This window comes from Ambystoma mexicanum, chromosome 11 (genome assembly GCF_040938575.1).
Source record: "Ambystoma mexicanum isolate Mex_15411 chromosome 11, UKY_AmexF1_1, whole genome shotgun sequence".
In the NCBI taxonomy this organism is placed as follows: Eukaryota; Metazoa; Chordata; class Amphibia; order Caudata; family Ambystomatidae; genus Ambystoma; species Ambystoma mexicanum.
In genome coordinates, this window is record NC_090934.1 from 213,562,856 (window position 1) to 213,851,213 (window position 288,358).

The 288,358-nt window shown below is 46.9% G+C and overlaps 1 protein-coding gene across 2 annotated transcripts; it reads right to left on the reverse strand.

Moving 5' to 3' along the window:
* Positions 1 to 1,682: 1,682 nt before the first annotated feature.
* Positions 1,683 to 196,227, reverse strand: LOC138503275 (uromodulin-like). Of its 2 annotated transcripts, XM_069622878.1 has the most exons (9): positions 196,104 to 196,227; positions 119,438 to 119,512; positions 113,475 to 113,680; positions 110,054 to 110,163; positions 49,600 to 49,827; positions 42,449 to 42,614; positions 35,886 to 35,958; positions 9,383 to 9,415; positions 1,683 to 2,339 (listed from the first exon to the last, which is right to left on the reverse strand). In XM_069622878.1, the coding sequence occupies exons 2-8, from the start codon at positions 119,484 to 119,486 to the stop codon at positions 9,402 to 9,404; spliced, it is 846 nt and encodes a 281-aa protein (XP_069478979.1). In that variant the 5' UTR covers positions 119,487 to 119,512; positions 196,104 to 196,227; the 3' UTR covers positions 1,683 to 2,339; positions 9,383 to 9,401. The 2 variants fall into 2 exon arrangements, with proteins under 2 accessions (XP_069478979.1, XP_069478978.1); XM_069622877.1 differs by lacking the exon at positions 9,383 to 9,415.
* Between the last annotated feature and the right edge of the window lie 92,131 nt (positions 196,228 to 288,358).

A 288,358-nucleotide genomic window follows, 5' to 3' on the forward strand; every position in this document is an offset into this window, starting at 1 on the left:
CCATTCGGGAATTCCTCAGTCCCCATGGGGCCCAATGAGGAAAATTTGCGCTATTACCGCCTGCAGATTTCCTGCCGGCGGTAATACCGCCGAAAATTGGCAAATTTGCTGTGGATTTCCCCCCAGCTCAGAGCTGGAGTGAAATCCGCCAAGGCCATGATCTGCCGGACCCTTAAATGCGGCGGTAATAGCGCTACCGCCACATTTAGGGGTTACCACCAGACTCGTGATGAGACAGACAGTCTCCTCAGTTCCTGTGTCTCTGCTAACCTACTGTAGGTTCCTCCTAATCTTTATCACCTTCTCTATCATGTGTCCCCCGCTTATGTTGCTTTGTTTCCTACTATCCTTTACTGCCTCGCCACCCCTATCACCTGATTGGGTACAATTCAACAAGGTGTATTTTCCTACTGACAAACTCCATATTTGGATCTTTCCACTGGAGCTACTTATGCAAAATGCTGATACTTAGTGCCTGGGTTACTAAGAAATACTCAAAGGGAAATGCACTTTTGATTGGTTGGCTGGTTTCTCTGCGGTTTTCCTATTACCCATCTTGCCCTGAACCTGATCATCAAAGCGACGCCATCCAAAGTGCAAATTATCCGTATAACTCTGGCGTGGCCTTATCAATAGCAGGAGACACACAGGAAGCTGCTTCACAAACCAAGACTGGACTGCCTGAGTGGGTGGGACCAGACTGATACGCAAATGGATATTTCTCCTCTGTGATAAGTACAGTGAGCTAAAACAGGGTTGTAGACCCTGCCGAGTGGGCACCTTCCCACAGAACGGGTTATTTGGCTGTGTTTGTTCTCGGTAGAGGAGCTCCCAGACTCTGTTATCTGTTGCTTCACAAACCATGAACAGTGGCATATGCCTACATGCCATCCATGGGCTAACCTATCTGAGCTTAGCTGGAAGGCTCCAGAATGCTTCCCATGTGGGTTCTTGAAGGACTGTATGAACATTTTGAGAAACAAAAACGCCAGCAACAGGAGCATTCTGTGCTTGTAAATGGAAGAGAATTCAATGGCAACTACCCCTGTCAGGAACAGTTATTATTTGCTTACCTCCATTATTGGGTTAAATTCGGATTGTTCATTTTTCTCCATGAAAGCGAAACGAGCAGCAATTACTGCTTATGGAAAGACACCATCTACCCGGTGCTTTTCCACGTCCGCAGTGATTGAAGGCTTTAGAGAAGGGCTTAAATGGGTCTACTCACCATGGAGAGAATCATCTCCACCCAGGAAATTGGATATTGTTTTAGGCCGTGATAGTCCCTCTACTCGAGGGCGTGGATCTCCTCACTCCTCAAGGGAAGATATCTCCTCTCATCTGTACGTAAGCGTAGATATCTTCGATCACTCCTAGTAACACCCCTTCCACCCATGTACTACAGGATAGGGCTCTCCCAACTACTGAAAGGTCGGGTGGCGATCTTCTCTCTACTCAAAGGAGCGGGGATCTCCCCTCTATTGAAGGGCGCACGGAGTGTCCTTAAACTGAAGGTTAAGGCTATCACCTCTGAAGTGCTGGGATCTCCACTCTAATGAAGGAGGCAAATACCCATGAATGCGCAGCGAGGGCAGAGGATATTACTGTGCAGTAAGACCATGGGTTCAATAGGATGGAAAGGTCCTGAGATACGTTATTACATGACATAAATTATTCAGTAATCAGAGGATCAATTGATTTAATTTCACATATACGTAAATACACTTATTTCATTGCAGTTCATTTTGATTTTAAATCAGACTAATATTAGGTTAGGGCTTTTCTGCACAGAGCAAAATCAATGTGCTCTAGTGGATCCTGGTAAAACATGGCACTGGCCGCTGGATAGAAGAAAAAACACAACCGCTTGCAATTCATGACTGAGTGTGAGTGGAGTGGGTCATTTGTAAAGCGCACTCTCCGAGCTAAGTCTCCTCCTGGCAGGTGTGTGTGTCTTTTTTATGGATTCCCTGTAGGAGGCAGCTGTATTCGGCTGTTCGATGTCCTGCGCGCGTGTGTGTACGCCGCACGAAGGGTGGTGAGAAGTGGTGCAGCACTAGACAGAACTTTTTGACATACAGGCCTCACTCACTGCCAGTGTGTACGCGCCACACTAATGTGGGGGTTGGGATTGAAGAGTTTGAATTGTCAAAAGACGGAGGAAGGTCCCAAAGTAGAGATGGTAACAGCGCTCCAAGTTGGCCAAAGTGGGTGCGTAGACAGAAGGCATGTGTTCGCTAGACGGCAGCACCACCACAGTCCCAAGGATTCATGGCATCGATCACCGCCCTGAAGACCAATGGCAGCCAATCAAATGCTGCTTCAGCAGGGCTGGAAGCCTACAAGAGACAAGACAACCAAGACACCACAGAGAGAACAGCATTAGAGAGATGATGTTACAACACCTACACTCTCCGTCAACCCAGTCGCTTCCTGACTTTACATCACTTAGGATGCAGGCAGCTGCCAGCACTTCAAGCATGACACACACCTGACAGAACATGTGGCTCTATGGGCAAGGCTCGCCTCTCCTCACTGCGGCAGCCTGAACTCCAACATCTCTGAGGTGCTCCACATAGAGGCCAAATGCACCACCGCACGGCTGTCCATTACTGCAGCGTGCCCCCACTATGTGAAATGCACAGCAGGAGGGCAGCAGTAACTGAAAGAAGGGTTCTGGGCTGCTTCCCCCGCCCCACAATGTTCAAAGCGGAATGTTTGGTCACGGCACTTTCATTGTTGACATTCAATCGTTGTCTTCGTTCTTCAAATGGGGGCTTCCCACGCCATACCCCAATTCCTCATGCCATTACCGCCCCCTTCCTCTCTGTGTCTCACCCCTGAATACCTCATCCCCCATTTATATATGATGATATAGTGATCAAATTGTGGTGACCAAACAGTGCACTAGAAACATTGTGTACGTGCAACCACTCCTGTGTGGAGACAGTCGTCATCAACAGTACAGTATTTTCGGTGATGTTTGCGGATGTACAACCCTCCACCCCCCATAGCGTTTGTGCTACTTACAGCATTTTCAGAGAATGTTTTTAATTTATCTGCTGGCAGAGAAAGGCGTGTGGCATGTGATATATTGGACCAGTGTGCAGGGAGGGAATCGTGGAAGTGTCTGCTACTTAAAAACTGGGCCTAAGAAGAAGAAATGCCGCCTCTAAGGCTTTAGAGGACTCGCTCTGGATCTGATTTCCCTACACACCAAAAGGCAATGGAAACGTACATGACAATACTGCACTTGCCCAATAGATGTCAGTATCAGTCCATGTTTAGAGACAAATCATCTGTGTTATACATTTGCAGTTAGGTTATTTGTTTTGTAGTACTCTGAAAGTAAAACAGAATACACAATTGTGTGATATTGCATCATATTTTTATACTGAAATGTTGCCATTAGAACAAGTGAATGACATTAATTGATACATAGAAATCATGGATGTTCTCCAAAGAACTGATGTACTGGAACCTTTGTTGGCCTATTTAGGTTTACTTTCATTCTAGATTTAAAAACAGTTTTTTAGTCAATGTTTTGACTGCTGGTTAATTCTATTAAAACATGTTTCAAAATAGATTTTGCCCCATTTCATGCCTACAAAAATGTGACCGTGTCTATGAGGCCACTTCTTTAATTACATTGATCACAAGTCGTTTAAAGGTTCCTCGCCTAATTGGGATTCTTAGGCCGTGCCATTGATTCCTTAGGCTCTGTCTCAAAATACTGTTTTGTGAATCATTAGACCACCTACACCCTGCCACCTCGAGTCTTCACCCCAGTTAAAGCCCTGGCAGTCTTCTGAATACATATGGTTTGGTTTGTGCAGTTCCTGTAGTGAATGGGGCAAAGGGAGGGCAGTCATAATGTACACCATTGTCATCGAACGGACATTGTAAGATAGAGGAACTTTTACTTATTGCCATTTTTAAAGCACTCACACAGCCCGCGAGCATCGAAGCGCTGTTACAGGAATTGTTTGTTAGTTGCGTACATTTTTTTTTTGTTGGTCTAAGTTGCGTATTTATAACACGCTTAAATACCCAGAGGTGTCTAAGCGCGGACCAGGGGATCAAACCAGTGTTGCTTCATGTCGTTTTGCTTCCAAGGCGATCACGTTTCCGCTGAGCTAGCCTCCCAGGACTTTATTTCAACCTGGTCATTGTTTCTGTTTAGGGCAGACCTATAACTGTGTATCTTTCTAAGTAATCGTCACCATAGAAAATAAAGAAATACACTGTGTGTAGGTTAATGTAATTGATTTTTTATTTTAAGCATTGCATAGGGAAATCCCATTTTATATCATTTGCACAGGTTTTTTATGCAGTATGTTCCCTTTTTCCTTTAGAGGTTTGGTTAAACTGTTCAGAGATTTTGGGATCTTTTTCCGCAGATAGTGAACTGCTTCTAAGGCATAACTCAGTTAGTATTCTAGTCCCTAAGCTAATGTAATTTGAGTGTCATTTGAAATGGTTCAAGTTGCAGTTTTCAGATTATGCTTTAAAATAAAGCAAGTAGTTACAGCAATTCAAAGAGGCAAAACACCAGGCCTCAGGCTCTCACACCTGGTTTAAGCCTTGCAAAGTTATTTTGAAGGTTCTGCACAAAAAACTCGTTCTCCCCTTTGCCTCACTAAGTTTAGCAAGAATATCGCCAAACTCGTTTGCTGTTACAGCATAGTCTTTTCTCATTTTGAGGTCCTATAGTCCATGTGGAAATGCTGTATGCGGTAATATCATATCCATTCGTGTTTTTGTGTGGGGTTAATTACTTCCACCCAAAGGATTGGAGGTGAAGTGTAAAATAAACTCATAGTTTAGAGGAGTGGTAAAACCTGCAGTAATTCCAAATATGCTTTTTTTTTATTGTTACCACCAAACTTCTAATGAGGCCTGCAATAGTTAAAGCAGCAGACAATTCTCCACCCTCAAGAGACACAAAGGTTGCATACAGCTCACCTTAGCCACGCTTGCATTCAAGGCTTATGTGTGGCCAGTTTTGCACCTTTAATCACTGTTGTGCACTTGCCTGTGCCGGAATCTGGTGCTCATTCATTTCACAAAATGGATGCCGCCTAGTGCTTGAAATCTTTTACTTTGAGCCTCATTTGCTCAGAATTTAACATATAACTTTCTTTAAACATATTTTTTAATATGGCCCATCTTTTGAGACAATAGAATTTTTGAGTGAACTTCCCCTTTAATTAATCTTTTATAACGTGCATAAGACCGGAGAGCAGTCTCTAAGTGGGGGACTGGGATTCAAACCTGCATTGCTCTGTGCTGTTTTAAATAAACACATTGCCCCTCAGCTATCCTCCCGGGTGACTGGGATTAAAACCTGCATTGTTCTGTGCTATTTTGCTTCCCCGATAAACACATTGCCACTGAGCTATCCTCCCGTCCCCTACTTAGTGCTCTCTTCCCTGTCTTCTATGATTTGCAGTTTCCCATCTAGTTTGGATTCTGGCTAGTAACCTCTTGTAGTGTGGACTTACACATTTTGTGTTTCTAGTTTTTTAGTAGTTTTCTAGGCGCAGATGTACATTTCCTTTAAGATATCAGTCCAGGGTGTGGATGTGGGTGGATGAGGAGTCTTGCAATATTGAATTGACGCACCATTGCCGGTGCCATTCCATGATACAGACCCTATAAGAGCTGTTCGCTCTTATCCAGATTGTTTGCTTCTATACCATGTTCTCGATCATGCTTTCTGTTGTCCTGGCTGGGTCTGTGGCTCATTGGACTAATGTATCTACTACAGGGTTCTGTGTTTAATCTCAAGATCACAGGTTCGAATCCCAGCAGGTCCAATCCGCACTTCATCTTTCCGAGATTGATAAAATCAGTGCCATTAAGTTGGGTATCAACAAACATGTGTTATCTGTCAATAGCGCCAAGATGCCCCTTTAGGGGGAATGTGTGCTCCACGGATACACATGTTATGTTTGCTGTGATTACTTTTGCCTTTCTCCACAGAGGTTGCATATCATTTTCATCCTTACACCAAAGGCCACTATCTGCCGTCTTTACCTTCCCTGACATTTATTTCTATTTATTTATTTGTATCGCGACGAACAGCCTGCAGGCATCGGGGTGCACACATTTAGAGGCAGACATACACAATAGACAGGACGTCAGTTGCTACCTATTTCCTACTAATGGTCCTAATGGTCAGTTCCTTTCCTAAAACATGTTTGTTTTCAATGCTTTCCTAACTGTTGTGTAGTTCTTCTCTTTCCTCAATTGCATCGGTAAACTGTTCCACACCTGAGTCGCTTTACCTGGGAAAGCACGGGTGCACGTGTAGAGCATGCTGCCACTGCACATGCACTAACTGTTCTGTGATGGAAAACTGCCCTGCTTCTCTGTGTAGTGTGCTTGTTCTGTGTGAGAATGAGGGAAGTCTACGCTGCTGCGTTCCCTTTGATAGCAACTGTGTTTGTGTGACGGACAATTGCACTGTGGCTGCCTACGGTACACCTGATGCATGCATCTCAAAAAAAGGTTGCACTGCTGCTGCCCATGGCACACATGCTGCATGTGTCCTAAGTAAAGTTTGCAGTGCTGCTGCCCATGGCACACCAGCTGTGTGTGTGCTGAGTAAAGGTTGTACTGCTGCTGCCTATGGCACACCTGCTGCATGTGTGCTGAGTAAGGTTTGCAGTGCTGCTGCCTATGGCAAACCTGCTGCATGTGTGCAGACTAAAGTTTGCAGTGCTGCTGCCCATGGCACACCTGCTGGATGTGTGCAGAGTAAAGTTTGCAGTGCTGCTGCCCATGGCACACCAGATGCGTGTGTGCTGAGTAAAGGTTGCATTTCTGCTGCCCATGGCACAGCTGCTGCATGCATACTAAGTAAAGGTTGCACTGCTGCTGCCCATGGCAAACCTGCTGCATGTGTGCATAGTAAAGTTTGCACTGCTGCTGCCCATGGTATGCCTGCTACATGTGTGCTGAGTAACGTTTGCACTGCTGCTGCACATGGCACACCTGCTGCATGTGTGCAGGGCAAAGTTTGCAGTGCTGCTGCCCATGGAACACCTGCTGCATGTGTACTGAGTAAAGGTTGCACTGCTGCTGCCAATGGCACACCTGCTGCATGTGTGCTGACTAAAGGTTGCACTGCTGCTGCCCATGGCACACATGCTGCATGTGTCCTAAGTAAAGTTTGCAGTGCTGCTGCCCATGGCACACCAGCTGTGTGTGTGCTGAGTAAAGGTTGTACTGCTGCTGCCTATGGCACACCTGCTGCATGTGTGCTGAGTAAGGTTTGCAGTGCTGCTGCCTATGGCAAACCTGCTGCATGTGTGCAGACTAAAGTTTGCAGTGCTGCTGCCCATGGCACACCTGCTGGATGTGTGCAGAGTAAAGTTTGCAGTGCTGCTGCCCATGGCACACCAGATGCGTGTGTGCTGAGTAAAGGTTGCATTTCTGCTGCCCATGGCACAGCTGCTGCATGCATACTAAGTAAAGGTTGCACTGCTGCTGCCCATGGCAAACCTGCTGCATGTGTGCATAGTAAAGTTTGCACTGCTGCTGCCCATGGTATGCCTGCTACATGTGTGCTGAGTAACGTTTGCACTGCTGCTGCACATGGCACACCTGCTGCATGTGTGCAGGGCAAAGTTTGCAGTGCTGCTGCCCATGGAACACCTGCTGCATGTGTACTGAGTAAAGGTTGCACTGCTGCTGCCAATGGCACACCTGCTGCATGTGTGCTGACTAAAGGTTGCACTGCTGCTGCCCATGGCACACATGCTGCATGTGTCCTAAGTAAAGTTTGCAGTGCTGCTGCCCATGGCACACCAGCTGTGTGTGTGCTGAGTAAAGGTTGTACTGCTGCTGCCTATGGCACACCTGCTGCATGTGTGCTGAGTAAGGTTTGCAGTGCTGCTGCCTATGGCAAACCTGCTGCATGTGTGCAGACTAAAGTTTGCAGTGCTGCTGCCCATGGCACACCTGCTGGATGTGTGCAGAGTAAAGTTTGCAGTGCTGCTGCCCATGGCACACCAGATGCGTGTGTGCTGAGTAAAGGTTGCATTTCTGCTGCCCATGGCACAGCTGCTGCATGCATACTAAGTAAAGGTTGCACTGCTGCTGCCCATGGCAAACCTGCTGCATGTGTGCATAGTAAAGTTTGCACTGCTGCTGCCCATGGTATGCCTGCTACATGTGTGCTGAGTAACGTTTGCACTGCTGCTGCACATGGCACACCTGCTGCATGTGTGCAGGGCAAAGTTTGCAGTGCTGCTGCCCATGGAACACCTGCTGCATGTGTACTGAGTAAAGGTTGCACTGCTGCTGCCAATGGCACACCTGCTGCGTGTGTGCGGAGTAAAGTTTACACTGCTGCTGCCCATGGCACGCCTGCTGCATGTGTGCTGAGTAATGTTTGCACTGCTGCTGCCCATGGCACCGATGCCATGTGTACTGATTAAAGGTTGCACTGCTCTGCTGTTGCCCATGGCACCACTGCCATGTGTACTGAGTAATGGTTGCACTGCTGCTGCCCATGGCACTCCTGCTTCATGTGTACTGAGTAACGTTTGCACTGCTGCTGCCCATGGCACACCTGCTGCATGTGTGCTGATTAAAGGTTGCACTGCTGCTGCCCATGGCACACCTGCTGCATGTGTGCAGAGCAAAGTTTGCAGTGCTGCTGCCCATGGAACACCTGCTGCATGTGTACTGAGTAAAGGTTGCACTGCTGCTGCCCATGGCACACCTGCTGCGTGTGTGCGGAGTAAAGTTTGCACTGCTACTGCCCATGGCACGCCTGCTGCATGTGTGCTGAGTAATGTTTGCACTGCTGCTGCCCATGGCACACCTGCTGCATGTGTACTGAGTAAAGGTTGCACTGCTGCTGCCCATGGCACCTCTGCCATGTGTACTGAGTAACGTTTGCACTGCTGCAGCCCACGGAACACCTGCTGCATGTTTGCTGATTAAAGGTTGCACTGCTGCTGCCCATGGCACACCTGCTGCATGTGTGCTGAGTAAAGGTTGCTGCATGTGTGATAAGTAACGTTTGCACTGCTGCTGCTCATGGCACACCTGCTGCATGGGTGCCGAGTAAAGTTTGCAGAGCTGCTGACAATACTGTACATATTTTCTTCTTGGCAGGCTGATTGCACTTTGTCTGCGTGGGGCCAGAAGGCATCTTTCACTAATGCTAAAATGTGCAAACCATGTCCTTGAGTGGATATAAGAGGAAGTGACTAAAAACATAAATTGCGCAGGAGCGACCGTCCTTGGGAATGGAGGGGGTGTGTTGATGGGTTGATGACAGCATGCCTCGTGCATTGATATTATGCGCTCACAGCCCACAAGCAGGGTGCTAACAGTGAAGCGGGATGAAGCTGCGATACTTTACCCAAAGGTGCACTGGGCGCCTATTCTTCATAATCTGGAAGAGAGAAAGGAGACCTTGTCAGTCGCTGGCCCCACATATTGCCCGCTCACAAGATATGCCAGACAAATGTACAGCTTAGTCAGCAATAAGGAACCATCGCTGAAAATGTAAAGTCTTTGGCTACTATAATATTATAAACCTAGCTCGGGGACAATGGAGGGCTGAAGAGGTCACAGAGCAAAACATTGGCAGTGAGAATTTAAAAAGTTATCAAGTAAAAATAAAGTATAACAAACGGGTGGGACTGTGAACAAGATATCCCGAATCCAGACTACACCTAGGTGGGTGCTGGAAGAGCCAGGTCTTCAGTTCTTTCCTAAACTGAAGGAGACTTGGCGCAGTCCGGATTGCCGCCGGGATGGCGTTCCAGGGGGCTGCAGCACGAGAAGGACTGCTTCCCAGTGTTCTCCTTGCGAGCCAATCTAGTTTCTAGTCTGGTAATGGTTTTACAGTGAGATAGCCATGTGCCTCCCTGATGTTTTTTCTTTTGTTGGTCAGGAATGCAGGCGTATCAGGCTTGGTTGCCTTGTAGGTAAGGTATGTGATCCAGTGTAAGTCGTCTAAAGTGAAGGTGATGTGGTCAAATTTCCTAGAGCCAGTCATGAAGCGAGTTGTGGTGCCACGACCACTTTGATGGGGGCCAGGTGAGCAATTGGGAACCCTGCAAGGATGAAGTTACCCCCATTGATCTGCAAGAACAATAGGGCCTGCGCCAGCATTTGGAAGTCCTACGGCAGCAGGAAGGGCTGTATCTTGTTGAGTGGAGACATCGGAAATCAATCCCTTTTCATGATGAGCTGTCGGAAGGATAGACTGTTTTCCACAATGAAGCCTAAAGATATTGCTGAGTGGATAAGGGTCGAGCCCGTTAAAGTGCATTTCATCCAGCAATCTTTGCGCGGGGTCCTACTTAGAGGGGTGGCCCGTGGTATGAATTCAGTCTTGCTGGGATACGCTTAAAGTAGGCACACTTGAATGGTTGCAAGGCATGAGTAAAGGCTAACAGTATCTTGTGGTCAAGTTTTAGGTACAACTGTGTATCATCTGTACACTGATGTATCATGCTGTTGGGATCATCTAGGAGTAAGGAGATTAAAGACGACCAGATGGAGAAAGAACCCTGGGGGACTCCACAGGTCTCGTGGCTGCATTCAGACTAGAGAGAGCTCACCTGGACAGCCTGGAGTCTGCCGAGAGGTAGGATGTCAAGGACAGAGCCAGAGAAGCCCATCCTATGTGCAAGGAAGCTGAGTAGGGTGTGATGTGCGACTATGTTGAAAGCAACAGAGGTCCAGGAGAACTAGTAAGCACAAGTGCTTTTTATCAATAATCTGAAGGGTTTTTTTGACCACCTGTATCGTTTCTGTTTCACTGCTGCATTTGGGGTGAAACCCAGATTGGTAATCCCGGAGCGGCAAAATTGCTCGATTTTTGTAAATCGTTGGTTAAGTACTTTCTCGATGACTTTGCCGATAAACAGGAGGCCGATCCTCCAGGTTGAAGGTGTTTTTATTTCAGGAGTGGGCCTACAAGCCTTTTTTCGGGATGATTGGGAATGTACTTTTGTAGATCTCACATACCATAATCCTACAGCCCTCACTGCACCCAGGTAGCAGCCACGAGTGGCGTGCGATGCTCCGGAGAACTCTCCATAACACAGCATATCTTATTCTCCTCGGACAGTGCTCCCCCCTCTCCCTGGGCGAAAATGACTCATTCCGCTCTGCAGGAAAATTGGCGGATTCCTGTCAAATTTCGCCCAATCTGCCAATTTCACCCACGCGACGGAATTAGTCATTTGGGGTCTTTTCCCACCTTAAGTTTCATTTTACAAATTTCGTTATTTATTTTTTTCAAAATGAAATGTTGGATGGGAATGGGGTGTTTTGCCACTTTAAATGTAATTTTTCCCTGAGATTTCGTTTTTTTTGTATGCTTCGGGTCACGCAAAAAAAATTCTCTGTTCACACAAACCCAACAAAAAAAACGTGTGCATGGTCCGTGTGGACATTGCAGTTCCATGGTTTTCAGCGACACCCACAGCTAATCCCGAAGCTTTGGAGGCCATTACCAACTACAGCCTCACGGCTCTGTCCCAATTTAGGACTTCCTACTTTTCCTGAAATGTAGCTCTTCTCAGTTTGCCATTTTTGGCCACTATGTTTCATTGATTTGTGCAAAAGCCAGACCCGATCTGGAACCCTTGCGCCTTCAAAATGTAATCTTTCGGAGTAATCTGCCTTCCCTCAAGAAATGAACAGTGCATGAAAGCTCTGGTCATTACATGAAATGCAAGGAGCACAAACCCTGCACTGGCTTCAACATGGAACGCAAGGAGCATGACAGATATCCTGGAGCCAAAGGGGGCGTACTGCCAAAGCAGAGAAAGGGGGCTGATGCAGCAGAGGAAAGGGGGCTGATGCAGCAGAGGAAAGGGTGCTGATGAGGCAAAGGAAAGGGGGCTGATGCAGCAGAGGAAAGGGTGCTGATGCAGCAGAGGAAAGGGTGCTGATGCAGCAGGGGAAAGGGGGCTGATGCAGCAGAGGAAAGGGGGCTGATGCAGCAGAGGAAAGGGTGCTGATGAGGCAGATGAAAGGGTGCTGATGCAGCAGGGGAAAGGGTGCTGATGATGCAGAGGACAGGGGGCTAATGAGGCAAAGGACAGGGGGCTAATGAGGCAAAGGACAGGGGGCTAATGCGGCAGAGGAAAGGGGCTGATGCGGCAGAGGAAAGGGAGCTGATGCGGCAGAGGAAAGGGAGCTGATACGGCAAAGGAAAGGGGGCTGATGCGGCAGAGGAAAGGGGGCTGATGCAGCAGAGGAAAGGGGGCTGATGCAGCAGATGAAAGGGGGCTGATGCAGCAGAGGAAAGGGGGCTGATGCAGCAGAGGAAAGGGGGCTGATGCAGCAAAGGAAAGGGGGGCTGATGCGGCAGAGAAAAGGGGGCTGATGCGGCAGAGGAAAGGGGGCAGGATGCGGCAGAGGAAAGGGGGCTGATCCAGCAAAGGAAAGGGGGGCTGATACAGCAGAGGAAAGGGGGCTCATGCAACAGAGGAAAGGGGGCTGATGCAGCAGAGGAAAGGGGGCTAATGCAGCAGAGGAAAGGGGGCTGATGAGGTAAAGGAAATGAGGGCTGATGCGGCAGAGGAAAGGGGGGCTGATGTGGCAGAGGAAAGGGGGCTGATGAGGTAAAGGAAATGGGGATGATGCAGCAAACGAAAGAGGGGATGAAGTGGCAAAGGAAAGGGGGGAATGATGCGGCAGATGAAAGGGGGGCTGATGCGGCAGAGGAAAGGGGGCTGGTGCCGCGAAGGAAAGGAGGCTGATGCAGCAGAGGAAAGGGGGCTGATGCAGCAGAGGAAAGGGGGCTGATGCAGCAGAGGAAAGGGGACTGATGAGGCAAAGGAAAGGGGGCTGATACAGCAGATTAAAGGGGGGCTGATGCAGCAAAGGAAAGGGGGGCTGATGCGGCAGAGGAAAGGGGGGCTGATGCAGCAGAGGAAAGGGGGCTGATGCAACAAAGGAAAGGGGACTGATGGGGCAAAGGAAAGGGGGCTGATACAGCAGATTAAAGGGGGGCTGATGCAGCAAAGGAAAGGGGGGCTGATGCGGCAGACGAAAGGGGGCTGGTGCCGCAAAGGAAAGGAGGCTGATGCAGCAGAGGAAAGGGGACTGATGAGGCAAAGGAAAGGGGGCTGATACAGCAGATTAAAGGGGGGCTGATGCAGCAAAGGAAAGGGGGGCTGATGCGGCAGAGGAAAGGGGGCTGATCCAGCAAGGGAAAGGGGGGGGCTGATACAGCAGAGGAAAGGGGAGCTGATGCAGCAGAGGAAAGGGGAGCTGATGCAGCAGAGGAAAGGGGGCTGATACAGCAGAGGAAAGGGGGCTGATGCAGCAAAGGAAAGGGGGGCTGATGCAGCAGAGGAAAGGGGGCTGATGCGGCAGAGGAAAGGGGGGCGATGCAGCAGAGGAAAGGGGGCTGATGCAGCAAAGGAAAGGGGACTGATGCGGCAGAGGAAAGGGGGCTGATCCAGCAAGGGAAAGGGGAGCTGATGCAGCAGAGGAAAGGGGGCTGAAGGGGCAACGGAAAGGGGGCTGATACGGCAAAGGAAAGGGGGCTGATACGGCAAAGGAAAGGGGGCTGATACGGCAAATGAAAGGGGGGCTGATGCGGCAAAGGAAAGGGGGGCTGATGCAGCAGAGGAAAGGGGGCTGGTGCCGCAAAGGAAAGGAGGCTGATGTACTAAAGGAAAGGGGACTGATGAGGCAAAGGAAAGGGGGCTGATGCAGCAGAGGAAAGGGGAGCTGATGCAGCAGAGGAAAGGGGGCTGATACAGCAGAGGAAAGGGGGCTGATGCAGCAAAGGAAAGGGGGGCTGATGCAGCAGAGGAAAGGGGGCTGATGCGGCAGAGGAAAGGGGGGCGATGCAGCAGAGGAAAGGGGGCTGATGCAGCAAAGGAAAGGGGACTGATGCGGCAGAGGAAAGGGGGCTGATCCAGCAAGGGAAAGGGGAGCTGATGCAGCAGAGGAAAGGGGGCTGAAGGGGCAACGGAAAGGGGGCTGATACGGCAAAGGAAAGGGGGCTGATACGGCAAAGGAAAGGGGGCTGATACGGCAAATGAAAGGGGGGCTGATGCAGCGAAGGAAAGGGGGGCTGATGCGGCAGAGGAAAGGGGGGCTGATGCAGCAGAGGAAAGGGGGCTGATGCAACAAAGGAAAGGGGACTGATGAGGCAAAGGAAAGGGGGCTGATACAGCAGATTAAAGGGGGGCTGATGCAGCAAAGGAAAGGGGAGCTGATGCGGCAGAGGAAAGGGGGCTGATCCAGCAAGGGAAAGGGGGGGCTGATACAGCAGAGGAAAGGGGAGCTGATGCAGCAGAGGAAAGGGGAGCTGGTGCAGCAGAGGAACGGGGGCTGATACAGCAGAGGAAAGGGGCGCTGATGCGGCAGAGGAAAGGGGGCCTGATGCAGCAGAGGAAAGGAGGCTGATGAGGCAAAGGAAAGGGGGCTGATGCAGCAGATTAAAGGGGGGCTGATGCAGCAACAAAAGGGGGGCTGATACGGCAGAGGAAAGGGGGCTGATGCAGCAGAGGAAAGGGGGCTGGTGCAGCAAAGGAAAGGGGGGCTGATGCGGCAGAGGAAAGGGGGCTGATGCGGCAGAGGAAAGGGGGCTGATGCGGCAGAGGAAAGGGGGCTGATGCAGCAGAGGAAAGGGGGCTGATACAGCAGATTAAAGGGGGGCTGATGCAGTAAAGGAAAGGGGGGCTGATGCGGCAGAGGAAAGGGGGGCTGATGCGGCAGAGGAAAGGGGGCTGATCCAGCAAGGGAAGGGGGGGGGGTGATACAGCAGAGGAAAGGGTGCTGATGCAGCAGAGGAAAGGGTGCTGATGCAGCAGGGGAAAGGGGGCTGATGCAGCAGAGGAAAGGGGGCTGATGCAGCAGAGGAAAGGGTGCTGATGAGGCAGATGAAAGGGTGCTGATGCAGCAGGGGAAAGGGGGCTGATGCAGCAGAGGACAGGGGGCTAATGAGGCAAAGGACAGGGGGCTAATGAGGCAAAGGACAGGGGGCTAATGAGGCAAAGGACAGAGGGCAGATGCGGCAGAGGAAAGGGGCTGATGCGGCAGAGGAAAGGGAGCTGATGCGGCAGAGGAAAGGGAGCTGATGCGGCAAAGGAAAGGGGGCTGATGCGGCAGAGGAAAGGGGGCTGATGCAGCAGAGGAAAGGGGGCTGATGCAGCAGATGAAAGGGGGCTGATGCAGCAGAGGAAAGGGGGCTGATGCAGCAAAGGAAAGGGGGCTGATGCAGCAAAGGAAAGGGTGCTGATGAGGTAAAGGAAATGGGAAGCAGCAAAGGAAAGGGGGGCTGATGCAGTAAAGGAAAGGGGGGCTGATGCGGCAGAGGAAAGGGGGCTGACGCGGCAAAGGAAATGGGGGCTGATGCAGCAAAGGAAAGGGCACTGATGCAGCAATGGAAAGGGGACTGATGCACTAAAGGAAAGGGGGGCTGATCCACTAAAGGAAAGGGGGGCTGATGCGGCAGAGAAAAGGGGGCTGATGCGGCAGAGGAAAGGGGGCTGGATGCCGCAAAGGAAAGGGGGCTGATCCAGCAAGGGAAAGGGGGGCTGATACAGCAGAGGAAAGGGGGCTGATGCAGCGGAGGAAAGGGGGCTGGTGCATCAAAGGAAAGGGGACTGATGAGGCAAAGGAAAGGGGGGTTGATGCAGCAGATGAAAGGGGGGCTGATGCAGCAAAGGAAAGGGGGGCTGATGCAGCAAAGGAAAGGGGGCTGGTGCAGCAGAGGAAAGGGGGCTGGTGCATCAAAGGAAAGGGGGCTGATGCAGCAAGGGAAAGGGGGGCTGAAGCAGCAAAGGAAAGGGGGGCTGAAGCAGCAAAGGAAAGGGGGCTGATGTGGCAGAGGAAAGGGGGCTGATGAGGTAAAGGAAAGGGGGGTGATGCAGCAGAGGAAAGGGGGCTGATGCGGTAGAGGAAAGGGGGCTAATGCAGCAGAGGAAAGGGGGGCTGATGCGGCAGAGGAAAGGGGGCTGATGAGGTAAAGGAAATGGGGATGATGCAGCAAATGAAAGAGGGGATGAAGTGGCAAAGGAAAGGGGGGGATGATGTGGCAAACAAAAGGGGGCTGATGCAGCAGAGGAAAGGGGGCTGGTGCATCAAAGGAAAGGGGGCTGATGCAGTAAAGGAAAGGGGGGCTGATGCAGTAAAGGAAAGGGGGGCTGGTGCATCAAAGGAAAGGGGGCTGATGCAGCAGAGGAAAGGGGGGCTGAAGCAGCAAAGGAAAGGGGGGCTGATGCAGTAAAGGAAAGGGGGGCTGATGCGGCAGAGGAAAGGGGGCTGACGCAGCAAAGGAAATGGGGGCTGATGCAGCAAAGGAAAGGGGACTGATGCAGCAAAGGAAAGGGGACTGATGCACTAAAGGAAAGGGGGGCTGATCCACTAAAGGAAAGGGGGGCTGATGCGGCAGAGAAAAGGGGGCTGATGCGGCAGAGGAAAGGGGGCTGGATGCCGCAAAGGAAAGGGGGCTGATCCAGCAAGGGAAAGGGGGGCTGATACAGCAGAGGAAAGGGGGCTGATGCAGCAGAGGAAAGGGGGCTGGTGCATCAAAGGAAAGGGGACTGATGAGGCAAAGGAAAGGGGGGTTGATGCAGCAGATGAAAGGGGGGCTGATGCAGCAAAGGAAAGGGGGGCTGATGCAGCAAAGGAAAGGGGGCTGATCCAGCAAGGGAAAGGGGGGCTGATACAGCAGAGGAAAGGGGGCTGATGCAGCGGAGGAAAGGGGGCTGGTGCATCAAAGGAAAGGGGACTGATGGGGCAAAGGAAAGGGGGTTGATGCAGCAGATGAAAGGGGGGCTGATGCAGCAAAGGAAAGGGGGCTGATGCAGCAAAGGAAAGGGGGGCTGATGCAGCGAAGGAAAGGGGGGCTGATGCACTAAAGGAAAGGGGGGCTGATGCGGCAGAGGAAAGGGGGCTGGATGCAGCAAAGGAAAGGGGGCTGATGAGGTAAAGGAAATGGGGATGATGCAGCAAATGAAAGAGGGGATGAAGTGGCAAAGGAAAGAGGGGGATGATGCGGCAAAGGAAAGGGGGGCTGATGCGGCAAAGGAAAGGAGGTTTATGAGGCAAAGGAAAGGCGGCTGATGCGGCAGAGGAAAGGGGGGCTGATGCGACAGAGGAAAGGGGGCTGATGCGGCAGAGGAAAGGGGGGCTAATGCGACAGAGGAAAGGGGGCTGATGCGACAGAGGAAAGGGGGCGATGCGACAGAGGAAAGGAGGGCCGATGCAGCAGAGGAAAGGGGGCTGATGCAGCAGAGGAAAGGGGGGCTGGTGCAACAAAGGAAAGAGGGGCTGGTGCCGCAAAGGAAAGGAGGCTGATGTACTAAAGGAAAGGGGACTGATGAGGCAAAGGAAAGGGGGCTGATGCAGCAGATGAAAGGGGAGCTGATGCAGCAAAGGAAAGGGGGGCTGATGCAGCAGATGAAAGGGGGGCTGATGCAGCAAAGGAAAGGGGGGCTGATGCAGCAAAGGAAAGGGGGGCTGATGCAGCAGAGGAAAGGGGGCTGATGCAGCAGAGGAAAGGGGGGCTGGTGCAACAAAGGAAAGAGGGGCTGGTGCCGCAAAGGAAAGGAGGCTGATGTACTAAAGGAAAGGGGACTGATGAGGCAAAGGAAAGGGGGCTGATGCAGCAGATGAAAGGGGGGCTGATGCAACAAAGGAAAGGGGGGCTGATGCAGCAGATGAAAGGGGGGCTGATGCAGCAAAGGAAAGGGGGGCTGATGCAGCAGAGGAAAGGGGGGCTGATGCAGCAGAGGAAAGGGGGGCTGATGCAGCAGAGGAAAGGGGGCTGGTGCAGCGAAGGAAAGGGGGCTGGTGCAGCAAAGGAAAGGGGGCTGGTGCATCAAAGGAAAGGGGGGCTGATGCGGCAGAGGAAAGGGGGCTGACGCGGCAAAGGAAAGGGGGCTGATGCAGCAGAGGAAAGGGGGACTGATGCAGCAGAGGAAAGGGGGGGCTGGTGCAGCAAAGGAAAGGGGACTGATGCAGCAAAGGAAAGGGGGTCTGATGCAGCAAAGGAAAGGGGGGCTGATGCACTAAAGGAAAGGGTGGCTGATCCACTAAAGGAAAGGGGGCTGAAGCAGCAAAGGAAAGGGGGGCTGATGCAGTAAAGGAAAGGGGGGCTGATGCGGCAGAGAAAAGGGGGCTGATGCGGCAGAGGAAAGGGGGCTGGATGCGGCAAAGGAAAGGGGGCTGATCCAGCAAAGGAAAGGGGGGCTGATACAGCAGAGGAAAGGGGGCTCATGCAACAGAGGAAAGGGGGCTGATGCGGCAGAGGAAAGGGGGCTAATGCAGCAGAGGAAAGGGGGCTGATGAGGTAAAGGAAATGAGGGCTGATGCGGCAGAGGAAAGGGGGGCTGATGTGGCAGAGGAAAGGGGGCTGATGAGGTAAAGGAAATGGGGATGATGCAGCAAACGAAAGAGGGGATGAAGTGGCAAAGGAAAGGGGGGAATGATGCGGCAGATGAAAGGGGGGCTGATGCGGCAGAGGAAAGGGGGCTGGTGCCGCGAAGGAAAGGAGGCTGATGCAGCAGAGGAAAGGGGGCTGATGCAGCAGAGGAAAGGGGGCTGATGCAGCAGAGGAAAGGGGACTGATGCAGCAGAGGAAAGGGGACTGATGAGGCAAAGGAAAGGGGACTGATACAGCAGATTAAAGGGGGGCTGATGCAGCAAAGGAAAGGGGGGCTGATGCGGCAGAGGAGAGGGGGCTGATGCAACAAAGGAAAGGGGACTGATGGGGCAAAGGAAAGGGGGCTGATACAGCAGATTAAAGGGGGGCTGATGCAGCAAAGGAAAGGGGGGCTGATGCGGCAGACGAAAGGGGGCTGGTGCCGCAAAGGAAAGGAGGCTGATGCAGCAGAGGAAAGGGGACTGATGAGGCAAAGGAAAGGGGGCTGATACAGCAGATTAAAGGGGGGCTGATGCAGCAAAGGAAAGGGGGGCTGATGCGGCAGAGGAAAGGGGGCTGATCCAGCAAGGGAAAGGGGGGGGGGGCTGATACAGCAGAGGAAAGGGGAGCTGATGCAGCAGAGGAAAGGGGGGCTGATACAGCAGAGGAAAGGGGGCTGATACAGCAGAGGAAAGGGGGCTGATGCAGCAAAGGAAAGGGGGGCTGATGCAGCAGAGGAAAGGGGGCTGATGCGGCAGAGGAAAGGGGGGCGATGCAGCAGAGGAAAGGGGGCTGATGCAGCAAAGGAAAGGGGACTGATGCGGCAGAGGAAAGGGGGCTGATCCAGCAAGGGAAAGGGGAGCTGATGCAGCAGAGGAAAGGGGGCTGAAGGGGCAAAGGAAAGGGGGCTGATACGGCAAAGGAAAGGGGGCTGATACGGCAAAGGAAAGGGGGCTGATACGGCAAAGGAAAGGGGGCTGATACGGCAAAGGAAAGGGGGGCTGATGCGGCAAAGGAAAGGGGGGCTGATGCAGCAGAGGAAAGGGGGCTGGTGCCGCAAAGGAAAGGAGGCTGATGTACTAAAGGAAAGGGGACTGATGAGGCAAAGGAAAGGGGGCTGATGATGAAAGGGGGGCTGATGCAGCGAAGGAAAGGGGGGCTGATGCGGCAGAGGAAAGGGGGGCTGATGCAGCAGAGGAAAGGGGGCTGATGCAACAAAGGAAAGGGGACTGATGAGGCAAAGGAAAGGGGGCTGATACAGCAGATTAAAGGGGGGCTGATGCAGCAAAGGAAAGGGGAGCTGATGCGGCAGAGGAAAGGGGGCTGATCCAGCAAGGGAAAGGGGGGGGCTGATACAGCAGAGGAAAGGGGAGCTGATGCAGCAGAGGAACGGGGGCTGATACAGCAGAGGAAAGGGGCGCTGATGCGGCAGAGGAAAGGGGGCCTGATGCAGCAGAGGAAAGGAGGCTGATGAGGCAAAGGAAAGGGGGCTGATGCAGCAGATTAAAGGGGGGCTGATGCAGCAACAAAAGGGGGGCTGATACGGCAGAGGAAAGGGGGCTGATGCAGCAGAGGAAAGGGGGCTGGTGCAGCAAAGGAAAGGGGGGCTGATGCGGCAGAGGAAAGGGGGGCTGATGCGGCAGAGGAAAGGGGGGCTGATGCAACAAAGGAAAGGGGACTGATGAGGCAAAGGAAAGGGGGCTGATCCAGCAAGGGAAGGGGGGGGGGGTGATACAGCAGAGGAAAGGGGGCTGATGCAGCAGAGGAAAGGGGAGCTGATGCAGCAGAGGAATGGGGGCTGAAGCGGCAAAGGAAAGGGGGCTGATGCAGCAGAGGAAAGGGGGGCTGATGCAGCAGATGAAAGGGGGGCTGATGCGGCAGATGAAAGGGGGGCTGATGCGGCAGATGAAAGGGGGGCTGATGCAGCAGAGGAAAGGGGGCTGATGCAGCAGAGGAAAGGGGGCTGATGCAGCAGAGGAAAGGGGGCTGAAGCAGCAGAGGAAAGGGGGCTGAAGCAGCAGAGGAAAGGGAGCTGATGCAGCAGAGGAAAGGGGGGCTGATGCAGCAGATGAAAGGGGGGCTGATGCGGCAGATGAAAGGGGGGCTGATGCGGCAGATGAAAGGGGGGCTGATGCGGCAGATGAAAGGGGGCTGATGCGGCAGATGAAAGGGGGCTGATGCAGCAGAGGAAAGGGGGCTGATGCGGCACATAAAGTTCTGATGAATAAGCGGATGCAGAGTATGAGGTGGCATGGGGGGAACATTGCGGGCACAGCAGCAGTTTGGGGGTAACTTATTCAGACTTCACCAGCTAACCCTACAGGCATGCCGCCTTCTACAACAATAATCTTCAGCACCACTTTAACCAGTTCTGTGGATGAAAGGCTCATCTGGGGCCAGATTAACAAAACGTTGTCTTTGTTAAACACAAGGAGCAAATGAATGTCGCACCACTCTGGCTGTTTAGATAACATGGAGTGGAGCAAACCGGATTAGCCTCAGTTGGTATTATCTGATTTTTTTTCATAAGGACAAAACATAAGCAGACTGTTTGACTTCCTATATTTGCTCCATAACATGAAAAGAAATCTGGTAAGCACATTTCATTTTAAGTTATGCAGCAAACATCGTACAGAACCCAGTCTGATTTCTTTTAAGATAACATGTAATGCGACAAAATTGGTTTGCCCCATCCTGTAGTATCTAAGCAATTGCAAAATGTTTAGCACTGGTGCAAGTCTTAGATCATCTGGCCATGGGTCTCTATTTCTTGGTAGTGTGTTTTTTTGAGTGCAATATCGTACAGCTGTGATTATTCTTTAAGTGTACAAAGAATTGTCAACAGGTGGTGCTGTTGTATTTTCTGAAAGGACTGGGCCTATACAATGAGGAGCTGAGAAGCGACAGAAGGAAGACCTTTGCCCAGAAAAGGATAGTAGAAAAGGTCTCATTTGCACTTGGTATCAAAATGCTCTTTTTTATTGATTCATAAAGCTGCACCTGGGGCGAATAACTCACGGATACCCCCTGTGAACTGCGTCCTGACTAATTGGTCAGGAAGTTGGAAGCACCCCACTTGTAAATACATGCATTACTTCCTGGAATACAATAATCAAGTCCCAGTGCTTAATTTGTAAATAAATAAGTGCCAGTGCCCAAAACATATTGGCCCCATAATGCCGGGCGCCACCCTCAGTGCGGGCGTGCCGGCCACGTCAGTTCAGTGCTAGACCTACCTAGATCGGCCCACCACCAGCCCATCACACTGCTGCTGCTTCATGTCACATGTTTGGCGGTGCAGCAGCTGCTGGCACAGGCTAGTAGTAAATACGCAACTAAGAAATGATCCTCCTGTAAATGCGCCTCGATGCCCCCGGGCTGTGTGAGCGCTTTAAAAATGCAAATGAATAAAAAAGCATTCTGTTTCAGTCACTGTTGCATTGTATTTGTCTCTCCCCCTTCTGCCCCATCTGACAGTCTGTTAAAGTACACCAAGTATTGTTAATCGGTTACCTCCAGGAAGAGCACCCTCCCCTCAGCCCGTTCTTCAGTCACCTCATCCAGGTGTTTTGTGTAATCAATTTCCTCTCAAGCCCTTATCAGCCATCACATCTCATACATGCATCCCCCTTCACCCTTCCTTCAAGCATGAGCATGGTGTTGTATAACTTGGAAAAAGTCATTTCTGCAAGACATTGTTGTGAAATCAACTACCTGTGCTACTTCTGCTTTAGGGCCTCTTTCCACCTTAACATATATTAAACAACTAAGTATGTTTTGTCACCCAATATTCAGGAGCCAGAGGAGAATGAATATTTGGATATCTCCTTCCCACTGACATGTTCTTGACATACTTCACTAAACTGCAGGGTGTAACAGGCACCCACCTCCCCATCTGAGGATTCCTATCTGAGTATTGCATGTGCTCTCATTCGGAGCACATGCTCGGAGCGTATTGTACCCAGGTTAAGGGGCCACATCTGGTGTATAAACCACACATCATGCTAGAAAGCATGCGCTGGAATTATGTAAAAAAAATGACAGCAAAAGACGGTTGAGAATTATACACCAATACTCAACTAATGCTTTTATTTATGACGACAGATTAGTGGGCACGTGCATCATGTTTATCCCTGTCTAGTTTCCATGTGTGTATCTCTAAGCCTGAAATGGCATTTCAGAAGTTTGTCTTTGCATGGGCTTTTCTCGCGAAGTACAGCCGGTTCGGGTTCGGCCCAATACGTGTACCGTTCTGGGTCCCCTCGCTGAAGCTCGTTTGTGAACTAATGAGGCCGATAACATTAAAAGGAAGAACGGAAACACCCAGGCAAAAATTCACAGTTCATGTTTCGCTTAGATGAATGCTATCCAGGGTCGGACTGGGGCATACAATTGTCTCGAGTCGGGCTCGGCACCAATGAAACAAGTGGCCAAAGTTGCAAACGACAATTAATTCCTTTTGTGACAGACACTAGTAGGACCACGTTGCTGCCTGTGCCCCGCCCGGTCCTGGGCTTTGCCCTGCCTTGCCTCAATCACTTAGGCTACCTTCCGTGGGGCCACCACCGCCACAGCCATACTGAGCCTGATGATGACAAAAATAGGTGTGCGGTGCAGCGGCCCCACGGAAGGTAAGAATTTAAAAGAAAAAATGTATATTTGGGCGGCTGGGGCCCATCACTTAAAAGCAGGCAGAGGGGGCCCCAGGAAGCAATTAGGCCGCACCACGCAGTGCAGCAGGGCAGGCTCTCTCTCTCACAAGTCAGGACCGACGACGCCACGCCTCGACACCTTCACTTCACAGTAACTCGTGAAGGTGGTGCCGCGATGCCTCCTGTGGCAACAACAACACGTCACCATGTAATTTCAGTGGCTCAGAAGAACAGCCAATGAAAACTGCACATTCTGTGTTACTATACAGAATGTATCAAATACTGCATAGTACCAACAGAATGGTAGTTTTCATTGGCTGTTGTTTGTAACAGTTTGTTGTTCATTGCTATTGCTGGTCCCTCCCAGGCCCAGCCAGCCTTGGCCTGCAACCTGCAAGCACAAGAGATATCGAGATCAGAATGACAAATCCCAATGATTTATAATCGAAGCAAAGCTAAGTGGAAGACCAAACAAAGCAATTGCACATGCGCTGGCTCTGCATGAGTTCCGGTGCCCAAAAAAGAGTGCCGGTGTTGGGCACTGGCAACCACCCCCACAAATTAAGCACTGTCAAGTCCTCAGAAGATGGTTAGTGTCCTTTGTCTGCACGGCAGCTACAGTTCGACAGACGGAGGCTTTCTTTCCAAGGTCGCCAATCTTCTCCATGCTGGCTAGAGCTAATGGGGGTTATGGCGCAAAACATTTGGAGAGCCAAAGGTTCCAGATCCCTGATCTAGGATGTCATGTTGATGTATATGTTGTGGGAGGCGGGTAAGCGAAGGACGGCGGGGAGTTGGGCAGTTACAATTGGAGCTGAAATAAAGAAGATGTGTTCTTGTGGAGCTCTGTGTCTGCGTAGCGAATGCATGACCGTCCGAAGCCATAACACTGGCGACGAGGCGGTGAGTTTACACTGCCGGGATACATGCGTTGAAGACGGTGGTGCCTCGGGCGTTCGCTGAGAGACAGCACGCACTGCACTGCGCATGTAGGATTGGGACACCACCAAGGCCGCATGACTCGGCGAGGGGACGCTGGAGTCAGAATTCAGCCGTCAGGTCGAACGGGGGCAGAGAAACGCTTGGGTCGCAGCAGTGTTTAAGAATGTTGGTCAAATGTTCCTTGGACAGAATATCGAGGCTTGTGTGGGCTGAGTAACGCCCCGGGCCGCAGCGTAACGTCCGTACGGCTGAAACTAACATTCCATGGTGATTTCACAGGCCGGGTAGCAGCGGTGATCACGTGCTGCGGTCAGCACGTGCTAGGCCAAGGCCTGAGTTTTCCAGATATCACATCCTAAGGTGAGGAGAGGGTGTTCCAACCAGTGGTGGTGCTCGTGCCTAGGAAGGCAGCCACCACGGCAATGCAGAAAGGGTGGGGGGGTCCACCTCCACCCGACATTGGTGCTCGTGCCATCCAGGTGGCCGTGAGACTTTGGAGACACAGACAGCTCATAGGGTGGCCACATGAAAAGTCAAAATTTCCATCTCAGTTGAGGATCAGCGTGCACAGTTGCCAATTCAGGGGCCCCCAGCAAAGGGGCCACTAGCACAAAAGCCGACCCCATATAGATTGCTGGACACTCTGGTGGCCCAGATTCCGGGCACTTTTGACGTGGCTGACACCAACAACATCGGTCCTAGATGGGCCCGATGGATAAGGGACTTTGAATTGTATATGGGGGCCACAGAGTCCATTGCGGATGACAGGCAGAAATGCCTCCTCAAACTGGAGGTGGGTCCAGCCACTCGCGACCTCATTGATGAGATGCTTCCTGACTCCATTGACTCTATTCAAGATCTAAAGGTTGCCTTGGCGGCTTATTGCACACCCCACACAAACGTGGGCTATGAGCGTCACTTGTTCCATAGCACAAAGCAGGCCAAGGAAGAGACTATGGACGCTTACGTTATGAGGCTTTGCACCAAGACGAAACACTGTGATTTTGCAAACTACTCCAACACAGAGGCCCTGAGATCGCAAATCTTTGTGGGGTGTGAATCACAGACATTCCGACGTAAATTGCTGCAAAAATCTTGCACATGGGATGAAATACTCGCCTTGGCGCGAGCTGAGAGAGTGGTGGATTCCCAAGTTGAAAGTTTCAACAACCCCACACTAATAGAGGCAGTCCATCAAATTGTGCAAGAGAGAAGAGCAGAAGAGCCATTCTGCTACAGATGTGGGTTTGAGTATCCGCATGAGGGCACCTGCCCAGGCATTGTCCCACGGTGTGTGGCATGCAGTGAGGAGGGCCACTTCAAGTCGGTATACAGGCTTGCCAGTGACAAGGGGAGGGAAAGACTCAGAAAAACGCCCATAAGACCCAAGCTGAGGGCCATGCTGGCGGCCCTGCCGCAGTCCTGTGCCTCATCCCAGTGATCACAAGGGCCCGCAAACCGAGAAGAGAAGGAGAGGGAGTCAGGGGAGGACAGACCGAGATGTGACAGAAAGGAGCGGAGAAGGTATGTCACGCATTGTGACCTGAATGACGATCCATGCATCATATATGCTACCTGGTGGAACAGTTCCCATCAGAGTCTGACGTCATCTCGTCAGGCAGTGAGCATAGGAAGAAGACCTATGTGTATGCGCTGGGCAACCCCACAGCCACAGAGCACAGTCCTACCATAATCATTAAATTAAATGAACAACCAATAGAGTTCCTCATTGACACCGGGGCCACAGTGAATGTGGTTAGTGAAAAAGTATTAAATGAACTGCCGCAAAGACCCATGCTTACACCAGCGGCCGTCGACATCTATGCTTATGTTGCCAAAACATCCCTCAAATGTAAAGAACAATTTGAAGGGCTGTGCCGCTGCAAAGGTCACAAAAAGAAAATACCCATACATGTCCTGGCTACCGAAACAGAAAGTGGCTGTGTCCTCAGTTTCCAGACCGCTGCGGACATGGGGCTTATACACATATTACACACCATCATGGTTCACAAGTACATTGACCCGGTCGAGATGATCAATAATATCTACCCCAGCCTATTCAAGGGAATCGGAAGACCTAGGAACCGGCAGGTGAAGCTCCACATAGTAGAGGAATCAGTGTGCCCCATAGCTCAGCATTACCAAGGCATCCCCGTAAACATTCAAAAGAAAGTGGAGGATGAGCTTCATAAACTGCTGGAGCAGGACATAATAGAGTCAGCCACCGGTCCCACCACATGGGTGTCACCCATTGTACCAGTCCCCAAGAAAGGGTCCGAGGCCATCCGGCTTTGTGTCAACATGAGGCGACCAAATCAAGCCTTTCAAAGGGAAAGATACATGGCCCCAGGAATCACCAACATGATTCACCTGCTGAATGAGCCAAGATCTTCTCCAAACTAGATCTGAAGAAAGGATACCACCGGCTGGTGCTGAGCCCTGAGAGCCGTAATATAACCCCGTTTGTCACCCATCTGGGTCTCTTTCGCCATACAAGACTAAGCTTCGGGGTATCTTCAGCCTCCAAAATCTTTCAGGCTGAAGTGCACAACGTGATAAAGCACATCCCGAACTGCTTGAATTATAGAGACGACATCTTGGTCTTTGGAACAGATGTCAATAAGCATGATGAAGCCCTAACAAAAGTATTTAAGGCCCTGTAAGCGGCCAACCTCACGCTCAATCACGATAAGTGCGAATTTAGGAAAAGCACGCTGAGTTTCTTTGGGCACATCTTCTCGGAAAACGGCATGGCACCTGATCCCGAAAAAGTGGCATTGTTAAATGAAGTCATGGCCCCCGTAAATGTATCTGAACTGCATTAAGGACTTTGCCACAGTGAGCAAACCTTTGAGAGCAATAACCAAACAAGACACCCATTCGACTGGTCGGTCAAGTGCCAGAGAGCTTTTGAAATCATCCCTGAGCGAGTCGCCAAGGCGGAAAACATGTCATACTATGATCCCAGTCAAACCACGGTACTGACTGTGGATGCGAGCCCGGCAGGCCTTGGAGCCATCCTGGTTCAGGTGGACCCCACAGAACCTTCCCAGGCCCGCATAGTTGCCTATTCAAGCAGGAGTCTTTCCGCCCCAGAACAAGCATATTCCCAAGCCGAAAAGGAAGGTCTGGCAGTGGCGTGGGCATGCAAACACTTCCATCTCTTTTTGAATGGCAACCCATTTTGAGTCGTGACTGACCATCAGGCGCTACTGTTTCTCTACGGAAAACCACAAGCAAAAATGCCACGCTCATTGCAAGATGGGGGTTGAGACTGCAAGACTACTCCTTTGAGATTATTCACTGGCCTGGTAAAGGCTAGAACCCTGCCGAATTCCTCTCTAGGCGCCCCAGGACGGAATGCAGCCCCGAACCGTGCGTGGCCGATCGGTATCTCAGATACCTCATACAATAAGCAGCGCCTGAGGGAATAGAAACGGCACAAATAGCCTGAGAGGTTGAAGCGGACAGAGCATGTCAGATCATCTGTGAAGGTCTCAGCTCGGGTCTCTGGAGAAGAGCCAAGGAGAGGGGGCATGCATCGGGTGAAGTGGTACAGGTGGAAGTAGATCAACTACTACAGGTGAAGGAGGAGCTAGCGCTCTCAGACGACCATCTGTTGCTGAAGGACTGTATGATGGTTTTCCACCAGCATTGGGAAGGAAGGTGGTTGAATTGGCACATGAGGGCCACTGAGGCGTGGTGTCCACCAAACGTATGCTGCGCCAGAAAGTCTGGTTCCTGCCACTCGACTCCATGGTGGAGGAGGTACTGAAATCATGCCCCACATGCTGCCTGATAACTCCAAATCGACACCCCGACCCACTAAGGATGTCGGAACTCCCTGAAGGGGTATGGGGTGCAGTGGCAGCTGACTACTTTGGGCCTATCGAAGGGGGGGAAGTATATTTTAGCTGTTATGGACGAATATTCCAGATAGCCAGAAGCCCAGCTTGTGTCGTCGACGGTGGCTCAGCACATCATACCAGTATTAGACCGCGTGTTCACAACCTACGGAGTCCCGAGAGTGTTAAAGACAGACAATGGACCCCCCCATTCAGTGGTCACGGCTTCCAGCAGTTCGCTGGGTACATGGGGTTCCACCACCAGATAATTACTCTGTTGTGGCCTCAGGCAAATGGCATGATCGAGAGGTTCATGGCCAACTTAAAGAAAGCATTACAGGTTGCCAAACTCACAGGACAACCGTATGAGCAAGTGCTGCATCAGTTACTCCGGGACTATCGGAGTACTCCGCATAGCACCACGGGAAGGACTCCAGCTGAACTAATGTTTGGAAGGGACATCCGGACAAGACTACCCCAAGTCAAGGTTGCAGGTGGCCCACCCAAGGTCGACCGAGAGGTAAGCGAGCGCAACATGGCTGTGAAGACCTGCATGAAAGAGTATGCGGATGAGCGCAGAAGAGCGAGAGACCAACGGCTGGAGGTGGGAGATGTAGTCGCCGTGCTGCTTCCCCAGACACACAAACATACTTCTTTCTTTTGTGAAGAACCCTTACTTGTCACGGCCAAGAAAGGGTCCATGGTCGCGGCCCAAGGGGTCGAGGGTCCCACCACTCGCAACTCCTCTCACTTCAAGAAAATCCCTCCCTCAGGGTCTCGAGGGCTAAGTGGAAGGGTGATTGTTCCTATTGACTATGCATCCAATTATCCATATCAAGGGGATCAAGAGGACACTGCAGGCTCAGACCAGGAGGACCAGTTCGAGAGTGGAGTCTCCGGCAGCTCGCCTGTGTCAAGTGGCTTGTGCCCGCAGGAAGCTCGAAACAAACCTTGCCGCCTCATTGAGGAGATGGCCTAGTTCTTCACACATTTGACTCCAGCCTGTTGCGGAGCCAGTGACTGTTTAAAATGGGGGGGGTGGCAAGTTGACGCATTTTTCCGGAGGCGGGAGGCAGGTAAGTGAAGTGACGCGGAAGGCGGGGAGTTGGGCAGTTACGATTGGGTTGAAATTAAGCAGATGTAATCTTGTGGAGCTCCGCAACTGCGTATTATTGCCTGCGCAGCAGGTGAGGGCATGATCGTCCGAAGTCATAACATAGACTTGCACTAATGAGGATTATACGCAATTAAACGCAATCTCAATGTCACTTGGCATAGGAAGATCGTTATATCTGTTCCCCCTTACACTTGTGTATAGACGCGTTACAAATCCCATATCATATCATGTAATTGTGCACCTCAGAACACCAAGACTGAGGAAACACGCTCACTGAGAACAGGCAGGCAGAATATGGTCCCTGAGGATGGACTCGATGTCCGAAATGCTTTGGGCCCGATTGCATGCTATCTGCCTGTGACACAAACATGGGATTTGTGTAAAAAATGCGAAATCAATTATTGATCATATCTACATGAAATGTGAAGTTAAAATCTAAGAGGACGGGTCCTGCTGTTATTGTGAAAACCGATACAAATATAAGGAACTAAGGGCTTGCTTTTTTGTTCAGATGTGATAGTGCAATGACCGTGTATATAATAATTTTAAAAAAGTGAACTGTAATAGTGTTTTGAAACTGTGACCCTAGAACAAGCATTTTCCCATTGAAATGACATATTATAGTGATATCACTAAACAGTTAAGGATAAGGAAATGCTGGTTATTTTAAAGTTAAAATCCGAAAAGTGTGTAAAACAAGCATGGACTACTAAATCGGTGCAAAATAGATGGAAAATGTTCTGCTTTATGATAAGGCAGTTCGAATTCCGAGTTTATTTCAATGTAATTGAGAGGTAATGATATGTTGCACCATGGTTAAGTAGCATTAGTGTAGTGTAACTTAAGTCTGGGCTATGTGTGAGTATCTCCAGCAGTAAAGAGATTCTACCACAAAGGAGTGCTGTGTATTATTGAATCGGTTTGTGTACGTGCTACACAGCTTTATATTGATATAGCTATAGAAATCATTGAAAGCAAAGAAAGACTTTGGCCAACCAAAACTGAAAACGGACATCAAATCATCACTGAGATATGAAAAGAATGAAATTAGATAACATGTCTGCATCACTCACAAAATGAATGCTCATCTGCAGAGTATAAGGAACATGATCTGTAGTGACCCAGCATCTTACTCACTAGTGAGAGAGAGCGAATGGTGTCACTGCTACGAGTTATAAGGGTTATACTGCAGGATAGTGGATCCAATTATTATAATCGGAGCCAGCCCGAGGCATGGGCAGTCTAAGCAGTGGCACAGAGCCCTGCTGTCAGAAGCTGTCAGAGGGGCACCAGAGGCACCAGGCTCGGGAGGATAGCTCAGGGGCAATGTGCACGCCTTGGAAACAAGATGACTGAGCAACACAGGTTCCATTACCGGGTCCGCGCTTAGAAACCTCTGGGTAGTAGTGCATTATAAAGAACAAATCATATCATATTATATCATAACTGCAGTGCGGCTTCGATGTACGCAGTTTGCATGAGGCCACAATGTCGCCTCCCAACCTCCTGTGGCTCTCTAGAGAGACGCACATTCCCAGCAGCCCATCAAACGCTGCAAGCCCGTTAATGACTGCTTACCACTTTCTTCAACCAGCGCATTAAAGTGGGGGAGATTTACAAATGATGGCCATTGAGGACCATTGTTTAGGAGGAGAGGTTTGTAACGTTTCTGTGTTATGAAATGCAATAGGAGCTTTCATTCTGAAAGCACACACAAAGCACCAGTTAGCTACCTAAATCTAAGCTCTCATCCAGGTCAATTACAATATATGGAACATAGTTTTGAATTGGCTACATTATTTTCAGATGTTCATATTTAATGCACAAAAAAAAGACTTTCTTTTTGGTAGAAGGTGATATTTTCATCACATCATATATGAACACTGCATTGGTCAAACACTGAAACACACTGAGGTAACCTTTTCACACATTACAGGTTGTTATAAGTCTTGAAAATACATTTTCAAAACCCAAAGGGCATTTTTTTGCATTTTGCCCAATTGCATTCCGATATTTATAGTCATCCAGTTAAGATGGGGAAATAATGGCACAATTGCTCACTTTTTGCAAAACATATTTCTATAATGATTTATATATTTGAGTGGGTACCTTATTATTGTAGGTGTACTTTTCAAGTCATCTTTATAAAGCAGAATATTGTTGAAAGCCAGACGTGCAAATTGGCCAGCTCTAGCTGCCGCACCTTAACAATCTACCTGTTTTACAGACCACCAGGTTACAGGATACAGGTACTTTCGAGGAGTACTTATACAGTCTCCTGGCCAACAACACTAAAGACTCCTCATAAACATTAATATTCGGTGACTTCAACCTGGGATTTAATGACCCAGAGGAAAAACAAGCCTAGGCAATAGCAGCCACACTCTCAGAACATGGATTAACCCAAAATGTCCTTACCCCAACACATGTCAAAGGAAGGACCCTAGACTGGGTTGCTGACCTGAATTGTAATACTACTATCACTAAAATAACCCTGCAACTATGGACTGACCATCACTTAATTGACTTTACTATAGCAATTGACAAACAAGTATCTACAATCAAAGCCTTGGCACCTCCTCTCCCCACCAGATGCAAAAACATATTACGCCCGACAAACGTCTACCTCACCTCCTCCCTTCCCTCTATTCCATCCCTAGAAACTCTGACCCCAACCATCTCATCAAGGTATATAACAACACCATGACTATGACTCGTCTGTTTCCTCCACCCTCCCATTACTGTAATTTTCCTCCCCACCACCCCTCCAGCACTATCTGAAATGTCGTCAGGCTTAGTACAATAGTCGCTTGTTTTGTTCCTCGCCTCACTTTCTGCACCCCTCTCCCTCACCTTTTGTTTTTCTCCGGCTCTACCAGAAATGTCGTCAGGCCTAGTACGGTAGTCGCGTGTCTGTTTCCATTTCCTTCCCACTCTCCACCTCCCTTCCTTATCTATGTCTTAGCTCTGAAATGTCGTCAGGCCGAGTCCGATAGTTAATTTCACATCCTTACTGTTCATGGCCTGTAAGAATGTGATTGTATTTCCCCTTGTTCCCTCCCTTGCCTTGAAGCGCTTTGAAACACATTGTGTATAGGCGCTATATAAATAAGCGATCATATCATATCATATGGCCCTTGACATCATTGCGCCCTCAAATTACACAAAGTAAACAGCAGGCACACCTTAACGCCTGGTTTACCCCCCACCTCAAAGAACTATGACTCCAAAAAAGAAAATTAGAAACTCGGTGGCGACACTCCCCCTCAGACGAAAACAAACTTCAACTTACCCACTTTGCATACAGATACAAAAAAGAAATAATCCGCACCAAAAAAGATCTCTTCAACAAAAGAATCTCCAGTGCCAGTTTCAACACCAAGGAACTATTTGTGATCCTTCGGGAACTAAATCCCCGATACCCCCACCTGACAATGTCCCTAAAGACAATCAATGGTGTACCAGCAATCAGAATGCCCCATCTAATAAAATAACATCACTTCAAAATAAAATTGCCAAAAAAAGCCTCCATGCCCCCTACTGAGATGTAACCCACTGGTCCCATTAAAGCCACTACCTCTCCAGCCACCTTCAGATTGACCAAAATCTCCACACAGGAAACAGAAAATTATCACATCTTTGAAGCCATCTAACTGCCAGGGTGATAACTGCCCTGCCCAACTCATCAAAGATGTTGCGAGAGACTTAGCACTGTTCATTACCAAACTAATTAATGTCTCTTTCACATCCAACACTGTCCCAAGCAACTTAAAAGAGTCATGGGTTCTACCCCTACTCAAGAAGCAGACCCTATACCCATTCATCCCCACCAACTATAGGCCCATAACCACAGTACCCTTTCTCCTTAAAATAATAGACAGAGTAGCCTACCTACAAATTCAGAACTATCTTGAAGCAAATCACCTCTTAGGCTCTCGCCAATCCGGATTTAGGCCACAACATGGCACGGAGACGGCACTAATCGACCTTAAGACTCAAATTGACGAGCTCAAGGACAAAGGAAAAACAGCCATGCTGCTCCTATCGACCTGTCGGCAGCCTTCACCTGGTGGACCACGCAGTTCTGTGCAAACACCTAGCGTCGGCAGCCACTTCTCGAGTGATGCTATAGCTTGGGTCCAGTCCTTCTTAGATAATAGAACGGAGAGTCTTCTCCACCCCGGCTTCGGCAGACCCGATACAAACCTCATGCAGCGTTCCACAAGTCTCATGCATCTTGCCAACCATGTATAACATTTTTACCAAGCCCCTATTTGACAAATTGGACAAACTGGGTGTCATCTACACGAATTATGCGGATGACACCCAGATCCTCATTCCCCTTTCGGGCAATTTTGACACTGATACAGCCTTGGTAAATGAGATATAGCTCCTCATTCAGGCATGAATGGCAACCCATGCCCTCTGCCCGAATGACGACAAAACAGAGATCCTGATCCTTGGATCCAAGGCCAAGCTACAAAAAACTTAACTCCAACTACTCTGCATTTAACATAGATGGTAACATAAAGTAGTTAAAGAGGTGAAATGCTAGGTTTCTACCTTGACTCTATATTAACCTTAAGGAAACAGGTAAACTCTATGGCATCCTCAACCGCCTATACTTGCAAACTCATTAGGGCCTGCAGGCCATTTCTAACAAAAGCAAGCTGTATGATCCTCGCCAATGCCTTTATACTGTAAAAGCTGGATTACTGCAAAGCCCTATACCTAGGTGTCAACAAATATTTCACTGACAAAATGCAGACGCTACAGAACAACGCCCTCAGAACCGCCCTGAACATAACTGAGAACACGTATCCAGTATGAGAAGAGAACATAACTGGCTCAAGATAAGCGACAGGATTTTACTCAAAACTGTCTTACTGTCATTCAAGTGCCTAAGCAACACAGCCCCCCCATCTCACAGAGAGAATGGTCAGGAGAACATCTACTCGCCCTTCTAGAGCAGCCAACTCCCACTGCCTAGAGATACCTAGATTTAAGCTTAAAAACTGCACTCCTACTAGACCTTAGAACTGACCAATCATACCTTAGCTTTAGGTGCAACACTCTCAACTAGCTGCGCTTTAACGATGTACAACTCCACTGGACTAACCCGGCTATATGGACCATTGTATCTGCCTATGCAACCTTTTGTACTCGCTTGTATTTTTTTACTTGTACTTGATCCTTTGTCTCATCCTCTGTCGCTGCCTATGCAACCTTTGTACTATGCACGTGTTTAACCTGCGGTTGAGGAGTGGGAGTGGGGAGAGGGCAAGCGAGTCCTGAATATATGCCCGGATGTGGCAAGAGGTTGCAATCCTGGACACTGGTGCAGTTATTTTTCCCTAATTGTGGCCATGTGCTGCTTTTCAGGGTACAAGTAAAGGATACATGTAGGTGGACAGCTAACTTTTTTCAGAGGGCGGACGCAGCCCCCTCGGGTATGTTTGAAGTCGGCAAGCTTGCTCAAGCATTTGGCTACCAGGGTTTCAGTCAGGCTGTCATGTTTTCAGTGCATACACTTGCCTCAAGACACATAAAATGATCATCAAAGCACATGCTCGCATTGGAATTTTGATTGCTAGGGAATATTTCATTACGTATTGCTGTGTTAAAAAGGTGAGCACCTTTTATACTTGGCCAGCGTATTTAATGAAAAATATCCTCTCTCAGGTTATTTTTCTGTTGTCGATTACTATTTTTGAAAGGCCAATACTCTTTTGTCAAGTGAACTAAATACTTATCTTTCACTTTAAGATATGTTTGCTTACTGCGCGTATATTCTTGGCTGCCAGCTTTTGATTTTCGCTATGGGGACAAAAGTTCTCACACCGAGTGGTACTTTTATTTATTTATACACTTGTAGAAAGTGCACAAAGCCCTTGGGCATCTAGGCACTGTTGACGCGGGAAAAGGAAAGAAGACATATGATTTCCAGGAAGGTCTAAACGTATAACATCTCAGCAACAGTTTCCCAACCTGCTCATTTGCCATTGCAACTTTCCGCTCTAGGATGCCCTGCTATCCTACACCCGGTGAACAGTTTTGGCCTGCTCACCCCCTCCAATCAAGGCTAAGGGGGTACATTAATTAGGCTGCCTTCTCATTTTGTAGTGAGCAGCACTTGATAAACGTAGTTATTGCTATTATTTTTTTGACAGTCAAAATAATCCTTATCTGTAGCTTCTGAAATAAAAGCATATTGCTAAATTTAACAATATACCCAAATACACACACAATAAAAATAAAAACAACCGTGAAACTTCTGCAAAAACAGCAGTTGGTTTCAGTTTGCAAAATACAATCACCATATTTTTGCAATGCCTTCCACGGGTAGTGTTTTTAAACCAAAGTTTCAAAAGACCTTTTGCAAACAGTATTTCTGACAAATACATCCGGGAAGAGATGTGTTCAAGTTCCTGAATTGCAGACTGCTCTCAAATCCGGCCTTTGCCACTTAACCAAAGTGAGTGCTCCCGCAACTTTCACCTCACTCCTGATATTGCCACATAGGTTGATGTTAATATTGTCAATTCATATACTGGACGTCACAGTGTATTTGTCTACTACCTTACACATGGCAACACAATGTAACTTCCCATGATACCTTTGCGTACTAAAGACTCATTCTGTGATACCACTAATGCCACTAGTTATGCAAATTATGGGGTCGACACATCTTTTGCCGCCCAGGGCCCCGCAAATCCTAGGGCCGGCCCTGATTATAATGATCTCCGAGAAGTGTGTGCACATTTTCTCCCCTCCACATTCGCGGCGATCACCAAAGTTGAACACCCCCTTTGCAAAACCTAGAACATCATTTCCCGAAACAGGCACTGTCTCAGAAGACCACCTACCCATCCCCTGTATTCGGGACAGCAAAAGCTAGGATGCTTCCTTACTAAGAATCTATTGCCCCCGTTCTGGCACCCAACTTGTCTGCTTACAGGTGAAAGGTCCTTGCGACACAGTCATACTTCTGTCACGAAAACCGTCAGGCGCTGACCTTCTGCGACGTCTCTGCATGAAGGAAAGGACAAGAGAACATCAGACTTTGGTCAGAACACTTCACAGCCAGTCCCCACACATTCTGCAGCCTCCCTGTATAGAACCCCATGAACACAGCACTCCCAACTCTAACCGTGTGCAGACACGCTGGGTCTAGGCCCCCAAAAAACAAACACGTTTCCGAACCCGCTTCATCCGGGCACCCTCAAATTCTCTCAACTCTGTAAGGAATACAACTCATCAACACTCCCCCTGTACCTACTTTGCCACCTTCAGACCCCCACTTGTGCCAGCAGCCACTTTCCCGCCCAGTGCTGCCATGCCATTTAAACTCTGTGTGGCAGTGCCAGCTGCTCTGAATGGACCCCCTCACTTCTTAGTGCAAGTGACTGATGTTGTCCTCAGTGGGCAAGCTCTATACACACTACCATCCCAACAATAGCGGCCTGTGCTCTTAAGCACTCACATCCCAGGTGCACTGCCAAATAGTCTTCACACTCACTCCCTGATAAGATGCCTGCCTCCTTGAATGCACACACACTCACCATTTCAGTCAGTGACTGCTGATTTTCACGCACACACACTTCCAATGTTCAGCACCTAGGCTTACTTTAAAAAAAATGTTTTATATGATTTAGTTGAAAATACCAACTTTTCAAATTTGTCAATTATACAGAAAAGGAACATTTAATTTTCATAACAATTAAAAACATTTTTACAAGGTAGCTTCACACATAAAACAGAAAACAAGCAATTCATTACTTCTTATACAAAACACAGTTTAAAAGTAAAAATCGCACTCAAATTAAATCACAAAGATTGTACATCGCCTAATGGTCTCTAACCTTATTGGGCAACCTTAGCATTGGTCACGTAATATGCTTTTAAGTCTAGTACATCATACCACAGCGTTGCATCCAGAAAATGGACTATTGCCACTCTTACTGCCAGTTTGGTGTTAGCAAATAATTTTTGATAAATTTGTGATCTTTCCACTGGACAGTGAGAGGCAAGAAGACCCTTAAAGAATAGATTACGTCTCTCCACCAAAGACGGACTATCAGGTGCTGTAAAGATTCCTTTACATCAATGTTTCTACAGAACTGACAGTAGTTTTGTGTAGATGGAATTTGTTTATGTCTCGCTAACACCTCCTTGCTCAGCCACAGATTAAATCTAAACCTCATGTATTGGGATCGAATATACAGCGAAGGACAGGCCACTAAATAATCTGCAGGCTCTCGATGGCGTTTAGAGCCAAACAATGCTTGATCAAAGTCCTTGTAAGAGCAACATTTTGCCTGATTTATACACCAATCATGTTGGAAGATTTTAATCTTTGCTCGACCAGGATTATACATACCATGTCAAAAGTGACTGAAGCCTCAGAGAGAGCTTTTAGGACATAGTGACGCCATTGTGAGGGGAATGGATCATTAGACACCAGCAAATAATGCGCTATTATGCTCAATATGTTTTCTGCTGATATTCCCACCAGGCATTTCCTCAACAGTGAGCACATATACCAGATGACCTGTGAACGTAGGGATAATAGGCCCAATTCAAACCGAATCATCGGTAGGGACACTGACCTTGGCAAACTCAAAACCTTTTTCCAGAAACGTGAGTCCAAGATATCCCAATTTGCATGATCCTTTGGAGCCCATGTCCCTGCACCATTTAGTAAAATAGGTGTATTTTCTGCTGATAAAAGGATATGACATGTTTATAAGAGAATTTACCATACTTATGGGCTAGAATTTGCGCCTGTGATGTAAGTATACACAGTTTATTATCTAGATCTGTGATGTAACTGTCTTGAGATGCCTTTGCAGCAAACCATGTTCCCAAGTATTTATACTTTGAAACAACTAATAGTTTTACATTCTGTAAGGTCCAATTAAATTGTACAGCTTTAGCGTTACCTTGTGAATTACAGATAACAATCTGTGTCTTTTCAGTATTAATAGTCAGGTGATTTCTGGAGGCATAACTTTCTAGTTGTGATAGAAGATTTTGGAGACCACTCAGTGACTGAGACAACAGAACTAAATCATCTGCGTAAAGTAACCATGTGGTTTTTTGGTCTCCCAAGTTTGGCGCATCTCCTATAGTATCTATTAGCGTTTCTCCCATGTCCAAAATGAATAGATTGAACAGGGTAGATGCTAAAATACATCCCTGTTTGCGGCCTCTCATAGAGGGAAAGATTACCGATAGTCGTGCTTGGTTCGATAATCTAATTTGCATTGTGGTATCAGTGTGTAAATGCATAATTAGTGCAAGCAAAAGAAGGACAGTTATATGGTTGCAATTTGTGATACAGAGGAAGAAGATGTATGGAGTCAAAAGCAACCTTGAAATCTATAAATGTTAGATACAAGGTTTGGCTTTCAACATATTGAGAGTAATGATGTTCAGAGCCATTCCTAATGCAGCCACAAAGCCTGCCAAAAAAGGGATCACGTAGCTTGCACTTTAGGGTCCATGCATTCAATTCTTTAAGACTAATTCTACTAGGCAACATTTTTCCTGATTTATACACCAATCATATTGGAAGATTTTAATCTTTGCTCGACCAGGATTTTACATACCATGTCTAAAGTGACTGAAGCCTCAGAGAGAGCTTTTAGGACATAGTGACGCCATTGTGAGGGGAATGGATCATTAGACACCAGCAAATAATGCGCTTTTATGCTCAATATGTTTTCTGCCGATATTCCCACCAGGCATTTCCTCCACAGTGAGCACATATACCAGATGACCTGTGAACGTAGGGATAATAGGCCCAATTCAAACCGAATCATCGGTAGGGGCACTGACCTTGGCAAACTCAAAAGCAACCTTGAAATCTATAAATGTTAGATACAAGGGGCGCTTAAGCTGAACATATTTGGCTTTCAACATATTGAGAGTAATGATGTTCAGAGCCATTCCTAATGCAGCCACAACGCCTGCCAAAAATGGGATCACATAGCTTGCACTTTAGGGTCCATGCATTCAATTCTTTAAGACTAATTCTACTATAGATTTTGCCGGGGGCATCTAATAAAACTATGGGCCTATAATTCTCATGTTTACATTACGAGATAGTTTAGCAGTTTCTGTAAAAACCTCAAAACCCAACCTAAATAGCTAATTTTTTGCAGCCCATATAGTATTCTGTATCACTCGTGAGTGAAGCCATAATTTGACTACATTAAATGAAGGTTTCTTAATAAACTTCACCAGCTTGATATCAGAAGAGGCTACATCCTCTAGCATCGGGACATAAGAGAAAACTGACAGGATTGCTCACCAATTTAAGTCATACTGTGTGTTTGGCAAAGCTTTACAAGCCAAAATCAGGGAGTATGATGCTGGTCGACTTTGTCTTCGGTTAAGATGAAACGCCTGTCTTTGATTACTGTCGGTTTCCATGTGGACCGACACGGCCATCTGTCCAGGGGTTTTATCACTGCTAATAGCATTATCGATATGTTTAAGAAGTTGCGGGGTAAGTGCAGTTAAGACTGTGCTGCTGATGTTTTTTGAGGTGTTTGTGGAGACATAGGGGGTCATTACGAGTTTGGAGGCAGCCATTGTGCTAATAGCACCATGGCTGCCTCCAAACCCGTGTCCGGGTCCGTGGTGTCGGAATGGGGACTTACCGGGACATTCCAACCTTGGCGGATCCGGTAAATCCTCATTCTGAATACCATTCCCCATTCCCATTGAGCCCTCGTAGGGCTCAATGGGAATGGGGAAGGAGCTAATAACGGGCCCGCAAATAGCGGCCCGTTATTAGCTCCTTGGTCCTTTAGCGGCTCCTGCTAAGGACAGCTGGTAGGGAGCTCGGAATGCGGCGGTAGGGGGTTAATGGCACCGGCATCCTTACAGCTGCCGTGAACCCCTTACCGCTGCACTCAGAATGAGGACCTTACTCTTCTGCCAGCCCGGGTATTTCAAAATGCACTTTTTTTGAGAGACTGGCATCTCCAGATTACTTCCTCGGGGGTCGCTCACATCTATCCTTGGCATCCCCAGGTTAGTTCCGTGGGGTTTACTCCATGGGATGGTCAAAAAGGGACCAGATCTCCAAAGCACCCCTTCAGGTACTACTGGCACCTGTTTGTCACCCCTTTGATCAGGACACTGTTGGTAACTGAGTTGTGAACGATTTGTATGGCAGGGACCCAAGGGGACTGGCTGCGACATTCCAGCCATGTACGCGTCAACAGCCTTCCTTATCTCCTAACAATGGTCAGCTAAAGCCTGGATCAGATCAGGACTTTCAGTGTGTTGTACTGATACGCTTTTTGTTTTCAGAGTTTTTAGTCTGGCGGGTAGAGTAGTCTTAGTTGTGATTTTGGTTTTAGCTTTACTTTTCTCACCTCCGTCAGCCAATTCAATTAGATCATCCAAAGGAGCATAGGACAGATCCTTTGTGCTCAAGGAACGTTCAGAAGCTGCTGCTTTCAACTGGTTTAGAAGTTGATACTTTTTAGTTACAGCAGTTGAAGCCAAAAGTAGATTTCTTGATTTTGGCGGTAACTTAATGGACCTAAAAAATTGTTTGGCGGTCGAGGAGGAATTCAGAATCTTCGCAGATTTTTGGTTTTTGGCTAATTTATTCTGGACCCCTCTCTTTGACTTGTCTTTAGGACCATTCTGAGCTAACTGTCCCTCAGTAAAAATGGTATAAACTCCTTTTTTCTTTTCCCCCGCTTCTTCTGGTTGATCTGTTTGAACAGCTAGCTTATCCTCCGCAACTTCCCTTATAACTTTACTGAAGCATGGAAGAGTGTGGGGTCCCTGATTTGTCTTTTCCAGAATACTTTTTTCATCATTATCATACATGTTTATAGAGTCCACTGCTTTTAGACAATCACTGGACACTGTTTGAGAAGAAACTGTAGCAGACAATTTCTGTGTATGTAATTGTGTATAAGAGTCAGAGCCATTACTTGTTTTGACATGTATCAGGGTGTCTGTTATGGTCTTTTGCCACACCAACATATTTTCTGATTGCTTTGACTGTAATGCTATTTTCGCATCAAGGGTAGCAAAAAGATTAGCTAGGGACTGCAAGGCCATATTCAATGCATGTAGGGTGATCTCTAAAAGATTATGAGAGATAGCCTCTTGTGTATTTTGCTTGGACACATTGTCACCAGTCATTGGTCTTCTCAGGGTGGGAGCAATAAAAGACGCTGATAGATTTGAGTATGGGTGACTGATCTCTGCAAATAGGATCGGCGAACCAGATAGATTTTCTACCATCTTATTTGCCCAGAAGCAGGAGCTATTGAAATCTAAGTCAATCACTGCCAGATCATTGGATGGCACAACCACAGGGCATCCTAAGGGCACCACTTTTCCAGCTGTAGGAACAGCACTTAAAATCATGCTATCCGAAACAGAAATGTTCACAGTGGTATCCATTTTGTTGACACGCTCTGGCACTTTCGCATCATTTTCACAAACATGTTTTGGCGATATAACGCCTTTCACACAAGGCTTTGCCATAGAGCATCCCACCTCCCCAACACCCACCTTTTCACCACATGACTGAAGTTCCATTACCACCTGTTCAATTTCCACAGATGAGGAATCCCCTCCTGGCACGGAGACAGCAGGTGCCGTGTTCATAACTTCATTTGTTTCATTCTGACCTTGTCTGTCCTTGTAAAATGTTCGGATGTCGGTATTTCTTTCCATCCTGTCTGCTTTTTTTAGCAACTTGGAGATCTTTGATAACGGGCGCCCACTGGGTGTGGAACACAAATGAGGCGCAGTGCGTTTCCCACAAGCACCGTAGTGATTATGGGTTTATTGGTCGGCTCGTTGCTTTCAAATGGCAACAACATGAAATTTCTTAGAGAAAAGGCCATGTCACGGGGAGTTTCACAACCCTCCTTACACAGAAAGGAAAAGAAGCCTGCCCGTGCAAATAAAAATGTACAATTCACCACCGTACCAGCACAGTTTGAAGTAACCGCGTTGCCCCAACGCTGCAACGAACGCGACAAAGCGGCACTACACGGTGCTTCGCTAGGAGCATGCGCGAGCTCGTATATGTACACGTGACAGCCACAAGGGGCGGGGCCTCAGAGAATACAAAGTGCCCCTCGTTGATTATCCAAAGGAGCCAAACAAATCCGCGGGCAAAAGTCAATGGATAAGGCACCAGCAGCAGTCCCGGCAAAAACGGTACTTCACGGCCTAGGCTTACACTCAAACACTCCCCTACTGGTGGCAGTAGTACAGGAGACCCACACTACACAAAAACCAGCAAGTGGCAGCGATGCAGAAATGCCTCTTTGATTAGTGCATGCACGTCAATGTCCTGCGAGCACACACACATACATAGTCATGCGGTTACAGCGGGCTTTCCTCTATACACACCGCACCCACTGTTTCACACTCACAATCATCTCCTACTGGCCGAGCCCACTGCCATGCACGCACACATTCATCTATCAATGTCAGCGGCAGCTGTACTGCACAAATAAGCACTCACCGCCTGGTGGCAGGTCTCGCTGCTCTGCACACACACGTGCAGGTCACAGTGCAGGTAGACGTCACTGGGCTGCTGATGGAATTTGAACATCTTGAAAGTAAACTTTCCTTGGTTGGAATTTCCATTCTGAAGGACAGCAGTGTGGAGGGCCCCAGGCATGGGTGTGCTGCAGGAGAGAGGTTAAAATTGTAACCTATAAACCCTGCTATTTTTGTAGCATGAGACAAGGTAACACCATGCCTCAGTTCAGGTACATATGCACATAAACTCCCTCACACGAGTGACCTCCCCATGAGACTAATTCCTTTGCCCCGTCCTTCTCCCATCAATGACCTCTTGGACAATGGTACACTCCACCGACCCGCTACCACACGGGGCCCGGCTGCATGACAAATAGGACCCAATCTTGCATTGTTTAGAACAGTTGCATAAAAATATGCATATTAAGGCACATTAGATCTGGACCAAGGGTAAAAACGTACAGCTGCACAGTTCTCAAAGTTATCACACTGCACTGGTCCACATACGTCGCCCAACTTGGCATGCACAGCCATCCCTTTGTACATGGCCTTATGGGGTAGTCTGAAGTCTGAACCGAATTACCACTTAACATTCTCTTTTTACCAGCCCTTCTCCAGACACAATCCCTGTGCCATTTATCCCACTTTCCCTAAGCTCTGTCAATACTGCTCTTTGGCTGTGAGCCCACCTTCCAGAACCGTTGCCCGGTGCCACTGAGCACACTTTCCCTAACATTGCCATGTGCCGGTGAGACACTTTCCCTAACATTGCCCTGTGCAGGTGAGCCCACTTTACCGAACCGTTGCCTTGTGCCGGTGAGCCTACTTTCCCTAACATTGCCCTGTGCCGGTGAGCCCACTTTCCCTAACATTGCCCTGTGCTGGTGAGCCCACTTTCCCCAACCGTTGCCCTGTGCCAGTGAGCCCACTGCCCTAACATTGCCCTGTGCTGGTGAGCCCACGTTCCCTAACCATTGCCCTGTGCCGGTGAGCACACTTTCCCAAACTGTTGCAATTTGCTGGTGAGCACAAGTTCCTTAAACGTTGCCCTGTGCCGGTGAGCCCACTTTCCCTAACCGTTGCCCTGTCCCGGTGAGCCCACTTTCCCAAACCATTGCCCTGTGTCGGTGAGCACACTTTCCCTATCCGTTGCCCTGTGCCGGTGAGCACACTTTCCCTAACTGTTGCCCTGTGCCAGTGAGCACACTTTCCCTAACATTGCCCTGTGCTGGTGAGCCCACTTTCCCGAACCGTTGCCCTGTGCTGGTGAGCACACTTTTCCTAAGCCCGGCCCATATTGCCCTTTTACTTTGAACACACTTTCCCTAATGCACTGTGCATATTGCCTTTAAGTAAGGATAGAAGTAAGGGCATGTCCAGACTTGATCTCCACCAGTGCATGAAGGAAAGAGCTAGAAAACGGGCCTTCGCTATCGACCCCCCAGACTCTGGAACCTCCTCCCCATCAACACCAGACTCATCCCCTCATTTCTACATTTCAGGAAGGAGCTCAAGACCCTCTATATCGAGGAATGGCTCCTCCCTAACATATAGGCCCATACACACTCCCCACCTAACCCAAGCTGCGAAATGTGCTCCCTCAAGTTTCGTTTCTAGTTGGCCTCCACTCTTACCCTCCCCCATTGTTAGCACCCACACTCCCTTGTATCGCTACTTTCCACATTGTGTATTTCCCCCCTAAAACTTGTAATGCCTCCATTACTACCTAAATCTAGTTCCACGCTCAACACCAGAATAATAACTTTCCCTAAGCACTGCCCATTTCATTTGAGCATGCTTTGCCTAAGCACTGCTCATGTTACCCATTTCTTCTGAGCACACCTTCCCTAAGCACTGCCCATATTACCCATTTTCTTTGAGCATACCTTTCCTAAGCACTGCCCATATTGGCCATTTTCTTTGAGCACACTTCCTCTAAGCATTGCCCACATTACCCATTTCCTTTGACCACACTTTCCCTAAGCACTGCCCATATTACCCATTTCCTTTGACCAAACTTTCCCTAAGCACTGCCCATGTTGTCCATTTCCTCTGAGCACTGCCCATATTGGTCATTTCCATTGAGTACACTTTCCCTAAGCACTGCCATATTGGCCATTTCCTTTGAGCACTCTTTTCCTAAGCATTGCCTACATTGCCCTTTGAATGTTAGCACGATTTCTCTAAGTACTGCTTATATTTCCCTTTTCCTTTGATCACGTTTTTCCCAACCACTGCCCATATTGGCTATTTCCTTTGAGCATGCCTTCCCTAAGCACTGCCCATAATGCCCTTTTCCACTGAGCACGCTTTTCCTAAGCATTGCCTATATTGCCCTTTTCTCTGAGAATGCCTTCCCTAAGCACTGCCCATATTGCCCTTTCATTGTGAGCACGCTTTCTCTAAAAACTGCCCATAAGGCCCTTTTCGATTGAGCATGCTTTTCCTAAGCATTGTCTTTATTGCCCTTTTCCTTTGATCATGCCTTCCCTAAGCACTGCCTATATTTGCCCATTTCCTTTGAGGACTCTTTTCCCAAGCACTGCCTATATTGCCCTTTGACTGTGAGCACGATTTCTCTAAGCACTGCCTACATTTCCCTTTTCCTTTAATCATGCTATCCCTAAGCACTGCCCATATTGGCCATTTCCTTTGAGCATGTATTCCCTAAGCACTGCCCATAATGCCCTTTTCCATTGAGCACACTTTTCCTAAGCATTGCCTATATTGCCCTTTTCCTTTGATCATGCTATCCCTAAGCACTGCCCATATTGGCCATTTCCTTTGAGCATGTATTCCCTAAGCACTGCCCATAATGCCCTTTTACATTGAGCACGCTTTTCCTAAGCATTGCCTATATTGCCCTTTTCATTTGAGAATGTCGCCCCTAAGCACTGCCTATATTGCCATTTGTCTGTGAGCATGCTTTCTCTAACCACCGCCCATATTGCCCTTTTCCATTGAGCACACTTTTCCTAAGCATTGCGTATACTGCCATTTTCCTTTGATCACGCCTTCCCTAAGCACTGCCTATATTGCCCTTTCCCTTTGATCTCACCTTCCCTAAGCACTACTGTATTGCCCATTTGCTGCAAGCACGCTTTCCCTAAGCATTGCCGATATTTCTTTTTTCCTTTGAGAACGCTTTCTCCAAGCACTGCCTTGGCCATTTCCTTTGAACACTCTTTTGAGCATACTTTCCCTAAGCATTGCACATTTGCCATTTTCCTTTGAGTAAGCCTTCCTTCAGCACTGCCCATATTGCCCCTTTTCTTTGAGAAAGCTTTCTCTAAGCACTGCCCATATTACCCATTTCTTTTGAGAACTCTTTTCCAAAGCACTGCCCGTATTGGCCATTTCCTTTGACACCACTTTTGTTAAGCACTGCCTATATTGCCCTTTTCCTTTGAGCACTCTTTTCCAAAGCACTGCCCTGTATTGCCCATTGCCTTTGACACCGCTTTTGCTAAGGACTGCCTTCATTGCCATTTTCCTTTGATCACGACTTCCCTAAGCACTGCCCGTATTGCCCATTTCCTTTGACACTGCTTTTACTAAGGACTGCCTTCATTGCCTTTTTCCTTTGATCATGACTTCCCTAAGGACTGTCTTCATTGCCCTTTTCCTTTGATCACGACTTCCCTAAGCACTGTCTATATTGCCCTTTTCCTTTGATCACAACTTTCCTAAGCACTGCCGTATTGCCCTTTTTCTTTGATCACGACTTCCCTAAGCACTGCCTATATTGCCCTTTTCTTTTGATCACGACTTCCCTAAGCACTGCCCGTATTGCCCATTTCCTTTGACACCGCTTTTGCTAAGGACTGCCTTCATTGCCCCTTTCCTTTGATCACAGCTTCCCTAAGCACTGCCTGTATTGCCTTCTTCCTTTGATCACACCCTCCCTAAGCACTGGCCACATTGCCCTTTTCCTTTGCACACGCATTCCCAAAGCCCTGACCAGATTTGCCATTTCCCTTTAGCACGACTTCCGCAAGCACTACCCACATTACTCAATCTCTCTGCGGCTTTTGATACTATGAACCCTCAATCGGGCACTCTTCTGCAGATTGCAAACATAGAGGGGGGTCAAAGTTGTATCAGTTAACTTGCTTAAATGCATTCTTTCAAAACCAGTTGAACGAGTGAACGTGGCCGACTTCTTCTCATCCCAGTACGCCCTGAGAGGGAGTGCCCCACCCGCTTCCTCATTATGCACCCGTGTTGTTCACTATGTATAGGTGCAGAGCTGTCAACTGACCCACTACTCACCGGGTTGGCCTGTAAAAAAAAAAAAACGCCCGAGGACGCAAACGTGTCAGCAAACAAACGAGCTGGGCAGGCTGAAAAAATGTCTTCTCACGTGCAAGCCAAGCCTTTTATCTCCATACAATGGCTTTACTGGGGTCTGCTTCTGCCATTGACAGAGCTTTCACCTCCTGCGACCTTCTAGCGTTTGCAGAATTCACAGCCCAGAGGTATATAGCCCTGCTGCCACATCGCCCCAAAATAAATCACAATTTAAGTGCTTCGTGGTCAGACACATACGTTATTGGTGGAGCTGGGTTCAAAAGAAATGCTCATTTCTGATTTCTGAAAATAAATTTCTGTAAAATATGGATTACAGAAACTTTGCACCGGTGCAGGTGCAAAATGTGCACGGTATTAGCACTAAGGCAAAGTTTTCCCTATTTTTTAAAACACGGGGACACATTAAAAAACCATTGCATCTCGACAAGTGCAGTTTGCCATGGTAAAAGCACTAGGGCTGAAATTGCCCTAGCTCTAAAAAGATGCATTTTTGCATCAGGGCAAACTTTGCTCTAGTGCTAATATCATTCCGTATTAGCGCTAGGGCAAACCTTGACCTGGTGCAGCAATGTAGTGAAAATGCATCTTTTTTTTCACGAGGACAATTTCAGCCCTGGTGCTTTTAATATGCCCACCTGCACTTGTCGAGGTGCAATGGTTTTTTAATGTGTCCCATTGTTTTTAAAAATAAGGCAAACTTTGCCCTAGTGCTAATACCGTGCAAACTTTGCACTTGCAACGATGCAAAGTTTCAGTAATCTGGCCCCAAGACGTTTTCCAGCAGGCCACCATGAAGGCAATCCTTGCTTTCCGTTTTATGAACCATTTCACTCTTGGAGTTGTGGTCCACTTGGCTCCATTGAGAACCCAACCAACCCAAACCTAGAATGCGTGGAGGCGTTGAATTAAAGGTCAGAACTGGAAATGTCCATTTCTATTTCTTTATTAAGCGCCAAAGCCCTTAGGCATCAGGGCGCTACGCAGAACAAATACAACACAAAACCAGGAGACACAGGAACGACCCATATCGTAACCTCGCCCTGGCAAATAATCTAGTATTCAAACTTTTCCTAAAGGAAGATGATTCTTAATTTGGTGCTGCGGAAGCACAGACTTCTATAGTCACTGATGTTCGGGGGAGGAGGTTGTGAGGAGGTCGAAAGGGTTGAGGGTGAGGTCAAAGAGAGTGGAGATTAGGGTCACGGAGGGTGGCTCGGATTACACAATATAGCGGGTGCGAAAAGGTTAAAACTGTGAGTCAACAGGGAGAGAGCAAGGCAGGAAGACCATAAAGCAACTCATTATCACCCTCAAAACATGCATGTACAGATAAGTCCTCCTGAGTGGCTGCCTTCACCCCTCCCTCTACTGCTTTTGCTCTTCCATTAGGTCCCCGTCCCCTGTTGAGCCAACCACCAACACATACTGGGTCTAGGGGCACTAGGGTCCCCCCAGAAACGGCTTGCCACAGGGTTTTATCCAATGCCCCCAGATCCTTATCCTCTCAATCACCCACTCTGGAGTAGAGGGACTCTGTTGGGGGTCTTCTGCGGAGTAGGTGGCATAGCAATTCACCAGCAGTAGCACAATGCCTTCATCCTATCGCCCCTGCTCCTGCCAAACTCACCCTCTCACTCACCCACTCTGGAGTAGAGTCACTCTGTTGGGGTCCTCTGGGGAAGCTGAGGGGGTGCCATAGCAGTTCTCCAGCAGAAGAACAATTTATTCACCAAATTCCCCCTGTTCCTGCCCAACTCACCCTCTCACTCACCCACTCTGTAGTAGAGTCACTCTGTTGGGGTCCTCTGGGGAAGCTGAGGAGGTGCCATAGCAGTTCTCCAGCAGAAGAACAATTTATTCACCAAATTCCCCCTGTTCCTGCCAAACTCACCCTCTCACTCACCCACTCTGGAGTAGAGTCACTCTGTTGGGGTCCTCTGGGGAAGCTGAGGAGGTGCCATAGCAGTTCTCCAGCAGAAGAACAATTTATTCACCAAATTCCCCCTGTTCCTGCCCAACTCACCCTCTCACTCACCCACTCTGTAGTAGAGGCACTCTGTTGGGGCCTTCCGGGGAAGCCAAGGAGCTGCCATAGCAGTTCCCCAGCAGTAAAACCATTTCTTCACCAAATTCCCCCTGCTCCTGCCCAACTCACCCTCTCACTCACCCACTCTGGAGCAAAGTCACTCTGTTGGGGTCCTCTGGGGAAGCTGAGAAGGTGCCATAGCAGTTCTCCAGCAGTAGAACAATTGCTTCACCAAATTCCCCCTGCTCCTGCCCAACTCACCCTCTCACTCACCCACTATGGAGTAGAGGAACTCTGTTGGGGGTCTCCTGCAGAAGCGTAGGAGGTGCCATAGCAGTTTACTAGTGCTAGCACAATGGGCCTCATTACGACCGAGGTGGTAGAGGGTTAACGGCGCTGGTAGAGCTGCCGGCGCTGTTAACCCTCTACCGCCTTATTACGAGGTCTGCTCGCGGGTCCCGCTAAGGACGTCTGGTAAAACCAGACGTCCTTAGCGGGACCCGCTAGCAGTCCAGGATGCTAACAACGGCCTGTCATTAACGGGCCCGTTGTTAGCACCCTCCCCATTCCCATTGAGCCCTATGGGGGCTAGAATGGGAATGGGGATGTACCGGGTCCGGGTCCGGGTCCCGGGAAAGGGAATTACCGGGATTTCCAAGGTCGGAATGGCCCAGTAATTCCTCATTCCAGGAACCCGGACCCGGTACCCAGTATGGCTACCGCCATACTCGTAATGAGGCCCAATGCCTTCAACCTATCTCCCCTGCTCCTGCCCACCTCACCCTCTCACTCACCCACTCTGGAGTAGCAGCACCTTGTTGGGGTCTTCTGCAGAAGCGGAGGCAGTGGCATAACAGTCCCCCATCACCAGCACCATGTCTGCATCGTTGGCACCCTCCAGCTGCACCTTCACGTACATGTGCTTGCCCAATGGCAGTGCCGCGGTCACAGGAAGCGTGTAATTCGGATCGGTGAACACAGACATGCTTGCCTTGGGCCTGGTGCCTTCCGCTACCACATTGCTGCAATTAGAGTGGAAAGGGATTGAAAGAATCAATTAAATAAAAACAGATACCACAGATACAAAAAATCAACAAACTGCATCATGTTATCATTTCTGAGGCTGGGGGCCTGCAGACTACCTACCTCGGGCACAGTGTCGCGGCGCCACAATAAGAATGCTTCAAAGGTGACCATTTTGGATGTTCTATTTTGTGCACAGCTGCTTGATGTGACACAGCTATAACTAACATTGACAAAGCCAAGCGGTTTGGCTTTTGTGTAGGCATGGGATTTGCACTTTCTAGGCACTGCTGTAATGGTGCTACCTGGCCATAGCAACAGTTGGTAAATGTATTCTCCAGGCACTGTAATAATGTGACTGTCTAATGCCTATACAAGAGTAAAACCTGTTGGCTTTACCAATGCTTGTTTTAACGGAATTCAGTGCAAGAAACAGATGCAAAGACACACATGCTGCTTATATATCAAATGGCTGAAGAGGAGTTGGTTTATAGATGCAATTAAGCCATTACCTTTCAGAAGGCTGCTTAGAAAGCACAGAGCCATGGCAAACAGATCCGGGGGGGGGGGATGTGTTTTGGGTGGGTCGGGGCAGGTAGTGGGAAGAAATGGCCAAGGGTAATAACGTGTCCATGGGTGCTCAATGTGTATGTACAAACCCTAAACAACCCCCGCCCCCCATCGCCACAAGTAGTGTGATCTCCATCACATTCCAGCGCTCAGCTCGCTTCTCTTCCCATGGTAATAGTTGTGGCTTATAGGCAGCGCTTGCAGTGCCTCTTAACAGCTCAAATTAAAACTGGATTCTACACAGACTGCAAAATGACCATGTGGGAGGCGCGAGGATGCGCTGTACTGGCTGCCTTAGAATCATTGCTGCCAATCGCAGCTCCCTTTTCAGGCAAGCATGTGACTGGCCCTGCCTGTGTCCAGGCCACCCAACTATTTAAGAGGTACAGAAGTGGTAGGAAATAATGGGTTTCCTCCAGCAGCAAGCGAGCTCTGCTTGGGAGGTGATGCGAGATAGTGACTTAAGTTGGTGGCTGCGGTCTCAGGTGGCCTCGACTCTAATCCTGGTTTATGAGCAGACCATATTTGGGCAGCCTGGGGAAGTCTACTTTTCCAGCACACCTGCGTTCCCCTACCTTCTAAATGGTAAATGCTTAGAAATGGGTTAAATGCCAGTATAGAAATATTACCAACAAACAGAAAATACAATGGAGCGGTGACGCCGGTATACCAGCAGTGGCCATTAGGGGAAGCTAGAGGGCCACGGCTACTATTAAGGACACCCTCCCCTTGCCCACGACCATGCCCTTCTTGGCCTTTCTTTTTCTAGAACCTTCGGTGAATGTAGGTGGAGTGGTGTGCAAGGACAGACGGACGTAAAGTGCCGACCCTGTGAAACTAGCTCTACTGTGACAAGATAACACATAACTGCTGAACCCATATGCATGCAACATACCTTAGTGCTTTTCACAATGGTGATTGTGGGCTTGCCCGGACCCTCTCCCTCCCCAGAGAAAGGTTGGACCACACATTTGTGAAGTGTTGGCAATAAAAGGCCGTAGGATTTTATTGTTACAGATATGGTTATGGAAACAATAACAATAATCGCATATCATAATAATATCATACTTTTGGGCACCAGGTCCTGAGGTTACCCCCTCTGGCCTGTGCCGCCTTCTTGTCCCACGACTTGTTGTGGTCACCGTCCAGTGACCTGTATTTCTCTTCCTTGATTTTCTCCCTTCTTTTCTAGGGTGGGAGGGCTTTGTGGAAAAGAAGAAATAGAGTGGAGGACGCTGAGTGAACAGCGAACCTCCTGACTGTTTGGGTCCCCGTTCAGGGTCCACAAACAGTTTGTATTTTCCTGCGAGCTGTGCAGCTCTTATATAAGACCCTGGGTCTTTCATGTGTAGTTGTGGGGGCTGGTTGTAGCCGACTGTCTGGCCCCCCCGGGGGGGGTGAGCAGGCCTTTGTACTTATTCCTGCCTGCTGTTGGTTCCCTCTGGTGATTGGCACCCGGGTGCTTTGTGGAAGGGTGAGGTGTTGTTCACACCTCACCCTTCCTGTGCTTCGAAGTGTGGAGAGACTGCGTGTCTCTGTGTTGTGGGGGAGAGAGGGAGCAGGCTTGGGGGGAAGCAGCTGCCCCTCTCCCATGCTTGCTGGATGGTACCAGCAGTTACCCTGCCTCGCTTTGGGCGGCCCTGCAGCATTGCCCATAACTGCTGGACCCATATGCACGCAATTTACCTTAGTGCTATTCGTAATGGTGATTGTGGGCTTGCCCGGACCCTGTCCCTTCCCAGAGAAATGTTAGACCACACATTTGTCAAGTGTTGGCAATAAAAGCCCGAAAGGATTTTATTGTTACAGATATGGTAATGGAAACAATAACAATAATCGCATATCATAATAATATCATAATTTTGGGCACCGGGTCCTGAGGTTACCCCCTCTGGCCCGTGCCGCCACAACCTGGGTTGGTTACCGGCTGTCCAGGTTTCCCCTAAAAGTTGTTGCTTGCTTTGTCCTAGCTGCCTTGCCTGTTCTCCTTGGTTTGACTGTTCAATTGATTGTGTTAAATGTGGCCCAGCTTGGGGGAGCCTTGTGGCCCATATGCTGTCTCTGTTTTATACTTCGCTTCCCAGCTTGTGTTCGCATTTTGCCCATGTTTCCGGGGAGCCCTGATTGGTTCCCCTGGGGTTCCCGTGTTTTGCTCATACGTTCAAACAGTTTAAATACTCTGCTAGCTTGACTGTATACTGGTCCTGGCCTTTGTGGGAGCGTTGGCCTGAGTGTCTATAAAAACGATAGTTGTGTACACCTGGAAGTGTGGCCCTGGCCCTTTGTGACGTTGGCCAGGTTATTTGCTTAAAAACCCTTATTGAGTTTTGGAACGTTTTTAGCAGCATGGACCCAGCCCTTTGTGGCGTTGGCCTGTTTGTCTATTCAACACTTTAAGTTTTGGGTTTCTAGCAGCGAGGCCCCGGCCCTTTGTGGCGTTGGCCTGATTATTTATCTTTAACAACCTTTGTTGAGTTTTGGAACATTTTTAGAAGCGTGGCCCCGGCCCTCGGGCATCAGCCTGTTGTGTTGTGTGGTGTTTTATTCCTCACTGCTTATTACTTTTGTAGACCCCGTTTTTGGGTTCAGTGCTACTTGCTGTTTTCAGGTCTGAGCCCTTGGTTGTTTGGATTTTTGCTTTCTTCTGTTTCTCGCTTGTATTTTTCTCTGTGTATTTTTGGTGCCTGATAGGCTGTGTTGCCTTATTCTCTGGCATCTTTTTCTCTTGTATGTTCCACTGCCACCTTTATTTTTCCTCTTTATTCTGTTCTAGACACGCATGCATCGCATGTTTTGTTTTTTGTTACTTATATGGTGCTACAGACCCTCAGGCATCTAAGCACTGCTGATTAACCACGGTATTTGGTGCTCATATTCTTGACTTTGGAGATAATGAGGGGCTGAGTTCGGCCCTGCCGGGGTTTGACCCGGCATCAGCAGGCTCTACCCTGGTGTCAAGGTGCAACACTATTGTTGTGCTATCTGCCTCGTTGTACCGTTTTGGAGGGTGTGGCTGTAATTTTGGAAATATATCCTCTATCTGTTGCCTTGGCCGCCCTTAAAGACAAGCCTGGGTTTTTATTCTGGCGCCTGGTTTTGTGCTGGTCTGGCCTGTTACCTGTGTTGGTGCTGTTCTGTTCCAATCTCGGCCACCTCCAGCATCCGAGAAGACTGGTCATCCGCTTGTGTGCTACTTGTATGTTGCGGGGGATCCTGGTGGTCTGGAGCACTTCTCGCTTGTTGGTGCCTTAATTTCTGGGTTTTGTTGTAATCGTTCCGCTCTCACTTTGGTTCCGCATTTATACTGCGTATGGTGTGGGCTGTCTGGGCTCTGGAACCCCCTCTAGTGCGGGTTGGGGCTTGACAAAAAGGCTCTGCTTGCTATGTTAACTGACTGTTGTTGGTCTGTCCTGTCCTAGCTGTTTGTTTCAGCTCATTGGCTGGCTCGCCATTTGTCTGCCTGCCTGTGTGTGTGTGTCGTTGGGGACCCTGGCTGGTTGTGACCATTGGAGGGTGTGCGGAATCTGTGTCTTCTTGTGCCCTGTGTGGGTGCTATTTACTTGCCTTGCCGTGTGGCTTTGGTGTCATCGCCCCTTCTTCACCTGGCATCTTACCGCTAGCCCCCGACATCCTGGATGCTTCTGTTTTCTTTTGCCGTATTGTCGTTGCCCCTTTCTGTGCCCGTGGTCTGGATCTGTTGCACTACTTCAGTAGTGTTGTTGCAACGGGGTCCCCTGAGTACAGGTTTCCCTTAGTGGTGTGTGTTGTTTTGGACCCCGTTTCAGGGTTCTGTTTTTATTCTGCATACACAGAAATATTTGGCCAGCTCCATTTGTGGAAAGCTGTAATTAGTTGGAGATCCCTTCAATGGGTTCTTCTTTTTGTGGCCTTGTTTCAGGCTGATGCTGATACTCCTTGGCTTGTGTGTTGTCTCTGCCAGGCTTCAACACTGCGCCAGTATGATCAGTCCGGGTGTACAAAATTATGTAGTGCTTATGTTGGCTTTTGTACAGGTGGTTTCACAATTCTTTTCTGAGATCCGAGATATCGTCTTGTCCTCTGCTCCATTCTCACACTTCCTGTGTTATGCGGGAGGCTTGTGTCTTGGCACTGCCTGTGCTGCAACATTTTTGGCAATTCAAGAAACCGCATTGTTTGTAGGTCATTTGGCTTGTTGCGTTCTGTCTATGGCCTGCCCCAGTTGTTGGGCGACCTGCTCCACGCCTTGTTGTGCCCCGTGTCAGGGTACTGTGCTTGTATAACTTGTCTCCTGGCTGTTTTACCTTGATTTGTAGTGTTTGCACACGTTTTTGTGGTAAATTGACCTGCTGCGTGCTGGCCGTGGCCTACCCCTGATTTGGGAGGCATGTTCCACGCCTTGTTGTGCCCCGTATCAGGGTACTGAGTTGTCGATATAAACTTGTCTCTTGACTGTTTACACTGATTTGTATTGCATGTACCAGAAAATATGTTCCGTGCGTGATTATTCTTAGTTGATTATCAGGTTTGTACTTCCTCTGATATGGTTGCCCCTCACCATCCTGTTCGGGGCGGTGGGGGCCACAGCAAAAAATTAGACTGTAATGTACTTTTGTAATCTGCCAGGATTTGAAAAACAGTAACCAAGGGTTCTGTGCTGCTGTCTATGGTTTTCGTTTGGGAGCCATTATTCTTTGCCCGTTTGAGGCGAGCAATTACTTTGTGTAATAATATTGTGCCTTTAGATAGCACTACGAGGCCCCGGGTATCGGAGCACTGCTTGTTATTAACCACGGTGTGTGGTGTTCAGTTATTAACCTCGGAAGGATGAAATGCTGAGTTTGGCCTTGCCTGGATTAGAAACTGTATCAGCTGGTTCTGCACAGATGTCAAAGTAAAAGCTCTATTCACTGGGCTGTCTGGCCGGCCTTAAACTAAAACAGCTGTTTTTGCCAGCAAATTGAAACGTTCATGTACGGTTTGTTTGCTTGTTGCCCCCTACGATTTGAAATAAATGACAGTACATTTCGCATTTATATCGCGCTACGAAACCATAGGTATCCGAGCGCTGCTTATTATTACCCAGACTGTGTAGTGCTCATTGCCCTTGGAAGGATGAAAGGCTGAGTTTAGCCCTGCCGGGCCTCGAGTCTGCGTCAGCAGGCTCTGCACGGATGTCAAAGTACACGTTCTATTCATTGTGCCGTCTGGCTCGCTATAAACGAAACAATGTTTTTGCCAGAAAATTGCACGTCCATAAGATTGAAATAAAATGACAATAATAATTTAGCATTTATATTGCGCTACAAAACTTCAGGTATCCGCGCGCTGCTTATTATTAACCATGGTGTGTGGTGCTCATTGCCCTTGGAAGGATGAAAGGCTGAGTTTGGCCCTGCCGGGGTTCTAAACTGTGTCAGCAAGAACTGTACATCTGCTGAAGACGAGCACTCTTACTCGATGTGCTAATCGGACCGATCAAAGCAGGTATATCGCGCTGCAATGTTATGTTGTTGCCCGTTTTGGGCAACTGGTTGATGTTGTGCCTGGGGGGCTTCAGGGTCTCTGTTCTTTGTGCACGATGTCAGAAAATTGTATTTATTTGAGCTTCATTTTTGTTACCTCGTAGCCGGCAAGATATAACTACTTTGTCAATTTTATTTGCCCCTTGTTTTGCGCTGCCTAAAACGGGAAAAAGGAAATTGGCCATACAGTTTGCACGCATTGGCTGTCCCGCGGCAACCGGGCTTTATACTTTTAATGTTTGTACTGCACAGTTGAGTGATTTGTAGGGCTATCGTTCCTGCCTTTGCCTTGTTCCGGGGGACGGAGGGGGGTTGAGTTTGGCCATGCCGGGATTCGCACCTCCTTCTGCAGGCCCAGCACTGATGTCAAACGCCAGCGCTCTACTCACTGTGCTATCGGACTGGCTGATGAGCTGTCCGCACAGCTCATTGTCATCTCCCGTTTCTGTAAACTAAAATTATTGGTGCCTGGGCTCAGTGATACATGGCATTGTAACAATTATGTTGCCCGCTGTTTTTTGCTTTTTTCCCCCCGCATGCATTGTGGTGTGTTTTTCTTAAACCCCTGCCAGTAAAAATTGTAATCATTTCTGACATTTTTAAAACATTGTTTGGCGTTGGAGGTTTGTCTCGGACCCCAAACCTTTTGGGTACGAAGCTCAACACTTAGTGACTGTGCCACCGAAACTGGCTTAAGGCAATGTGCTCTTTACTTTCATTTTGATCCGCAGAACAGTATGCTCGTTGCTTTCGCGGGACCAGTCATTTCCATAATACATTTCAGCTTGATCCTCCTAGCATTGTGCATTTAGGTTAAACAGAATGCAATATATTTCAGCTTGCTGAGCCTGGCATGGAGCACTTGGGTAACAACAGGTCTTTTATACTGTATGCGCTTATTTGAAGAATTTGCTTTCCCCCATGCCGGTTGTGGTGTCACGTGACCCTACGCGTGAGGTCACGTGACACAGGATGAATAAAGGAATCACCGGAGCTGAGGTATCCACGTTAGTCCGGGTTTATGCACTCGAGCAACGAGTCGTGTGTCTTATTGCGCAGCAGCTGTTCCCGCGCCACGCCCCTGAACCAGCCCGCCCCCGGGTATCAGCGGAGGCCTGAACATCACGCTAGAGTCCCGGCTTATGCTAACATCACACTGGCGATGAAGCAATCCACGGACCCGACGCGGACCCGCGCCTCCTCATCGCGCGGAGCCGCGCACCGACGCCCGCACCAATGCAACACCCCAGACGCAGACACGAGCTACAGAAACCAGCAGCTGCGCATAACGCTGCACACAAGTTGGTTGAAGCCCCACCATTTGATCAAGACAGGGGCTCCCACACGCAGTTGCAACAAGACCATCCAACGCTCCTGGAGAAGTCTAGCAGTCTCAAGCAGGTACTGCGCAGCGGCATACAGGCAGGCCACGACAACCCCTATGACGTTGTGGTGCCACACTCTACACCGCCACCCTAGGCCCACGCTCCAACGCTATGGAGTACACGCAGGGAACTAGCATGTCGAGCCGAAGCACCAGCCCTGGGAGGGCCAGCATGAGTCCATCATCCAGGAGGAGCCTCTCCTATGAACATCCCGACCCGACACAGACATCATTTATGCCGCCGTTTGACCCATTCACCACAGACGCCGCCATCAGATGGGAAATCTGGCTCCAACAATTCGAGATGCATCTCGAGGCCAGAGACATCACCATGCCAAAGAAAATGCACACTTTTCTTCTACTCAACATCGGAGCAGCGGCCCTGCGCCTCTTCAATGCAACACCCAACCGCGGCAACGCAGACAATTATGACGCAGCGAGATCTGCACTCACAAATATGTTCAAGCCCGACCTCAACCCAGACTACGAACGCTTCCACTTTTGCATGGCGAGGCAGCGGGAGAAAGAGACGGTAGACAAATTTCACGCTCGCCTTCGCGAAATGGCTGTGGGCTGTGAGTTCCCGGATGAAGAATTTGCCATCCGTCTCCAAATCATCAACGGGATATCCTCTGAAAAACTGAGAAGGGCCATACTATCAGAACGTAACATATGCCTCTCGCGCATCCTTGAAATGGCGCGTCTCTGGGAGCAAACGGAAGACCAGGTAGCAGTCGTGGAGGCAGCGATCCAGAAACTACCACTGGACAGCCCTGGACCTGCGGAGGACGTAGCAGCCATTTCCAGACGCCAGAACACTCGCACGAGGCAAGATTGGAAGCCCCACCCACCACAAGGGCGGGACAAAAGCTGCAAATGGTGCGGAGGCCCGTGGCACAAAGGCGATTCCTGCCCCACATGGGGGTCCACGTGCAGAAAATGCAATCGCCTCAACCATTTCGCCGCTGTCTGTCTGAACCCGCCAGACAAAGATCCTGCCCCGTGCCAGACACAAGAACGCCGGAAAAAGTTTGCGCCCAAAGAATCCTCACACCACCAAGCACGCAAAGGCAAAGCCAGAGCCGTCGACGAATCCCAAAGGTCCCCAGACTCGAGCGACAGCGATGACAGCGACAGCAGCACGTCCCCCGAAAGGGGAGACAAAGGGAGACGGAAAAAGGGAAGCCGACGAATACACTGCATACATCTCATATCTGCAGTTGAAACACATCGGTCACGGAAGAGGAAAAGACCGTCGTGCACCGTTCTCTCCAATGGAGAGCCACTGAGGGTGGTCATGGACACTGGTGCAACAGTGAACGTCATGCCAGTGGCAGCATTCAACAGACTTCACCCGAAGCCCAACCTCCAACAGAAAAAAGTCAGGCTATATGCCTACGGTTGCAAGAAACCTCTTCCCGTACGAGGTTCGTTCAAATCAAACTTCGCCCACGAAGACACCAACTGCCGTGCGCGCATATATGTAGTGGACGCCGGCTGCGAGACGCTACTGAGCTGCAGGACAGCAGAGAAGCTGAAGCTAATACACTTCGCATTCAGCCTCCAACAAGACGAACTCGGCAACCTACTAAAACGACACAAAAAACTATTCCAGGGCATCTGGTGCCTCAAGGGGAGAACCATCAAACTCCACATAGACCCCACCATCGAACCGAAAGCAGTTCGACACAGACGGATCCCATTCCACCTGAGAGGCGCAGTAGAAAAAGAACTGGCCAAGCTTGAGGAAGAAGGGATCATTGAGAAAACATCCGGACCAACCCCTTGGGTCTCACCCATGGTTGTAGCACAAAAGCCCAAACAGCCGAACGCAGTAAGAATATGCATAGATATGAGGCCTCCCAACATTGCGATCGGGAGAGAACGCCACGTAACCCCCACGATCGACGAACTCATCGTAGACCTCACCGGAGCAACCGTCTTCAGTAAACTCGACCTCAGATCAGGCTATCACCAGCTACGCCTATCCAAAGAATCGAGGTCCATTACCACTTTCTCATCTCACCTCGGCCTGATGAGGTACAAACGGCTCAACTTTGGAATATCCTCTGCCGCAGAAGTGTTCCAACATGAAATCCGCAAAGTCATCACAGGTTTGGAAGGGACCACTAACATCAGCGATGACATCCTTGTATACGCTCCAAACAAAGATGAGCACCATCAACGCCTAGCGGCGGTCCTGAAAAGGCTCGAAGATGCAGGTTTGACACTCAACACAGAGAAGTGCAAATTCAACAGGAGTGAACTGTGCTTCTTTGGCTACATATTCAGCGCGGAAGGGGTATCCCCCGACCCGTCGAAAGTGCGAGACATCAAAGACTCCAAAGCACCACAATCAGCCTCCGAGGTGAGGAGCTTCATGGGGATGGCCACCTACTGCGCACGGTTTATCCCCGACCTCGCAAGCGTTGCAAGTCCGCTTAGAGAGCTAACAAAGAAAGACCAGAAGTGGGAGTGGACCGCAGCTCACCAACAAGCGTTTCAACAAATCAAGGACACTCTATCTACCTCCACCACCATGGCATTCTTCGACATAGAAAAACAGACCGAACTTCTCGTGGATGCCAGCCCAAGTGGCCTAGGAGCAGTATTGACCCAAACAGACAATGAAGGCAAAGTGTTCCCCATCGCATTTGCCAGCAGAGCCCTCACAAAACCCGAACAAAACTATGCGCACATAGAAAAAGAAGCTCTAGCCATCTTGTGGGGATGCCGACACTTCAAAGTGTACCTGCTAGGCAAGCAAGCAAAAGTATTCACGGATCACAAACCATTGATCCCGATCTTCCGAGGCTCTGCCCCCCACCTACCTGCACGCATAGAAAAATGGATGCTGCAGCTACAACCATACAACATTGAGGTGGAGTATCGCCCAGGATCGGACAACCCACCGGATTACCTGTCCCGTCACCCGAGGCCAGCTACCGACAGTGAACAACACCACGCGAAGGAGACCGATGAACATGTCTGTCAAGTAGTTGCCTGTGCAAGACCTAGAGCCCTGACTCTGCAAGAAGTAGTGCGTGAAACAGAAGAAGATACCGTCCTACAGCACACAGCAGCAGCCATCCAGTCCGGCAACTGGAAAAACTATTTCATGTCAATTGCTCAACGCACAACATCGGCACAGACCAAACTCAGAGCGCTGTTTGGGGTCAGACATGAACTCTCAATAGCCCCTGAAGGAGTGCTGTTAAAAGGACACTGTATCATATTGCCAGAGTCCCTGGAGGAAAGGGCTCTCAGATTAGCCCACAGCGGACGCCAAGGGATCATAAAGTCAACAGCCTACCTCAAGTCTAGGATGTGGATGCCAAACATGCAGCAAAGGGTAGTGGAACTAGTTGAATCCTGCGCGGCCTGCCAAGCATCCAGGAGGCCTGAACACCCTGAACCAATCAGCAGTATCCCAAGGAGCTGCACACGTTGGGACGCAGTCAGCATGGACCACTGCACCATTGCTGGAGAAGGATACCTGTTCGTGGTAATCGACGAGTTTAGCAGATACCCGGAAGTCAAGCACGTAACTTCGACTAACGCCGAAACCACCATCCTTGCGCTGGAGAAGATATTCGCCACCCATGGGATTCCGAGGAAAGTAAAAAGCGACAACGGACCCTCCTTCACCAGTCAGGAACTACGCGACTACTTTAAAGAAGTGAACGTCAAACACCAGCAGATCACCCCGAGATGGCCCCAAGCAAATGGAGACGCTGAAAGATTCATGGGGTCACTTAACAAAGTCATCAGAATTGCCAAAGAACAAAGGCACCCGTGGCTGAAGGCCGTATACCGGTTTCTGAGGACACACAGACAGACCCCGCACTCGGCCACCGGAATCAGCCCTGCCGCCCTCATGTTCGGGGTACCCATACAGGCGGAACTCCCTGTACACCCCCACTGGACAGCCCCAGAACCAGACATCCCAGCGATAGACGCCAGACGGCTAAGGAGAAACTAACAAGAGAGCATCGCCAGGCGAGCCTGCCACCGAGAACTGACCCCAGGAGACACTGTCATCGTCAAGAACCGCGCACCGCCCAAGAAAATGTCCCTAAACTTTGAAGTACGACCATGGACAGTCAGTGCGACTAACCACAGCATGGTCACCGCCACCCGAGGGGGAGAAACCGTGACACGCAATGTGTCACACTTCAGGAAGGTGCCTCCGGAAATGTGGGAGGAACCATCAACACCCCCGAGAGAAGACGAGAGAGAAACGCCGCAGACTCCTCGAGGACCAGCACTAATGGATAGTCTAGCCACACCAGGAGATGCAGACAGACCGCACTCGCCCAATGAGAGAACCGAAGCGGAAATCACCAAAAAAGACATGCCCAAGGAAAGAAGCACCCGCTACCGTCTGAGAGAAAAGCCCAAACCGTCATGCCGTCTCCAGGGGTATATAGTAGACGGAATCTATAGGCGAACACCCACGCCAAGATGAACTTCAAGAAGGACACGACCGAAAGCAGGAGCATTACGATGTGCGTTACTTCGTAAGTCGTAATAGTTTACAAGATCCTGTGTTAATTGCCGTGTTGTTAATTGTGATGCATAAATATCTCCAAGTTGGGGAGGAATGTGGTGTCACGTGACCCTACGCGTGAGGTCACGTGACACAGGATGAATAAAGGAATCACCGGAGCTGAGGTATCCACGTCAGTCCGGGTTTATGCACTCGAGCAACGAGTCGTGTGTTTTATTGCGCGGCGGCTGTTCCCGCGCCGCACCCCTGAACCAGCCCGCCCCCGCGTATCAGCGGAGGCCTGAACATCACGCTAGAGTCCCGGCTTATGCTAACATCACACCGGTAAGTATAATGCTGACGGAGGCTTTTTGTTTTACGGTGCAGAAAAGTTATCAAGTAATTAGATCCCCCAGTCTATATGCATAAAATATTTAGATCCCCCAATGCATATTCAGCGAGTGCTTGGGGATGTCCCTGGGATGTTGATTTCCGCAGCCCCACGTTTCTTGTTTGGCCAGCTGCCACGGGGATGTTTGTTTTAGGAACGTGCAGACTGGAAGCTTTTTCGCCTCGCAGCCCGGCACAGCGGCTCACTTACTTAATCAGATGAAACTGACACGCCACCTGCCCGGGCTGCCTTGTTCGCTTTTTCTTCTGCTCGTCTAGCGCCTCTCATAGCTTGTCAATTTCCCCGCTCTCGTGCCCAGGAAGGAGGGGGGGCTCAGCATTCTTCGAATAGTACAATGTTCAAGTAGAAGGAAAAAAGACGCTGCGAATGCAGTGAACCTTTGTGGAAAAGAAAGAAAAGAAGAAATAGAGTGGAGGATGCTGAGTGAACAGCGAACCTCCTGACTGTTTGGGCCCCCGTTCAGGGTCCACAAACAGTTTGTATTTTCTTGCGAGCTGTGCAGCTCTTATATAAGACCGTGGGTCTTTCATGTGTAGTTGTGGGGGCTGGCTCAGCCCCCGGCTGGCTGTAGCCGACTGTCTGGCCCCCGAGGGGGGGAGCAGGCCTTTGTACTCATTCCTGCCTGCTGCTGTTGGTTCCCTCTGGTGATTGACACCCTGGTGCTTTGTGGAAGGGTGATGTGTTGTTCACACCTCACCCTTCCTGTGCTTCGTAGTGTGGAGAGACTGCATGTCTCTGTGTTGTGGGGGAGAGGAGGAGCAGGCTTGGGGGGAAGCAGCTGCCCCTCTCCCATGCTTGGTGGATGGTACCAGTAGTTACCCTGCCTCGCTTTGGGCGGCCCTGCAGCATTGCCCAGAACAAGAAGCAATCCAAACCGCGACTACACTGTCAACCAGAGAAATGGGTGTAATGAGGTTCTGCCTCGGTTTCAAACAACCCCACTGACAGATCAAAACTGAGAGAGAAAGAGAGCGAGAGAGAGAGAGAGAGAGAGAGAGAAAGAGAGAGGGAGAGAGAGAGAGAGAGAAAGAGAAAGAGAAAGAGAAAGAGAAAGAGAAAGAGAGAGATATGTTCCTGCCTTCTTTAATGTATTCCTGAGCAGAGCCGGCCTTAAGGGCGGGTCACACGGGTGACCGCCCAGGGAACACTGCCATTAGCCCCTCCACCACGCCAGCACAGGAGAGTCTTCCAAGCCCCCCCCCCAAAAAATGGCGGGTGAGTGAAGTCGTGGCAAGGCGCATTTAATAACAATAGGGAGCTGATCAGCACCTACTGACACATTTTATTTGATGCTCAGGGCGCTGCAGCCGCTTAGGCCGGCCTTCTGCTAAGTTTTCAAAGGGAAGCAGGCTGCAGAGTTTTCCAAGGGAAGGAGGCTGCTGTGTTTTCCACAGGAAGCAGTCTGCAGAGTTTTCCACAAGAAGGAGGTTTCAGAGTTTTCCCCGGGAAGCAGGCTGCTGAGTTGTTTCCACAGGAAGCAGGCTGCAGATTGTTCCACGGGAAGCAGACTGCTGAGTTGTTTCCACAGGAAGCAGGCTGCTGTGTTTTCCACGGGAAGCAGGCTGCAGAGTGTTCCACGGGAAGCAGACTGCTGAGTTGTTTCCACCAGAAGCAGGCTGCTGTGTTTTCCACAGGAAGCAGGCTGCAGAGTTTGCCACAGGAAGCAGGCTGCAGAGTTCTCCCCCACAAGCAGGCTGCATAGTGTTCTACGGGAAGCAGGCTGCTGAGTTGTTTCCATAGGAAGCAGGATGCTGAGTTCTCCACGGGAAGCATGCTGCTAAATTGTCCACAGGAAGCAGGCTGCTGAGTGGTTTCCACAGGAAGCAGGCTGCTGAGTTTTCTACAGGAAGCAGGCTGCTGAGCTGTCCACAGGAAGCAGGCTGCTGAGTTGTTTCAAGCAGGCTACTGAGTTTCCCATGGGAAGCAGGCTGCAGAGTGTTCCACGGGAAGCAGGCTGCTGAGTTGTTTCCACAGGAAGCAGGCTGCTGAGTTGTTTCCACAGGAAGCAGGCTGCTGAGTTTTCTAAGGGACAGGCTGCTGAGTCGTCCACAGGAAGCAGGCTCTTGAGTTGTTTCCACATTCTCGTGGCTACTATGCCCAGGTAAGGGGCGAAACCTGGTGCGTGTGGAACACCAGTTATTTTATTTATATTTGTGAGCTATTCAAGTAGTTACAGCTTCGGATTGTTTTAGGTGTCTTTTCATCAGAAGTGTATCGAGAATTGTTTTTTTGTGATTACCTGTAGAATACAATTTGAATCATTTTGCTTTCAGTGTGTTGCCTCGCAAAATATTTTTTTAATTCTCATAAGCAGAAGCAGGCTGCAGAGTGTTCTACGGGAAGCAGGCTGCTGAGTTGTTTCCACAGGAAAGCAAAACACATACAGGTGTAAAGGAATAGAATTGAATCTATAACAAATCCTCTAGGGATATCAACAGGCTTTCTGTCATATTCTAACATCATATCAGACTCTACTGACTATGACAAAATGCTTAACGCTCTCCTTATGGATATGAATGCATATAGACCTTTACCAGCGGATCCAACCGCTTCAATTTGAGCACTGATCGCACCTGAGGGCTTCATCTCTGCACATGAAGCCAGCTTCTTGATGCCTGATCATCCAGGGTTGCCGGCGTTTTACGCTTTACCTAAAGTTCACAAGGGATGCACTCCCATTCCGGGAGACCAATAGTATCGGGTATACAATCAATCCTAGAACCTTTGTCTGAATTTGTGGATTTTTATCTTAGGGATGATATCCCCAAAATGGCATCCTATGTCAAGGATTCAACTGCCATGTTGCTCTTGGTTGATAGTCTCACCTTTAATGACACGACACAGTGGCTGGTTACCCTTGATGTGGAGGCACTCTACACGAGCATCCCCCAGCAGGAAACTATAGAAATGGTGCATAGACATCGAGCAGGAAAGGACCTACCACGTGGAAAAGCAAATTTCATCACTGAACTAGCAGGAATTGCCCTAACAAAAAACTTCTTTGTATGTAACAACATGTTTTACCAACAGATCTCGGGAACCGCAATGGGTGCTACCTTCGCACCGAGGCTTGCAAATCTCTATGTAGAATATTTTGAGAAAGAACATATATATTTTAACACCAATCCATTCCTAGAGAAGATAACAATTTGGAAGCGCTACATAGATTATATTTTCTTGATTTTCGAAGGTACTCAAAATGATTTAGACAGATTTCATTGTTGGATAAATACATGCAACCAACATCTGAAGTTCACGATAGAATCAGACAAGAAAGAAACACATTTTCTAGATCTCCATCTTATCTTCCAAGATGAACAAATGACATCAAGGGTGTACAAAAAGGCAACTGACAGTAATGCCCTACTGGCATACACCAGCTATCATCCACGGGCATTGCGGGACAATCTACCATTTGGACAGTTTTTAAGATATCGCTGCACCTGTACCAACATAGGAGATTTCCAAATACAATCAGCAGCCCTGAAAAAACAACTAAAGGCAAGAGGTTACCGGAGAAAAGTGTTCAATGACACACAAAAGAGAGCAAGAAACATCAGGTGAGAAACCACGCTTGAACAGCATGAGAAGAAGGAAAATACTAACAAAATCACGCCGGTTCTAAGTTATTCCCCAGTGTTCAACATATTGAAAAAAGAAATTACAAAATTGTGGCCAATTCTCAATACAGGAAATCAAACCATCCCCCTTCCTCTGTTTGCCATCAAAAGGAGAAGAAACATTAGGGATATGTTGGTCCATACTTTAAAGGAACTGAACAAAGACGATGCCAACACCCTATGGGACCTTCCAGCAGCAATCGGACATTCACCATGTGGAACATGCAGTGTATGTACCCAAACTATAAGAAGTAAGAGTGTAGACATTGGGTGGTAGACTCCCTGGCAACAACGACAGTTGAGCAATTGCAACAGCAAGGGATTAATATATATGATCACATGTCTGTGCGAACTAAGATATATTGGAATGACTATAAGACCAGTCAAGAAACATCTCATTGAACATAAATCCTGTATTCAAACTAAGAAGCTCATCGCTCCCATGGTCGCACACTTTGTAGAAAGAAACCACACAGCCGAACAATTTAGGTGGACTATTCTCGAAAAAAAAGTGAAATTACCAACTAGAGGCAGATATTTTAACAACCTACTTCTTAAAAGAGAGCAACATTGGATTTTTCGTTTGGACACAGTCATAAATGATCTAAACGAAGAAATCCAATGGAATGAACTGGCTTTTATTAAATGAAATATGAATATTCAGGGAAGCTCGTTCAAATCTCCTTTTAAAAACCCTTTTTAAAAACTTTTTTAAAAAAACAGGGCCCCATTGTTAACGGCATAGATATCCAACTATATATAGGGATTACTGATCCACTACAAAGCCACCTCATTTGGTGTTGTGATATACATTGCATTTCATATACTTTGCTACAGCTGGGGGTGCCCATATGGGGAGTGAACGTCGTCCTTCCATCGATCTGTTTTTATACATTCAGATGTGGACTCGAACCATCTAGATCCGATGGACTATAAGCAGCATGACTCTTCACCAACGAAACATAATGAGGCACATATAGATTCTGACCATGAGGTCTAACATTATCATTTTTAACCACATTGCGTGGGCAATTCACCCATACATCAGTGTCCAGCAATGTTTACCGATATTCTTTACAGATATATGCTGGCCCGGGGGGGAGTTTTTGCACTCTCTATAATGGCCGCCAAGTAAGGGTGCAGAAATCGGTCTGTACCAGCCCAAAATGGCAGACAGGAATTTAGTCCCCTTTTCCATGTCTATTTGCGGTACATAAACAAGGAAGTCACCGTACACGGTTCTTCCGGGTGCACTCATGCGCGAGATTCCTTGCGGAACCTCGCTGCCTTGAGCGCCTGATAGATGCCATATCAAGGTAAGAAATGTGCCTCGCCCTATGATATAACAGCACGTTTCGATACCAATTAGATGCGATTGTGCACATATATAGATTTTTAGCCGCCACACGGATGTAACGGGATGTTTCGTTGCGATCAAATTTGTATTCCCTGATTGACATCACCATCTCACTGATGTGCCCCGCAAAAGCGGAACATATGCACACGAATCATGCACTCGTGCCAAGTTTTGAAATGCACACCTTAAATGTTTATGAAGTGGGTCCGTGAGGGGGTTCTTTTGGTTCTTCGTTTAGAGGAATCACAAGGTACATATGCTAACAGATTTTCGCGTGCAGTTATGTTTTAACTGCCCACCCTACATATAAGAAAATTAGAATATAAAAAACATAGTCGGCTAGCACACAGCACTGATATGACCCGAGCAGCTGTATATAGATACCTGTGTGGTACTGCTGCAATTAAGTTCTGCACGGTGCACGTAATGCAGCTAAGAAGTAAATATGCACATAGAATCCAACATGGTCTTCCTAATTGTCGTTGTTACAGCTTATTGTGGTCAAGATTTAGTCAAAGAAACAAAACCAAAGAATTCTACCCATTTCCACCGCGCATTTTTAAGAAGTAAATAGAACATAACAGCTGGAATGCATATATCCAGAGGTAATTTCAGCCTGATTATTGCACGGTGGTTAAGAACTCACAAAAATTACATGTATGCCTATTACACCGATGCCTTTTCACTCACCTTTTTAGTATTTATGATCACGATGTGGGTTCATATAATATCAAAGGAGGAAGGCGCACAGGGGATCTGCATGCACTGACTATTAAACAGGAAATAAGAATACAAGATAAGGTTTTTTTTCTGCGCCATTGCCTAGGGTGCGATACACACACCACGCTGCAGTGGTGCCGGGATTTGGGTCTTTTTAAATGCTGATAGAGCTAGAAACGTCTGTAGTGGCAAAAAGAGCATATATGCTCCAACAATTAGACATAGTTTGTCTTCCCAACATGGCTGCTAAACAGGTTCTTTCTCCCCCTAGTCGGTTGGTGGGTCCCGCTACTAAATGCGGATAGAAGATGCAATCTGAATAGATAAGAAATTGGTCCTGAAGAAGATGGTAATATCAAGATATCATCGAAACCGGTCAACCTGATACTCGACAGATGTCTCCAACAGAAAAGACACCGTCCAAACAATAACTGACTTTTTATAATGCCTTGGATCTAGATGAGATCAAAAAAGGCACTTGGATTAAATCTTAAAGAATGCTTGCACCTATTTCGTAAATTGGTGCCAGACACACTGTTTTAAGGTTCTCATAGGAGTAATCAATACTTGAGGTATAACCATAGATGGAGGGGTGGAGCACACACCACGGAGGGTGAATAAAGCTGGTAAGTCCCCCGTCGGGTGTGACCTCACCTCATTTGTTCTATCTTTTTAAATTTCAAGCTTCTAGTTTTAACAATATAGATTTTTTGTTGTGTTTTGTGCATGAAGACAGCCCAGTCATTTCCTGGGCTGCTTCCGATCATTCAATCATTATAGATTTAGGGTTAGTTCCCTCCTCTACTTATCCTCTTTTAGATAGGCGGACCACCACGCGCGTCCTAGGGAGAGTTTCATCCTGCAGGGTCAGTGTGTTCTTCCAGCTAGGGTCACAATAGGTAACACAATTATATTGGTTCTTGCTCTTCAAGTTGTTTGGAGCAAATTGCTTTTAGGGATGTCGGCTTATACTCTGTTTTGTGTGATATGTTGTTTCTACAGGAAGCAGGCTGCTGAGTTTTCCACAGGAACCAGGCTGCGGAGTTGTTTCCACAGGAACTAGGCGGCTGAGTTTTCCATGGAAAGGAGGCATCAGAGTTTTCCCAGAGAAGCATACTGCAGAGTGTTCGACGGGAGGCAGGCGGCGAAGTTGTTTCCATTGGAAGCAGGCTGCTGAGCTTTACACGGGAAGCAGGCTGCAGAGTTGTCCACAGGAAGCAGGGTGCTGAGTTGTTTCCACAGGAAACAGGAGGCTGAGTTTTCCACGGGAAGCAGGCTGCCGAGTTTTCCATGGGAAGCAGGCTGCAGAGTGTTCCACGGGAAGCAGGCTGCTGAGTTGTTTCCACAGGAAGCAGGCTGCTGAGTTTTCCACAGGAAGCAGTCCATGGGAACCAGGGCGCTGAGTTTTCTACGGGAAGCAGGCTGCTGAGTTCTCCACGGGAAGCAGGCTGCTGAGTTGTTTCCACAGGAATCAGACTGCTGAGATTTCCACGGGAAGCAGGCTTCTGAGTTGTTTCCACGGGAAGCAGGCTGCTGAGTTGTTTCCACGGGAACCAGGCCGCTGAGTTGTTTTCCACAGGAAGCAGGCTGCTGAGTTGTTTCCACAGAAAGCAGGCTGATGAGTTTTCCACAGGAAGCAGGCTGCTGAGTTGTTTCCCTTGCAAAATATTTTTTTTAATTCTCATAAGCAGAAGCAGGCTGCAGAGTGTTCTACAGGAAGCAGCCTGCTGAGTTGTTTTCACAGGAAGCAGGCTGCTGTGTTGTCCAAGGGAAGCAGGGTGCTGAGTTGTTTCCACAGGAAGGAGGCTGCTGAGTTTTCCACGGGAAGTAGGCTGCTGAGTTTTCCACAGGAAGCAGGCTGCTTAGTTGTTTCCACAGGAAGCAGGCTGCTGAGTTTTCCAAGAGAAGCAGGCTGCTGAGTTGTCCACGGGATGTAGGCTCCTGAGTTGTGTCCACATTCTCGTGGCTGCTAAATCCAGGTAAGGGGTGAAACTTAGTGCGTGTGGAACACCAGTTTTTTTAAATTCATATTTGTAAGCTATTCGGGTAATCATAGCTTCGGGTTGTTTTAGGTGTCTTTTCATCAGAAGTGTATCGAGAATTGTTTTTTTCTGTAGAATAAAATTTGAATCATTTTGCTTTCAGTGTGTTGACTTGCAAAATATTTTTTTAATTCTCATAAGCAGAAGCAGGCTGCAGAGTGTTCTACAGGAAGCAGGCTGCTGAGTTGTTTTCACAGGAACCGGGCTGCTGAGTTGTTTTCACAGAAAGCAGGCTGCTTAGTTGTTTCCACAGGAAGCGGCTGCTGAGTTTTCCATGGGAAGCAGGCTGCTGAGTTGTTTCCACGGGAAAGAGGGTGCAGAGTTTTCCACAGGAAGCAGGCTACTGAGTTATCCGCGGGAAGCAGGCTGCTGAGTTGTCCACGGGAAGCAGGCTGCTTAGTTGTTTCCACAGGAAGCGGCTGCTGAGTTTTCCATGGGAAGCAGGCTGCTGAGTTGTTTCCACAGGAAGCAGGCTGCTGAGTTTTCCACAGGAAGCAGGCTGCTGAGATGTTTCCATGGGAAAGAGGGTGCAGAGTTTTCCACGGGAAGCAGGCTGCTGAGTTGTCCACGGGAAGCAGGCTGCTGAGTTTTCCACAGGTAGCAGGCTGCTGAGTTGTTTCCACGGGAAAGAGGGTGCCGGATTTTCCATGGGAAGCAGGCTGCTGAGTTATCCGCGGGAAGCAGGCTGATGAGTTGTCCACGGGAAGCAGGCTGCTTAGTTGTTTCCACAGGAAGCGGCTGCTGAGTTTTCCACAGGAACATGCTGCTGAGTTGTTTCCACGGGAAAGAGGGTGCCAAGTTTTCCACAGGAAGCAGGCTGCTGAGTTTTCCACAGGAAGCAAGCTGCTGAATTGTTTCCATGGGAACCAGGGGGCCGAGTTTTCCACGGGAACCAGGGTCCCGAGTTTTCCACAGGAAGCAGGCTGCTGAGTTGCTTCCACAGGAAGCAGGCTGCTGAGTTTTCCACGGGAAGCAGGCTGCTGAGTTGTTTCCACAGGAAGCAGGCTGCTGAGTTTTCCACGGGAAGCAGGCTGCTGAGTTTTACACGGGAAGCAGGCTGCTTAGTTGTTTCCACAGGAAGCAGGCTGCTGAGTTTTCCAAGAGAAGCAGGCTGCTGAGTTGTCCACGGGATGTAGGCTCCTGAGTTGTGTCCACATTCTCGTGGCTGCTAAGTCCAGGTAAGGGGTGAAATTTAGTGCACGTGGAACACCAGTTTTCTTTAATTTATATTTGTGAGCTATTCGGGTAATTATAGCTTCGGGTTGTTTTAGGTGTCTTTTCATCAGAAGTGTATCGAGAATTGTTTTTTTCTGTAGAATAAAATTTGAATCATTTTGCTTTCAGTGTGTTGACTTGCAAAATATTTTTTTAATTCTCATAAGCAGAAGCAGGCTGCAGAGTGTTCTACAGGAAGCAGGCTGCTGAGTTGTTTTCACAGGAACCGGGCTGCTGAGTTGTTTTCACAGAAAGCAGGCTGCTTAGTTGTTTCCACAGGAAGCGGCTGCTGAGTTTTCCATGGGAAGCAGGCTGCTGAGTTGTTTCCACGGGAAAGAGGGTGCAGAGTTTTCCACAGGAAGCAGGCTACTGAGTTATCCGTGGGAAGCAGGCTGCTGAGTTGTCCACGGGAAGCAGGCTGCTTAGTTGTTTCCACAGGAAGCGGCTGCTGAGTTTTCCATGGCAAGCAGGCTGCTGAGTTGTTTCCACAGGAAGCAGGCTGCTGAGTTTTCCACAGGAAGCAGGCTGCTGAGATGTTTCCATGGGAAAGAGGGTGCAGAGTTTTCCACGGGAAGCAGGCTGCTGAGTTGTCCACGGGAAGCAGGCTGCTGAGTTTTCCACAGGTAGCAGGCTGCTGAGTTGTTTCCACGGGAAAGAGGGTGCCGGATTTTCCATGGGAAGCAGGCTGCTGAGTTATCCGCGGGAAGCAGGCTGATGAGTTGTCCACGGGAAGCAGGCTGCTTAGTTGTTTCCACAGGAAGCGGCTGCTGAGTTTTCCACAGGAACATGCTGCTGAGTTGTTTCCACGGGAAAGAGGGTGCCAAGTTTTCCACAGGAAGCAGGCTGCTGAGTTTTCCACAGGAAGCAAGCTGCTGAATTGTTTCCATGGGAACCAGGGGGCCGAGTTTTCCACGGGAACCAGGGTCCCGAGTTTTCCACAGGAAGCAGGCTGCTGAGTTGCTTCCACAGGAAGCAGGCTGCTGAGTTTTCCACGGGAAGCAGGCTGCTGAGTTGTTTCCACAGGAAGCAGGCTGCTGAGTTTTCCACGGGAAGCAGGCTGCTGAGTTTTACACGGGAAGCAGGCTGCTTAGTTGTTTCCACAGGAAGCAGGCTGCTGAGTTTTCCAAGAGAAGCAGGCTGCTGAGTTGTCCACGGGATGTAGGCTCCTGAGTTGTGTCCACATTCTCGTGGCTGCTAAGTCCAGGTAAGGGGTGAAATTTAGTGCACGTGGAACACCAGTTTTCTTTAATTTATATTTGTGAGCTATTCGGGTAATTATAGCTTCGGGTTGTTTTAGGTGTCTTTTCATCAGAAGTGTATCGAGAATTGTTTTTTTCTGTAGAATAAAATTTGAATAATTTTGCTTTCAGTGTGTTGCCTCGCAAAATATTTTTTTAATTCTCATAAGCAGAAGCAGGTTGCAGAGTGTTCTACAGGAAGCAGGCTGCTGAGTTGTTTTCACAGGAACCAGGCTGCTGAGTTGTTTCCACAGAAAGCAGGCTGCTGAGTTGTCCACCGGAAGGAGGCTGCTGAGTTGTTTCCACAGGAAGCAGGCTGCTGAGTTTTCCACATGATGCAGGCTGCTGAGTTGTCCATGGGATGCAGGCTGCTGAGTTGTTTCCACGGGATGCAGGCTGCTGAGTTTTCCACGGGAAGCAGGCTGCTGAGTTTTCCAAGGGACAGGCTGCTGAGTTGTCCACAGGAAGCAGGCTGCTGAGTTGTTTCCACAGGAAGCAGGCTGCTCAGTTTTCCACGGGAAGCAGGCTGCAGAGTGTTCCACGGGAAGCAAGCTGCTTAGTTGTTTCCACAGGTAGCGGTTGCTGAGTTTTCCACGGGAAGCAGGCTGCTCAGTTGTTTCCACAGGAAGTGGCTGCTGAGTTTTCCACGGGAAGCAGGCTGCTCAGTTGTTTCCACAGGAAGTGGCTGCTGAGTTTTCCATGGGAAGCAGGCTGCTGAGTTGTTTCCACAGGAAACAGGCTGCTGAGTTTTCCAAAGGAAGCAGGCTGCTGAGTTGTTTCCACGGGAAAGAGGGTGCAGAGTTTTCCACCGGAAGCAGGCTGCTGAGTTATCCGTGGGAAGCAGGCTGATGAGTTGTCCACGGGAAGCAGGCTGCTTAGTTGTTTCCACAGGAAGCGGCTGCTGAGTTTTCCACGGGAAGCAGGCTACTGAGTTGTTTCCACAGGAAGCAGGCTGCTGAGTTTTCCACAGGAAGCATGCTGCTGAGTTGTTTCCACGGGAAAGAGGGTGGCGAGTTTTCCACGGGAAGCAGGCTGATGAGTTGTCCACGGGAAGCAGACTGCTGAGTTGTTTCCACAGGAAGCAGGCTGCTGAGTTTTCCACAGGAAGCAGGCTGCTGAATTGTTTCCATGGGAACCAGGGGGCCGAGTTTTCCACGGGAACCAGGGTCCCGAGTTTTCCACGGGAAGCAAGCTGCTGAGTTATCCGCGGGAAGCAGGCTGAGGAGTTGTCCACGGGAAGCAGGCTGCTGAGTTGTTTCCACAGGAGGCAAGCTGCTGCGTTTTCAATGGGAAGAAGGCTGCTGCGTTGTTTCCACAGGAACCAGGCAGCTGAGTTGTTTCCACGTTATCGTGGCTACTAAGTCCAGGTAAGGGGCGAAACTTAGTGCTTGTGGAACACCGCTTTTTTTACACATTTTATATATGTGAGATCCAGCTTCGGGTTCTTTTAGGGGTCTTTTCATCTGAAGAACACAGAAGTGTATCGAGAATTGTTTGTTTTGTTATTACCTTTAGAATACAATTTGAATCATTTTGCTTTCAGTGTGTTGCCTCGCAAATGTTTAAACGTGCTTTTTAATTGTCATAAGCAGTAGCTGTGAACGCCTGTTATGGGGAAGGTTTCGGATCTGACGTGTGGATTTTGTTTGAATGATGGCCTGCCAGCAAATATCACCAGTTTCTGTGGTGTTAGGCCGGGGGGCCAGGGGGGACAAGTCGTGTTACTTTGGGTGCAGGGGCCTCGCATTACAGTATGGATTGTGGAATCTGCTGGGCTAGAAACAACAAGAGTGCAGAGGTTAAACGCTCGGCCTTGCTACATCGCATCCAGCTGCTGAGGTTGTGTGATCACATGTATGCCATCAATGTTATATTCCTAATCTCGGTATGTTCATTTGACACCGTCTACCGAAAATCATGCTTTCATTTTCTTGATTCGTTTTCTGCCTGTATTTAAACCCGTTGGGGTTTAGCAGAAAGCTTGCAGTTTCCTGGCCCTTCTGGAAACTGCAATGTTTAGTGCCTGTTTGTAATGTGTTGGCAATGCTTTCATTAGTTCTCATATTACATTTGTTGAATGCAGAGAACTAGGGAAGCAGGTGAAAGGCAGCAATACGCAGTGACCTTTGAACTCTTCCTTCTTGCCTGCTGAAACTCACCTTACCGCTAACCTGCAGTGTCCAGCGACCAGAAGGGCCAATCCAATCCAGCCTGAGGTGCAGTCCAATTGAGCAGAACCGCTCAGCTGATCCAATTCCGCCAGAAGTGCCCTGCTGCCTGTAGACTGATCCATGATGACCAAAACCTGACAGTCCAAACTTAAATTACAGTGGACTGTAAGTTTAAACAGGAATCATAGTAACCCATAGTATATTTGCCTTGTCCTATGCCAATCTCAACCTATCCTCTCTTTAATTTAAGAATTTCTAATATTCTCAGAACCATTCTTGCGACCCTGTTTGTAATCCATAGTGTAAGCTCTGATTTTCTGTCATTTGTTTTACAAGACCATAAGCCATTCGTGATTTGGGTTAAATAAAGTAATTCCCATAAAGAAAACATAGTATCCGCCACGTGAAGAGTTACAATTGGCTGTGCGTAACTGTAGAGATTCACGGGTGGCATTCTCTTTTTCTTAGTCATTAATATAGTTTAAACAAAACCAATCTGTCATTTTTAAAACCCGAATTTCTGCTTTTCTGCGTTATATTTTTTCAAAACGCCTCCCATTCAAACTTGCATAACGTCTTCAATTATATAGTAAGAGACTTAATTTCAACTCTCACTTAAACCTAAGACATGTAGCTACACCCACAACCAAAAACCGCATTGCGAAACAGTGTATTTGACCCGTTTTTATTAAAAATCGCATAGTGGAATTTAGGCACAAATTCGCATTGTTCTTTTCCCATTCAAAGTGTTTCTTAACTTCCATTCTGATTTAAAGTGTGTTCTGTTGCTCATCTTGTAGCCCATGTTGGTTAGAATCTATTTAGTGTTGCTCCCATAGGAACTTACATCAATTTAAGGATTTTTGCACACCTTTCATTGTTTTTCTAAGCCATTTTCAACTGTCATTTTAAAAAGTGTAAATTTCCCAAAAATGTTTTTCTCTCTTGTTTGGGCAGGGAGGATTATATTCAAACACTGTACTCTGTTTTTATTCCTGAATACCTGCTACTTACTGACATCTGTGTAGAATTGCTCATGTGTGAATTAAGAACTTTGCATGGGGAAATCTTAACTTAAGCGCTATCTTTTCACAAACTAAAGGTGTTCTTTTCCTTATGTTTTATCTTCTGCATTGCTATAAGTGAATCCAATTGCCTTACTACTTTCTGAATTGTTTTGTCACCACACTGGTGATTGCGAGACCCAGGTGTATTGCCTGATTGAAATCCTTAACAAGAGACGCAGTCTGTCTTCTGTATCAGTGAGTATTCCCGCACAGACGTTGGCAGGGAGCATATGCACTAATAGGCAGGGGAATAATAATTCACCTAAAGCTTGAATGACAGGTGCTAGGGCAACCCATTCTCCGCTAACTGGTAATAACCAAAGCCCCAACCCAGGTGATGATTACTATGCTAGCTATCCATCCTCAGCACTGCAGCAAGCCCAAATAAACAATGCAACCCTACCTATGAGTCAATCTGGTGGGTTCTCTGGTTCATCAAGTAACTCACAAACAATGCAGTGGGTAAGCTGCACACAGTTATCACCTACGCTGTGCACAGGCATGCAGTAGTCACATCCAACTGCAGAGGGAACTTCGGGCCAGGCAATCACATCCCCCACTTACCAACAATCGCTCCCTGTGTGTGCCTTGGGAGCAGCAGCACTAGAAAAGGATGTCACACAAGTGTGGGCAGGCCCAGTAACCTCTTCCCTAATGCCCGGTCAGATGGCTAGCAGTACCTTGACACATGGTGGTATAGACCATGTTTTAGGTGGTTTAACAGCAACCCAAGTAGGAAAATCCAAATGTTGGGGGGACCAGTGGCACTCCGCAGAGTCAGTTATGGGGGCATGGGGCAATCTGTTTTGGCAGCAACGTGCCCATCTTATCAATTTCTTGCAGTTTATCTTGGCACCTTAGTTCAGATGTGAGGGAGAACATTTTGAAAGCAGAATTTGTTGATGAATTTGCCTTAATTAATGTGAGTGTACAAGAAGATAAGCCAAAAGAAGGCAACATAGGGATAATTAAAGTTAAAAAGATTTGGGTTGATAAAAGGCTGAATAATTAGATTACGGTGTTCTCCTTATGCCGGTGTGCTAGTGGAAAGGCATTCTGTTTTGGCCCCAAACTCTTTGCTTACCCCACTCTCCTTAATTTTGTCCAGAAGGATTTCCAGGTGAATGCTTGGCTGCAGTATGTATTCTAGTGTTGTGTGGTTGTTGTGAGGGGTTTCTTGCGCGCCAGATTGCCTTAGGTTGTTGAGATTATTTATTGTTACACACTGTCGCACTCTTTACATACAGTTTACTCATCATAGCGATTGAACACAATAGCAAGAACAGAACTCTAAGGATGGGGTTCGGGGAATGTACCCATTGATTGGTTCATTTAAGAAGTATGGAAAGAGACGAACAGTAATCACCAATTCGTGATATATGTCCGGCTGTGAAAAAGGCCAACGGCCAAAACACGTGTCGCCAATGGACACTACTTACACTAACAATAAACCCAGGCTTACACTGGTGCAAATTGTGTTGTGTGATTAGTAAACCTGGCTGCAGTATGACACAAAGTTCGGGCAGATGAAGGCGTGTAGACCGGAGATGGCTTGGGATCAAAAAGAAGTACATATATGGCTTAGTGAGATGACAAACCGGGCCTTCTGCAGGATCTCTAGTCATCCCAAACTTAAGTGCCTTAAGAAGCAAAAAGGGAAAGAACAAGCCAAATAAAGAGGGCACAGGATTCAAACAGTGCCCACTGCCAATTGTGTATTCAGTAAAGCTACATCTCTAATAAAGGTGCATGTCTTATCCCTTTGCCTGAATATTTGTCCCAGGGTGCAAGATGCTTTATTTCTATATCAGGGCTTAAAGTTCGGTTTTAGAATTCCTATAGACTATGAAGCTCGAAACAACCCCCAAGAATCAAAGGTCTCTGCTCATGGCCATAGAGGTAGCAAGAGCTAAGATTACTAAGGAATCCGAGTTGGTTGGAATTCAGGGCCCTTTTGCAGAAGCCCCACTTGCATGATCTGGTGTGTTCCCCACTTGGTTTGGCCCCCATGAGGGGGATTATAACATGTTCTTTAATCCACAATCTGTCTTACCCCAAGAGGCAGTCTGTGAGTGACGGCATTGATCCTTAGCTGTGCTTAGTTCGATAAACATCATTGCTAATGCTCCATCCAATACTGCATACACCAGTATTTGCCTAGTATGTACAAAAACCAACGCTGACAGCCACATCAGTATATAGAGGCAACTCTGTGTTAGATACAGGAGGTAAAGGACAAAATCTGACAGGAAAGTTAACCATACTTCTATATATGCACTTACTTCTTTAGACAATCTCAGATGGTGGTGTTTTTCTTTTAGGCCTGCCATGGTTCTGGAAATATTCTTTGAAAATGCACGTCCCATTGGTATCACCCACAAGACAAAATTCAGCTGACCAACCAGAACCTACAGCTGATGCAATGTGACCTTTTTGGCACACCAACAGACTCCTCCTTCCTCCTTCCAGGACTTCCTCCTTACAGGACGCTTGTGGCAACACCGTTGGATGCAGTGATACCTTGCCAGCGTTGGAATTCCAATGCAAAACTGGCTGCCACAAAGCACCAACATTCCATCAATAGTATCCCATCAGGTACCCATACCAAGATCGCCATCACATGCATAGCATCACAACATTAGGACGGGCTATGGCAATAGTAAACCTACAGTTTATATGGAAGTGTGTCGGCAGGAATGAGTGCCTTGCAATCTACATATCTAGGACCTGGAGACTCGTTGAGCCTCATCTACAGATGCTCTCATGATCACAAACCTTTTGATCTAAGGTAATTAGATCCTTGCTTGTTCTATTTTTGTTTTGTGGACTTTTACAAACCAAGTACCTATCACGTTTTTAGTTGGAATGGCTGAGTAAGTTATATTGGACATATAAATATGATTTAAAGAGATTTCTTTCCCATTCCCAGGTAATCTACTTACAGGGAGGGTATGGGAGATCTTGCCTATGCCAAGTCATATTACTCATTGTATTCTGTTTTTTTCCTTCTAGTCCCAATCATTATGATCCATCTGGACCCAAATCATCACGCCACTTGTTCCAGCGCCTTTCTCACACTTGGAAACGCCAGAACATCACCCCACCCGTTCCAACGTTCCCTACACTTGGCTCTGTGGCTACATTAGCGCGTTCAGTTCCAATTCCTCTCATAGATGTATTAAAATCTGACAGAATGCAAAACCGTGACACTCTCCCTGACCAGGTAAACCGGCGTTGTCCAACTCCAGGACTTGAGGGCCAGATCCATATTGGATTTTCAAGATACCCCTCATTAATATTGATGAGATAAAGTAGCATCCAATGATCCTAAATGTATTCACATTTTGCCTCATGAATACTAATGAGGGATGTCATGAAAACATGTCAGGTTTCTGGCCCTCAAGGCATGTAAACCATGCTTAAAGAATTGAGTCGCATAAGTTACAAGCTGAGTTAGCTACTTCCCATCAAGGGAACACCATCCTGTATCAGGCTGTTAGAGTGTTACAGGTAAAGGTTGAAAGCATGGTTGATAAAGGTCCCGTAGTCAGTACTCCTTGGGTGTCGGTTATAGGAAGGGGTCCTCCTGGCAGCTGTGGTATGAGGCAACAGCCGCCCCGTTCCCACTGCGCTACTCTTCACCCACCAGGATTGGGACCTAACATCCCCTCTCCTCCAATGCTGTTGAAATACAGAGGGTATCCCAAGGAGTGAAAGCCATTCTTGACCCAGTGCCGGATATACTTTATGAATCAACCACAGCTGTACAACTCAAATCAGGCTAAAATCTCTTTAATCCTACTCCACCTGGAGAAAAATGCTTTGTCATGGGTGACACCCCTAATACATAATAATGACCCCGTATTGTTAAATTGTGATCAGTTTTATGAAGCTGTTAGGTCCATGTTCGACTGCCATTACGCTGCCCAGTAAGTCAGAAATGAATTGATTGATCTCCGGCAAGGCAACAAGGACTAATTGACTTACATCAACCAATTCCAGAATCTAGCTCACAAACTGCATGGCCTGACAAGGTTCAATTAACTCTGTTCCAGAAACGGTTAAAAGAAGAAAACAAAGATACCATGAGTCAAGTCTTTAACCCCCCTCCACGGATCTCAAAGACTACATCACTTTGGTGATACAGTTTGACCAAAGATGGGGTAAGAGAAAAGGAGAGAGGGGACATGCTGAATGGAGACGTGACCCATCCTGGACTGGTGGCACTCTACCTCCCTCTGAAGTTGGGCAGTACTAGAGGACCTGTCTCACCTGCCGAACATGAATGGAAAGGAAGGGGAATCTATGTTATTGTTGTGGGGACATTCCACATTCAGTGTGGAAATGCCCCAAAAACCCATCACAGGTGCGAGGAACGAACATACTTGCCTATCCGAAGGGAGCAGATGATGAGTCTAACACACTTCTCCCTGAGATTATCTAAAGACCTCTCAATGACCTAACACTTTATCATTAAGATATTGCTCAATGACTGTACGCAAGTATGGGGTGCATTTCTGGCCATGATAGACAGTGGAGCCACTGGCAATTTGATTGACCTCAATTTTGCTAAAATACATAACATTCCATTGATCCTTAAATCTCATAGTGAACCTAATATTTCACTGGACGGGTAAAATTTGGATTCCAGACCCAACACTCACCAAACCAAGCCCTTACGTATGATATATTCTAGAATACACAGAGAGGTCCTTAAATTAGATGTTATTGCTGCCCCCAATTTTCAAATCATCTTGGGAATCCGGTGGCTCGTTTTTTATAATCCTATCATGGATTGAAGATGATGAGTACTCACTTTAGCTGTGGATCGATGTCCTCTTAGTTGCCAGCAACCCATCCTGGAGAACGTGGTGCCTTCTTCTGCAACAAGTGTTATGATTCCAGGCCTTCCATCTGAATACGAAGACTTTCTGATATATTTGATCCCCTTGATGCCAACAGTTTACTCCCACATCGACCATATGATTGTCAGATCAAATTACAGCCAGGAGCATCTATCCCTTATGGGCGGACTTAGACCCTCACAGAAAAAGAAAACCAGGTCCTCAAAGGTTACATCAATGACAATCTAATGAAAGGATTCATACGCAACTCCACTTCTCCTTCAGGGGCCAATATATTCTTTATTCTAAAGAAGGATGAAACCAAATTGTGGCCCTGTGTAGATTCTGCCAGCTCAACAATATCACCATTAAAAACTGATATCCTCTGCCTTTGATCCAGGTATTGATTGATCAAGAACGTCACAGCAAAATGTATAAGAAACTGGATCAGAGAGACACAAAAAATTTGGTGAGAATCGCTGAAGCGGATGGATGGAAGACAGCATTTCGCACCCGATTTGGCCATTGTAAATGCCTGGTAATGCCCTTTCGGCTATATAATGGCCCAGCAGCATTCCAGCTCTTCTTAAATAACATATTTCAAAGCATTATGAATATCTTTGTTGTCATCTATCTCGATGATATCTCCCTCTCCTTGGTAGACCATATAAGACGTGTACGAATTGTTCTTGCTTTACTAAGAAAAAACCATTTGTATGCCAAAGCTTCCAAATCTCTGTTCCATCAAAAACAGGTCGCCTGTTTGGGTTACATTTTGTCCCCCAATCCAGTGGAAATGGATCCGCGGATAATCGAAGCTGTATTGGATTGGCCAGTTCCCGCCACCACCAAGGAACTCCAAAGATTCTTAGGGTTCTTTAACTTTTATAGAACCTTCAATGTGGCATATTCCAAATTTCTACTCCCTTTAACAGCCCTCTTAAAAGAGAATCGTTTCCAATGGAACAATCTCCCTCAGAAAGCCTTCGATAGGTTAAAAGCAGCGTTTACCACAGCATCGGTTTTGCAGTTACCTGACCCATCAAAGCCATACACAGTTGAGGCAGATGCATCCGAATATGCACTGGGGCAGTATTATCCCAGAGGAACCTTTCAACCGGACAAAGCCGTCCAATTGCATATTCACAAAATCTTAACACCGAGTTTAAACTACAGCATTTTTGATAAAGAACTACTTGCAATTAAGGGAGTCTTCATTACTTGGAAACATGACTTAGAAGGATCCGATCATCGAGTGTTGGTCATTACAGATCATAAAAACATGGAATTCCTCAAAGCCGTCAGAGCCATTAACCAACGACAGAATCGCTGGATTCACTTTTTTCTCGTTTCAACTTTCAAGTCACCTACAAACTCTTTCACGTAAAGATTCCCTCATCACTGAACCCGTTCAAGGCATACCTTTTTTCTGACACCAGCCCAAATCGTGGCTGTACATGTTATGAACCTGTCAATATTCGAAACTGCCCTTAGGAACAGCTACACAGAGAGCATGAAAAAGGCACTTCTATAAGAGAATCCTCAGCATCATGAACATTGCGGATTACTATTCAAGGATAGGAAACTGTGGCTACCCACACGACCCACTCAAACTCTGTTGTTGTAATGCTGTCATAACCTAGGGGGAGGCTAACACTATGGTGTAAAAAAGACCATGGAGAAAATCGAAAGGTATGCTTGGTGGAAAGGATGGCAAGCCGATGTTATGGATTACATCCATGGATGCAGAACTCAAATAGGCTCATGATGGAGGGTGGGGCTTGGGGAGCAGTGGCAAAATGGAAATACAAATGGTGTCTAATAGAATTGTTGTAAATTACACTGCATGTTGGATTTGTTTGTATTGTTGTTTGGTTTGAATAAAATTAATAAAATATTTTTTTGAAAAAATCCATGGATGCAAAACTTGTGCCATATCTAAGGTCCCATGCCATAAAATGATGTGCCTTCTTTCGGGACCTTGGCAGACATACTCTATGGACTTTATTAATGAGCTACCCTGTGTCCAAGATATGACCTCTATTTTGACAGTTGTAGACTGCTTCACTTAACTAGCCCATTGTATTGCTCTACCTAAAGTCCCTTCTGCTTCTGCACTTGCCCATCTATTTATGACTCATATTCCGTGTTCATGGACTTCCCAATTCCATCATTACTGATCGTGGTTCTCAATTTGTATCACAGCCAAGGTTTTCATCATACCACACTCAAAACGATGGACAAACGGAGAGGGTGAATCAAGTCATTGGACAATATCTATGTTGTTATGCTAAAGAACAGACCGAAGATTGGGTCAGCTATTGCCTTTAGCTGAATTCTCATATAACAACTTACATTATGCATCCATCGTGCATACCCCTTTTTGTTTGTCCTATGAGCTCCATCCTGTTTCTCTTTCGGTGAGCACCCTCACAACTTCCCTCATTTCGGCAGCGACAGAAAGGCTACGTTTACTACAGCAAGGATTTACAAAAGAAGCAGAACACCATAAACAACCACAAGAAATTACTAAGAAGTATTGAGATGCCAGAAGACTCACAGATCCTCAATACCAAATACAGGATCAAGTCTAGCTGTCTACTAAACATATCCATATACCTTCTTGTGCAAACAAATGTAAACCCAAGTATAACGACCCCTTTCCTATAGAAAGGATCATCAATTTTACTGCTGTGGAGTTAATACTCCCATGTAACTACAATATCCATCCGCCTTCCATGTGTCCTTATTGAAACCTATTACACATTCAAGAAAGTATGGTAACAGACAGCCATCCCATCCCCCTGTAATGGAACCGCAGGAAGAATTTGAAGTTCAGAAAATCCAGGATTCCAGACGTAGAGGAAGATCCGTTCAGTATCTGATTGACTGCGTTTGTTATGGCCCTAAGTACCATACTTGTGTATCTGCTAAGAAGGTCTTCACTCTTGCTTTATTTGCTAGATTTCACATCTAATTACCAGAGAAACCGGGGAGTGTGAATTCTAGCTAGTTGATTGGTGGGAAGGGAGTTAGGAGGGGACGTACTGTCACGGACAGCTTACCTGGTCGAGGCAACCACAGATTCCTCCTTCTAGGACGTCTGTGGCAACCCTATTGGACGCAGCAAAACCTTGCTAGCGTTGGAATTCTCATGCCAAGATGGCCCCAATGCAGCACCAACACTCCGTCAATGGTATCCAATCACGTACCCATACCAAGATGGTCACAGTGAACATAGCAGCACGTAATTAGGACAGTCAACGGCAATAGTAAACCTACAGCATACAAGGAAGTGTGTCGGCAGGGACGAGCGTCTTGCAGTCTACATTTCCAGGACCTGGAGATTCACTGAGCCTAATCTACAGACTCTCTCATGACCACAAACCTTTTGATCTTAGGTAATTAGATCCTTGTTTGTTCTATTTTTGTTTTGGGGGCTTCTACAGACCAAGTACCCATCACGTTTTTCGTTGGAATGGCTGAAAAGTTATATTGGACATATGAATATGATTAAAGAGATCGCTTTCCCTCTCCCAGGTAATCCACTTCCGGAGAGGGTATGGGGGATTTTGCCTATGCCGAGCCATATTACTCATTGTTTTAGGTTTGTTTCCTCATAGTCCCCATCATTGCGATCCATCTGGTCCCGAATCATCACGCCACTTGTTCCAGCGCCTTCCTCGCACTTGGGAAGGACAGAACATCACCCCACCCGTTCCAACGCTCCCCACAGTTGGGGAGGAAAGGGAACCCAAAGCTCTGTGGCTACATTAGAGCGTTCCGTTCCAATTTCTCTCGTAGATGTATTAACTGCATGGTTCTCGAGAGTACAGGTTGGTGATCTTGGTTCGAAATCTGACAGGCCCCTCTTATTGCTTTGCCTGGTTTATGTATTTCACTGTATGAGGTTCTAGTGTTTGGCTGGCTTAGATCCTGGCCTTCTTTGGCGCTTTCGCATAAGCGAGTTGGTGGCACTTTGAAAGTCAGATGTAGAGCATGCAATTAAGTATCAGGATGTCCAGGTTGAAGGCCAAAGTCTGCGTTCGAAAGATAAACAAGTCTAAGACAGACCAGACTGGTCGGGGCCAGTGGGTGCAACTGTTTGCAGCACCGGAGCAGCCCCAGTGCCCTCTCGAGGCGCCCCAAGGCCAGAATTCCCCAATCTAATCTTCTAGTTAATTTTGAGGGTTCCCTAATGACCAAATATCCGTTTTTGAGGGGTTTTGGTATGGTGCTTCAACAGGCTGGTATTGTTTGTTCGTGGGCTAGTCGTCTCACTCATTTCGTATTGGGGCTGCAACTACAACATTTAGTTTGGTATGGGGGCGGCTGACGTAAAAGGGGTTGGCAGATGAAAGTCTGGATGTTTTGAGAGGTATGTTCGCCCTGCATTACTTGAGCTTGCAATCGCCCCTCAAGTATGCTGCATGGTCCTGTTTCGGAAGGCGGGGTCAAACATTTTGTGCATGCCTTTACTCTTGTTTCTCTTTTTCAGATCAGTTCTTGTCCCCAGAAAAAGTTTGGTATTCTAGTTATGTGGGCATTCTTTTATTTTCCAAGCAGCCCAACGTTTCTAACAGATGAGCTGACAGCAGTGGTCGTTCACCCAGGAGATAATGATAATAATGATGATGATAATGATGTGTTATTTATATAGCGCCTTTATCCAAAGCACTTTACAGAGCACATATTTACATACAATATCACCCTACTTCTTGGGAAGGAGATCGCCTGTTTCTGGCTTTGAGGCACGGGCATGAAGTTGTGCCATCTGCGCCAAGTTGTTCTGAAGGCTTTGTGGGATAAAGAGTTCCCTAAACCGGATTGCTGTATACTTCATTTGGTGGGAAATTACATGGTGCACTTGGGGAGTCGGGGAGGGGGCGATGGGGGGGAGTGTATGGGGGTTTTAGCTGAGTGAATCTGCATTGCTGTGCTCTTGTTTACCCGTCACTCCTTTATTTGGGTCGGAGATGATTCCATGTACTGCTTGGGGTATAGGCATCTCTGCACAGGCTCTGAATGCAGCAGTTAAAAAATGGAACATTGAGTTATCAAGATTGACTCGAGGCCCTTGTTTGCTGAACATCAGGCATGGGTTGTTGTCATTGTCTGAAAAAACGTTTCTTCACTCTGATGGGGTTCATTTGGCACAGGTAGTATAGCTCAGTGGCAACACGCTTGTTCCAAGACGAAACCGAGCAACACAGGTTCGAATCCCTGCTGCGCTTAGAAACCTCTTCGGTATTCAGCGCGTTATAAATAACCAATTATAATTATAATTTTACCTTAGGAGGGCAGTGCTGTCTTTCTGGAAACAATCCTTGGACAGGTATCCCTGTTTAAAGATGTAAGCTGCGGTGGGGGAGTGGGTGCCCGCTGGTAGGTGCCACACATTGTACCGGAGATTCAAGCGACCCCTACAAAAATGTTAGGTGAGAGAAGGAGGCTAAAGTGTGGACTCTACCTAAATTCATCTCGCAAGGTTATGGGTTTGGGGAAGTCAGGATGCATGGCAGACATACAGGTCCTGAAGCCCAGGCTCCTACCCATTGGTTGCCCACTGGGTGTCAGGGGAAGGTGTCCATGGATGGCCATGGTTGCTCCCCATATGAAAATTGGAGGTGTGGGGACACATGCGGTAGTTGCCGTGCTCGGTGCCGGGTCTTGTCACAGCCATTGCGCTAATTAAAGTATTATGCTCTGTCTTGAGGAAGGGGTCCTGTTGTCTTGTATATACTGTTTATAATCCGATGCCAATTTTGAATAAAAGCGGCGAAGGCCTTTCCTCCCAAGCATTGAGTGTTTGTTTTTCTGTGGGGCCAGTGATGCCCTCTTGCTTCACCTATAGAACCAGGCCTACAGGTTTTAGCAATGACTATGATATGATATGGCATTAATAACGCACCTATACACAAGTGTTTCAAGGCGCAACGAGGCAAGGGAGGGGAAACAAAGAGACGACAGAGACAACGATCTTACTAGGCCTGGTGACATTGAGATCGCGCAAGTACAGGGGATGTGCGAGGGGAGGGGGCATTGCAGTACACGGGATCATGGCTGCTTCATGTTGGAGGGGCCAATTCTTATGATAAAATGCCACATACTTTGCATTGGGCATCCATGGGTAACAGCCTAGCGCTTTCTGCTGGCGCTAAACCCAAGTGACATATCTGACTACCCAAGTGACACATGTGCTTCAATATTTATGTTACAGCATGTGCTGTGAAGTGTGCCACTGGTAATAACTCACCGGCTTTACTTTTTTTAGCCAGTGACTGGGCCATAATGTTGGGGTACCTTGGGGCACATAAAAGACAGGTTTTTTTAAAATTACAATTGGTTATTTATGATGCTCTTAATACCCAGCGGTTTCTAAGTGCCGACCCGGGGTTCGAACCTGTGTTGCGCCACGTCGTCTTGCTAGCAAGACGAGCGCGTTGCACCTGAGCTATCCTCCCGAGATTTCACCTATGACCCGCTGAGCAATTTACTATTCTCTCTAGAAGGACCAACCATCTACTTCTTGGGAACAGATGTGATCTGGTGACTGTTGTCTCAGGCACAGAGGTATCAGGTAAGGTGGAGAGGGGACAGGCGGATGGGCCGCGGAGAGGGGAGGCGACGGGGGAGGGGAGGGAGTTGTATAATGAGTGCACTGGGATTGGGGGACCAGGGCAAGGACATTTGAAAAAGCAAATGGAGGCGACGCTGCAAGTCAGGAGAAAGGGAGATGCGTGTTTAGTGGTGGAAATTAAGCAAGAAGGAGATGGAGGCTAGTTGCGAGGGGAGTGCCGAGGACAGGTGCCGAACTGTAGGGCACTTAACATTGGGACAGACAGTTGCGTCCGGTGACCTGAATTCTAATCCGCACCCGCTACCCACCAGCGCTGTGTTATCCTCGGCACATCACTTTCCCTCCTTGCATCCAAGGCGCCCTAGGTGCCAAATTGAAGAGATTCGATGCTAGTATATGAACATAAGAAATAATCTACAATCATTAGAGTTAGTTAATATCATGTTCATCATGGTGCTTTCATATTAAACACCGTGGATCCGCGTGCTAGCATCATATTAAATATGTCACAAATGTGCTCAGATTCTAGTCCCGGATGTCCCACTTGACCACAATGTGTGATTCTGGTCAAATCACTTGCCCTCGTTGTACGCTACTAAAATGTGGATATTTACTTTGTGCTTGTGCTCACGTGTTACTCTGAAAAAAGAGGAGCTTCTTGCTAGCAATACTGGAATATACACACCAGCACTGGGGAGATCTGGGGAGATTCTGCAGTGCAAAACTACTGACAGCAGAACTTCTTTAAAACGAGCCTTTAACATGACTGTTCACTGTTAGGGAAGGAATGGCTGCGATTTCCCACAGGGTGCATGAATAATAAGCTAGGCCCTCCCCAATAAAAAGAGTCGGGGTCTCTGCACGAAGGCAGCTTTCTGTTCTGTGACTGCTGCATGGATTCGCTGCGGCGGCATTTCACTAGAGCAGTGATGGGTTGGCTCCGGTTTTTGAATGCATACGGCACATGCTGCGCTTGGTCTGGGGTTCTTTCCTGCCATACAGTAAGCTAACGCTGTCTGCTCCATTTGCAGCGAGGCTGAGTGAAAAGTGAACCCTTAGGCCTCAGTCAAATGCATTCAGTTTCGGGGATGAAGGGCTTGGCTGCCGAGACCCTGACGCGTGCTTGGAATGCTCAATCAGGCCACTTTAGCAATGTTGATTTGGTTTCTTAGGGACTGAAAGTAGTGTGAGTGAGGCCCAGTGAGAGGCTGTTCCTGAGCTTTTTGAGGTCAGATGTGATATTTAGGGTCTACGCCCTGGGTAAGGTAAGGGCTGAGCCTCACAGTGTCCAGTCACCAATATCACTCTGCTTCGGTCCGAAGAAAATGCACTATGTAAACTAGCCACTAGGTGGCCCTGTTTAATCAGGTCTGATTCACGCCAACAGAACCCGACCGGGTCCCATTTTTACAAGCACAGTCACCATCACAAGCCATTTGAAAAAACACCAGTATTCATCACAGTGAACAACATACATGTTTGCTGTGAAAATATGTCTTCGCCATCATGGGATCCTTGTTCATCCTTTTAGTTCTCACTCCCATGGGGCACACAGAATGCTACATGGCAAAACACCAATTTTTCCCAGGGCTGCACTCGACTTAATTAGATGCACTTAGATGACACAGAACCTAAAGCCCCGCCTTTCAAATTAGGATTTACATATACCCGCTATTGGAAACATTAGCCACTTTGTCAGGCCTATCTACAGTCACAAGCGCACACAAACAGTTAAAATAAATAAATAAACAAATAAATAAACAAACAAAATACATAAACGCACAACACCTTCGCGCATGTGTGAGATCTTGGAACACTTTTTTACTAGAGAGAAAACTCTTCAAAATAGAAACAAATGCCTAGCTGGCTTTTCTGTAACTTTTTGTTTTAATTATATAATCAAAAAATAACAAATATAAACTCAAAAAAGTATATCAGTGCTCTTGTAAGCTTAGCTTCCAACCGTTTGTCAAAAGAGGCAAAAGAAAATAAAGAAACCGAATGATTACAAAATAGAAATCTTCCCGGGAGCCGGGCCCTGATGGCCTTGCGAGCATAAATTACAAGAAGAACGCTGGCATGGGGCTCCACATACTCTATCTGGTATCCAGTGAAAATGTTGCCATTAAAACAGTCAGTGATAAGGTTGTGGTGGAAAAACCTCTGCAGTGACAAGGTTGGCAGTCAAAACATGCCGTGGAAAAGTAGCCAAAAATGTGGCACTGCTGGAGTATTTGTAAGGGTTAAGGATGGTTTTGTGGGCTTGTGATTGCCTGATTTTGGGTTAAAATTGTGGTTGGGGTAAGGATAGGGGTAAGGGTTAGAGTAAAGATTTTGGTTAGAATTAGGGTAAGAGTTGGGTTCAGGGTTGTATGGCTGGTGATGTTGGGGTTCGGTAAATTGTTAGAGTAGATTTAGGGCCTGATTATTAGAAGTGTTTTATAATGGTTTCATCCCATAAGAAAATGTTCTGTGAATCAGGCCCTAAGTGTCAGGGTAAGTGCTAGGGTAGAGGGTACGGTAAGGCTAGGGCTAATAAAGTAATTGTTTGGGTAAGTGTTAAAGAAAGGGATAGGGAAGGTCGGGAGGGCTGGCGATGTTGGTTGGCGTAGGATAGGAGTTAAGATAACCCTAGCGGTTAGAGCAAAGCAAGGATTAGGGTAAGTGTTAGAATTGCAGTTAGGGTGAGGCTAAGGTTTCGGAATAGAGCAGGGGTTTGCATTAAGGCGAGGGCTATGTCATTTGTGACGAGCTGGTGATGAGGTTGGAATTAGGTTCATTTTCCACTGATTTTCTATTGAGCAACATGCAAATAAAATGATTTAGCATGCTGACGGGCCAGTGTTCTTTAAGAGTTCAGGGTAGTAATTAGAATTAGGAGAAGCTTTATAAATGGAATTAGGGTGATTGTGGAGGTTTTATTAAAGGTTTTGGTCATTGTTAGGGTTACAACCTTGTACTTTTGCGTATTTAAACATTTCTTTTTTGGCGACCTTATTACTGGCAACATGTTCACACTTTGGATTGATTGTATTGAATGACTACATTTTATTAACGACTTTTTGCTGACTACATTTTCACATGACTACGTTTTGCTCAGGACTTTTTCACATAGAGCCCTCTATCTTTGGTGGATTTCAGGACAAGCTACTCTACCACCCATAATATCTTGTTGCAAAACACTTTGATGCACAATCTTAGCGCCAAGAAGTCTGCTAGTTTGTATGTGCTGTTTGCTGATTTCACCTCACCTTTTGACACTCTGAACTGGAACATTTTATGGAGTAAACTACGAAGTATGGGCATGCCTTAGGGTTTACCTAATTCAACTGCCTGCGTCTGCCACTGTGCAGGTCAGGCTGGTCAGCATGGGGGGGTGACCAAACAAATGTACACGAACAGAGTCATGAACCAAGGCTGTGTGCTTACCCCCATGCTGTTTAATCTGTATCTGGCTGACCTGCCAAACATTTTGTCGGAGGTCAGAAACATTCCTCCAAAACTGGGGGATAGGCATATAGGATGGATGGCGTATGCTGACGATATTGTGTTACTTGACAAGACATACATAGGGATGAAGCATAGCGCTCTGAGGCTCTGTCAATATGCCAAGGCTAACGATTTAATAATTAATATTAATAAAACCAAATTCATGTTCATTAAGTCAAGAACTGATATTCCTGCAACTATCCCTACCCTGACAGGCTTTAATGATCAAGTAGCCGTCTATACCTATTTGAGGCAGGGGATTAGCTGTAACAGAGGTTATAGAGACCTGATAGCAGCTAAGTGCAGGAAAGATCAGAAGGATACAGCCTGGCGGTATTCCAGCAATACCACTGCTGTTAGCACTGCGGCAACAGTAAACGTGTAATTGGGAGGATTTTCAGGAATACTACAGAGGTAGTGGTCATTACCTCGTGCAGGATAACTGCCAAAAAACATCCACCTAGCTTGTAATGAGCCCCTCATTTCCTTTATGCAGCCATGCTGTTCCAGTGACATAGAGTGCAGTGCACGGAGAGCTACGGCCACTTTGTGTTTATGTAAGATACAGAGTAAGGAATCTCCTTTCCTTATTAAAATCCTTTTCCCGATTTCCTGTCTTGGGGAGGCGGAGGGTTATTATTATATTAAAGATACCAAGGATAAAGGACCAGGATTAAAGGCAAGTAACCTTTCCTTCTTCTTTGTGGGATCTTTTCTTCTCACTCATAGGATCTGATGTGCTTATTGGGGGATAACTTAATTATAAATAGGTTTAATAAGTAGAAAAGCCAGACAGGTATTTATGTGTCACTTTTCAAAAGAGGGCGTTCTCTCCATTAAAGTGTTACTGGATCCAACACATGGGTTGAAATATCAGTTTTTCTGAGTTCAAAGATTATTGTTATTATTTTTAGGGTATTGATTAAGCGCAGACTTATATTCGGGAAGCAACAGAGTGCTTAACAAGACATGACGATACTCAGGATGGAGAATTAGGATTACAGGTAAGTAACATTTCCCTTTTTTAACACAAGGCTAGTGGAATTTATCAAGCACTGCATTCAAACTAAAAAGGAACTGAATTGACTTTGTTTCTAGAGTTTTGCAGGATAAGAATACTGAATAGTCACATTTCTTAGACAGAATATAAATACAGGTTACACAGAATGAATCAAAGAACACTGGCAAAGCTCTGTGCCGTCCCTCCCAGACCATCGATGCTCAGCCTACCACGCCATTACAGAAGAGGAAAACCAATATGCAAATCAGGCGTAGTCCCATTCCAAAAGGAGCACTACAGCCAAGCAGTTGTCATGTTTTCATGTTGTCATTTATATTGAAATTGTTATTTATTTATTTGCATTTGTAAAGCGCCAACTGCCCACGGGCATCGTGGCACTGTTAAGAAGGCTTACTTAGTTACATAAGTGTGTTTGAAGGCATACAAACACGTTGCTTCATAAAGTTACAATAAGTGCTTCACATTGGATACTTAAATTGGTTTAGCAGGTATATGGCGCCAGCCACATCTTGAATGGCGGCAGCTACATAAGATTGCATGGTAAACATCGGTAAGCAAGAGCATGATGCCAACCACATCTTACATGGCGGCAGCTACAAAACAGTTGTGTGGTCAGAATTAATGTACATATACAAGGTGCTAGCCACAAGTTGAATGGCGGCAACGACTCATATGTGCGAGGTCAGAGTCAATGGCTAAGTGCGTGGAGCCAGGCACAGGGTACAGAGGAGGCAAGCTACACATGGATGCATGGTTAAAGTAAGCATAGAATAGTATGGGGCCAGCCCCATATTGCAGGGTGGCAAGTGCATACTGGTATCTAGGTTCAAATCAACAGGCAGTCATGTGAGGCAAGTCTCTAGGTATGGCAGGCAACTACACACACTAGGATGGGATGTTGGGGTGGTGGCACCCTAAAGCTACACAGGCGATCAACGGAGGGGTGGTGGGAGGTAAGCAGGAACACTGGGTGAGATGGAGGGGTGGGTGGAGGTAAGCAGGCACACTGGGTGAATCAGGGGGTGAGGGGAGATAACAGACACACTGGGAAAGGCAGAGGGATGGGCGGAGGTAAGCAGGCACACTTGGTGAAACGGGTTTGGGGGAGGTAAACGGGCACACTGGGAGAAATGGAGGGATGGAGGAGGTGAACAGGCACAACTGGTAGAAGCAGAGGGGTGGGGGGAGGTAAGCAGGTGCACTGGGAGAAACAGAGGTATTAAGAATAAGTTACTTACCTGTAACTCTGGTTCTACGGCATTGGTATCTTTCATCAGGCTGGGAATCCTCAGTAACATAGAAAAACTGTCAGTCACATTTGTGCTCTATCATAGTCATTTTGGGTCATACTACCCACAGCCAATAGGAACACTCCTATAACTCCTCCCCTGTCGGCCATCTTCAAGTTTGGCAATCACACAGGAGTGGCAGTAAGAGCCAAAGGACGAGCCTTGCGGGGTAGGAGGGAGGGTCGCATGTGAATCTATGAAAGATACCAATGCTGGAGAACCAGAGTTACAGGTAAGTAACTTATTCCTTCTCCAGCAAGGGATGTTTCATAGATTCACAAGCTGTAAATAGATTAGAAAGCAGTATTACAACAATACTTACGGGTGGAGGCAAGCTCCCAGCATAGTTTATGATTAGTTATACATATCCACTTGCGACGGCCACAAATAGTCTTCAATGTGCATTTGTGAGCGCCAGAGTGATAATTTCCACACTTTTCAAAGTTTTGCTTAAATGTGTTCTTTTATTTTTAGTTTTGCAAATTGGTTTGTGATCTCTCTAGATGTGTTTCACCCTTTGTATTCCATTCAACAGGGATAATCAGGAGAGTATTTCTAGAAAATAAAATATCATACATTATGGGAAAACAGCATAGCCTTCCAAATGAATAGTCAATTAGAGGTTAGTACTAGACGCAATAGGGACACACAAACGAGTTATATGAACTAGGCATTTACCAGAAGCAAAGGACAAGCGCTATGCTGGAGTTTAGAGCCCGAGGGTGATTGGCTTAGTGCTAACAAGCAAGCTCTTTCTGGCAACTCATCTAAAGTGTACACACCGACAGACAAGGTGCTGAGAAAGTTTGAACACAAGATAAACCTTGATTCACTGCTCGTGTCTTCTACGGCAGTTTCTCTACCCTTTCTATCGTCACTGAACTACTGAAAAACCACTGTGTACCGCGGAACGGTGAGCGGAGCTTGAGGCGAGGTTGAGGCAGTCTACGGCAGTCTCTCTACCCTTTCTATCGTCACTGAACTACTGAAAAACCACTGTGTACCGGAAAATGATGAGCGGAGCTTGAGGCGAGGTTGAGGCAGTCTACGGCAGTCTCTCTACCCTTTCTATCGTCACTGAACTACTGAAAAACCACTGTGTACCACGGAGCGGTGAGCGGAGCTTGAGGCGAGGTTGAGGCAGTCTATGGTAGTCTGCGGTTCCCGCGGCTCCCGTGGTCTGCGACCCCTTACGATGAAACCTTGTGGACTTTGTCAAACCCCCATGCCTGAAAGCGGAGCGACTTCTCCTGGCCCGCAAGAACTTCAAGCAGAATGCACTGAACGCGCCGCAGAGCAACGTTTCCTAAGAAGCAACTTTAAACCTGTAGATGTGGCACAAATTAAAACATCAACATGTAAAATGAAGGCTCCAAGGTTGGTCTCCCTGACCCCTGTGGTCTGTGATAGTGCCTTGACAACAGCAAGCCGCTTTGACTTTGAGAATCCTTTTGACAGAAACCAGCGCTCGCCCTCTGTCTTGTTCGACCCCTATGGAGCCTCCATTTGGTGACACAGACACGGAGGACATTCCACTCGACTCTCCATGCGTTGCAAAAACCACAAATATCATAAATTATCTTACCTTGGAATCTCTCGCCCCCAGCATCGGAGAGGGCCGGAGTGCAAAGGATCATCCGGACTTATCGAACTCCAAAGCTGTGGCGGAGGCCCCGTCAACACTTCAGCCTGCCGCAATGGAATATGCACTGAAATCTTCGACCAACTCCTCTCCCTGCACTTATGCCCAGTCTGCTCAGCCTTCCCGCCAGGCCCCTATGGTGGCGAGAGGTGCGGACGGTCCGCCCGTCGGAGGACGGTCAGCGTCTGCCCCTGCGCTGGCAGTCTGGGCGGAAACCTGGGTTGAGGAGGAAGCACCGGAGGACATCCCGGACACCCCGGTCAGCGAGGGAGGAGTCCGTGCAAGCGTAGAGACGCAGCAGCGTCCATTGGTGCTGGAGCTCGGCTCTCTTGGCAGGGGGGACACCGCTCCTAACAAGGCTCCAAGTCCTGTGAAAGGATCGATTTCCGCACCAGAAGAGTGCTTGGCTGATGTACCGCCGCCCGTTCAGGAGCCTAGCATCCACTTTGAAAATTCACTAACAGCACCATCTACAACTCTGGCCCAAATTCACGCAGACAAAGAACAACCCGATTCAACATGTCTGCAAAAGAAAAAAAACGCCAGTATTCACATCAAAACTCTGCCTAACACACAAGTGCCGGTAAAATCGGCGAGTAGACTAACCAGCGAGGAATCTCAAACAGGCGAACAAGCTCGGCAAAACTCCTTGGAATTAAATGATGGAAACCTTCTAAGTACGAAAGACTCTTCCATCCCAAGAACAAGCAAACTCCGCAACGCCAATACATGCTGCAAACTCATTGAAGAACTACCGGAAGATCCGGCCCCGGAATCTGCTGCTCCCCAAAAATTGGCAAAGAATGTACAACAAAATACTCAACCAAAAAAATTGCAAAATACAAAAAGAAAATATAAGAAAAAAGACACAGGAAAAAAAACCTCCCGTGCCCTTTGCTTTCATCAGCACTAAAAGATTTCTTTAAAAAACAATGCAAAAGAAAGTTGGACGAGGTTAATGAACTTTCGAATGCAGAAATTCTGGAAGCAATCCAGGATCTCCCACCCGCCACCAAAGCAAGGAAAACGTCCTTGTTTGTTAAAAAAACTACCGGAACCATCAACCACAGACAAAAACGAACCTGAACCAAACGCTGTTCTAAAAAGAGGAAGACCTTCTATGAAAACTTTACCCGAAACAACTTCACCAACCGTGAAAGAAAGTGTTACAGACTCTAACCCCACCGCCTTGAATCCCGTGCTTTCCCCTGCATCTAAAGCTAGTAGTCTGGGAACAACAGAGCCTGCAACCAACATCGGACTTTCAAAACTTCCACAAGTGGAAGATCAAATTGACATACTGCTGCCTCAAAACGCTGAACTATGCCACATAGAGAAACCTGTTGACAAAAACGTAACAATATCTTCCCCAGTCCCGAATAATCAACAATCATTTGGGACTCAACCTTCGATCCAACTTCCCCAGGATCAACAAATGGGGAAAGTTATAAATCAAGACCGACCAACTCAAACAGATGATAGTCTGCCTCTCCCAGAACATTTGATGAATTCAACACCACGCTCACGTTCACCACCAAGGAACAGGAGGCTAAGTGAAATAGCTCCTCCAGATCCAAGGGACTCTCCATAAAAAAAAAACGACTTGACCACCATCATGTCGGCAATTACAATATCTCTAGCACCGTTTGGAAAGCTTTACGAAAGCATCAATGACTCGATAAAGGACAGCATCACAGTAACGGCAATGATAAATACCAAGTTGATATTTGTTGAAGGGTTCATCACTGCTCTAGAACAAACAAACAAGAAACACAGAGAAGCCTGGGATCTGAAACTATCGGTACTGGAAGAAAAATTACGGCTGATACAAAGCGTAAGTCTGGAAAAAAAATCTACAGGCGACAAAGAAGCTCAGACCATACCTCAAACACAACCTACAAAAACGGCGCCGCTCTTTGCCACCCAAAAAAACAAATTACTCTCTCAAACGATAGAATCTGCGAAAACGACACCTACAAAAATCACTTTGAAAAAACCATCAATTCCAACACCAAAACCACCCATACTAAAGCTAACAAGAAGCCCTCAACACGGATCGAGCACAAGGTGCAAAGAACCTATAGCAGACTTATTGCCCTCTGCAAAGGGAAACCTTAAAGAAAACAGATTACCCCTCGCGGGTGAAGCGACAGAACAAGAAAATGGTATTATCGTCACCAATCAGACAACTCAATCACCACGATCGGCCGACGAATTTATCTGTCAAAGCTCGCTGATCGATATATCACAATACGAGGACTCAGCAGAAATCATCGAACTTGATAGCAAAACGGGAGACAGCCTTGCAAACCAAACTGAAGCTCAATTACAGACTCTTAAAGAAGCTGCTAGCAAATTTCTACCAACTAACCAGAGCAAGGATCTCTCTAACTCAGACCGGTCAGATGACCTGAGTATTGAACAACTATACGAAAAACTAAAAACCTCCAGATCAACTGCTCAAAGTAAATCTTCACCTAATAAAGAAAAAGGGGCTAAAACTAAACACATGCACGAATCTACGACAAGAACCTTTGACAAAACGACCGATGCAGTGCGCTTATTCAAGATCGAACAAAAATCGCCAGAAGACCATTACATGATCCTGAATAGAAGAACAGTTCTCAAAATAGTCAAACAGGTCGATATACTCAACACACTAAAATCTGACGACTTCACGCTCATAGAGCCATACTACAGAAATAACCAAGCTAAGGCATATCTCCATATCAAAAATTCGGCGCTTCGGGAGATCCCTCAAGATGCTTACGCAAAAGTCACCCGTGAGGGCTTCATCCTGACGGAGATCCAGATGCAGAAAAACACCACTACCAGATGGAAAACAACAAAATTCCGGCAGTGAAGAATTACAGATTTAAATCACAGATGGAAGACTTGTATAGATCGAGAAGACGGGGAAGATCACCGTACCGATGGGAAAAACCCATCTATCACGACTCCAGAACCTCAGGGAAAGTCTCAACAAGAATTGCCCACTCGAAATATTATCGGGACGCTCATAATAAATATGAAGATAGAAACGATTCGAGAAACTCCAACAACCTCAGAAGAACTCCTCCAACAGCGCGCTGTTTTGAACATAGACCTTTGTCCCCACTACACCACGTAAGACCAAAACAAAATGCAGACCAGCCGACGACCAGCGTTCATCTTAAAACAACAAAGGACACATGGTCCTGGCTGAGAGATGACTTCACTCCAGGATTTAAGAGATACTAGGGGAGCCAACTCTCCATCACGGCGACCCGAACAAACAAAAGTAGTCCAACGAGACGCCACGATATCCATAGCGTCATGGAACACTAGAGGCCATATACATTTAACCAAAACTGGCAGCTACAATCTTGGAACACATGACATTCTATGTCTTCAGGAAACGTGGCTAGTGAAGAAACCTGCACTTGACGGTTACACCGTCGAGATCTCTCCAGCAATTAAGGGTCCTTTCGGCAGACCGTCTTCTGCCCTACTGATTGCCATTCGAACAGGGACGAATTTACATACCATCAAAACAATTGTAGCCACCTATGCTTTCCTGGCAGTGCTTATAAGAACAAGCGATGAAAAAGACTCCAAAGTTTGGGCTATTATTAACACTTACTGGAACCCTCAAAGAATCCCATCCGACAAATTCTGTGATGAAGCAGCCAACATCATCGACGAAATAATGATCAAACACAAAACTTTAAATATTCTCATCTGTGGAGATTTGAATTGTAACTGCCTCCAGCCGACAGATAATGCTCCAGCGACAGAAAGAGGAAAACAGTGGGTTTCACTAATGAACTCTAAGAAACTTCATAACGCCGCTAAATCCAACAATAATCCGACTATCCCTACTTGGGAGCGAGACCAATCAACAGCAAACCTCGATTATATCTTTGTCGCGGAAACAATCTACTTGAGCATAGCCTCTTTTGAGGTAATCAGAACGGAATTCAGCGATCACAACTTGTTAAACCTCACATGCAGAACCAATAGACGTGATCAACAATTCTACAACGTTGCAGTCGAGGTGAACATCAGCTTTCCCGCTTGCGTTTGAGTGCTAAAGACATCAAGTCTCTAACAGAAGAATACAATAACCTCATTGCGGATACAGAAGTGAATGATGAAATATCTAGGACCAGTTACATTCCACTGCTCCTCAAATTTAAAAAACCTCGAAAGGGGCCTGACATGAAGACAGATAACCCTAATCATTCCTATAACCGGAACCTAGTGATCAGACGCCGCCATCTAAGAAAACTAAAAAAAGAGGCAACTATTATGAGCTCTGCAAATATATGGGAATCCTACCGTCTGGAACTCACTTCATACAAACAGTGGCTTAGAAACAATAGATCGGCGCTTTACCAAGCAGATGCAGAAAACATGATTAAAACTATAGCCAACAAAAAAAACACACAATTCTGGAAACTGATCAACGACATGAAGTCTCATCCAAAATCAGTGATGATAAATGCAGTTTCTGAAGAATGCTGGTTCAATCACTTTTCTTAACTATTTGATCACCCTACCACAGACAACGAGAGGGTAAACCTACCAACTAAATCCTCCTGGATTTATCTATCTGACACAGAGGACATAAAGTCCATTATCATGAAATTGAAGCTCTCACGTGCACCTGGACCTGACGGCCTAGCAAATACTGTTTTGAAGGAACATCCAGAGGCCTGGTCAGCAACCTTGAATCTGATTTTCAAACATTGCAAGGAACGAATGATAATCCGGAGCTCCTGGAACCAAGCCATTATCGTCCCAATTTTTAAAAAAGGCACGAGACGAGAGAAGACCCCTCCAACTATCGTCCCATTGCCCTACTGGACGTTATTGGCAAAGTTTTTGCTACTTTACTCCTGACCCATTTCCAGAACTGGTCTACTGCTTCTCCAGCCAGGGATCCTCTCCAATCAGGTTTCCAAAAAAACGCTGGCACTACTGCCAACATAATTATCCTAAACATCTACGTGCAGTAGATAGAAAATACGGCAAATTCAGCATTCTTCCTGCAATTCAGTTCTACAAGTCTAAAATAATCCCAGCACTGACATACGGCATGGATGCCAATCTTTCAATTCCAACGACCATATGGCCTAAACTAGAAGGCTTCATCTGGAGGTCAACATTAGGCTTGCCTAAATCGACAGGTGTGGCACCTATAAGACGTGAACTTGGGCTTCTATCAATGGAGGCAGTGGTCGCGCAGAGCTCGACCCAATTATACTGGAAAATATGCAATCAAGACAGGTTGGAAATATACAAGATGATCTCCGAAGAAATATCTAAGGGGAATAACAAGTCCCTAAACAACTGGGTGGGGAAACAAAAGCTTACATTGCAAGAAATAGCCTGCTCAGAAGAGGAACTAATCCAGAACCCCACACGAATAAAAACAAAAATGGAATGGCTTGACTGGATAAAAACAAACGATAACTCTGTCTCGAACAAGCTATTAACCCACCTTCCACCTGTGTTCAACAAACTAAAGCAACCGATGGAATATTGCACGAAATATCCAAACAAGTGCCTCATGAGAACTCTCCTGAAAGCCCGCCTAAACCTCCTACCCACCCTGGAAGTCTTGGCAATCCGGGACGCTTCGAAAGAAAAATCTTGCAGACTCTGTAGAGACCCGCAAGCCACAGAAACCGTTAGACATCTTCTGATGATATGCCCGCCACTCGATCATGAAAGAAAGGCTTTTCTCGGCCCTGTATATGAGTCTTCCTACGTAGTCGACAAAAACATCTGGTGGAATCGCCTGATTACGGGTGCCAAAACAAGATGGCTAATAGCGGCTACCAAACTAATAACCATCGCTATGGAAAAAACTCTCCAAACCCAGCAAAATGATATTCCGCCAAGCACCTGTTTGTGAAAGTAGCGTGTACTTAGGAAATGACCCTTCTCTGTTTCTCAAGTTAGTAAAGAAAGATTCCTTCATTTGTAAAAATCTAAATTGATTAAATACAAATAAAAAAATAATTAAAAAAAGTCAATTTTACATAAACTCAAACAAACTCAAATGTTAAAAATGGTTCATTATTGATAAAAAATAGAAAGAAAAGTGGAAAGGCGAGACAATTAGATTTTCTCAAGGTTGATAACATGAATCTAGGTGGAACTCATCAATTTTATTTTTCACAAGTTTTCTGACTTTGATATTCGCTTTTTGTTATCCCTATTATTTCAAGATTTCAAAAAGGGTTCCAGTTTTTAGATATTGTTTCAGCCTAATATTAAAGACAAAAACAAACATTTGGGCATGTATTAAAAATCTAGAAAAACTTCTAGAGTTTACCAATGAGAAAGCTCTAGAGTTTAGCAATAAGGGAGCTATTTTTGTGGGGGATCCAAAGGCTAAATTTGCTTACCATAGCTCTTTAAATTCCTTTGAAATAGGTGCTGAATGGGAAGGATACGCTTGTCCCTCCGATGGCGCCTTCAATTGGTGCACAATCTTCCGTGCTTTCAAAGCGTTTATATATGCGTTCTAATGGGACGTTATGATGTCATCACGCTCACGTTTTAGTGAACGCGATGACGTCATTACATTTTGCGTGCTTTCGGCCATTTTCATTTCTGAATACGCACTTTTTTACCAGATGAATTGCTTTCTTTTTGCAGGCAATGCCTTTTATTTGCTTTCTAAGCGCGCATGGTCGGTTTTTCTGCCAATTCTGCACCTATTTTGTAATTTTATGTTTTCTTTTTGTGCCACCAATTATTTTATCTTTTTAACTGTAAATTATTTGTTGGAAGGTAATGTTTTAAATCTTTTTAATCGGAGGTTGTTCACTCAAAGATAAGCTTGAACAATGCCAATTATTCACTATGCTTGTTACGCGAGTGGCGTCACCACGTTTCTGTTTTAACATGCGTGATGACGTCATCTCGTAACGTGCGTGGTTCATCTTTTTGCCGATTTCGTGCTTGTTTACTTATATTTTGTTACCTTTTGTATCATTTTATATTGTGTCTATTGTTTGACCTTAAATTATTTGTCAAGAGGTATTACTTCATTTTCTCTTGGACAGAAACAGTCATATTCTCTGGGATAAGAATTCTTTATGCCATATTTCCTAGAACTGAGGACTTCTCTATTGTTTATCCCCTTAGAGATCTTAAAGTTAGAAGAAGTTTAAAGAAGGGAAAGAAAAGGAAAGGCTTTTCATAATAAGGAAAAGTAGATTTCAGTACACGAGCAATAATATGATACATTATACTCATACATACATTCTCATACACTCTTTACGGATTTCTTCATATTACAGCCAATTGAAAAATTAATTGTCTGAGTTCAATCCGGTATCACAGTATCCATAAGGCAGATCAATTTTGATTCTCTTTGTCGTAGGATCTATTCTTTGTTACCACCTCTTGGCAGATCTTCAATTTTTTCCAGTCCAAATATTTTCAATTCGTCTTCATTTAGTCCTTGGTGTTGCAATATACAATGTAGTGCTATGGGATATTTCAGATCCTGATTCCTTGTTGCTCTCAGGTGTTCAAATATTCTAGTTTTAAGTCTTCTGATAGTGCTTCCTATATATGTCTTTTTGCATATGCATTGTATTGCATAGATGACATATTTGCTGTTGCAATTAATTAGATGATTCACCATTCTCTCTTTTCCATTTGGTAGTTTAATCTTCTTTAAGCCATTAACCATTTGTGGACAAAGTTTACAGCTACCACATTTATATGTTCCATAAATTGGTGTTTGCTTGAACATACTCCCAATATCTTGTTTGGTTATTGATTTTAGGTGACTAGGACTTATTTTGTTTCGCAGGGTTGGTGTCTTTCTATAACAGATCCCTGGCTTATCATCAATTTATTTTCGAAGTGTTGTGTCTAATTTCAACATATCCCAGTGTTTTTTAAATATTCTCCATAGGATTGGAGCATCTGATCCATAAGTGGTGATGAATTTGGCTTTGGTTGTCAATGTTCCTTTTCTGGGTTTGTCTTGTAATAGATATTCCCTTGCTATTTTTTTGGCTTTCTTGATTGATTATTTTACACTTTTTTCTTTGTAACCTCTTTATTTGAATTTGTTGAAGCTCCCAGCATAACTTACCACCGGACACTTACTAACCTCACGCAAATAGGTTCTGCAGAACCGACTGGCTGACTCTAGACTCTTCTGCAGAAACTGTCGACACAGTTGGTGAATGTATGCAACGATCTATATGTGGCCACACGGCAGGTGTGAGGCAGTGGGATTCCAGAGTGGAAAAGCAGTAGTGGCAGCCACTGCTCTAGTGGAGAGCGCCTGGGGCCTACCAGGATGCGGCCTGCCAGCCTGTTGATGGCAGAATGACATGCATGCTGCTATCCATCTTGAAATGGAGGACTTTGAGAGAGCCTTCCTGGCCCCAGAAGGTCCAAATGAAACAGTTGATCAGTTATACGGAATTACTTTGTGCGTGCCACACAGTACTTGAGGGCGCACATGACATCTAGTATGTGCAGGGTTCGCTCTGTCGGTGTTAATAAAAATACAGGCAAAACCCCTTGATGATTGAGATGAAAAGAGGATGGCACCTTTGGCATAAAGGTCGGGTTCGTACGTAGAATATAGCCTTGTCCTTGTGAAACATCAAATAGGACGGTTTTGAGGAAAACACCTGGATTTCACCCAATCGCTTGGCCGATGTTATGATCACCAAGAACTTTCAGGAAAGATGTTTAATGGATGCTTGGTGCATGGGCTCGAAAGGCAGCCTCATGAGCCTTGCAAGTAGCACATTTAGCTCCCACACTGGCGGTGGGTGACCGACATGTGCAAAAGACCGAAACAGCCCACACAAGAACTCCTTCACCAGCCGGTGGGACAACAGGGATGGCACCGCTGTGGAGCGGTTGTACCTGCAGATCGCCGCCAGGTGCACTTTAATGGAAGAATATGCCAAGCCAAACTGAGCCAGGGCCAACAGATATGGCAACAGATCCTCCGGCCGGATGGCCTGGGGTCGCTGTCGACAGTTCCTGCACTATAACATTTCCACTTGCTCTTGTAGCACTTCAATGCGGACAGAGCTCTTGGCCTGGCCCGGACCTCCTGGCAAACATGTGGAAGGCACAGAGCCCTGAACTCTAAAAATACAGGAGCCAGCCCGTCAGATTGAGAGAGGTTGGGTTGTGGTGGAGCACCACCCTCTGGTTCCTGGATAGGGACGCTTGGTGCGGGCGCAGCTTGATCAGCACTGCTGACTAGAGGGTAAGAAGATTTGAGTACCAAAACTGTCTTGGCCATGCAGGGACTACTAATATCAGTTTGCACCGATATCGTCTGAAGGTGTGAAGGACTTGAGGCACCAGAGGAATTGGGGGAAATACAAATACATAAACCTCCCTTCCCATGGAAATGCAAAGGCGCCCCCCAAGCTCTCCGGGTGGGGAAAGCAGATGCCAAAGGTCTTGCAACAACTGTTGTTGTAGGGGGCAAAAAGGTCGATATCCGAAGTGCCCCATGTCTGAAACAAAGGTGAAGCTGGTATCATCCAGTTCCCACTTGTGACAAGAGCGCAACTCCCTACTGAGGGAGTCCACCCGAGTGTTCTGAATCCCCAGTAGATGGAGGAGAATGAGAAACATTGAGTGATGTAGAGCCCAATGCCACAGGGCTTGAGCCTCCCTGGAAAGCTGTGGGGACCTTGTTCCTCCTTGCATGCGGACATAAAACATTGATGTTGTGTTGTCGGTGTAAATTCGAACCACTTTTCCCGTCAGAAGGAGGAGGAAAGACTTCAGGGCCCAAAATATCGCCTGTAGCTCTAGCTGGTTGATGTGCTGGCTCTTTTCCTCCTCTGACCAAAGGCCTCTGGCGTGCTAGTCCTGACAGTGGGCGCCCCAGCCTTCCAGTGAAGCATCCGTCATGACAGTGGCCTGATGGTCTGGCAACCTGAAGGGGGTGCCTTGCACCAGATGGTCCCTCACTGACCACCAGCAAAGGCTCTACCTGAAAATCAGTGCAAGATAGCGCATCTTTTCCAGAAGAGCCGCCACCCTTTCATCCGAGAGGTCTGGCGGTGCAGGTTTGGATGTCGAGTTTTGCTCCGATATAGAGCGCCTGCTGAGATGGAACAAGGCACGACTTTGGGAAGTTCATGGAGAAACCCAATCGTTGGGTGGTGGTTGTAGTGCTGGCTTGTGCCATAGGATAGGAAGGGGCACTCACCAACCAGTCGTCTAAATATAGGTAGACATGAACGCCCCTCCACTGCAGATGAGCCACCACTGGCACAAGGCATTTGGTAAACACTCTGTGGAGCAGACCACAACCTGAATGGAAGGGCCTTAAACTGATAACGTACTCGTGCCATCACGAAACGTAGGTAGTGCCGGTGTGAGCGGCAAATAGGGATGTGAAAAAAGGCATCCTCGAGGTTGAGGGACACCAAAAAATCTCCTTGTTGTAGCTGGGAAAACACTTGCTGCAGTGGGATCATCCGGAATGTTTGTGCCTTTAGGAACATGTTGAGCACCATTAGATCTAATATGGGCCTCCAACCCCCTGACTTGCTGCACAGTGGCTTTTTCCTTACCAGAAAGTAGCAGGAGTAGACCCATGTGCCTAGTTCGTCCTTCGGAACTTTCTCCATTGGGCCCTTTAACTGTAGAGCTTGTACTTCCTGTAGCAAGAGGTGTTGAGACCTTTCTGGTTTATGTGCAGGAGGAATGTCTGGTGGATAGCCCCCAAACTCCAGCGAGTGGCCCTGCTGGAGGAGGGATAGCACCCATTCATCGGTTGTGATGTTTGCCCATTCTTTGATGAAACCTGACAGCCGTCCTCCCCCCGGGGTGCTGAAGCAGGAGAAACTGGCCCTGGGCTGGTCATGTCTATTTGCTGGACTGACCCCTAGTAGGACTGGCACCTCTTTTTGTACTGGTCCCCTGATGAGTACAGGGTCTTGTAAGAGGAGGAAGTCTGGTATGTGGAGCGGTTATCCCACAAAGTCCTGCCATTATGCTCTGTTTCCAAACAAAAGGACTGGCGCCTTCCAACAGCGGTATGGACATGACAGTTTGTATGCGCTTCTCTCTATGCTGGTACAACACTCTCCTTTCGCTGCTCTTCCGGCACAAGGCAGAACATCTTGGCTACTGGACATGAGCGTGTGGATGGTCCCTACCTCATCAGGGACTGAGTGCCTGAGCGGAATCTCATCTGGTACCCCATCACCTGAGATCAAATCATCACATTCGTCAGTGTGGGACGAGTGTGTAGGTACCATGTCCTCAAACTGGTAGGGACCTGTGTCTGTCCCAGTATCTGACAGCCTCTGCGCTACTGACAGGTGTTCACCCATTCTGGGGTGGGGGGGTCGACGGATGTCATCCACCTCCCTGGAGGGCCGAGGGACATCTGCCCGCGAACACCTATGAGGCACCAGATCTGGGAATTGTGTAGGCAGCCGCTGTTGCAAGGTTGCTACCAGAGCGGTTAAGGTGGATAAAATGTCAAGTGACATATTTCTTTGGGGGAGCAGTCATGGAGCCGTCTGCATTAGAGGCAAACTCTCCTGTTTCTGCAATGGATGTGAGATGAATACAGACGAGGTAAAGGTGGTAGTTTGATCAGGCCTGCCTCACCCAGAGGGGAACAAGATTGCCTTCTGGGACACAATGTTGTGCATGGTGGCGATGTAGATGGTGACCTGATGGCCTCTCCTCTGAGACAATAGCACCTTCCCAGCAACACGGCCAACCCAAGGTTAGGGTATGAAACCCATGGACGATCCGTTAATGCAGACACTCTGCTGGAATGAGGGTCGACAACGTTAGTCACAATGGCAGTGGTAACCACCCGATGGGAAGATGCACTTTTACCCGTCAACAAGGTCGTTGATGGGACTGTCGATGAGGGTGCCACAGCCATTGATGTAGATGCTGTCGATGAGATCCTCGATGACGTGATAGTCGTGGCCGTTGACGGGTTCATCGATGAGGTTGTAGTTCTAGTCAGGGCCATCTTATGCACTTTTGGGACCCTGGGCACGGACACCTTTTAGGGCCCCCCTCCACCAAACCAAACGAATTAAGGGATCAAGATTAATGGTTGCACACCCCACCCCCACCCATTACGCTCACAACCTATAGGTTGATATGCTGTCTCGCGGCATAATAAGCACGTTTACTCCCTTTAAATCCCCTTGCCACTTCATTCTTGCTCGAATCAGAATGATAAACAAGTAGCATTTGAAGACCAACATTAGCAGTCTACGAATAGGTTACTGCTCTAGTGCATACAGGATAATTGTTATCAATAACATCCAGGAAGGTGTGCAGCCTGTAGTATTAATGCAGGACCATATGTAAAAGGTACATGTCACCCATAATAGACAAGAGAACTCACATTAGCTGCCTCACAGAATGCAAAAGTGCTCATGCATGGACGGAGGAGACCAATTGGAAGGAAGGAGAACGCTACACATACCGTAGCATGGATAGTAGATGCAGATTAGAACCTACCAGAAAGGTGTCTTTATCCAGACATATTGAGATTAGAAGTGGGATATGGTTTTCTAATAATGTTGCCATTAGATATCAAAGGAACAAATGCCTATGGTGTGCGATATAAATATGCTCACTTTTAAAGTGGAAGCAACCCTATAGCCAGTGAAACCATGAATAAGTCTTTTATGAAGATCATACCATGAGAAGGATATCACTCTGAAGGGCTGACACTTTTGAAAGGTTTAGGGACTCGCAACATAAGATTAAATGAGATGCCCAGGATCACACATTGGTTAAGGGCTGAAGGGGTGAAGCTGGGATTTGTGCCAACACTGCAATTTCTGAATTTGAACACTTTCTTTTCCAGTTCTTACCATTAACTAAAACAATCTCATTTTATAAAAATGGACTTGGAATGTACACAAATCACATTACCAAACATGACCATTTTTAACAAATTATTATAGAAGGGTTCTATGCAAAATGGCAATGGTTCTAGCTTCATTCTATCCATCATCAAGGGAAGTATATAAGTACCAGAATACCAATCGATGTGATTTAAAAAATGTAATCTGGGTTTGTCTTTTGTATTTTAAAGCTTTAAATACTTCCAAAACAATAGCTTGTGACATTTTCATTTATAAACGTGCATAAAAACCTTTGACTTTTACCAAAAAGCTAACCGTTTTTTGTGTTAAAAAAGCAGACCTTGAAATATGCTTGCCTAAGGCCTGCAACATCTGGTCCGCTCTCTTCTGTCTACCACCCCTTCCACTCAAATGGTCTACATAAGAAGAAAGATCAAGTAATGGGCTAAACGATGCCAGAAGCATGCAAGTAGGCAAACCTCACAGAAGACTGCAAAGTAATGTAAGATTTGTTAGATGATTTGACCAGGATCACTGTATCGTCTGCTGGCAAAGCCAGGATACAAGCATGAACGCTTTCGTTCCATAGTCTTGAATTTGGATACTTATTCACCTCTTGGACTAACAGTTGATGCCATCGTTGCAGGCGATTGCTAGGTTTTACAACACCTCATCTGAACAAACCAATTTCTAGACCTTCACCATACGGATGACATGTTAGTTTTTATAGCATTCCCTATCTGGTACGGGTACATTGCTGATACCAGCAGATGTTGTTCTGCAAAACCAAGTACATATGCATCCAGTTTTATACACTTCAGACATAGGAAAGGCTCAGCCAGCCTTGCTGGAATATGATATTCTAATTTTGCATATGAACATATATCTCTGCAATGGGTGCTTCACACACTGAACTAACTTCTGAATCATTGTCGCACTCAATTTATCAATATTCATTTCACTGTTGCCTATTGCACATGATCAACATAATTCCCACAGGAAGGAAAGAATGCTACAGGGTTGTGCGGTAAGGAACACACAAACTATGTATACCACAGTGAACACAGAAAGCAATACATGATGAATTGATCAAGGCAGAATGTACTTGTCAAAACAGAAAGGTAATGGGTTTAAGGACTCAGCAGCACCCCATACAATATCCTGGTGTGTGTTATTTAAGATTGGTTAACAATGTAATCTTACTTCTTCAGATCAGGCAGCCTTTTTGGGGCTCCCTCCAAGGTGGGGGCCCTGGGCAAGTGCCCAGTTTGCCCTCCCTTAAAGACGTCTCTGGTTCTAGTAGTTGGTGTTGAGGGCTTTGTCGATGGGGTGCCGGTGTTCGGTGTCAATGGCCTTGGGGTAGACGACTGGAGGAAGGCTTGTTGTCGACAATGATGTGCTCGCCGACGAACCAGCTTCCAACGCCAAAGGCGACGAGTAGCCACCAGATTTTGACGTGGACTTGGAAGACGTTCTTTCCTTGGAGCGATAGAAAAGGCCTTGGCTCTTCTTTCCTGTTGACACCTCCTGGGCACTGACCTTTGGTGACAAAGGGTTCCTGTGCGAGGATCTGGGCTCATTGCCAGAGTTTCCTTGTGCCTCTTTTTGCTGGTGGCCTGAACCTCTTGCAACCTAGACCTCTTACCAGAGGGGATTCGCTGTGCCGTCCTGCCCTGCCACAACGAGGCATGACTCCGTACCGCAAGGTGTCCTCGAGCCATGTGATGTGACGACGATGACGGTCCCTCATCATCTTGTTGCAGAACGACTGGCAGATGGTGAGGATGGAGGCAGTATATGCAATCGTCATGGTGATCCTCCACTTAAACATTTTTCAGTCTGTAGCGGGAACAGGCCATGAACAGGCTCTTCCCAATGGATTCAGCAACCATGAGGTAGGTCCGACTGCAAAGACGAGCGTCGTCAAAGATTACCGGCAGCGGGAACAGTCTACTGGGCTAGCACTGTCGCTACTAATGTCGGCCATTTAGTAGATGTTGATAAATAGTATCTTTTCATAGAAATTATGTTAAATTCCAATTTTATTAATAGAAACCTTGAAGTGATGATTTTTGAGGACTCCTTATACTAACGTGTGGTAAAAAATCTAAAGATGGCCAACAGGGGAGAAGCTAAGGGAGGTGTTCCTATTGGCTGTGGGCAGTATAACCAAAAATGACTATGATAGAGCACAAAAGTGACTGAAGGTTTTTCAGTTTCAGTTTAAACTGCTCTCTGTTACCGAGGAGTCCCAGCCTGACGACCGATGAAAGATACAATGCTGGAGAAATTAAATTAAATAACTGCTTACTGTATTTACGCCATGTCTCACCCCCAGAACGGGCCAACAGCCCTGGCAGGGAGCTTGATCCAGGGCTAGCAAGAGTTGCAACCATTTTGGAATTTGTCAAGCTCCACCCACAGATATTCTATTTTTTTGTACAGGATTTATCTTATTTCACATGAGAGAAACTGATAAAAAATAGAAATTTGCAAAATTGAGATTGCATGGAAAACGAGATCATCTTGAGAACCTTGTGTAACAGCGTTTCATGGCATGTGTATTTTTAATTTGCTGGCAAAAGGTTTTCCTTTCACAATAGAATTAAGCTGGAGTGAACTTTGGCCTCTCCCTGTGACCAAAAACAGCTGACTACAGTAATGCCTTGGTGAATTGACTCGATCAGTGTCACGGTGTGAACACCAGTACTTACCCCAGGGCCTTGAGAGGGAAGGTGCACTCGATGGGGATATCCACATTGGGTGCAGGACTGCTGGGCACTAGGTGTACTGTGCTGCTTACAGTAATGCTGCCATTTAGTGACTGTGATAAAGCAAGGAGAAATGAGGACAGAATATGCAAGAGAGAGGTGACAAGGCAAGAGAAAAGGGGGAGGAAGAGGGTAATGATGACAACAGCCATGATGGAACAGGGAAGTGAGAGTGGGCAATAGATGTATGAGACGATGAAGGATGAGAGAGTGCACAAGCAAGAAGGGGATGGAAGAAGAAAGAGGAGTATAACAAAGAAGAAAGTTGAGGGAAGGTAGATCCGAAAAATAAGAAGGTGTATTGAGAAAGGAGGATGAGGAAGATAAATTAGAGAAGAGGGGTAAGAAAAGGACAAGGAAGAGAAAGAGAAGGGGAGGGAGCACAAATAAGATGATGATAGAAGAAAAAGAAGGGGAGAAAGAAGAGGAAGCGATAAGGCAAATGGCAATGTAGAAGGGAGAAGAAACAGAAAAGAGTATGAATTAGGATAAACAGACACAAGAGGTAAGAGCAATGCACAGAGAAGAAACATGTGAAGCAATAGAGATGGAGCATCAAATAAGAAATAAAGATAGAGAGAAAGGAATTAGGAGCGAAACAGATAGCACATGGCAGGAAAGAGAAAGGGGAAAACAAAACGAAGAAGATGAAGGATGAAAGATTGAAGAAATTGAGAAGAGAAATTGAGAGAAATAATGGGAAAAAAGTAAGTTGGAAAGAAAGAGGGGAAACAATGAAAAGGGAGACAAAAGTAAGAGGCAGAGGAGAAAACACACAAGAAACAATGATGTTATTGTTCTATATATGAATTCTATACATTTAATGCCCTAGAAGGACAAGAAAATACAATGGCTGTCATTTAAATAATTCACCTTCAGATTAAGCGCTTCTATCCATACAGGAGAAACTAAAGATCTACACAGACGCCCACATTACCCCTTCAGTTAGCCCTACAGATAAGGTGTGTACCGGGCACTTTTACTCCCAAACAATAAAAACAGGGAGTAAAAATGGTCCCAACAAAAGATAGGAGAAAGACATGTAGAATCTTGCGCCCCTGCTTTCACCCTCAAAGCTCCATGGATCTGTTTGGACTAGTAGTGCACATAGCAACACAGGAAGAAACTACTATTTTAACTGCCTGATTGAGAGAAGTGAACATGTATCTTTTAATGTACACGATTAACTAGGTGCAAAGAAATAAATCTTCCAAAAACATTTATGTTTTTCAGGTAAAACATTTTTACTCGCTTATAAAATACTCTGATTGGGAATTGGACTTACATTTTCACTCCCCAAAAATTCATTTTACTCCCAACTTCAAAAATTAGGGAGTAAAATACTGCCACTTCCAAATCTTATCTGGGGCACTGGCTGCACTAACATATTGAGTGGACAATGTCCCCTTGTATGCTGTTGTGTATACATTGTACCATGTTATCACCTTGCTCCCCTTCTAGGAGTGTAGCCTCGAATTGCCCTGCCACGTTTGCCCCCGGGAGAGTCAGGCCTCTAAGGAGAAGACCTATCACTGAATCCTGCGACAGGGTTTAAAAATCCTTTCAGCACAAAGTGCAATAATCTAATGCATAGAAAGCTGCTATGCAGACAATGCACCGTTACGTTGTTATATAAAAGCAGCCCACAGTCCATTGTAAAGCTAGTTCGGTGCATCAATGCACCACCAGAAAGCCAGAACTCTCCAAGACCAAGTCCAGGTATGTCATTTCACCAAAATGCCAGGGGTAGCAGAAGTGACATCACACGACCCTTGACCCCTGGTGACATCACAGGAAGTGATGTCATTTGACCCCACCCCAAAGTCATATCACAGGAAGCGATGGAACACGACCTTTCGCCCGTTGACAAAACATGAAGTGGCATCACATAGCATTGTACACTACGAAAAATATGGTTACGATATCACTATAATGTGATGTACATTTCATACCTAAATGGATCTCTATATGTATCGTTAAGATCAGTGTGTATAGGCCCATATTACCAAATTACTGTGAATGCAAGCATACATCCATGACCAAATGATAATGATGTGTTATTATATAGCAGTCACGCTTAAGCGCTTTACATAGAAGAAATATACACCCAATATCACCCAACCTGCGTTGGTCCCCATTTATCGACCTCAGAAGGATGAAAGGCTGAGTTGAGGCGTTTGAGAACAGACTCAATCAGTGACTCACCCCCTGAAGTGTGCCTGAAATAAACCTTTAATGAGTCTAGCAATTATTGTATAGAATTCTAGAACGACACATTTTTTGGCAATCCTATTCTTTCTTATTTAGGTTCAGTGCTGAAAGTGTTAGACTTGTTGCCCTCATGTTGTTATTTTTCACAGCCCAGGAGCTTGCATTAGAGGTCGCAAGGGAGACCTCAGAGGTCGCACTTGCGACCTCTGGTGACCCTCAAATGACGTCACTGACCAAGTCAATGATAGTTCAGTGTATATGCAGGCCAACTAACAGTAATGGAAAAAGCAGAAATGGTAGAAAATGCTCCAGCACCCTTGCCTGTGAAACAAGTATTGGCAAAGAGCATTATTAGTATTAGGTGTAGTCATACACACAAGGAAATGTAAACATTGCACTTGTTGCATCAAATGCTTAATGTAAGCAGTCATAAATGAAACAAAAGGGAGTTATATGCCTCACTGTTGTGGCTTTATGTACCCGTTCCACAGGCAACACCGGGGGTAACGGCCCGCGGCCCCAGTTAACGCCCGAGTGAAGGGAGGGCCATTAACGTTGGCCCATGGCGTGTCCCGTTGTAAGAAGGGAAATACTTTACCAGCATGGCCGCCATGGAAAGAGAAAGAGAAGCAGGGCTCGGTACGGAACCCCTCTTCCCTTTCCATGGCGGCCGTGGGAAACTGAGAGGAAGCTGCAGCGGCACGGACCGCCGCAGCCGAAATAAGGTAAGTGTGGAGGCGGGCGGTTGATACAGAAAAAAAAACAGGGACAGGGGTGGGGGAAGATAGTAGCAGGGAGAGCCGGCTGTCGGGGGCTTGGAACACAGCTTGTACCAGCGGTTCAAGCCCACGCTCCTAGCCACCTGATTGGCTGGCTCACCCACCCGGGGTGCTAATGGAAGTTAGTGGAATGTTGCCTTTGGGACTTCCAGTCATATGGCAGTGTGGCCTTCCTGTGATTGCAGTTCTGATCATTTTACTCGGAAACTGTATCAAGAAGCTAACCCTCTTTCTAGCCAGACCCAACACAACGATCCCAAAGTGAACAATGAGCACCTTTTAAAAACATGTTCCTTTGAGTGCTGACAATGTGTATGCGTTGCCAATCGTGCTGACAATAAGCCAGGTTGAAGGAAATGGAGGCAGGTACTTACGGTAAACTGAAGGCCGCAGTCTCCGCGCCGAAACGCGGCCCCAGAGAGTGAAACCTTGCCTTGTGCAGACCCAACACACTGCGGAGCCTGCTCGTTGTGCAGGAAGAACGACTGGTAGTTCTGACTGGACATCTCTGAAACATCGAATGACACCACAATGGCATCCATGTCACACGTCACTGCAGGCACGGGGGTCGACAGGCAACCTGTAGGGGAAGGACACAGTGTTTACAGTGGCTGAGCCATCCATGGTATGGACTGCCAATCAGAGAGACGTGTGCAGATCAACCCAAAGAGAGCACAGAGGCAGTATACGTACAGGGTGAAAGGTACAACGTGTAGGACCCCCACCCCCATGTAGGACTTGCAGAGAAATATAGACCACCTTGCAGACAGCACAAGGAGCAGCTCAGACCAACCCACCGATCGTATGTAAATACATGCAAAGTGCTCAGAGAGATACCAGGACAGAGAGTGATAAACTACCTGCCATAGACATGCCCCCCTGCAAACGCACAGAGCCATGTTCAACACCCTACACAATATATTGTATCCAATTCAATTCAATTCTTGTTGTTTTGGCACCTCATGCTTTGTTTTTGCTGAACGGTTTTCTTGTGAAAGTTGCTTTTGCGTGAATACACTGTATATTTACTACTTGACGAATCGGATTTACTTGCACAGACTTCCCGTGTAAGCCTGTGATATCAGCGTACATGCCATTATTATTGTAGGAACAAAGGACCTGGTGAAACACAGACTACACACAGAAAATATACAGACCCCCCCCCACACACAGAGATACATAATACCCTTTGGCTCACACCAATCAACACATACTCCAGGCAAAGAGTTGCAGACCCTCCTGCAGAATGCCCAGAGAAGCAGACCCCACCCCAGACCTATGCAGACCAGTGCTGAGCACAATAGAGTCCACACCACCACCACACTATGGGCACACAGAAACCCACCAGCCCAAGGACTGCCTGAGATGACTGCGACTGACATGAGAAAGAGTGAGAGATAAGGGGAGCACCATGCTGGTCAGGATTGATTTAACAAAGGCAGGGTTTACCCCTTCTAACACCAGTGGCCGGGGTGATGCAACTGTACAACAACAAAAGGGTCCCACCATTGGTCATTCTTAAATGATTCCATAAAGTCGGGTATCTGAACCTGATATCCCACTCAGCCGAACCGGTATGAGAATCCCCAAAAAAAGAAACAAAACAAGAACATTTACTAGCTCGAACAATCCATGAAAGGTTCAAATAGAAACTATATTTATTTACAAGATCTGGTGAAGACACATGTACATAAATAAACACATGAAATGACGCCGTACCCGGGGACAGTACCCTGGATAGTAAGATAAAAGTACATAGATAGAAAACCCACAGGGTGTGATTAACCTTGGTCTTGGCAAGTACAGATTGGTGGCGAGAATGGTAGAGAAATAAATAAGACGAGACAAGGAATGAAGGAACAGCGAGGGAACGGAGACACCACTTGATCTGTGGTGCAAACATGGATGCCGAGTTTCAAGTCTACGCTGGCTCTCTGCGACCAATGAGGAAATCATGGAATGAATAGTGAATTGATCACTGCTTTCTAATGTTTCATACATCAAAGTTGGGTCGCTTGAAATACATCTTATATGAGTGACGTTTCAGCTCCATTCTAATGGTTTTAGACTTGACAACAAACATATTTTTCTGATTCTCCCCTCCCCCCACTCCAAGTAATCAATGGGAATTCACCTTGTGTATAAGTGTTCATTTGGATACTGGTCACTGTGAATCTCTGTGTAACCACCCTACTGCTCACATTGACCCCTCTTGAGATAAGCCTGGCTGCTCAACACGCTACCAACCCGTGTAGTACAAGCTTATAACAAAGGTTGGGTTCCTATTACCTGTAGGTCAGGGTTGTTGTAGTGCACCCAAAGGGTACTGCATACACTCTTTGACTAACAGGCTTGTCTTTATCTTCCACTGTATTCATTTTTTCTCAATCCCTTGTTCCCTCCCGGCTGCCCTGTGGGTGCTTTGAAACAGAATTGACTCAGCGCCTAATAAATGCACAATACATAAATAAATAAATAAATAAATAAATAAAGAGCCTTGCCAGTCATTCAAAAGCAGCTAACAAATGGCCTAAACTGCTTTACAATAGCCCAGAATAAAGGGAGGCATGCATTGAGTTACACAGGCTGCCCTTTGATTCCTTTCTGTGTTCAAAATTCCCCAAAACCTTTGTCAATCCATTGCACTCAAAGGTCTCAGCTCATTGTTCGAAATTATGGTCACACATGTCTAAAAGGCACATAACATCGTGCAAGGCTGGTAGTTGCCATCCCACTTACCCATATGACTTGTGTGATATGCTACACACTAACCTTATTCTCCTATCCACCCAGGCTCTGTCTTAATTAGGATACTCTTGCTCAGATCCTGTTCTCATCAGTGATGGTCACCCCCCACTTCCTGCCTTCTCTACCCCTTGCTCCTAATGTCCTGTCTCCATCTATCCTGTGGTCTCAGTTCTCCAATCCTACTGGCAATATCTCCCTACTTCATGTTGGCAAGGATTGGATCCACCCTGTCCAGTTACACCATAATCAGTTAATTTCAGTGGTATCCTTGATTACATCCAACTTAAAGGGTTGGAGCCCAGTTTGGATGAGTCAATGGATATAGCCCCCTTCAGACTAAGACACTCTCCTAGCACTGAAGAATGCCTGTCCTATGAAAAAGTAATTAACACATTGGAATCTTGGCAGTTCCATTGCAGACTATAGTGGCACATGGTGATATTGGCTGGTATGTGCCTTCTCTACCAACATTCCAATGCTTATCCTTTGTCGGTCCCTGTTTTAAACAGAACATACTAGGCTAATTTTGTCGAATGTTCTATTAGTAATGACACCCCACTCTTCGGGCCATTACCAGGTTGCAACATTCAATTGGCCCTTGTAAATAACTAGGGCCGTTATCAGCTCGTAATGCCCTCGGAATGTGACATTATTGCTTAATTGAAGCCTAGCAAAGAAGGATTAGACAGCTAACATTGCACAGTACAGCGACCAACAACACTGACAAGGCATCATGAAAAGGTCAAGTAATGGGTGGAAAAGCTCAAAGCAAAAAAAGCAGCAGCCTGCACTTCTCAAGAGATTACTCGTGCCTCCTCCCCCTTCTCCTCTGGGCAATGTAAGAACTCTGTAGACCTTCGAAGCAGCAGCCGGATTTGTTTTACAGCAAATAAAATAACGTATTTATAGGTAAGCAAAGCAGGGATATATATGTTTGCAATATATGGAAGATCATGGTACTACATATGATGCATACAACGCATACTATTTGTGTACATTGTAGAAATTGATGGTTACCACTAGCAGCAACACTGCTTACGATTGAGGACAGTACTCGTGAGTCTACCCACTCACGGACAATACATGAGTTCCCTTTCACATTTTGTTATCTAAAATCACATACTCTCTAGGATAAAGGATATGAGAATGGATTGCAAATATTAATTTAACAATTTAACTAGAATCCAGTGAAGAAACGACTCTCACTAATATAACTTCACAATAGGACAATAAGGTCAGACTTTGACACCCACTGTTTTATGTTCCTCAATGCTCTGAATATTTCAATTGTTACAAGGAGAATGAACTAAAGCCTTATCTAATTTTCTCTTTTCTATACTTTTTGTCTTCTCCCCCCTTTCCTTTATTCGTTTTAATCTCTGGTCATGGGGAACAGGAACTTCAAGTAATACTGATGCAAATGACTAGTTTGCTTACATATTTTAGCCTTGAAAAAGCCCGGTTAGGCGAAACTCGTGGCCATGAAGTCAGCTAACATGTTATTAACATATATTTGTGATGTTGGCAAATGACAGATGCAATGATTTGGTTTACTATAATATATGGAAGAAATGTAATAGTGATACACATGTGGGATTTTTGTTGTATCAATTAAATAATATCAGACGACATATGGTAAAGTACCTATGTGACTTCAACATAGGACCCTAACTGGAGTGGGCGCACTTGCATTGGAGTCAATGTTCAATCATTATAATTTGATTCTAGCATTAGGCTGTGTGTTAGGACATCCAAAGCCTAGCTGTTTGCCATCCTCTGGTTTACACACAATCTTTAGTGTTAAGTTGGGCCCCGGTCACACAATTCTCACAACCTGTTCTGTTTCTACAAAGGAAAGAACTCATTAGTTATTAAATAATGTCCCCATTGCCATGTCATCTATGATCCAACCAGAACACCCAGGACACGCAGGACCCCACTATATATCTGGCGAAATGAGAACTGCAATTTACCACAAAATGTAGGGTTTCTGTTATTCCACACTATGGTGGTCAATTAGGACTCGGTTGGGGGCAGACGGAATTGGCGCCCGCTGTGTTTTTGCCTTGTCCATTACCCCTGTTTTTTCTGGAGGTATAACCTTTACGTTAAAGCAGGCAGTTTTTTCATGTTATGGGTTATTAAAACTATAACCCTGCAGAGTGGCAAAACAGGTGGCATCCAGAAATACCACCCGTATTTCTGCTACGGCGCAACTTATAAGGAGGCCCTCAGAGAGACAGCCATGGAGTCTAGAAGCAATTCCAAGGACACTGGATTCTGCTCATGCTATGCTATTTTCTTAAAATGGCGCGCTGAGGTATCCTGTATACCAGATGCTGCACTACAAAAGACCAACAATAAATTAAACTACACGAAACCTATTTCCTTCCTAGCTACGTTTTCCTTTATGTTTGAAACTTTACTAGCTGGTCTAATGTTCGTAAAAACTAACCGGCCAAAGTGTGATATTAAATTCCTGACTCTTTGTAAAGATGACCTATTCTCTCTCCCACTGGAGAAAAAAATATATTACGCAAACAAAGCCGTTTTACACTGAAATCCCATCGGCGCTTCAGAGCACCTATAGCTTGTAAAGAACTTGCACATTTTCGGTCATCTTAGTTTCTCCAGTGTAGAAGAGGCATTTCTAGGGCATAGGTATGGTGCCACATTCTGACCCCTCTTCTCCAGTTATCTTAAGATGGACTAAATGATTTCAATTACATCTTCGATTACATCCCAGAACCACACTGTCCTAACTTGGGAGACACACATACGATACCTCCACCAGCCAAACTTTCAATACCAACAGCATGGCCTGAGCACGTCCACCTGGGCATATCAAATACCATAACCTGAGCAGGTGCACGCCTCCGACTGGAGTAGGTTCAACCTCCTGACGTGGGCAATGCCAATGCTGTAACCTGAGCAGGTGCACGCCTCCGACTGGAGTAGGTTCAACCTCCTGACGTGGGCAATGCCAGTGCCGTAACCTGAGCAGGTGCACGCCTCTGACCGGAGTAGTTCCAACCTCCTGACCTTGGCATGACCAGTGCCGTAACCTGAGCAGGTGCACGCAACTGACCGGGGTAGGTCCAACCTCCTGACCTTGGCATGACCAGTGCCGTAACCTGAGCAGGTGCACGCCTCTGACCGGAGTAGGTTCAACCTCCTGACATGGGCATGACCAGTGCAGTAACCTGAGCAGGTGCACGCTTCTGACCGGAGTAGGTTCAACCTCCTGACTTGGGCATGACCAGTGCCGTAACCTGAGCAGGTGCACGCCTCTGACCGGGGTAGGTTCCACCCCCTTAGCATGGGCATGTACAGTGCCATACCCTGACCATATACATGCCTCTAACTTGGGTATTTTAGGCTGCTAAACTGGACATGTCCAGTGCCATAAACTCAGTAGGTATACGACTCTGACCTGGGTAGTTTCGACACCTTGACTTGGCATGTCCAGCGCCACAACCTTAGCAGGTACATCTCTCTGACCAGGGTAGGTTTGACTGTGTGATCTGGGTTCAAAAACAGTGAAACAAAGGAGCCAACACACACATTTCATAAGAATGAATTACAGTACCTTGTGAAAAACAAGCAGCAGTTAGGAGAACCCAGTGGAGCAGTGCCATCTCCGCGACGTCAATGCTTCATGCACCTGCAGAGAGAAAGGAGGCAGAGGTGAGTGGGACGATCAAAACTCTCCACCAATCCCCACTTGTCAAACCGGATATTAAATTATGCCTCCTATTATAATGATATGTATGTATATTGGCCTACGCCAAGTTGCTTAAAATTGTACGCAAATAACTCTCTACGGAAAGGTCTTGACCTTAGAAATTGATGTAAGCCGCCATCTTGAATTAAGCCTCCATTTTAGGTTAGAACCGCCATTTTGGGGTTTTTGTACAAAGTTACCCTGTAATCTAAAATGGCCATCTCGTGTGCCCTTGTTCTTGCCTTAACCTCTCCAACCTTTGTAGGAGAGTTAATGTCCAACCTGCCTTCAGGCTACATGTTAGGGTCATGTAGACCTTGTCCTTTGTTGACCTCGGGATCAGGGGATTACTTGAATTAGCAATGTTAAACTACAAGTATACAAGAACAGTAATGCTATCCGAATATAATATGTGAAACATTTGTTTGGTCTGTATTAAAACAGTATGTAAAGAATGTAAATGTTAAATTAAAGAATAATGGAGTGTGTTAGTAAATGTATTCAAAAGTAAACCGCATGCACGAGATATGTAAATTAGGAAAGCGAACCTGGCGCGACCCTAGCCCAGTGTATGATTAACCTGCAAAAGGGCTGGACATCATTTTACAAATTGTATAAATGCGTCGATGCCCAGCTAGGAAATTCTGTTCACTGCTCACATTGAACCTGCTGGTGGTCTCTGTGATGTATTGACAGCCAAATAGATATTTGTGTACTTTGTTGAATACTGTTCAGTTTTGTAATAAAGATTCTGGGAATCTTTACAAGCCTGTGTCGGTGTATTTACCTTTGCTTGGTGTAACAGCCATAATATTGTATTTTTTCTGATTCCACACACTCTCTAATCCCCATAGTTCCCCAAAACTGGATCAGTGGACACCCCTTTCAAGCTTCTCGTCCAGGTAATTGACTGCCCTCATTCTCTCATTCCTTCATGGATCCCCTCAGTCTCTGATCTATTCTTGGAGATTGTCATAGTTTCTGATCTCTTCTCAGTGAGACTTCAGTCTCACATCTCACTTTAGTGATCCACCCTGTCTCTTACCTTTTCTCAAGTGACACAAAGTCTCCAATCTGTTCTGGTCGATCCCCAACATGTTTTATTTGTAGTGATCCCGCTTTCAGCATCTATAGACTCATTGACCCCTGAATTCTTTGATCTCTTTGTCTCTTATCTCTTCTTAGTGATCCCCAAGTACACGTGTTATTAGGTTCCAGTCAGTGTCTGATCTATTAAAGGATCCCTCCAGTCTTGAGTGATCCCCTCAGTCTGTGATCAGTTCCCAGTGCATCTTCCAATCCCTTATTTTTTTCCCCGGGTTCCCCTAAATCCAAGATCCCTTTGTAGTGATCTGTTCAGTCAGTAATATATTATAAAGTTAAGTTAAAGTATTTGTAAAGGGCGGCATACACCAGCTAGGGCATCAAGGCCCTAAAGCAAAAACCGTGAAAACAGGAGAGTATCCAGTATGTCCCCATACATAATGTCCCCATACATAATGTCACCTGGAAAAGCCATTGGCGACATTATATGGTGACGGGTTGCGGGGAGGTCCCCTGCTCCCCTTGTAAGAAAAAAAAAACTATTCAGGGGTTGCAGGGTTGTTCCCCGCACGTTCAACGTACTAATGTCTCTGCAAAAAATGGCGACATTTTTGTCAGGAGACATTTTATGCGGCGACATTATTACATGGAACCAACAGGAGGCAGCAGAAAAAAGGTGAGTTTACACGAGCAGTCCTAACAAAACAAATAAGTCTTCAGCAACCGCCTAAAAGCAAGATGATCCTGAGTTCCACGGAGGGGAAGAGTGAGCGCATTCCACAGTTGAGCCACGCAGATCGAGAAAGAGCGGCCCCCACACAGGAGCGTCTAACCTGGGGGACAAAGATGCACAGCCGAGTAGGCAAACGCAGTGAGCATGAAGGGACATAACGACATAATTTTTCCTGCAGATATTCCTGGCTGGTCTTATAAAAGGCCTGATGGACAATTGTTGGGGGAGAGGAGGTATATCTCACCCCCCTGCACCATTCCCGCACCAGGTAAATGTTGTGTGAGCTAAGTGGGGAGATATCTCCACCCCTCTTGGACTTATTGGCATCTTCCATTTTGGATAGATGTGCATAAACACCATGTTAAGGCTCTGTAGTCTGTACTCCATTTTGTGTGTTTCCAAACGACATCCTTTTCTAGGCCCTCTGCCCCTCTGCCGAAATGTCCACTCTCCCTCTCCCAGTGCCACGGACAACCAGCCCCCGCCACCTCCACCCTCTGTCAGCTCAGGGCAACTTCTGTTCTCACGGAAACACAGCCATTCATTGTTGCCATTAGCAAGTATCAAGCACTGACAAAATGCACTCATCCTAGAACGTGAGGCCAAGGCCTGCTCCAGCCCCAGCGCCCCATCCACCTCTGCTGACTGACTCATGCCCTCTCCACTCCCTGCCTACCAAGCCATGGTCCACTGAACCCATGCCCCCTATTCCCTTTGAACGCGTCTGGTCTCCAGACCCTTCCCCTGGACCACCTTTAAATCGCCCACCATATATCTAATCCAGAGTAGTCATATATTCTGGTAACACAAACCTCTATCCCCAATGCATTTGAAAACGTGAGGCCCAGAGACCCCATATCAGAGATCGCCCCTTTTGATAAGGAACCTGAAGGAATGACCCCTAACCTATGCTCCTGTTAAGATGGATTTCTGAACTCTGACCTGGAGGGGCATAAGTTCAGAAGGCCAGCCTAGTTTCTTGGAACAGGGTAACCTCTGGACAAGCCAGACCAATCAGGGTAGCGATGGCGGCTGTCAAGACTAAGTCTCAAGAGGGGTGAGGGTGTTACGGACTTGGTCTTGATGGTCGTGTAGATTAGTAAGCCTCCGTCCCCAAGTACCACACAGACAACAAGATATTCAGTGTCTGTGCAGTCTTTGAGGCCACAGGATTTGTTGTGAGCCGTCAGGTCTGGAACCGGGAACAGCCAGAAGGACCCCTGGAGCACTGCAAGGCAATAAGTGACTATCAAAACAATGTGCGTGTAGTACAATAATACCCAGCAAGGAAAAGAGCACCGCTTACCTAGTGTATAGGAAATGACACCCAGATGTATAGTGGGGCCCTGGACGGGGCTTAGTGTGCGAGACACTGTGGATGGGCGCACACCGAGGTTTGAGGCAATCCAGGTTATGCAGCCAGGCGAACGCCTTGCAGAGGCCGGTGGCCAAGAATACCAAAACACAACGAAATCCGTGAGGCAATCCAAATCCAAGTCCGAGGTCGTAGAAAAATGCAAGGCCAAAGTTCAAAGGTGCCAGAGGAGTAGACAAATCAATCCAGTAGACAAATCCGAGGTCGTGACAGAGTTCAAGCCAAAGTTCACAATGCCAAGGGTTAGACAAAGGCAATCCAGTAGACAAAATCCGAGGTCGTGACAGAATCGTAGGAGCAAGGTTCAAAGGAAGGAACAAGGAACAAGAGCCGTACAGTACTGAAAGAGTTCAGCTGTGAAGCAACGCTTCCGTGTTCCTGGCCGTATTTGAATCCTTGAGAGGAATCACGTGATGCGTGTCACGTGATGCGGAAGCGTTGTCGCCACGTGATTCCTGGTAGTGCTTGCCCCCTCACGTGATGCGTGATCGTGTTGGCCCTCTCACGTGACGCGAGGATCGTTGCAAACGATGTGGATTGTTACGGGCTGCCAGTGGGAGTCTCCATTGTGCTTTCCAGCGCTGGGATGGCCGGTAAACCCCTGTTCCAAACAGTGTCCTGGTATTGCGGGTAAGATGATGCAGTCTCCGACTGCCAGAGTGCATAAACGGGATCCCCTGATGGATTCTGGCAGAGACCTGGCGTGCTGAGGGAGCAGGGAGAGGGTGTGCGGGAGAAAGCGTGACAGAGCCCCCCCTCAAAGGCCCACGACCCCGTGGGCTAGATGGGAAGTCCCTATGAAAACGGGCAACCAGGGCCGGGGCGTGCACGTCTCGGGAAGGGACCCAGGAGCGGTCCTCAGGGCCATAACCCACCCAATCCACAAGATACTGAAGACGACCCCTGAGGAAACGAGAACCCAAAATGGCACTGACCTCATACTCGTCAGGAGAGGACACAGAAACAGGAGCAGGAGGGGCACTAAGACGGGTAGGAGCAAGACAGGGTTTGAGGAGGGAGGTGTGGAAAACAGGGTGAATCCGCCAGGTAGGGGGAACTGAAAGGCGCAAGGCCACAGGATTCAGGACTTTAGCAATCTTGTAGGGACCAACAAAGCGAGGCAGCAGCTTACGACAGCCAGGTATATGCAAATGGCGGGTCGAGAGCCATACCCGGTCACCCACACAATATTTAGGAGCCGCCAGCCGCCTCCTATCTGCCTTGGTTTTCATCACCGCCTGGGCCTCGCGCAGGTGGGTGAGTGTCTGGGCATGGATCGCGACCAGGTCACGAGCGCAGGCGTCAGCAGCAGGAGTGGCGGAGGGGAAATCAGGAAGAGGAAGGGCACGAGGATGCTGACCGTACAAGGAATAGAAAGGGGAGAAACCAGTAGACGAGTGCCAGGAATTGTTATAGGCAAACTCAGCTAGATGGAGCAGGTTAAACCAGGAATCCTGGTACTGGAGGGTAAGACAGCGCAGATACTGTTCCAGGGCCTGGTTCACTCTCTCGGTCTGCCCATCACTTTCTGGATGATAGGCAGAGGAGAAGCGTGAATCGATACCCAAAATGCCAGTGAGAGCACGCCAGAAACGAGACGTGAACTGGGACCCTCGGTCCGAAACAATGACCTGCGGGAGACCAAACAGACAGAAAACGGACTGAAAGAACAAACGGGCCAATGTGGGTGCTGAGGGTATTCCCGTACAAGGTATGAAGCGGGCCATCTTTGTGTAGGAGTCAACGATAACCCAGATCGTGTCGTAGCCTCGTCTGCGGGGTAGGTCAGTGATAAGGTCCATAGAGACCGTGTGCCAGGGCCTGGGCGGGACTGGTAGTGGTTGGAGCAGTCCCAGAGGCCGCCCCCTAGATGACTTGCACTGAGCACATATCGAACATGTGTTGACGTAGTTCTCTATGTCTCTCCTCATTGAAGGCCACCAGCACCACCGCTGAAGGAGTTCTAGAGTGCGTTTTTGCCCCGGGTGCCCGTTGACTGCAGCATCATGAGACCAAGCGAGTGCTTGATTGCGTGCATCGCTGGTCGGGAGAAATAGTTTCCCTTGGATAAAAGGCAACCCCTCCTGTAGTTGAACATCCCACTCATTTAAGGCGTGTGGGTGTTGGGAAACCCAGTGTCTGATGGTGGTAAGCATAGGAGGGGATGGGGTACAAACGCAGATGACGTGGCCCTTTTTTAACAATGTGTCGGGAAAGAGAGGTAACGGATCCCCGCCAGGAGACCGGGAGAGTGCATCCGCCTTGCCGTGGGAGAGACCCGGCCTATGTTTCACCACGAAATCAAATGCTGCAAGAAAGAGATGCCAGCGGACATGCCTGCTGTTTGTACACTTCAGCGTAGCTAGGTCTTGCAGATTCTTATGATCAGAATAAACCACCGTCTGGTGTTTTGCCCCGATGAGGTGGTGTCGCCATGTCTGGAGGGCATCCTTGATGGCTAACAGTTCCTTCTCGGTAACTGTATAGTGGGATTCGGCAGGAGTGAATTTCCGGGAATGATAGGCTACCGGATGGAGACGGCCTGTAGTTGGACAATACTGGGAAAGAACTGCCCCTAATGCGAAAGAGGAGGCGTCTGCTTCTAGGATGAACGGGAGTTCTGGGTCTGGGTGTTGTAAGACCGGAGCCGAGGCAAACCTAGATTTCAGTGCCTCAAATGCCTTTTGGTGTTCGGGAGTCCAATTAAACGGAACAAGAGGGCTGGTCAGGGCTGTGAGGGGAGAAACAATAGCCGAGAAACCGGCGATAAAGCGTCGGTAAAAATTGGCGAAGCCAAGGAAAGACTGGAGCTGTTTAACATTGATCGGGGCAGGCCATTCCATGACGGCCCTAACTTTCGACGAATTCATGGAGAGACCCCCGGGGGTGATGTGAAAACCCTTGAAATCCACTTCCTTCGAGTGAAACAAGCACTTCTCAGGTTTAGCGAATAAAGCATTGTTCTTGAGACGGGATAGGACTTCTCTGACATGCATGATATGTTCTTCCAAGGAGGAAGAATATATTAGTATGTCATCCAGATAGACAACAACATAGACATCAAGAATGTCAGAGAAGACTTCATTGACGAAACGCTGGAAGGTGGCAGGGGCGTTACACAGCCCGAAAGGCATCACTGTATACTCATATAAACCTTGTCGGGAGCAGAACGCCGTCTTCCATTCGTCTCCATGGCGCATTCGGATCAAGTTGTATGCCCCCCTTAGATCCAACTTAGTGAAGATGGACGCACGTGTCAGTCTATCAAGCAAGGTGGAGATAAGCGGGATGGGATACCTGTTCTTTATAGTGATGGCATTCAACCGTCTATAGTCTATGCATGGTCGTAGGTCACCCTCCTTTTTAGGCACAAAAAAGATAGGGCTGGCGGCTGGGGAACAAGAGGGACGAATGTGGCCTAACCGTAGGGCTTGTTGTATATAGTCCTTCAAAACGGTTTCTTCGGAAGGGGATAATGAGTAAATCCTACCCTTTGGTATTGGCGCTTCGGGAATCAAGTCTATGGGGCAGTCATAAGGCCTATGCGGAGGGAGACCTTCTGCCGTGGCTTTATCAAAAACCGGCAGATAATCGTGGTAATCAGCAGGAATACCAGCTGTAACAGCCCCCACGGTATGTGTGGGTGTGGTTGGATCAACATCCTCAATTCGAGAAGAGGCCATGGCGCCAAGAATAGCGGCGGGAGAGGTGAGTACCTCGGGTTCTGTTAAGCAGAAATGCTGACATACATCTGATTCAAACGTTACCTGCCCAGTGCCCCAATTGATCAAGGGGTTGTGTTGTCTTAACCAGGGTATGCCCAGTATGATACCAAACTGGGGTGTGGTGATAAGGTCGAAAGACATGGTTTCTTTATGGGTGTCCTGAATCACCACTTCTAGAGGGGCGGTCTGCTGTTTGATTGGTCCAGACGAAAGGGGGGTGCCGTCAACCGCTTGTACAGGCTCAGGATGTTGTTTCTGAACTAGGGGCAGATTGAGATGCTGGGCTAAAGTGATGTCAAGAAAACAGCCAGTGGCCCCTGAGTCAATCACGATGCATACGGCATGCATGACCTCCCTAGAGGGTTTCAGCAGTGCCTGTACGACTATGGGTCTAATAGGGCCAAATACGGTTCCAGTGGGGGTCAATGAAGGGCTCGCCGGTACCCCCGATCTCAAGGGCGAGCCTTCGGAAAACCCAGAGTTTTGTTTTTTGGCCGACGGGGACATTCTCTTACATAATGCCCACTAGTCCCACAGTAAAAACAGGCATTACTGGTTCTCCTGCGTTCCCGCTCAACTGAGGTTATAGGACTACGGATGCCACCAATTTGCATAGGTTCACCACCAGTGGCAGTTTGAGCGGGAGAAAGCTGACCAGAAGTAAACGTCTCTGCTTTACGTTCGGTTCTGCGGGCGTCCACCTGGAGAGTGAGATCAACAAGATCAGAGAAAACAGAAGGAAGGGACGGAACCATCGCGAGGGCGTCTTTCATGGGGTTGCATAACCCTCGATAGTAGACAATCGCCTTTTTCTGCTCTGGCCAGGATGTTTCAGCTGCAAGCTGGTTGAAACGAGTGATGTACTCAATCAAAGATAGCTTGCCCTGTGATAGATCAAGGAGTTCCAGGTCTCATGATTGGGCCTTATATCGGGTATCGAACACCTTTGCCATCTCGGACACTAGTAGCTCGAAATCATACAAGGCTGGATGGTCGTTCTCTAGTAACGGATTCGCCCAAGTAGCGGCTACACCGGATAAGTGGGACAGAAGAAAGGCGGCCTTGGTAACGGAGTCGGGGAAGGCCTGGGGTCTGCACAAAAAATGCAGTTTGCATTGGTTGATGAACGTGCGGTATTTGCGGGGATCGCCTTGGTAGCGTTCTGGAGCTGCCAGGGGAAGAGGGGTTGGGAGTAGAACAGGCATGGGAGTAGGAGGCAGAGTAGGGGCAGGCTGGAGCGGAGGGTCGGGATCCCCGAACTCGGCGTCAATAGGCAGGGGTTGGCGTGCGCTTTGTAAGGCGTCGAGACGATGGTGAATGGCAGTGGTTGCGGCGGCCATGTCGGTCCTAAGGGCCGCGACAGCCTGCATTAGAGCGGTCACAGGGTCCCTGGCGGAGGTATCCATAATCAGCACGACCAAGCAGGCTTCACAGTCTGTTACGGACTTGGTCTTGATGGTCGTGTAGATTAGTAAGCCTCCGTCCCCAAGTACCACACAGACAACAAGATATTCAGTGTCTGTGCAGTCTTTGAGGCCACAGGATTTGTTGTGAGCCGTCAGGTCTGGAACCGGGAACAGCCAGAAGGACCCCTGGAGCACTGCAAGGCAATAAGTGACTATCAAAACAATGTGCGTGTAGTACAATAATACCCAGCAAGGAAAAGAGCACCGCTTACCTAGTGTATAGGAAATGACACCCAGATGTATAGTGGGGCCCTGGACGGGGCTTAGTGTGCGAGACACTGTGGATGGGCGCTCACCGAGGTTTGAGGCAATCCAGGTTATGCAGCCAGGCGAACGCCTTGCAGAGGCCGGTGGCCAAGAATACCAAAACACAACGAAATCCGTGAGGCAATCCAAATCCAAGTCCGAGGTCGTAGAAAAATGCAAGGCCAAAGTTCAAAGGTGCCAGAGGAGTAGACAAATCAATCCAGTAGACAAATCCGAGGTCGTGACAGAGTTCAAGCCAAAGTTCACAATGCCAAGGGTTAGACAAAGGCAATCCAGTAGACAAAATCCGAGGTCGTGACAGAATCGTAGGAGCAAGGTTCAAAGTAAGGAACAAGGAACAAGAGCCGTACAGTACTGAAAGAGTTCAGCTGTGAAGCAACGCTTCCGTGTTCCTGGCCGTATTTGAATCCTTGAGAGGAATCACGTGATGCGTGTCACGTGATGCGGAAGCGTTGTCTCCACGTGACTCCTGGTAGTGCTTGCCCCCTCACGTGATGCGTGATCGTGTTGGCCCTCTCACGTGACGCGAGGATCGTTGCAAACGATGTGGATTGTTACGGGCTGCCAGTGGGAGTCTCCATTGTGCTTTCCAGCGCTGGGATGGCCGGTAAACCCCTGTTCCAAACAGTGTCCTGGTATTGCGGGTAAGATGATGCAGTCTCCGACTGCCAGAGTGCATAAACGGGATCCCCTGATGGATTCTGGCAGAGACCTGGCGTGCTGAGGGAGCAGGGAGAGGGTGTGCGGGAGAAAGCGTGACAGAGGGTGACTGAAAGACCTCAATGAGCACACAAAGCAAGGACACTTACAAATTACTCCAGACAGGTGTTATATTAAAAATATAAACACATTTATTACAAGGCCTTTGTAACATCGACTATAGCAAAGAATCACAATAATACTAAAGTAAACCAACACATCACAATCAATACAATATATATACAAGACCGCGGGGTCTAAGAAGTTAAGAGCACGAAATATGTAGACCACCTAGATGGGGAGGAAAACAGGCAGTGCATGTAATCGTTAGACCCAGTTCGACATCAGAAATACACCTAACTAGGAGGCAGTCCAAGTCCTACGAAGAGAGGAGCATTATGCTCAATAGTAAATGCACGCGCTTGTGCCAATGGACAAAATAGGGTCTCTTCAAGGGTCTCAGTCAGTTCAGGAAGGTGAATGAAGCGATGAAGAACAAGTTCCCACTACTCAAGCAAGTCCTCCACTTGTGGGCAGAGGCAGGATGAGAGTGCGGGATAGTGTCGCTATTTCGCAACAGCGGTAGAAAAGAAGTGGGCTCCTGCACGAGGGGCCACCGGTTGGGGTATGGACTACTCATCGGTCCCCGACGCAGGCAGACCCAGAGTTCACCAGTTCAGTTCACGTTGCTGGCAGGTTCGGATGCGATAAACAGGACGTCTCGACACCGTGTAGATTCTGCAGTAGCAGGATGCAGGGTGGAGGGGGTCACAAATGCAGCGAACGTACACAGGTCGTTACCACAGCAGGGCAACACAACCACCGCAGTTATTCTGGTCCGGGCACACTCCACTCAATTCAGACCTGGGAATGCCAAGCGTACGGAATTCGGTGTGAGGGTGCCGTGGACACAGAGTTAGCAGTAGGCCAAGTTTCGAGGGCTTCCCGAAACGGCGGCAGTGACAGAGCAAAACGTCCTCCGTAAACTGGTCAGCCCACTGGTTGGCCCAGGGACACTTCCGAGGAGGCTTACTTGCAGGGTTTGATGAAGGTGCCGAGAATAGTTGGTCCCACTATTCCAATGGTTCGAAGTGCCTTCGCAGACCTTCTAGGACGATCAGAGGCAGAGGGGTTTCGCAAGACGACAGCGGGCTCAGGGTGCCAAACCTTCCAGCGGGTCACCAGCGGTTCCTCAACTCGGCTTCTTGTTGCAGGATACTTGGCTCCTTATCCCTTGTTCGGTGTGAACTCAGGAGATCGACATGGTAGTGGTGTTTTCAGCCTTCTCTTATCCAAAGTTCCCTCTGCGCCAAAACGGAGAGGACCCAATGGGAGATCTGCTCACAAACACTCACTCCATACGTGGACCAATCACGGACCACGATGGTCCCAGTCATTCAATAAACTCCAGACTCTCTGGCACCCAGGATGTGTATTGGGAACAGACATCCCAGCCCACATCCTGGAGGCACACACACAGGGCATGCAGAAGCCCGCGAAAGCTTTGGGTTTCGCGGGAAAGTGCATGACCAAATAAGGACTGACCCGGGTCTACTCGACCTGGGGAAGGTGAAGGGGCAAGATGGCCAAAGGACAGGACAAAGAACCGCGTGGCATGGCCATTTTTGAGCCAGGCCACCTATTCGTGCCAAACGCGGTAAGCGCGGATAACATGGCAAAAAAGGGTTCGAAACATGAGATAAACGATAGCTGCCACCAGTCCCGTCCATGACACACCTGCACAGTCCATAATCGGTCCAGCAAGAGTTTCTAGGGCCTCTGGAATGACTAGAGACCCAAGAGTGCGGTAAAGTAAGTTACATTGCACTCTTGTTACATGTTGCACAAAAGCTGCAACATGAGGAAAGGACTAAGGGAAACAAAGTCTCCCAGTACTGACTGTCTTAAGGGCATGTCAGTTTCCCCATAAGAATTGAGCGAAAGCCCAGAGGAGTGCGGCGGAGGGCTGCGCCTCTCTGGCAAAGTTTAGATCAGGGTGTAAAACAGCAGCAAAAGGTTTGGGGGTTGACACATGGAGGGAAAATTACAATAAAATATGAAATTTTTCCTAACAGCTCCCATAAAAACACGTGTTAGAATGTACTTATTTCAAATGAACAGCTCCTATTCATGTTGAATACTTTATACCAGTCGTTATTTCGTGCATGCCAAGCTCTGTTATTTAGCTTAGTCAGACAGCTCTACACCATCTCTGAAGAACTTTGCCCAACCTTCACCCTGCAAGGATGAGCCCAGCTGACCTGACGTGTACTGTGACTGATGGAGAGACAGCAACCAATGGAACCCAGGCATCCCCTATGGAGCTGGGAGTAGCATATGTGCCTAGCCAATCATGTCTGTTAGACTGTCTCTTCGATATGATGTCATCTATGATGATTGGTGCCCTTTTTAATGTGCTGCCTGTGTATCCGTCGGCAGAGGGCTCTCGGGCAGCAGAGTTCTTTGCTTGCATTTATTTTACTTATATACATTTTGGTTCCCTTGCAACTACTCCCCTGGTCTCATTCCCTAGTGGGGTGTGTACTTTATTCTGTCTATTGGGACACATGTATGATAAGGTGGCAGCCTTCATTTGGTGACCCCTTATGCGTGATAGTCCATGAGATACTTCCGTACCTGCGGCGAGATCCAGGGCTACCCGCGGAGGGCCATTACTACCTACGGTTGGCAGACGTTTTACAAAAGCGTACGCTCCTGAGTTGGGTCTGTGGGTCCCTCATTTGCGAAAACCCAACTGCTTGCCAGAGCTGGCCAGGGCCCGCCACAGGGAAGCCCCCTCGGGATATACCGCGAACTGAGGCTCTTGGAAGAACAGTGGCACGTGGGTACTAATTGCAAGGGGAGAACAAATAAGGGCATATAGTTGGGAGGTTGAATTATAAAGGAAAAGGAGCATGCATGGCTTGGAGTGTGAGTGAGATGAGAATTTTAATTCTTTTTTTTTGTATGGCCATTTCTTTTTATATATGGAGAAATAAGTTGGAGAAGAGAAGAGATAAGGGAACCTAGCTCTGAAAGGAGACAGAAGCCGGCGCGAGGTAGCACTGTCCCGACCAGTGTAGAGATTAAAAGAGAAAAAAGACCAAAGTAGGAGCTTCATATAAGGAGTAGGCTCGATAGTAAATAATAGTTGTTGTTTTAGAGTTTATCTTTCTTCTTAGTGTTTGGTCTTCATAGTGTTTGGTGGCATGGAGGAAGGCCTAGGAGGGGCAGAGGTAGTGTGCATGGAGAAGTGTGAAAGGGGGGTCAAGGGAGTGTGGAGCAGGGTAAAAAAAAGGGAGAATTTTGTGTTTAAATGTTTTGTACTGTTTAAATATTTGTTGGTCATGTTCCGTCAAAACGTTCCGTGGGTCATTGTGTTTATGTGTACCCTAGATAGAGAATACTAAAAGGGATTGGGGGGTGAAGTACAGATACACATATTCCTGTGTTACCCCCCAGGTTCGAACAGGTTAACAGGTGGAAGAGAAAGGAAAGGAAGCATGTTTGACTAAAAATGGAGATGGATACACCATTGTCCCACATTTGTAAAAACCTCCCCTTATATCAAGAGAAGATTAAAAAGTATCATAACGGGTGGTTGGCAGAACTGAAGGGGGAGGGAGCGACTTGTGTTTGGCCAGAAGAGAGGTCTTTTGATAAAAGAATACTAGACCATGTTGCCACTCATTTAATGACTAAATACAAGGGGAAGAAACTCCAAAATAGAAGAAAGGTTTTAGACCTGTGGAAGATGTTTGAGGAAGCACCCGTCGTACAAAGTAGAGACAAAGACAGGAGTGCTACCGAGAAGGGGGATGGTAAGGGAAAAGGAGAAAAAGAGAATAAAGAGCCAAAGAAATTATATCCACTATTAACGCGACCTGCAGAGGGGTACGCGGACCTAGTATATGTGTCCCAGGGGGTATTGTGCCCACGACTCCAGCGGTGGCCCAGCCCCCTCCTTATGCCCAACTAACAATACCCTTTCCCCCACGGGCCCAACAAACAGAGATCTAGAGAGGGTACTAACATCTACTCAAGGTGAATTGGCCCGCTTGCGAGCATTATGTGAAACGCCTCTGTCAGTGCCAGTGGAAGCGCAACCGCCAGAACTACCACTGGGAGGAAGCCCACCCCTACTAACAGAAGACAAGTGGAAATCTGGGGATTTTATCTTTAGGATACACAGTACGCCAATTAAAACGGTGCGATTAGAATGAGAAGGGGAGACAGACAGTGTGAGTTATGATACTGTGGCTTCAGAGAGGGATGAGGAATGTTGGAGCGATTTGAATGAGGATGAAGGAGGGGCTGCGGGTGGGATGCCACTACCGTAAATACGTTGGGCTACCCCACGGGTAACAGAAGAAGCAGCATGGGAGTGGAGGTTAAAGAACAGGCTTGGGAGGATGGCATTGTCTAAAATGAAAACAGTGAAAGTAAGTAAGGAAAAAGTAAGGTAGAAATTACAAATGCCACTCATTCATAAGGGGGCAGGAAGGCCCCATTATGTACCCTGGGCACAAATGGACAAACACAATCTCCTCAAGGCTCTCCCACCACTTTCTTGGGGTGCGGGGAAATGGATTTATGCATTTGAAAAGAATACAGCAGGGGTTCCACTAGCAATTGGGGATATTAAAAGCCTTTTAGTAACAGCAGTAGGTGATCAGGCGGTGAAGGCGGGGTCCCCGGGAGTATCCTTGGGGAATGACATGCATGATGGCGCGTCCTTCAATAATGTACGAGCGCAAGTGTGGGATGCATTGTTACAAACCTGTTATAATCAATAATGAAATGCACTATGAGGGACGACGAAAGTTCTGCACAGTACATTCTTCGTGTGCAGGAGATGTAGCGTGCAGAGACGGGCACGGCTTGGGACCATTCAATCTCCCTATTTTACTTCATTATCAAAAGAGGCCTCCCTAAGGAAGTACAGAAGGCACTGGAGAAAATAGCTGGGATAGAAGCCAAGGGCTGGCCAGAAATATAAAGCATCATAGTACACCATTGCAGGAGGCTCAAAGAAAGGGAAAAAGAAACGGCACAACTAAGATTGGCCGAGGAGGCAAAGTTGGTACAAAGCAAGCTAGTGAAGGTCACAGCAGTCACAGCAACGCTGCCCCCAGAGCAGCCAGGAGAAGAAAGGGAGGTGTCTGTAGCAATACAAGATAGGAGAAGAAGATAGGAGCAGAAGTGCTCTACTTGGGACAGCTCATCTCAAAAGACGGTAGAAGGATAGTACCAGATAGAGCAGCGGCAGTACACACTGCGGGTACACTGCATACTGTAAAAGACATGCAAAAATGTCTTGGCATCTGTAACTATCATCGTGCCTGGATTTTGGATTATGCAGCGTACACAAGGCCACTGCTCAACAGCCTGAAAGAGGCACAAAAGGAAAATATTCCAATAAAATGGACCACTGAAATGCACACAGCCTTCACAACCTTGAAAGAACTGATAAGTACAGCCCCTGTCCTAGCAACACCTGATTACGAGCAGGAATTTTACTTATTTTCGCAATCCAATGGGACAATCATGACCGCAGTGTTGACACAAAAAACATCATTAGGACACAAACCCCTAGCATCAGCACACAAGATTATCATCTCCAGCCCAAATGTCCAAGTGGTATGATGTAAGACAGTAAACGCTGCAGCATTTATCACAGAGCCCTGCACAGTACAAGATATGCAGGAACATGACTGCACCACATATGAATGGGAGGGGGACGACCACCCTAAAGCAAGAGAAAATGCACTAACGGAGGTAGAACTATACTTTGTAGATTGGTCAGCTTCAACATGCCCAGAGACAGGGGAAAAACATGTTGGGGCTGCAGTAGTATGGCTGAAAGACAGAGAATATGAAATACTTGTCCAAAAATGTTTACCAATGCACTACTCTGCCCAAGCAGCAGAGCTAATAGCCCTGAGAGAAGCACTAACTGCCTCAAATAGATGCCATGTGACAATATATGTAACCACCACAGTACACGCTGGTCTATCGCGTTGGAGGAGGAGGAGGTTCAGGAGAGCAGATGGGTCCCCGGTAGAACATGCAGCATTACTTAATGAATTAATTACAGTCCTAGCAGGACCCTCAGTAGTAGCTTTGGTGAAGTGCCAAGCACACACAAATAACAATTAAGAAATATCATTTGGGAACGCAGTGGTGGACACTGCAGCCAAACAAGCCGCATATTTCCAAAACCAAAACAGAATGTGTCTTAAAAGAGAAAGCACAAGAACCAACAGAGGAAGAATACAATGCCTTGCCGATAGCACAAATAATTGAAATACAAAAAAGAGCACTGCCACAAGAACAAGAATTATGGACAGAAAGAGGGTGCACCCAATTGCCTACTGATCGCCTATGGAGACAAGATAGCACAGGAAATGTAGTAATGCCTGTAGAATTATTGATAATAGCATATCAACAATTGCATTTCCTTGTCCACACCTCCAAACAGCATATTGCTGCGGATATCCAGGAAGATTGGTTTGTACCAAACCTCCAGGAATATCTCACTAAAATGGCTGTTGAATGTACTACCTGCCAAATGTTTAATTCAGGGATGACACTGAAGATGATACGTGGCACTTTGCACGTCCACTGGGACCATTTTGTAAGCTGCACATTGATTATGCAGACATGGGAGAAAGATGTAATGAAGCAAGATACTTGATAGTGTGGTCTGTCATTTTTCACGCTGGGTGGAAGCAGGACCATGTGCCTACCCAGACGCGAAATGCGCAGCAATGTTCCTGGTGAGGGAAGTGTTCCCACATTGGGGAATATGAGACGTCATATGTTCCAACAACGGAACACATTTTGTAAACGATCTCTTTAAAGAAGTGATGGCATTATTAGGAATAAAACACAAAATGTGCTCGATTTATCACCTGCAAGCTAACGGAGTGGTAGAAAAAATAAAGGGCTGCTTGTCGAACCTATGTCAAACATTGAGAAAGAATTGGGTCTGTTGCTTGTCTTTGGCCCTCTTTCAGCTGTGCACACAGCCCAGTAAAGACCACCACCTGTCCCCCATGAAATTGTGACTGATAGGAGAATGCAAACTCCACTGTCACGGGTGAGAAGAATGTCAGATAACCATTGAACAGCAACTGTTCTAGGAGAGGAATTCAAAGGATACATCACTCAATTAACCCGGACAGTGCGAAGCATTGCCAAACAAATAGCACCACCTTTTACGAAAGAAAACGAAACAGATACAATGACTGCTGCTCCTGATAGCCCCACCAAACCACTCTTTCCCAGTGAACTAGTGTATGTTTGCAGTTTTGTACGGCGACGGAACTCACCAAGGTTCCATGGGCCATACGAAGTGATTTACTGTACTCCCTTAGCAGTAAAAGTAAAGGGACTTAAATATTGGGTGCACCTGTCAGATGTAAGGAAGGCTGATGATAGCGTAGAAGCAGAAACATTAGAGGAAAATGAAAGGGATGGGCCAGTGCAGTAAATAGCAAATTTTGACCATACCAAACAGCATTATGAGAAGTGATATTTAAAGTATGTATATAAAAAATAGTAGCGGATGCAAATAGAAAATACAATATGATGTGAAAATATTTACTTTTTGGTGTGACTCTTTCCATGTTTTTTTTTATTTTTTGTCGGTTCATTAATTCCCAGCCCTGTTTTTGTTTTCGCTTCTGCAGGTGATACAATGGTGGAAACGAAGCCTTTAACTAATGGAATACCTTAGATAGATAGTAATAGGAGTAGAATAAGTGCAACAAGGGCCTATAGTTATGAATATGGGCTCTATTTTGTAGCAATAACGTTAAGTATTGTGATGTGATTAATGCTCTTTGGGGAGTGTATTTTATTATGAAAGATAAAAGCCAAGGGGGGAGGGGGAAAACTAATTTAAGAGGGGGACACCTGTTATGGGACGGAATTAAGCTAATGTGGAATAATACAATTCTCCCCCATACGGCTAAAAATACAACCGAAAGAACCTCAGAAACAGAAAGTAATGTGTTTAATGACAGTATGAATGTATTTTATGAAGACAATGCCCTAGAACAACCAGTCACGTTATCAAAACCTAGCTCACAACTGAGCAGTGCAACTACCTCATGGCTGGCCCAAAAGTATAATATGATCCCTACAGCTACGTCTCATGACCTTTTAAATACTCTTTCCTGGCAACAAACAACTGACCCTGGTGGGCTGGTAGGATCAAAATTATTCCCCTTGTACCATCCGTGTCATTCAATGCATGAAAAACACTGTGTACCTCAAATAAATTGTGCAGAAGGTCTTTAGGTTGGAAAAACACCCAGAAACAAATTAGCAGAAACAAAAGGCAAAAAAGGCAATATAAATATGATGCATGGGTTGGGTCTGGATAAAATGGAAGACATGAGGCCACCAGGGGGCGCACAGGCTATGGCAGCCTGAGTGCTGAGCTCCCGTCAAAGCTGGGCTAGTGCGAGGGATTGAGCCCCCCTGGATCCCCCCACCAGGAAAAGTGTAGACGGCTGAGGTGGTGAACCCCCAGTGCCCCCCCCCAGGTCGAAAGAGCGGGGTCTGCAGACCCCCGGGAGATGGAATACACGACCCGTCGCCTCGAGAGGGGAGCCGCGTGTGAGCAGAGCGGCCTCGGGAGACGTGGAGTGGCGCGGAACACCGGGGCTGCGTGTGCCCACTGGAGAAATTACTTTTTCTCCCCAGCCCCTCCCGAACGGACGCCGGAGGAGCAGTGGGAAATCTGGCTACGGAGGCCCGCAACGTGAGAGGACACTATCAGAGCGCGGTGGGAGCCCCTCCCCCCACGGAAGAAATTCACTCCGGAGGCCCGGGCCCATCGGTGGCGAGGTCCCCCAGCCTCGGGGCCTGGACACGGAATTGAGCGGGGTGGGTGCCGGAGCCCCAACCCGCTGCCTCTTTTGGTGGGCCCCCTGGGTGGAGACACAGAGGGGCTGGGCTCGCTGGCCTTCTCGGGCGGCCCGCGATCTGAGGGCGGAGGGCGTTTGATCACCATTCCCCAGAACATCGGAGGGCGCTTGGGGCCCGCAGAGCTTTAGCCCAGCCCAGGAGAATCTACAGCGTGGCTCCCCGGCCACCGGGGCTGCGGCCCACCCCCTCCCCAGGGCACTTGGCAAGGAGAGAGTGCCGCAATCGACGCGGGACACAAAGTGAAAGGGCAGGGCCCGGCGTCCAGACCCCGCATAGGTGGTGGCCCCTGGGCCCGTGCCCGTGCCCGGGGCGGGAGCCCGCCTACCAGGTGAACGGGGGGGCATTGGCAACTGGACAAATCCCGGGAGGCACGACTGCAGGACCCCCCTGAGTGACCAACCCGTGGCTCTGCTCACGCGGAACCCAGCGACCGTGTCCCCTCTCCCTGGGAGCACAGGGAGGGCCCGGAAGGACTTGAGGAGAACGGTCAGGGTGTGTGGCCCCCGCCCGGGATTGGTGGGGCGAGTGCCCGCCAGGGTCGTTCCTTCCGAGGCAGACAAGTTTAAAAGGGAAGGGGTGAAAAACCCAGGTCGAAGCCTACGGTGGGCCCAGAGGGCGGCCAGATGAGCTGGCATAAAACCCTACAGGTATACCGATAGCAGGAGGCAAAGTGCGAAAACAGCGGCGTGGAACGAGAGAGTGGGATGGCCCAGTCGGAAACCCCGTCCCTGTCCACCACAGCAATGGAAAAGGGTTTCGCCTCAGTCCTGCAGGAAATCAGGGACATGCGTTCGGACATCGCCCAAAAATTGGAGGAAATGGACCAAAGGGTGGACAAGGTTGAGGACAGACTGTTACAGCTAGAACCAACCAATTGTCATCCGCAACCCAAGAGATGCAAATGGACCTGAGACTAGCGGCCTTGGAGAAGAGGGATGAGGAAAGGGCCAGGCAAATGGATGATTTTGAAAATAGGGAGCGGAGGAACAACCTCAGATTCTTTGGGGTTCCGGAGATGGATGGAGAAACGGAGAGAGACATGGTGGTGAGAGAAATCATTGCCCTCCTTTTGCGGATGAGATGATGACAGAACCAACGTTCGATAGGGTGCACAGAGCAGGGGGCAGAGCGGGGGGCCCCCGGTCCATCTTGGTCCGGTTACATTATTTCACGGAAAAGGCAAAGGTGTTAGAAGAGGCTAGAAAGGCGCGGGAGATCACATACAATAATGCTCAGGTGTCCATCTTCCAAGATCTCTCTTCATACACACTGGCCAAACGCAGAATGTGCCACCCCCTAACGCAGCTGCTAAAAGAGAAGGGAGTGCTCTACAGATGGGGCTACCCCTTCTCCCTCACTTTTGAGTATGTGGGCCAGCGGATGACCCTGGTCACGGAGGACAACATAAGGGAAGCCATCCGAGAATACTTGACGGACCCGACCCCCCCGGAGGGAACCCACTGGGATGGCCGCGGAGGGTGCTGGCGGACACAGGCCACAGGGAGACAGGAGAAAGAAGACAAGCTCAAGGAAATACAAAAAATGAAACTCACCGTCTCCGGTGAAGGACAGAGAGCGCAAAGACCCTGATTGAGGTTGAGTGGGCCAGCCCGGACCGAAAGCGAGTAGGAACTAAAGATCGCGGCGTCCAACAACGCACAGGGTCCCCTTGAACAGCAAGTATATGGGGACTTCTGGGGGTGTGATTCGGGGGGGCTCAAAGAGGAACAAACTCCGATAACAGCCTAGCAGAAGGCGGCAGGATGGTGGTCCGGCCAATTACCAGCAATGGTGGAACTACTTGGCTGGACGCAGAGGTGGGGGAGGGGGGTGCGGGGAAAGTTGGGGTTGTTTTATTTGAAATGGGGCTCAGGGGCAGGTGGGGAAAAGTTTAAGGCCCACCTGGGAGGGACGGAGGGGTGGTAATGGGGAGCAGAGTATTAATCAAATGGAGCTGGGAGGGAGCGGAGCTGTGTGGAGGCTGACTGAGAGACAAGGAGACCTAGATAATGGCTGAAAACCTGTCTGCCCTGGGAGTGGGCTCCCTTAATGTGCGGGGTTTGAATACCCCAACCAAGAGGTCCTTGGTTTGTAGGGAATTTAGAAGGGCCAAACTTGACCTGCTCTTTCTTCAAGAGACACACTGGGTGCGGGGGAAGGAGCCAAAAATGCGGGGGGGGGATCGGAGAGGTGGTCAGTGCATAACACAAGACCAAAAAAAGGGGGGTGTCCATATTGTTGGCAAAGGATGTTGGTTTTGAAAAGGAGGACATGTTGAAGGACCCGGAGGGCTGATATCTGTTGGTGAAGGGCTCACTGCGGGGCTCCCCTCTGACCCTCGTGGTGGTGTATAGCCCGAACGAGGGCCAGGCGCAATTCTGGGAAGAAGTGAGGGACAGGTTGAAACTCTTTGTTCATTGTATTTCTGGTGGTGGGGAGGGATTTCAATATGGTCTTGGACCCGGCCACTGATAGGAAACGCATGGGGCCCCAGTCCACTAGGGTCGCGGATGAAGCCATGGCGCAAACTTTCCAGAAGGTCAACGCGGAACTGGGCCTGGTAGACACAATTCCGAGTCCCAGGACCGGAATCTCCTCATTCACATAGTACTCCGCAATCCATGCATCATACTCCCGAATACACTACATCCTAGTCGATGAGCCCCTACGTCCATATGTCTCTGGCCACAGGGTCGATCCAGTTCTCTGGTCCGACCATGACTTGGTCCGTGTCACTATAGCGGGGGGTTGGCGGGGTGACCGCAGAGGGCGCTGGAAATGTAACGACTCCTTGTTGAAAGATGAAGTCCTGGCGCAGGAGGTGTTAGACATCATAACAGAATATTTTGAACTAAATAATACTAGCGAGGTGGGCACACACACACTGTGAGACGCCTTCAAGGTGACCATGCGAGGAGTCCTCATTAAGATGGGAGCCCAGAAAAAAAGGGAGAGGGAAGCCCAGGAGAGGTCTTTGAGAGAAAAAATAGCCCAACTCCAGCCGGGAGGTCCCCCAGAGGAGCCCCTAGAGAGAGAACAGATGGCCTCCTTGGAGGACTACAAACTCCATTTGAATGACCTCCTGTTGCACAAGACTGAGAGGAGTCTGCAACTGGTGAAACAAAAATATTACGAGAAGGGGGATAGAGCGGATAGGATTCTAGCCTGGAAGCTGAGGCAAGTTCAGAGAAGTAGGATGGTGAAAGCGGTGAGGAATGAACATGGGTCGATGGGTTATGACACTCCAAACATAGGAGCGGCCTTCCGCCGATACTATGAACAATTATACTCGTCACAATATGACAGGGACAACGTCCAGATTGAGAGGTTCCTGAACTCCATCCAGGTTCCGGCCCTGACAAGGGAAATGGCAGAAGGTCTGGAGGGACCAGTGACAGAAGAGGAGGTGGAGCAGGCGATTAGTGGGATGAAGGTGGGGACGTCTCCTGGAGAGGATGGATTCTCAGTGTACTATTACAAGAGGTTTCGGTCCACCCTTGCTCCACACCTGGTGAGGGTGTTCAATACGGTGTTAGAGGGGGGAATCCTACCAGAAACCATGATGAGGGCCATGATAGTGGTACTGCCCAAAGAGGGTAAAGATCCGACAGAATGCTCCTCCTACCACCCGATATCACTCCTCAATATAGACGTCAAGATTCGGGCCAAGGTGGTGGGGAGGCGAATGGAAGGGATAATGTCAAGACTGGTACATGGGGATCAAGTGGGATTTATTGGGGGTAGGCAAGGTTCGGACAATATCAGAAAGACGATAGACCTGATCCATTATGCCCAAGAGTCAGACCTCGAGGCGAGCCTGCTTTCTCTAGACTCTGAGAAAGCTTTTGACAGGGTCGAGTGGAGATATATGGAACTCCTCCTCCAAAAAATGGGCTTTGGGGTACACAAGGAACTGGGTGTCAGCATTATACAGAGCTCCAATGGCAAGGGTACAGGTGAACGGAGAGTTGTCAAAACCATTCCCCCTCTCGCGGGGGACAAGATAGGGATGCCCACTCTCCCCTTTGATATATGTCCTAACGATGGAACCCCTAGCCATAGCAGTGAGAGCCCACCCTGATAGCAAGGGGATTAAAAGAGGTGAAGTGGAGTTTAAGCTCTCCCTGTTCGCTGATGGCATCCTGGCATACTTGGTGGAGCCCGGCTCCTCGCTCCCCCCCCTCCTGTCTTTGATGACAGCCTTTGGGCAGTTCTCGGGGGTTAAAAATAAATACGTCAAAGTCAGTGCTACTCCCTAGGAGGGTCCGGGACCCGAGGCTGGATCCCTTGGACTGGTATAAGGGGATTGTAGTGGGGAAGGACTCCACTCGAGGGTGTTCTCCTCACCAGAGACCTTTCAAAGCTGGCCCCAACTAACTACGGCCCCGCAATGGCAGGGATTGCATCAGACCTTAGGAGATGGCGTGGGATGATCCTGTCCTGGTATGGTCGTATGACGGCAGTATAAAAGAACATCCTGCCGAGACTGCTGTACCTCTTCACGGCTCTCCCGGCTGGGGTTCCCGACCAAACCTTTTTGGGATCTACAGAAGGCAGTGCGAGAGTTCATATGGCAGGGGAAGACCCAGAGGATAGGGAGAGCTACTCTAACTCTACCCAGGGAAGAGGAGGGTTTCGGGCTACCAGACTTTCTTCCCTATTACAGGGCCGCCCAGTTGCACGTGCTACTGGAACATATGAAAGAGGGGATGGGTACCTACTGGTCTTACCTAGAAGATATGGATGCCCACCCTCTAAAAGTATCAGATCTTCTGTGGATGCCGCGCAGGTCCATCACGAGCAGACTGAAAGCCCATCCAACCTTGGGAGTACTCTGGTCGATCTGGACATAGGGGCCCCAGAAAGCACACCTCACTTCATGGCCCTCCCCGATGTCCTCACTCTGGGGTCGCCCACTCGATCTCGGTAGCAGGGGGTTCAGGAATGCTCAGTCCTGGTCGGCCATGGGGATGGAATGGGCGGGGCAAATGTTCAAAGAGGGTGAATTCCTCGAATACGAGGAAATGAGTGGGGCTCTTGGGCGGGGGTCACTCTCAGTTTTCGAATATCTGCACCTAAAGGGCATTCTCTGTGACCAGTCATGGGGCCAGAACTTGCGGAGACAGCTAACCCCCTTTGAGAAACTATTGGACACGGCGACAAGGAAGGGGGCAGTGTCCAAGATGTACAAAATATTTAATGCTGAGAACTTAGAGGGGAGGAGGGGATTTCGCAGGTTTTGGAAAGCCCTTTCAGAGGACGCATGGTCCAGGATATTCAAAATAGCATTTCACGGGAACCTATTCACGTCAGACAAGGAGCACAATTTCAAGATCCTGCAGGGGTGGCATAGGGACCCAGTGAAACTGTCAAAGATGTTCCCAGGGGTGTCACCCAGATGCCCAAGGGAATGCGGCCAGGTGGGAACAAGGGGCCACATGTGGTGGTACTGCCCAAGGGTGCAGAGGTTTTGGGAGAGCGTAAGGGGGTGGATTGCGGAGGTCACCGAAGAACTACTCCCACAAAATCCGTTGACAATGCTGTTGGGCCTGCCCCTGGAGGAGGCGGAAATATACAGGTACCCAAGAATGTGGTGTGGGAAACAATGTTGCGGGTGGGTAGGGTGGCCCTGGCGCAGAGATGGAAGAGCCCGGAGACCCCCTCTAAGGCGGATTGGCTGAAAAAACTGAAGAACATGTTCCTCATAGACAAACTGACGGCGATGGTCAATAATGAGTCTGGCACTTTTCAAGCAAACTGGTACGGTGTCCATCAGGCATGGGGTTGGGACGCCCACTGACGCCACGTGGACACTCAGGTGTGGGAAGGGCGGGAACTGGAATGAGTGGTATCCAAGGTGAACTGTGCGACCCACGGCCCGGGGGACAGCAGACGAAATACAGCCACACAGATGCGAACGTATAGTTCAGCTCCCAGGCTCCGAGAAGAAGAGGTCATATGAAATCTCCCGCGGTTAAAGGTTTGATTGAACAATTCATTGGGGGGGCGGGATGGGGTTGGGCCGGGGGGATAGGGGGCTGGGGGGAGGAAGGGGTTGGGTTCAAGGGTTTGCTGAAGGTGTTAAATTTGTACTCACAATGAACCCGTTTATTATATTAAGAAAATGTGAATAAAACCAAAGTTTAAAAAAAAAATGGAAGATATACGCCATCCAGGACAATCGAATAAATGGTACTCTGACATGAGTGCCACATGGCGACAGGCAACAAACGGTAGTTGTTATGTATGCTCCCTGATACCTCATGCATCAGGGATGCCTAAGGTTTTAGTACCTCAAGAAGCTCCCATTGTGGAAGCACAATGTCTGATTCATCTTGACTATGTAGGATGAAGGGCACTTTCCAGGCACACACTTGAAGCTCCTCTGAGCCGATTTCAGAATTTCTAAAAAAAGGAATGCCACCTGCAAAATGTTTCAGAGAACCTTTCCTGGCAATAGAAGGGACAAGATTTGCAGAAAACAAATGGCAGCAGTCAACATTAATGTGCAAGGCAGAAGGGCTGTGTGGCTTGTCCAACAACAGGCTGAAATGGATGAATGACACGTGTGCACAAATATGGACTGAGCTTGTTTCTAAACTAACGTGGGTTACCACCCTGGAGAAGCCAATGCAGATAAACCATGAACAAAAATATTAACTTTGCTTCCATGCAGAAGGAGATGTACCCATGGGATCCAATACACATTGCAACAGGACTCTTGTTATTGCTGATCTGAAAAAAGGAACTGCAGCTCTAATGGATCTATACTGGGTGTGGGGCAAACAGGCATACCTACACCTCCCGTCTGCATGGAATGGCGAGTGTGCTCTGACAACCATACACTCTGCACTGCTGGTGGTCCCTGAGAAACATATAGTAGGGCACACGATGCAACACAAACTATCACAAGTACTCTACCAAGAAGATGAAATATGACCCCTTGTGAATGTACTGACAGAAAATAAGCTACAAGAACAAGTGTCAGGAAAAAGAGAGCATCTAACTACATCTCTAAAGACTCTTATGATCTTCTGGCGCAGATTCCTGCAGAGTACAAACTGTTCAATTCAGCTGAGACATTCTTTGCATGACTAATCCCCAGTATCCAGGCCCGCACAAATGCCAAATGGCTTAAAATTGTGTGCTGGAGCTCATACAACTGGCAAATGACATGAGGAGGGGGTGTAAATTGTACATCACCTGCATCTACAACTCTGTATTCTATATATATATTGTAATATCCCGGTGGCACCTGGATCTCAGATGGCGTAAACAGTGTTACAGGGTTGGCGGCAACCCACCGTTGGGTTACCACCAACTCCTTAATGAGGCCTATAGTTCACTAAGTCCTACTTCCACGTTTCCCACTTTATGGAACGCTCACCCGGGTTGAGTAGAAGCTGAGGAGGGAAACTGCTCAAGGTGCCCCTCCTTGTCTCATGTCAAATTCTGCCCTTGTTGTTATGTTCCTTATTTTGTACCTATTTCTATTTTATTTTTTTGAAAGATGAACAAATTAAACCTTTCCTCCCTTTTCCCCCTTTGCTTAGCTTTTCCTTGCCCCTATGCCTCTGTGTGCAAGAGACTCCACTGCTTTGCAGTTATTCTTAATTTCTTTTTCAACTGGAAGTCACCGGAAAACTTGAATGCATGGCCATAAAATGGCTGTGAGACACCTCCATTCAAAGAAACTGGAATGCCTACTGTTCTGTTGATCATTGAGCTCATGGTAGCTCGGGCTTGTGTGTGTGTGAGCCCGGAACGATGGTGGACTGTCAGAGCGCTGAAATAAGACACAGCCAGCCAGGATAGTTGCTAGCGCGGAACTGCCATCCTCCCGTGGGGGAGTCTGACGTCACACTGTTTAATCCACACTCCGCTATGTGTGCGCAGTGACGTGGTGTGAATACAACATCCCTTTTCCTTCCCCATGACAACTGTATACAAATTAGCCTTAGTTAACGTCCTTCACATGACAGTCCCAGATTAACAAACAGTCATTTAACTTCCATGGGGGCCTCAGCGCTGCCCTCAGGTGGTACCTGTTGTGCTGCCGAGCCGCCGTCTCTCTGGGCTGGCCAGCTGGGCTTCCCTCTGGGGCTAGGGCAGGTCACTCTGCTCCTTCTTCCCAGCTGTCTGGTGTGCACCATTCCTTACTCTTGACCTTGGTCAACTTTGATGGTTTCTTCTCCTTCTGTTCCCCTCGACCCAGGTTTTCTCTCCACACTGTCGCTGGTATGCTCTTGAACCACAACGCATTCCTTGTTATTGACTCGCTGCCTCGCCCAGCCGCTATCATGGTCCCTTTCCATCAGGTTACTGTCCAGGAGGTGGTGTTGAAAGGTCTGGATAGATTTGCTCTTCGGACGTACTTGAGGACCACCACCCGATCCCCTATCTTGTGGTGGGACTCCCTGGCCCATCTTCTGTCACTTATTTGTGCTGATTCTCTTTGCGTGTGTATGCTCTTTTTACAGTATGGCCACCTATTTGCAGCAGTGGTGCAGTATGGATGAGTGTAGCACAAACATGAGGTCAGCCAAAGGGATGGGGGGGGTCAGTTGATGCATGGGGTGTTAGCCTGTAGTTTCTGAGGAAACAGTATATTTCAAATTTCCATGGGGCATTTTGAGCCTTCACAATCCTGAGAACCTTGTTAATCGTCCTCTTGAAAAGTTCGGGGTCCCTGTTTGCCTGGGGCCATCGAGGTTTGATGAGGTGGTGGCGAATGTGGAGGTCATCCAAATACCTCACAAACTCTCTGCCTTGGAACATGGGCCCATTGTCACTTTTCATGGATTTGGGTGGCCCGTGTGTCATTAATATCTTCCCAAGTGCCGGCAGAACTGCTTCTGCCACTTTTGAGGGGATTACCTCCACTTCTGCATAGCCGGATAGCGGGATTAATCGGCGATTGCCACAAGGCAATAGCTCCCTTCCTGTACAGACCAGAAGTCAATACTAACTGCTTCCCCCTCTGGCTGATTTGATTGGTTCAGGTATCGGTGGTCCACCTGTGGCTTATCACGGAAGGCATGATGACCCAATTGCTTCCCCTCTGGCATCCAACTGTGGCAACCACACTCGGTTCCGTATTCGCACTTTTGTTCTAATGATACCTTAATGACCTTTGTGCATGCGGGTGACAATCCTTGCAAACTGAGTGGTACTAGAATGAACGTGCCCCTCAGTATGAGTCCTTTGCTCGTGGTGGACAATTCATGGTGAATCCTGAACGCCCCGGTCACAAAGTCCTTTGCTGCTGTAGTGAGGCTGTGGTTGTTCTGAAGAAAGGAGTTACACCCACCTGCCAGGATCCTGTTCTTTACCAAGTTACAGCATGGGTCGCTGTTTGTTGCTTCCACTATGTTGGACAGACTTACTGCCTTTGGCTTCATTGTTTGTATGATTAGGCAGATGTGCTCCTCTGTCTCTGCGGACACCATTATTTCTGTCACAGTGGGGGGTGCCTGGACCGGAAAACTGCGGGATTGTCCATCCCTGTCTGGTACATGGGGCCAAATCATTTTGTTGTAACTGCAACAGTCACTTCCCAATCCTTGCCGGGGGTGAGGTGGTGAGCCAGTGAAAATGGTAATTAGCGGCTTGTGGTCCGTGTATGTCCTGAACTTCCGTCTGTACAGGTACAGGTTAATGTTCCTGCACCCCCGCAGAACGGCGATGGCCTCTTTCTTGATGTTAGAGTAGCGCTGTTCTGTGGGGATCAGGGACCTGGATGCATATGCCACCGGTTGAACATCAACTGGCCTTGCGTCGACGTATAGTTCAGTTTTTAAGCAGGTGTCGTAGTACGCCATGGTGGTACTGGCAGACAGGGACTCTTTGATGCCACTTCTTGACAGGGTTTGTTCCACTCCCATTTAGCGGCCGACTTGGTCAGGCATCGCAGTGGTTCTGAGATCGTGGCAAGCTTGTAAAAAACCTTATGCAATATGTTGCCATCCCCAAGAAATTGCATACTTCTGTGGGCATGGTGGGTGGCATTGCTCTCTTGATGTTGGCAACCTTGAGTGGGTCTGCAGACACGCCCTTGCTGTTGAGCACATAGCCAAAAAAGGTCAGCTCTTCCTTGAGGAATTCACACTTTTCCTTGTGGATGGTTAGGCCAGCTTTGTCCAGCCAGTGTAAGTCAGTGCCTTAGCTCCACCCTGTCTTTCGTGTGGATGAGGATGTCATCACTGACATTTATGACTACCGGGGACACGTAAGATTGTTTGTATTGTCTGCTGGAAAACTTCAGCCACAGAGGAGATGCCGAAATGTAGCCTTTTGTATTGCCTCTGCTCTAGGTGCGTCAAGAACATTGTGATGTATCTCGAGTCCTTATGTAGCTTGAGTTGGTGGTAGCCTGCATTTAGATCTATCTTCGAGAAGACTTTGGACCCTGTGAGCTCTGCAACAATCTCGTCCAGTGTTGGGGTGATGTGGCTCTCAGGTGATGGCAGCATTCGGGAGACGCATTCCAATGCCTATTCAGATCTTCCCTGATAGTTTGGGCTTCTTAGTCACGACCATGGGTGGGGGACCCACGGTGTGAGTCCCGTTACTTCCTCGATTATTCCAGCCTTTTCCAACTCATGCAGTTCGTTTGCAACCAAATCCCTCAGATGGAACAGTGTTCTATGGTGTCACACCACCTGGGCTGTGTGGAGGTGTCCATGTGTAGCTTGACCACCTTGTCTTTAAGACAGCTCCACAGCATGGACTTTTGGAGCATGCGTTGACTGCATGATTGCCCTACCTTGAACTGTGAATCAGGTGTGATACAATAGGTCCGCAGGATACATTCCTCCGCTGACACAACGCTCCATTACTGTACCTTGGAGATTGATGCCAGATGACATCTCCCACCTTTTGACACCTTGGGCTGGTTTTGTAAATTTAACCACCCACTTCCTGAAGAAGGTCACACAAACCCGGTGGCTGAATTGGTAGCCCATTCTGATGACCAAAACATATGTCGACTATATTGAATACGCAGTTCTGCTATTTGATTTTTGAGTAAACACTCATTGAGAATTCAAATAGGTGTTATTGATTTATGTAATGTTGTGAGTATTTTGGGGATCATGTATAATCCTGGTCATGTAAGGAAATGTACATTAGTGAGAGTATGAATGAATAATGTGATGAATGGTGGTGTATGGGTGTAGATGTTGTAAATAATTGTTTGCACCAAGATAGAGATGGTGTATGAACAAATACTGCAAAGTTGTATAGAAATAAATATATTTTTGTGATACTGACAAGATTTATGTTGTCTATTGTAAAGGAAGTCCCAGACATGGCCTGCACCCCTTCCCCTCATTTCGAGGTATCAGGAGCACGCTCGCCAAGGTACGTGATGTATGAAGAGCAAATGAACCTACAAAGAGCTGCACTGGGACTCTGCCCAGTATACATCAGAAGATCCATACCAGTTGAAGCACCCATAACCAGACAACCCTGGGCAGCACGGTACCCTATCAGACAGCCATACCAGCCGCTGATACGAAATGAGGAGTACCTACACATGGTCCACGAAGAGACCCCAAAAGCCTTAATGGAAGGCCAGTGGAAATGACACAAGGGCCTGAACAGATTCGAGAATGAACAAGAGCAGCTATCGAAGATAACACGCCAGTGCGAGTAACTACGAAATTGAATGGAATAGACACAGAAAGGAGACAATGTTACAACGTGAGGAAACAGTGTTATGAGACAAGATGGAAGCAACCGTCCTGTTAAACGTGTGTAAATAGGCTTGAAACGCAAGATTCTAAGAAATCGATATTGCTTGCAATGCTTAGTTGAAGATAGAGCGGCAAGCACTAACCGTATATCTACCTCAATAAGGCACATTATACAAGTGCAACTTCATTTTGTAAAAGCAGAAAGGTACCCAGGCGGCCAGAGGGCTGCCAGGCCAAGTTTTGAAACCCAGCCAAAGGCAAGAGAAGGAGCCAAATTGAAACTCAACAAAGAGTCGGCTCATGCCTAGGAAATCGAGGTCAACCGGAGAAGGGGAGGAGAGCGTCAGCTCACAAGACTCCAACTTCAGAGCATACCAGCCTGCCTCATGAAGGTCAAGATAAGGGGGGCCCATGCAGGTGGCTAGGCCGACACAGAATTAAATGCACTGGGGTAAAGTTTGGATTGGAGATATATGTTATTTTGAATTGAACGCATTGCATCTAAAATTGTGTCATGTTGTATGTAACAGAAAATGCTACACCCATGTTGAAAATCAATAAAAGCAATTTAAAAAAAAAAAAAAAAGCTGGAAACTGAAGCAGATTCATGGTGAACTAAAATGTGACCAGCCAGGAGCGAAGAAGTACCATAGCCTGATGTCATCCAGGACCCGAGGATGCCATAACTTTTCCCGATAAGAGACTACAGTTTCGAGGCCATCCTTAGCCAACTAATTGACACGTCGCCATAAAACACTGATTGATGGAAGGGAGGCAGGGTGAAACTTGGGACACCAGGCACAGGGGTGTCCACTCTGCATGCTGCTAATTAAAAGTGGAAATGTATGTCTAGGGGTGTAACCTGCCCAATCACAATGGACCATGTTATCTTAAGTCCTATAGATATTGTAACCAATAGGACGTCGTAGTTGTAGTGACGTCTATCACGCGTGATGTAGAGGGATGGCCGTAGACGCCCACCCAATAAGAGTTATCCAATCCGTATGCCCTATTATCATATACAGGTATAACACCTATACTTAGGTTACCTTTCCAATTGTAAAGTTAGACGTCAATGATGACGAACATTGCCTATAAGAATCTCTGTTCAATTGAAGTTCAAGGAAGGCGGAGCGAGACCGGTGATCGCACTACAGCTGATTCCCATTTGTTTCCCTGTTTGATGTATGTATTATTAAACGGACGTCCCTTTGCCAAACTACTGAGTCCCCGTTGTTGAGTCGTGTCGGAGTAAGTGAATCCTGCACCCCCTGTCCTCACATGGTGCAGCTATCTTGTCTTACAAGTTCTAGAGGGTGAGTGCTGACCAATGGGCCCGTCAGCGAATTCCTCTCCTCGTGAGCACTTGGTAGCATGAGGATGGTTCTGGGCATCGATTATAGATTATCGATTGATATAGTGTAAGACACCCTTAGACCGAAGGCACGAAGTAACTCTGGGCCTTCGGTAAGATGACGACTCCTTTCGCCATTCCGGCTGAGTAGACTGAGAAGCTTCCCGTGGACAATGATAGAATAAAATATTTCAAAAAATCTGCAGTGGGTCTGAAGGAACCTGCCTTTCCAAGCATAACCCTTCTCATTCCCATGAGCAGCGGATCGGACGAAAACCTTAAAAGCAGGAAGAGGAAGGGGCGGTGATCCCGAAGTTCCAGAGAGGAAACTATGCGATCGGTGAGTTAAGCAATAAATACTTTGGCAAATGTCGTGTAGGCATTAGAGCCAGTAAGGGAAAGGTAACGGAGGGTGGTGGAGAAACAATAAAATAGTTAGAAGTAGAGAAGACTGTATATATATATAGGGGGTAATGACTCGAGCATAAGAAATAAAACAAAGAATATCAGGGGGGCACCTGAAGTAAAAACGTAAAGAATATCAGGGGGGCACCTGAAATAAAAACGCGAAAGAATATCAGGGGGGCACCTGAAGTAAAAACGTTAGGAATACCGGGGGGGGGCACCTGAGAAGAATAAAACGTAAGGAATACCAGGGGGGCACCTGAGCAAAAAAGTAAAGATTCGCCTTGTTCCTGCGCTTTAAAGAGCGGTCACAAGGAACGTGAACCCAGAGCCCTCAGTTGGGGGACAATTTAGGCTATGATGACGTTTAAAGACGTCATCAAGGGGGTTCGTTCAAATCCCATGACGGGGTATTAATTAGAAGGCAGGTATACGTATGACCCGCTGGTGTCTGTCTAGTCTGTCAAACGTCTGTCATATATGTTCTGTTGTATGTCGAATGTAAAATAATTGTATTGGTGATTGTTTAAAATGCATTTTGGATTTACGCGATTCTGTAACTGAGAGGGAATAGCCACTGAATTGATGAGTTTTGAGTAAATTGTTGGTATAAAATTTGGTGGGAAAAGATTGGATTGGAGTTTGCATATTTGGTGCTCGCTCATACTATTAAAAGAGTAAAAGAACTGTATAATTATTGATTGGTGACGGAATTAAGAATGGATGAAGTTACCCCGCTTGCGCATTTATGCAAGCAACTGCCCAAGCATGCAACAAAGCTGAAGAAATATAGCCAGGAGTGGGATAAGGGCACCGCAAATAAGATGTTTATGCTGTGGCCCCAGAATGGGTCACTCTCTAAGGCTGTTTTAAAGCACATGACCACCTTCCTACATGCCACATATACCGGCAAAAAGCTAGAGAAACTTCTTGCTGTGCTGGAACTGTGGAAAATGTTTGAAGAAACGAAGGTGGAAGAACCACCCGCAGATTGGATATTAAATGTATGTATAGAGGGGGGTGAGATGCCTACCGCGCCACCTACCCCACCTGAACCAGTAATCAAAGGGAGTAAGTTAGAGGGTCTTTACCCGCTAAGAGAACTTAAGGCAGCCACGGGGTACAGCAACCCGGCATATGAGTGGCATGCATGCAGTGGTGACGACATCAAAGAAAAAGGGCAGGAAAGTAATCTTGCCTCCGTAGTCCCGAGGGACAAGGAGAGACGCAGAGATGAAGGAAAGGATCAGGCACAGAGTAGTACATCTCTCTCTCTCGAGAGAGAGAGAGAGAGAGAGAGAGAGAGAGAGAGAGAGAGAGAGAGAGAGAGAGAGAGAGAGAGAGAGAGAGAGAGAGAGAGAGAGAGAGAGAGAGAGAGAGAGAGAGAGAGAGAGAGAGAGAGAGAGAGAGAGAAGCAGAAAGGTAGTAGCGAGTGGACATTCGCAAAGGACGAGTGGATGGGAGGTCAGATATTGCTAAAACTTGATGGTAAAGGGAGTGATGACATAAGACTGAGGGAATGGTCTGATGAGGTGCTGAGAAAGGAAAAGGAGAAAGAAAAGGATATGAGACACGAGAGGATAAGAAAGAAGAATAGATTGAGGCGACAACAACTATATCGCGAAGAGCAAGGAATACCGCTCAGTCGCACACAATGCGCAGCCTATGAGAAGTACAGGCAGAATATGCTAAAGTTAGAGGAAGAAAGGAGAGTGCAAGAAAGGAAAGTAAAGAAGCGGGAAGACGAGGAAAGTAGAAGGGCAAATGAACATAGAAATGAACGGATGAGGGAAGTAGATAAGGCTAGAGAAGAAGCGAACAAGCGAAAAGAAATAGATGAGGAAGCAGAACGTAAGTGCAGACAGAGGGCACGAGATCTAGAATATTTGCAACAGGAAGTTAAAAAACCCAACCCGGTTGTAGAATGGGAAGACATAGAAGAATTCTTTCCTGCAAGCGATGCGGTACCAGGTATAAGCGGGACAAATATTGAAGATGACTTCGACACCAGAAGCATCGGGGAAACGATTGATAACATTTATAATGAGATGGGTCTGGAACTAATTTCCCAAGGGGGAAGGGAGGATGAGCGCTTAGAGAGCACTCAGCTATATGACACTGAGGATGTCACCCGAAGTAGTGGGAGCAGGGGACTGTCCCTAGACAGGCTAGCGATTGGGCAGAACGAAGAAGATGCAAGAAGTTGTATAAACTGGGAGTATTCAGCGAAAAACGGCTCCCAAGGGATGGAGAGGTACGATGGTCGGATGCTAGAGGGTCCACAAGTAGGGCACCGAAGTCCGCTGGACAATCCAGCCGACATGAAGAAACACCCCACGGTCAGAGGGGGGCGTCGGCGCCTGCCTATGCGGACAGGTTAAGGGCATTGCCAGGTAGACGGCAAGGTGGGAACGCAACCCCGGCGAAAGACCTGAGAACTATGAGGAAAGAGAAAGTGGACTGTGCATTCCAATTCCCATTACTAGAAAAGGGGGGAGGAAGAGCACAATATATTCCATGGCCACACATGGACCGAGAGAACCTTAAAAATAAACTTCCAATGTTGACATTGGGAGACGGAAAGTGGATACATGAGTTAGAGAAAATGACGGGGGGTGTCACCTTAGCTATAGGAGACATAAAGGGCCTCCTAATCGCCATACTTGGTGAAATGGCCGATGATGTATGGAAACGGGCAGGCTACCCTAGGGTAACCCTAACTGACACCTCCCATGATGGAGCGCCATTTAATAACTGTAGAGCAGCAGTGTGGAAAGCGCTGCGTACAATATATCCAGACACGTCTGATATGGGAGCTACAATGACTTGAAAAATGAAAGAGTCAGAAGATCCGTTGCTTTATATCCAGAATTCTCAAGACGCGTGGGTGCTCGAAACGCATGAATCTTGGACGAAATCCATCCCTGTATTCTATCATATATTGTGCCAAGGGTTACCAGAACCGGTGCAAAAACAGCTCAAGAAATTGGGGGGAATAGAAGCTAAACCATGGGCTGAAATACAATTGACAATCGCACACTATTGTAGATTGCTACAGGAAAAGAATCAGAAAAAGGAGGCAACGCGTAAGGGGGAGGAGGCAAAGCTGGTGCAAAGGAAGCTCTCGAAGTATGCTCTTGAGGGAGCAATGCTCACCAGCCCGGCCGAACCAAGCATACAGCAAGCGACTAACCCCTCGCAGAATAATCAAGGTAGCACGGGATTTTACCCGAGGGGAAGAGGGTTTTGAAATAGAGGATGGCAGAGTAATCAGGGAGGGTTTCTAGGTAACCAAGGAGGGTTTCAGAATGTTCAAGGTGGCTTCCAGAACACACAGAAGGTCAATCCAACTCTGCCAGATGGACAGATGGCACGACCGCCGCCAGTATGTTGGCTGTGTGGAATGACTGGACACGTGGCGCGGATGTGCAGAAGTCATGGCATGTGGCAAAGTAACCAAGGGATGGGGACAGGCAGGGCGAATCAACCTGCCATCCCGCAACAGGGTGGTGCCCAAAATTATACAGTACAGCAGCAGGCGGCAAGCTTGCAGCAAGGTGCACAGCAAGTAGTTCAACCACCGAACATGGGGAATATGCTGCAAAGACAACCCCAGCAGGCACCGCCGCAGATGGCTCAGGGCAATAATCCCGGAGGGGAATTAACCCTGGAAATGGGGGAAACCCACAAGTGTACAGTGGACGAAACTTATATATAAAATAGGACAGCTCACGGGAGACCCTGATGTGTTCTATCCTATCAGTGACACAAGACCCTAATAGGGAACCTAGGGTGAATGTCACCATAGGGGGTTAAGGATATTCCTTCCTAGTTGACATGGGTGCAATGCATTCGTGCATACGAGAAGGCAAATTTTCCTTGTCCGACGAGGCCATAGATACCCAGAGTTTCACTGGAGCTCATAGTAGAGTTCCCTTTACAGATGCACTCCCAGTCTCGGTGGGAGAGTGCAAAATGAATGTACCTCTATTATATTCACGCCAGACCCCAGTAAATATTCTGGTTCGAGACCTGATGACTAAACTAAACATGACCATCTTGTTTACCGAGGATGGTATTGTATGCTCCACTCCAGGAATGCATTATTCATACGTGTGCGAAATTATCAGAGCATACTCAGGACGTATAGCTATGAGAGCTATACCGTTAGAACCAGAAGTCTTCGCATATGGCGTGCAGGTGCTTATGGCGGGACTGCCAGGCCTCACAGATAAATCTATGAGGACACCTGATGAGTTTCTATTCAGGCCAAGAATACCCATGCACGAAGAGGAGGGACAAGTATTTCCCTTGGTAATACAATCTGCCGCAGTGCGAGGAAAAGTGGTATTGGGTGAAGGATATGACGATGAAGGCAGACAATGGTGTGCGATTATTGCCATTGAAGAAGGGTATCGAGTGACTGACGTCACCGATGACGATCTGTTTGAAGAACACCCTGACCTGGAAGAGACAAGGGTGGAGTTGAGTCTCATATTTTGGGTCTAAATGATTAAACGATAGGTGCCACAGAAAATGATGTTGGCACTGGTACGCCCAGAATACTTTGAGGACGACATGGCCCAAGTGCCTGCCGCAGTATGGACTACAGGGCCCTATGATGTAGGTCTCCTGAAAGGGGTGGGTGAAGTGAAAATCAAACTGAAACCAGGAGCAATTTTACCACGAGCGCGACAATATCCCATGTCCAGGGAGGCAGATGAAGGAATAGCGAAGACAATCTCCACCATGATGGAGCAGGGTATCCTAGTGACGTCAGAATCACCTTGCAACAAAGTGATTTACCCTGTCAAAAAATCAAAGGGAGGGTCTTGACGTTTAATTCAAGATTTACGAGCATTAAACGATATAGTTGAAGCCAAATTCCCTCTAGTCCCTAATCCATCCACAATACTGTGCAACATACCCACTGAGGCAAAATATTTCACGGTGATCGATTTGAAAAATGCATTCTTCTCAATCCCGTTGCACAGTGACTCTCAAGACCTGACGTCATTTATTTTCAGACAAATGCACCTGAAAAGTACGAGGTTGCCACAGGGGTACTGTGAATCTCCATCCATTTTCAACAGAGTCCTGCAGATGGACCTAAGCAATATTGCGGTGGACAGTGTTGTTTTGCAGTATGTAGATGACATTCTGATCTGCAGCACCACTGAAGAGCAATGCAGGCATGACTCTTTGCAGCTATTGTCTATACTGGCTGAGAAGGGATACAAAGTTGATAAGGAGAAGTTACAGTACTGTCAGCCAGAAGTGTTATACATAGGCCAACTGATCTCGCATGAAGGGAAAAAGGTAACCCCAGAAAGGGCTGAAGATATCGTGAACACGGCCAAGCCGCGCACAATAAAACAGATGCAAAGCTTTTTAGGCCTGTGCAATTATGTCAGAGCCTGGGGCTTTGACTACAGCTCTTACACCAAGCGCTTGCTTCAGGCCCTAAAAAAGGCCTAGACAACAAGGGAAGATATCGAGTGGAATGAAGCAATGGAGAAAGGGTTTACAGAACTCAAAGGGGCAATTTGTAAGGCCCCAGTTCTCGGGATTCATAATTACGCAGAGGAATTCTACTTGTTCTCACATACCGATGGCAGTTTTATGACGGCAGTGTTCGCACAGAGAACCTTGCTGGGGTACAAGCCCCTAGCATATTACAGCAGGAATCTGGACCCAGTCATGAAGGGCCACTTTCCATGCAAACAAAACCTAGCTGCTGCCGCATTCGCTATCGAAAAGGCATCGTCCATTGTGATGGGATGCTCCATGACATTGTATGTTGAGCACTCACTGTTTGCCATACTAGAGAAGCCAAAGGGCACACTGACATCTCAAAGAGCATCTGCCTATGAGGTGATTATCTCCAACCCATCTATCAAAATAGTGCAATGTAAAACTGTGAACCCTGCTACATTCATAGCTGAACCAGTCACAGAGGTAGAACATATACACGACTGTGCGAACTATGAGGAATTCTATGATGAGATCCCCAGGGTAAATGAGAATGCCCTGGCGAGTGGGGAGATCGTCTTTATTGATGGGTCTTCGAGAATCGACCAAGAAGACGGACAAAGGTATACAGGCGGTGCCGTGATAAAACACCTAGCGAATGGGGAGTTTCGAGTACTCGTTAGTGCACGAATACCTTCTCATTATTCGGCACAAGCTGCAGAGCTGTTGGCATTGATACTCGCCATTGGGAATCATGCAGAGCACGAAGTGACAGTGTACAGTGACTCCGCCTATGTGATATCCACAGTGCACGCAGGCTTAGCACGCTGGAAAAGGAGGGGCTACCTCCGAGCAGATGGCACACCAGTGCAACATGCAGCCTTATTGGACAGGCTGATAAAAGCACTACAGCTCCCAGTGGGCATAGCGGTCGTGAAATGCGCCGCTCATACCAAGGGGACGGATTTCGTGTCACGCGGAAATCATGAAGTGGACACGGAAGCCAAGCGCATGGCATCCAAAACTGAAACAATCATGGACGTGGCAGTGGCACGTACCCATGAACGAATGGTGGTAGCGCAAGCCACACCGGAGGCCTACAACCATATGGGGCAGACCCAGCTAATAGAGCTCCAAGGGGAGGCACCACAAGAGGAGAAGAATTTATGGAAGCGTCAAGGGTGTTCTTTAAACCCCTCTGACGGGCTGTCGAGGCAAGACAGCACTAGTAAACCAGTAATGCCTGTCGCCCTCCTGAAGGTAGCATTAGAATAACTTCACTACCCCATCCACATGACAAAAGAAAATCTTGCCGCAAAGCTCGCAGAAGACTGGTTCACGCCGAATTTAGCGGAGCATGTTGCATTTTTTATGGTGAACTGCATTATCTGCCAGTAATTCACCGCTGGGCACACATTAAAAGTAGTGAGAGGAATCATTCCCAGACCAAATGGACCATTCCAACACTTACATATCGACTACGTCGACATGATTCAAGTGTGCAACGGGAACAGGTATTTAATTGTGGTGGTGTGTCCCTCCTCTAGATGGATAGATTCAGGCCCCTGTACATACCCCGACGCTGCCTGTGCTGCTAAATTCCTGGTGAGGGTAGTGTTCCCTAGATGAGGGGTGTGCGAGGTAATGAGATCAGATAATGGGGCCCTCTTTGTAAATTCAGTATTCGAACAGATTAGTTCATTGCTTGGTATAAAGCACAAGTTCTCGTCGGCGTATCATCCAGAGTGGAATGGGATATGTGAACGGATCAACGGCTTGCTTAAAGAGAGGATAGCCAAATTGAAGCTCACATTAAAAAAGGGATGGCTGCACTGCCTACCACTGGCATTGTATGCACTTCGGAACCAACCAGGCTCCGACCATCACCTCACGCCGCACAACATAGTTACAGGCAGAAGGATGAGGACCCCTCTTACCCCCAGAGATAGAGCTAGTTGTGTTGCCCAGCTGACTAGGGAGGTTCTGGGAACAGAGATGCAAAAGTACCTGACCTGTTTGATATCCAGTACCTCTGTCATTTCAGGCCAACTGCAGCAACAGCGAAAAGGGGGTGGCGCAGCACAAAACGCAGCAGGAAGTGCTGAAGCAGACACCGAACAAGGTGTACATGCGCCCCTCGTCTTCCCTGTTGACAGCGTTTTGGTGAAGAACTTTACCAGGAAAAGGTGGGACGAGCCAAGATTTAATGGCCCTTTCATTGTAGAAGACTGCACCCCCTCCGCCGTCAAGCTCCAGGGCAGAAGGGCATGGATCTTCCTAAATGACATTAAACATTACATAGGAGAGAGCCCTCCTGCTGCATCCAACTGTAAAGAAGCAACAGAGAACAGGGAAGAACCTCAGCACGTGCAGATAAGATCCATGGCGAGGAAGAAGGATGCATGAGCAGCACAATAAAGGCAAAAGGAACACTGATTTGAATTGTGGCTTATAAACTAGACATTTTCTCAAACCAGTGAAAGATCATAAAGGTCATAAAACGAACACTCTGTGCATCCCAGTAGCAGGGTAAAGAGAAGCACATCCAAAGCCACAACAACGTTGATAAGATGAACTGTTGAAAGCACGACATACCCAAAGTGATACAAAGAATCAAGACTCAGATAGACTACAAACAAAATATTTTTGAGAGTGTAACACAGTATCCTGAAGCAACCAGTATCAAGACTTTGATCACAGAATTCATGGTACATTCCAGCAGAAATCTCAAGTGAGATGTGCTAACCTACTTTCAACTCGTGGTGTTGTCAAACCCATCACTCATAGGGAGAGAAGCCAGTGTCACTGACTTTATCCAAGATCCGGCCAACAAGAAAATAATCTGGCAAGTACTGACTGTCGATGTGCAGTCATAAAGTCGAAAAAATAATGTCGACAGTCATAATGTCGAAAAGAAATGTCAGAAAAAAAATGTCAAATTTGTTATTTTTTTATTTATATGTTTTTTTGGCTATCACGATTAGATAAAAGGGGTTAAAAAAAAGGGGGGAGTTGGGGAGGGAAGCTCCCCATTTCAAACAAATACAAGCAAAAATAGAAATTTAGAAATTCGAAGAAAAAAAATGTCAACCTTTTTTTTCGACATAATGACTTTCGACATTATGTCATTCGATTTTATGACTATAAACCCTGACTATCATCACGGAAGCCTTCGTTGTACTACCAGAGTACGGTGATAATCGTACAGATGCTCCCACCTTAAGTGATTATTGATGAACTTACATATACCCTATTTTTCTGCATCATTGAGGAATGCGCAGGACTCGTCGGGAGAACCACAGATACCCTAACCTTCCTCAGAGATCCAAGAAAGAACAAGTTCCTGAACCACGTGTGGTACAAATTAAATTACATGGTTGCAATCCACGCAGCAGGAAAGTCTAAAAACTGTGCGAATCAAAAGAAAAGCTTGTGATCAGGACATAACCAAACAGGGCAAATGTCCCTATCACCCGAGGACACCCGGCTGGCACACAATGTCCTGTTTAGATTAGTCACAGACTATCCGGAAATGGTGGGGAGGCCTGCAGATGTTGACATCATCACCTTTCTTAGAGATCCGGCCAACACCCCACACATGGGCACACTCCTCCAAGGCATAATGCTCCAGGTGGAGCTGTCCAACTTCCAGCGAGAGTTCCTAAGGAGATTCCAGTGAGACCAGAGCAAATGTCATTAACCCCAGAAGACAGCCAATATGCATACCGTGTTTTCTTCCACCTCATTGAAAACTTTCCAGAACTAGTGGCTAGAGCCAGCAATGTTGACATACCCGCATTCCTCCGAGATCCAGCAAAAAACGTGCAATTAAATAGGCTCCTGAGGGCTATCATAGCGCAAATAAGAAGCAATTATGGACATCCACTACTGAGGAGAGCCTTAGAAGGAGAAAATCCAAAATAGAACTTTGTCGACATTGTTTCACCGTGGAGCAGATAGAGAAAAGAGACACTGTTCCTCAACTTGTCGCCGAGAGACCAGACGAAAGGAGCAGAAACAAGAACTTCGCCATCGTATTTTTCCTGTTCTGCTTCCTTCTCATTTTTTTTCTATTTTCTCATATATATTGACTTCTGCTTTTATTTTTGTTCCTGTTGGTGCAACATCTTATTTTTGCGATTTTGACTCGTTCTATATTTTTCCATATTTTTATTTTTATTCCTATTTTTACAACTTTATTTTTGTACGATTGGCTCATTCTTTCCTATTTTAGCCACACGTTCATTTTATTTTCATTTTTATTTTTCATGTTCGCTTTTTTTTTATTTTTACTTTTATTTTTACAACATTTTATTTGTATGATTTTTAGCAGTTCCATCTTCAACAGGTTCCAGCATGTCCTCAGGACCAAAACAAATTTGAGAAGTGCACTGGGACCTTACCTACTATAGATATGCATAATAAATGTGATATATCAGAACTGCTAGCCTAACCCTTTTCCGTAGTCAAGCACAGGAAATGTACTGAGGACCCAGAGACTACCCACGTCACTCACGCGAGAAGGGACATTGGAGAAGCACTCGTCCCTCTGATAGTAACGAACTCTCGAAATACGAGACCAGAGCAAAAGAAGGAATAAATAACTGACTATGAACTCATTTGAAATGGGGGCCCAGAACAGTAACTTGGTTTTACCCCCAATAGAAGGGTGCCCCCGCTTTCCTGGAAGAAAATGCTGCAAACTTTCTCTCAGAATGCTTATGTGCATATGTACAGTGATCATAATTGTTTTTCTATTATTAACAATCAGAACTGCTTTCTTTAATGGTGCACGAAGTGTCCCCCTATCAGTACACCCACTGCATAACGAACGTCAGGGGCCTACAAGAGCACCCAGATCCTATATAGTGATTCCAGGTCCAAGAAAAAGCTAATGATGAAGCAAATGACTTAAATTTGAATGTAATTAGAAGCGATACGTATACACATGAGATGATGAATGAGAGAAAAAGCTGGAGACAGGGTCAGCACCGAATGATTGATAATGTAGCACTGGCCACGGCACGCACCCACACACAGAATGCACACAAACAAGGGCAAGTGTCAATGGCTACAAGGCCTCCAACGAAGGCAGCAGAGAAGGAGAAACTGCCTGCCGAACACTCAATTCCAGAGAATAGTGGAGATAACCAAGAAAAGCCAAATGAAATGCCGAAGAAGGAGGAAATAGCAAAATCCCTCGAAAGTACAGAAGTGGCCACGAAAGAACTCACAGAGAAGACACACATGCTAATAGAGTATTTGTTCCCATTTATAGTCCAAGCAAAGAAACTACACGGGGAGCTGAAAAACAGAACTATAGAAACTATAACTGCAAGCACACCTGCTCCAACGCAAGGAACAAGCCGCAGGCCTCCAACACAGCCACAAGTTGGGAGGTTGATGAACCAATGGTGGTTCCAGGAAGTTTATGGCAGACTGCAAAAGGGAAGAAAAGGAAGCACAAATCCTCCCCCTACTACAGCGATGCAGTCGAGGCAGCCTGCTCCATCGAGATACCCGAAGTGGAAAAGCAGCACAGATGCATTCAGAGATGTAGTCATAGCAAACTACAGAAGAACGCTGAGAATCAAGAGAAGCCCGCATGAAGATAACAATGAACTTAATGACTACCTGGACAGCACAGCCCATCTCGGAAACAACAAATGGTACCAACACATGAAGGAAGTAGGACGAAGGCAGTCAGAAGGAAAATGCTTCGTCTGTGCACTCCTACCATACAGCATGGTAAAGTCCAAGATCTTTGTGGCTGTAGAAATTGCTGTCCCAGGTAGCAATGTGCAACACCAGGGGACAATTTATGGGAAGAGACACCTCGTTGATATGGGCCAACGAAAAGAATTACCCAGATGAAGATGGCTACGTCCAGGACATTAAAACAAGAAACCGAGCACACACCAGAAATCATGTGATCAGGTACGAGAACCCTGGCGTCAAAGGATCTGGGATAAGATGGGAAATAAACCCAAGACTGAACGTTCAAGGAAAAACTGCAGAGGAGGCTCAAATCTGGAAGAACAGAGGCCAAATGCAGATCTGGGGGTCAGTGGTCTCCCCAGATGGATGGGAAGACGGAGTAGTAATCTGCAGAGCCTGGATGGTCCTTGGAGCATGCAAGGAAGCAATAGAGAATTTGCAGCGGTTATGCAAACCTCTGTGGCCGAAGCTAGTAAAGTTGCTAACATAGGTCGAAGATAGAGGGGGACCCCTACATATAGTGCCACTGGAGAGCCTGAAACTATGCTTCAGAAACAATGGTACAAGGAAGATGGGAGAGAATCAAAACTGCGGATGAATCTTTGAAGCTCTGGGAATGACACAAGGAACCGCAGTTATTATGGACCATTACTGGGCGTGTGGATCCAAGGCATACATAAGGCTGCCGAAAACCTGGGGAGGCATATGAACACTAGTGAACGTTCACGTTCCCACACTAGTGATCCCTAAGAATGACCTGAAGTTGGACAGTTTCCCGAAAGCAGATGCTCATCTAAGAAGAAGAAGATCTGTGGAACTCATATCCAGGATGAAGAGGGAATATTACTTTGCTCCCAAATCAGAAGAGGCATTCCATGCAATCCCGTATGAACATAGGCTGTTCAGCCTCACCTCAACAGTATTCACAACACTACTCCTGCCCCACATCCAAGTTGGAGTGAATGCTAAATGGTTACAGATAACCAGATGGGAGTTATTGCAGACCATCGATACCACTATAAAAGGATTCAACGCGATCACAGAAGAGCTGAGAGCAATCAGACTGATGACCCTCCAAAACAGATATGTGCTTGACATGATCACAGCAATGGATGGAGGTGTTTGTGCAAAAATCGGAGAATCATGTTGCACATACGTACCATCACACGATGAAGAAAACGGAACCCTAACAGAGGCTATAAGCATGCTGACAAGCCTGAAAAACCAGATGATCGATGAAAGTGACGAAGTAGACGACGACAGCTGGTTTGGAGACCTATTCTCATGGGTCCAACAATGGATGGCAGATATATTCAAGTTTCTGGGAGCTCTACTAGCAATGGTATTGCTAGGATTCTGTGTTATCAAGATAATCATGACAGAGTGCCAGAAAACTGCAAAGAAAGCCATAGGGATGAAAATAATTATTGATGTCGAACCAGGATGGAAGCCCAGAGACCTGACTGATGAAGAAATAAGAGACTTTGTGAAAGCCAGCAAATTTGCACCAGAGGGAACAAAGATCACATACCCTAAGAAACGAAGAAGGTATGAAGGAAAATGGATCTACTGCAGCCCAAATGGACAATGTCAGCTAATGACGTGGAACAAAGACGAACATGTGAAGACAGCTGGGAGTTTGAAGGGAGTGATAAAAATATGGACTCCAAAGACTCACACATTCACACCATCATGTACCAATGCAGAGGACGATGAGCATGACACTGAAGAAGCAAAAGAAATGAATGCAAAGGAGGTTGCAGAAGTGGTCGATGAACCGACCAGAGGGGGGAGTGTAAAGGAGGTCCCAGACATGGCCTGCACCCCTTCCCCTCATTTTGAGGTACCAGGAGCGTCCTCGCCAAGGTACGTGACGTATGAAGAGCAAATGAACCTACAAAGAGCTGCACTGGGACTCTGCCCAGTATACATCAGAAGATCCATACCGGTTGAAGCACCCATAACCAGACAACCCTGGGCAGCACGGTACCCTATCAGACAGCCCTACCAGCTGCTGATACTAAATGAGGAGTACCTACACACGGTCCACGAAGAGACCCCAAAAGCCTTAATGGAAGGCCTGTGGAAATGACACAAGGGCCTGAACAGATTCGAGAATGAACAAGAGCAGCTATCGAAGATAACACACCAGTGCGAGTAACTATGAAATTGAATGGAATAGACACAGAGAGGAGACAATGTTACAACGTGAGGAAACAGTGTTACGAGACAAGATGGAAGCAACCATCCTGTTAAACGTGTGTAAATAGGCTTTAAACGCAAGATGCTAAGAAATCGAGATTGCTTGCAATGCTTAGTAGAAGATAGAGTGGCAAGCGCCAACCGTATATCTACCTCAATAAGGCACATTATACAAGTGCGACTCCATTTTGTAAAAGCAGAAAGGTACCCAGGCGGCCAGAGGCCTGGCAGACCAAGTTTCGAAACCCAGCCAAAGGCAAGAGAAGGAGCCGAATCGAAACTCAACAAAGAGCAGCTCATGCCTAGGAAATCAAGGTCAACCGGAGAAGGGGAGGAGAGCATCAGCTCACAAGACTCCCAACTTCAGAGCATACCAGCCTGCCTCATGAAGGTCAAGATAAGGAGGGCCCATGCAGGTGGCTAGGCTGACACAGAATTAAGTGCACTAAAAGCTGGAAACTGAAGCAGATTCATGGTGAACTAACACGTGACCAGCCAGGCGCGAAGAAGTACCATCGCCTGATATCATTCCAGGACCCGAGGATGCCATAACCTTTCCCGATAAGAGACTACAGTTTCGAAGCCATCCTTAGCCAACTAATTTATACGTTGCCCTAAAACATTGATTGATGGAAGGGGGGCACGGTGAAACTTGGGACACCAGGCACAGGGGTGTCCACTCTGCATGCTGCTAATTAAAAGTGGAAAAGTATGTCTAGGGGTGTAACCTGCCCAATCACAATGGACCAAGTTATCTTAAGTCCTATAGATATTGTAACCAATAGGACCTCGTTGTTGTAGTGACGTCTATCACGCATGATGTAGAGGGACGGGCGTAGACGCCCACCCGATAAGAGTTATCCAATCCATATGCCCTATTATCATATACAGATATAACACCTATGCTTAAGTTACCTTTCCTAACCAATTATATTACATGTCGAGTTTTGTAAAGTTAGACGTCAATGATGACGAACATTGCCTATAAGAATCTCTGTTCAATTGAAGTTCAAGGAAGTCGGAGCGAGACTGGTGATCGCACTACAGCTGATTCCCATTTGTTTCCCTGTTTGATGTATGTATCATTAAACGGACGTCCCTTTGCCAAACTACTGAGTCCTCGTTATTGAGTCGTGTTGGAGTAAGTGAATCCTGCACCCCCTGTCCTCACATGGTGCAGCTATCTTGTCTTACAAGTTCTAGAGGGTGAGTGCTGACCAATGGGCCCGTCAGCGAATTCCTCTCCTCGTGAACACTATATGAAGAAAGGTTCTTATCTCACTGTGCCATGGTCCACTATATTGTTGTAAGACCTGAAACCAGACTCTTTGAAAAAATCAGACTCTACTAACTCATTTGCGACATCCCCACAGTGCGAAGAGACCATCTCATTGGTGAATGTCCAACTCAACAAATACTAATAATAATTATTAGTCCCCTTAGAGTGCTCATGACTGCCTAGTCAGTAAGGATGCAGGGATTTCAGGCACTTTCAGTCGGTAGTGTCCCAGAATTCCTGTTTTTTTTCTTGGCTGGGCCACCATGATCACTCTCTATGCTCTCTTTGTTACCCGCCTCACCTGTTTCATTTTTCCTCTGTTCCCCCTCTGCCTGCCCTGAAAACACTCCCTTGTTTGACAGCAGTTTTCTCATCGATCACCATACTGGCTGCACCATGAGCTCAGCCTCCCCAAGACACCTGCCCCCAGGACTCGCTGTGGGAAAGTCCCACACCGTGCCTCTCTCCCGGGTGGTTCTTTCCGGTGCCATACCAGCTCTGTGTATGGGGTGGTGCTACGGGTGACTTCTTCTCCACGCCTGGTGCATCTAGGGGTCATGCGATACACCTTCACCAGGCCTCCTCAGGTTGGTACACCCCAGAGGCGTAGGCAGGGTAGGGCCTGAGCGGGCAAGGCCAACCGGAAAATCTGTAAATGCCCACTCAGCAGCGCTGTGTGGGCATTTACAGATGTTAATGTCACTGAGGTGGGCCCAACTACATCGCTTCGAGCCCCACTTGTTAGACAATCCTGGCTATGCCTCTGGCACGCCCCTGCTCTGACACCCTCATTGCGCTGGCGCCGGATTCTCTTTCTCTACTGTGCCTGCATGACAAACCTGCACCAGGCACCAGCAGTAGGACCTTGGTTTGCTTTTTTTCAACTTTCAGCGTGAGAATGAGCCTCCCCGCCCCTTGCCACGGTTGCTAAAACCCTTAGCACCCTTGGGGATGGAATTGCCAGGCATTAGGTGCACCGCAGCTTCCTTCATGACCTGACCTTCTTGACAATGCATAGTTGGGATTTCTGGGCTCCTAATACTTAGAATGTACACATGCCCCTGCAGGCACTAAGGCTTAAACAACAATGAATGCAATTATCCTGGTGCAAGTCACTGGTTTCATCTTCTTAAGCAGAGCCCAGTGACAGAAAATCAGCCACTGGCTCTTTTGCAGTACATTCTGAACATCGTTGGTTCCCTCAGTACGAACCAGAGACAATACGAACCAGAGACAATATAGCCCTCACTTTTCCGCTTCACACCATATGACCCCTCTTTCTGTTCTTCTTCTTCTTAATTATCGGATGCATGGGTGGACCCACACAGGCGCTTCCCCATCCTAAAGGATGATGTGCACCAGACCCACCAATCAATACTTAGCTTACATAAACTCACAACTCCTCCCACCGCCCCGTCTGCCTTACAAAATCCAACAATCCAACATCACACTGTTCCTCCCCCTGCCTCTCTCCCGGTCACCTCCCAGCAAAATCTTCCCACTCAGCTCAGCCACACCCAGGAAATGTCCCACAGTCTCAGGCACCCCACACACCGCACAATCCCTCGACCCTCCTCCATTCCAGACTCCCCGCATCCACCTTCACTAACACTTTCCCACGAACACCAAACATCCACCTGCCCTTCACCCCACTCACCCACCTCTCCTGCCACTCATCCATGACCCGTCTCACCACCGCCTTCACCTCATCCACACTCAAAGGTAATCTCACATCAACCGCTCCCCTTCTCATACCCTCACCCGTCACCAGATCCACTAACTCATTACCCAAAATGCCACTGTGACTGGGGACCCACGCCAACTCCAAATCCATTCCCCCGTGCACGCACCAATCAATCTTCCTACTGATGTCCATAATCATGTCCTTCCTATCACCATCCCCCGCCACAATCGCCTGCAACCCACTCAATGAATCTGAAAATATCACCACCTTCTCTAACCCCAACTCGCACACCCTATCTATCGCCAATGCAATCGCCACCAACTCAGCCGTACAAATTGACACATCATTCGGTATAGTGGTAAGCATAGCTGCCGTCCCTCTTTCTGTTTCTTCCCTTATAGTGCATAGACCCCGACTATGTTCCACAAGCGCAGTGTTAGAATATAATATATACATAAATATATATATATATAAATATATATTAGGATAATCCATTTCAGCCTAGTCACACATGACACAGCGCCACTGAGTAGCCATTGCTGGAAGTTAACCTCCAGTTCCGAGCCACATCATCAAGGCATTGTGGGTATGCAAATTAGACTAAATGCAAGCCTTTTGCTCCAGGAAACTGTTTTGATCTTACAGGGCGGTGCTACTTTATGCAGAGCTTTATTAAAGCAAGACAGGCCTCACTCGAGATTACCAGACAACTGCATTCCCTTGACCCATATTAGTGATCATTTGTGCAGAATTGCCTTGACAGCCTCTTAGTTGGAACAGCCCCTCTTCCAAAATTCTAGCTCCATCAGACCCGCTGTGCCAAATATCAAATCCATTTTGTCCTCAGATCTAAATCCTGAGTTGGTCTGAAAGAGCACATATGGCTCATGGTTACAGACACTTTAATGTTAGGGTTAATGTTATGTAGAAGGAAATAAACAGCAAACCCAGTGCGCACTATTTATTGCTTCAATCATACAATATATCAAGGATATGTTTGACAAGTATTAAAATCTGTGGTTATTCTTTGGTACCCAAAATGCTCTGTGCAAAGCAGCAAGGAATCCTTATTGGTGCTATGTGTCACCATCTCCTTTATCATAGTGATATTTTGAAAGAGCAGGTGTGTACCAGAATATCCAACCTCTAGGTTTTGGTATTGTGTTTTGTGCAGTAAAACACGTGCACTTTTCTCATTATAGGACACAATTTACTGGAAGTTGTCAGTAGACACGAACACAGTAAGGTTTTAAAAACAGCCGGATTACAATGTTAGAACAATTATGTCTTGTTTGAATAGCTTTCTTTGATGAAAATATACACTACTTTGTCCATCAAACTGTCATACCTTCTTGGAAAGCATTGCATTTATTTATAACCAATTACTGTCTCTTCGGTGAGCATCGAGGCAATGTTTAATTTTCTGTGATGGCCACTACTTGGTTGGTAGTGTTACGGAGCCCTCACATTTGCTAGAATATGCATTAAACATTTAAAAAAGAACGAAAAATAGTAAATAACAAATGCCCTTGAAGACACTTCAACCTGATCCTCTGGTCCCTTACGAGGTCTGGCAGAACTCCAGCATCCCCTGCAGAGACCTACCCGCGTTCCCTTTCAGCTCCCCCTGTACAAAGAAGGCACCCTCAGTTTGATGTACTATTCCTGCAGTACACAACCAAAAATGACATGGGTCTCCAAATACCAGACTACTTCCGAACTCAGGGTTGCCTCTCTCAATACTCCTCTCTTTCTACGTTTAACACCCCTCAAGATTTCTTGTGCTGTTCCTCTACCCGTGCGGATTTCAGCGACTATCAGCAACGGCTGGGGTGGCTCTAGCAAACGTGCAGTTGACAATCTAACTCACTCCCACAGAGAGAGGGAGAGAAAGAGAAGAGGGAGAGTGCATCTGAGAAAGTGAGCGCTAGATCATCGTATGATACGCCTGGCACAGCTAGTATTTCATATTTCTGATACCTCAGTGATTTTTTCATAGTATGTATTTGATCAAGAGTGGTTTGCTATTTTAGCATATTGACCAATTTTCAGGTTCGACATTCAATATTATACATTTTCATATAACACCTAATTTGGGTATCTGAAAAGAAAAAAAATCATAGCGTGGCAGAAGCTATTAATTATTACTATTATTATTGCTTTTTATACTGTGGTCTCGAAGCGTGTAAACCTTGTCCGAGTTAAAGAGCAGGGTGTCCTACCCGTGATGTCCCTCTTTCATGCAGCAGCTTTCACTCATGTTCACATGTGGCAGGCTGAACAGTGGCAGCGTGGCTACAAATGGCTACCTATGCGAACAGCCCAAACTGACAAACTCTGCTGGGATACACGGTCACATAGCCCAAAGTCTTAGAAAAGGAAGCCGACAAGTTAGTCGTCCGGCGGATATCTTGACGCAAGAGAACCCACTGCTTAGTGACCAGCAAACAGAAGCAAGGGACACAGGCTGTAGTGTGGTTAATAGATAATGGAGAGATGCATTTCTCTTTATGCACAGAGTCACATTACGACACTGGCGTTAAGGGTTTAACGGCGCCGTAAAAGGTGTCGGCGCCGTTAAACCCTTAACACCTGATTACGAGGTCCCTTTGCGGGACCCGACCTTAACGGCTGGTTTTACCGGGACCTTGGTGCTAATTACGGTACCGCAATTTGCGGTACCGTACTTAGCGCCTTCCCCAGTCCCATTGAGCCCTATGGGGCGAAAATGGGAATGGGGAAGGGCCATGGTGGAATGGGGAAATACCGCCCCGCCAACCTTGGAATAGGGCAGTATTTCCCCATTCCAACATGGCGGACTCGTTACAACACCGGCACCAACCATGGTGCTAATAGCGCCATGGTTTAGCGCCGGGGTTGTAATGAGGGCCATGGTGTGCTGGTAGCAGCTAACCCCGCATTGCTGATGTAGTTACACAGTGCGAAAAGAAGACGGTATTGGGTCAAAAGGAAAAGAAAACTGATTTAGAAAGACCGCTCTGTGACCGCACAGAGCAGTCTTTCTAAATTGAAATGTCACGGCCCTGCGCCTCACGGGTGCGCACAGGGGCGGACATTGCCGGGTAAGTGAGTGAGTGAGTGGGCGGCGAGGAGCAAAGAGAGGGTTGGGGGTGAAACCCCAAATAAAAAAAAGCCCTTGTTCATATCCTTTTCGCGCTATCAGTCTTTTTTATGTACAACCATCAGAAAGCGGAAAAATGACATAGAACCAAGAAGACATATGGATCAGCACAAGGGCCTTCGAAGTGATCAGCTTTTAACAGGTAGGCAGTGAAAACCTTTTAGAAAAGGCATGAGGAGCTCCCTTTTGGGAGTTTTGGTGGCAATCCTAGCTGCAGGGCTTTGGAGATTTGTCCAGAAATCCCACATTCCAATAATCAATCTTGGCCCCAGTAATTGAACGGGCAAAAATGGTGCGATTATCTCAGAAAGAAAGGGTCTGAGTTGACTCTTTAGCACAACATTTTGAACAAGTTCTTTGCTTCTAAGTGTGCCACTGGTTTATAATAGCATTTGCCCGAAAAATTGCAAGTTACTTAACAAGCAAGGCCCTGCCTGTCTGCTTCATACAAAACAAGCATTGGCAATGCCAATAGTTTAGGTGTTTGTAGTTGTTTATTGCATTTAGCATGGAGGGAAGGAATGCAGCATGACAGCACAGGGAAGAGGAAATTACAGCATGGGAGGTAATGAAGGGCAGTGCTGGGGGCTAAGGGAAGCACTGTAAGGGGAGGTGTAAAAAATAAATGGCAACACGATGGAGAATAAAACAATCCAATCTATGAAAGCTAGGCCAGCAACACTACACAGGAGCATTGTACAACATTTGAAGGAACGAGTGGCAGCGCAAATGGGGGTTAAGGAGCTACAGTGCAAATGGGGGTTAAGGAGCTACAGTGCAAATGGGGGGTAAGGAGCAAAAGCACAAGAGGGAAGGAGCAACAGCACAAGGAGGGAACGATCGACGGCGCAAGTGGGGAAGGAGGGACAGAGCAAGGGGGGGGGAGTGACAGAGCAATGGGCCAAGGAGCAATGGAGAAGGAGCGATAGAATAAGTGAGAAGGAGCAACAAAGCAGGGGGGAAGAAGTGGCAGCCCAAGGGGGAAGGAGTGACAGCCCAAAGGGAAGGAGCAACAGCGCAATGGGAGAAGGAGTGACAGCTCAATGGGGGAAGGAACAACAGTGCATGGGTGAAGACAGTGCAAGGGGTGAGGAGGGACAGCACAAGTGAGGGAGAAGAGACAGAGCAACGGGTGAGGAGTCAGCGCAAAGGGGGAAGAGGGACAGCACAAAGGGGAAAGGAGGGAAGCACAAGGGGAGGAGAGCAACAGCAAATCTGTTGGTTGTATATATAATTGCAGCCTGGTCGTAGCTTTGCAATATTGTAGGTTTGCTTTCAATGGGCTCATTTCCGGCCCATTGCAGCGGTCCTCAAAAGCAATCTGACATTTCTTCATAGTCGTAGATTAACAGATTCTGGTGCCCTTTTTCCATGTTTTACGCAATTGCACAAAGCAGTAGGACAAAGTGCATCCCAAATTCCGAAACGGGATGTGCTGTGAAATCTGCTCAAACCATGTGTCGAGCGAGAGCAGAGGAGCGCACAATGGATATCCTGGTCATCCATGATGCCATTTTTAATTTCTGCAATAGAGATAGAAATGCTTGAACGGCGTACACAACACACTCACAGCACAAACATTTTTCCAACAATGAAAACGTACGGTAGATATGAAAACCCTGGGTTCTGAGCATTACATTACAAGCATTATTTTTTGGAGAGGTGCAGTACCACTGACAACATACAGAGGTCCTCCCAGATTTCTTATAAGGACCTCTGTGTTTCGGCAGTGGTATTGCACCTCTCCAAAATATAATGCTTTTATTGTAACAATATACAGAAAAGGAAACCTACCTGAAGCCCAACTGGGCCAGGAAAGTAGCCCAACATCCTCTGGCTCCTCAAAAAAGAAAGACCAATACAGGGCCCCAGCTTTTTTCAACCGCTACCCGCAGCCCATCATGGCGAAACCAGCCCTACAGTGACAAGTCCACACAGACCCAGAAGAATACTAACCCACGACTACATATTCAACCCGAGAAGATGGAGTAATGAGGCTCGAGCCTCGGTATCCAAAAATCACTGCTGATGGATAAAATCTATCAGCAAGAAGAAGACAGACAGCTTTAAAATTGACACACACCGTTTCTAAGGGCATCCCACATTGCGAAACTGGATGTGCTTTGAAATGCGCATAAACCATTATTTCAATTGGGAGCAGGGGAATGCACAATGCATATCCTGGTCATTCATGACCACGAAATGCTATTTTGAATTTCTGCAATAGATTTTGGGGGTTTGTCCAGACCCCCCATGCGATGCCTGCAAGCCCCCAACCTGGCAAGGACCACACAACACACGTCCTTGCTGTTCGGGCTTCCCAGTCGCTCTCCCCGCATCCGGGAACGCCCCCTTTATTTATGCTGCACGCGGCACGTGCAACGTCACGCCGCCGCGTGCGCATCCCTGCAAAAGGGGCAGCGCCACACTCCTCCTTTTTCGGGAGGACACACAAAATACTATACTAATACACACTGCAAACCACACAAAGTTATTAACACAACCGATCAATACAGTTTCCCCACTGGCCCCTTTATTATCAACCACCTGGGTCCCCTTACTCAACACTCCCCGGACTCAGGTTGATCCAACAATTGTCCCAGCACGTAATCGCTGAGGTAAGTGAGTTCCCTCGCACAGCCCTCGGGGTGTACCTCCCGCTTACCTCCGTCACAGGTAGTCTTTCCGACAACGCCCCCCGGACAGGGGATTCTGGCGTGCTGGGAGGGCCTCCTCCATCGTCCGACATCTCCACCAAGTCAGGTTCCAGGGTGGTTCAGTTCTGGGATCCCCCAGCTTCTTAAAGAAGCTAATTGACAAGGGGGGTCCTGGGAGTCTCTCTGCCAGACATAAGTCCTGGTTACGAGAGACTTACCCAGAGTCTTTAGCTCACTATCTTTCACAGAGAAGAAATATCCCAAAGATATCAGTCTTTGTCCTGCCCTGGGGCAGTCCAGCACCGAAATGCTAGGCAATTCTCCTCTGAACAAGAGTACCAACAGCATCCCCAGACACATGTTTTGGTCTGGTTGGACCTCATCAGTAGGGAGGAGCTATGTCTCTCTAAGAATAGTGAGCAAGGGGTCCACGTCTGGATTCCCCTAGTAACTTAGGGTGAGACCCAAAGTTACTTAAATATGCAAATTGACAAGGGGGGTCCTAGCATTTTGGTGCTGGACTGCCCCAGGGCAGGACAAAGACTGATATGTTTGGGATATTTCTTCTCTGTGAAAGATAGTGAGCTAAAGACTCTGGGTAAGGCTCTTGTAACAAGGACTCGTGTCTGGCAGAGTCTCCCAGGACCAAGAGATTTGATCTTCAGAATCACTCATGGGCCTGAGCGCACAGGAAACCCCACCTTGGACCTTGGGGGCTGCAACTCAATTGCCCACCACCACAGCACAGTTCTGATGCCCCACCCAGGAAAATGAAAAGTCCAACCTGGGGGAATATGATAATGGTGCAATGCCTCTGACTCCAGGCCGCCTCATGCGCCCACACAGCAACTGGACCTGACGAAGAACCAGAAGAAGAAACCAAAATGGAGGGTCCACCACTGCAGCAATCCTCACTGATGACGAAGAGGATAAAGAAGAAGCCCCAGCAGCCTGATGATGAAGGTGATGAAGAAGCACCTTAACCCCAGCTGCAGTAGCACCCAGTGGGTGTAGGAGTCCCAAAAATTGAGCCAAGAAAGAGAGCTGGGCTATGCTCCTTGCTTACACTCGATGTAGGAGACCCACATTTTGAAAACAAAATGAAAAATCGGGCATGGGCATGCAGGTATAACTGCCTGCTAGCAGTGTGTCAAAAAATTAGGCCTGGATGCCACTCACCGCCCAAACCGCAGCTCAGTGAAGTTCTACGGCCTCATTGACAAAATGGCCACCAGCCGCGTGTGCGATGCAAGGCCATGGCACGAAAGGAAATGTCTGTTGATTCCGTTTCAGGGAAAAAAATTATATGACTTTGTCACCGCCGGGCCCAGGCATCATCATCCCATCCTCGTCGCCACTGTTGGGGGTTTGGCCAGACCCCCCATGCGATGCCAGTAAGCCCCCAACCTGGCAGGGACCACACAACACACGTCCCTGCTGTTCGGGCTTCCCGGTCACTCTCCCCGCGTCCGGGAACGCCCCCTTTATTTATGCTGCACGCGGTAGCATGCAACGCCAGGCCACCGCGTGCGCGTCCCTGCAAAAGGGGCAGCGCCACAATAGAGATAGAAATGCTTGAACGATGTACGCAACACAGTCAGAGCACTTGTGTATAGGCGTGTTATAAATGCCATATCATATCACAAACGTTTGTCCAACAATGTAAACGTAAGGCAAATATGACAACCATGGGACCTAAGCATTACATTGCATTTCAAGCATTTTTTGGAGAGGTGCAATAACAATGACAACATACAGAGGTCCTCTCAGATTTCTTATGAGGACCTCTATGTTGTCATTTGTACTGTACCTCTCCCAAAAATAATACGTTCATTACATTGCATTCTTTTTTGGAGAGCTGCAGTACCCTTGACAATATACAGAGGTCCTTGTTACAAGGACCTCAGTATGGCATTATTTTTTTGTAGGGGTGCACTACCACTGACAACATTACACAGGTCCTCTCAGGTTTCATATGAGGGCCTCTGTATATTGTCATTGGTATTATACCTCGCTAAAAAAAAATAATGCATGCATTCTTTTTTGGATAGGTGCAGTACCGCTGATAACACACAGAGATCTTCGTTATGGGCACCTCTGTATGCATTTTCTTTTCAGAGGTGCAGTACCACTGACAACATACAGAGGTCCTCCTCTCAGATTTCTCATGAGAGCTTCTGTATATTGTCATTGGTACTGCATCTCTCCAAAAAATAATGCTACAGAGGACCTCATCTCAGATGTCTTTTGATGACCTTTCTATGTTGTCATTGGTACTGCACCTCTCCAAAAAATGATGTTTGTAGTGTAACAGTATTTAGAAAGGGAAACCTACCTGTAGCCCAATGGGGGGAGAGAGAGGCAGGAAAGTAGCCCAAATATAGCCCAACTCCGAAACAAAAGATCACTATGTAGCCACAGCTTTGAAATTGACAGACACACACACACACACACACACACACTGGCAGCTTTCTGTAACCCTTTTGCTCCATCTCTTTTCTCCATAGCAATGGTGTTGGCAATAGTTCCAGCAATCCAGGCACAGGGATCTAAAATGTGTTCTCCCACCCCATTGGATGAATGTGGATGGCCGCAACTGCAGTCGCCCTTCAATCTGACGGGGCAGGATAACGAGCACGACACAAGCATCCTCCTGTAGCCTCTCATAGACCAATATGGGTTCTAAAATGATTTCCAAGGAGAACTCCTCTCCCCAAAAGCATCAGCGTGTCTCACACAGATCTCATTCCTTCAAGCAGCTGATGAATGCTAAGAAAATGTGCCCCCCAAAGTCCACGGAGGGGGAGCAGAGTTACACTTGGGGCCACCTTGCCAACAGGCTGTCCCGGCTATGTAAGGGTGCTGGCAATCAGCTGCTGAGCAGGGCAGAGGTGATGACGCAGTCAAAACAGGTAGGTGCTTCCTATGAGAGAAGTGGGAATATGTGCAAGCATTGCCCTTAATCAGAGATTTACCACTTTACAAAGTATCACAGTTTATAAGCTCCAATAAGAAGCAGGATCAGCCCCTTTTATCAGACAAGACCAAAGTGTATGTTTACAGGAACCAGTGCGATAGGTTTCTGCTTCCCAATGAAATGGTGCAGTACTTCTATCCACAAATCCAGTCGTATATGGAAGGGGAAGGTGCATTTCAAGGGCCTTGCTTGACGTATGGCGAGGAATTGGAAGGAAAAGCCTTGTGCCATTCCCGGATGCCCTTCTTGATCTTCAGGAGTCCCCAGTGCAAAGGTTGCTAGAGACTGTCCTCAGGGGGACTTCAGAGGTGCAGGTCGGCCCTAGTAAACTAATGGGGGTGTACTGGCTTGCTCCTGCACCTCAATCGCCAACCTGCCTGTTTGTTGTTTAAATCTGTTGTGTTTGTCATTGTTGTTTCCATGATCCCAGAAGTGGAACCGCTTCGGGTTCTTCATTCAGAAATGTTGAATCAAATTCGCTTTGGAGGGTGGTGTTTACAAATATCTGGTAGAACGGATGACACATTTGCAAATGGAGCGCGACTCCTCCTCTATAAATTCAGGACGATATGAACGTATTTCGTTTATTGGATGTGCGGAAGCATGGAGCACAATAAACCTTCTTTGGGCGACGCCCACATCTTGATGTACACAACAGTAAAGGTGGATGACTCCAGACAGGTGGCCTAAACATCTATAATGCTAATGAATAATCATAATTGCAAGGCACAAAAGGAGTCAGAAGGATAAACTGCATTCGCATGACATATTTCTCTTAGATTAAGCAAAGAAGAAAACACCTGCAAGTGCCATGTATTGGACAACCAAGGATGAAGAAATCCTAGGTGAGGCAGAGCAACCAAGTCTCAAGAGGCCAAGGGGAGTAATGGCACCCAGCATAATTGAATGAAATACCACTAAATAACTGTGTGAAAGCTTCAAATACCTGCCCACTTTTCTTTCCAAGCTCTCTGAAGCTCTTGAGACAGGGTCGGACTGGGACAAGAGATAGGCCCGGTCACTGAAAAAAAAGTGGCCCACCACTCGCCTCACGACCCCAAGGCCAAATGATAATATGTTATTGTATAGCACTTACTCTTAAGCTCTTTTTTTAAATAGAACAAATATGCATACAATATCACCCAACCTGTGTTAGTACTATTTTTTTTCTTCCAAACCAGCCCAGGCATGGCCAAAAACCGGCCCCCACTTCCCAGGGATGATTTCGGCCCGGCCACGGTCCGAAAGGGCGAGGGGCCAATCCAACCCTGTCTTGAGATACTGTTCTGGTGTTTTACAGAACTACCCGAGGAGAGCTGCCCTCATGCTCTCATAAACGGGCCTTTTCTCAAGAGTTAACTGAAGAATTGCATCATTCCCTGGTGTCGGTAAGGGACTCATCAGGGCTGCACCCCCACATTGCCTCGTCCACCTCTTGTAGCTGAGAAGCATGCTTGAGTGCTTCCCCACTTCATAAGCCTGCACTAAGTCTTTGGGGATGTGCCACCGGGGAGTATCCTGGTTTGAGCCACTACCGCTGCTTTCGCTAGAAGTGGACCTGTTGCCCTCCTTCTCCTCTTCGAGTGCCAGCTTGCGTGGCTCTATGTTGACCTTGTCCCACTGCTTCTGTTCCTTTAGCACTAGTCTCCTCTTGTCTAGCAGGAACTTTCTAGCTGCAACCTTGTTAACAGCCGGAACGATTACAGGGCCACTTAGAGACTTTGACGAGGCCTGGGACCTGTGGGATGCCACATTAGCCCCTGACCTCACTGACACTCTAAAGTGCTGAGAAACCACGTTTGCCACCCGGCTGGATGGTTGGCGAGAAACACTGCTCATGCTGTCTTCCTCGTCATCTTCCGCTACCCCTTCCAGAAGGTGTTCTTCATTTGGGTACACAGGGTCTCACCCATCCCCTGGGGTCTTCTCCCAAACTGCCCTTGCTTCTACCCAAGCTTGGAGGCTGGTCAGCAACTCAGGTTTATTAACCTTGGTGCTGTGGGAAAATCCCCTCTCTTGACATAGAGACTGTAAATGGCATGACCAATGATGTCCTGCCTGTCCTATGTCAAGATCCATGATTATTCCAAATACCTAGCAGTGTTCTAAATGTTGCCTGAAACAGTACTTTTATTGTTGGGTGACTAAGCTGCGCGCAACGCTCCAATTAGATCCGACCGCCTGACACCAATGTGACAAATCAACTTCTGTGGCACCAGTGGTCCAGGGATGAAGATCGGTTTCTAGAAGGGATCCGAACGGATCGGAAACACAATGTCCTCCTTGTCTAATTTTGGTACCGTGGATGAAACAGCAGGCTCATCTATGAAAGGTAGTGGATCATTGGTTAGTTGCAACACATTACCCAATGATAAAAAGGACTGTCCAGAGAAGGTTATATAAAATATCAACTTTATTATTATCACAACAGACAGTTCTAGCAAAACTACGAAGTACAATCCACCATGTAAAGGAATGCAGAGGACAGACAGTTTCAAAGAAGGAAAAGCGATGCACTCTGGATACTGACAGGAGGGTAGTCGGTATGGTAAATAATCGCAACCATTAAAAGATACTTGGTTTCAGCACAAAGGGAGCAATGGATCTAAAATGTCACTAGGGGCCATCCGAGAAGGACCAAGGGGACAGAACCACAATGTACCTTGTGTTTGTAGGTGTTCTTGGTGCTCAAGGGGGTTGGGTTAGTTTTAGGGTGCTTTGCAGGTTCTGCAACAGAGTTCAAGATGGGAGACAGCTGTAGGTATCAGGCGGCAGGCAATTCAGCTAGCAAGGCTGGATGGACGGCTGGGGGATGGCCTACACAGTGGCACAGGGTCAGGAATCGTATCAGTGTTGGTGAGCAGTTCTGAAGCACTGGCCGAGGCGTCTCAGACGGAGTTAATGGCTGCAGCATAACAACAGTCAGCAGTGCAGTCAGTTGCAGCTCATGGGGCTCGAATGGCTGGCTCAAAAATGTACTTTAAGGCGGACATCGGTAGATGCTTGTCGATGCACTTCCTCTAGCTTCTTCACTGGCCTTGTGTTGTCCTTTAAGGTGGAAGGCCCAACGCTGCAGAGAGTGTTGCAGGCAGCTGCCTTGGCCTTGGTTCGGTTCAGAGACTTGCTGGCACTTCCCACCTAGGAAGCTTTCTGCAGAGCCTAGCCGGGCACGCTGTGTGCTGGCCAGGTACCGGTTCTGGAGCTCCTGGAGGTTCATCTGGATTCAGTACCTCCCTCTGTTCCCTGGGAGGTGTTGAAGAGAGGGATCATGCTTCCCTCTTGGAGGTCCTGGCCTTCCTTCACTGAAGAATATAAAAGGCAGACTGTACCTTCAGATATGGTCCAGTGATGAGTTCTTCCTGCTACTCCTTGTGAAGACTGCAGAAGATTGGCCAAAAGAGCCACACAGCCCTCATTTAAAGCCAAATGGACCCCAGGGATTGGTGTAGGCTAAGCCCACCTTAATGAACCAATACTGGGTCACCACCAATAATCTCCTGTATGTATGAGGTCATAACCAGAGTGCTTTGTAACAGAAAAGGTAAAGGTTTGAAAACATGTAATACTGAGTCCCACCCATCTTCTTGTCTGTTGTGAATCAAAGTGTCCCTCTGGTTAACGGAGTTCTCTGTGGTTCCTGATTAAGTGGCAGGTCTCCCTTAAAGCTGCAGCGAGACCAGACTTTCTGGGTCTGTCAAACCACATATGCGTACCTTCTGAATGGGGACCCTCTGATGGGATGATTACTGTAAACATGCAGTCCCAGACATGACATTTCACTGTCAATCAATACTGAGGGTGGGAGTTGGAATCAGTTTGACACAGTTGCATATGAAAGGTTGTTGGGGTTTCCCGTCTCCTTTGTTAGCCTTTGTAGGCAGGCCCCATGTGGGCCGGTATGAATTACTGTCTGATTAATATTGCAGATCCATGCAGCCTTTGTTAGTTAATTAGGCCGGCCATGGCAGGGGGAAGGTTTGGCCCTCCCCCTTCTGCATTGCGTAATCCTCTGGTCAGAGCCCATCTAAATATGACAGGGGAGACAACGCCTGTAGGCTGTGTCCAACCAGAGTACATGGGTCTATGTGTATTTTGTGCTGCGAGCATAGGAAAATGGGTGCGGATTAGCCCCACACATTTTCCGGAGGTTAATCTACCATTATTTGTGTTCCATCAGCCTCCGGTGAGTGATCCCCCTATTGTACCCTAAATTTGAAAGAAATTGATGTGGCCCGAGCCCTCTTCCCAGCCCCTGAACCCCCCAGCAACACCGGCCCGCTCCCCCCAGCCACTTCCTGATTTCTCGCCCCCCAACCCGCCCATCGCACCCTCATTGGCCAATCCTCCATACTGCTTTAGGCCTAGCGACCGGCGCGACCACTGAGGCCCCCATTTGTGTTCCTGCAGCCTTCGGTGAGGGATCCCCCTATTGTACCCTGAAAGAAATTGTTGTGGCCCGAGCCCTCTTCCCAGCCCCTGAACCCCACAGCAACACCGGCCCACTCCCCCTAGCCACTTCCTGGTTTCCTGATTTCTCGACCCCCAACCTGCCCACCGCGCCCTCATTGGTCAATACTCCGTACTGCTTTAGGCCTAGCGACCGACACGACCACTGAGGCCCCCATTTGTGTTCCTGCAGCCTTCAGTGAGTGATCCCCCTATTGTACCTTAAATTTGAAAGAAGTTGTTGTGGCCCGAGCCCTGTTCCCAGCCCCTAAACCCCACAGCAACACCGGCACGCTCCCCCCAGCCACTTCCTGCTTTCCTGATTTCCCGCCCCACAACCCACCCACTACACCCTCATTGGCCAATCCTCCATACTACTTTAGGTCTAGTGACCCACGTGACCACTGAGGCCCCCATTTGTGTTCCTGCAGCCTCTGGTGAGTGATCCCCCTATTGTACCCTAAATTTGAAAGAAATTGTTGTGGCCCGAGCCCTCTTCCCAGCCCCTGAACCCGTGCAGCCCTGTGACGAAGGGCCCAAGACAAAGGGCAGCTCCCCTGAAGCGGCTCCAGATCATATCTGCAGGTATCCACAGGAGAAGCTGGAAGCCAGCACCCACTAAAAGTAAGTGTGGCCAGGGTGGGAACTGAAGCAATTACTTCATGCCAAACAACCCTACCACTCAAACCTACACACCCTAGCGCGCCTGATTTGTTCAATTGAGTTGAACCTCACATCTAGATTGTCTGCACAAACCTCACAAACTCAGAAAGTGTGCCTGATATCCTCACTGTGCCTAATAGCGTAACTTTGGTTTAGTTGAATTTAGAAAGCGTGCCTAATATCCTCACTGTGCCAAAGTTGAACCTAGAAAGTGTGCCAAAATAGAATGTAGAAAGTGTGCCTAACAGCGTAACTTTGGTTTAGTTGATTTTAGAAAGCGTGCCCAATATCCTCACTGTGCCAAAGTTTAACCCAGAAAGTTTGCCTAAATTGAATGTAGAAAGTGGTTTAGTTGATTTTAGAAAGCGTGCCCAATATCCTGATTTGTTCAATTGAGTTGAACCTCACATCTAGATTGTATGCACAAATCTCACAAACTCAGAAAGTGTGCCTGATATCCTCACTGTGCCCAATACCCTAACTTTGGTTTAGTTGAAGTTAGAAAGCGTGCCTAATATCCTCACTGTGCCAAAGTTGAACCTAGAAAGTGTGCCAAAATAGAATGTAGAAAGTGTGCCTAACAGCGTAACTTTGGTTTAGTTGATTTTAGAAAGCGTGCCCAATATCCTCACTGTGCCAAAGTTTAACCCAGAAAGTTTGCTTAAATTGAATGTAGAAAGTGTGCCTAACAGCGTATTTTTGGTTTAGATGATTGTATAAAGTTGCCTAATAGCCTCACTGTGCCAAAGTTGAACCTAGAAAGTGTGCCAAAATTGAATGTAGAAAGTGTGCCTAACAGCCTAACTTTGGTTTAGTTGATTTTAGAAAGTGTGCCTAATATCCTCACTGTGTCAAAGCTGAACCCAGAAAGTGTGCCTAACAGCCTAACTTTGGTTTATTTGCTTTTAGAAAATGTGCCTAATATCCTCACTGTGCCAAAGTGGAACCTAGAAAGGGCCCAAGACAAAGGGCAGCTCCCCTGAAGCCTGATAACGTAACTTTGGTTTAGTTGAATGTAGAAAGTGTGCCTAAGAACCTCACTGTGCCAAAAAAGTTGAAATTAGAAAGTGTGCCTAATAGCGTAACTTTGGTTTAGTTGAATTTAGAAAGTGTGCCTAAGAACCTCACTGTGCCAAAGTTGAAATTCGAAAGTGTGCATAATAGCGTAACTTTGGTTTAGTTTATTTTAGAAAGCATGCCCAATATCCTTACTGTGCCAAAGTTTAACCCAGAAAGTGTGCCAAAATTGAATGTAGAAAGTGTGCCTAACAGCCTAACTTTGGTTTAGTTGATTTAAGAAAGTGTGCCTAATATCCTCACTGTGTCAAAGGTGAACCCAGAAAGTGTGCCTAACAGAGTAACTTTGGTTTATTTGCTTTTAGAAAGTGTGCCTAATATCCTCACTGTGCCAAAGTGGAACCTAGAAAGTGTGCCTAATAACGTAACTTTGGTTTAGTTGAATGGAGAAAGTGTGCTTAAGAACCTCACTTGGTTTAGTTGAATTTAGAAAGTGTGCCTAAGAACCTCACTGTGCCAAAGTTGAAATTAGAAAGTGTGCATAATAGCGTAACTTTGGTTTAGTTGAATTTAGAAAGTGTACCTAATATCCTCACTGTGCCAAAGTTGAACCTAGAAAGTGTGCCTAATAGCGTAATTTTGGTTTAGTTGCGTTTAGAAAGTTGCCCAATATCCTCAATGTGCCAAAGATAAGCCTAGAGGTGTGCCTAACAGTGTAACTTAGGTTTAGTTGTGTTTAGAACGTTGCCTAATATCCTCACTGTGCCAAAGTTGAACCTAGAAAGTGTGCCAAAATTGAATGTAGAAAGTCTGCCTAACAGCGTAACTTTGGTTTAGTTGATTTTCGAAAATGTGCCTACTATCCACACTGTGCCAAAGTTGAACCTAGAAACTGTGCCTAATAACCTCACTGTGCCAAGGCTGAATTTAGAAAGTGTACCTAATAGGGTAACTGTGGTTTAGTCGAATTTAGAAGTGTGCCTAATAGCGTAACTGTGGAAACTGTGAATAATATCTTCCTGTGGTATAACTGAACTTAGAAGGTGTGAATAATATCATCCTGTGCTAAAGCTGAATTAGAAAGTGTTCCTAACTGCGGTATAACTGAACTTAGAAAGTGTGAATAATATCACCCTGTAGAATAGTTGAACTTAGATGGTGTGAATAATATCATCCTGTGGTATAGTTGAACTTGAAAGGATGAATAATCACAACCTGTGGTTTAGTTGAACATAGAAAGGGCGAATAATCTCACCCTGTGGTATAGTTGAACTCGGAAAGTATGAATAATCTCACCCTATGGTATAGTAGAACTTAGAAAGTGTGAATAATATCATCCTGTGGTATAGTCGAACTTAGAAAGTGTGAATAATATCATCCTGTGGTATAGTTGAACTTAGAAAGTGAGAATAATCATCCTGTGGTATAGTTGAATTTACAATGCGTCTCTAACTGTGGTATAACTGAACATCGAAAGTGCAAATAATATCATCCTGTGGTACAGTTTATCTTGGAATCTGTGAATAATCTCTCCCTGTCGTACAATTGAACTCAGAAAGTGTGAATAATATTGTCCTGTGCTACGGCCGAATTAGAAGTGTGCCTAACTTTGGTATAGGTAAACTTAGAAAGTGTGAATAATATCTTCCTGTGGTTCAGTTGAACTTAGAAAGTGTCCCTAACAGTGGTATAGGTAAACTTAGAAAGTGTGAATAATATCATCCTGTGGTATAGTTGAACTTGGAAAGTGTGAACAAAAGCATTTGTACCAAATGTAGCATAGTTCAAACTTAGCCATGCCCTGAATCCACCCGGCCCACCACGGTCCGCTGAAAGAGACCCACTCGCGCCAGACTCCCCCCCCTCACCATACCTCCCTTCCCCCCTTCCCAAAGCTTCCCGCCCTCCACCACATCCTCAGCCCACCCACTGTCCAACCCTCAAGACAGAAGAACCATCCCATCCCAAACCAGCCTGCCCTCCACCTCCCCCCAACCCAAACCCTATTCAAACACCAAGCCAGAGGAGCCAGATGGCAAGCCAACCATCCTAGGACCCCTGTTCCTTCCATCCCCTCCACCCACCCACCCACTATCATGCCCGCACCCTCGGCCAGAGAATTTAGGTCTAAAATGGCTCTGGCACCTGACATGACATGACATGGGATCAGAAGAACATGAAAGGTTGGGTGTCATTCATGAGCGGTAAAACAGGATCAGTAAACCAGATCTTGAAGTGTCCAAAGGTTCAAGGAAGCCATGGCATGGTAAGTCCAAGCACAATCAGAAAAGCGACTGGCAGCCCTTTCTGCCAGCCCCCTCAACACAGAGGGGTAATGAGAAAGCACACAGGGGTTTTTCGGCTGGACAGGCATGTAGATCCTTTAACAAGGGGTCATGTACTTGAGGGTACAGCTGCATATTCCAACGCCAATGCTCCAAGTGTGAAGGAAGCCACTCAATTACAAGCTGTTTCAAGATGGAAGGGAGAGCTAGGGGCCGAGGGCAACCCAGAGGTTCCCAATAGGGGGTGTTGGGATGAAAGGCCATTCCCCCGTAGACACAAGAGTTTTTCTGGAATTTTTGCAGAATTACCCAAAGGTGAAAGAGCTGGATTTGTTGTGGGACGACTTTAGCAAACGGTTGAAGATCCCTTATGGTGGACCACTGACGGGTCGGGTGGCCAGGAAACTCCCTTCAGCACTCCAGCAGCCGCATGTGGTAAGACAAAAAATAGAGAAAGAAGTGGAGCTGGGCAGGGTGGCGTGCTCCTTATCCCACCCCCGCTCCCCAATTGCATAGTCTTCCCATTAAGCATTGTGCCCAAGAAGGAAAAGGGCAAGTTTAGATTGATTCACCACCTTTCGTACCCAAAAGGTGACTCGGTCAATGATGACTGAAGCAGGACCTCTGCTCAGTGCATTATGCCTCATTTGACCAGGCCATGCTATTGGTGACTGCCATGGGAAGACGGGCACTCTTGGCTAAGGTGGACATAGAATCAGCATTTCAACTTTTACCTGTACACCCAGACAGTTTTCATCTTTTGGGTTTCAATGAGAGGGCGGTTTCTACATTGACAAATGTATGCCAATGGGTTACTCTGTGTCTTGTGCTCTATTTGAGGTCTTTAGCACATTCTTAGCATGGGCAGCACGCAGAGTGGAGCAGTGGGGTAACATCATCCATTATCTCGATGACTTTATGTTCATGGGCCGGGAGGAGTCGATGGACTGTGGTCATGCTCGGTCTTCTTTTAAAAGCTTGATGGACAGGGTGGGGATCCCCTATGACCAGAAAAAACCCAAGGACCTACTGAGGTATTAACCTTTTTAGGGATTGAGATAGATACAGTAAAGGGTACTTGCAGGTTGCCACGGGAGAAGGTGCCTGAGTTGATTACAGAAATAGAGAACACTTTGTAAAAAGATAGGATCATGTTGGAGGGAGTGCAGCAATTGTTGGGGAAATTGAATTGTGCGGCTTAGGTAATTCCTGCAGGCTGGGTGTTCGCTCACAGAAGGATGTTTTGCGCATGCGGTGGTCGTTCCTCTTAGAGTTTAATGGAGTTCTATTTTGAAGAAGCCCATGGCAAACTAGTGTGGAGTTACAGATGTGCTCAGATGCTACAGGTAATGAAGGATTTGGGGTAATATTGGGTCAGAAGTGGTGCACACAAAAATGGCTGACCCAGTGGTACAAGAAGGGGAGAACAAAGGATATCATGGTGCTCGAGCTCTTCCCCATTGTCTTAGCACTCACATTGCGGCCCCGGGAATTGGAAAACAAGAGGGTGCGCTTCTGGTGTGATAACAAGGCAGTGGTTCAAGCCATGAACATGCAGTCTGCATCATGTCCAGCGGTTCTGAGCCTGTTGAGGAGATTGGTAGAGGTCTGCTTACACAGGAATATTGAGTTCAGGGCTCGACATGTGGCGAATGTTGCCGCTGACGCTCTTTCTCATTTTCAGTTGCGCAGGTTTCGGGAGGCCCATCCAACGGCAAGGAAGGAGGGGGCATTGTTAAGGAGTGAGTGGTGGCAGCTTGTGTCGTGGACAAGGCGCTCTGGAACTTGGGGGAGCGCTCGCTCACACTAGGCATTATGCCAGGTACAGGCAGGGCTATGGTAAGCTTTTGAGTGTGTCAGAATCATTGCAAAAATCAGAGGAGCGGGTACGTGCTTTGGTGGCATGGGCGCATGGTGATGATAAGAGCAGAAGCTGGACGATGGGGCACCTCGCATCCATAGCATTTTGTTGCAAATTAAGGGGAAGTACGGACCCCACCAAAGACTTTTTAGTACACATGGCACTGAATGGATGGGGCCGGTCACAAGGACCCAAGCAGGATGGTCGGAAACCCATCGACTTTGAATTGTTGCAAAAAGTATTACGTGCCTTGCCTGGGGTATGCTTTGAAGATTTTGAAGTGGCACTGTTCAGGGCAGCATGTTCATTGGAATTTTTTGGGGGGGTATTTGGTTCAGTGAATCATTAGCAGCAGGTAAGGATGACCGCTCCGGCAAGGCTCTAGCCTTGAAGAATGTGCTGTTTGGTTCAAGGGCTGACAGTGAGGTGTTGAAAATCAAGTTGCAACAGTGCAAGACTGACCAAGTGGGCAAGGGGAAGTGGGTTGTGCTATACAAAACCACCCCCAGCAAAGGTTGTCCAGTTGCGCTGCTGAGGGCTTTCTTGGCTATGAGGCCCCAACAGCCAGTCCCTCTCCTTATGCATTCTAGCGTAGCTCCACTTGCCAACTAGCAATTTAAAAGAATTTGGTCAACCACACTGGGTGCAGTGGGAGTTCATGGCAAGGGATGCTCCTCCCACAGTTTCCGGATAGGTGCCGCCACAACTGCTTTCCTGCAGGGCATGTTGGCACCAGCAAGTCAAAAGATAGGCAGATGCCAGTCAAACCGCTTTCAGCTTTATGTTCGGCCACAGGGCAAGCCAGAGTTTAGTGCAGATACTGACTAAATGGAGATCTCAACATGTTAAGGGACTGACCTTGTTTGTTTATGACTGATTATGCCTTTGCAAAATGTTTCCCGAATATGCAATTTTGTATCAACAGATGATGAAATATAGAATATGGGGCATCCATTTATTTCTCAGGCTGAGAACGTGGCCTGTCAATGGATACGGATTCCAGATTTAGGATTACAAAAGAACAGGGTGGTTTGGCTCAGGGCGCTGGGTATGAGATGGCATTTTATGTTGCCAGTGGAGCACAGGCAGCTGCAGTGGAGGCCAGCACCCAGAGGTTTAGTGGTACGTTTAGGGGGTAACAACCTCGCCATCATAGGGAGGGGCCGACTATGGGCCCAGATACAAGTGGCCCTGCGCAAATTGGTGCAGGAATTGCCTGGCACTGACATAATCTGGTCAGAGGTGGTGCCCAGACTACAGTGGTGGGGGACTGCATCTCACGTAGGGATGGAAAAGTCCAGGCGGAGACTTAAGAAAGGGATAAAAAAATGTGCAAAGGCGGAGGGCCTGGGATTTGTTAGACACACTTGCTTGAACTCGCTCCCTTCCCACTTTGTGGCAGATGGGGTGCAATTATCTGACAAAGGGAATGATCTCTTCCTCACAGCTACACTGGGGGCATTGATGAAGGCTGGCTGCAGCTAGACCATTTGGTAAGTAGGTATTTTGTGTGGGGGCAGTGGGCGGGGCCACCCTCAAAGTGTGGCAGAGTTTTGGGGCAGTCCCAGCCGGGGAGGAGTTTGACACTGCCATTTGCCGATGGCCGCACTCGAGCCAAATTCAGACGATGGGCACTGCGACGAGATTCAGTAGTCCTGACTCCTCGTCAATGAGATTCAGTGGTCCCGAAGAATTACTACTTGACAGTTATAATCAGAAGCAGTTATAATCAGAAGCATATGTCCGCTACTCTGCTAAACCGGAAGTGACAAGTGTCCCTCGTAACATTAAGACAATGACATTGTCCTGCCTATGGGACACCTCAGAAGTCTAAGGAATTGAAATGTGAAGCTACTTAGGGCTTGGACTGCCCCTGTATTGTTGTCTGCTCCAATAAATGTGATCATGTGTTTCCAAATATAAACAGTTGTCTGTATTTTTATTAACAGGTATAGCTATTGCATGAGGTCCTTGTTTTGCCCCCTCCCAAAAGAGGGGTAGCCAATGGGGGATGGCACCGCTATGGGGATGTCCAGCCCCCGGAGGAGGCGCTAGAGGACAGCCTGCATAGAGGGCCTCCCTTCTGGCCACCCCCCCCTTGCCTCCTCCAGGAGGAAGGGGCGTCCCTGTGCCGGGCCACATCCGGCTGGGCGCCAGGGAGTGGATATAAGGCGGGGAGACTGGCGAGCCCAATCTCTTTCCTCAGCCACCCCCCCGCCTGAATTCCCATCCGCCCTCGCCTTACAGTAGAACATGGAGGGATTACATTGTGTGTTAGGGTTTCTGTTGAATTAATTTAGCTAGTCTCCTCCTTTGGTTAGGTTGCGTTTGTTTGCTTTCAGCAGATTTCGAGGTAGTACGTTTTTGGGTTGTTCGATTCAAGGATTCTTTGATCTAAATCAAGTTCGGTTTTGCATCAGTGTGTACGGCTATGGATTTCTTTGTTTTTCAGCAGATTTTGAGGGTGTAAGTCTCTACGTTATTTTTGTTCATCTTTTTGTAACAACTGTTAATTTTGCTTCTTTCTGTCACAGGCAGAATTTCGTGGCAGTCCTAGCCGGGGAGGAGTTTGACGCTGCGGTTCCGGCCATGGGAGGTTTCCCGATGGCCGCACTCGAGCCAAATTCGGACAAAGGGCACTGATTCCCTTAGGGACAGTTGCGACTCCTCGCCAATGAGATTCAGTGGTCCTGAAGAAGTATTGCTTGACAGTTATAATCAGAAGCGTATGTCCGCTACTCTGCTAAACCGGAAGTGACAAGTGTACCCCAGAACATTAAGACAATGACATCGCCCTACCTGTGGGACACCTTAGAAGTCTAAGGAATTGAAATGTGAAGTTATTTGGGGGCTGGGACTGCCCCGTATTGTTGTATGCTCCAATAAATGTGATAATGTGTTTACAAATATAAACAGTTGTCTGTATTTGTATTAACAGATGTAGATATTGCATGAGGTCTTTGTTTCTCTCCCCACCCCAGAAGGGGGGTGGGCATGGGGATGGCACAGCTAGGACACAACTAAGATTGGACAAACTTCCTGAGTCTTACAGGAGGTTCTCCATAGCAGGCTGTCCAATCATTGTGCTTCCCAAGGTTAAAACCCTTAGGGTTTATCTTGATTCAGTTTTGTCTATGAAAGACCATGTACATTTTCTTACATCCTCTTCAGCCTATTATTTGAGATTGTTGGGCCGGATTTAGCCCTTCATTTCACTGAATAATTGTGCCACTTTTGCTTGTGCAATTGTATGAGGTAGTCTAGATTACTGCATGCGTCTTCTGGTTGGTACCTCTGAGAGCAATCTTTTTCGGACTATGTATTTTGCGTTTCGCACGTTGCAGTTATAGCATGTTTTTTTTTGCCTTTTTCACTGTTACGATCATCACAAGACCCTTCCATCTCGGTGTCCTCGGTCACTTGACAAAATCATTGTGCCTAAAAGCTTGTGTACCGTGTAAAAATGTTTGACCATAGCACATAAAGTGGCCCTTGATTTCATTGTGCCACTTTTAATGCTTTGTTGCAATGTGTCTATCTTTCCTATCTCCCTGGCATGCTGTTCAGGATGTTTACATATATGAGGTAACGAGTGCCCAGAGTATGGGATGCCATGTGAGTGTGCTGCTTTCCCTGTGCTACTCTAAAGTCTTTAATATACTCTTATGAACCCTCCCAATAGTATGTATTTTGCCAACCCCTGAAGCCTGAAAAGTAGATCCACGCAGGCTTGACTTGTGGCCAACTTTGCACAAGACCTGCAGATGAACTGGCCTGCTTTTAAATCTCAGTTACAAGTTTAATGGTCTCCAATACAGAGTGTAATTTGATTTCTGACTTTGAGAACATTCAGACATGTTACTGCTCATTTTAATATAGCCGATAAGAAATGTATAGCCATTAAGATAGCTCAGTGGGATGGGTGCTCGCTGCTGCAATGTATGTGTGATCTGCAGGTTCGATACCCGGCCAGGCCAACTCAGCCTTTCATCTTTCTAAGGTTGACAAATGCGTACCAACACAGGTTGGGTGATATTGTATGTACATTTGTTCAAGTGCTTAAGCTTAAGTGCTATTTAATAACACATCATTATCATTTGGTCATGGACGTCTGCTTGCATTCACAGTAATTTGGTAATATGGGCCTATACACACTGATATTAATGATACATATGGTGATCCATTCTTGTATGAAATGTATATCACATTACAGTGCTATCATAACCATATTTTTCATAGTGTACTTAGGAACAATGCTATGTGATGCCACTTCCTGTTTGTTCAAGGGGTCAAAGGTTGTGTTCCGTGGCTTTCTGTGATGTCACTTCGGGGTGGGGGTCAAATTATATAATTTCCTGTGATGTCGTCAGAGGTTAAGGGTCATGTCATGTCACTTCTGCTACCCCTGTCATTTTGGTGAAATGACGTCCCTGACTAGGAGTACAGTAAGCTTCATAGTGGTTGCACAGAGCCGGTACCTTGTCCGAGAAAATTGCATATGGTGCCCTCATGTATCTCTCTCATAGGTTGTGTATTTTTTTTCTTCCTACTTCCCCGTTCCCGTACTCTCATCGTGGTTCCCCCACATTCACTTTTCTACCTTTCCCAGCCTAACCTTGGCTCTGTCACTTCTAACAGTTGTCTTGGCATTCCCACATTATACACCTGCCATGTACAGCAGCCGCCTTAAAACCACTACCTGATAATTCTGGCTTCGACACTTCAAGAGCTTTCCACGCACATCGCACAACCATGAATCCAGTAATCTGAGTACTTCTACCACAAAGCGCCAGCACTGGAAAATGTTTCTTACCATGCGTTTTCTTATTTTCCCTCTTTCTAGATCAGCATTCCACCTGACCCCTACTTATACAATCCTGTTCCCTCTACCCCAATCCGATTGCAGCTTCCCAATTTGTTAGCTCTGTGCGTCTATCCCATTGGTGTTTCTCCCAGACAACACTCTTTGCCCGGTTCTACTTCCTTTTTCTTCCACAGAGTAGAGTCTGCTTAACTTGTGTGCACAATATTACAGTAAGCATCAGAGAGGGGCATGTTTACCCATTAATACCCATGGCACAGTAACTGGCACAAAGTGATGTTCATGTTGAACGTTCTGCCAGTGGCAGCATGTATATTGTAATTGATATATATATATAGTATAATGAAAACGGGGGTAGGAATGCGCTTGACACTGTTAAACTAAAGTAAATCAACAGTCTTGCTGAATACAATGTTTTTAATAATAAAGCTTTCTTTGAAGAACAGCCGACACGTGTTTCGACACTTAGGTCGTTTTCAAGGCTGGTTAACACACATCGTAAATAAGAATAATATAGATGTTCAAAAAGATAACAAAGAAATAATCATTGAATACATAGCAGTAGAAAGATAATCGTTAAAATAAAGTACACATCGATATTCCAAAACGATAACGGAAATGCAAAAATAAAATAAAATGAATAAACATACCAGGAAAACATGCAGAGGGCGAGGTACAGCAGTTGTGGATCAGTAAAAACACAGTGAAATCAAAGATAACAAGAAAAGAAACGATTTAGAAAAAGATATAGACAATGTTCAGATGAGAAATCATCCATACGTATTACAGTTGGTACTCAAATATCATCTTAAAACTAACTGTAGCCAGCACCCCGTGGCACAACCACATGCGAGCCCAGACACCAGGAAAAAAAAAAAAAAAAAAAAAAAAAAACAAAGTGCTAATCACAGTCCAGAATAACCCAAAATTAAATGGAGGGATATTGTAAATACAGCATCAGCTAATATTACGTGATACTAAATAATTAAAAGATACCAATTATATAGAGTAGCATAAGGATAATGCAAAATTCCTTTCGATGATAATATGATACAGAAAAGTCACTTACCACACAAAACTAAAGATCATCAATTAGCTGGTTATATCCTATTCAAAGTAAAAATATATAAAACAAAAATAGAACTCAGTACAGGAGCTATGAAATCAATTGAACAAAATGATGAGGACTAAAATAAATCACTCACCGGATCAAAATATTGAAAAAGTTCCCATCACTTGGGAAATATGGCGAAATGCAAAAGAACAAGGTACTAGTTGCCGTATTGGCCGACTGAATTATATAGCCTGAAAGGAAACCGGATCTAATAAGAAAGCTGTCGATTTCAATCAGTTAAAGATTCAATATTCACCAAGAGGAAATTACTTACTCGATATATCGAGTGAGAAACATATATACCAGGATAAATTCAACCGTCAATGATCGAAAGCTTCCAAGATAAAGTGTGTCGCTAAAGACGTCACAGAAGTGACGGCGACGTAAGTGTGTCGCTAAAGTGTGACGTCTTTAGCGACACACTTTATCTTGGAAGCTTTCGATCATTGACGGTTGAATTTATCCTGGTATATATGTTTCTCACTCGATATATCGAGTAAGTAATTTCCTCTTGGTGAATATTGAATCTTTAACTGATTGAAATCGACAGCTTTCTTATTAGATCCGGTTTCCTTTCAGGCTATATAATTCAGTCGGCCAATACGGCAACTAGTACCTTGTTCTTTTGCATTTCGCCATATTTCCCAAGTGATGGGAACTTTTTCAATATTTTGATCCGGTGAGTGATTTATTTTAGTCCTCATCATTTTGTTCAATTGATTTCATAGCTCCTGTACTGAGTTCTATTTTTGTTTTATATATTTTTACTTTGAATAGGATATAACCAGCTAATTGATGATCTTTAGTTTTGTGTGGTAAGTGACTTTTCTGTATCATATTATCATCGAAAGGAATTTTGCATTATCCTTATGCTACTCTATATAATTGGTATCTTTTAATTATTTAGTATCACGTAATATTAGCTGATGCTGTATTTACAATATCCCTCCATTTAATTTTGGGTTATTCTGGACTGTGATTAGCACTTTGTTTTTTTGTTTTTTTTTTTTTCCTGGTGTCTGGGCTCGCATGTGGTTGTGCCACGGGGTGCTGGCTACAGTTAGTTTTAAGATGATATTTGAGTACCAACTGTAATACGTATGGATGATTTCTCATCTGAACATTGTCTATATCTTTTTCTAAATCGTTTCTTTTCTTGTTATCTTTGATTTCACTGTGTTTTTACTGATCCACAACTGCTGTACCTCGCCCTCTGCATGTTTTCCTGGTATGTTTATTCATTTTATTTTATTTTTGCATTTCCGTTATCGTTTTGGAATATCGATGTGTACTTTATTTTAACGATTATCTTTCTACTGCTATGTATTCAATGATTATTTCTTTGTTATCTTTTTGAACATCTATATTATTCTTATTTACGATGTGTGTTAACCAGCCTTGAAAACGACCTAAGTGTCGAAACACGTGTCGGCTGTTCTTCAAAGAAAGCTTTATTATTAAAAACATTGTATTCAGCAAGACTGTTGATTTACTTTAGTTTAACAGTGTCAAGCGCATTCCTACCCCCGTTTTCATTATACTATTGTTAATTGTTGCCAGCCTTTGTGGATGGGTTGGTGGGTACGGAATTGCTGCTAGAGACGCCTTTTCTGAATATAGTAGTGATAAATAGCGCACAAGTATTCTGTTTGTGACTCCACACATTTTCTTGTCACGATATATATATATATATATTGTGCCGGCCTAAAGACTGAACGTTGCTGGTACAGGTAAATACACATGATGTGGGTACTAAAATGTGGCCTTTGTACATCCTGTGCGTACAAGTCTGTTGCTTTCTCTCTGAATGGCACTACCCTATGCACGGGTAGCCCTGCCGATCCCGAGCTCCCCGTTTCTGGATAACATATCGCCATGGGTATCACCCAAACGCATAGCAGCACACCGGCACCCAGGACCGCTGTACTTCCGACCTGCACCCATCAACCTGACAGGTTTTTCACGTCTGCCTCTCCCACTATTCCACTAAAAACCCCTCTCAGATTCTTTACTACAGAGCTACACGCATCAAGACACCAACCAATGGCAAAAGGGCCTGATTCATGTACCATTACTATTATATGTGGCATGTAAATGTATGCCCATCCTCTCTGTGTATATGCCCCTCAGTTAATGCATGCAGGGCCGGCCTTAGGGCAGGGCCGGCCGGGCGACCGCTCAGGTTGCCATTAACCCCCTGCCACACCAGCTCGGGGGAGTCTTTCAAGGGCTCCCCCGAGCTGGTTCGTGGGAGAAGGCGCAGGAGGCACCCCATTGAAATTAAATGTGCTCCACTCTTCTGCTGGCGCAGGGCTTTTCAGTGAGGGCGCAGGGAGCTTGGAGCTTTTAATAACAATAGGGTGCTGATGCATCTGCATCAGCACCCTATTGAGGTGATTACCTCCCCGCTCAGGCATGGGCGTTTTTCATTGGGTGCTGATGCTTTTGCATCAGTACCCTATTCCAGTGATTAACTCCCTGCTCAGGCGCGGCAGAGGGGAGTAAAAAAAAAAATGTGACAACCCGGCCTTCCCAGCATTGACAAGTGACATTTTCCTTAGACTGCCCGGGGCGCTGCAGCCGCTAAGGCCAGCACTGTGCATATGTCACTGAGTTTCAGTGGTCGAAGTGGGCGAGAGCGGTTGAGAGTCTGGGGTAGAAACTAGAGGAGACGTTTAGAAATGCCACTGTGAGAAGGACCAGAAAACAGGAGGAGAGAGAGGGAGCTCGTGCTCAGAAGGCAACTTAATACGCAGTGCCCCCCCTTGGTTAGAATCTCAGAAAACAGCTCAGCGCATTAATGCATCCACTCCAGAAATGTGTGTGTAATCTGCAGCCATCGGCATGCAACGTGCAGGAATATGTCTGCAATCTTCAGAACTTGTGCACACAGTGCTGATCTCCAGAGATAGGCTTCCAACCTGCAGAGACATGCACGTGACCTGCAAACATGTGCGTGAACCAGTGGTCGAAGACTACAAATAAAAGTAGTGGAGCTCACAAACCCCATAGCTGCACCCTCTCAGACACACAATCCAAGCCCCCAAACAAAGACACCTGCTGTTTATGGGAATCCTACATTTTTATTTTAAAACGAAACCATTCCAGAACGGTTTCTTTTTAAAATAAAAGTATAGGAACAGTGACGCTTAAAAATAAAGAGTATAGGAGCACTGCTCCCGCCCACTTCGACCTCTGGTGTCAACCCACCATGGAGATGTTTGCATTACCTGCAGAAATCTCGGGGTAAACCCGTAAACACGCAGGTCCGAGGCTGGACTCCTAGTGGAGCCAATTGACCGTTGCAGGGCCACTAAAGCGAGCAGCGCTCAACAGGCACCCCAAAAGTCCGTGCTTTGCAGCGCGCATCGTACACAGCAAGTGGGTGATATCAACGGCATGCCCCTGCTTGAGCGTTTCCCGCCTCTCTGCCCATTCCCGCGAGGATGCAAATGATATCAATAGAAATATGGCGGCGCTGTACTTACACTACAGGGAGCAGGAAGGACGGCGCAGCGATATGCTCTCTCTCCGGCGAGCCTCTCTCTGCCTGCCCACGCCCTGGACACGGCCTTTTCACGGCATGCAGCCCTCTAGCACCCCGGGTAATTCCCCCCCCCCCTGCACCCGCCCCCACAGGCATTTCTGGGCTGTGCGGCTAGGATCATAATTAGCTGGAATCCAGTCCTAGTGGCCGGGGGGAAGACGAGAAAAGGCCAAGCGTGTCGCAAGCCGAAATCCGACCGTCCAGAGGCTGAGGAAAGCCGGCCTGGGGGCAGGGATGGGTCGGAGATGTCACTGCGTGAGTGCGTGACGAAAATCTGGCCACCAGGACTGGCGGCGTAGAGCTCTCGCTTGTTGACAATGCCTGGCTGTCTATCGCTGACAGCCAGGGCTTTCAGTGGGCTAGGGCTCAGGCGGAATGGCCCCAGAAATAATGTTCAAAGTGGCCCCATATTACACATTTTCAGCATGCCCAACCGTTTTTGCTATGGTAAAATTTGGAAAGGTCACACAAAGAGGCCCAGGGTGAAGAGGCCTACCGGGAAATCTCCATGGTTCCCTATAGGTCTGTCCACCTCTGGGCTCAGCTACTACAGGCCCAAAAGGTGCCCTCGAGCGTGGTTCTTGAGCTCCCGGGTCCGATTTTCCTCTGCAAAAAGTCAAAGAAAAGACGTCTCTTTTTCAATACAGCTTTTTTTATGGATAACAGTAGCTCGTTCCATAGCAGAGCAGCTGCGATGGAGAAGGCTCGCCCTCCAATGCGCACACGTCGGAAGGACAGTACGCATAGGCAATTGGCAGAGCGCAGACAACGGTTGGGACAGTAGCGGATGAACACTACAGGCAAAAATTCTGCGCCCTGATCATGCAACGCCCGATGGACGGTACATAGCGCTGTAAACTTGATGCGTTGCGTCACCAGGAGCCAATGAAGGGCTCAAAGTACCGTTGTGATGTGAGCTCCATAGGCGTACCTGTTGCGACGCAAGCTCCCAGGTTTTGTAGACATTGCAGTCACTGAACCAGCCCCTTCGGCTGTGCTAGGTATAGAGAGTTACAAATGTCCGGCCGGGATAGCACCAAAGCTGTCACCACCGGTGGACGTAAAAGGGCCGCGATCAAAGGAAGCACTTTAAGTAATTTGAGGTGAAAGTGGCCGGCTTGACATACGGCTGCAATTTGACGATCCATCGATAGAGATTTTTTACCTTTACCGCTGGAGTAGGAAGGGGGCCAAGAAAAGAGGGCCAGAAGGAGGACAACGAGAGTGAAAGGTCAGCAGGACAGCCCACCACCAGCACCTCAGTCTTGTCTCTGTAAAATTTTAGCCAATTGTGCATCATCCAATCTCCCACGGCCGCCAGGCACCCCGAAGGCACGACAACACCTCAGCCTGATCAAGATTTAAGCGGATCAGGATCTGGGTGTCGTCGGCATAAGAGTAGCACCTGACGTCAAAGGAGCTGATGAGACACACAAGTGCCCAGATATAAATATTAAAAAGAATCAGAGACAAGGCAGAGCCCTACGGTACCCCACAGCTGAGATGGCAGGGGGCAGAAAGAAAAGGGGGCATAGAGAGAGTCTGCGCATGATCCGCTAGGAACGACATGAACTAGGACAGCACCTGCCCAGATATACCCATCTGGGCAAGGCGAGACAGCGTAGTCGGGTGGTTGACAGTGTCAAATGCTGCATTGACCTACTTTGATTTAATTTACATATTTGAATATTTTTATTTTTGTTGATTTTTTGACTACTGTACATGCTGTATTTAATGTATCTTTAAAAATCTACCCATCATCCCAGGTATGAAAGCCAACTCTCCATAATGTACATGCGCTGCATATCCTTTTAGTTTTGGCTATTAAGTGTTGCATAGAAGCCAAAGCTATTTCACTGGAGTAGCGCTACAAGCGAGATGGGACGTTACGCTATCTTACATTTGTATTGCACCTCCTGCCATAGTTTATGGCTTCGAAGCGCTTGCCCGTCAGAGAAGTAAAGGAGGAGTCTGATAGAACATTCAGTAGTGGAAGTGAGATGCAAGGTCGGGGAGATCATTGGGATGAGGGCGAGACATAGATAAGATGCACAAGAAGGACTGAGAAGGTAGAGGAGCAATGTGTACAATTGGCCCGGATTTATCGTGGAACTCAACTGTATTCTATGGGACGCAGCCCCAAGAGGAGCGATAGCTGGTGAGGAGGTGTTCTCTGCGCAAGGAGGTTCTGGAAAATACTTACTGCATGGTGAGTCTGGGGATGTTCAACCCATGCCCCATAAAACACATGCAGCAATACCCTTTAGCTTACTTTCCTTATCCCCCAGCAACGTTTGGGAGGGGTTGTATGTTAGAAATCCGAATTTGCCAAGTTTGTAAATGCTCCCTGAAAAGCAAGCAAAATAAACTCCTATGTGTCGTTTATTTCCTCATTCATGTCACGGTTACCAGAACCCTAGGCTTGTGCGCAAAGTGCTTATGGCCAGCCTTTTAGCCTAGCACAGTGGCATAGTGCACCAAGCCATGTAGAAAACCATACCCAAGAAAAACAGCTTGCAAAGCCCCTCTGTTTACTTCCCTAGCCCACAAACTACCAGGTTCTATATATGGGAAAGCTGGAAGGGACTATGGGCACATTTATCTGAGGGTGGGATTTTGACAATGTCTTTCTTGGGGGCAGAATCCAAGTTCGGCTTTCCTGGGGGTTCCCGAGTCCTGCTAGGGCCTTTAAGATAATGGTTATATTAGTGTGGTGAGAGGCAGGAATCCCCTTAGGCTGAGGCTGGGTGCTTATGGGAGTTAATTAACATACTCTAGCCTTCTCACCATGGACAGCAGTTATGGTGTACTGTTAAGAGAGGGCATCGTATGAATGTTGGGCCAAAACAGAGGTGTATGGTCTAGTGAACAGATTGCATTTCCAGGTCTACCTTCCGGGTTCTCTTTTTTGTGCTCACGTTTTAGAAGTTTGCAACCTGGTGTCTTATGGCTGCTTCAAAAGCACTTGAAAATTAGACATTTAAAGCAAAACTGTAACGCTCACCTGATTCCCGCAGAGGCGCCGGTCTTGACTGGGTGAATGCCGTATCTTCAAAGGTGATGTGTAACACACGGTTGGCTCTTTGGGCTGGACCTCTGTGCACTGTATGTCTGACTCGAAGAGTAAGATGTCTGCAGATAGAAAATATGGGATTAATGAACTGGGGTTATTGGGTGCCTCTCTCCTCTTCCCTTTCTCTTCTCCTGTAGAACCCCAAAGGTTAACACCCTCACCTTAGGTAAGTGAACGCCGAGCTCTCCATCTGCCTCGGGGCAGGGTGCCGTAACCAGTTTCTTCACTGGATAAGGGTGCAGGCCTCTTGACCTCAGAGGACTGCTGTCCGTCGTTAACTGCACGAACGGTAAGTTCTGGCCACTTCAAATGTCTTAAAAGTCTTTTGTAATGATATCTCTTGGTTTGCAGGGTTCCGGCGATGGCGGATGGCGGGCTGATGAGAGTTGAGGATCGAACCCGCGTGAGGAATAGAAGCGCCTGGAAGCACGTTAGTAAGCGCTTGTAGCCTGCTTCACGATGTGCACTAACTGTCCCTTTTATCTTGCAGGTACAAGTTCGGAGCTTTAGAGAAGCTGAAGGGTGCTGGAATACCCACTGGATTCGGCGTGGGAAGGAGTAATGGCACGTGAGTAATAAAGTTGCCCAATGTCTTTAAACGCACCTTCTTTTGTCTTTCAGATACGGGATGCAGCGCCGAAGGCCTCCGGAGCGTGCGAAGATCTGGTAAGCTTTTGTCTTTCAGATTCCAGAATGCTGTGCGAAGACCTCCGGAGCATGAGAAGAGTAGGTAAGCCTTTGTCTTTCAGATGCCGGAATGCAGCGCGAGGCGTTGGTGTCAGCCGATGGACCTGGTAAGAGATGCGCTGCCACTGAAGACCGTAGTGCTAACCTGTCCTTTCTTTGTCTTTACAGGTGCTGCTGAAGACTGGATTCCAAGATGGTAAGCCTTTGTTCCCTTAGGCCCAGGATCAGAAGCAGAAGAGACGATGAGCGTTCTGCTGCAGAGAATGCAGAATAACGCAAAGCAAGATTCATCCATCGGGTGTGGTTTAAATAGCCTCCTGTAGTGCTTCGGTATCTCCTTTCTCAGCCACGCCTAAGAAAAGAGTTCCTGCTTTCCAGAAGAGTTCCAGTGTTCTGAACTTAGGGAGTGGCTCCTGCCCCACCCAACAGGAAAAGTAGTCCCAAACAGAAGAGGATCAGGGGTTCAACTGGCAGGTAAGTAAGCAGCATGGTCTGCTGCAGGTAAGTCCACCCAAGCATTATGAGCCCGGCGCTTCCAGCACTGGGACTGGGCATCTTTATGAGCCTGGTGCCACTGGCGCCAGGACAGGGTCCAAAAGGTCCCAATTGGGACTGGCTGGCACTCGGAACCGGGGTTATGGGTCTGCTTCCAAGGGAGTCGGGCAAGTCCTGATCTTTTGGAAGCAGAGATCATGACAGCACCCCCCCTCAAGGCCCCTCCCAAACCGGGCTTCTCCGGGGGTTTGGGCTTGTTAGGAAATGTTCGATGAAATCGTTTGATTAGACGAGGCGCATTGACATATTCTGCAGGTTACCAGGATCTTACTTGGGGACCGTAGCCTTTCCAGTCAATCAGGTAAAATAGTTTAGATTTGGAGATCTTGGAATCCAGGATGCTTTTGACTTCAGACTCAAGTTCTCCATCAACTAGAATAGGTTTTGGAGACGTAGTTAGTCGGGTTTGAGGTTGCACGGGTTTTAATAGAGAGACGTGGAAGACCGGATGTATCTTCATGTGAGGGGGGCAAGTCCAACTTGACCGCTACTGGATTTACTATGGTAGTGATGGAATAGGGACCAAGGTATCTTGGGTTGAATGTGCGTGGTCCTTTTAGAGGTAGATATTTGGTGGATAACCAGACTTGATCTCCTACTTGATATTGGGGGGCTTCCTTCCGATGTTGGTCTGCTCCTTTCTTGTATTGTTCTTTAGCCCTTTGAAGGTGAGAAACAGCTTCCTTAAAGGCTTGGGTGATTGTAGAATGCAGGTGGTCTACTGCTGGTGTTCCAAGATCTTGGAGTGGATCCAACTCCGAGGTTCGAGGGGGACTACCGTATAAAAGAAAAAACGGGGTCTTCCCAGTTCCTGAGTGGACAGAGTTATTGTAGGCATATTCGGCTATCCAAAGGATATCTTTCCAAGTTTTTTCAGTTTGTTGTAGCATGTAGCGCAAATACTGTTCCAGAGTTTGATTGGTCCTCTCGGTTTGTCCGTCGGTTTGAGGGTGGTGGCTGGTCGAAAGTCTCACATCAATTTGAGCCGACCGACAGCAACTTCGCCAAAAATGAGATATAAATTGACTACCTCGATCCGGAATTAAACTGAAGGAAAACCGTGCAGTCGGACGATATTTTCGAGAAATTCTCGGGCCAGAGTTGCTGCTGTTGGTAAGCCTTTGAGTGGAATGAAATGCGCTTTCTTGGAGAATAGGTCCACGATTACTAGGATCGTATTGTATCCGGAGCATGGAGGTAGATCGGTGATGAAGTCCATAGAAAGCGTATGCCAAGGGCGAGGCGGGATGTCAATAGGGCGTAAGAGGCCGGCTGGTTTTTCCTTTTGACTCTTGTTTTGGGCGCATACTCCACAGGACATTATAAAGTCTCTGATATCTTTTTTCCAAGACGGCCACCAGAAGTAGCGCTTGATCTTTTCCAAGGTCTTGGTCATACCGGGATGTCCTTCCATTAAAGAATCGTGATAACAAGAGATTACCTTTTTCTGTAAATCTGTGCTGGGCAGGTATAACCGTTCTTGGAAATATAATAGGTTGTCCTTCACCGTAAAGTCCTTTCCCTGCAGATGCCAATTCTGTATGTCTGCTGGAGTTACCAGTAGCCTGGCTTTATCCTTAACTTCCTCTATGGATTGTGTGGCGATTACACCTAGAATTCTTTGTTCGGGAATGATAGGTACAGGTTTAGGATTGATCAAATGTTCTTCCACTCCCATCCGAGAAAGGGCATCAGCTTTACCGTTTTTTGTACCAGGTCGATAGGTAATTATGAAGTCAAACTCGGCAAAGAATAGTGCCCAACGGAGTTGCCTAGAGGATTGAGCTTTTGCGTTTTTCAAATATTGCAGGTTTCGGTGATCTGTAATCACAGTAACGGTGTGACGGGCCCCCAGAAGATAATGCCGCCAAGCCTTAAAGGCGGACTTGATAGCTAGAAGTTCCTTATCAGTAATAGTGTAATTGATTTCAGGAGTCGAGAATTTGCGGGACCAAAATGCCACGGGATGCAACTGATTGGTTACTGGGTCCTTTTGTGATAGAACTGCCCCCATAGCAAGGCTCGAAGCAGCAGTTTCAACGATGTAGGGGAGTTCTGGGCGAGGATGTTTTAAGATCGGTGCAGAGATAAATCTAGTGTTCAAATTCTGGAAAGCTTGTTCCGCCTCGGTAGACCATTCAAAATGTTTGTTTTTCTTTAACAAGGCGGTGATGGACTGGACTATTCGAGAGAATTCGGGGATAAACCTGCGGTAAAAGTTAGCGAAGCCTCACATGCTTTGAACACCTTTTACGGAGGATGGCGATGGCCATTTGAGAATTGCATCGACCTTCTTTGAATCCATACGCACTCCGCTAGGTGATAATATGAATCCCAAGAATTCAACTTCAGTCACATTGAAAACACATTTTTCCAACTTAGCGAAAAGTTTGTGTTGACGCAATCTCTCGAGGACCATTTTCACGTGTTTCCGATGTTCAGTTTCCGATGAAGAATAAACGAGGATGTCGTCAATGTAAACAACAACAACACACATCTATGAGCTCTCTGAGGACATCGTTCATAAAATATTGAAAGGCGGCCGGGGCATTGCAAAGTCCGAAGGGCATGACCTGATATTCAAATAGCCCATACTTGGTGCGGAAGGCCGTCTTCCATTCATCGCCCTCTTTTACTCGTACCAAGTGGTAGGCTCCTCTAAGATCCAGCTTTGTATATATGCATGCTTTTCTGACTTGGTCCAGGAGTTCAGGGATCAAAGGTAACATATCTATTCTTAACGGTGATCTGGTTCAGGGCGCGATAATCTATACAAGTTCTAAGGTCCCCTTCTTTTTTTGGAACGAAGAACAAAGCTGAGGAAGCAGGGGACTTGGAAGGACGAATAAACCCATTCGCTAGGTATTGATCCAGGTATTGTCGGAGGTGAAGATTCTCAGGCTCGGTGAGGGCATAAATTCTACTACAAGGAGGAGTAGATCCAGGTATCAGGTCTATCTGGCAGTCATAAGACCTATGAGGAGGTAGAGAGTTAGCCTGATCCTTCCGGAAAACATCTTGGAATTCTAGGTATTCAGGAGGTAACTGAGGAGCCTCCGAGGAAAGTCGACGAGGAAACTGTCGAGGGTGACAAGTAGAGACACATTCTGGAAACTGAACCGTTCTTGCTCGCCAATCGATCTGAGGATTGTGCTTCTCTAACCAAGGAATTCCTAGAATAATCTGGAACTGGGGGGCCTTGATCACATCGAACACGATCTTCTCATGGTGTCCATCTTGACTTACTAGCGTCACTTCTTGGGTGGTATGCGTTACTGGTCCGGAGGCTATCTCCGTACCATCCACCGTAGTAATGACGTCCTTTACAGCCTTTGGACAAAGAGTCAGATTCATCCTCAAAACCATTTCATGATCCACATAATTGCCGATGGCACCGCTGTCGACGTAAGCTTCAATCGCATGTAATCGATACGGATGTTCAGGGCTAATGAGGACCAGAGGTATCACGAAATGCGAGGTCACGGAACTGGTTTTAACGCTCGGCAAGAGGACCTCTATTCTTGTCGGGCGAGGTCGTTTCCCTGCTCAGAGTTTGTGACCCTGGTAACTGCAGCTCCTACTGCCTTCTTGGCTGGTTTCACCAGACAGTCTCGAAGAAAGTGCCCCGAGTTTCCGCAATAGAGGCATAATTGCAGCTGTTTTCTCCTTTCCCGCTCCTTTTGTGTTAGTGGTCCTTTCAGGCCCCCTATTTGCATGGGTTCCCCAGAGTCTACTCCTTTGGTAGGAGTTGGTGGTTTGGAAAATACTCGAGCATCAAACTTGGAACGATCTGCCTTCCTGTTCTGCAGTCTGTGGTCAATTTGAACGACTAAGTCAATATAGTCCGAACAGTCTTGCGGGGGATTCACTACTTGGGCTAACACATCTTTGAGCTCTCCACGTAGACCTCTATAAAACAGCGTAATCCTTTTGTCCTCAGGCCATCGAGTTTCCACTATCAGTCTGTTGAAAGACGCAATATAAGCCAAAAGGTCTTGATTACCCTGTCGCAATGAAAGGAGCTCATTGTCCAAGGCCTGCCCCTGTGAATGTCTTGCAAACAGTTTTTCCATACTGAGCTGAAAAGCTCGAAAATCATGGAGAACCGGATCATCTTGATTAACTAGAGGGATCGATCAGTCTGCCGCATTGCCACTAAGGTACGAAAGCACGAAAGCTACCTTAGCTTGATCAGTTGGAAAGGCTGCTGGCCGGCATAAGAAGTGCAACCGGCACTGATTAATAAATACTGCAAACCTCTTTGGGTCACCAGAAAATCGTTCGGGCGGAGCCAGAGGTACATTCCCAGGTAGGTTGATCTGCACTGGGTTCGTAGAGGATGTTGAAGGAAGATTTGCCCGTGATGCGGGAAACGGAGTTTGTCCGTCTTGTGACTGTACCAATTGTCTAGCGAGATCGTCTGTTCGCTCCTTGGAAATAATCAGTTCCCTTCTTAGAGCATTCGTTTCCTGACGGGCTGCATGCACTTCTGCTCTTAGTTCCCCAAGTAACTGGGCTAGCTGGTCGGTATCTGAGGTTTCCATAGCGCCTGGGTGGGAGTTTTGCGATAGGCTTTGCGTTCTGTAACGCTCACCTGATTCCCGCAGAGGCGCCGGTCTTGACTGGGTGAATGCCGTATCTTCAAAGGTGATGTGTAACACACGGTTGGCTCTTTGGGCTGGACCTCTGTGCACTGTATGTCTGACTCGAAGAGTAAGATGTCTGCAGATAGAAAATATGGGATTAATGAACTGGGGTTATTGGGTGCCTCTCTCCTCTTCCCTTTCTCTTCTCCTGTAGAACCCCAAAGGTTAACACCCTCACCTTAGGTAAGTGAACGCCGAGCTCTCCATCTGCCTCGGGGCAGGGTGCCATAACCAGTTTCTTCACTGGATAAGGGTGCAGGCCTCTTGACCTCAGAGGACTGCTGTCCGTCGTTAACTGCACGAACGGTAAGTTCTGGGCACTTCAAATGTCTTAAAAGTCTTTTGTAATGATATCTCTTGTTTTGCAGGGTTCCGGCGATGGCGGATGGTGGGCTGATGAGAGTTGAGGATCGAACCCGCGTGAGGAATAGAAGCGCCTGGAAGCACGTAAGTAAGCGCTTGTAGCCTGCTTCACGATGCGCACTAACTGTCCCTTTTATCTTGCAGGTACAAGTTCGGAGCTTTAGAGAAGCTGAAGGGTGCTGGAAAACCCACTGGATTCGGCGTGGGAAGGAGTAATGGCACGTGAGTAATAAAGTTGCCCAATGTCTTTAAACGCACCTTCTTTTGTCTTTCAGATGCGGGATGCAGCGCCGAAGGCCTCCGGAGCGTGCGAAGAGCTGGTAAGATTTTGTCTTTCAGATGCCGGAATGCAGTGCGAAGACCTCCGGAGCATGCGAAGAGTAGGTAAGCCTTTGTCTTTCAGATGCCGGAATGCAGCGCGAGGCGTTGGTGTCAGCCGATGGACCTGGTAAGAGATGCACTGCCACTGAAGACCGTAGTGCTAACCTGTCCTTTCTTTGTCTTTACAGGTGCTGCTGAAGACTGGATTCCAGGATGGTAAGCCTTTGTTCCCTTAGGCCCAGGATCAGAAGCAGAAGACACAATGAGCGTTCTGCTGCAGAGAATGCAGAATAACGCAAAGCAAGATTCATCCATCGGGTGTGGTTTAAATAGCCTCCTTTAGTGCTTAGGTGTCTCCTTCCACAGCCACGCCTAAGAAAAGAGTTCCTGCTTTCCAGAAGAGTTCCAGTGTTCTGAACCTAGGGAGTGGCTCCTGCCCCACCCAACAGGAAAAGTAGTCCCAAACAGAAGAGGATCAGGGGTTCAACTGGCAGGTAAGTAAGCAGTATGGTCTGCTGCAGGTAAGTCCACCCAAGCATTATGAGCCCGGCGCTTCCAGCGCTGGGACTGGGCATCTTTATGAGCCTGGTGCCACTGGCGCCAGGACAGGGTCCAAAAGGTCCCAATTGGGACTGGCTGGCACTCGGAACCGGGGTTTATGGGTCTCCTTCCAAGGGAGTCGGGCAAGTCATGATCTTTTGGAAGCAGAGATCATGACAAAAACATTATATTGATTCCTCTACATAAGATAGCATGGCCTAACCAGCTAGTATACAAAGAAACGGACATCATGTTGTGAGGAAGAACACACATCTTGGAGGTGTTTGATTATTTACCCACCCACTCACTGCCCATGACTTTGCTAATCCCTATGGCCATTTCCACACACCACTAGCCCCTCCCCGACCAAAGCACATCTTCTTGAGTCTCTTTGAGCTAGCTTTATCAAGCAGTAACATCAACCATTGTGCTGCTAGTAGTTTTTCAAAGCTTTCTTCTGAGAGTTAATGGTTCAATTACAGATGTAAATGCAGTGTTATGTCTTGACTAAGTGTGCCTTCAGCCACTTGAATTATAAAGAGTATGTGTGTCCTTTACACTGAAGTCATGTTAAAACACGCATTGGCAAAGCCAACAGTTTTGGCTTGTTTATAGGTATTAGGCATTTGCCAAGTACTTCTATTATATGTCAAGGTACTTGCGTAATGTTCTAGCTGTAACCATTTAATTGCCAAGTGGCACCATTATGGAAGTCCCTGGCAAATGCCTAGCCCATGCCTACTCAAACACCAGCACTTGTTTTCCTGAACTACTTCCATTTTTAGGCTGCACCAAACACTTCTTGGGCTCTGCTTCTAAATATTGTTTCACTACTCATTAGCCCCCCACCCAACCTCAATTACGTATCCCATTTAACGCGCTGTTGACAGTACGGGGAGGAGAGGGAGTGTTTTTTCAACCCCTCTGCTAATACAAGGGCAGGCCTGTCCATCATTGACACTGCAAGCAAGGTAGTATCTCCTACATGATTGACGCTGCAAGCAAGGTAGTATCTCCTTCATGATTGACGCTGCAAGCAAGGTAGTATCTCCTTCATGATTGACACTGCAAGCAAGGTAGTATCTCCTTCATGATTGGCGCTGCAAGCAAGGTAGTATCTCCTTCATGATTGACGCTGCGGGCCGGGAACCCCCTTGGTTGATGGTGCTTGGCTGTCCATCGCAGACACTACAGGCAAGGGGCATCATTCCCTCTCAGCACTAACAACGCGAGAGCTGTGCACCCCATTACAACCAACATTGCCGGTGTAGGACTGTCCATCACAGACAATGCAGACGTAAAACTGCCCACCAGTGACACTGCAGGGGCTGTGCTCCCAGACGCTGCAGTAGCATGCCTCTCCACCACCCATGTTAGTGCACACAGGAGGTGTAGGGAATCGAGACACTTGGACATACCCTAAAGTTATTTTAATTTGTCCATGTGGTGCTCGTCTGTGAACTACAGTGTCCTCTACTGAGACAAGCAAGTTGCACGTCTTGCATCCTATTGAAATGAGCATCTACAGGCAGGGCCATCCCTAGGCATGGACAGCCTGTGACGTGGCCTAGAGCCCCGCAGCTATGGGGGCCGTGCAGGTGCAAGCTGGCATGTGCAGACGGAGTAACACAGGGGGGATTTGAGGGGGGCAGGAGGCTGATCCACAAAGCATTTTTCAGTGGGAATTGCTACTTTCAGGTGAGGCTAATTTTTATTCATCTGCCTCTCCCAACCCCGAGCAAACGCTTGAGACAAAAGCCCTCTGACCGGTTCCGGACACCCCTCGGTGCCCGACACATATATTAAATCCTATTTGTTTTGGAGGGGCTTTTAAGTGGAAGACATTTCGACATGATGGTTCATTTAAGTAACCATTGATTTGGACAAGACATTCTTAACTTATCCGTGATAGAGCACAAAACGGTACTTTTTATTCTAAATGCACGCACAAAGCACAAACTAGATGCCCGCATGATGCCTTCTTCATTAAAATGCCACACAAATGAAGTTTTAAACTATTTCCTTGGTGTTCACGTGTTTTCATTTGACACACGAAAAAAGCCTTTTTACCTTCTCGCACATATTTTGTGTTTAGTCTTTAAGTCTTGAAAGTACATTTACAAACCCCATACATCATATATTTTTTTTTCCTTTCATTGAACTGCATTGTGGTATTTGTATTCTTCCATTTAAGCGGGGAGGAATGGATGCTACCATAGTAGTCTTTTTCCTGTACAAGGATTTAGGTTTGTCTGATTTCTTTATTATGAGCTCTGTACTTCTTGTGACAGGTCCATTCTCCTTGCCTAGTCGAAAGATCAGAACCCGATTCATTCCCTACGTGCGGTGCCAGCATGATTCACTGCAGTAGCTCGTCATGGCTAAACTTACCTGCGGAGGCGGAGCTGGTGTGTATCTCTGGGGGGAGCCGCGAGACCATCGACGAGTTGGAAGGGGGAGGAGGCAGAGCGGAAGGCCGGACAGAACATACATCTCTGGGGGGGTCAGGGGGGTAGCAGCATGAAGGCAGAGAGGAAGAAATCTGCCACCGGGCTTGTGTGGCACCATGAAGTTACATGGCCGGCCCTAGGATTTGCGGGGCCAAGTGTGGCAAATTAAGTGCGGGGCCCCTAATGTGCATGTGATAAAATCACAGGAAGTGACATCACAAGATAATGACCACTATGTATATAGGCAGCAGCGAAAAACATGGTAATCTGAGAGAAGAATTTCCAATAACTACACTAGGAAAGCATAAAAGGTTTGTTTGTTTGTTTGTTTTTTGTTTTATTCACTTATAATGCGCACCAAACCCGAAGGTAGCCGGGCGCAGCAGTACAGAAAATGCGAAGCTTAGGTTGCAGGGTGGGGTCATGGGAATACATACACTGTATAAATACAAAATACAAATAATAGAATGCAAAATATCACAGGAAGGCAGCAGTTGCGGTTTACATGCCGAATAGATACAAAATATGATCAAGAGAGTCTATGTACAAGAGAGTGGGACCATAAAGATCATGATGAAATGTATGTTCTAGGGTGGGGTGAAGGATAAGTGGGCGCCAATAGGCTATTCATTGGCAGTCCTTAGCAAATTGATGTAGTTGATTCTGAATTTAGGGAAGGGCTGTGCCTCGCGTAGAGGATTAGGCAATGAGTTCCATAATTGAGCTGCTTGCACCGGGAAGCTACTACCCCCCGCCTTAGATAACCTGAATCTAGGAATGATGAGGCTGTTGGCATTTGCAGTTCTGGCAGGGCGCGAGTGATTTCTTTTTGTGAGTTTATTGCGGAGATAGCTTGGTGCTGCATTATTCAAGGCTTTATGAACCAGGGATGCTACTTTGAGGTGGATTTTGTTTTGGGAGGATAACCAGTTGTTTAGACGTCTGATGTTTGAAATATGTGATCTTTTGGGTACACCAAGGGCGGCTCGTAGGGCATTGTTTTGAAGAATTTGTTTGCTCCGATGTAGAGGGCATTACAATAATCAATCCTCGAAAGGATTAATGCTCTTGCTAGGATAAGGCAATTGTTATCGGAGAGAAAATGCTTGCCTGCTCTAATGAGCTTACATGTGTAGGCGGTGGCAGATGCCAAAGACTTCACCTGCTTATCAAAAGAGAGGGTGGCATCCAGATAGAAGCCAAGTGTCTTAACATCTTTGGAAACCTTGATAATGTTCCCGTCAATTTCAAATGAGGTATAGTCCTGACTGAGTTTCTTCATGTTAGAATGTGTCCCTAGGATGAGCAACTCTGTTTTGTCATCGTTCAGGCATAGACCGTGGGTTGCCATCCATGCCTGGACGATGATATACACCCTATTCACCAAGGCCAAATCCTTGTTGTAGTCCCCGGAAAGTGGGAGGAGAATCTGGGTATCATCTGCATAGTTGGTGTAGGTGATACCAAGATGGTCCAGATCATCAAAAAGGGGCTTCGTGAATATGTTGTAGAGAGTCGGGGAGACGCATGAGCCCTGAGGGACTCCACATCGGATGGGGATTGGGTCCGCCGCTGCCGAAGGGGAGAACACCCTCATGGTCCTATCACTGAGGAAGGATTCAATCCAAGATATGGCCTCCTTGGAAAAGTGTGCAGCAGAGTCTAAATGGCTGCAAAGTACTCCATGGTCTACAAGGTCGAAAGCCGCCGAGAGGTCCAGCAACAAGAGGAGAGCCATTTTACCTTTATCTCTTATTTCATCTATTTGTGCCTTTAGGTCGATCAGGGCAGTCTCTGTACCATGTTGTGGACGGAATCCTGATTGGCGCTCTCCTAAGAGTTTATGTTGTTCCAGGAAACTTTGGATTTGATTGTAGGCGATCTTATCCAAGATTTTGAGCAGGAAGGGGACTGTTGTAATGGGGCGGTAGTTTGTGGGTATAAGAGGGTCTAGCGTTTGCTTTTTAAGCAATGGTAGTACCCAGGATTGTTTTAAATTGGTGGGTACCGTGCCGGACGTGAAAGAAGAGTTGACAAGTTTGGCAATAAACGGGGAGAGATCTCTAGCTGCGTCTTTTATAAGCTGGGCAGGGCAAGAATCACCCTGGCAGTTAGACGGCTTAAGAGAGAGGATGACTTTCTCCACATCGAGAATCGATGTTTTGGAAAACATGAACCGTGTGGCTATGTCCTGGGTCTTTGGGGTAGGGTCTGTAGTGAGGTTGTTAGGCTTGGACTGATGAGTAAGGGAAGCTTTCTTTTTAGTTATTTTCGTTTGGAGTAGAGAGATTTTATTGGATAAGGCTAGCTGAATGTTGGAGCACCAGGTTTTGTCTTTGGTGCATGTATCCGGGATGGGGATGGGTGACTCTAGTTCTTTGAGGATGGAGAATAGTTCCCTCATGCTTGAATTGGCGTTGGAGATCCGCTTATTAAAGGAGTTCTGTTTGGCCAGATAGATTTCTTTTTTATATTGGGAGGAGATTTCTGTTAGTTTCATTTTATGGTCTACTGAAGGGGTGAGCCTCCATGCTGTTTCGCAGCTCCTCTTAAGTAGTCGCAAATCCTTTAGTTCGGGGGTAAACCATTTATTTAGGTGAGATTTGGGTTTACTTTTTCTGAGTTTCAAGGGTGCGATGTTGTCAAGGGTAGTTAGCATGATTTTGTTGTACTCGTTGACTAGTGTTTCTGGGTCTAGATGATCTGCTAATCCGTTAAGTGTAGGTAGAATGGCCGGGATCACTTTGTCTCTGGTGATGCTCTTTTTGTTTCTTGTTGGGCAAGGCGGGGCCATGATGGAGGCTGGTGGAGGTGGTCTGGAGGTAGATAGTTCAAATGACAGGAAGAAGTGGTCTGTCCAAGGTTGAGGGATAATAGCTTTGATGTTGGCAGTGCAATTATAGTCTACTAGCCAATCAAGGATTCTTCCCTTATTATGTGTAGGTTCAAGAGTTTTTTGCGTCATGCCCAAATTAGAGAGGGCATTGGCAATGATGGTAGCATTTTTATCTGAAGGGTCATTGAAGCCCAGATTGAAGTCCCCTAGGACAAGTAGTTGTGAAGAGGTTTTAAGGTTGTTGGAGAGTGAATTATGGAGATCCTCCTCGAAGGTCCCTAAGGGACCAGGTGGTCTGTAGATGAGGTGGATCGTCAAAGTTTGGGAGCTAGCTAGTGGAAGTTTGATAGTAAGTGATTCACATGAGTCAGTTGCTATTGTAGGTGAGGTTCTCATATCTAAGCTAGTCTTTGCGATGATGGCAATGCCACCGCCGCGCGTGTTGGTTCTATCTTGCCTGAATATCGTAAAGTCTTCTGGGATGGCTAGGGAGAGTAGGGGTCCTGCTGCGTTGTGCAGCCAGGATTCGGTGATGGCGATGAAGTCCAGATTGTTGAGCACTATCAGATCACAGATATCTGTGGCATGTGCTATCAGTGATCTTGCATTTATTAGTCCTCCTTTGAGTAGGTGGTTTGATGGATGAGGTGGTACAGTTTTGGTCTGGGTAGTGGGAGGAAGTCTCCTGTTTTTTCGGGGGACGTTGGTGTTGGGCTTCTGGGTATTGGATCTTTTATTGTTAGGAGGTAGGGTTCTAGTTAGAGGCTCATAAAGTTTCGAGAGTCTAGCTCTGAGCCTAGTGTTTCGACAGAGTAGACTACATGGGTTGCTGGGAAACTCGGATAAGGGATTCAGATCCGGGTGTTCCATACTGGTGTCAGTAGAGAGGGTGGTCATGGTGGAATTTAGAGGTCTTGTGAGCATAGTAGGGGGGCTACTGTCCTCTCTATGGTGGAGGATAATTGCAGATAGGTACAATAGCAGGCTGCAAAGTGTGATACTCATGATGTGGAGCTGGATACACTGGGCACGGTGGGCATAGATCAGCATAGGCAATGGCTAAGTTGACTAAATTGCACAAGGCACAGTGGGCATAGATCAGCATAGGCAGTGGCTAAATTGACTAAATTGCACAAGGCACAGTGGGCATAGATCAGCATAGGCAATGGCTAAGTTGACTAAATTGCACAAGGCACAGTGGGCATAGTTAGCATAGGCAATGACTAAGTTGACTAAATTGCAAAAGTGTGATATTCATGATGTGGAACTGGATACACTGGGCATGGTGGGCATAGATCAGCATAGGCAATGGCTAAATTGACTAAATTGCACAAGGCACAGTGGGCATAGATCAGCATAGGCAATGGCTAAGTTGACTAAATTGCACAAGGCACAGTGGGCATAGATCAGCATAGGCAGTGGCTAAATTGACTAAATTGCACAAGGCACAGTGGGCATAGATCAGCATAGGCAATGGCTAAGTTGACTAAATTGCACAAGGCACAGTGGGCATAGATCAGCATAGGCAGTGGCTAAATTGACTAAATTGCACAAGGCACAGTGGGCATAGATCAGCATAGGCAGTGGCTAAATTGACTAAATTGCACAAGGCACAGTGGGCATAGATCAGCATAGGCAGTGGCTAAATTGACTAAATTGCACAGGCAATGGCAATGACTAAATTGACTAAATTGCACAGGCAATAGCATTGACTAAATTGACTAAATTGCACAGGCAATGGCAATGACTAAATTGACTAAATTGCACAGGCAATAGCATTGACTAAATTGACCAAATTGCACAGGCAATGGCAATGACTAAATTGACTAAATTGCACAGGGCACAGTGGACATAGTTAGCATAAACTTGCAGGTTACCAAAGTCAAGATGTTAAATTGATGGTTCCCCTTTAAGAGATGTAGGGTAAAAAGCCCCTGGGCTTACCATGGTAGTATGGGTCCGTCAGGCAGCATTAGGGAGCAGGCTACGCCTCCCGTGCGCCGAACAGGGCGCAAAACAGGGCCTTTGTATGGCCTTCGTGTGTGCCGGCGTATTCGCCTGCCGGCGGAAGCAGAGGGCTTAGTGGTGCCCAGATCGAGGCTCAGCCTCGCTTTCAGGCCGCGTCGCGCCCGGCATGGGGAAGTCAGGCGAGCGGGAAAGACCTAGTCAGGCAGGCCGCCGTGTGCAGTGCAGCGGATCTGCACTTGCTGCTGCCGGGTGGTCTGCTGGATGGGGGGGGGGGCTCCTGCCCTCCACCCTCATCGAAGGTCGTCAGGAAGGGGGGTCCTGGGGGCAGAATAGCGCCTTTATAAGGCCTTCGTGTGTGCCGGCGTATTCGCCTGCCGGCGGAAGCAGAGGGCTTAGTGGTGCCCAGATCGAGGCTCAGCCTCGCTTTCAGGCCGCGTCGCGCCCGGCATGGGGAAGTCAGGCGAGCGGGAAAGACCTAGTCAGGCAGGCCGCCGTGTGCAGTGCAGCGGATCTGCACTTGCTGCTGCCGGGTGGTCTGCTGGATGGGGGGGGGGGCTCCTGCCCTCCACCCTCGTCGAAGGTCGTCAGGAAGGGGGGTCCTGGGGGCAGAATAGCGCCTTTATAAGGCCTTCGTGTGTGCCGGCGTATTCGCCTGCCGGCGGAAGCAGAGGGCTTAGTGGTGCCCAGATCGAGGCTCAGCCTCGCTTTCAGGCCGCGTCGCGCCCGGCATGGGGAAGTCAGGCGAGCGGGAAAGACCTAGTCAGGCAGGCCGCCGTGTGCAGTGCAGCGGATCTGCACTTGCTGCTGCCGGGTGGTCTGCTGGATGGGGGGGGGGCTCCTGCCCTCCACCCTCGTCGAAGGTCGTCAGGAAGGGGGGTCCTGGGGGCAGAATAGCGCCTTTATAAGGCCTTCGTGCCCACCTTTTAAGCCCAACAATTCATAATGAAATATTCCAAAGAAAACAAAATCCAAACATGAGGTGCGCACTTTAATGGCACTTTATGTGTTCTTGTGGGTAAGCGCCTGCATTGGGAACAGCCTGGTGTGAAATCCTAGTAGCTGAACACTTGATTGGTAAATATTCATGACTCACTTGCATGCTTCATATAATGTGAGGAAAATGTTACATTCTACTTAAACGCTTTTCGGCTTGGAAAATATAAACTTGTGGAAATACGGCAAATAGCTAAAACAGTTTTGCGCAATATGTTTAATTGTGCTGGAGGAAGGCACAGATTTTAGACAGCTAACTGCTGCTTTGCATGTGCTTTTAAAATAAAAATGCCTCTTTGCGGTTCTTAACACAACAATGGTCTCTTAAATAGGCCATCAATAGTAAATTGCACCTACTTTAAACGCTGTGCTTTAAGAAAGAAAGTGATCAGCAGTGCTTATGAGGCCCACAGCACCTATTAGACCTCTGGGGGGAGAGGAGTCCGTCTCTCCAGAGTCGCAGCAGGAGGTTGACAGGTGACAAGTTGTCTCACCAGAAGAAATAAAAGGGAGCCAAACCTGGAGGGACAACAGCTGCATTTGAAAAAGATATTCCGGCAAGCTTCCCCGTCATCATGCATGCTGCAGCTTGTGCCGCCCGGAGCTCAGAGTGCACTGCAGCAAGCTTAGGGACTCTGAGCACATGGCCCACACTGCAGCCTGCAAGAGGGAGTCAACGGCTCCTTCGGCGCGGGCCCCTATCAGGCGCGGTCCAAGTGCAGCTGCACGTGCTGCACAAACCTAGTGGCGGCCCTCTGGAGTTAAATGCAGCTCTGACTAACTGCACCCACCGGAGCACATGCACCAAGAAAAGGACACCACTAGCCCTACGCAGAGCCCAGGGCAAGTGGCCTGGGGTGGCACGGACTGAATAATAATAATTTGTTTTTTATATAGCGCTTTACTCTAAACGCTTTACATAGCACATATTTACATACATTACTTCATGCCACCCCTGCATAAGCAAGTGTCCCACTTGGGCCACCCCAGTCAAAAGGGTCTGGACACGTCTCTGGCCCTACGGGGACTTATAAAAGGGGAGAACCAACCCTCCATCGATTACGGGCCTCTGCCTCACGAATCGTGCAGGGAAAATGGGGCTGAGTTTAGGCACCATTTTGAAAGCACCATGTTCCTTTCCAACACACACGCCTCTGGAGATAGGCAAGTCTATTAGCTAGAGAGAGCCAACCATTCAAGGGAGGAGGCGGGACATGTACGGAGAGCTTGGAAAACAGGAACGTGATGGTTACTAGGGTGAGCTCAGAGGACGAAAGAGGACGATCCTTCACCAAATCATAAAACATACTTTACTCTTGTGAAAGCAAAGCATTTAATCTAGACTCTACAAAAATACTTACAAGCTGAAACTGCTGTGGCTTGCTTTCCTAACACTAATCAATAGGGAAGTTCCAATGTGGGATGGTTTCCCAAAGAGATCAGATTTTATTCACCAGATTAATTTGGTCATATCTACAAACTATATCAAAAGAAAATCCTATTTCAGCGGCAGTAGTAAAAAAATATAATGTAATGCTTCCTTCAGGATGGGAATCTTCCCATTTACAAAAATAGACCAATTTTAATATTAACATAAGACCCTCCTGATACACAGAAATCTTCCCCCAAACACAGGAACATACATTTATCAAACCCAGGAAAGAGCCTTGGAATGTGCAGCAGAGAAACTATTCTATACATATTACGACTGCTCAGAATCTGGCTTTCAAGAACCATCTATAACTTTATAAAGTTGCCACCCTCCAAGTAAAAAAAACAATATTTTATTCTTCTAAGATTGCCTTTTCTTGCAATATGTAGGGGGACCTTTGCGCTTCACATTCCTTCTCGCCCCCGCCCCCCACTTTGATATCAGTTATCCATTCCCACCTTTCTCTTGAGCATAGACACTATTATTTTAACATTTATAAGAGCGCGCATAGCCTATGGGCATCTAGGCGCTAGTTACGGTGCAGTTCTGGCCATGTTATGGAAACATTAAGAATCCTTTGATTAAGACTCGTAGGATTCATTCTTCAGTCCTGGCTCAGACTCCTAATCTTTATTCTAAGCCCACCCCTATGTGTTCCATCTCTTGCTGGGGTTTAACATTCTTAACTCTTTTCTTGACTGCCTGCACTAAAATAAGACCACTATTAGATCGCTGTCTGGTTGGGGCAATCAAGTATAATCTTCCAGTAATACGTACTAGGATCAATCATTTTGATTAAGGAATTGGCTCCCTGCCTTGAAGGTGAATGGAAGTATTCACTTTTGTAGAGACTCTGCCATGGCACCTCCGATACCATTAACCTTAGACCCCTTTCATTGATCTGCCTACATTGCGAAGAATCAGTGGAAAGGCTGTAACCTAGTAGATTTGTGATTTTATAAAGATCAAGGACTTCATGTCGTGTCAATGTTTGTCGGTAACATGCTCGCCTTGGAAGCAAGACGATACGTAGCAACACAGGTTCGATCCCTGGGTCCGCGCTTACAAACCTCTGGGTATTAAGCGAGTTATAAATAACCTATCATATCCATAGGCAGGGTTTTTCACAGCTAGAGACATAATCTTTTGACAGTGGCAGCTCTCACATTGTTGAATTTATCAGCTGCCTTTAGCACAGTTGACCACCAGCTGCTTCAGGGTGCAGACAGGGAAGGGAATCATGGCTCAGACTCAGCCAGTAACCAATCGTTCTTAGTGGATTGTTCAGTGAGTGTAGTTGGTCCTTCTAACCTCCAAGTCCACTGCTGTGACGTGCAACATTGCAACGGGATTCTTTCTTTTGCCTCTGGTTTTTAATATTTATGCCCAACACCTGGCCTGTTTTATTCAATCTTCACACCTAAATACTCTCTTTTTATGCAGACAATACACAGTGTATCTTTTGCTTGGAGGGATAGAGTAGTCCTTGTGGACCATTCATAACTGGAATGCTGCTAGGTGGCTATACCTTAAATTCGAATGAGACAGTGACTATGGTAGTTGGGTATCTAATTTCCACTGAGATGTTTCATTTTGTCCTGGAACTGTTCTCCAACAAACGATTCAAAATCACAGCTAGGGATAAACAGATTTCTTACTCTGTGAGAGTATCTATTCTATATACAAAAAGAAACCTTATAGCTTACTCAGGTCTCGCCCTTCACTCTTCCCACATCAAGTGGAAATTTCCAAAAGATGATCACAAATTTTATTAATCATCAGTTATCATATTTTCTTAAAACCACAATCATAAAAATGATCATAATACATCACACACATACAAAGTACTAAAACAACAAAAGTAGAAACACCATAAGTGAATCGTAGTACAATACTTCTTCAAAGGATCAAACGTGTGTAAAATCTTCTTTAGTTGGGGAGAGTACCCTCCACTTTCCTGGAAAGGGGCAGGTGTCTCAACGGTGACAGGAGTCGAGTGGGCGTGGAGTATAGAGAAGGGGCACGCAGCTCCTATGTTCCAATAGAGATTTGGGAATCCGCAGTAAGAACCAGTAAAGGTCCAAGAGTCAGTATAAGGAAGTGGAGGGTACTCTCCCCAACTAAAGAAGATTTTAAAAGTTTGACACAAGACACATTTCCCTGAAGAATGTCCTACATTGGTGTTTAAAAAGGACAGAAACTTGTACAAGTCGGGTTTTGATATATTTATAGGCAATAAGCTGAAAGTAGGAAGGCAATGGAATCAAAGTGTCAGTTGGTTACACGTGTTTGATCCTTTGAAGAAGTATTGTACTACGATTCACTTATGGTGTTTCTACTTGACAAACATTGTGTTATATAGTTAAAGATTCTTTCATGTATATAACTGTACCTTTGTTAAGGTTAGTATTCTGCAGCAGCTGATGTATTCGGAGAATCTTGTGATGTCAAAGAATGTCCTGTACAGCGGCTGATGTCACCAGAAAATCTTACCAATGTGGAAGAGTGTTGTTATGTGTGAAATATAGTCAGTTAGAAGTTGCTGGATAAGAGGAAGGCTGCAGCCCACTTAGATCATTAGTAACAAAGATAAATAACTCACCTTGAGTCTGGATTGATACCCAACAAAGAGGCGACAAGCGAAAACGTAGAAGCAAGTATAAGTACGGCTCCTCCTGGAGTGAGACACAAAGCTTGAGAGGAGCATTCCATGGCCATGATCGGTACGGCCCGGATTCATAGTTGAAACAAGGTGACGTGCGGGGCCCCTGGGGTGTGCATGACTAAGCGCTCTACTCCCCCAGACTGCAGAGCGCTGCAGACAGTATTCCCCAAAGCTTGAAGTGAGGGTTTCCGCACACATAGGTGGCACCCGCTGACTGCAGGAATGCGCAACCCCTCGCTGCAGCATCCCAGGCTTGCACCATTCAAAGGGAACATACGCGCGCACCACTGCTCCACGCACTGGATATCATTTATTGGAGCTCCACCTGCCTCTGCTCCGCAGAAGCGAGAAGCTTTGCTGTGCCCCACGTGCTGCATTTGCCAGGCCTCACACAGAGACTCACTAGTCAGCGCGCGATTGAGCAGCTATAGTGAGAGAGTTCCGTGCAACTGTCAGTCTTGACGACATCCTTGCATCTCAGTGGATCTGGGATTCACAGGATAAAACAAACCGATTTGCTTTCGTTGCAGCTAACAGACAGCATCTTTGAGGAAAACTGTTAACCTCAAGTTTAAAAAAAACAAATAGGAATTCTTGCACACAATGTTTTAAAAAAAAAAAAACATCCTTGAGTGCATCCACCTTATCATATGGCGAACATACCTGGGCCAGCATTTATCTTACATCATGGATGCAGTGAACATGTGATCAAATGGAAAGACTGGAATAAGGACTTTCTAAAATTCAATCTCGCGGTCTATGGCCCCAACTATTCTGCAGAAAGAAAAGATGCTCTGCTATGCCATTGTTTGGGACATAGGGGGTCAGGAAATGCTCAAGAGGATACCCGAAACAACGCTGGAGGAAGGGACAATTTTGAGCTAATTTGATCTAAGTGTTCTAAAACTGGATAAGCATTATGAAATTAAAGAAAACATGATCCTAGCCGGATATCGATCTGCCACTAGAGAGTATTGAAGAGTTCCTAACAGTCTTGAGGGGTCTGGCTGTTAAATGTCAGTTCAAGCCATGTTGCAAAGAGGAACATCTTAGAAATCAGTTAAAGATCAGGTGTGATGAAGACAAAGTTTGTGAAGAATTGTGGAAGGAAAAAGATCCTGGACAGGGCAAAAGAAATTGCAAAAAAAGTAGAACATACTGCAACATGCATCAAGCAGTTAGTCACTCCTCTACCTCCAACTCCCTCAGGGTCAGTCGTTTATCAAAGAAACGAGCTGGGGGTAGATCTCCGTCTTCGGCTGGGGCCTCCCTCTGGAACAGCGCCCTGCCACTCTAAAACTTGAGGAGAACCATCTTTCTTCCTGCACTTATCAGACCTACCCTGTCTGCTGCCTTAAACGTAGCACTTGCAAATTGCTGGCTGCACTACCACTGTTTGTTGCCTTTATTATTTATTTATTGTTATTTATCTGTTTCTCCTCTGCTTCACACTTTCCACTTCTCCCCCCTTCCATGCACTTTTCCCCTCACACTTGCGCGTTCTCAATGTCACTGGGCCTAGTAAGATCGCTGTTTTATTCTCCTCTGTTCCCCTCCCTTGCCTTGTCACGCTCTGAAACACTTGTGTACGAGCGCGATAGAAATAAAATATCAATGCCTGCCCCCTGGACTCCCAGCAACAATTGCAAACTGTTTGGCTATTTACCCATTTTTTGTTAAAAGTATGCTCTACAATGCAACATTTTAACCTATTATTTAAAAAAAAATTTTAAAAAAAATTCACAGGGGGAAACCCCCCCGAACCTCCCCTTAATGCCCCTCCACTTAAAAAAGATTCACCAGCCGCCACTGGCCCTCAGACTGTGTTGGGAACGGGATGGGGGAACCGAGGGACTATGGTGGGAGCACAATGGGCGGGAACCATGGGATAGTGATGGGAGCAGAGTGGGGAGAGCCCTGGGTGTGTGATGGGGTGGGGGGAGACCAGCGACTGGGTAGGAGTGGGATGAGGGAGCCCAGCGACTTTGATGGGAGCAGGTGACGGCGCGCAATATATACTGTCCATTTGGCATTTCTGGGGGGTCCCGACCTGCCCAAATTTTGCTCAGGGGGGCCCTGGCCAAAAAAGTTTGAAGACCACTGGTCTAGACAGAGTTTCAAGGAGGATTTCCAAAAGGATTACACAGTTGCAAGGATCAGAATTTGAAGAAGAGCATGTGCAGGCACAGATAATGTGGTAGCTGATGCGTTATGCAGGCATCCCCTGATGGAGAGATGATGTTGAGTAGGACACTGATGAAAGAATTAAAGACCCATTTGTGCTTGAGGAGTCGTTGAGTGAGAAGGAATGGCTTTACGCTTGTCGGGGAGATGGTCTATATCAGGAGGTTAAGAGGATGGTTCAAATGAAGTGAAGTGACAATGGTGGTCAGGAATTGAGTGATCACCTCAAGGATTTTAAAAAGGTGACCGTTGAATTAAGTGTTGTTGATGGCTTGGTATGTAGAGGCCAGAGATTGTTGTACCTGAGTGGTATGCGTGAAATGGTAGTAGACCTAGGAGATGCCGCACATATGGGGATTTGTAGGACAAAGGCTTTCATAAGAATTACATGTTGGTGGCCTGGTATGGATAGGTTTGTTGAGGCGAGAATCAAAGTGTGAGGTCTATAGTAATAGTGACAAGGTTTTGGAGGCGAGGGTTCCCCCTATGGATATTCCCAAAGCACCCAGGATTCCTTGGGACACCTTTGACATTGGTTGCTGGGCCCACTACATTTTCAAGGTACCAAGGATGCCTGTGACATTGTGGGGGTGCATTTTCTCACCAATTGGCCAGAGCTAGGGGTAGATCAGAGATATTACTTCGAAGAGGGTTGACCTGCAATTTTGGTTAGTGACAATGGTCCACAGTTCATAGTTGGGTGGAGGAGAATGGTATCAAGCACAAGAGGACAGACCTGTAACACCCACAGAGTAACCGGACTGTGGAATGATTTAATAGGACTCTCATGGATGGCATTTGTTTGTCATTTCAAGCTTGGGTGATTGGCAAAGGAAGCTACTTTGGAGAGTGTTTCACTATAGGAGTACTCCCCATCCGGTTAGTGGCGTCTCCTCATTCGAGCAAATGATTGGTTGCAAACCCAACTCTTTGTTGGTTCCAGGCTGGAATGGACATTCAACAGTGGTTGATGTGAATCATAAAATCTTAAGTTGGTTCATGAAAGGATGAGTGGTGAGACGTCTAAGAGGTGGTATGATGCAAGGCATGGTTGTAAAGTGTGAAAAACCAAAGGGCGTTTCGCTGCCCAGACCCCGGGGATCCCTGGCTAAGGTAGCGAGAAAGCAGCCATCACCTTGTAGCGAGAAAGCAGCCATCACCTTTGGATTCAGACCCTGGGGATGGACAAGTGCGGGAGGATCACCTGGGTGAGGGCTACTCGGGGAGTGGAGGAGGGACACTCGATGGTGAGACACTGTCTCTCCCCACCCCTTTCCAATACCGCTATCCAATCCTATTTTATGGGATATTCCATCTTCCCAGATCCCCTCCCCCATTTCCTACACAAACACTGAGCCGAGGAAGAGGCGGTTTAAGGCTGAAAGGATTACCACCCATGCAATACATTGGACATGTCCCTCTAACAAGATCAGGCAGGGTCAAGCTCTTGACTTAAATCACGCACACCTAATACCTATTAACTCTTCCCACATGGTTAAAAGGTGGAACACTGAGGCACACTTTGAGCAAGGCGGTGCAGGAGAAGGATCATTCCCTTCAGGGCTATTGCAAATCAGTCGAAGGAGACCGGCAAACCAAGGGGTTAATCCAAAGGGGCAGGAAGCCAGAGAGCCCCGGCGATAGATCTTTATTTCCGAAAGGCTATGAGGATTGCACACGACAGCCCAGCTGGAAGGAAGAATGATTCTTCATTGCGCTACAAGGTTATCAGCCACCCTCCCGGTTGAACGGCAGAGTTGGGGAGGTGCAGAAGCGGCAGTGGTAACAACCTTGACTTCTACATCAAAGGAGCAAAAAACAGAAAGCATCTTTAAAAAAACAGTGAGTTGAAGGACGCAAAGAAAGCCCAGTCTGTGTTTAATTGAAATGCTTGCGACAGTATCCGAGGGATGAACGTTATGAGAGTGCCGATAAGCTGCGTGAGAAAGTGAATCCATTGTTAAGAACTCTGAATACAAAACACAAAGAAGCACAGTCGTCCAGCAAAGGGAGATTGCCCAATCGAAAGTCTCTGTGAAGTGTTTTAAAGCTGTAGAGGCAGCGGGGAGTGAAAGATGAGCGTGAAGTGAAATGCTCACACACTGTTGAACTTGCTTTTGTTGAGTTGGGCAAGAGAACGAAAGGGGGGTCCGAGCCTGACCAAGGGAGACCTATAAGTAAAAGTGAAAGGAGGGTCCGAGCCCGACCCGTGTGTGATAGTAAAAGGAGGGCCGAGCCCGACTGAGGGAGACCCATTTGAAAAGCAAGTCATACGTAAATAGCACATTTTGGAAGAGACATTGGAAATGAAGGAAAATTTGCGAAGTGGAAGTAAAGAAAGAAAGGCGGGTCGAAGTGGTCATGTGGAGGTGAGAGCGAAAACCTTGCGGTTTCTAAAATCTTCAACAGCAAAATTTAAATGCATAAGGAGGTTTTAGCCTGACTGAGAGGAACCTATAGTGTGGATTGTGAAGAATTCTTGGGGAAGGGAACCTCACCAAGGAGAAAAGGTTTGAGCCCGACTGAGGGGAACCTATAGTGGACTGTGATCAGACACTAAACTTAGAAACTGTTTGCTAAAACGGTGTAGAAGCTTGAAGAATTACCTGGACTTGGGTGAGAAGAACCAGAGCGGTTAAACCTGTGAACTTGTGACTCAGATTTCAATTGCCAACATGGCTCTGGAGGCCAGATCCAGCCACCACTGTGTTCGCAAGCCAAAGTGTGTTCATCCATCAAGTGCTCCACCTAACCCTGTGCTGTACAAAGCGCCTACGAGAATTAATACTGATTTATATTGCCATTCTGGCATTTCGTTTCATCACCGATTTTTCCTTTTGTAGATACAGATCCCTATATCACATTAGTATGTATTAGAATAAGGACAAACATTAAGATTTTGTTAGTATAGGCCTTTATTGTTTGACCAAGACCAACTAGGACGGTTTCTTTATTATTTGATGGTCGAGATTACTCCCATCTTAGTAATAGGGCCAGACAGGAGTTTTTCCAAACCCTTCGAATTTAACAAAAGTTTTGAAACTTGCAACTCGTGTCAGTGTCTACTTGCAATACCATGCCTCGCACACAAAAGTGACCAACATGAGGCGAGATGATGAAGTTAAAATGTAACTTCCAAGATGGAGTAGAAAGACGGATTCAAAATACTCTTGTACCAAGACAGTGTGGAATGATGATGGCAATGAAGTACAGTTAGACAGAGGGAAGTGATGCGTAGAATAGGAGTGTGTGGTCAAGAGATGAAAGGCATTCACAATCAAGCTCATCTCCAAAACCTTTTTCTGTTTGTCAACTCCTGATTGGCATGGTAACAGGTGTTTAAAGTTAACAATTTTTCAATATGTACATCAGAAGGGAAGGAGGTGTGTTAGATAGTCTATATAGTTCAAGATTCTTTCATGTATAGAATTGTGCCTTGGTTCAGGTTAGTATTCTGCAGCAGCTGATGTATTCAGAGAATCCTGTGACGTCAAGGAATATAATGTACAGCGGCTGATGTCACCAGGAAATCTTAGCAATGTGGAAGAGTGTTGTTATGTGTCAAATAGAGTCAGTTAGAAGTTGCTGGAGAAGAGGAAGGCTGCAGCCCACTGAGAACATTCGTAATAAAGCGTCTGGATTGATACCCAACACATTACATACCTGTAATCTTGCATCAGCTTAGATTCACAAGCTTTTCATAGGCTGGCATCTAGTGTTTGGTGTGGAGTATTAGACAATATGTTTTTGATTTTGAAAAGGGACAATGATAGCTAGGGTGTGTCTGTAATACTATCCCTATGATGAAGTAGTGTGCTGTACCCATGATCCTTTACGCATCAAGGCCCCAAGATTGTTATTTTTCTTAGCCGAGATTGCAGGAGATTGCATAGTGAAATGCTGAATAAGACAGCATGTTGAAAAACTGAATTATCCTCTATGTTCCCTGTAATCCCAACAGGGGGAGGATGGGTAGGGGCATGTGAATCTAAGCAGGTACAAGATCTGCTTAGAATAACATGCTTTGCATATTATGTGGACATGTAGTATTCCCACCTTCCTCAGGACCATCTGGGATATAGGGACCCTTGCAAGAGTTAGATTGCACATCTCTCCATGCTTCAGAAGACCCATGCAATACCCTGCAAGGAACTGATTAATAGGGTCCAAGACAAGAGACAGGGAACCACTTACCAGAATTAACAACAGGAGGAAACCAATACCAACTAAGAAAAGGAGGATATTAAACTGATTGTGCAAGGTTTCCTATATACCAAACAGTCCTGAGGAAGGTAGGAATACTACGTGTCCACCAAAACGTCAATCTATTGATAAAGTTACAATCATTTGCAAAATTATTTCCATAAGCGACGTACACCTGGTTGCAATTAAAATTATGTTTTCTGTTGGTGTTTCGTGGGCTTTACATCACAAGGTGATGGTGGTTGCACAAACAGCACCAAGGGCCCATGATATCATTGTTAAAACAAGTATAAAATGTGAATAACAAACCCATTGGTTTGAAAAAATTATAAAGACCAGGGGCCAGTTCTGATGTTGAAACCTAAATGGGCATACAAGTATGTAATATGCAACATGTATAGTGGAAATGAAGAAAGTATATTGGTAAAGAAAGAAATACATCAAACTTGATCAACTATTAAGAATAAGTGAGTTTAGAGACTTTTGATTGAAGCATTCAGTGCTAAAAGGAGCAGAATTTTAGGGATACAGCAAGTAAAAATAGAAAAATCAAACGTTGAGGTACAACAGTGTAATATGTTTTCACCCCAAGTACTTCGCATTAAGAGGTTCCCTCATGTCGGATGATGGAAGGTACAGAGGCAAATAAATGTTTTAATACTGCCTGTCCCACTTGTGAGTCATTTCTGGCTTGTGTCTATACACAATAAAGTTGTGTGAAGTAAATGCCAACATGGCACGTGTGGAGTGCGCCCTTGGTGTGAATGGTAGATCTTTGTTAGCTAATGTGTAACACTGCTGTATGCATTTTACAATCCATCTTGCAATAGCTGCCTTTGAGACAGTCTCCTTCTCTTCCAGCTGCCAGAGACCCAAAGAACGGGACTGTTTTACAGAGTGGTTTTGTTGAATTAGTGCATGACTGCTCTATGCAATCTAATGTGTGGTGGGCGCTCTCAGCAGAGTTCTGTGGATTTTGAAAGAAAGCAGGCAGAAAGCAGGCAATTCAATGGACTGGTTAACATGGAATTTAGAAATGTACTTTGGTGAGAAGCGTGGATGCATTCTTAAGACAATATTGTTTTTATGTATTGTGACAAAAAGGTACCGACGCAGATAAAGCTTGAAGCACACACCCTCCGAAGACACGTGATTGCTACAAGGAAATCAGTCTTGTAAGTGAGATCTTTGAAGCTTGCTTTATGCATTGACTCAAACAGTGATCCCATCAGTTTCCTTAAGACGATGTTAAAAGCCCAAGCTGGATTTGCAACAGGAGGATAAACTTGTTTTACACCTTCCATGAACGCTTTAACGACTGGTACTCTCACCATGAAACCTTGCTTTGTAATGTTTTATAAGCAGAAAGTGCATCTAGATGGACGTTAAAAGAATTGTAGGCCAAACCGGAGTACAACCAGTGTAATTGTGATGGTGTATATCCAATAGGGTCGATGTTTGAGCTTCTACAGCAGGCAACAAACCTTTTCCATTTGTTAAAGTAGCAATGTTTTGGCTTTGGTTTATGGGCTTCTTTTAATATTTGCATGCATCTGTAAGGCAAATGAATGTGTCCAAACTCTATGACCTCAGAAGCCAAGTTGATAAGTTGGTTGTTTGAGGACGAGTATCTAGGATTAGACCCATTCTGAGGAGGTGGAACTACCACGAACGTGCCAACATTGACGCTATCAGAATCATTGTTAAGTGCTCTTGGTGACGCTTGTGGATTACTCTGTTCAAGAGTGGGGTTGGAGTAAAAATGTAAGCAGATATCCCCGACCAATTGAACCACAGTGCGTTCCCCTTGGATTCCTTCTGCAGGAACCTGTAGGCATATGTTGGGCATTTCACGTTTTTGCTTGTGGCAAACGGATCCATGTCTGGATGCTCAGAGCGTGTAAAAACTTTCTTTATAATGTTTCTGTGTAAAAAACCTTCTTTACAATGTCGGAGTGTAACTCCCACTTCTGATCTGCAGGTTGATTTAGGTTTCTTCTTAGTGTGCTAGGCAGTTGTGCTCCCCTGAAACAAGCTGGCATTTGTGCCAGTGTGGATAGATTTTGGGAATGAGTGCCACCCGGTTTGTGAATGTCAAACATGGATATTGTACCATCTAAGATCAGCAAATGTTTCCCCAGTAAGGGATGTTGGTATGCTTGTAGGGCTTTGTAGACAGCTAGCAACATCAAGACATTGATGTGCATTTTGGAAAGTAAGTGAAGCCACATTCCTTGCACTGTGGGGTGATGACAATGGACTCGCCCGTGCTGAAAGTGAGGCATCCGTTATAATTGTGCGGTGTGCTAAAGGGTTAATAACAGGTTTTCCCTGCAACATGTTCTCTTTTGTCCACCACTGTAGTGCCAACACCAGCTCTTACGAAACCTCCACTAGATCGTACTAGTTGCGCTTTGCTTGAAACCATTGTTCGCTAACCATTCTTGAAGTTGACGCATATGCAGCCTTCCGTTTGGCACAAAGAAGCATGATGCCAAAATGCACAGAAAACAAATTACATTTCTGACTGATCTACCAACCAACTATATAAGAAAGGATCTGCTGTTGCACTCAGAATAAGGGTACACTTGGATACTGTCTCTGCGTTGATGTGCTGCTACCTTTGCCAATACCTTTGTAAAAACACTTGGGGATGACGAAGTAATTTGAATTTAAAATGCGTCCGACCAACTTTAAATCTTCGATATTTCTGATGCACTGGTAACATTGAAATATGAACGTATGCACCTTTGATGTCTAGTGTTGTCATAGCATCCTTTGAGCAATGGGACGACTTCTTGTAGCATTGTCATCCTAAACTTTTGAGGTTTGACATAAGTGTTTGCTGGCCTTTGGTCCAGCACTGGCCGTTTTGTTTTATTTATTTTTGGGACAAGGAAGTGCACAGATACCCTTGTTTACCTCTGATGTATGGACAAATTAGAGAGCTCCCTTCTGAAGCAGCATCTCTGTATCTTCCTGCAGAATCCGCTGATGTTCTAACAGAATTTGATTTGGTTGTGGTGGATGATCGCGCACCTATACCATCTGGTATACCCACCTGTCTCATGTGATCCCCCCTCCCATACTAGAGAAAATTGTGTTATGCAACCCCCTAGCAGGGTGATATGGGAGGGGACTTGAAACTGCGAGCCATGGGTTGAGTTTGTTGCCGAACCTCTTGAGGTTTGGCCCCTTCCTCTGCCTCGCCCACTGCAAAATTGCCTGGGGAATGAGGACAGAGTATTTATTCCATGCCCTTGTTAAACCATGTAGATTAACCTGTCCCTGTAGAATAGGTTGCTTACGCTGGTGATCGAGAGTATCCCTGGCCGCGAAAAACATGGTGGTTGGACGGTGATCACCTTTGAAAAGGGGCGGTCCTTTGAAAAGGGGCGGTCCTTTGAAAAGGGGCGGTTTGTGATTTTCTTTAGCAGCTTCCAGTGCCTCTTCAACTGCTTTCCCCAAAGACATTTTATATAGGCATATATAATAAAAATTCCTGTTTTTCTACCCTAAAATCTGAATTGCCAAGCATGCCTTCGGAAATCACTCTACATACTAGTTACTTCTGCGGCTTCTAGGGTGTTTTTGAGGACTGTAGTAGCAGTTTGCTTGCCTTCTTCTAGTGTTTTTAGCATTTCTGATTTAAGGGGCTCTGGACCGTTTTTAACCAGCGCCTCCATGTTGTACCACTAGGCTCTGTTATAACCAGCCACCAGAGCACTATTGTTAGCTATAGGCATTTGGTGGGCTGCAACATTTTTTGCCAAAAGCATATTTGCGAGAATCCGGCTTTAAATGACCCATCACTTCTTGTTCGAGTATCCACACAGTAATGTTGAGTCAACATGTGAACTGTGCTCCATGTTGCTGCTCTACAAATAGCCTGTAGAGGCACATTTGTATTAAAGGTTAAGGTTGCACTGCTCTGGGTGTGAACAGTAGTGTCTTGTTGGATTGCCGTGATTTTTATCACTCCTACCTCCAGAGCTTTGCCTCCACCTCCATGGGAGTGTTAATGACCACCCCAGCACTGGCTGTGGTAGGTGTAGGGGATGGGGACAAGCATGCACCTGTCACTGTGCAACAGAGATGAGAGCAGGCAACAACCCCTGCAATAGGCAGCTGCTCTCAATTGGAGAGGTTTACCAATGTCACATACATTTATATCTATGGTCCACTGCTCGCACCATCCGTTAATGTTAAAGGACATTTGTACAGCGCACTATCACCACCGGAGTGATCCCCTGGTGGCTCTGAAAGAGGAAGGGAGGGTGAGTTAGTGGGAGAAAGCAGGAAAAGTGCAAAAGAGCAGTGATGTGCTGTTGGCGGCCTCAGCCCGGTGAGTGCATTGGCTGGGCCTAGGGTGTTTGCAGCCGGTTGTCGTCGTGTACTGTTGTGGAAGTCTATGTGTGGTTTTTTTTGTGTTGTTGCAATGTAGTGAAGTTTTTGCGGTTTGTTGTGCTGTAGGTTTGTGGTTGTGTTTGTTTGGAGTTTGAGAGGTGTGTGCAGAGGAGGGAAATTGTTAGTGGCATTGGTTAGTTGGCATCTCCATCCTGAATTGAGGCACTGGGGTTGTGTAGTCTCTCCTGATGCGCCTCTGATCTAGGCCCATCTTGCATTCAATGTCCCTTTTCACATCTGTCCCCCACCTCAACCAGCCTCCCTCACCACCCCACCTGTCCTCCCTTCCTACTTCTGTGGCCAGAGCACCTGCCAATGTCAACCACTCAGCTAGTGTGGTGATTGTCAGTATCTGGACAATTCAAGTGACACTTTGGTACCTGGTGGCAACTAAGTGGGGAGTGAGGTTGTTGGTGGGATTGTCTGGGGTAGTTGACTCCGTCTCCATGGGTGTCACCTGTGTTTCAGTCCCGGTACTGCGGGAGCTTCTCTGTCGGTTCTAGGGCCGTCAATATCCTTTCCAGTATAGTGATCCTTTTTCTCCATTTCGGTTTTCAATTTGAGCCTGTGGTCTTGAAGAGCCAGGTTTTTAGTAATTTTCTGAATTTGTGGTGATCTTCTGTGTTTCTTATCTCTTTTGGGATGTTGTTCCAGGTTTCTGCGGCTAAGTGGTAGAAGGAGGTGCCTCCAAGTTTTTTCTTAAGATGGTTTTAGTTCCAGGCGGATTTCGTTGCTGGATCAGATGGGCCTCTTTGGTTTGTAGACTGTTATTTTCTTTTGAAGGAACTCTGCTCCTTGTCCTCTGATTGCCCTGTGTGTTATGCACATGGTTTTGAAGGTGATGCAATGTTTTACTTGGAGCCAGTGTAGTGTTTTTAGGGCAGGAATGATGTGGTCTCTTCTGGATAGTTTGAAGAGTAGTCTGGCTGCCGCATTTTGGATTCATTGTAGTTTCTTCAGGAGGTATTCTGGTATTCCGAGGTAGAGGCTGTTTGCATAGTCAATTCTTGACATGATGAGGATGACTATAGGGAGTGTTTTGTGCGTGAAGGAGAGGAAAGGTAGGATTCTTCTTGCCATGTGGAGGAGGAAGAAACATTTATTCACTGCTGCGTTTATTTGTGTTTCTAAGGTTAGGGTGTTGTCCATCAGAACTCCTGGATTCTTTACTACCTTAGATGGTGTTGGTGCGGTTCCCATTTCCGTTGGCTATGGGATGGCGGTTTCATTCCCTTAGCCTTTGGATAGGATCATGATTTCGGTCTTTCCTGGGTTGATTCAGGCTATTAACCCCCTGGGGTGTATTAAAATACATGCACCTTGTATAACACATCAATACACATTGGTTCAAATAGATGCCCCACACTTCATAATAATATACTATGTCTTCTGATAAGACTCAGTAATGAACACTCAATGACTGTCTTGCACTCATGTAAAAATGTAAATCTTTTTAATTATGAGAAACATGTAATAAATAAACATTATCATCACAATACAGAACACACTTAAAATTAAATAAACCATAAATGGACAAGCTGTACCATTGTCATTTGCCTCTACCTGAAATCAATAAAGACCAAGAGTAATCAAAGTTCTGCAAGAAATCAAAGTCACCTTAAAAAACAACTACATGCCTCACCATGTCGTGATAGGCAACCTCACAGATCATGCTAGGCAATTCAGCACCTGCCTCACCATGTCGTGATAGGCAATCTCAGTGGAATCAGCCTCAATCAATAATCAATACCTCAATACCTTTCTCAATGTGATATCAAATGCAGGGTAAAGAAAGCCTTCTCATACTCACTAAGGTAGGGAGCTCAAGAGAACTGGAACAAATGGATGCCTGGAAAAATCCCAAATCCCAAATAAAGAAAATAGAAAAAATGAAAAAAAGTTGGGAAAAAATCTAGACATCTGTTGCTTCAATTTTTATAATAAAAATGCATGAAAATAGGATTAAGTGCTACAAAAAGAATATAATGTATTCAAAAAGAATGAAATGTCCATTGGACGTACTGGTACCAGAAAATCCAGGATAACGTGTCTACTCTTAGGATGTGAGCTGAATAAGGTGCCTTGAGGAAAAGTAAAAATCATTTACTAAACAGCTCAAAAGAAAATAGAGCTCTGCTTAAACAAAATAGCCCAAACCCAGTTTAAGGTTTAAACAATCCAGAAAAGTATTTAGGAGTGGACTCACCCCTCCAATCAGGGGAGCCTTTTTGACTCTTCATCTCCGTCCAGCTATCTGCGCCTGCCTCCTCCTGCCAGCAATGCTGCTTGAACAGCAGTGGCAAGGGGCTGAACTCACTCCTTTATATACCCTTTGGGCAGTCCCTACGACATGGCTTCGGTCTTTCAGTGGCAGCTAGGAATTATGCAAAAGTTTGTATTTTTAGCCAACTATACCAGCGCACTTGACTAGCGAAGGACAATTCTCTGTCCTTCAATGGCAATTAGGGATTTTGCCAGCAATTATATTTTGGATCACGGCACTTTCATGTGCACAGCATGGAGAACGGCGTGGTTCTGTCCTTCGACATAATAGAAGGCCTGCTTTTTTAGTTTGCAGTGTTTGCCACTCATCTATGTTTTGTGTTTTGAGAGAACATTGTCTTTCTTCCTGGGCTTCCTGAAGAGAGCCTGCATAGCAGTTAACAGACATTGTTTACACAATCAGAAGGTGCTGTTCCAGGCTGAAGTTCACTGGCTCACAGCCCAGAGTTTTAGAAAAAACTTGAATGTACTTCTTTGCAGCATGGAAAAGCAAATCTCGCTGCTTGCACTCATATATATATATGTGTGTGTTTACATCACACAGTGCATTATATACAAGAAAGCCAGTATCTCAAGTGCGTATATCACACTATGTATTATAGCATGAATTCCTGTATTTCAAGTGTCTACCTCTCACTCTGCAGAAGGCCTGTATTTACAAGTGTTTACACCGCACTTTGCATTTCAGTAAATACGATAATGTTTTCATTGTGCTGTGCTGATCAGCAGAATGGCCTTTTTGCAGCTCAAATGTGGGTCTAATATGGGCAGACCTAGAAAATACAGGTCGCCCCCCAACCCCCATGAGGCATGGAACAGACATGGCAGCTTCATGCTGATCATGGGAACCAGAGTGAAGAGAAACGAGCATGTGAAACATGGCAGAATACTGATTTGCTAGATGTATTCACTTAGAATCTTCACTATTTACTAAATGTCAAAATATAAACATTTCATTCATAAAATGAGCCGGCAGCAGAAGGTACTGGTTAGCAGACAATCTTCAGCCGCTGATGAGCAGATGTTCACCAACATGAACAGTTCCAAACAGTTGTATTCTGTTATTTAGGATACAGTTTGGGTGCATTGCCATGTTCACTTCTGCTTGTCATGACAAAGTAACATTTTGATCAGGATGAAACCAACTACCAGGATGTAGAGCACAGGTATGATCCATGTGCCTGAGGTGCCAAAGAGGTTCATAATCCTTTCAATGGATTGAAGAAAGCAACTGTATTAGTCAGCCAGTAGATGGAGTTCCCATTTGGTGGAGTAGAGCTTCCCACCAAATATCCCGAATGTTATAAGCTAGTAGAGCTGATAAAGATGAACTGAACTGTGGTTTAAAGGCTACAATGAACCCAATGGAGGGATGCTAAGTAAAAGCAAGGGAAAGTGAATCCCGCATTTTGTTAAAGTGACTGAACAGTGGTGTAAAGATGATGGTGAACCCAACAAAGGGGTATCACGAGATAGCCATGGAAGAGGCGAATCTTCCATGGTGAGAGTTTGGGGGAAAAGTCTTGTGATGCCAGGCAAAAGACATTGATTCAAGTGATCCTGCCGTTTCTGAAGACACTACTTCCTTATGCCTATAGAGACTCAAAGGGAGCTTACAGTTGTGCCACTGTTCCGCCATGTCCTGTGAAGCAATGTTGGGAAGGGAGTACACTAGTTCAGTAGTCCTGAACTATCAAAAGCCTTTAGGACTTTTAAGTTTGCACCACACTCTTGTTATATAGAGTAAGGATTTGGCAATAGGTTTATTAGTATAAGCCATTTTGTTTTGACACGACAACTAGGACAGCGTTTTCTTCACTTTGATGGCTCTAGCTTGCTCCCATCTGAGATTTAGGTTAGGTGTTTTTCTCACCACCCTTATACTATTTGATAAACACCCTTGGATTATATTCCTTGGGTCTGTTGTGCTCCTGATAACCATGCCTTCCTTACAGAACACCAGTGGCGATAGCTTCACTTTAGGCCAATTCATTAACACTAGCTCAGTCCGCACTGAAGATGGTAGACCATAACTACAACAGTTCACCATGTTTGAGACTGATCATGCTGGCAATATCCACAGGCATGCCACATCATGAAGCATTGAACTGCACATTGTAGGGTCTCATTCAGTAGTATTAGAGCTTTGCTACTGCAGGTTTACATTCGAATTGCACTCAGCATACACTTGACTGAGCTTGCATTCTGCTCACATAGGCTGTTTTTGAGAATGGTCTGGCATCTTGCATGGAATGTTACCACACAGTTCTTCAGTGAGTACAGTTGCACTTTAGAGTTATCACTATTTATTTATTTTGCAATTTGTATAGCGCAACCAACCTGTAGACATCTGGGCACCATTCTTGGCATAGCAAAAGTCAAATGTTACAAGGTAAAATAAGTATACTTCAGAATAATGAGAACAAACAGACATTGTTGACAGTGACATAGTAACGAGAGTTACACCGGTTACAAGGTTACCAAAGTATTCATAGCAATAAATACAGATGTTGCAAGGTTACAGATATGCATCACTAGGTGGCCTGAGAACTACGGGAACAATATTGCTCTATATGTTGATAGGGCAAGGATTATTGAATAGGAGTTATTTTAGTCATTCCTGTGTAAAGAGCCACATTTTCAGGTGCTTGCGGAAGGTCCAGAAGGAGGTTTCTGACCTAAACGCAGCTCGTAAACTATTCCATTGTTTAGCCACTACCACTGGGAAACTGCTGCCTGCAGAGTTCTGAAGCTTCTGTCGTGGGGTGGAGAGTAGGACCGCGTGTGCTGAGCGTTTGGGCATGATAGAGTTATTAGTGGTGAATTTGTCTGCAAGGTAATTTGGTGCGGACCAGTGTAGACATTTGTGGGTTATAGAGAGTGTTTTGAAGTGTATTAGTTTTTGGATGCGCAACCAGTGGGTGTTCCGTCTGATCGAGATGAACAAGTTACTTTCTTACCTGGTAAGGTTCTTTCGATGGGATGTTCCTCCAACGTATTCCACATCTTTGACAGTAATCACCACAGCGGTGCTGCTTCAGATTTTTTTTTTCGGCTTCTGCCTCCTGTGTCGATGACATCGATACGCTGTCCCTCGAGGACCTGCGTCGTGAGCCGACGCCACCGGATGTTATAAGTAGGACGCACAACGCCATAGCCCCCGTTGTAGTTTTTTTCCCCAGAATGTGTGGCACCAATCTTCTGCCAGTATGACTACAGAAAGCCTTGCGGAAATGTAAGCTGCAATCGCATAAGAAATTCTGTAGAGGGGCAGGCTGGGAGGGTGCGATGTGGAATACGTCAGAGGAACATCCCATCGAAAGAATGTTACCAGGTAAGACAGTAACTTGTAATTTGAAGGGATTGTGTCCTCTGACGAATTCCACATCTATGACAGACTCCCAAAGCAGTACCAACATATGGAGGTGGGAAAAGAATTTTAGAATATTAGAATGCCCAATCAAATTGCAGAATAGAGGACCGCCTTGCCAAAGGCCAAATCTTGTCCATGGATAGAATCCAGGGTTAGTGTTTTACAAAAGTATGGACAGAGGCCCATGTAGCTGCTTCAAAAATGTTACGAATGGGAACACCCCTTTGCAGAGCAGTCGAGGCAGCCACACCCCTAGTAGAATGGGCCCGTAAACCTACTGGAGGGTCCTTACTCGCCAAACAGTAACATTCAGAGATTGGCAAGATAATCCATCTAGACAAGGTCTGCTTAGTAACAGCTTGACCCAAACGCCTTCCAACGTATCCTACAAAGAGCTGATCGTCCACTCTGACCCAGGACATGCGCGAGATGTAGAAACTTAAAGCTCTCCTAGGATCCAACCTATGGAGCCTCTCCTCTTTCTTACCAGGATGCGGAGGAGGATAGAACGCCGGAAGAATTACCTTCTGGCTGAAATGAAATTCGGACACAACCTTCGAAAAAAAAAGGACGAACCCTAAGGACAACCCTGTCCTTAAGGAACACCGTGAAAGGTGGCTTGGCGGATAGTGCCTGCAACTCACTCACTCTGCGAGTGGAAGTAACCGCAACTAAAAATACAGTCTGAAATGACAACACTCTCAATGGACAAGAATGTAAGGGCTCAAACGGAGCTCCCATCAGGAACTTTAAAACTAAGTTCAAATCCCAACCGGGCACCTGGAAAGGTGACAGTGGAAACACATTAGTTAGCCCTTTCAGAAACTGAGAAATCAAAGGAATCTTAAAATAGAACATTCATCAGACGAGCACTTAAATATGGACAGCGCCGCCAGGTAACCCTTAATGGTACCCACTTGCAGGCCCTTGTGGGCTGACGAAAGCAAAAAAAAAGACAGAACCACAGGAAAAAGGATCCACATTCTTTACCCTGCACCAGTCGCAGAACTTTCTCCAACGGCAACGGTACAGGGTCTTTGTTGCGGGCCTTCTGGCCGAAAGCAACACCTCCATCACATCTTCAGGGAGGTCCCAATCCGTACATCTCAGCCTTTCAGATGCCAAGCATGAAGGCTGAGAGACTTGACCTCTGGATGGAGAACCCGACCCCCCTCCCATGAGAGCAGATCATCTTGGTAGGGAATACGGCGTGGAGGGCAGATGGACATGTCTAGAAGGTCTGGGTACCACGCTCTCCTGGCCCACGCCAGAACAATGAGGATAATTCGGGAACCGAACCTCAGTAACCTCCACAACACCTGCAGAATGACGGGGACTGGAGGAACCGCGTACAGCAGTGGGAAGGACCACTCCACTACCAACGCGTCCCCTAAGGCTCCTCTTGGAGGAAATTCCCACAAGCAGAATCTTTCGCACTTCCGGTTGACACTGGTGGCGAAGAGATCCACTTGTGGGGTCCCCCAAAGGGTGAGGATCTCCAAAAGAACTTCCTGAGCCAGCTCCCACTCGTGAGAGACCGTGCTCTGCCTGCTCAGTGCGTCTGCCGCCTCATTTCCGTCTCCGGCCAGATGAACTGCCAAGATCGAAATATCCTGCTGAATGGCCCAGAACAAGAGCTTCATCGCCTCTGCACAGTGGGAGAGACCTTGCCCCCCCCTTTTTGTTGAGGTAGTGAATGGCCACTGTATTGTCCATCAGAATCAGGACATTCTTCCCCCGTACAGACGGCAGAAAAGCCTTCAGGCCTAGCCTGACGGCCCTCAGCTTCAACAGATTGATATGGAGTCTGGACTCCGACGGAGACCAACGCCTGCTGTCAACTCGTTGGCAATAGCTCCCCATCCCGTGAAGGATGTGTCTGTTACGATCGTTACCTCCGGCCAGGCTAGCCAAAATAGAGCCCCCTTCATCAGATTGCCTTCGACGGCCCACCACAGAAGATCCTGGGCGAACGAGGGCGGCACCTGAACGCAATCAGACATCCTGCCGGAGGACTGCGACCACTGCATCTTGAGAGCCCATTGCAGAGATCTCATCCACAACCTGGCCTCTGGCACCAGTAGAATGCAGGATGCCATGAGGCCGAGCAATCTCAAAAACTCGAACGCCGGGAGACTCTGGGCATGATGAAACGTGTGCACCATCTGAAAAATGTGATGAGCCCTCACCTGGGGAGGCGAACACTGCCCCAGGGATGTGTTGAGCACTGCTCCGAGGTACTGGAGCCGCTGGGTAGGTGTCAAGTGGGACTTCTTGAAGTTGAGGGAGAAGCCCACCCTGTGAAGGGAGTGGCAGGTGACTGACAGATGATCCAGGACTTGCTCAGGAGAGCGCGCCCTGATCAACCAATCGTCCAGGTAGGGGTAGACGTGAATCCCCCCTCTCCTGAGATACGATGCCACCACCACCATGAGCTTGGTGAAGACCCTCGGGCAGAGGTCAATCCGAACGGCAGGACCTGAAACTGAAAATGCGAGTCGCCAACCGCGAACCTCAGGTACTTCTTGTGCTTGGGACGAATCGGCACATGAAAGTAAGCATCCTTGAGGTCAAGAGACATCAACCAGTTCTGGAGTTGAAGGGCCTGGAGGACTTGAGAAAAGAGTAACCATCTTGAACTTGTCCTTCCTGAGGAGCTTGTTCAAACCACGCAAGTCCATGATGGGTCTCAATCCCCCGTCTTTTTTTCGGATCAAAAATATATGGGGAATACCATCCCTTGTTCCTCTCCGCTACAGGCACCAGTTCTATGGCGCCTTTCTCCAGCAGGGATTTGATTTCCTGCGCAAGGAGCGGATCCTGACTCTTCAAAGAGAGCTTCCCCGGCGGATTGTCGCGAGGCCTCTGCCAGAAAGGAAGACAGTAGCCGTGAGCTATGATCTCCAGAACCCACACATCTGAAGTAATGGCACGCCATTCTACAAGATGCTGCGCCAGCCTTCCCCCAACCGGCGAAGCATGGGACATGGCCTCATGACTGAGCTGAAGCGGCTGCGGCTGCAGCAGTGCCTGAGGGCAAAGAGGCAACTGCCCGAACGGCTTTGGCACCTCGAGTACCTTGTTTTCCACCTCTGGTACTCCTACGTTGGCCCCTTTGACTGGCAGCTCCCCACAATCTACCAAAGGAAGAGTAGTATCGAAAGGAACCTCCCCTCCATTGCTGTCCCCTAGGACGAAAAGGTGGAGGTTGACGTACTGCAGCGCTCAACGACTTTGCTGCAGCTTTGGACGTCTGCAACCTCTCAAGGCTCTCATCAGCCTTGCTGCCAAAAAGATGGTCACCATCAAAGGGCATGTTGAGAAGCAGGGACTGTATATGAGGAGCAAACCCCGACTTGTGCAACCACGCAAACCTGCGCATCACGGTGCTCGCCGCCATGGACCGGCTGACACAGTCTGCCACATCCAGACCGACTGAACAGATTCACACATCGCATCCTGGCCATCCTAAAAGAGGGCAAGAAAACCATCCTGTTCCTCCCCTTCGGGAATATGTTCAGCTGCCAAAGAAACACAATTCCACAGAGTGTGAGTGAATCTTGCCAAGGCACAAACGGAGTTAGCTGCTTTTAAAGCCATACCTCCAGATGAAAATACTTTCTTCGCCCAACCGTCAAAGCGCTTGTCGCCCATATCCGGAGGGATGGTAGGGTACGTAGCCTGCTTTGCTGGGGCCGTAGCCGCCTGCACCACCAAACTCTCCGGTGTGGGGTGCAAAGAGAAGTAGCCGGGGTTGCCACTGGCTGGACGGTATTTTTTCGGTAGCGACTTATTCAATGCCGGGAGACTCTCCGGAGTAGCCCAAGCCGCTGCCACCCTTCTTTGTAAGGCCATATGAAATGGCAGGACCGGTTCAGCGGGTGGACCTTGGTCCAAAATATCTGTCAGGTCATCCTGCAGAAAATCCACAGGTGGCGCAGACCACCCCAAGTACTGTGTCACCCTTGACATGAGATGCTTGTACGCCGACTCGCGTGTGTTCCAGGCTCAGGCCTGCCAAACTCAACCTCCGGAAAGGTGTCCAGACCACTGGCGTCATTAAGGATTGACGCAGGTCTTCCATCTGACTATGACCTGATAACAGGTCATCAGGAACCTCAGGAGGAACAAATCCCTCCACATCTGACCCTTCATCCACCTCTGAGATGTAATCCAAAGGCTGGAATAAATCCCTGGATGAAGGTACAGAAAAAAGCTCAAACGCTGGCCTCACTGATTTCCTCAGGGTTTCCACCGGTCTCCACGGCACCTCCGATAAAGCTTCCTCAAAAGGCGGTGAGGGGTCGGCCACCAGGGGGCGCACGGATGAGCCCGCTCTTCGTGTGAGCTCTGCACCTGAGGTCCCGAAAGTGGCTGAGAGCCCCCACTTTGAGACCCCCCCCCCCCAAGGCTGATTACGGAGAAAGAGACGTCGGAAGGTGTCCCCCTCATCTGGGGAAAAACCCGTGGAAAATCGGAGGAGGTTTCAAAGTGAAATCGATGAAGAAGTTGTGAGGCCCTGTGCGCGCCAACGAACTGAAACTACACACCCATGGAAGTACAGGCGATCGGAGGGAAGGCTGAATCGCACGGCGGTCCCTGCATGGACCTTGGCGCTGGGAGAGGGGCCCGCCGCGGACTCTTGCCTTGCACGGCTGTAAGCACCTTCCTGGATTTCGCTCGTCCTTCTGCCCATCTGTCATGGCCGGACTTCGCAGGCCGGGGCCTGCGCCCGTGCTTGTGTCTGCGCGGGCAGGATCTGGACGGGTCTTCTACAGTAGAAAAAAGGTAGGCGGCCGCCCCTCCTCCCCCCTCCGCGGGACTCCGCCAGGCACGAGACTGCCCAGGCGGACCGTGATCGGGCCCCCAGCGCAGCAGAGCTCCCTCCTCTCCCTCCCCCCGCTCCTAAGGAAGGCCGCGCAGCACGCGTGGTGTGAGTTTCCCCCATTGACACGGAGCCGAGGCCCAGCGATCATAGAAACGGCCCGGCAGGAGTGCTTGCGCACCCATGGGAATGGCCATCCCCTCCGGGGTGCTGGCACGTTATGACCATGCACTCGGGGGTGAGGGAGGAGGGAGAGGAAGGGAGGGGAAATCAGCCCACCCACGGTAAAGGAATGCTTATGGTCTGAAGGGGGAGAAACCTCAGCAGGCCCAACGTTGTGCGCCTTCCAGTGAACACGCGTGCACTGGGATTACATTTACTGGACACCCAGCGCGTGGCTTGGCACAGCTGTCAGCTGCCCCTTGAGCGAACTCCATAGTAACTATTCGCTACCACCACCTAGAAAGTACTTCAACTCTGCCAAGCTACGTGATTCTGCACCAAGTCCATTTGCACACCGGAAGGCTGCCAGGACTGAGGGTAAAGCCCCCATAACAGGGGTGTGTGCCTCCTCAGGAAGCCCTGCACATAAACTATCGGTTATTGATGGGACACTTTGAACTCCCCCCCCCCCTGGAATCAAAGGATCCACATCGCACGCAGGCCACCCACAATCAGAATAGGGTGATAAGTCAACTTTTTGAGGACGGAGATTGTAGTCTGTACATTGCCGCAAAAAAGCTACATGTGAGTCCTCTGGCAAAAGCTATAATGCTGCGGTCATTATGTAGTAGGGGGTACTAGAGGGACTCTCTTGGGCTACGAAGAACTGAGGGTTGGGCCCCTGTCTGACAGGGCGTGTGCCCTCCCCGGACCCTACACATACCTCTAAGCTCACCGGATCTAAGAACACAATCCCAGCTTTTTGCCTGAAGTGGCCCTTTCACGCGAGGAATATCTGAGGTCGCCGTGTCCTGATCGAGATCTGCTGTCCCTCTCCCAGGAAAAGCTACCTCTGGACTCTTCTGCTGTGCCACGTCATGCGCAAGTCCCTATCAGATTAATACGAAACGACACATAAAAGGAATAAAGTGGTCCACGAGTACACGAGGAATGCTGCCTGTCTCTGGGTCTTTTCGGTGCACCTTACCCTACGCCACGCCTGGCCACCGTAGGACAAAAGCCCGCAAGCACAAGCGCAATATCGTCAAATGACCACACTGGCGCCATCACCTTCCTAATCCCATCTGGGACCTACCTTCCATGGACCCTAAGGGTAAACTGGCGAGATACAAGTTCACACCAACCACTAGATCTAAGTCTTTCACCGAGTCCAAGATGTCAATGGCAGGGTCTGATGCAGCTGCGACCAAGGCGGATGTTGCTGACCTACTTACGGAAATGAGAGGCATGAGAGCGGATATTGGTAGCAAAATAGAGAAGATTACACAAGGGATGGACAAAATGGACGACAGGCTGGAGCAGGTCGAGCACAATCAAATGTCCCTGAACGCTCTGGAGGCACAAATGGATCACTGCATTGCGGAAATAGAACATAGAGAAGAGGAGATACGTCTCAAGGTCGATGATCTCGAAAACAGGGAGCATCGTAACAACATTTGTGTCTTTGGTGTTCCCGAGAGAGAGGGCGAAACCGAACTTGATCTGAAACAAACACTACACACTATCCTGAAGCTCCTCTTCAAGGATGAGTCGGTGGACGAACCTAAAATTGACCGTATTCACAGAGCTGGAGGCAGACCAGGAGGCCCAAGATCGGTGCTAGCTCGTTTTCACAATTATGCTGACAGAGCACAAATCCTGGAAAAGGCCAGAAACATCCCACAAATTTTACTAGAAGACTCCAATATCTCACTCTACCAAGACTTATCTCTCATGTTGGCAATGAGGAAAAAGTGCTCCCCGATCACAAAGATGCTAAAGGACAAAGGCGTCAGATACCGATGGGGCTATCCGTTCTCTCTCACCTTTGAGTGGGAAGGCTCGACAATGAGACTTGTCTCGGAAAAAGACATTCTTGACTGTATAGCGGACCTGATAGGTCCCCAGGGGGAGGGTCCCTCCCTTGAAGATTTGAAAAGAGTGGAGGGTGAGTGGAAAATGAAGGGTCCATGGCGGAGGAGGATTCAAGGATCCAGGAAATTCCGGAGGATGAACAATTCCCAGGACCTGGAGCACTGATCTAGAGCCCAGAGTGTCGTGTCACGCCGCATAATGCGAATAATGATGGGGCAATGGTGTGATGGAAGCTGGGAACTAGAACGTCACCCGATGCTGGTTGGACTAACTCAGCTCATTTGAGCAGGTCCTAATCCTCGGCGTACGTCACCGATGCACTCGACTCAAGGGTCAGAATACTTGTATTTTTGTTTAACTTCATTCATACAGGTATTGAAATTGGACTAATAAGCCTGGGTTGCTAGATAGACTTACGAGGTGAAGCAGGCATTGGATGGATGTCTAAAATGGAGGTCAGAAGTCATATTTACAAATTGGTTTTGTGGCGTTATGAGATGCTCATGTGGGGGTCGGTACTCTTACTTTTGAATTGTTGATGTGGATATGCAAGCACAAAGTTGGGGGCTCACAGTTATATATGCTTCGAATAAGATAAGACCGCTTGTTTTGCGGTCTTCATTGGTGGTCCAAGTTCGACTGGGTGATATTAACCCGGACGAGTCGGGCGCCGAACGCAAAGGGGATGGGGGGTGGTGGGGAGGTTGGAGAAGGTGGGAAACACATATTTTGTTACAGTTCAGACCTAAAGGATGCAAAAACACGATATGGGTACTTAAAGGGGCACTGTACGTACTGGACAGGTCGGCCTTTGACCTCTACAGCCACTTAATGTCAAAGGTTTGAACTCTCCCACGAAAAGATCTATGGTGGCCAGGGAATTCAAGAGATCAAATATAGATATTCTGTTCCTCCAAGAGATTAGATATCGAAAGGGTGAGGAGAGAGTGATCCCATCACGGGAGGTCGGACCCGCTTGTTGGAGCTCGGGTATCCTAAAAAAGGCGGGAGTGGGGATCCTGATTCGCAAAAGCCTCCAGATGACAATTCTTGAGACATGGTTGGATAGGGAGGGGAGGGCTCTCATAGTTGTTGGAAACATACGGGGCACAACTGTCATCTACACACCTAACCAAGGGCAAAATAGGTTTCTCCATAAAATCACTGAAAAGGTTTTTGGCATGGCTAGGGGGCATATGGTTCTCGGGGGGGATTTTAATACATGGATGAACAGTTCAATGGACAGACAGACTAAGGCCGATGATGTAGACCCACCCAGTACCCGGAATGAGGCAGACATTAAATTAACCCTTGATCTTTTTGGCCTTGTTGACAGCTGGCGTCACTTGCACCCGACGGAAAGAGGCTTAACTTTCCACTCCCTCCCTCATGACACATTTACGCGTATCGATTACATTTTCCTCTCTGATGGCCTCCTGCGCATGCTGCAGGTGGCCACTATATACCCCTCTGCATGGACAGATCATGATATGGTTATAGTAGATATACTTTGGAATTAATTGGTCCCCCGGAATGCTAAATGGAGATGTAATGACTCCTTATGGGCTGACTCGGTCTTCAGGGAAGCCTTGGAAACCGAGATTGAGCAATTCTTTGTTACTAATGACACAGGGGAGGTAGGGAAGGCGTTTGTGTGGGAGGCTGCCAAGGCAACTTGGAGGGGGGTTCTCATAAGGGAAGGGGCCCAAAAAAAAAAAAGAGAATGTGCCTTGATAGAGAAGGGCATTAGGGAAAGGCTCAGTACGGCTCAGGGCCTGGCGTAATCCTCTCCATCCGAGAGATCCAGGTATATAGCTGAAGCTAAATAACTCGGAAAGGAGTTGAAAATACTTATCGTGGGCAAAACAGCCCAGATCTTACAATATCTCAAACAAAAATATTATGAGAAGGGCGACAAGGCGGATGCCCTGCTGGCGGCTCGCCTTCGTGCGCACAAGGCGGAGAGGTGGGTTGACTTAATCGAGAGGACAGATGGCACCCTCACGGACACGACAGTGACATCCCCCCGAGGACATACAGGAAGCATTTGCCTACTTCTATGAAGATTTATATATGTGCGACCCCCCCTCCCCAGTGGGAAACAGACACATACCTTAAGGAAGCGCGGATCCCCAAACTTACAACCACGGAGGCAGATTCCCTGGATATGCCAGTCACAGAAGAGGAAGTTGCAGATGCTATTAAGAGGTTGAAAACAGGGAAGGCCCCAGGGGATGACGGATTCACGCCTGGTTTCTATAAGACATTCTCCACCCTCATTGCTCCCTTTCTTGCAACCTTGTTTAATCATATTTTCGACACGTCCTTCTCTCAAGCCCTCCTTGCTGTTATTCCGAAGGGAGGTCGAGACCCCAAATACTGCAGCTCTTATCGCCCCATCTCTCTCCTCAATATCGACGCTAAGGTATATGCCAGAGTCATCGCGGCTTGGCTTGAAACACACCTCCCTAGGTTGATACACTCTGACCAAGTTGGCTTTGTTCTCGGAAGGCAGGGCGCGGACACTATGAGGAAAACACTCCATCTACTCCACGAGGCACCATTAAAGCACTGTACAGTTCCCCCACGACATCAGTGACGGTGAACGGAGGCTATTCTCGTTGGTTTCCCTTTGAAAGGGGGACGAGGCAGGGCTGTCCTTTGTCAGCGATATTATTTGTATTGTCACTCGAGCCCCTAGCGCAAACATTAAGACACGATGGTAGAGTAAAAGGCATCACAGTAGGTGAGCGAGAGTACAAATTGGGCCTATACGCCGATGACATTTTATTGCACCTGACTGACCCCTTAGACTCGGTCCCGGCCGCGCTCAGCATAATTGAAGAATACGGTGAGTTGGCTGGCCTAAAAATTAATACAGGGAAATCTGTCCTCCTCCCGATTGAAAAAAAGTAGAGATTTTGAGGTTGAACGCTTTGCTCCCCTAAGAGTTAAAGTCAGTCTCACCACGCTCCGATACCTGGGCATTAACGTTACTCGTGATTTGGGATCCCTATATGAAGCCAACTTCCCTCCATTGTCACTTACCCTTCGAAAAGATATCCAAAGGTGGTCCAAGCTCACCATCTCCTGGCTGGGCCATTTAAATGCCATAAAAATGGTCTTTCTCCCTAAAATATTATACTTGTTTCAAATGCTTCCCATCAAAATTCCCCCAGAATACTTTACAGACACGAGGAAACTGTTACTAGTCTTCCTATGGCATGGCCAAAAGCCTAGAATCCCGAGATCCCTGCTTCAGCTTCGTAAAGACAATGCGGGGGTGGGCCTTCCAGACATAGAGACATATTATAGGGCGGCTCAATTTAGGGTTCTTGTCCCACATTTCAGACAGCAGTCAGAGCCACAGTGTATAGCGCTGGATAACTGTCACCTCCGTCCCTTCATTCTATGTGAATGGCTGTGGGTCCCTGGGCACCAATTACGTAATAGCGTTAAATCTCACCCCATTATAGGTACGATATGGACAATATGGAAACCAGGCAGGAAAATGGTGGGAGTTACGAAATGGCCCTCGCCTCTGGGCCACCTTTGGTCTCTGGGGATCCGAGACGCAATCCCTGAACCAGGAGGTTATGAAACCTGGTACCAAGCGGGGCTAGAAAGGGCAGGCCAAGTACAGCGCAATGGCGCTTTTATAACCATTGAGGAGCTCCAGGAGGCGCTCGGCATAGGCACGCTATCGGTCTTTCTGTATCTGAGACTCAAGGGGGTAATGACAAGACCGATATGGAAAGAACAATTACAGAGGGATCTCACCCCATTCGAAAGGATCCTTGACTTATGCACGGGTTCTAGAGGTCTGATAGGTGCAATGTACTCAGCATTGATTGAGGTCGATATCACACCCTCCCTGGCGCTCAAAAGCAGATGGGAATTAGATATGAGCAGGCAAATCTCACAAAAGTTATGGTTACAAATATGCAGACGCACGGCGAAGTCATCTATATCCTGTCAGTATAAACGCCATGCCATCAAGTTGCTGTATAGATGGCAGTACGACCCAATCCGGCTTGCCAAAATGTACCAGGGGGTAAGCCCAGACTGCTGGAGGGGCTGCGGGATGCGGGCTGATTACTGGCATATGTGGTGGGGATGTGCAATGGTTTGCCTACTGGTCAGAGGTTATTAGCTGGATCAGGGCCTTGGATGATGATGAAAGGGAGAAGCATCCGCTGCTCATCTTATTTGGCCTGATTGAAACAGAGGACAGGGTCGTGAAGGCACCCGAAATGGTACAAGGTCTGCTGATGGCTGCATGAGCCGGTCTCACTATGGTATGGAAAAGGCCCACGCTCCCTAGCAAAACTGAATGGCTGGGGGTTGCCCTGAGCATCTACAGAATGGAATGCCTGACTGCAGCCTTAAACGGGGAATCGCACTATTGTTGAGAGCGCCTGGTCTGAGTTTCGTGCCAAATATGTCCTGTAAAGAGACTGTGTGCAGAACATTGCTGAGTTTTCGTGTCAATTTCGTTAATGACAGACGGTGTCTGCTCTGCCGGTGCATTGGGTCATGTTGCGCTCATCTCCCCGAAGTCATGAGTATAAGGGTGGTTCACTGGTATTGTTTATTGCTGTTTTTCTTCCCAGGTCGGATATTTTGTGAGGGGGGAGGGGGGCGGGGTAAAAAAGTACGGGTTTTGTTGACTTTAATGGTTGAATATGTGACTTCTAGAGACTCTATATGCGTTATACGAAAATGTTATTCGCTGTCAACGCTTTTTTCTTTTTTCGGTTCAGAGATGTAATTTGCACCTATATGGTTGTTGAACCTTTACAAAAAAAAATAAAAAATTCAAATTTAAAAAAAAGAAATTTAAGCTCCGCGCGTGCCCTTCGACGGCCTTGGCGCCGATGGCGTCAATGACTTCCTCAGAGGCGGAGCCTTGAGAGACCCCCTCGACGGATATGGCGCTGTCAGCGTCGATGCCTTCTTAGAAGGCCTCACAGGCTCCAATGGTCTTGAGGGTGACGAGGACCGGAACCTGGAGCGGGCATGGCTCGAGTGATCTACCTTGTCCGATCGGGACCTTGACGGCTCCCGACGATTGCGCCGACCGCCCGAGCCTGAAGGCGTGCGAGCGGCGCCCCTAGCGCATTCCTTGCCGGCTTCTCTCGAGGGCACGGATGGAAAGGAGCCCTGCGATTCGAAAATCGCCATCATCTTCTTGCGAAATGCGTCCCAATCCGCCAGAGATGAATGCTTGTTGGGAAAAGCTACCCGGCGTCTGGCGGAGTCCTCAGAAGAGGATGGGGAAGGCAACCGGTGACGGCGCTTCCAAGAGTGCCTAGAAGAGGCAGAGGAATGGCGGGAACCACTCCGGGACCGAGACCCCCCTGGACTTACACCGACGCGGAGAGTCGCCCCTCAAATCGTCAGTCGAAAGCCCAGCGGTTTTTGATTTACAAGGTTTGGAAACCCTACCTACTGATAGATTTTTCTTCCGCTCCCGCAAGGCCTTCGATGTCAAAGACTGGCATTCATCGTGGTTATTGGTGGTGTGGTCCTCGCCGAGGCACCACAGGCAGACGTTGTGCGGGTCTGTAACATCTTGGAACTGCAGTCGCGGCACTTCTTGAAGCCCGACCTCAGGGTAGAAGACGACGAATACATGATTCTCACAATAAACCAATAACGAAGAACCGATTCAACAGGAGAAGAACCGAGGTGCGCCGAGATTCCGAAGCGAACACGTTCGCAGAAAAAACTAAAGTGAAGCTACGAGCATTGTGCATCCTACTTATAACATCCAGTGACGTCGGCTCTCGACGGAGGCCCTCGAGGGACAGCATATCGACGTCATTGATGCAATTTATTCCGAAGCAGCACAGCCATGGTGATTACTGACATAGATGTGGAATACGTCAGAGGACACAATCCCTTCTAAGTGTTTTTATATTGTATATTTAAAGCTGCTCTCAGGGCGTTGTTTTGAGTACACTACAATTTTGATATTATGGAGCTTAGTGCCCACATGGAGGGCATTACAATCAAGTCTGGACAGGATTAGGGCTCTAGCTAGGGTAATGCAGCCATCTAGTGATAAGAAATGCCTGCAGGCATTAATGAGCTTAGATGTGTAGGCTGCGGCCAAAGCCGTGGCGTTAACTTGACTAGTTAGTGTGAGAGTCGAGTCCAGGTAGAAGCCTAGAGCTTTTACTTCCTTCGATACCTTGATAGTGTTGCCATCTATACTGAATGATATGAAGGAGTCAGAGTTTGTTTAGACGATGTTGAGATCCAATGAGGAGAAGTTCTGTTTTTTCGTTGTTGACACAATCCATGTTGAGCCATTCAGGTCTCGATGGTTTCATAGATTATGGTAAGTGATTCAGTGTCAGTGTCGTATGAGCCGGTGATCGGTACAAGGATTTGGGCGTCATCTGCATAATTAGTGTAGGTGACACCGAGATCATCGAGACGGTCAAATAGGGGCTTTGTAAATATGTTGTAGAGTATGGGTGAGATGCACAAGCCTTGGGACACCCCGCATGTGACTGGGGCTGGTGCAGCAGCAAGAGGTGAGAAATCTCTCATGGTTCTGTCTGTAAGGAAGGTACTGTATCCACTGGTTAGCCTTTGCTGAGAAGTGAGCCGCTGATGCTAGGTGATTACATAGTACATTATGATTGACTAGGTCAAATGCTGCAGAGGTCTAGCAAGAGGAAGAGTGCTAGGTTGTCGTTATCTTTCAACTCGCCCATTTGGATTTTCAGGTCAAGTAACGCCGTTTCCGTCCCATGTCTTGGGTGGAAGCCAGATTGTCGGAGGCCAAGGAGATTGTGTGTTTCCAGATGATTTTGAATCTGGAGATACGCTGCTCTGTCCGAAATTTTGAAGACGAAAAAGGTTCTGTAGTTTCTTGGTATGTTAGGGTCTAGAGTAGCTTTTTTTAATAGCCGAAGGACCCAAGAATCTTTCAGGCTGGTTGGGACTGTGCCAGTTTCTAAAGAAGCATCGATTAATCTTGTGATGAATGGTGTCAGTTCAGTCACACAGTCTTTAATAAGTGAGGCCAGGCAGATGTCACCCTCACATCTTGAAGGTTTGAGACTCTATAGGATTTTTGCGATATCCAAGTTAGAGACAGGTAAGAATTCGAACAGCGTGCCTGCTTTGTGACTGGGGAGACTCAGAGTCTGTTGAATTTGGGAAGTTTAAGGTTGATTTTTAGTTTCAATTTTAGTTTGGAGCAGTGCTATTTTGTTCAATAGGGCTTTTTGCATGCTGGTGCACAAGCTCTCGTCTTTGAGACAGACTTCTAGTGGAGGCACTGTTGACTCAAGTTCTCCCAAGATGGCAAAGAGTTCCTTGGTCCCCGATTTAGCATTGGTGATTATTTCATTGTACATGGCGCTTTTAGTTAGGAGGATTGCCATATTGTAGTTTTTTGAAGCTTCGGAGAAGGTAGCTTTGTTGGGTTCTTACATGAATTTCTTCCAGTTGGACTCAGTGTTTCTTTTCATATTACGCAGAGTTTTTAGGTTAGGTGTGTACCAAGTATTAAGGGGGGGGGGCTAGTGGTTTAGCTTTACGAAGGGCTAGCAGCGATACTTTATCAATAGTTGCTTGGACAGTTTGGTTGTATAGGTCAACCATGTCTGATGGGTTGTCAGTATGAAGGTTATGGTGTGCAGTGATCGGGTGTAGCAGAGGGAGAAGAGCAAGTTACTTCTTACCTGGTAACGTTCTTTCGATGGGATGTTCCTCCGACATATTTCTTATCTTGATCGATCATCTCAAGCTTGCTGGCCTTTTTTTTTTTCAGTAGAGGGCGCTGCGCGTTGTCGTCCCTCGAGCCGATGTCCCTCGACAGCCTCCGTATCGGCGCTGACGTCATCATGCATATAAATAGACTTGTGCAGCGTCCGTTGCTCAGTTCCGTATTGACATTTAACAGTTGCTTTTCATGAATTGGTTATTGACCCGGAAGGAGCGTAAACTAACCACAAGGGAAGTTTTACTGAGGGGATGTATGGGAGGGGCGATAAGGAATACGCCGGAGGAACATCCCATCGAAAGAACGTTACCAGGTAAGAAGTAACTTGTTCTTCGAAGGGATTGTGTCCTCCAACGGATTCCTTATCTTGATAAACTCCCATAGCAGTGGTGTGTAACTGGAGGTGGGAGTAAAATTGCCATGTTTCCCTTCAATAATGAACAGAGTGCAACACAGCTTTGCCAAATCTAGTCTCTTGGCTAGAGGAGGAATCCAGGTTGTCAAATTTTGTGAAGGTATGTGCAGACGACTAGGTGGCAGCCGCACATATGTCTCGAATCGGTACCCCTCTTTAGAGGGCCGAAGAGGCTGCGATACTCCTGGTTGAATGAGCCCTAAGATTTTGAGGAGGCTCTTTCCCTGCCAGTTTGTAACATTCCAGAATGGCCAAAATAATCCATCTGGAAATGGTCTGTTTTGTTATCCGTAATCCCAATTTGTGCCCCGAGTAACCTACGAACAGTTGAGCTGCTTGCCTAATCCTAGCAAGTATGCTGATGTAAAAGCTCAAAGCCCGCCTTGTGTCCAGCCTATGTAGCCTTTCTTCCTCTTTCCCCGGATGGGGAGGGGGATAGAATGAAGGTTTGGTAATCTTCTGAGTGATGTGGAATTCAGAAACCACCTTTGGGAGGAAATTAGGCTTCACTTGTAGGACAACTTTGTCTTTATGAAAAATTGTATGAGGGGATTTACAAGATAGAGCTTGTAATTCGCTCACCCTCCTAGCAGATGTCAATGCCACTAATAAGACAGTTGTAAGGGTGAGAAATCTTAGCGAACAAGAGTGGAGTGGTTCAAAAGGAGTACCCATCAGGAAATTTAAGACTAAATTTAAGTCCCATAAGGGAACTTGGAATGGTCTTGAAGGATAGACATTGGTTAATCCCTTCAGAAATTGTATTACTAAGGGTAACTTGAAATACAATGGTTCCTCTGCAGTGCGCTTGAAGATCGATAGCGCTGCGAGATAGCCCTTGATAGTGCCAACCTGAAGGCCCGAATTTGCCAAGTAGAGTAGAAAAGATAACACCGTTGGTGTACCACATGAAAAGGGATCTATACTCTTTTCTCTACACAGCTGCAAAATTTGTTCCAACGGCAGCGGTATGAAGTCTTTGTTGCTGGCCTTCTGGACAAAAGCAACACCTCCATGACGTCATCTGGGAGGTTCCAATCCTTGTATCTCAACCTTTCAGATACCAAGCGTGAAGGTTGAGGGTTCTGATGTCTGGATGGAGAACCTGACCTCCCTTCTGCGAGGGAAGATTCTCCTTGAGTGGAAGACGAATTGGAGGGCAGATGGACATGTCCAGAAGGTCCGGGTACCACGTTCTCCTGGCCCAGTCCGGGGCAATAGGATCATGGCTTTCCGGAACCTTCTCAACCTCCTGATCATTTGAGGAATGACAGGGACTGGAGGAAACGCGTACAGAAGTGGAATCTCCCAGTCCACTACGAATGCGTCCCCTAGAGCTCCTCTCGGGGGAAATTCCCTTGAACAAAACTGATCGCACTTCCTGGTGATGCTGGTGGTGAACAGATCCACTTGAGGGTTTCCCCAAAGGGTGAATATCTGTTGAAGGACTTCCTGAGCTAGTTCCCACTTGTGGGAGACTGTGCTCTGCCTGCTCAGAGCGCCCGCCGTCAAGTTTTTCTCTCCGGCTAAGTGAACTGCCGATAGAGAGATTCCTTCTTGGATTGCCCAAAACCAGAGCTGCATCGCCTCTCTGCACAGAGGCAGTGATCCTACGCCTCCTCTGTTGCTGAGGTAGTGCATGGCCACTGTGTTCTCCGTCATTATCAGGACATTATTCCCCTGTACAGATGGCAGAAAAGCCTTCAGCGCTAGTCTGATTGCTCTCAGCTCTAACAGGTTGTTATGTAGTCTGGACTCCGATGGAGACCAACAACCGCTGATGGTCAAGTCGTTGCCATGGGCTCCCCACCCCGTAAGTGAGGCATCTGTGACTACTGTTATCTCCGGCCATGGTTGCCAAAACAGTTCTCCTTTCAAAATGTTCTCCTGACAGGCCCACCACTGAAGGTCTCGAGCCACCGTGTCCGGAACCTGAAGGAGATCTGTCATTCTCCCTGAGAATTGCGACCACTGAAGAGATATCATTCTCAGGCGAGCCTCTGGCACAAGGAAGATGCAGGATGCCATGAGGCCTAGCAACATCAAAAAGTCGAAGGCTGGGAGACGTTGGGCATTTTGAAACTTGGTGACCATCGGCAGAATTTCTGGAGCCCTCATCTCTGGTGACATCAAGGCTTTTCCCAGGGAAGTGTCCAGGACCACTCCAATGAACTGGAGTCTCTGCGATGGTATCATCTGTGATTTCTTTAAATTGAGGGAGAAGCCCAGTTTGTGAAGGAAGTGGCAGACATAATCCAGCTGGATCTGAGCTTGTTCCGGAGATACAGCTCTGATCAGCCAATCGTCCAGGTAGGGGTAGACGTGAATCCCTTCCCTCCTTGGACTTGCAGCCACTACTGACATTAGATTGGTGAAGACCCTCGGGGTGGAGGTCAGCCCAAATGGCAAAACACGAAACTGATGATGAGAGCCGCCAATTGCGAACCTCAGGTATTTCCTGTGTTTGAGATGATTTGGCACATGGAAATAAGCATCCTGAAGGTCCAGAGATACCAGCCAGTCCTGGAGATGGAGGGCCTGAAGGATCTGAGAGAGAGTTACCATCTTGAACTTGTCCTTTCTGAGGAACTTGTTCAATTCTCGTAGGTCCAAGATAGGTCGCAGTCCTCCGTCCTTCTTCGGTATTAGGAAGTAGGGGAGTACCAGCCCTTGTTCCTCTCCGCTACAGGTACCGGTTCTATGGCACCTTTCTCCAGCAGGTCTACAATTTCCTGTAAGAGGAGCGGATCTGGAACTTTCAGAGAGCTGTTCCCCCGGTGATGATGTTGAGTTAGTCTGCCCCCTACTGGTGTCTTGTGAGGAGAGTCCTCAGAGTGATTTAGAGGCGGCTGATGCAGATGCCGAAGGTAAAGAGGCACCTGCTGTTGCTGCTGCGGCTTTTGTATTTTTACCCCGCCCACCTCGGGTGAATCTTTTTTGACCTCTTTGAACCGACTGTCCTCTGCCTTTTCCTAATGCGGAATAAAAGCGAAAGGACTTACCTCTCCAAGAGGTTCCTGAGGGGCGATATGGCGTTTGACGGATTGCAGCTCCCAGGGATTTTGCTGCTGCTTTGGATGTCTAACTTTTCTAGGCTGTCATCCGCCTTCTTACCAAACAAAGAAGAGCCGTCAAAGGGCATATTTAAAAGTCTGGCTTGTACATCTGAAGCAAACCCCGACTTTCGCAACCATGAAAATCTGCGGGTTGTAGTACTTGCTGCCATGGCCCTACTGATACGGTCAGCAGAATCAATGCCAGTTTGAAGGGATTCGCACATTGCGTCTTTACCATCCTTAATGACATTTAGAAACGCTTCCCTTTCTTCTCCCTCTGGGAGGCAGTCAACCGCTGATGAAGCACACTCCCAAAGTGTATGGCTGAACCTTGCGAGCGTACAAGTAGCGCTAATATATTTCAACGCCATGCTACATGCAGAAAAGACTTTCTTAGCCATAGAGTCGTATCTTTTGTCATCCCTGTCCTGTGGAACAGTAAGGTATGCCGATCTACTGCCTGATGCAGTTGCTGCTTGAACAATCAGACTTTCTGGAGTTGGATGTTTAGACAAAAATTCAGGGTCAGTAGCAGATACCCTATATTTGGCTGATAACCTCTTGTTTACCGCCGGGATAACCTCAGGAGTTTCCCAGTTAGCCAATATTTTTCTTTGTAATCCAGCGTGAATTGGAACCACAGGATCCTCCTGTGGGCCTTTAACTAAAATGTCAGTAAGGTGATCCTGTTGGAATGCAGGTGAAGGTGTAGACCAACCCATGAATTCTATAATCCTTGCCATTCAAATTCTGTAAGGGGTCTCGGCATGTTCCCCTGGGTCTGGTTTGGCAAATTCTATTTCTGGGGAAGTATCTAACCCACTTGCCTCATGTAAGGATTCTCGAAGGTCCTTTAACCCATTTTCCTCAGAGGTAAATTCCTCTGGTTCAGGTGTTGTAGTTCTCTGCAACCCAAAGGGTCTTCCTTGATCCGAATCCTCCCCTTCTTCATAAATTGAAGACAAAGGTCTGAAATAATCAGACTTTGGAAATGGCTTAAATCCCATTTCCAGAGCAGAAGGGGCCAAATTTGTCATAATTGGTTGAGAAAACGTCGACGCGGACGTTAAAGGCTTCGAAGACACCGAAAAAGGCATCGAGAAGTTCGGAAGAGTCCTCGAAGAGCTCGAGAGGATCAGAATCCTACTTGAGGCTGTCGATGACCTTATCGAAATCGTGTTAGAGGCCCTGGGTATTACCACTGGCTGTGAGGTAGTGACGGCTGTGGGTTTGTTCTTTTTCGGCGTCGAAGACGGTGTCGATTCGATCGACCTATGCGTCGATGAGCCCTTCGATAATGGCGTCAATGACGCAGATTTATGCGGCGAAGGGACTTTCGTTGATGGCACAGTGCCTTTGCTCGAGGGTTTGTGATGCTCTCGAGTAGTTTATTTCGCTGGGTGCAACGACTCGCAGCGTTTTGATTTTTCGGGTCTTTCACCCAGGGTATCACCCTCAGCTGTCTTCGAGGGGGTCGAGGCCACTTTCTTGAAGACGCTGAGCATCCTTTTACAGAATTCCTCCCACACAGCCTGAGAGCTATGTTTTGTGGGGCAGGTGACTCTTTCCGGGGAAACAGAAGACGACGAGGAAGGGGATCTTCGACGTCTCTTACTCGAATGCTTGGATCTCGAAGAGTGGTGGGAACTGCTTCGAGACCTAGAGCGAGAATGTTTCCTGTGTCGGCGAGGAGACCAATGTCTCGACTCTGCTGAGGAAACTTTCAAAGGAATTTTAACTGTCTTACCTCTCTCAAGCTTCCCCTTACGCTCCTTCAAAGCTTTCGCCGTCATGGACATGTAGTCCTCGCACTCCGAAATTGGTGCTCCGATCCCAGGCACCACAAACAGATCCTGTGAGGATCTGTCAACGACATTTTCTTTCCACAGTCTCGACATTTTTTGAAGGCGGACCGTGCAGCCGTCGGTTTGGATGAGGAAGCCATCAAGTAAGAGTTGGTATTCTCGAGGAATAATGAAGAATATATCTGACTAACGAACTGAGCAACGCGATTCCGAGGCCCACGAAGCGTGGAAAAACGGAACTCAGCAACGGACGCTCCGCGAGTCTATTCATATGCATGATGACGTCAGCGTCAATACGGAGGCTGTCGAGGGACATCGGCTCGAGAGACGTCGACGCGCAGCGCCCTCTACTAAAAAAGAATTCCGAGGCCAGCAAGCTGAAGATGATCTATCAAGATAAGGAATACGTCGGAGGACACAATCCCTTCGAATGTTATTTACTGTAATGCTGCACGAGTTTCTAGATAAGGCAGCAGGTGCCATGGGAAGGGTGGAGTCTGCCCTTGAGCACTTGGCTAAGGTGACATGATTTGATGGCCAGACCATTGGCATTTGGAGTTGGAAGTTATGTTTGTGTTGCAGTTGAGGTCCACTAGCCAGTCGACTGTGCGACCTTTAATGTGTGAAGGGTCATGGATCCGGTGTGAGTAACCTAATGCTGTGATGGTGTTGGCAAGAGCCAAGCCATGGTTGTCCTTGGGGTTGTTAAAGCCCAGCATAAGGTCTCCCAATAGTAGGATGAGGGAGCTTGGCTTGGTGTTTCGTAGAGAGGAGGTGTGCTACATCATCCTCAAATGAGGAGATTGGACCAAGAGGCCTGTAGATGAGGTGAATGGTCAACGTAGTTGTGGGGTGAAATTGTCATTTTGATGGATAGCAATTCTCCTGTGTGGAAAGAGTGGTTGTGTATTTCCCTGCTGGAGAGTGTTCTTAGCAACAATTGCTACTCCCCCCGCCTTTGATTGTGAGTCTATCGGTCCTGTAGATGGTATAATTATCTGGGACAGTGAGTGAGAGCCCCGGACCTGCAGCTGCATGGCGCCAGGTTTCAGTAATGGCCAGGAAGTCAAGTTCCTTGGCTATGATCAAGTCTGTGATGTCAAGGGCATGTGCTAGAAGTGATCTGGCATTGATGAGGGCGCCCTGGATAGTGGTAGCTTTTGGGTTGACGTTATGAGTAGAGGTGCAAGTAGGGTCTGTATTTTGCGACTGCATTGATATTGGACATTTGCTGTAGTTCACCATAGAACCGTGTCTAGCAGATGTCATGTGGCCTTTAGTCAGTGAATCTGTAGCCTTAGAGTTGATAGGGTGGTTTTTAGATGTCTCAAAGGTGAGGGTAGTGATTCTGGAATTAAGATGCGTGTTCCTCCAGGAGGTCGAAGGGATAGTAGTAGAGGCAGAGAACCTTAGAAGTTTGGCAGTTCGAGTTGCCAATCTTCTGTTTCTGATGGCTGGAGGGCAAGCAGTGATGTGTCTAAGTTTGTACGATCTTCCTTCTCTTGGGGATTTGGTATGTAAGGGAAAAGTGTTTTAAACTCTCGTGATCAGCTCATAAGAGGAAAAGGACAAAGCTCCCAGAACCACTGCACAGAAGTCCACTAATAGTAAAGGAAGGTGCCTAGATATTTCACAACACATACATGGACTGCCAGGTCATCTAGCCTTTCCAGATCATCTTCAGGATTTAAAAATGCTCATTGAGCAAAAGCTTTTAACAACCTGCATCTCAGCAGGCCCCTATAGGTGCCGGTGATGTGTATCATAGGGGTCACCAATAGTGTATGTACCTGGAGTTGCATAATAGGCCCACGGTAGGGCTATACTGGTATATGTTCATTCATGTAGAGACTCCTCCCACCTCAGCCTACACCTCCCTTTTATGTATTGGGTTTGGAGTGTGTACTGTTTCTAAGGTTGAAATGTTCAACTGTTGGCTGATCATTGGGATCCCCAGTGGGATTAAAAATGTCCCAAAGTCAAAAAGACAAAATAAGTGAGAAGGCTTATCAACAGCAAAAATGAAAAACAGTATCACTGTTTCAACAAAAAGGTTTGGAAGTTTTTGGGCACTTTTAAGTTAAAAATCTTCATCTTCACGATGACTCTCGCGCATGTCCTTGTTGCGAGACTTCTTCCTGACTCTTCAGTTCCCCTTCATGCGACATGGAGGTTTTTGGAGTTATTGTCAACTTCACATTGTCATCTATTCTTGCCTGCTTTTCAGGTTGCTCAAAGTGAATATCCTCTCTCGGGAACAGGTGCCAAACCATCTGGCGCTGGTTTAAGGTGGTCGACAGACACTGGTCTCGTACCTTTCTCTGGAAGCATGGTTAGTAGGACTGCTGATTTTGAGCCTTTATGTTTCAGTACCTTCACAGGAGGTCGGTCGTGCGGTCCATGTGCTTCTTTGTCATGAATCTTCTCTAGGACTTAGTCCCCAGGTTTTAGGGTCAGTCTGTTCGTGACTTCTCTGTCGTGATGCTGTTGTGCTTCTTCACCACTGATGGAGTCTCTTAGGAGTTTTATGGAGAGCAGCTTGTAGGGCCTAATGAGAGAACTCGGAAGAATTGTGTAAATCGGGCCTATACTTTTGCGCGCCAAACAGAGACTCAAAAGGTACTTTACCCTCACATTGAGAAAGGCAAGTTAGATTCTTTATGCTACACTGCATTGTAGGAATGCAACTCACCCAATTAACATCAGAAGAAAGTATACATTTAGTCAAGGCTTGCCTTTCTATCCCATTGCCTCTCCCTATGACACCATTAGTCTGTGTGCAAAACTGGTTTAGAGACTTTCAGAGTACAGCCTCAGCTTGACAGGGGCTCTCTTAATGCTTTGCCTGAAAAAGCTGGCCCACTTGGAGCAGAGTTAGTGCTGTCAGAGCTACTAAGGACAGCAAACCCTTTATGACCTTCACAAACAGCATTCATCTGAAAAAAATATCCAAGCCAACCTTGTGCACTAGTCCACCACGACAATTATTCATACTTGTTGGCAGGTGCCAGTGGACCTATGTGGTCCATATATTTGCATTCAAAAGGCACTGTTGTGTGCTCACTGATGGCTTGCAGAAATTGTTATCTGCAATTTGCCATGTACAGTCGTACCTCCTTACTAAGCACTGTTCACCAGTGCACAATTAGTTTAGTAGCTGACATTCCAAAGCGGGCTGAGGCTACGCTTGCATGTGCAGTGGAGATTTACTTTAATCTATCCTACTTGATCGGTAGTACCAGAGCAATGTCCGTGGTTAAGATTCATTCTAAACCTTCCAGCCATCACCTCTTTGTTTTTGCTTTGTCACCCAGAGTGGGACGGGTATGCCCAGACGTGGGTCCAGTGCCTGCTGGGCCTAGAGATCCAAGCTGCTCCTCACTGATGAGCCCCAACAAGGACGAAACATGTTTGGGGATGCTTGTGGTCTCGGGCAGAAGGGATGTGGCGCAGCAGTTCGGGCGGGACTGCCCTTTTTGGGGTGGGGCCAAGCATGATTTGCATATGGTCTTTCCCCTTCTATAATGGATTGGCAGGTGAAGAACGGTGGTCTGGAGGGTTGCCCAGAGCAATGCCAGGGGTTAAAATTCATTCTAAACCTTCCAGCTATCACCTCTTTGTGTTTGAAGAGTTTAGATAGGCCTGTCTTGCTGCAGTGGCTGTTAAACCATATTCACATAAATATCGTCCGATTATGAATATCGTCCTAAGCCATTTCGCATTTGTATTAAAACCTGCGGTTAATTAGAATTGACTTCAAACGCCATTTTGGAAAATCTCTTCCCTCTTGATTCTAACTTCTGCTCTCTGTTCAGAAATGATTAACCATGTTTTCAGCTGCCAGAGCAGAAATGACTTTGAGCCTATGTCAAAACTAGGCCTGGCAGAGCAGACCATTTGTCCTGTGCAAAGAGACCTTGTAGTCAGAATGAACTCTCATTCAAAGTGTTATCAATGTCTACAAAACTCATCCTCCCACAAACAGTGATATACAATGCACGTAAACTAATGCTGTGTATTTTTGAAGGAATCCTTTGTACATTTCTTGAAACAGGACTTATTCTAAAAGCTAAAGTTAAACATACTGGCAAACTTTGTTGTAGTCAGCGGTGTGTAAGGAACCTTAGAGCCAAAGTGAACTTCAATTTAAAGTGTGGTCTGCATCAATAGCCTCAGCCATATTCAAACATAAGAACTGAATGGCAGACAAACTAAAACTATGTGCCTTGGCCATAAGCTATTGAATGTGCTTCTTGAAACTAGGATCAACTTAAACTGGAGAACCAACAACACCTTTGAATCTTCAAGGATGGGACAACATCCTTGTCCCGGGAGGATAGCTCAGCGGCAGCGTGCGCGTCTTGGAAGCAAGACGACACGGACCAACAACAGGTTCGATCCCCGGGTCCACGCTTAGAAACCTTTGGGTGTTTAAGCGCGTTATAAATACTGCTACAAGGCTCGGAGGACCTTGTTATATCTCTCTTCACACGCCGCCACACAACACTGCGAGCCCGTGACGCTCTTGTTGTGCGAGGACTCGCTTCCTGGAGGAGGCTGGTCCCTTCCTGATCACGTGTGCAATCACGTGACATAGATTGCAAACTTAATCGGACTGCAGCCGCCTGAGCGCCGCTTTTGTTCTACTGCTACAAGGCTCGGAGGACCTTGTTATATCTCTCTTCACACGCCGCCACACAACACTGCGAGCCCGTGACGCTCTTGTTGTGCGAGGACTCGCTTCCTGGAGGAGGCTGGTCCCTTCCTGATCACGTGTGCAATCACGTGACATAGATTGCAAACTTAATCGGACTGCAGCCGCCTGAGCGCCGCTTTTGTTCTACTGCTACAAGGCTCGGAGGACCTTGTTATATCTCTCTTCACACGCCGCCACACAACACTGCGAGCCCGTGACGCTCTTGTTGTGCGAGGACTCGCTTCCTGGAGGAGGCTGGTCCCTTCCTGATCACGTGTGCAATCACGTGACATAGATTGCAAACTTAATCGGACTGCAGCCGCCTGAGCGCCGCTTTTGTTCTACTGCTACAAGGCTCGGAGGACCTTGTTATATCTCTCTTCACACGCCGCCACACAACACTGCGAGCCCGTGACGCTCTTGTTGTGCGAGGACTCGCTTCCTGGAGGAGGCTGGTCCCTTCCTGATCACGTGTGCAATCACGTGACATAGATTGCAAACTTAATCGGACTACAGCCACCCTTGCGGCGTTAAGCCCGGTGGTGTAAAGCCCAGCTGCTGTTGTGTGGCTGTTATGTGGATGGTGGCGTGGTGATCCGGCTAATGCTTGGTACATTTAGTCGAATTACATTTTCTTAATCATAGTCAGGATTTAATTTAAATTGATTTTAAGCCATCTACCTAGTATCTCACAATATTGTAGTTTATAGGTATCGTATATTAATTGTTGGTTTCTTTTTTTTTTTTTTTTTTTTTTTTAATTTATTTTTAAATGTTCACCCTGAAGTCAGGTATGCCCTCTGATAGTACTAGAGATTCGATGGTGTTGCGGTCCAGTGAAGTGCAGGGTACATTGGCTCAAGCATCTCCCCTCCAGACGCCTTCCAATAAGAATACTCCAAATATACAGGAGAAGTCTAAAAGTGGAACACGGGTGTCAAGAAAAAATATCATCTTGACTCCAATTATTAACAACCCTAATCATAATGACATACGGAAATTTTATGAAAAAGTTCAAAGTGGGAGTTCCTTGACTGAGCCAACGAACCTGTTTCTTCCGGTGGCCAAAACGCCAAAAGCGGGTTTACCAGATTCAGTTATAACCGATGTGAATCAGCTTGTAACTCCCTTAAACGGTGTTATTCCTGTTTCCATTCTAAGGACTACCATTTCAGATCAGACATTATTAACTGCATCACACTCTCCTACAAGAACTTTGAAACCCATTTCAACTTTTGCCACAGTTGTAGAAGAATCAATGCATGAGAGTGAAGACCAATTAAACTTGAATTCTATTGTAGTACACGAAACATCAACCCTGAATGATTCGATGCCTTCTGTAATTATTGAAACGGTGGGACACGTTAGTCCCGTTAAATCTTCTTCTCCTTCCCACTCTGATCCCATTGTTTGCAGGGATTTAGAAAGCTCGAGGGCTTCAACTAAGATTGATTATGCCCAACCCTGCTCTATGGATTCAACCAGAGTGGATGAGGAGTCTTTTCTAAATCCAACACCGCGTCGCTGTCTAGCTTCTGATAGGAAAAAACAAGGCAGTCCAATAGCCACAAATTCGGCCCTTTTAGAGGTTACGCTGGGGGCAATCAATACCACGATCTATAGCTTATTTAAGCTTTTTGATTCCTTGGAACATAAAATAACTGCTCAAACAGATAAGCTAAACACCATTAGTGAATGGATGAAAGTGAGCTCAGGGAAATGCAATTTAAATTTATCTGTAGGGAACTTGGAACAAAGAATTTCTCTCCTTGAAACATATGTTTCATCTCAGCAAGCTCTGCTTGAAAATCCTGGTGTATCTACTATGCAACGTATTCGCACTTTGGAAGCCGCTAGTGCAGTACCCGTGACCTTAACCTCTGCACTACCAACATTTTCTAATGTTATTCGACCAATTGAATGTGCGGAAGATATCAGAACTGCAAAAAGTAATGAATCTTGGATTAGCTTAGATTCTCCAGCTATGAATGTTGTTCAACATATTGATCACACTAATACACATGGTTGTCATAAGTCTAATCCTCAAGGGTATAGTCGCTTAATGGCGAACAACAAAAAATCAAAAGTTGTAACCACAAAGATTGGCCCCAAAAAACGACCTCAAAAGCGTCTCCTGGTAGAAGTCCAAAAAACTAATTCTTGTATACCAATTATATCCATAGATAGTGGCGCTGATACCACTCAGGCTAAACCAGACAATATCGTGAGTGTACCCACAGTTACCAATGCTACGTCATGTACTTCTTCAATTCCACAAGTGGCCCCTAAGGAGGCTTTGGTATTGCCTGTGGAACATGATCCTCTGAATGAGTTGGTAAACTTATTGTTAACATCTTCCAATAAGACACAACCCCTGCCTGTTGTGCCGAGGTTTTCTTCAGCTCATTTACATCCAGCTTTAAGCAGGGAAGTCATGCATGCTCAAACAGTCGATCCATTAACAGGTTGTACCGATCGATTAACCTCATTAAGAGTTGCGGTAGACTCATATCTATCAAAAAAAATCTTAGAGGCTATGCCAGAAATATCAACTGGTAGAGCCCCACCGTCTCAGATACACAAACCACTTAATGATAGTGTTATTGAAGTATCCTCCTGTAATAATGGATCTGGTATTAGTCTAAATCAGATTCCACCTCTAGGAAATAGTTGTTGTAAACAAGATACTGCAAAAGGAAATATTAGAATGAACTCAGAAACTGGCAAAGCTATTAACAATAATCACGTGGTTGACGTTGGCACTGCATTGTCAAAGAAGTTCAGCTTATTTCATACCTTAATTTTGAAGTGTCGCGATGGGTCCTACCCAAAATATGATCTATGTCGGGCTAGTGTCCTCAATATCTTTGGAGATGTTGAAGGGTTGGAAGCCATTGCTTCCTCCGACATAAATCAAATAGAGTTCTTGTGTGATAAGAATCTCTCCGTAGTAAGACTATGGATTAAATCTGGATTAGTTCGTAACACTCTTTGGAATGCAAGAATGGAATTATTTCATCTTGGTTTCTTATTGGCTCAAGATCCAGCGCGCCAACCTACTAATGAGCTAAGCAATAAAGATTCTTTAAAATTTAAATCTCAATTAGAATGTGGTTGTAACTTCTGTACCAGTGATTCACGCACAGGCATGCCGGCTTCAGTCAATCATAATTTATAACCACTAACAAATTTGCCTTCTACTGAAATCACACTAGCTTGTTGGAACACTCGAGGCTCCTCGCATTTGCAATGGTCATCAAATAACCAACTGAATACATATGATATTGTTGCATTGCAAGAAACATGGTTATTAAAGTCGCCTGTTTGGGATGACCATGAGCTCAGTCTCCTTCCAGCTGAACATAGCGGCAAAGGTAGACCGACTGCCGGCTTAATAGTTGCGGTGAAAGTAAGCAAGGGTTTTAAAATCTCTCCCTGGTGTGCACCAAATAAATATATACAATTGGTTAAAATTTCCTTTCAGAAGCACACATATGCCCTCATTAATGTGTACAGAAACCCTGTAGGCATTACTGATGAAAATTTCTATATAGCCTTGTCGTCTCTTTTTGAATTGATTTCTGTTCAGGGTAATATATCTGGAACTCTTGTAATGGGTGATTTAAACTTTACATGCGTTGAACATAACCCAACGAGTAAAAATCGCAATGGTGTACGGTGGATGTCTTTCATGAAAGATCTAGACTTAAAAATGGCAAATGGCACAATTATAGGAGATATCCCCTCAATGAACACCTGGGAGCGAGGCAATTCGCAATCCACAATTGACTATGTATTTATATCTAACCATTTTTGAGAATGCCTCTAAATTTGTTGTCGTTAAACAAACAACCAGCGATCACCATTTGTTAGCTCTATCTTGGTCGGTCTCTGCACCAAATAGCCCAAAAAATGCACGTTATTATAAACAAAATTTGACACTAAATAATGGTAAAAACCGATTCAAGTGGTCCACGAACAAATTGTTGGCTTTGAACGAAGCAATTTTATTAAATAATCAAAGAGCACAAGGGGCTACGTCTTATATAGATGTTTTAAGCACCTTTGCAAATATCCAGCCCGTTTCTAATAGACCCCTGAGAAGTCATGCTCATGGGTTTGATATGGCTCTCCATGAGAGAAAGAAAGCCCATCGTAAAGAGATCAGAAAACTTCGGAAATTACCATTACCTGAACAAATTAAAGCGGTCAGGTCCGTCAATACAAAATATCGCAATTGGGTACGATCAAGGAAAGCGATACTATACCAAATAGATAGTGAAGAGTTTTTACAAACATGCTGTAATAAAAACTCTGGTTTGATCTGGGCACTGCTAAATAAATGTGGCACAGTTCCTCAAGCGTATCTCCAACTTAATGGTGTTCATGAAGCTGTGTGGATTAAACACTTTAACACTTTATATGAGGATCCCAAGATGGGTAGCTACATTTATAATGGTAGTGCCTCAAGATGTTGGGAGCTGCAATGCTCTGAAACTACCATTTTGTCCCTCATTAAAACAGCATCCTCGTCAAGAGCAGCAGGCCCTGACGGACTCAACAACTGGATGTTCAAACAAAATATAAATGAATGGGCCTTAATCCTTAACAATGCATTTCATCACATTTTACAAACTAAATGTTTACCAGATTCTTGGCGTTCGTCCGTAATCATCCCGATTTATAAGAAGGGTGATCGCTTAGACGCTAAAAGCTATCGTCCAATAGCGTTATTGGATGCTCCTGGGAAGTTGTTTACCAAGTTAGTATTAAGAGATTTTAATCTCTGGACATCTGCAGCCTGTCAATGTGACCCAGCCCAAACTGGTTTTGTCGCTGGTTTGGGCACTAGTGTTAATTTGCTTACTTTAAACGCTATCCAACAACAAGCTCAGTGTAAGAGACAGCCTACATACTTTGCATTTGTGGATTTACATTCCGCCTTTGATTCGGTTTCAAGACCTAAACTTATTAACAAGCTAATCAAAGCGGAGTGTCCCTCCACTCTTATAGACATAATCTTTGCATTACATTTCAAAACTAAGATCTTTGTAAGATTAAATACTGAAGGTCTTCTATCATCCCCTGTTTATACGTATAGAGGGTTAAAACAGGGATGTAGCCTAGCGTCAGCCTTGTTTAACTTTTTTATTAATGATGTTCGTTGGATTTTTACTAAAATCGCGGCTGACTCCCCCATGCTAAATGGTATTAAAATTAGTGCATTATGGTATGCAGATGATCTTGTTCTTGTGTCAAAAACATCTAGTGGCCTTCGTAATCTTCTGTCAGCACTTTGCAGCTATTTCAAAGAAAATGAATTACTTGTAAATACTGCCAAAACACAGATTGTTACGTTTATCCCTAAAGGTTCACGCAAGCATTTGTTAAAGTGGCAAATTGAGACAATCCCCATAAAGATAGTTTTAAATTATGTTTATCTGGGAGTTATTTTTGATGGTTGTCCTACACTACACTCACAGCTGAATAAAATTAAACAGAAGCTAACTATGGCAATTTGTCAGACCCGAATAATTGTATCCAAGTATGGCAAATTTACACTTAAAGCAGCCATTTTGTTTTGGAATCAAAATGTTGTTCCAACTATTCTTTATGGTATGGAAACGCAAATCTTACCAATTGGATTTCTTAATCACTTAGAATCCAAATTTTGGCGAGCCATTTTGCATTTACCGCAATGCATTCCTGGAGCGATGATGCGTTATGAATTAGGCTTAATCTCATTAAGTGCCCAACATAATTGGCGCTTATGCGCTCTATTTCGTAAATGCTTGCTTTCCACTCAGGATAATTCTGCCTTGTCGGCTATCTCTAGTTACATATTAACCTCAGCAGAAATGTTTCCGAAACAGTGGTCCTCAAATGTTCTCTCTATTATGGTAAAGGCCGATATTTCATTGACCCTTTTATTAGATCAGCCAGAGAGAGCAAAGAAGAAAGTCCATATGATGGACTGGATCGAGACTCGAGTAAAGTGTTTAACCTATAGAGATTTTGATCCTACAATATTTGGACCCAAAGCTTATAAAGTCATCCCTTCGTATTTGTGCCTGTCTCCTTCTTCTGCTATTAGATATGACATCCTAAGGCTGCGATTTAATATCTGGCCCACTAGGGAAATTAAAGTAAGAAGGAAACAAATTTCATCAGATTTAAAATGGTGTAGGTTTTGTCAAAACACAACAATTGTTGAAACCTTGCAACATTTATTATTAGAGTGCACAGCCCCTAAACTTTTGAGTTTACGAAATATACACTTTTCTAGATATTTTGGGTATTTTGCACAAATAGATCCAAGCAATAGATGGATCGCTCTGGCTGCATCTGAATGTATGGGTATAAGGATTGCTACTATCAATTTTTTAAAAGCTCTAAACCTGGAATGATTGATATACATTATGTAAGCCAACACTTTGAAATTGTGAAATTTGACTTGGAAGATGGTTGTAATTGTAATTGTAAATGCTTGTTTTATTGATTCATTGCTTTTACTCTTGAAAGAATGGATTTTTTGTAATATGTATAAAATTGAAAAAGTTGTTGTAATACAACTCTAATCAATAAAAAAAAAAAAAAAAAAAATACGTAAATAAGAAAAAAAAAAAACACGCAATTACGCAAGACAATTCCTGTAACAGCGCCTCGATGCTTGCGGGCTGTGTGAGCGCTTTATAAATGTGAAATAAATAAACATGCCAAAAGTACAAACCAATATTGTATATTTGTTATGTGAACTGGGCACAAACCCAAATTTGTAACCTATTAGTTTGGAGATGGGCTGGGCTATGACCAGGACTATGTATAAATACTGCATGTTTTGTGATGACCAGTACTCACTCCCCTCACAGTGTTTTCTGGTACGCACTGCGAGGTGTTGGGAGCCAGATAGCTATCTGTTTTGATATTTGAATCTGTACAGAATAATGTTATATTCATAACTTTTTGACTTCGTGACTGGCAGATCCAATTTTTGGTGGTACAAAGCCTCGATATTCCTTGTTTGATCTTACAAGATGGCGCCCGAATAGGCACCCTCAAAATGGATGTCACCTCACTGATTGAGGATGCAGCTACCGGACTGGGATCGGAGCGTGAGAAAATGGGACCCTATTTGTATGAGACGCGATACCTCGACAGTACTGCACGATCTGATCCCTGAACGGTGAGCAAGCGGTTTGAGGGGACATCTTGACGAGGGTCCCCATATCGAGGTGGTTTTTTTTGCCAGAATCATCAGCCACGTCGATCCTTTGTAATCCGATCAGACCTCCTTTGTCGTTTGTAATCAGGTGAGTCGTGCCCCGATTCCCAAGTATCCTGATATTTGGTTGCAGTTTTGCACTCGCAAGTTAAACCGCCGCCAGGTAACACCACTGATCTGATATGCCTGGGAAATTGTCTCTCCGTTTTAGGGGATTATTCCGCAGAGCCAATCTTCGGAATTTGGCCATACAGCGCCACAGGAGGGGTCGCCGGCATGTACTATGTACTGTAAGTACGGCATTGGTAGTATAGTATTCAATGATATTTGGCACAGACAAATTAGACATGCTTCCGTATTTCAGTGGCCAGTCAATGGTAGTTTTGAGATTGCCCGTATAGAGTATTTAGAGTCCATATTGTTAAAGAAAAAGGCTAGACCTGCAGCATTTGATGTAATTCAGAATTGGAAAAAAGAAGCTATGCAGCAAGAGTAAAGAGAAGCATGCACGTCGTCATATGTCAAATTCAGAAAAGGCATTATTGTATGATCAACAGAAACAGAGTTTGTTAGAAACATGGATAGGGCTTCCAACTTGGTATACAGAAGATATATCAGTCTAACGATTTTCATGCCTCAGATGAACTAATTGATAAACTTTTAAATGAACGTAGGCCTGGTGCCAGTGCACAACCTCCTTATGTACCTCTTCCCATTGTTGCACCTCCTCCCGTAGCAGTCCCCGTTTTTCCCGTTGCTCCTCTGCCGCCAGCTGTTGCTCTTCTTTCTATTGTTGTTTCTCCTTCTGCATCTCCACCCTTACCGATACTTGCTGTTCCCGTAATTCCGTCTTTGTTGCCAGCGGTAGTGTCTTCACTACCTGTTGTACAGGATTGGTCTACTCTCTCTTTCCCAAGCGGTTCTGCTCCGCTTGTAGCTGATGAAGGGGCGAGTGTTGAATCAAAAGTAGTAGCTAAAACAGTACACTCAGAGTACAGTTTCTAAAGATAAGAAGAGAGATTTGAATGTATGGGCTAAGCAATGTATAGAGAAAGGTGAAACATCAATTGTCTTAGCTACACTTCTTGATCTAGAAAGTATTCACAAACAGAATGTTTTTATTGAGGGGATGGGAATACATTTGGCTGTAACGTGGAATAATTTGATGGACATGGATGTCCCACAAGGGTTGAGGGATTTCAATGTTTTAGCCTATTCAAGGGATACTGTGCAGAAAGTAAATGAGCATGTCGAAAGGGTTTTTGAGTTAGGAAGGGAGTTAGAATGGTTACAGAACAATGAAACAAATGGTGATAGATTGGACGATTTGTATGTGCAGAAACGGTTCCTTCCTCCTTGTAAGTCAATGAGTGAAGAGACGCGAAGTTGCTCAAGGGATGAGTTTAGATGGATTTCAGATGTTTCGATATCTCCCATAGAAGTATATGATACATTTAGTCAGTATACTCCAGAAATGCAAAAGAAAGTGTTACAGGTAATGGTAGAGTACCTGCAGGATGAGTGTATGAAGAAAAAGATGTGTTGCCCCACAGATTTGATGATTATTTACAAGAGAGCATTTTCACCAGACACTGCTTTGACTACTTTGTTAAGCAATAAGGCTAAATCGAGCGACAAAGGTTCAGAGTTGCCTACTTCTCAAATGCCAATGAGAGAGGTTCCTCTGACATTTGTTCCTATAGTGGAAACACCAGCTACTACTATTGAAGCTCACTATGGTTCTCAATTTGTTCATGTTCCGTTGTCCAGACAGGAAGTGAATACCATTAGACAGTCGGTTCCAGATATTAGGAAAAATCCTACAGGATTTTATAAAGAAATAGAATCTGTCTTGCATTCATCAGTTTTCACTTTGGGCGATATAGACTTGTTGTTCCCTGTGATCCTACCTGCTGATTTATGGAAACAGATTAGAACTGTAGATCAGGCAGGGCGACACATGGGTTAACTTAGTACGTTTAGACGGAGAAAGGAAAGCTGGTGAGAGACCACCACAGGTAATTCTGACACTGCCAGACAGAATAGTAATTAAATTAAAGACTCTAGTTCCAGAGAGAAGGATAGTTTGGGAAATCTGAAGGTGCCACTGAATTTTTTTATCGATTTGAACAAGTGTTTTTAGATTTTAGCAGTCAGGACTTAAGTACTGAGTCGGGAAAAAGGTTGTTTGTAGACAAATTTGTGTGTGGATTGTTGCCCGATATCCAATCACAAATTATGACTTCTGAAAGCGCCTGGCAAGCTAAATCGCAGTCCGAAGCATTGCACATGGCTCAGTATTATGAAAATAGAGACAATACTGAAAAAGAGATGATAGAAAAGAAGAAGGGAGACTTGAAAACCAAAGTATTTCAGCAGATAGTCAGAGGGACCAGAGGAGGGAGTACACAGTTTAGAGGCCAGTTTGCTCCACAAAGTAATGCACAGTTGGGTCCTGTACACATGACCCAATGTGCTTCTTGGAGAAAAGAGTGTCATTGGTGAGCACAATGCCCGATCCTACATCAGAGATCGAATAACACATATGGTGTCATGGGTAGACGATCCAGAGGCCGCCCTGGGGTAGGGGCTCCTGGTAGAAGCCAGTTCGCTCCAAATCCACAGTCTTTCTTGCAAGATAGCCAGCAACCTAGTATAGATAGTAGAAATAGTTTTGATAATCCTTCAACTGCCTATCTTTCTGAGGATCTTGTCTTTGATATATTGTTTCGTTAGGACAGTCCGAAGCAGGGTCTGGAACCTGTACCTATTCCCATTGATCAGAAACGGCCCTACGTAGAAATGATGGTGGGGAATATGAAGCATCTATTTTTGATAGATACGAGAGCACAGAAGTGTTCCATTGATCATTCACGGGTTCCAGATATTCCATTGTCAGGGCAGAATAACGTTTCTGTAGGGTTTTCTGGCACACTAGTGGTCAGTCCAGTTTCTCAGCCAGTACCGATTTCACTGGGGCCATTCACGGATCACTGTCCATTTCTTCTAATGACGAATTGTGGTGAGAATTTGATGGGGTTGAATCTGTTGAAGGAATTAAATGCGGAAATTAATTGTTCTTCGGATGGAGTACGTTTGACGATTTCACCCCAGCAATCTTCTGCCTCACAGTTTTTGACTAGGCCTTTACCGTCTGAATTTAATAAAGTTCCGGCATGTTTATGGGCGGATGATGACAATGATGTTGGCATTTTGCAAATTGAACCTGTTAAAATTGTTTTGAAACCGGGAGTTAATTTGCCACGTATTCCACAATATAAGATTTCGGTTGATGGTGAGCAAGCTCTAAAGAGCATCGTTTCTGAATTTGTCCATTGTGGAGTAATCGAAGAAATTGCAGGAAGTTTGTGCAATAGCCGATTTTACCAGTGTATAAGGGGATTATGCGATTCCCTTCCGTTTTATCATTAATTTGCGTGCTATCAATAAGATTGTTGCTCCACAATTTCCAATTGTGCCTGATGGAACCACGATATCAACAATGATCCCAGCTTCTGCTACTCATTTCAGTGTGGTGGATCTTAAGAATGGCTTCTTTAGTATTCCCGTACATGTGGATAGTAGATATTTGTTTGCGTTCACCTTAGGGGGACACTCATGTACGTTTACTCATGTGCCACAAGGGTACACAGAGAGTCTGAGCATTTACAGTAGGGCTTTGAAAGAGCAGCTCAATACACTTGAGTTGCCTCCCACATGTACATTATTGCAGTATGTTGATGACCTTTTAGCTGCAGACTCAGAAGTTGCTTGCAAGGAGGGCACCGTGTTGCTGCTTATTCATCTAGCAGAGCATGTGCATAAAGCTTCATTGAAAAAGTTTCAATATTGTCGACAGGAGGTCGCCTATTTGGGCTATCTCCTGTCAAAGGAGGGAAGAAGATTGACACCTGAATGGAAAAAAAGTATCTCTAGAATGTCTGTCCCAAATACACAGACAGAGGTTAGAGCCTTGATCGGAATGGCTGTAGACAGTGGATCCCAAACTTTAGACTAGTGATAAAATCAATGTTGGCATTGACAAAGAAGGGTATTTCTTTGCCACTACCGTGGAACGTGGAACACCAGAAAGCTTTTGATCTGCTCAAGACTTCACTGTGTTCAGCACTGGTTTTGGGCACACCAAATTATGAGAAGGCCTTCGTTTTATATGTGCATGAATGTGATGGATGTGCTCTGGCTGTGTTAACGCAGGACCACAGGGTGGGTGGGGGGGCAGAATAGACTGTGCGGTTATTTTTCCTCCACACTTGATCCTGTTGCATGCACTTTGCCAAGATGTTTGAGAGCGGTCGCTGCTGCGTCTGTAAAACAAAGTGAGGGTATGGTCTTAGGTCACACTTTAACCGTGATGGTACCCCACTCCGTAGACGTTCTATTAAACAGAACACAAAACCTTACATCAGCACGATTAACATCCGCATATCAAAATTACAAGATGTTGCGCATTAAATCCGGCTGAACTATTGCCTCTTCCGCAAGAAACTGCTTGCAGTGACGAAATGTCACATGACTGCCTCTATACCACAGAGCAAGAAACCAAAGGCAGGATTGACTTAAATGACAACATTGAAAGATCCACAAAGGGAGCTATTTTGCAATGGCTCCTGCTTCAAACTTCCAGATGGTACATACACTGCTGCTTATGCCATCACTACATTAAGCACTATTGTGGAAACCAAGAGAATTTCGCATAACTCCACGCAGGCCGCAGAGATTATCGCATTGACTCGAGCTTGTGAACTTGATGAAGGGCTTAGAATAAATATATTTACAGACAGCCAGTATGCCTTTGGGGTAGTTCACAACTTCGGTAGACTATGGGCAGAGAGGTTTCTTGACCTCACACAGAACAAAAATTCAACATGCCACCTTGATAGTTCAGCTACTCTCAGCACTTGAACTTCCTACTCAACTAGCAATCATGAAGTGCGCCGCACATCAGAAAGTAGTAGATGTAGGGCGAGGAAACGCTTTTTGCTGACAGGATAGCTAAACAGCCCGCTACTGATTTATATTCAGAAATGTATGTCACAAAAACCACAAATACCTGTACAGTAGATGAAGGGATTGAGTCGATAAAGAATATACAAGCTGATGCCACTCCAGAAGAACTTAAACACTGGGCTGAGGGTTTAGCAAGTTTGGATGAGGGAGGTTGTTGGGTAAACATTTCTAAAGGAAGATGGATGCTACCCAATGCATATGTCATCACCATGGTTACAATGGTTCATGGTCCCACTCACATATGTGCTAGACAGATCTGTAAATTACTAGAACCTGTTTGGGTAAATGTTAATCTCAAAAACTGTTGAGTGTTTTGTGCAGAATTGTATGGTATGCTTACAGCATAATGCGGGGAAGGGTACAACGACACTGAGGGATAGTTTTGGTCCCCCCTCTGTGCCTTTTGAAGGGATTCATTTCAACTTCATCGAGATGGAGTGCTGCTTTAACTACAAATATGTCTTGGTAGACATTTGTGCCTTTACTAAGCGGGTTTAAGCCTTCCCTGTGAAAGATGCCACAGCAATGACAACAGCGAAAACCATGCTTAAGGAATAATTTCCTAGGTTTGCCGAGGGTCATCTGGTCGGATAATGGTCCACATTTTATCGCTGCTATTATCTTGCAAGTATGCGTGGGATTGCAGATCGATAAACGGTTCCATTCAGCTAGACACGCTCAGAGTGCCGGACTCGTAGAACACCATAATGGTATCCTGAAGAATAAACTTGCGAAGGTCTGTGCCAGTAGTAATTTGAAATAGCCAGACACCTTACCTATAGCTCTACTGTCCATGCGGACGACCCCACAGACTAGAACTGGACTCTCCCCGTAAGAAATAGTAATAGGGAGGCCAACTAACATTTGGAATATGCCAAAGCCCAAATTACTGAAAGATGTGGAGCATTTGCTTCTTGCTGAATACTGTGACCAGTTAACTCAAAACCTGTATTTGATTTATCAACAGGTGCGAGAAGCCCTCCCAGTTAAATACGAGGGGCCAGGTCGACCCGGTGAATGGGTGCTCACAAAGTCATTTGAAAGAGCATCCTGTCTCACACCCCGCTGGAGAGGACCGTTCCAGGTCCTGTTGGCCACACAGACCGCTGTATGAGTATCTGGAAAGAGACACTGGATCCACGCAACGTCAAGAAGATACCTTTTCCTTTGCCACTTGACAAAGGAGAAGAGAAGACTGTTTGTTCTGTTCCGTAAGACGAACCTGTTTTGAACAAAACCAAGGGTGTTTTGGAGATTCTTCCCGATTCCATGGGGCCTGGGGAGACTGCTGCTTTGTCTTCGAATTCTTCCTCAGATCTTTCTGCACCCTTGAACAATCTTGCCTCTGTTTCATCACTCCCATCAGGAAGCAACGACACTTTGTTCGCAGATCACGCCGTACCCGGAGACTTGAGGTACGATCTGCGTCCCCTGCATTAAACTTACAGCACAGCACGGCTGTGCCCATAGGAAACTATTGTTGAGCTAGTCCCTTGCCACACTCTGAAACATAAGTAAGTGGCCAGGACCGGCAAAGCTATCTTCTATCAAGAAAAACCACGTGGTCAGGAGATCACCAACAAACAAAACTTAAGGAGTCTGTCGCAGAAACCTTTCGAAACTAACTTTGAGGAACAATGCCCATAGCTAAATCTACACGTACAGAGCAACTGATCGGTCGTGTGGCTAACAAAGACATTGACCATCAAAAGTCATGGTCCTTGAGGACTTAATATTTTCTTGTGATTTGTTAACTGGTCTAACAGTTGTGATTGTGCTTGGGTTTTGGTACAATGAAGGGGTGCGTCCACTTGAGACTTTGTTACCTACTGAAAGTGTTCCCACTATGTCTTCACCTTTCGTGCATCTGCATAATACCTCCTAGGAATTCCCAAGACAGAGTTACCACAATAACACTCTTCTACTTATCATGAATGCGACTCATGCAATTCTCAATAGAACAAATTGCTGGATATGCTTGCATTTGCCACAGCACGGGGAAAAAGGGTTGGGCTGGTATATTCATCCTCTTCCTTTGACTACTGCATGCTATGCCTCTCTAAGGGCACTATTCTTTGGTTGTTGGAATGATAGCATCTCTGGGAACTTCGATGGGACTAACTTGAATGAATTTGAAAGAAGAGTCTTGACGCCTCTGGTATGTTCACTTTTCGCAAATGGGAGCAAACTCAATGTTGCTTCTCTTAGACCTTCCGACAGACTTTCTAGACCTTTCCAATCGTTAATTTCTTTCAAGATGGCTCCTGTAGGCAACCGGGATGCCATGCCCCCTTCTTACACTATCAATCATAGCCCCACCTCTGTTTCTTTCTGTATACAAAGGGATGGTTCTCAACCAATGGGTACTTTTGAGGGTTGCACCAACATTGCGAATGCAACTAGTGAGGACAGACCTTTGTATGTAGGTGATCCCATTTATTTTGTCTGTAGCAATGAAGCTTATCCTTGGTTACCTAGAAATTGGCAGGGTACTTGTTATTTGGGAATCTTGCTACCAGGGGTATTTGTAGCTAGCACCTCTGAGGTCTCTAGAGCTCATCCAAGGCGGGACAAGAGTGGCGATACTCCTTCACAGGTCATGGGTGATGTAGAAAAATCCTTTGTGCCATTTTGGGGACAGATCATGAACTCTGAGGATATTAGGAGACTGGCAAGAGTATTGGAGAAAACCATCAACCAGACCTCCGATAAACTATACAATATGACGTTAGAACAAAAAGCAATTAGATTAGTGGCTCTACAGAACCGGATGGTGTAAGACGTCATCCTGGCGGAGCGTGGTGGAGTATGTAAATTGGCGGGATCTGCTTGTTGTGTTTTCGCACCCGACTCCTTCCCTACAATATTCAAGGCAATTTAAAATCTACATACCTTGAGTACTGAAGTACATGTCCCAGAGGGAAACTGGAATCTTAGTACTTGGTTTTGGGACTTATTACGATCATGGGGTTTGAAGATCTTTGCAGTCTTAATGGTGATTCTTGGTATTCTCCTGTTCTGTTGTTGTGCACAATGCCTCCCTGTCATATGTTCCATGATAGGAGGATGTAGTACACAAGCAGTAGGTACACTAGGACCTAGGGTGCAAATGCCTGAAAAAGCAACCAATGCCTTAGTAATGCAGGAAATAACTATTAAATAGTTGATGGCAATTGATGTTTTTGAATCCAACAACTCAGTGTTCCGATTATGACACATGGTCATTGTATGGTCAGAATGTTTGAATTATGCTCTTGGCTTAGGCCATCAGGAGGGTTTGGTAAACCATATTCGCATAAATATCCAATTATGAATATTGTTCCAAGCCATTTCGCATTTGTATTAAAACCTGCGGTTAATTAGAATGGACTTCAAACGCCATTTTGGAAAATATCCTCCATCTTGATTCTAACTTCTGCTCTCTATTCAGAAATGATTAACCATGTTTTCAGCTGCCAGAGCAGAACTGACCTTTGAGCCTATGTCAACACTACGGCTGGCAGAGCAGACTTTTTGTCCTGGGCAAAGAGACCTTGTAATCAGAATGAACTCTCATTCAAAGTGTTATCTATGTCTACAAGACTCCCTCAAACAGTGATATACAATGCATGTAAACCATGGGTGCACAACATACGGCCCGCAGGCCAGTTGCGGCCCGCCATGCCGTTTTGTCCGGCCCGTCAGCAACAAAGACTTTCCTAATGGAGGGCGGCCCGCAAGCAGCATCGGCCGCCCTCCATTAGGAAAGTGTTGTCTTCTGGGCCGGACAAAACACTGGCCCTCATTGGTTCAGTGCACACGAACCACGCAGCTCCTACGAGCCACGTAGTGCGTGTGTGCTGCACCAATGGAGTGCCAGCACTACGGATGGCGTGGCCAGTAAGGCTTGATGCCGGAAGGTATTTCAGCCTTGTCACACCCATGCCAGCCTTAGTGCCAGAAGCCTCGCCAGCGTTCCAGTACGTCTGGGTAAGTAAATGGTGGTGGGCCGTATGTTTGTGTGTGTGTGTGTGTGTCTGTCTTGGGTCTGTCATGACTGTGTTTTTTGTTTTTGTATGTATGTTGAGATGCGGAGGTGGGGGATGTGTTGGGTCTGCTTGAATGTGTTTGTGTGCAAGTTCAGTGTATGTTGAGATGCGGGGGTGGGGTGTGTGTCGGGTCTGCCTGAATGTGTTTGTGTGCAAGTGGATTGTGTGTTGAGATGCAGAGGGGGGTGTGTGTCGGGTCTGCCTGAATGTGTTTGTGTGCAAGTGCAGTGTGTGTTGAGATGCAGAGGGGGGTTGTGTGTTGGGTCTGCCTGAATGTGTTTGTGTGCAAGTTCAGTGTATGTTGTGATCTAGAGGGGGGGTGTGTGTCGGGTCTGCCTGAATGTGTTTGTGTGCAAGTGCAGTGTATGTTGAGATGCTGGGGGAGGTGGGGGTGTCGGGTCTGCCTGAATGTTTGTTGTTGTGTGAAAGTGAATGTTGAGATGCGGGTGTGGGGTGTGTGTCGGGTCTGCCTGAATGTTTGTTTTTGTGTGCAAGTGCAGTGTATGTTGAGATGCTGGGGGGCTGGTGGGGTTGGGTCTTCCTGAATATTTTTTATTGTTGTTGTGTGCACGTTCAGTGTATGTTGAGATGTGGGGGGTCCGGGTCTGTATGCGTGCATGCTTGTGAGTTTGTTTGGTGAGTTGGGGGGTCAGGGGGTTTGGGCTTGTATGAATGCATGGTGTATGCTTGTGAGTTTGTATGGTGAGTTGTGGGTGGGGGGTTCAGGTCTGTATGGGTGCATGGTGTATGATTGTGGGTTTGTGTGCTGTATGGGTGCATGGTGTATGCTTGTGGGTTTGTGTGCTGAGTTGGGGGTGGGGGGGTTCGGGTCTGTATGGGTGCATGGCGTATGCTTGTGGGTTTGTGTGCGGGGTTGGGGGTTCGGGTCTGTATGGGTGCATGGTGTATGCTTGTGGGTTTGTGTGCTGAGTTGGGGATGAGGGGTTTGGGTCTGTATGGGTGCATGGTGTAGGCTTGTGAGTTTATGTGCTGAGTTGGGGGTGGGGGTTCGGGTCTGTATGGGTGCATGGTGTATGCTTGTGGGTTTGTGTGCCGAGTTGGGGGGCTCGAGTTTGTATGGGTGCATGGTGTATGCTTGTGAGTTTCTGTGCTGGGGTGGGGGGTTCGGGTCTGTATGGGTGCATGGTGTATGCTTGTGAGTTTGTGTGCTGAGTTGGGGGTGGGGGTTAGGGTCTGTATGGGAGCATGGTGTATGCTTGTTAGTTTGTATGCACGGGTTGGGGTCTGTATGAGTATGCATGGTGCTTGCTTGGTGGCATGGGGCATAGTGTTTGCTTGATGGGCGAGTGTCATGGGGCATAATGTTTGCATGAGGGGTGGGTGTCTTGGGCATAGTGTTTGCTTGAGGGGTGGGTGTCTTGGGTCATAGTGTTTGCATGAGGGGTGGGTGTCATGGGGCATAGTGTTTGCATGGGGGGTGGGTGTCATGGGGCATAGTGTTTGCTTGAGTGGTGGGTGTCTTGGGTCATAGTGTTTGCTTGAGGGGTGGGTGTCCTGGAGCATATTGTTTGCATGAGGGGTGGGTGTCTTGGGGCATAATGTTTGCATGAGGGGTGGGTGTCTTGGGTCATAGTGTTTGCATGAGGGGTGGGTGTCTTGGGGCATAGTGTTTGCATGAGGGGTAGGTTTCATGGGCATAGTGTTTGGTCGGGGAGTGGGGGCTATGGGGCATAGTGTTTGCATGAGGGGTGGGTGTCATGGGGCATAGTGTTTGGTTGAGGTGTGGGTGTCTTGGGGAATAGTGTTTTCATGAGGGGTGGGTGCCTTGGGGCATAGTGTTTGCTTGAGGGGTGGGTGTCTTGGGGCATAGTGTTTGCATGAGGGGTGGGTGTCTTGGGGCATAGTGTTTGCATGAGGGGTGGGTGTCTTGGGGCATAGTGTTAGCATTAGGGGTGGGTGTCATGGGGAATAGTGTTTGGTCAGGGAGTGGGGGCCATGGGGCATAGGGTTTGCTTGAAGGGTGGGTGTCTTGGGGCATAATGTTTGCATGAGGGGTGGGTGTTTTGGGGCATAGTGTTTGCATGAGGGGTGGGTGTCATGGGGCATAGTGTTTGGTTAAGGTGTGGGTGTCTTGGGGCATAGTGTTTGCTTGAGGGGTGGGTGTCTTGGAGCATAGTGTTTGCATGAGGGGTGGGTGCCTTGGGGCATAGTGTTTGCATGAGGGGTGGGTGCCTTGGGGCACAGTGTTTGCTTGAGGGGTGGGGGCCATTGGGCATAGTGTTTGCATGAGGGGTGGGTGTCTTGGGGCATAGTGTTCGCATTAGGGGTGGGTGTCATGGGGAATAGTGTTTGGTCAGGGAGTGGGGGCCATGGGGCATAGTGTTTGCTTGAGGGGTGGGTGTCTTGGTGCATAGTGTTTGCATAGGGGGTGGGTGTCTTGGGGCATAGTGTTTGCATGAGGGGTGGGTGTCTTGGGACATAGTGTTAGCATTAGGGGTGGGTGTCATGGGGAATAGTGTTTGGTCAGGGAGTGGGGGCCATGGGGCATAGTGTTTGCTTGAGGAGTGGGTGTCTTGGGGCATAATGTTTGCATGAGGGGTGGGTGTCTTGGGGCATAGTGTTTGCATGAGGGGTGGGTGACTTGGGGCATAGTGTTTGCATGAGGGGTGGGTGTCATGGGGCATAGTGTTTGGTTGAGGGGGGCCATGGGGCATAGTGGTTGCTTGAGGGGTGGGTGCCTTGGGGCATAGTGTTTGCATGAGGGGTGGGTGTCATGGGGAATAGTGTTTGGTTAAGGGGTGGGAGCCATGGGGCATAGTATTTGCTTGAGGGAGTGTTTAATAGAAATTGGGGGTTGAAAAAGCCTCCTGCCACGCCATGCCACGCCCCACCGCGCCTTCCGTCCCACCCACATTTACTTTTCGGCCCACTATAGCCATCATGTAAGGTACTTTTGGCCCTCTGTCAAAATCAGTTGTGCACCCCTGATGTAAACTAATGCTGTGTGTTTTTGAAGGAATCCTTTGTACATTTCTTGAAACATGACTTACTCTAAAAGCTAAAGATCCACACAGCTGACTACAACAAAGTTTGCCAGTGTGTTTAAGGAACCTTGGAGCCGAAGTGAACTTCAATTTAAAGTGTTGCCTACATCAATAGCCGCAGCCATATTCAAACATAAGAACTGAAGGTAGACAAACTAAAACTTTGTGCCTTAGCCATAACCTATTGAATTTGTTTCTTGAAACTAGGATCAACCTAAGCTGGAGAACCAACACCACCATTGAATCTTCAAGAATGGGACAACATGTCAAAATTACAAACCAATATTGTATATTTGTTAGGTTACAAATTTGGGTTTGTGCCCAGTTCACATATTAGTTTGGAGATGGGCTGGTCTATGACCAGGACGTGTATATATACTGCATGTTTTGTGATGACCAGTACTCGCTCCCCTCACTGTGTTTTCGGGTACACCCTGTGCGGTGTTGGGAGCCAGATAGCTATCTACTTTGATATTTGAATCTGTACAGAATAAAGATATATTCATAACTTTTTGACTTTGTGACTGGTGGATCCAATTTTTGGTGGGACCAAGCCTCGATATTCCTTGTTTGATCTTACATGGCGTCCCTGGATACGGCCCATGGCTTCATCCAAATCCGTCCTCCTGCCATAATAGGGATGCTCCAAAACCTTTTCTTCTTTGTCAGCAGTTTTGTCAGAGCGGGTTGTTCCACATTTTGCTAGCTTATGCAAGAATACACTGTAGCTCATGCCTTCCTTTATTTTGCTAGCTATGAACATTTTATGCATAAAAACATTTTGCAGTCGTTCTCTACATATTCCAATTATGTTTTTATCTTGTTCTGTAAATTCCCCCCACACTGAATACTTATATGTCCCATTTCTTCATTTTGTCACACCGAACATGCAAATCCTTATTCTTAGCCTGCAAGGACCCTTGACAGACAGAAAGCTGGTGAGTCACATCCTGTGCTGCGAACACTGCGGTAGCGCCTGTAGTCATTTTTAGCACAGGTCATTCTTTCTGGGAAGGAGAGGGCGTTTTGCATCTACCATACTAATATTTTACCATGCATAGGATCTGACATTACAAATCTATCCAGTTATTAATTTTGCTTTATCTTTAAACAATAACTGACGTTTTTAGTGCCTGCCCATGACTGTGTATCTGATTATATTTGCACGAGAGAGCCTTCATCGTGCCCCTGCTCCCTCCTAGTCCATTATAGCACCTAAGAGGTCTTGCCCAATCCTAAAATGCTTGGGGGTGCAGGAGGACCCTGGTTCCTTCCCAACAGCTGCTTCTACTTCTGATCGTAGTGACCATTCAAGTGCATATAGCAATTCTGGTTTACACTGATGCATTACATCTGGTGCTGTCTGTATTGCTTCTACACTATCATTTGTACAGCAACATATATGCTTTTATATCAGTGTATTACATACAAGAATGCCATTATTTCATGTGCTTATATCACACTGTGTATTACAGCACAAAGTCCTGTATTTCAAGTGTCTACCTGTCACTCTGCAGAAGGCCGGTATTTACAAGTGTTTACACCGCACTTCACATTTCAGTAAATATGATAAGGTTTTCATTGCACTGTGCTGTTCAGCAGAATGGCCCGTTTTGTGGCTCAAATGTGTGTCTAATATGGGCAGACGTAGAAAATACAGGTCAGGATAACGTGTAGCATTGTTGATGCAGTTTACAATCCATTTAGAAATTGCTGCTTTGGAGATGGGGTCACCCTATGCATGTGCTGCTAAGGACACAAATAATTGATCAGTTTTCCTTAATGGTTTTGTTTTGTCTACGTAATAACTTACCGCTCTCCTGACATCTAGTGCATGGAGGGCTCTTTTTTTGCTGAGTTCATTTAGTTGAAAAACGTGGATGTGTTCTTAAGCCTGTTCTTGTTTAGAATGACAAAATAGCATGAGACTGATAATGCTCGTAGCTCATGTACTCTTCTTATAGGGGTGCAGTGTATAAGAAAGGCAGTCTAGTAGGTAAGCTATTTGAAGCTTGATGTATGCAAGGGTTCGAAAAGACCCATAGGTTTGGATAGGATGACACAGCCTGGGGGATGCTTTGAAACTGGGGGTAAATTGTTTTCACCTCCCTCCATGAAGGCTACGACTGGAACTTTCCACCAAGATACTCTTTTGCGAGGTAGTCTAGGCTGAGTGCAGCTTGATGGACCCTAAGCGAATTGAACACTAAACTGGAGTCTAACAAAGGTAGCAGGCAGTGTACCATGTGAGAAGGTGAACAGTGGGATTGATATTAGACGTTTTACACATATCACAACTTGCTTCCATTTACTGAAGTAACATTGTCTGGTGTTTGGGCATACGTGCTTCCCTCAAGACGTCTATGCAGGTAGATTGAGGTGTCTGAACTCTATGACCTCAGGAGACGCGCTGCCAAAATGAGTGTCTGAAAGTGTGGAGGAAGGGTTGCTCACTGATGCCGTTTTAACTTGTCAGGGCTTGTTAGTTCATTGGTTAGCAAACCGACATCTTGAGTAGGTGCAAGAACCATGCTTGTCGCACCCACATGGGAGCCATTAGGATCATAATTAAATGTTCCTGATGCATCTTGTATATTACTTTGTTCAGAAGTGGTGTTGGTGGAAAAGCACACGCTAATCTCCCTGACCAAATGATCCACAGTGCATTCCACTTGCACTGTCAATTGAAACTTGGGACGCGTAAGCATGGCATTTTGGGTTCTCTTGTGTTGTGAACAAATCTAGGTCCGGAAGCACCAATTTTGCAAAAATGTTGCTCACAATGTCTGTGTGTAGGTCCCACAAGTTTTCTGAGGGAAGCTCTGTGTTTCTGCTTAGAACATGTGCCAGGTAGTTGTGTTCACCTGGAGAGTGTTGCGATAGGAGTTAAATGTTTCTCTAGAGACACCATCTCCAGATCTTCTGTGCTTGTCTGGACCGACTCAGTGAATGTGTCCCGCCCTGTTGTTGATGTAAAACATGGCGGTCGTGCTGTCTGTGCGTACTAGTATCATCTTGCCTGAAAATTGGTGTAGAAAGGCTTGCAAGGCTTTGAAGACCGCCTGCAACTGTAGGATGTTGATGTCTTTGACAATGTCTGCATCCACATGCAGTGCACGGTCTGGTGGCTATAATGAGCTCCCCAACATGAAAATTAGTCTGTAAGAGTAGCCTTCATTGCAGAGGTGAGAAAGCGTTTGCCTTTCAACAAATTCCCCTCTGTCCACCACTGAAGTGCTTACATTAGAATCTGCAAAACCACCACTAGATCGTCCCATTGTCCAGTTGCTTGAGTGCATTGTTTCACTAGCCACTCCTGTATCGGACTCCTAGGCAACCTTGAGTGTGGCACAAGAAAGATGCAGGAAGCCATAATTTCAAAAAGGTGCATAACCCTCCAGACTGGCAAAAAGCTGTGAAACAAGTGACTTGAAGCAGCACGTTTTGGACCCTCTCAGAGGGGAAGAGTAGAATCTTCCATCCAAATCACTGCACCCAGGAATTGCTTGACCAGACTGGGAACTAGACTGGACTTTTTCTCATTGATGGAGAACCTTAACTGGCACTGAATGTTGATTGTGTCTCGAGTGTGTTGCCAACATATTTGAGGGGTGTCCCTGTTATGAGCCAGCCATCTAGATAAAGGCCCACTGGGATCGATTGCCTGCACAAGTCGGCTACCACTACTTCTGCGAACACCCGAGGGGCTAAAGAAGGGTAGTACTTTGTACTGGTAATGAATGGACCCTAATTTGTACCTCAGGTATTTTGGGTGAGCTGGCAACATTGAAATATGAAAGTATGCATCTTTGATGTACATGGTTGCCATATAGTCTTCCCTCTTTAGAAGAGGGATGCCCTCTTGTAAGGATGTAATCCTGAACTTTTGACGCTTGGCATAAGTATTTGCAAGGCTGAGGTTAACATAGGGCGTTTTGGCTCGTCTTTCTTTGGAATAAGAAAGTACACAGAATAAATAGCCTCATTTAACTGATAGGGGGACAAGGTCTATCGCCCCTTTTTGAGTCATGACTGGACGTCTGCCTAGAGTACGAGTTGAGGTTCCGTGGACATCCTTCTGGACCTGGGCAGATGATTGCACGTATTTCCAGGAACTATATGCAGTAGCTGTCTGCAACTGTTGACTGCACCCACTTGTCTGTAACGATTCACTCCCATGCACAGGTGAATAGTGAAATGAGACCCCCCCCCCCCTACTGGGGAAACATGGGAGGGAATCTGTATGTGCGAGTCATTGCTCTGCAGGAGTGGGCGAGCCTTTATTGGCTTGGCCTCAGCGCAGACATGTAACAGGGGCATAGTATCACAAGTATGACACCGGCACAAGAGAGAATTTCAAAATCTTTATCCAATTCATGGGGTTTGGAAAAACACCTACTCTGCCCTATAGCTATGATGGGAGTAGTCTCTACCATCAAACAATAAAGATAATAGTTCTAGTCAGCCTTTGTCAAATCAAAATAGCCTATACTAACAAAACCTAATGCGTAACCTATCTCTTATACAAAGTGTGTAAAGGGAAATATCTATGCAAAAGAAAATCCATGTTATAACAATAAGGATCAAAAATGGTCTGCTCTCCTCCCCACATTGGACAACACGGAGTAAAGCAGCCCCCATATACAGGATGACACTGTCTTAGGTTCTCAAAAAGTGGTTCGAGGACCGTCTTGTCTTTCACATTAAAGTCACTTATTCCAGTGTTCCAAAAGTTATTTTACAGTTCAACAAAGTTGTTCACACAGGACTCCTACAGCCGGGCTCCAACCTTTCAATCACAGCACTTGCAGGAGTTCCCTTCCCCAAGCTTAATTCACATTAGTTAAGGGTACCCTTCCCCTAACTTACCACACTTTCGGTCTCCCTTAGAACTTCTTACTGATGTTGAAAACATTCAAATGTGCAATGCTTTTACTTTAGACCTCTCTAGGACCACTTCAACTTTCACTTCCCTCACACGCTTATGTTATTTGCCCCATTGTCGCTTGGTCCTGGTACTTCATCATCATAAGCACAAACGTTCAAAGAAATCTTTCTCTTCAAGCACTCACCTTTTTACTTCTGGGGTTAATCTGGACCATTACGTATTTCAGAGTTTGCTCACTTTGCTGCTTTGTAAAAAACATTTCGCAGAGACTTTCGAGTGGGCTACTTCCTTCGCCGGACCACACCACTAATCTGACTATGAAGCCAGTGATACAGTCACTTAAAAGTTAATCAATGGTTAGCTTACTTCGTGTCTCATCAGCATGCCTGCAGCCATCCATTGTGAGAAACTATTTCAACTTTAAGCTTTCCTTACACACACCGGCCTTTCATGTTGTTCGCTAACTCACCGGCTGTGTGCATTCCTCTCGTCTTTTTCAGCTTTAATTCACAAGTCAAAGTTACTACCACAGCCTTGGCCTCGCCTCCCTAACCCTGCTCCCCTGTGAGGGTCGCTGGCATCCTTGAAACACGGATTTGGACTTTTCCGCATATCTTTTATGGCTCTTCGGACGCAAAGACATCCTGCAGGGATCTCCTGGGTTTCTCTACCCTTTGCTCTCATACCTCGATCGATCGTTCTGCTCCAGTAAGTGTTCCTTCGGCAAAGAAGTTCTGCTCCTTTTTGTGTTCCACCTTGCTCAGAGTGTGTCTCTATGGTGCCACCTTTTATCTGTGTGGGGAGAGCGAATGGGTATCAGATTTATGTGATTAAAGTCAAGTGCCTGACCCAGTGTTTGTGCAGTGGGGCTGGGAAGGGGGCGGGGGAGGGTTTGGGATGTCAGAATCCTATAAGAAAGGCTGAGATATGGTAAAAGGGTGGGGGGGACTGCTTCTCACCATCGGTTGCCCCCCCCACTCCCTGAAGACCCCTCACCCAGGTGATCCTCCAGCACTCGTCCACCCCCAGGGTCTGGATCGAAAGGGGATGGCCATGCCCTGAGAGGGATAGAGAGAGAAAGAGAGAGAGAGAAAGAGAGAGAGAGATCTCTCTCTCTCCCTGGGAACTAGTAGGTGAGAAGACACCCTTTGGTTTCTCACAGGCCCCAACCACTTCTGAATGTTCTTTGGAAGGAAAATTTAAAGGATGAAGGTTGCCCCTGGCTGGAATACCAGGAGGTAGTGCTTCGGGAAAAAGCAAACTGAGGCCCTGGAATAACCTTGCACATGAAAAGTATGACAGGTGTTAAAGGTTCTCAGTAGCATAAATGGCTATTTGGAAATCTGTCGTAGGGACTTAAGGGTTTCATGCTCCTCCTTTGCTGTCTCGTTCATCATCAAAAGCCTTCCCAAAGAGTACATCACTCAATAGGAATGTTGAGGGTAGCTTGTGTTTCAGTCTTAAAGCCTGAATTTCTAAGCCAGGAATGACTCAATGAGCATACACCCTTTGCCACCATTGTTCCAGCTGTGTCTGCTGCATCAAGGGAATTCTTGACGATAGCATTGGCAGTTTGTTTGCCCTCGGTCAAAGCTTTCAGAATCTGCGACTGTAAGGGTTTGTGTACCCCATCTACTTGTTCCTCTAGCTGGTCCCGCTGGGACAGGTTAAAGCTTGCCATAAGGTTAGTGTTATTTGAAATGCTAATTTGGAAAGCAGCCGATAACGCCACTTTCTTCCCTAGAGCATAAATCGGTTTGCGCTCCTTATTGGGAGGGACTTTTGAGGTGTCCAAGTAGTAACCACTACCACAGAGTCTGGTTTAAAATGACCTCTGATGTAGAAGGGGCAGAAGGGGGGGGGGGATCAGTTGGAGCTGGTTTAAAGTGCTTTTCTATGTGCAGATTAACTGGCTTGGTAAGAGCCAGAGTAGATCGATATGGTAGAAGGTGCTTTTTGATGGACTGTAAAAATGGAATATATTGGCACACCAGCATCCTCTCACTCAGAACGAGATCCAAAAAGTCAGTGTCATCCTCAGCCTCATGCATATCGATTTCGAAATGGTTAGCAGCTCTTTAGCAAGTCGTTATAGAATAGCTGATCATCAATTGGTGAGTTAGCTACCGGTTCATCTGGAACATCTGGGGGCTGAATACATTTGTCTGGGTTATATAAATCTGCCCCAGGATCATATTCAATGAAGATGCCCTCTCCCTCATCTTCATCCAGTATAATGACAGATTCATCATATGGGTATGAGACATCTACCCTAGGGGTTTAAGCTGGTAGCATCCCCTCCCCCTGAGCAATTTAATTTTGTTTAATAGGGTGTTTTCCTAAAACAAAAAAAACAAAAAAAACAAAAAATCTACAAATTATGCCATTTTGTCCATAGTGGTCGCAAACCTTTCCCTGTAACTGGGGTGCCTTCAAGTGGAAAGACGCTTTCCTCTGGATTGGTGGAGTAAGATTTCCCATGAAATTCCCAGGGCAATAGGGAGCTAACTATAGTATATTGTGACCCCTGATAAAGTGTCTGTTTTGGCGGCTGATTCTACATCTATGTGGGTGTCTGTTTTTGGGCCCAGGCACCCGTTTGGGTGTGTTTTGCCACGGGTGTCTGCCTAGATGTATGCATAGAGGACTAGAACATAGTACAGGTAGTGGTCGGCATTTGTTTAGTCTTTGAGACGTGTCGATGGTGGAGCAACAGCCGCAAAGATCTTTAGCACCGAAACGGTAGGCTTGGGTAACGTGGAGCAATTTTTGGACGGTTTTGCCAAAGTGTGGCTGGGGGCACTTATGTGTTTAGTGTATTTGTGGTGTCCCCCCCCCCCCCATAATAGTGTTAGTGCGTGTGTTCAAGTCGCCAGGGTATGGTCTCTGCAACAGTGCGGGAAGCCTGCCTTTGGGAGCTGGAGTCTTCCATCTCCCACATACTGTCTTCGGCTTCACTACTGGCACTCATGCTGTCCTGTGCTACATCAGACACCTTTGTTTCTGAGTGGTAGTCAGAAGAAGCCTCTGCTTGGCATGGTGTAGGCTGCTAACGTTTCGACTGCCGTTCCTTCAGGGTCTTGGGATGATAATGTTTGCAGGTGTTACACCGGGTTTCCCAGTGGTCCAGAAGGAGACCATGATTACACACGTTGGCTGTATCTTTGCACAGAAACTTACAATTACATGATGGGCAGAACTGTCATGTTTCCTCATTGTAAATGGCAAAAGACAGGGAGAAAATATGGAACGGCGAATGGAGACATTCTCTCAAAGTGAATCCAGTATGTGATCACCTCCACTCTCCCTACGGTGTAGGCCAAAGTCTGATGAAGGCCTGTCAAAGAAAGGTCAGTGAGAAGTCCGGCCGGCTAGCGCTGCGTCAAGCACCTCTGAATATGTTGTGCATCAAGCCAGCGGCAGTAATAGTCAATACATTATAATATAAAAAAATATGTTAAGTTAGCTACTATAGCTCAGAACTCCACATGATGCAACCAACTGGTGGCGGAAACAAACAATCCAAGGACACATTAGAGACCCCCAGCAACTTTGCTGGATTTTGAGGACTTGATTTTATTTATTTTTTACCTGGAGAGAGTGGGCAGCTTTTCCCCCAAGCTCATGTATTTCAATGTGATTTTGAACTCCGTTTCTTTTGGTTGTGGAGTCTGACAAACTCCATATGCATCAATGTTTACATTGTGTCACACAGCACCTTCAGTGCAGTGGCAAGTACTGTTTCCAAGAGCAGTAAAGTGAAATTGACTACTTACATTTGTAACTTTCTAGACCCAGCACACACTATCTTACAATAGTATCCCCTTTGTCTAGCTTCTCATGTAACATTTTTTTTGTTACCCGTTTCTCACTGAATGGCTGGTGGCAGTGGTTTCATTTCAACTACCGTGGTGCCATTTTTGTCAAAATGGCCCTGGTCGTCTTTTTTCACCATTTCTTTGTGGAAAGGTCCTTCTTGAGATTTACTCAGGTTTGGTCCCATTGTTTGTTTTGCCTTTGTCAGGATTCATGAGTGAAGGCCGCCTCTGGCTCCAATGTGTCTGGTGTGGGCAGGAACTGAGGGAGGTGCCTGAAGCTCCCTGTGCTTAGTCTCCTAGGCGACCCAAATGCACTCTGTTGTGATTGACCGGCTGACTGTCCGGCAAGGACAGCCACCCTGCTGGGTGACTGACAGCTAGGCTGGAATTAATGGGAGAGAACTGAATAAAAGGCAAGGCTTTTGGCTTGGAAGGCAGTCTCGACCACTGGACAAAGGAACCAAAGAAGAATTTGAAGAGGACGCCTGCTGCAACTCTTGGACCGTTGGTTTGCCCGATGAAGCCCTGCTGCTGTGCTGAAACTCCAAATTCATAGACTGAGAAGCCCCTGCAAGGAATACTTCTCCCCTTCAGTTGGTGGGACCAATCAACTCCAAAGTAAGCCACCTGGACATTCTCTCAGAGCTGGT

Excerpts from the sequence above, each read along its gene's own strand:
- LOC138503275 (XM_069622877.1), bottom strand. The coding sequence starts at position 119,486 with ATGGCACTGCTCCACTGGGTTCTCCTAACTGCTGCTTGTTTTTCACAA. Across the intron at positions 110,164-113,474 it reads ACTGCGGCCTTCAGTTTACC|TCACTAAATGGCAGCATTAC; the intron begins GTAAGTACCTGC and ends GCTTTATCACAG. Across the intron at positions 42,615-49,599 it reads GTGCTGCTACTCCAGAGTGG|CACACCCATGCCTGGGGCCC; the intron begins GTGAGTGAGAGG and ends TCTCTCCTGCAG.